The sequence below is a fragment of the Oreochromis aureus genome, linkage group 12 (assembly GCF_013358895.1).
Source record: "Oreochromis aureus strain Israel breed Guangdong linkage group 12, ZZ_aureus, whole genome shotgun sequence".
Taxonomy (NCBI): domain Eukaryota; kingdom Metazoa; phylum Chordata; class Actinopteri; order Cichliformes; family Cichlidae; genus Oreochromis; species Oreochromis aureus.
Window position 1 is genome coordinate 12,693,082 of NC_052953.1, and position 273,777 is coordinate 12,966,858.

At 39.5% G+C, this 273,777-nt stretch overlaps 8 protein-coding genes, 1 long non-coding RNA gene and 1 other non-coding gene across 28 annotated transcripts in view; 4 read left to right on the top strand and 6 right to left on the bottom strand.

Annotated features, from left to right (window-relative positions):
- Positions 1-14,624: 14,624 nt before the first annotated feature.
- Positions 14,625-17,829, bottom strand: pcna (proliferating cell nuclear antigen). The gene is made up of 6 exons (XM_031727967.2): positions 17,444-17,829; positions 16,431-16,528; positions 16,274-16,341; positions 15,991-16,185; positions 15,285-15,408; positions 14,625-15,188 (listed from the first exon to the last, which is right to left on the bottom strand). The coding sequence occupies exons 1-6, from the start codon at positions 17,662-17,664 to the stop codon at positions 15,112-15,114; spliced, it is 783 nt and encodes a 260-aa protein (XP_031583827.1). The 5' UTR covers positions 17,665-17,829; the 3' UTR covers positions 14,625-15,111.
- Positions 17,830-18,772: 943 nt separating this feature from the next.
- On the bottom strand, positions 18,773-28,261 carry zgc:152830 (uncharacterized protein LOC767682 homolog). The gene is made up of 16 exons (XM_031727964.2): positions 28,109-28,261; positions 27,260-27,301; positions 27,080-27,170; positions 24,694-24,842; positions 24,482-24,590; positions 24,068-24,195; positions 23,901-24,000; positions 23,644-23,719; positions 23,473-23,558; positions 22,680-22,784; positions 22,369-22,444; positions 22,174-22,292; positions 22,005-22,088; positions 20,545-20,602; positions 19,379-19,560; positions 18,773-19,285 (listed from the first exon to the last, which is right to left on the bottom strand). The coding sequence occupies exons 1-16, from the start codon at positions 28,117-28,119 to the stop codon at positions 19,151-19,153; spliced, it is 1,551 nt and encodes a 516-aa protein (XP_031583824.1). The 5' UTR covers positions 28,120-28,261; the 3' UTR covers positions 18,773-19,150.
- Positions 28,262-28,494: 233 nt separating this feature from the next.
- Positions 28,495-37,278, top strand: fahd2a (fumarylacetoacetate hydrolase domain containing 2A). Of its 3 annotated transcripts, none has more exons than XM_031727966.2 (8): positions 28,495-28,684; positions 29,720-29,985; positions 30,236-30,452; positions 31,471-31,530; positions 31,620-31,782; positions 33,829-33,937; positions 34,427-34,514; positions 36,690-37,278. In XM_031727966.2, the coding sequence occupies exons 2-8, from the start codon at positions 29,720-29,722 to the stop codon at positions 36,750-36,752; spliced, it is 966 nt and encodes a 321-aa protein (XP_031583826.1). In that variant the 5' UTR covers positions 28,495-28,684; the 3' UTR covers positions 36,753-37,278. The 3 variants fall into 3 exon arrangements, with proteins under 3 accessions (XP_031583826.1, XP_031583825.1, XP_039476512.1); XM_031727965.2 differs by having other exon boundaries at positions 28,592-28,747; XM_039620578.1 differs by lacking the exon at positions 28,495-28,684 and adding an exon at positions 29,130-29,262.
- A 1,448-nt stretch (positions 37,279-38,726) lies between these two features.
- Positions 38,727-223,590, bottom strand: gpat2 (glycerol-3-phosphate acyltransferase 2, mitochondrial). Of its 11 annotated transcripts, none has more exons than XM_039621010.1 (24): positions 223,556-223,590; positions 213,769-213,834; positions 80,283-80,389; positions 76,886-76,996; positions 76,582-76,652; positions 76,377-76,487; positions 75,818-75,940; positions 72,396-72,495; positions 69,205-69,338; positions 68,923-69,022; positions 65,877-66,062; positions 64,473-64,571; positions 63,686-63,768; positions 57,882-58,012; positions 57,711-57,781; positions 57,289-57,449; positions 57,079-57,182; positions 52,606-52,787; positions 51,877-51,954; positions 51,068-51,193; positions 43,579-43,699; positions 42,134-42,202; positions 41,708-41,763; positions 38,727-39,288 (listed from the first exon to the last, which is right to left on the bottom strand). In XM_039621010.1, exons 3-24 carry the CDS (start codon positions 80,355-80,357, stop codon positions 39,172-39,174), a joined length of 2,409 nt encoding a protein of 802 aa, XP_039476944.1. In that variant the 5' UTR covers positions 80,358-80,389; positions 213,769-213,834; positions 223,556-223,590; the 3' UTR covers positions 38,727-39,171. The 11 variants fall into 11 exon arrangements, with proteins under 11 accessions (XP_039476944.1, XP_031583791.1, XP_031583790.1 ...); XM_031727931.2 differs by having other exon boundaries at positions 65,883-66,062; positions 223,464-223,583; XM_031727930.2 differs by having other exon boundaries at positions 223,464-223,583.
- trnas-uga lies at positions 132,029-132,110 on the top strand. Its single transcript has one exon. It is a non-coding gene; the product is annotated as a tRNA-Ser (tRNA).
- LOC120443102 lies at positions 223,284-237,583 on the top strand. Its single transcript, XR_005615139.1, has 5 exons — positions 223,284-223,419; positions 227,134-227,178; positions 232,205-232,318; positions 237,234-237,377; positions 237,479-237,583. It is a non-coding gene; the product is annotated as an uncharacterized LOC120443102 (long non-coding RNA).
- A 2,609-nt stretch (positions 237,584-240,192) lies between these two features.
- adra2b (adrenoceptor alpha 2B) lies at positions 240,193-245,815 on the bottom strand. 2 transcript variants are annotated; one of them, XM_039621018.1, is made up of 3 exons: positions 245,582-245,815; positions 244,988-245,089; positions 240,193-244,811 (listed from the first exon to the last, which is right to left on the bottom strand). In XM_039621018.1, the coding sequence occupies exon 3, from the start codon at positions 244,786-244,788 to the stop codon at positions 243,211-243,213; it is 1,578 nt and encodes a 525-aa protein (XP_039476952.1). In that variant the 5' UTR covers positions 244,789-244,811; positions 244,988-245,089; positions 245,582-245,815; the 3' UTR covers positions 240,193-243,210. The 2 variants fall into 2 exon arrangements, with proteins under 2 accessions (XP_039476952.1, XP_031583823.1); XM_031727963.2 differs by having other exon boundaries at positions 244,988-245,815.
- A 5,501-nt stretch (positions 245,816-251,316) lies between these two features.
- Positions 251,317-254,088, bottom strand: dusp2 (dual specificity phosphatase 2). The gene is made up of 4 exons (XM_031727961.2): positions 253,518-254,088; positions 253,136-253,254; positions 252,763-252,982; positions 251,317-252,205 (listed from the first exon to the last, which is right to left on the bottom strand). Exons 1-4 carry the CDS (start codon positions 253,903-253,905, stop codon positions 251,988-251,990), a joined length of 945 nt encoding a protein of 314 aa, XP_031583821.1. The 5' UTR covers positions 253,906-254,088; the 3' UTR covers positions 251,317-251,987.
- Positions 254,089-259,806: 5,718 nt separating this feature from the next.
- Positions 259,807-267,700, bottom strand: LOC116310967 (izumo sperm-egg fusion protein 1). Of its 6 annotated transcripts, none has more exons than XM_039620843.1 (11): positions 267,663-267,700; positions 267,227-267,296; positions 264,127-264,351; positions 263,879-263,953; positions 263,637-263,720; positions 263,494-263,514; positions 262,152-262,241; positions 261,775-261,902; positions 261,411-261,561; positions 260,443-260,611; positions 259,807-260,011 (listed from the first exon to the last, which is right to left on the bottom strand). In XM_039620843.1, the coding sequence occupies exons 3-11, from the start codon at positions 264,326-264,328 to the stop codon at positions 259,930-259,932; spliced, it is 1,002 nt and encodes a 333-aa protein (XP_039476777.1). In that variant the 5' UTR covers positions 264,329-264,351; positions 267,227-267,296; positions 267,663-267,700; the 3' UTR covers positions 259,807-259,929. The 6 variants fall into 6 exon arrangements, with proteins under 6 accessions (XP_039476777.1, XP_039476775.1, XP_031583784.1 ...); XM_039620841.1 differs by lacking the exon at positions 267,663-267,700 and adding an exon at positions 267,417-267,640; XM_031727924.2 differs by lacking the exon at positions 267,663-267,700 and adding an exon at positions 267,387-267,640.
- The window catches only part of LOC116310990 (myogenesis-regulating glycosidase-like), a 14,517-nt gene continuing 8,391 nt past the window's right edge, over positions 267,652-273,777 (top strand). The window contains exons 1-4 of the mRNA XM_031727960.2: positions 267,652-267,791; positions 269,773-269,826; positions 269,981-270,259; positions 271,724-272,255. Coding sequence (XP_031583820.2) covers positions 267,667-267,791; positions 269,773-269,826; positions 269,981-270,259; positions 271,724-272,255 — 990 coding nt within the window. The 5' untranslated portion in view covers positions 267,652-267,666. The remainder of the gene's footprint in view (positions 267,792-269,772; positions 269,827-269,980; positions 270,260-271,723; positions 272,256-273,777) is intronic.

A 273,777-nucleotide genomic window follows, 5' to 3' on the forward strand; every position in this document is an offset into this window, starting at 1 on the left:
GATCTTATTCTCTAAAATACACTTTCAGCATTTGGTTTGGCTTCCCTTCAGCAAGGAAGAATGGCAGTTATGGGAGAAAATGGCTCAGTCGGACAAACAATCAGTGAAAAAAGGTCAGCTACAGCTGAACTCCAGCAGCTCACACCGTATAAGCGTGATGGAAACCACTCTTGCTGAAGATCGACAGCTGCTCCCTGGTCCCTGTGGGGGGTGTGGGGTGGGCTATCTGATGGTTCAGTCAAGCTGTTTCAATCTGTTGCTGGTCGCCCCCCAAGGACACCCATAGTCTTTGCTGAAAAGAGGAAAATGCATCAAACACAGAGAGATCAACTCCTGTGAGAGGAGTGCACAGATGTGGAGGCAAAGCTGGGAATTCTTGCAGGAGAGATGAGATATGAGGCCACAGACTGCATGAAAGCAAGACATAGCTTCCAGGTCTGAAAAGGGAAGCCTATGTACATGTGCCTTTGACCTGCAGCCTTTCTAACGGCCAGCAGGGGGCAAATTTTGAGGTTGTGAAAGGAGTCTCAAGAAAATTATCCTACTTCTCACTTGATTTATGTCCTCATTAAACATTTTCACAATACGTTCTCAATCACTCCTAATTAATAGTACATTCAACATACTGCTAATTTTCTACCCCTCACTCATCTAGTCCAGTTTCAAAAGACCAGGATGGAAACAACCAAAGCACTCAAGGCTGCAGTGGTCCTATCCATCTTTTATATACAGTCTATGTCACAAGCATCCATCATGGAGTAATTTTCTTCCTTAGGTTGTTTTGTTTTTGCAGAAGCATTCATAGAAATCTGTTTTAAATAACAATAGTGCGGACTTGTGTACTTTAAGCATATATTCCTCATTCTTTTCTATGCTATCATCCAGTGACTGCTTCTGGGAGTCCTGACTAAAAAGCACCAGAAACATTATGCCCTTATAACAGTTTGTTTTTAAGGCTTGGATATCTGTGTCTGCAATAGGATTTAAAAAAGAATTCTAAATTCTGACTTTGAGAGTTTTTTCCCAGATTAAAATTAAATGTTGAATATGCTAAAAGGAATTCAGAAAACTAGAGCCTCGATTAGAACATAAACGAAGACTAATATGGAGGCACATCAAGCCCTTCGGTTCTTGTGGTCATGGCAGTGTGGCCACACAGTGCAGATTTACAACTACTATGATGAACTGTGCAGAAAAATTCTATTTGGATAGTTAGAATAACAAACCTAAATAGAATAAACTGATTGCTTACACATTTATGCATTTCACTATGACAAAAAACAAAAACAATTCTGCACACCTCAGTGAACACCAGAAACATCAGAAACAGCATCGCTGTTCCCAAACTCTTAAAAAATAACATTTCAGTGTCACGTGACAAGTTGCTTCAATGATTCACGTCATGTCTCCGCTCATTATTCAGTGACTCATTATACCCAGTGGGCTCCCTTTGAACCACCTTTAAACTCATTTAAATCTTTTGCAGTGGCCAATTATTATTATTTTTTAAAAACAAAATCCACTGAGACCAGCTCAGCATGTTTACAGCTCACAGAGGACATTAATTGCTTAATTGCATCATGCGGTACAACGGCATTAAAGCAACAGCGTGTATTTTTATGTGGTTTAATTAGATTGTCCCTCTAATTTTTTCATTATGTGTCATTGAGGGTGTAGAAGAATTTCCTAAAGGGGAACATAGTCTTTGGTCAGTTAGACTGTTTTATTTTGAGTTTAGGTCATTTCAGTTTTTTGGCATTTCTCACTACTATATTTAAAAGAAGGCTTATGTTTTCATCTTTAGTCATTTAAATTTGGCTGCATAGCTCTGTGCAGGGACCGTCCCTACTTCTCATAAATGCAAGGCAGCAACATCAGCAGCAAGTCTACAGCAAGACAGAACAAAACAGGCATCAGTGACAACAGATAAGACACTGATTGACTCAAAAATTGCATGCATAGCATGAATATGGGTGAATATGGGAGTGGAGGTGGGTTACAAAGCAGCTTGCAAGGGATACATATGCTTATAGTGAACATCAACCAGGTGAGAGTGATACTACCTTGTTATTTTATAAGCTCAAGGCTTCATCACAGAGAGAACGCACTGGGAAACAGCTTTTATAAGCGCAGTTAAATGCTAACATTTTTACAGAGGTTATTTGGCTTTTGAGCATTTTTGCTCGAATGAGATAAAATTAGATCCCTGACATTTTTCAGACATCAACGAGACAATTTCTTTCCACAGCAGATTATCCGCAGAGTCTCCCCCTCCGCCACCTTCTGCTACTGTAAACTAATGTGCATGAATGCACGCCGTGCCTGTCGGCTTAAAGCCCGTCAATGTGAAGGCAGGAAAAGGTGGTGGATGGGGGTTGATGATCAAAGCACTGTAAATCCTGCCTGCTGCTGTGGAGTGGGAGAGCGGAGATTCCCCAAGAAAGAGCCTCACAGCTGGAATCATACAGCTGGTAATTTTCCTTCACCTTTGAAAGAAGCTGAAGAAAAACACGCACACACACACGCGCACACACAACAGCAGCAGCCCGAGAATAATTTGCCCCTCAGAAGGATTTCATGTTTCTATGGAGAAGAATGTCTATTTTTAGGAGTGATATAAATAGATCTTTCTGTAGCTCCAATGCTTGGATCCTTGTGTGAATATCCCCCCAAGCCTTTACTGTATATAATTTTTCTTATCCATGTGTCTCTGTGGACATGTTTTTTTTAATATAACACAGCCATAGATTTATCTGCCTTCCTCCTGAGCGTGTGTGTGTGTGTGTGTGTGTGTGTGTGTGTGTGTGTGTGTGTGTGAATGACAGTCAGAAACATGAACGGTTAGCGGGGAAGTGCAGACAATGAAGTGTAATTTGTCTCAGTGACATTAGTGCTGAGCTGTATGGTCTCAGTGCCTGAGTGCAATAGGCATCAGGTTGTCACATTCAATGAGATATACTTTCCGAAGCCCTCCTAGGACAAGTAAAACCACCAAAAGCTGAGAGGTAACATCCTTCCTCACAGAGGAACACCACTGCAAGCTGATAAAACTAAAAGGCAGTCTTCACTGATGTCCCGGGTACAACATTCGCTTCATCGCCAGGCTTTGGGAAGTGGACACAGAGAAGCAGAGGGACTACAACGACTTTGGGTGGAGGCGAGATGGGGGTGAAACAAGGAGCAACTTTGTAGCCGTGGAAACAGTTGCTAAGGAGCGAACCGAGGCTTTCCCAGACAGAGAAGAAACAGAGATGTGATTGTGATGGGAAACAAGGTGCAGTAAGGCACTTTCCTATATTACTAAATTGTACAAGGTACAAATCTCCAACAGAGCAGCGCCTAAATATTAATTTCACTGTTCTATGGATTTATCTTTTTTTAAAATAAATCCTGACAACCATGAAGCCTAAGTTAATGCTTGATACATTTTTTATTGTACTGAAAAAGACAACAAAAGGAGCAGAACTCAGAGAAGCTCAGAGATTTTCTACTCAAATATTAGCTCAACATGATTTGAACAGATGCTGATCCATCATAAAAGGTCATTGAGGTACCTGCCTCTTGTCCTGGTGACATAGGACAAGAGGCAGGGTATAGTCTGGATAAACACCTAGTGTGGAAGGACAAACTCCCCTAAAACACGAAGAAACCTCCAGCAGAACCAGGCTCAGACATCTGATGTGACTGGTTGGGGCAAGAGATAAAAGGAGAGCACGTGCAAGGATAAAGACAAAACAAACTAGACAGAAGGCAATGACATGCAGCAGTGGCCTATAAACATATGGTGAGTGAAAAGAGGGGAGCAGAGAGAAATATTTAGTGCATGATGGGGATTCGCACAGCAGCCTCACCCTATAGCAGCAATGAATAAGGGATTCTTCATGGTTAGCTAGTCCAACCCTATGATTTAATAGTGACTATCAGCAACCTTTTGCAGTTGAAGAATACACATTTTTCCTTTTGTACTGGCTTTAAAAACACTTACTTTTTAGAAGAAGGATTAAAGGATTTAACAGTCGGTCTATGAGAGATAGCAGACCTGAATATAAAGTCCTGATGTCATTTGAAGAAATTTCTGGAGAGAATGATATTCCTGGCAATCAGTTTCTTAAATACTAAATCAGAACACAAACTAATTAATCACCTTATGACCATTACAGAAGTTTTTTTTTTTTTCTGAGGACTGACTAATTAATAACTTTATTAGTCTCAAATATTGAAATTTATTCAGTGTTTTCCAAGGATTAAGATGCACTTTTTAGCTGTGTCTGTAAATCACATAGAAGCCATCAGATTAGGCGAGCAATGTGTCATCATAAACCTGAAAACAGGGCTGCTTTTTTAGATAAAGGATAATAATCGTCTTCAGTGCACTCTGATATGTGCAAATGACAAGGAAATATGCACCAGAGCCTGCATGCTAGTTCAGTCAGGCAGCTTGAGCTGCACTGCATCATAGACATGCAACATCACACCTCTTCTCACATCACATATCAAACAGTTCAATTCAATTTTAATTCAGAAGCGTTATTTCAAGGTGCTTTGTACTGTGCAGCAGGCACCCTACAATATTAAAGAGAGAGATCCAGTGATTAGAGGATCCCCTATGAGACAGCACTTGATGATAGTGGGGAGGAAGAACTTGCTTTTAACAAGAGACCTCCAGGAGAACCAGGCTCACAAGCTACTCTATTCATTCATTTATTTATTTATTTTATTTATAGCTTACACTACTGCCACTATTATACATAGGTTTGATTTTTTATGCACTATATTTTCAAAAGTATTTATTCATTGGTCTTCAGATGCATATGAATTTCAGTAACATCCCATTCTTACTTCATAGGGTTTAATATGATGTTGCCCCACCTTTTGCAGCTAACAGCTTCAACTTTTCTGGGCAGGCTTTTCACAAGGTTTGTTTATTGCAATTTTGACCATTCTTCCTGTATTGCATTTGTGAAGTCAGACACTTATAATGGACAAGGTCTGGTTCCACCCTAACCCATCCCAATGGTGTTCATCTGGTTGAGATCAGGGCTCTGTGCAGGCCAGTCAAGTTCTTGCACACCAAACTTCCTCATCCGTGTCTTTATGGACCTTGCTTTGTGCACTGGTGTGCAGTTATGCTGGAACAGGAAAGGGCCGTCCCCAAACTGTACTCACAAAGTTCGGAGCATGAAATTGTCCAAAATGTCTTAGTGTGCTGCAGCATTAAGAGTTCATTTCACTGGAACTAAGGGGCTGAGTCCTCCTGAAAAGTAATCCCAAACAATAATCCCCCCTCCACCAAACTTTACACTAGGCACAGTGCAGTCAGAGAAGTACCGCTGTGCTGGCAACCAACAAACCCAAACTCATCCATCAGACTGCCAGAGAGGACCACTGCTCTAGAGTCCAGTGGCAGTGAGCTTTACACACCTGCATCCAACGCTTTGCACTGCGCTTGTTGATGTGAGGCTTGGCCATGGAAACCTGTTCATTAAACTGTCTACACACTGTTCTTGAGCCAATCTGAAGGCCACGTGACGTTTGGAGGTCTGTAGCAATTGAGAAAGTTGCTGACTTCTGCACATTATGCTTCCACTTAGTTATAGTACCACTAAGAGTTGATTGTGAAATATTTAGTAGCGAGGAAATTTCACGACTGGACATGTTGCACAGGTGGCATGCTGTGACAGATCTCCTGCGAGCGACCTATTCTTTCACAAATGTTTGTATAAGCAGTCTGCATGCCTAGATATTTGATTTCATACACCTGTGGTCATGGAAGTGAACACCTAAATTCAATGATTTGGATGAGTGAATGAATACTTTTGGTATTCACTTAGTTCTTCTTTTACACTAAGGTGAGGGGGAAACAGTGTTTCAGTTCTCCTGTATGCCCTGTACATGTAGCAAACTAACATTAGAAAATCTTTGAATCTTTGAATCTTGAAATCACAAGGACAGGTAGTTGGTGTGTGAGGGGAAAGATTTGCATAAAGATATCACAAAAACAAACAGGAACACACCCTTTCAATATGAAAGGCTATTTAGCTGCAAAGCTTCACATCTCTCTGGTGCTCTTTGAACCTCTCCGCCATGCCAGCATCCACCTGTAGGCTCTGTTGGTATATTTATTCATCACTTTATCCACCGAGTGTTGGGATTCCAGCAGACTCCAGCTCATCTCCCTCTCTCTTTGCTCTCAGGTGGAGTTGGCCACAGGTCTGGTTTTGCTCCTACCGCCTTCTTTCAGTCAGCACACCAGTCTCTCATCTACTCATTACCCTGGGATTCAAAAGGCCAGCTGAAACCTCCACTCTCTGTCAGTTTGTTGTCACCTTTGTGGTGGTTATCAGACTCACTCCCTCTGAGTAACTTACCTCCCAAGTGATCTGACTTTGCAGTTCTTGTTCACCTTCCAGTGCTGAGCTAAGCCTGGATCAAGATTGGAGCTTTCAAACCAAGAAAACTGAGCACTTTCTTACAAGGATTTATCAAAAAAAAAAAAAACTAAGCAGTCAAGGAAAATTCAATCCCCTGCTCAGTCTCTGTGCAGCAATGCTTATTAGAGTGAAACTTACCTGAATCCTGATTTAATTCTTGCTTATGTAGTTATGTACTTTAATCATTTGGGTCCATACATTCGTACAAACAACCCAAAACCTGATGACTTGTCTGAAAATGTATAAACACGGCAGTTATTTAAAAATTCACTAAGTAAAAGGTTATTTTGAGTAAAATTTGGAGGTCACATGAACACACGTGTTGGGCTCGTCTTGTGATTTCTCATTTCTATTCAGTTCTGTTCTCACTTTGTGTCCAAACAGGAGTGTGAATGTGTGTTTTCTTTTCTATATTTAAAATGAGGAAATAAACTAAGCTTAGAAACACATAACTGTCATGGTGAACACAGTAATAGCAAACAACCGCATTAATTATTTGTTCCACCTGAACTTCTTACACCCAGATGTGGCTCCTGAGCCTCTGCGGGCATCTTCCTCCCCATCCGCATCGCCTCTTCTTCTCCCTCGCTGCTGTGAAATCTGAGTGACAGAAAACAGGGACAAAGAGGACATCCCATTAATATGCTAATCCATGCGGGGATGACTTCAACACGCCGAGCATAGTCAGAAATACACATATGTCAGCTATGAGACATACTGTGCAAAATCAGGGCTCAGGGAGGAGGAAGAGGAGGTGGATACGCATATACTGTGGATGGGGTGCATAAAAAGCTAAATTGGCGGGTTTGTGGGAATCCCCACATCCGCACAGCAGCACATTTATCCCACTGAATAACATCTGAAATACGGAAGAGAGGAGTTTGAAGCAAGGCAGACTGTGGATTGTGTGTGACTGGCATGTCTCTGCCATGTGCGGCCTTGTTTGCTCTTTGCTGGCATCAATAATCCATGCGACCTGCTCTTATGCACAGACAGATGAGCACTGGGGGCTTATATAAGAGTCAGGTCTAAGAGTCGGGATTGACCCTCCGGGACCTGACTGGCTGACAAGAGAAGTGCAAACCACAACAACGTAAATCTGTTTACTGGACAGGCTTTCATCTGTTCTGCAGCATTCGCACTTTATACCGCGCATCCACATCGGCTCTAAACAGGCGATATTTTCAGGGAGAATCCACTGTATGGCTTGACACTTTAAATCCACCAGCGGTTTGTTTCGTTGCTGCTGATAAGGCCGATAGTGGCGTGAAATGGGTTTGAAAGATGCTGCCGGCATCTCCTGACCGAGAACAACCTGCTCTCTTCTCTGTCTCAGTAAATGTACCGCGTCACTGTCAGTAGACTCCCCCTGCCTCGCAGAAGAAGACAGAGATAGACAGCCAGGGAGAGTCTTTCATCCCATTCCCCTTATCTTCCTGGCCAAAATCCCCTGCCTCCAGAAAGCAATTTAAAGGCCAGACAGAAACAGAGGAGAGGGAGCGAGTCAGAGCGATGCAGGAACGCAGCCTCATGATAAACCAGCAGGCATCTGGTTCACTTGAATACAACAGTCCACATCCTGGAGAAGCGAAAGCCTACTACAGTAAAAATGCATAAAAGTATTCAACAGTGAAATACAACTACATCTGAGCACCATCTATCAACAAATATAGAGATGTTATAAACAATATAAACATTTGATTATGGTTTTTACTGTATTTCTGGTAATAACGACGTGTTTCTGAACTTACATGATAATATTAAGACCAAGGTCTAATATCAACAGGCTGACTGGGAGTAGGTCCAAAGGTTCAGCCACAGACCTGTGTGAGATATGATTCCTCAAACTTTTCCTTGTGAAGAGCAACACTGATTAATCTCTGACAGTGGCCCTGCAGGAGCCTGTGCTCCGTCAAGCCACCTTTATGGGTTGACATTTGGGGGAGGTGCTTATTTGCTGATGATCAATACCTGACTCATGTCCATACAGTAAATATGAAGCAGCACAGAGAGGGTTAGCTTAGCACAAAGACCGGAAATGGAGAAATCAGCTAGCTTGGCTTAATCCCAAAAGATAATCTTCTACAGGCAGAGTTGGCAAGTAGAAATATAAACACTACCATTAAAAATACTTTAGTAAAAGTTGAAGTACTGATTCAACTTCTTAACTCAAGTAAAACACAGGCTCTGAAATTTACTCAAAGTAAGAAAGTACAAAGTAGTTCTTTGGAGGACGTTTCTATTTTTATGCAAAGATAACTGAACCTTGTGCTGTATTAACATAGTAATAAAATAATATCAGTAGATGGGAATAAGACTTCAGTCTAACCTTTTTTTATTCTAATTATACTCAGCTTGAATCTGACAATCAAACCACAGCTACTGTGCACCAGTTACACACTGTTCTTTACTTTAAACCCATCACAGTACAGCAAACTAACCTCTTTATCCTGCACTAACATGCAGCCTTTAAATAACACAGTTAGTCTATCTCAGTTTGCTATGCAGCATGTTTCACAATATGAAAAAACACAGTGTCCCATGTACAGACACAACATCTGATTTAAAAACATGAGGACTTACATGTGAGCTTTCCTTACCTTTAAATCTAACCTCTCTTCTCCATCTCCATCTCTGAGTTTCTATGCTCCATCCTCTGGTGAGTAATAAACAAACAAGACTATCATCACTCACTCCGTCTGCACTTGTTTTAGTTTCAGGTGACTTCTCTGATACTTTTTTATCATGTTGCTTTGAAAACTCCAGGCTCTGCTGCTAATTTGCATACAGGTAGTTAGTGATGGGGGTGGCATGTAATTAATTAATCAAATTTGATTACTAAAACAATAAATGAGATAATTGTTGTCAGACATTCTGTTTTTAATAACACTCTCACTTTGCCTTTTAGTCCTCGCTTCTTTTATTTTTGCCCATCTCGAAAAGCTGGAATTAACTCCCTCTCAGGCTGTCGCATGTCTCAATTCATATTCATGTATTTATTTTTTTCAGCTGAATTATAATTAAAGTTCATTAAATCCATTAGAGTTATAAACTCTGTGTGTAATGTACATGATAGCATCACACAGTTGCTGCAGATTTGCTGGCTGCACATCCATGATGTGAATCTCCTCTTTGGCCACTGTGGAGGCCATTTGAGTAAAGTGAATTCATTGGCAAATTTGAGAAACCAGTTTGAGATTATCTGACATTGCATATCATGGGACGGTCACCCGGTGTGGTGTTCTGCTGCTGTAGTTAATCAGGTTTGACGTGTTGTGCACAAAGGGATGCTCTTCTGCATATCTTATTGTAGCAGTTGGTTATTTGAGTTACTGTCTTCATAGGAAACAGTAACTCAAATGACCCTGGTGCGAGTTGTGTGGGAAATTCCCAGTAGGAGTTTCTGAAATAACCAGCACAACTACAACCACACCACGTCTGCTTAAATCACATTTCTCCCCCTTCAGCTCCTCAGTTGAAGTTCAGCAGGTCATCCAAACCACATCTGGATGACTAAATTCATTCAGCTGCTGTGATGTGGTAGGTAGGCTGATTAGATACTTGTGTTAACAAGCAGTTGAACAGCTGTACCTAACAAAGTGGCTGCCGAGTGCGTATAAATAATCCCAGTGTTTATATGAAATGTTCCTCTGAGTTGTGCTGCCTCGAGCTGTTTAAATAAGAAGATTTTAAAAAGTATTGCCTCAGATAATAAGCGGTTCACTGTGCTTGTTAAGACAAATAATCAGTGCTGAAGACTGGATGGTAATTATCACCTTCTGGATTACATCTGTTAAGAACACAATCTAAGGTAACTGTAATCTAATTAGACACACGAAAACAAAAACGATTTCCAACAATATCAAGTCAGCACGACACAAAAGTCACACACTCGCTGTGGAGCTCTGAGTCATAGACAGATTATCTGAGTGGCCTGATTTTGTCAAAGTCTGCTCTGTCCATTAAGCAGAACTCAGACACACAGCTCTGACATTATTATAAAGCAGGGCTGATAACGCAGTTTAAAATTGTGGCCAATTCAGGCGTGGAAACCCCAATCAGGCTGAACCCTCCTCGCTCTCTTCCAGGACGTGATTAATCTTAACCTGGATGGCAGTGCTTAATTAAATATTGAGGCAGCTTAAATGGCTGCGCTGTCGCTTTGTTTTATCGGTCACTTCCTAAGATGACAGTCCCATCTTTTCCCTCGCCCCTCTGCATCTGGAGACAACACACTTCTGCTCTTATCTGAAGCACTGGCTCTATCAGGTAGACACAATGTACTTTAGGAAGTAAAATAATGCGAGCACAGCTGCACGCACGGCTCTGTGGAACATTTCATTAGAGGGTAAAAAGCTGCTGAGAGGTGGAATGAATTTAGACATTCAGGTACTAGGAGTTATGAAACACATCTCATCAGATCTATCTGACATGAATGAATGCATTAAAAAAATCCTCTTTTCGTGGCGCTGGGTGAAAGCTCAGCCCTTTCAGAAGGAAAAATTCAGATGGAGTGTGGGATTACAAAAGCAGGCAATCTACTGCGAGGTTATAATCTGCGCTGTCTCTACCCTGCTGTCCCCTATCTCTGGCTGCCTTTATCCTTTATTCAACTGGGACAGGTAAAAGCAAAGTCAGATTGCTCACTGACAGCCTGAAGATGAGAAAACTCCTCTAAATGGGGAAATGTTCTCAAAGGAAAAAGTCTGGGAAATGTTTACTTTGTTGCTGTGTGGTAACAATGAGAAGACTGATACTAGGTAAAAAGCATACCACCAAGTTTGGACACACACACACAGCCAGACTAGGTCCTGAAAGAGCAAAATCCTTCTCCCAACACTTCTAAAGCTAACCAATTAACCCGTGGTATACTGTTTAATCCTTACATAAACAAACAATTTGTCACTGAGCATTAACAACCTCTCTCGGTCTCCTGGCAACTGCTAAGCAGGAGTTATGCTTCGGTTTTCTGTATGGATTAAAGATACATGGGGCACTGTTCATTTTCCATAGAGCACACATGAAGGTTCATGCTGTTTTTAAACTGTCCAAGATGTTAGGCTAAACTAAGGCCAGGAACAATCTATCTGCAGACAAGAAAACAAAGCAGGTGGTTATAGAGCAGGAGCAGCCATCTACAGCTAGCCCCAAGCCCAAGCACTGTATAAAGTTATGCTAACCCTCCTGTTAAGGACATGTTTTTATCCTTTAAATTAAACGAGGTACATATCATGTGGTATTGCGGGTAGATACCTACCTACTTGCGATGACCTTAATTTTATCCAGTCTGTATGCAAAGCTCAGTGTAGCCTTAAACTTGCTGGCTTAAACTAAAGCCTTAAAGTGGCTGTTAAACTGTGGGGAGCTCCCCAGCGGAGCCACTAGGGGTGGGCCTTGGAGTCTGACTGGAAAAATAAAGGGACCACTTGTGAAGGAGACCCATTGCAGAAGCTTGGGTTCAAATCTGCTACGCACCATTTGCTGTCTTTTTTTTTCCTCTTGAAATTATTTCATTGCACCAGAAAAGGTTTAAGAACGATTACCAAGTTAAGACAAGTGTCTAGTCTGTAAGCTAGCTAAGCTAACTACAGCCTTTTTTTACCCAGTCTGAATTTCTACAAATCTTAAACCTTAACTTTGCTGTGGCTATGCTAAATCATGTATTTTTACAAGGACTAAGCTAATTAGCATAGAATTTATGTTAGGCCTTTCGAAAAGCAAATCTTTGACTCGGCCGAGTTTTTTCATGAGGCTTTATTTCAATTAACTTTACTAGCAAAAACATGACCTACGACTGGTCTTTGGCAGGCCTGTGGTGCTCTTTCAGAGTTTTTGTTTGGAGCTCATAATGTTGCATTCGCAGGGACGATGATGAAATTAACATAAAATATACAAAAATAAAAAAATGTGGGATTTATAATAAAGTTGAAAAAAAAAGAAGCTAAGTTTACGCATGTTTTCAGGTGTCTCCATGACATAAAAGCTGCATGTATAAAATCACCAGTGAAACCCGGAAGCCTGTTTCTAACACCCTCTTTGCTGTTGTTGAAATCTCCCATATATTTTATTTCAGGCCTCTTTGAGTCTCTCAATTATAACGTGTCTGGGTAGACTAATCAAAAAACCTTCTGTCTTTTTGTAAGCCTCTGCTATTGCTATTAATCAAATTTTAGTTTCCAACAAAAACATTAAAAACAAGTAAATCAAGACTAAAGCAACTATTGTGCCAATTCTGGGTTAAAACAATGTTTCTGTTCTGCCTTTTGTTCCCTGTTTTTATAAAATTGCTTTGTGAAATTGAAGTAAAAAAATCTGCTACCTTAATTTTTCCAATCTCTTAGCTTCATATTTACCCATTTACTAGCACTACCAGCTAGTTTGTAGTTATGTCATGTGGCAGACTGCTTTGTGTAACGAAACACAGGCTAGTGCCAGATGCGTTTGCCAGTCAGATTAAAGCTTTATGAGGATTAAACGGACTCTACAGTGCCTGCTGCCCTCCAACACAGACAACACAACCAGCTGCAGCCACACACTCTTGTTTCTCTGATGCATTTCTTGCTGCATGTTAAGTGAGTTCTCTGAATATGCACAAGTTTGTTCAGTTTGGCCATCAACCTGCAGGAGCACAGATCTGAAGCTCCAGAGGACCCTGACTCAAACAGCTTAACTATGATGTTTGCGATTCTGGGAAAATCCATTAAAATCCTCTTTGTCTGGTTGAATAACTGAAATGCAGTGAGGTCACAGTTACACAGTTGAAAACAGATTATGAAAGAGGATGCTGGGTAGCTGATAGATTTAAGTGCAAAATAAACTGAAATGCTGTTTGAAAACTGCAAAATTGTGTTTTGGATAATGAAGATCTTTTGTGTCTTTCCTGCAGAGGAAAATTCCCTAATGAGGGAGAAAACCACCAGGATTGCAATAAAGAAAACAATTTTTAATCAGTTTTTATCTTTGCAGGTCAAAGTAATTTGTTTCACCCCCACAATAAAATCAGAAGTAGCAGAAGAGCATCACCTAGTGGCCATTTATCATTACTGCGTCATGTTGACTCAATGATGATTGAATCAATAAGATTTGGGGAGATTTTTAGGAAAAATAAACATGCAAGAGTTTGCTGATAAAGTTTTATAACCTTAAATGCAAACTTGGGTCTTTTTTACAACTGATAAAAAGTCTGCAGTGACAGACCTGATTTACATTTCTTAGCTTGTGAATGTGAGAAAAACACAGGACATTATTTACTTTTTTCTAAATGATTCTATGATGATGAACAGGCCAGATGGATCACTTTCATTTTAATGAACTCTTTATTTAAAAACAGGGTTTCGCTGAGAACATGACCTGTTTCTCAAAAAACCCATCTATAACAAGTCACCATTGGGTGGTCAACAGACAGGAGCGACAATACTTTTCTTAGAGAGGATTTTTGTTTATTTGTTTCCAAATCACAAAAACTGTCAGATTTTTTTTAGATTCCTTTCTTGAGCTGTACTTTCTTGTTGCTGTAGTTTGCAGAGGGTGCAAAAAAGAAACATTTCATTTTACAGCTAGTGTCAGTGTTAGATCCTACATTTGATTACACCTAAACTCAATGTGCTCAACATAAAGATAAAAACTTTAATCAAAAAATTTTAAAAAGCTGTGTGGGTCTGTACCTTGGGGCAAATGTAATGTGTTGCAAACTCTATGTTTGCAGAGCTACAAATATTAAACATGTAGCCTAAAATAACAGCATTGATCGACTTGGTTGTTCCTTCAAGTTTTGTGTGGGGACAAAGGAGAAAGCCTAATCACGCGCTTATGAAAGCAAGGAGTAAACCACTGTAACAGGAGGGGGAGAGTTATTGTTCTCCATTTTTATTTAGATATAAATTATTAGATTGCACTATTACTTTTATAGGTTCATATGAACAATATTTTTCAGTCAACTGAAGCATTTTATCTGACTTCGTATTAGTTCACCTTGTTGGAGACGGGAGCAATGTGTGTATTTTATTTATTACATTAATGTAAAAGAAGCAGTATTAATGTGTTTTTGTCTGTGTGCACAATAATCACTTTAAATATTACTTGATTTGGTCCTTAACTGCCTTCAACTAACCTCTCACCTCAGTTTCAGGAAAGCTAAACATTTATTAGTGTACAGAAAGAATATTCAGACATGTCCAGAAAAACAAGACAAAATTATTTTTAAACAACCTGAATTATTTATTTTTAGGGAATGAATCCATGAATACAAAAACATTGCGGTTGACTGACAGTGCTGAACCACAGGAAGTATTTACAAATGCGTTATCTACAAAAGAAAACAAAAAGGGGAAAGAAAAGAAAAGAAATATGACATGGGATATTTTTAATCTGCTTTCCCAAAAACGGGCAAAAATAGAGAGCGACTCTAATTTAGATCGAGCAAGTGCTGACATTTACACTGGGGATGTCTGGACCAGAGCCAGGTGCTCTGAGGCTTCACTGCATCACACAGATGGCACCATTCATACAGCTGACAGCTGGCTGCTTATAAAAGGCCGACCTTCCACCGCGAAAAGCAGATCAGAAACCTCGGGCAGAGTGATCGACCACCATGAGATCACTTCAGTGCTTCAATCACTCGGGACAAGTCGCAGTCGTCTCGCTTTTCTCTATTCTCCCTTTTTGGTCTGTTAGAAACATCTTAAGAAGCCTCCTCATCGATCTTCGGTGCCAGGTAGTATTTGATGTGCCCCATGTCAGCAATCTTGTACTCCACCACTGTAGGGAGAAAAACAAAACAAACAGTAAGTCTGGGCCACGACACACCAAACGAAGAATCCTGCAGTCATTTAAGGGAAGAGCAGATGCACGTACCCAGGGGGATATCAGCGGACATGCTGAGGGTGACGGTCTTGGAGAGCGGCGTGGCCTTGGTGAAGAAGTTCAGGTAGTTGAGGGCAAATATCAGCTGGACGGGCTCATTCATCTCAATTGTAACCTAAACACAGGAAGGAAGAGCCAAGAACTTAACAGGTGCTGCCACAACAGCAAGTCTGCCACGCTCACTCAGATCACCAGCTCATACAGTAAATAAGGAGCTCTAAAGTAAAGGCCTTAATTACTGTCTCAGCACTAAGATGTCAACAAATATTTAAGAATACTCGATTTATTTTAAAAAAAAAAAAAAGAAAAGAAAAAAAGAAGTTTGTCTTAAAACTGCTGGTAACTAATTAATGCCTTTGAAAAAACAGTCATTAGTTAATGACACTGAAACATCTGCAGCTTTCAGCCTCCACCTGTACTCCGTACAAACAGCCAAAGTCACTTCTCGGTATCTATCAGAAACCTGAACTGATCCGGTCATAAGTCAGTATTTCTTTTTTATTGCATTTTTGCTGGCAAACAGCTTGTGAGTGCATTACTGCCACCTTCTGGCAGTGATAGCACATTACATCAGGTGCCAGTTAAAACGGAGTACAAAACACATATTCAAACTATCAGATTTTAATTATTGCACATGTAAATTTTATGCAATTGTCTTGATCATGTCTGCCAACACATGCCGAGCTCTCATACTCACAGCCTCGTCCTCTTTGTCCACATTGCTGGTCTGGGACAGCTTGATGTTTCCTGTGCCCAGCTCGCCTGAGGCGGAGAACTTGACTCCATCCTTGGCGCAGGAGATCATGACGGCGTCGCCGATCTGTGAAAGGTCACGGCAGATGCGAGCGAACTCCCCGGAGGGCATCTTCACCACACAGCTGTACTCCTGTTCCTGGAGGGACAGACAGACATGGAAAGGTTAGTAAGCGTGTGAGGAAAACCCTGCCGTACAAAAATGGAGGACGTAACAGCTGACTTACCGGAATACCAAGCTGCTCCACATCCAGGTCCATCAGCTTCATCTCATAATCTGACACCTTCTCCTGGTCTGCAAGATTGAAGAGAAGCGGTAAATACACCACCGTGACACCGCCAGTCAGGCTGATGTTACTGAATAAACATAGAATTCAAACTTACTGAGAGTCTCAAAGACGAGAGCGAGCGTGTCTGCATTGTCTTCTGCTCTGAGGGTGATGATGTCTTCATTTCCGGCACACTTCAAGATTTTTGACATACTGGATAAGAGAAGTAAAACATAAGTCAGAAAACTTTATTCTCGCATTATAAAATACAACAAAACTAAATTAATAAATAACTAATAAAAACACGTAATTCACACAATAAATCAAATCCTTTCTGCAAAAGAGAGTTAAAAATTTCAACAAGTAGTCAGTAATTAAAAATATTATTCAGTCTGTTCTCGTTTTAAAAGGACCTGCAGCGACAACAGGCTAAACAATAAGACCGTTTAAAATAAATATTATTAACACTCTAATTTGCTGATTTAAAAAAAAGCGTTGTAAACAGGTAAACATCCATCACAAATGACTCAAGCTAAACAGGCAGTGACGTAGGAACGGAAGTGGTATTTCCCGGGTTCAACAATGATTCCCGCCAACCCTCCCGGCGCACAGTTTGGCGCTAAAACGCTGTCACCGCGCAATCACAAATCAGCGGAACTCTCTCAAACCGCTCCAAACGTAATTTAAACTTTAAACGGTGAATGTGAAGCCGAACTACTTTTTTTGCCCCATTAAACACATCTAATATACAAAGCGCGCCGTTTCAGAGCGGTCACTAAAGAGTTAACCAAGTTCAGGAGGCAGACATGCCCGGGCAACTCCGCCAAGATGGCCTTGTTCTTTGTCAGCATCAGAAGCTGCATGAAGATGTAATAAAGCGCGCTTAAAAGAGGCTAAAAGCGCGTATAGTAACCGCGTCACAAACCAAGCAGCCATTTTTTTTTCGTGTTATTACACTCGATAAACTTTGACAACTCAACCTGTCAACCTGGGGACATTAGTCAGCAGAAACTCCTCTTAGCTAAGCCCCATCAAGAACCAGCAACGGGCTGGCATCAAACGGTGTTAAGACAGTATTTTCTACCTATAATTTTTTTTTTTTTTAAATGTTTGGTATGTGTACTCCACCTGCTCAGGTTGACTCCCATGGCGAGGTTCCTATCGCAGCGGTACGAGTCGAAGCCATCGTGCCGCAGGGTGAGCTGCACCAGGGAGACGTGAGAGGAGTCCATGCTCTGCAGGGAGATGCCGGACGAGCTGACGTCCCAGCAGGCTTCTGTGATCAGATCCTTCAGAGCCTCCAGCACCTTCTTCAGGATGGAGCCCTGGACCAGGCGAGCCTCGAACATGGTTGCTGTGGAGTTTTATGTCTGCGCAGATGAAAAGATGAGAAAGGCTTCTCTGAGAGCTCAGGTTTTGTGTTGCTGGCGAGCACAGACACGGCACGTGAATACCACTCTCACGGCACGGCGGAGTTTAAGCTGGAAGCGCGCGCTAACCGCTGGTTTTAATGATTCGGGGGCTCGATTGCGTCATTTCCGTTTCCTTGTCGACGCCACAACCGCTTAAAAGAGTAGACGATTATTTCAGCCATGTTAGAGAGGACAATTTTGTAAGCTGGACAAATCATACAGAATATTGTACAACACTGTACAGCAGGGGTGTCAAACACAGGGCACGGGGGGCCAGAATCGGCCGAGCAAAACCTCAAATTTGGCCCATTGGACAATTTTGGAAAATGTGGGCATCACGTTTTGCAATTTTTTAGTTTTACAGGCTTTTACTACCGATAAAGACCTTTCCCATAGCCATTCACACAACACCAAAGTAATTAAGAAATACATAAATAAATGTCATAAAATTCTTGTCCAACTAAAGAAAAAGCAAACAAAATAACTTTGTTTTATATATACAGGACAATCTGGGCAATGAGCTACACATTTATTTCCTAAAATCTAAGTCCAAAGTGTAGCAGTTGCAGATTTATTTTACTACAAAACAAAACTGAGACACACTATTGTAATTTAACTTCTTTTTCTTATATTATAGTATCAGACAGATTAAATCTGTAGTTGGACTTCTTTCCAGTGACAAAGTATTGAATTTAAATCAAAGTGGGAGTTAATCTTCACATCCTTAAAGTACTTGCTCTCTATAAACCACAAAATGTATTTGTCATATAAAATGACCACTGTAATATGAATGTTTGGCATGCTAAATGTTTAAATTAACTGTAGCTATCACCTAAATATTCAAAATTTTACAAAGCTTAATAGTTGGGTAAATGTATTTAGTCTTTTTAAAAATATATTTACTACAAGTGCAACAATTTTGAACATTAGTTAGGATTTTCCTGTTTAAAAAAAAAAAAAAAAATCAGTCACTTTCTTTTTTATTTTAAACTTGGTCCAAAGGCAATAAAAATGGGGCTTCCTCCTTGTAAGAAAACAAGTTATGTGGAGAGAACACAAAGACCTCAAAAACCATTTTATTAATGAAGTACTTGGTTTGACAAGCACATGGTGTCACAAATTACACAAATCACGTCCCAAGTCTGTTGCACACATACAGGCACACATAGAAAAGGATGTTACGTTTGCACGGCCATTTAACCCCTGAGAATGTACTGGTTCAGGCCACTTGACAGGCTGGTTTGACACTCGATTCAGATATGAAGCAGCGAACAGTCTTACAGAAAAGCAGTCTGAGGTATTAATTCATGTCAAACAGGACAGATTATTTTTAATTTTTTAAGTGCTATAGCAGGTGTTTCTTTTGTAATTGGATGGAAAGAAATTTGTGCAGGGTTTAAGTGCAGAGACTAAATTTCTCCGTTTAGAGATCAGAGAGTATGTAGTTGGTTGCCATGGTGATGATTGGGGCTCCTGTTGGTACACCTGGGAAAGGACCGCTGGACCCGGCGATGTCAACGTGGGAGTACGGCAGAGGGGCTTCAGAATCCACACCGTGCTGCGGTGGGCACACATAAGGTAACAACACAGGTTATTCCACACAAGTGCACACATTTCACATGAATAGCAGATGAATAAAATGTGCGAGCACCTTGTCGAGTCCTGAAGCCATGATGAGGAAAGCTGCAGGTGTCTGATGTCCTCTAGGTGTAGCAGAGGACGGCAGGTTGTTGCACTGCAGGATGTCCTCATACTCAGACTGGCCCTTGTGGAACTCATAGTCCTCGCGCCTGATAGTAGACACCTCAAACAAATCGCCCAGCACCTCTCCGGCTGAAAGGGAGAGGGCCACGTATTAGTGTAAATCACAGGCAGAGTTCTGCCAACTGAAGGCAACATTGTGTTAGTATAGGAGAAGGTAGGGTCATTTCACAGGATGAAAGTCACAGCGAACAGAATCAGTGGCATCTTGCAGCAGCCCCTCAGCTAACATCAGTGGTTCCAGCTATGAGATCAGCAGTTTTATAGTGGTGTGGGCTGAATGCATGAAACAGGAACAAGATAGGACCCTGCACTGGTGGAAAGAGGTTTATGAAGCAATGTGCTTTTACTTCTTTTCAAGTATTTGCAATTCTTACAATAGCAGCATCTGCTGGGAAAACTGTAGTACTGCAATTTTATGAAAGCCTAAACTACAAAACTGTGCTAGGCCAACAGGAGTGGTCTCACTGATTATGTCATTATAATTTGCTCCAATAATAGTTACACCAAAAAAAAAAAAACTGTTAAAAGCTGTTGAAAACATAGACTGTAAAGAGGTCACATGATTCAATTTATATATAAATATGCTTTGAAAGGCTGCCCTGTTTTAGACAGTCTGTGTAAAGATCTGGGGAGATTTTTCTAATGATTAGACCCTAAATCAGGTCCTATAAAGTCTACAGTCTGCACTAAAGTTATGTCTTAACAGAGTTCGATGCGAACATAATTCATTTTTTAAAACATATTAAAATCAAATTAATCAAAGTATCTGAGTAAATGTGCAGCAATCAAGCAGTCCATTCATCAAATAATGGTTTTAGCTGCAATTTAAATGAACAGAACAGAGTACTTCATAGCATCATCTGTACAGTTAAAATAACTAAAGGACTGGTTATTCGGCGTTTCCTCTGTCAGTGAAGTTGTCTTGGCTGTTTTGGTTTGTACACCTGGCAAAACAGGTGAACTAACTCAACTGTGAATAAAAGGATTCAGCTCCAGCTGAAAGAGCTGCAGAGGCCTTAGGTAAGGAGATTTATAATTGTAAATATTTCTCACCTTTCTGCCACTGAGCAGCGTTCCCGCTGCGATGGGCCGGCCCGTTATCCATGATGATCTACAGCAAGAAGTTCCAAACTTAACTTAGTAAAAATAGTACAACAATGATGATTAAAACACTGGAATGTCTGGACACTCAAAGTAGTCCTACTGTGCTCTTATTTTTTTCCTATCATAAAGGAGGGGTCACAGATTCTTTGTTTCATTTAGTTCAGAATTCAGACTGTTACCCTTTATGTACCACAACAACAAATTCAGGTCAGATTTCTAAATGCCAAATTGATTACAAAGAGATTATGAGTAAAATCCATGCTTTTCTCAATATGCATCACCTGACTAGTTTAGAAAATCTTAAAAACAAATTGGGAAACTGATTTGGGAGAATCTACTCCAGACTCAACTGGGTAAACTGTAGTCCAGTTTAAACTTGTACATAGTGGTCATTGGTCTGCTGATCATCGTGTGACCGATGCAGAGGATCCTGACCACTGTTGTATGTTTTGGTTTGTTTTCTAAAATATGTGGACAAACAGCACATCCATCTCCATTAATTTCCCTGTTTGGGTTGGCTCCATTAGATATCTCTCTAAGGGAACATGACTGCCTTCTTATTTCTCTTGGCTTAGAAGGCTCATTCTCTCTCCATGGAAGGATTTTCTGTCCCCGTCATTTAGCCAACTGTTGTCCAGTGCTTCCTCACAGAGTTGTTTTTCTTCTCTCTTATTACTGTAGGTCTTTACCTCATAATATAAAGCATCTTGAGGCGACTGCTTTTGTGATTTGGCACTGTATAAATAAACCTGAATTGAATTAAATTAGATCAGATACAACACTAGAGGAATTTTATGTTACCTGGCAACCATTAATATAATTTGTTAAAAGCATGGCAACTGTCATTACTAACACAGAACAGTATTAGTGTACTGAATGCATGTGACAGAATGACAACATATTTTTATACATGACTGAGTAAATATGTTAATAATGTCTGACTATATTCATATCCTTGATCTGGTTTTCTAGGGGTAGGGTGGGTTAGGTTTGAGAAATGTGTTCAGAGTGTTTTTTGTTTTGTATTGATAAAAAAAAATGAGTTACAATAGTGCATGCTCATTTTAAACATTGCCAAAGTGGCTAGTGTATGTATAAGAAACCCTGTAAGCCAAAAGCTCCATCTTCAGATTACTCGAAACAATCTGTTTTATTATTTATTTATTTTTTAACTTTAGGCTACAAGTCAGTGAGAGCAGATGTCCTCCGTATGTTCAGCTGTTCTGGCCGTGAGCACAGAAGTCCCATTAGCCTGCTGTTCAAACCTTCTGTTTGCAAGGAGCACTCAATCAAAAGAAATTTGGTTTAAAGGGAGAGCAGCTAGAACTGCTTGAGGCTTTACATAAATGGTTCATTTCAACTGTTAAACATGCTCTTGAAGATATTGTCTGAGCTTCAGCAGTACTCACAGAGTAGTTGGGTCCCATGGCTCTGATGGCGTGACCAGTCAGAGTGGCGATAGTAAACAGCTGAGGAGAAACTTCATTTACTGCCTGTGTGGAGAGCAGAGGTAAGGTCACGCTGGGAAGGAATGCAACTGAAAACTAACTGCTAAAGACGTCTCCCAAGCTTTCCGACCTTCTCCTTCATCTCGCAGAGCAGGTCGACCATCACCATACGACCCTCGGCATCAGTGTTTCCCACTCTCACTCTACGACCCGCACGGGAAACCACCAGCTCATCCGCCACGTAGCAATCTGAGTAAAATCAAAAAATGTCAGCTGACGAGACTTCACAGAAATATTGTAGAAAAACAAATGGAAGCCCACTGACCTGCACCCACGCTGTTCCTCACCATGGCCATCACACCAACAACCTTCAGGTGCTGTGGCTTCAGCTGGGCTACGATCTGAAGTGCAAGAGGAGTTTCAAAAGTTTCACCGCCCCATTTAAAATGTATAAAATTCCATGTATGGCAGCCCTCTGAAGACTGCAGGGAGGCGAAATATTCACCTCTGTGCATCTAATAAGCTTTTTATTAATGGTGACTCAGCAGCGTGCAGAGCTGATTTATAGCCGAGTCACAAGTGATGAATATTTATTCCAAGTATTTATTCTTCAGGTGCAAAGAAGCGATTATTCACCTGGAAGAAGCCAGCGACAGCAGCAGCTCCACACTTGTCCCTGTGCATCCCGGCCATGACGCCACCAGCCTTGATGTCTGCTCCACCAGTGTCGTAGGTGATACCCTGGAAACGCCACATCAGAGGCACATTTGCTGACTGAGTACACACTAATACCTGCCACTTCTTTCTGATTTCCTACCTGACACCTTCCTGCATGCTGCTATTCTTCCTGTTAACTCCCATAATAATCAAACACTGTTACAAATCACTAATATATGCATCTGCACCTCTATGGTGTTTACCAGATTATATATGTAATGTAGTAAACATACACAATCTACACCCCACATACAGTTTTAGCTCATCTGTCAACACAACCTGGCAACTCACAGCCAATTTAAGCATTTAAGTGTTCAGCAAATCTGTGTAACACTGAAGAAATGAGCTCTCTGTTTTAGCTGGTGCATCATGATTTTAGCTCTCTAAAGATGCAGTAAGAGAGATATTTTAATCTGGATAAATACACTTGTGATTACAAGTTTACATATGCTCATCGTGGGCATGAAGTCAGTCAATGCCATGGACTCTGAGGTTACATGGTGTAACATGGTGAAATGTATTCATGTTTTATGTGACTATATGATATTTGAGGGGGTTTTCATTTTGGGTTTAATATCATCTTGTAGGGTCTCAGCTTCATAATATGAAGTACATTGGGCTGACTATTGTAATGATCTGGTGTTATATGAATAATATTTAAATAAAGCAATTTAATTGGTTCAAGGGTAGACATGTAAGAGTGTAGTCTCACCTTTCCCACCAACATGAGCGTCTTTTCGATCGGCCCCTCTCCGCAGTACTGCAGTTTGATGACTCGGGCCTGGTGACGGGGTACACCTGCAAAAGAAGAAAACATAAAATGAGTTTGCTAACTTCTTTAAAAAAAACATCTTAACAGCTTTGTGGGTCAGTGCCGTCTTACTGTTGGCACAGCGGTTGACCGCAGCCAGACACGGGTACTCTTTCTCCAGAGTCCTCAGGTCGCTCACCACTTCAACCTGACGGTGAACAAACACAGAGGTTTGAGGTGAGAAAACGTGAATTAAACTGTCACAGAAGAACCAAAGATCAATAAAAAAAAAAGTTGTAGACTGAAAATAAATCAACAAAAATTCAGAATTCTGATTTATTCTTAAAAAAACAAAAGCAGAATATAGATGTAATAATACTCGTTCTTACGTTCACAGGGCTGTCTTTAAAGAGTTCCTGGACGTAATCAGCCACACGAGGAGCAGCCATACGTTCAGGGTCTGATCCCCCGATGTCACGGTACGCCAGTCTGAGGGGGCCAAATGTGGTCAGCTTAGGAAATGTGTGCAGACAATGAGGTCAAGTATCTGACTCACCTCCCACTCTCCAGAGCATTAGCGAGCTCCACCAGCTTTGTTCCCCGAGCCTCTTCCGCTGCCCACAGTCCCAGAACACACACCTTGTGGTCATTTTTTTTCACGTTGCTCTCTCTCACTTCAAGAGGCTTTTGGGCACAAAGAGAATGAATGAGTGTCCTCTTTGCACACAGATACATTTTTCTTGTTTTTAATTCATGGCTCCATACAGAGAAACTATCTGAATACCATTTCTAAACTTGGCCACAGCATCATGATTGCAGACAGCTTCTCTAGAGTGACTGTGTGTAGTGTCTGCAGCTGCTTGTGTCCACCTCACACACCTTTCAATTTCCATACATGGATGATAGCGCTCATACACTAAACCTGTCATTACTGGCAAACGGCAAACCATCAATCAAGATGTTTTCTCACCATGTAGAGTGCATGAAGGGCTCCGAGTGCAGCCACCAAGGTGTTGTTCTTGTAGTCTGCGTGTGGAGGGCACACCAGCAGGGGGCGCTGCATGCCAGCTTTTAAGGCACTGAAAGGGCAAACAGATACCACATGAGGTAAGTAACATGGAAGTAAACCAGCAATTCAAGTCAAAGAAGGAGAAGAAAAAAAGGCAGCTGCCTTCAACTTACCGCTGGATCCCGTTGACTGCTGCATCACTGAAGCGCCTGATGTCATCGTAGTCGCGGTTTACGGGGCCGGTTGAGGCAAACACCAAGCGGTTACCAGGAAGGCCAGGGACCTTGATGACCACCACCTGCTCCCCCAGACCGCTGTCCACCTAGAATCATCACAAAGAAGCACCACAAAGCAAAACGCATCAGTAGAGGGCAGTAGTAGTACCACGACTGCAGTACATCACCATCACACTGAGGTTTAGAGGGCAGGCTGCTCACATCCATCACACTTCTTTAACTTCTTACTGTCACAGTAACATAACAGACTGACTGTGTGATGCTTTTTAACACTAACGTAGAAGGAATGAGTACTGACAACAAGATATAATGACGAATATCTGTTAAAACTGTGCTGATTTAATAAAGTGATTGTTTAAATCTAATATAATGTAGCTACATTTGAAATGTAGGAGTGAGAGCATCATGGAAAGCCTTAACACATATCATCAACCCAAAACAGATCAAATTATTCAGTTTTTCATACAAAAAAAGGTAAAACAAAAGCTTCCAAAACATATTTTTTTTCAAATCATACTTTTGTTCCAAATATGTCATCAGCACCATCAGATTATTGTTTCGTTTGTGGATTTTATGATCACCAATCACTTGGTTCAATTTAACATGATTTTTGTATTTTGCAACCCACTGAATATATCTGTATACATCTATAGATATCAAATCTGAAGTGGCTTAAACCTGCATTCTTTTTCATGGCCACTAGAGGGCGATATCTGTGGTTGCAGAAGTCAACAGTGCGCATTCTTTACCTCTGTTAACACTTTACTGATGATTTTAAAGCTTTTAGTCCTTCACTGTTGAGGGAAATGCTCATCTAAAGGTGTAAAAACGGGACTTCACAAACAAATGACTGATGTCATTGTAGCTGAGCCCACAATTTATGCAGTCTCTGAAACAAGCACTAAACTTCTGCATTCTTTTTTTAAAGTGAAAAATGATCTTTTATTAAATTCAATTCAGTTTTATTTATATAGCACCAATTCACAACAACAGTCAGCTGAAAGCGCTTTATATCATAAGGTAATAATATAAGAAATAATCATGCAACCCTCAATAAGCAAGCACTTGGTAACAGTGGGAAGGAAAAACCTCCCTTTTAACAGGAAGAAACCTCTACCAGAACCGGGCTCAGGGAGAGGCAGACATCTGCCACAACCGGTTGGGGGTTGAAGCAAGGGAGACAAGACAAAAGACACACTGTGGAAGAGAGCCAGAAATGATTAATGACTAATAATTAAATGCAGAGTGGTGTAAAAACAATAATGAGTGAAAAAGAAACACTCATGGGAAGCCCAAAGCAGATTAGGCATATTACAGGGTAACTAAGAGAGGGTTCAGGGTCACCTGATCAAGCCCCAACTACATGCTTTATCAAAAAGGAAAGTTTTAAGGTTAATCTTAGAAGCAGAGGGTGTCTGTCTCCCGAATCCAAACTGGGAGCTGGTTTTACAGAAGAGAGGCCTGAAAGCTGAAGGCTCTCCCTCCCATTCTGTTAGCTTGATAAGGTACTATTAGATCTTTAAGATATAAAGGTGTCTGATTATTACAGATGTTGTATGTGAGGAGAAGGATTTTAAAGCTTTTAAGCTAATACGATAGTCTGATGGTTTCTCTTTTTGGTCGCAGTCAGTACTCTCATTTTTGCATTGTGGATATTTTCACACCATAGGATCCTACTTGACTAATTTAAAACAAGGATTAGATATGACATGCACACTTGTAGAAATATACAAATGTTACAATTCTGAATGAATCAGTAATCCTAAAATTTACTGTTCTATTTTCTCTAAGCCCAACTTTCCAACATAAACAAATTCATTATTTCCAACCTGGCGAAATGTGGGCTAGTGCCAAAAGCCTCCACTGAGATAAGAATGCAGCAGATCGTCTTCAAACTGGTTTTAACAGCGCACATCGCATCGTCCTGACGTGTTTTCACTAGCTTGATGTTTTAGAGAACGTTTAACTTTCACTTTTAAAGCACATCAGCTATCTGCCTTGATTTCCATAGCCCTTATAGAAAGTTTAAGACAAGGTTTAAATGTGAAAGTGTTTTTCCATCAGATATGGATTGCCCTGCCCGATGAGATCAGCCAGCCATGACTTGCTCACTTTTTCCTTAAGTTTGTGACAATCTCCAAGGACATAAAACATGAAAATATACTGACATGTGCATTTTTTCTCATTGTTTTAACTTCTCCTCAAGTTTATTTTAACTTGGTCTCGTTTTGTTTAACCTTATTGTTTTAATCCAGCTTCTACGTCCATCTTTTGCACAACTGCAAGCAAATATATAGTGGAAAGAAGAGAGTCGGACTCTTACAGCACTGTAGTCCTGCAGCGGGGCTTTCAGGGACTCGAGTTCAGAGGGCAGGGATTCATGGCTCTGGGTCACTAAGACGATGCCATCAAAACTAGAAAAAAAGCAAAAAAAACTGTCTGTTAAGAAAATCAAAAGCATAAAAACTGACAGTCAAAGAGGAAGTGGGGCCCTGATACTTACTTCTGGTTCCTGAGGTCGCTCGTCCATTGGATGGGCTGGACGCTGGAGAGAGAAACTGCAATGTCAGCAGAGCCTAACACGATATCTCAGAAGACAGAGTTGCACAATCAGAGTCTTTTATAATGCAGGATACTGATAACAAAGTGGGCCAAGGTTCTGTGTTGTCTGCAGCTGCTAAACAGTGTCACAGAATACATTTCCTGTGGCGGTAAACACGTTTAGACTTTTCTTCTCCATGCACCTTGAAGCCAGAAATCTCTTTACTTGAGGTGAAATTACCGTCTCCAGACTTTGCAACTAACCTGCGCTTTACAGGGAATAAAATGCTCACGAGACTGACTCATTTCACATGAGTCAGATACTTCTGGCATCATATGACGCTTAGAAGAAGGGAAGTGACAGAAAATGAAAACTAGACATGAATAAATATCTGCAAACAGGATGGGAGGTTCGGATTTAACCACATTTTAACTAAATAAATAACACGTAAAACAACCAATTCAAGCTCATGCAGCTGTGTGCAAAGCCAGTTAAACACTTGCTTAATTAAAACAAGTAATCAGACTCACAACAATATCATTACTACTACTTACGACTACTTAAAACTAGGCGTTTATGTGAGACACAGTGGATTAATATGGCGTCCTTTTTTTGCTATATTACCACTCTGACTTATTGCATTAAGTTTATATTAGAGTAAAACATATCTTATTTTCACAGTCTGTTATTTGTGGGTTAAAATACAAAATATGTGAAATCGTATCAGGTTCTGCGCATGCGGCAGAAAGCTGCACGTCAGAAAACCGTTCAATTAGCCGTTTTGAATTTTAAACAAAACGTAAACACTACCTGGTGCACATTTTCCGTCGTCTTCCTCCGCTACCTTCAGAATGAAAAGCCTAAAATGATCCTTCCTACACCGGTCTGGAATTGGTCACATGATCCACTCACGCTGCCTTCATGGACTTCCGTAGCTGCACGATAAAGACAAGCTCATCGTAAAGTGCTTTTTGGGTCGGCTAATAAAGTCAGCTTTGACACTAAGCAGCTGGTTTCAGTGTCTGATTAAGCAGCAAAATTATGTGCTGTGAATTTATTTCGTGTTTTGTTGTAGAAAATGTCTAAATTTAAGTTAGCTAGGCCGGCAAATTTCCTACTGTATGTCAAGACACAATAAGGACAAAGCAGGGATTTGTAGTTTCTACTTCCGATTCATTAAAAAGCCAAAAGCTCAATTTAGATGATTACATCACATACATATATAAATTACAACTAGCAATGATATAAATGATAATCGTGGCTGCACTCCGTCGCTGGCTGAGTGATTTATCTCGCTTTGGACGAGACTGAGCTGATAGACTACAAACGCTAACCGGAAGTAGCTAAAAGTAGTGTTTTCTGTGCAGAGCTGCAAAAACTGGGGAGGTGAGTATTGACTGGAGGCAGTGCAAAGGTCGAAGTGGAAGCAGTAGGTGTCACGGTTGTTCTGTAAGTGTTTTAGTATACAATAAGTGTTAAAAATGATTTTTTTTTTTAAAATCCAGATCATCCCAGCCTGCAGGTACCGTTTCTAGGGACAGAAGCTGCACAGAGAAGCTGCTTTTTCCACCGTGGTTACAACTTGCAGCTCTATTATAATGCGACAGCAGGAGATAATTACGTGTTATTATTTTGTGCAGATTAACGAACTTAATTTGCACTTGTTCCATTATGGCAGCCGGTTCTCAGAAAAGTTTGGGTTCACGCAAGTTTTAAGAGTTTAAGGAGTTTAGACTGAGGCATTAAAAGTCAGAATCTGGAAAATATTAGAAAAGAAGTGCATGACAGAACTGTTGCACTGCATTATAAACGCTGTACGCATATGCCTTTAAATACTCAAAGGCCATTTTGTTAGGTACACCTGCGCACCTGCGCCTTAATGCAGAAATCTTATTGACCAGTCACAGCAACTGGATGCATTTTGGCATGTAGACATGGTCAAGACGACCAAGCATCAGAATGAGGTAAAGAAATGCGATTTAAGTGACTTTGAACGTGGCGTGATTGTTGGTTCCAAACGAGCTGGTCTGAGTATTTCAGAAACTGATGATATACTAGGATTTCCCACACAGCTAGCTCTACAGTTTACATAGAATGGTCAGAAATAAAGGGGAAACAATCCAGTCATTAGTCAGGTCTCTGGGGGAAAGTGCGTTATTTGCTTTGAATCAAATATCCAGTCATTGTTCGCCTGGGTTCAAGGTTACAGTTGGGTCGGAGCCTATCCCACACTACACCATGGACAGGTCACCAATCTACCACAGGGCTAACACAGAGAGACAAACGATTGTTCATGCTCATTCACACAAAATTTACAAAACCAGTTAAACTACCATGCATGTCTTTAGACTGTGCATTTGTTGAAGATCAGATATGACCTCTACTATGCGTTTCCACTTCCTCTTCTTCTCACACGAACAGATGAGACTTCCTCTTCGCTCCTTTTGCATCTTCAGGAGTGTAATCGCTCGGGGGCAAGCTGTGGCCGTGCAGAGCCGAGGACTGAGCGGTGCAGCGATGCGTCTGGTGCAGTTTCGACATCGTGGTGAAGGAGCAAGCGTCAGGGTGGGAGTGGAGCAAGGTGAGGGGCACAGTGTGGTGGATCTGAAGGCATTTGACCCCTCGATGCCGTCAACAATGAGAGAGCTTCTGGAGCTGGGAGACAAGGGCCTGGAGTGCGCACAGAGGTGTCAACAACTCTCTTCCATTAAGCCACTAATTAATACAGCCATGCTATTGCCTTATGCTTCTTCTATTCAGATGACACAATCATCAGCTTATTTGATTACACTCATCTTCCTCATCTCAAATCATCATCATTTTAGTATTTTCAGTTAACACAATCTTCTTTCTCACATACGTCAACAAGCTTGGTCATGTGTTCAACTTCTGTTTTCCACATCATCTAAAACCAGTCTTCCTCCTCATCGTCCTCAGAGCTTTGGCGTCCGGTAAGTGTGTGGTAGACCGAGCAGACATCCAGCTGCTGTCTCCAGTGACGGGTCCAGAGAAGGTGGTATGTGTGGGTATGAACTACCGCGACCACTGCCTGGAACAAAATGCTCCAATCCCCAAAGAACCAATCATCTTCAGCAAGTTTCCCAGCGCCATTACAGGGCCGTACGATGACATCATACTGCCCTCTGAGAGCCAGGTGAGTGCAAGAAAGTTCACTTGACTGACAGAGGCCTTAATAGGAAGAACAGTGCTAACTCAAAAGAAGTAAAAGTTATATCTAGAAAAAGACAAAAATAAATAAAATTCTTGTAAGATGATTGTTGAAGATCTCTTAGCAAAAACCACCGCAGGACCTATCACCTTTAGCTTTTATCAGCCTTGACTTCAAACAAGCCTGAAATCTCTGCTCTTATTATCCAGGATTACTCCTGAAGGACACAACACATCTAATGTAGCCTTGGAGACGACACAGACCAACATTGTCTGTGTTAAAGGCAGTGTGGTCTGCAGATAATAAAGGTCATCTCTGTCATACTTTTCAAATGGGTTGTGTTGTTCCTTAGTTCAAACACCAGAACTAATGAAGAGACTTTGCACTGAGCTGATAATGTAAGTTATCAAAGAGTCAGTGCATCCTCAGCTGTGTCTGTTTGGCACAAGTCTGCACAGCTCACGCACTTTGACCACCGCAGACAGACTGAAGTCAACTGCACGTGACCTTTTCTGCTGACCAGCAGCCTACCTACGTACTGATCTCAGAGTATGCGAATTGGATAGGATTGCATACAAATGCATCTCTGTAGCTTTGAACTTCAAATACCTTGAAAGTTGTCACATTAACATGTACTTTTAATGGAAAAATACTTTTACATGAGTGGTTAAAGGTTGAGTAGGTCACCGTTTAAAGTAGGAATCTGGTCTGGACAAGCCAGACTAGAGTGTTGAAGTTATTTTGAGGACTCCTTACGTTTGCGATTAAAAGTAGGCCCTGCAACATATTTCACATTTAGTGCCTGATTAAAATTTAACCAATCAAATGAATTCTTTTGTTTTCTTTGATAGATGTGAGCAGGACAATAATTTAACAGCACAACAGTTGCATAAAAAAACAAACAAGCTGTTTTTAGTATACTTTAATTTATTAATGCTAAAAAATACACGTGATGCTTCTTGACGCTGTTTTTACATCATCTTGGCCTTTTGTGCGATTGAAGGAGGTGGACTGGGAGGTGGAGTTGGCCTTTGTGATAGGACGAAGAGGAAAACACATCAAGGTCAGCATCACAGCATCAATGAAGGCCGCGGTGCTTTCACGCTCCAGCGAAGCAGCTGTTCTGACTATTTCCACTCCTCTTTCTATTAGGAGGAAGACGCTCTGTCCTACGTGGCCGGGTTCACCGTGGCCAATGACGTCAGCGCTCGTGACTGGCAGATGAAGCGTAACGGGAAGCAGTGGCTTCTAGGAAAGACATTTGACAGCTTCTGTCCTCTCGGCCCGGCTTTAGTAACCACTGACACCGTGACAGGTGAGAGAACGAGAATCTGCAGCAGGAAGCATGAGGCTGAAAGGGGGAATTAAAGACAATCTGGTAACTCATGCAATCATCTGTGATTTCGTACGCCAGCAGCTTCACCGAGTTAACAAGCTGCAATTCAGTGAGGAAATGTTGTTTTTGTAGCTGATGGGAGCAGCATGAAAGCCCCAACCAGATGATAATGGTAACCATTAGGATTTCTAAAGGCTGAAAACATTCTTGTCAAATGTGGGCCATCATGTTTACGATTCAGCACGGTTTAATTTCTGCTACCAACGGTTTAATAAAAAAAAAAACCCATTTCTTACTTCTGCGTGCAGACTAGAATCTTCCTGCATCACATCATAATATCCATTTTCAAAGATGAGATGTTCACATAAAAATGTCCCACGATGATGTACTTTATGCTTGACAGGCGATCATCGCTGATACATGCGTTTAGGTTACGGCCATTATTTGAGCTGATAAGTAAAAAACTCGCGTGAGATACTATAAATGGTTATTGTTACATGCAGTTGTGAAAAATTGAGTACACTCCATTATAAAAGTTTATAATTATATCGTAAAAACCACCTTTACCTGCAATAGATCATCGCCGTCGTGTTCTGTATGATTTTTTTTTTTTATCAGCGCTACATTGTTGCTTCAGTTCATTCAGGCTTTCATTTGTGAATGTTACAAACAGCTGGTGGATAAAGACTAAATTTATTAAACTCAACAGTAAAGATGATGTATGTAAATCCACATCAGTGCTGTAAAGCAGTGTGTATATGTCAGATGTTGTATGTGAGAATCGCAGCTAAAATGATCACGCAAACAAGAGCACTCAGTGAGCACGAGAGTTGAAGTTTTTACTGATTTTTCACATTTGGTGTGACCAAAATTCACCAAAATTAAATCAGCTCGAGCTCTCATTGGCGCTGCCATCACAGATAATTTTTTGAGAACTGTGGATGCTAGACTGCTAACAAACAGACAAACAAACAATCAGAACTGATGACATTCTCCCTTTTATCGGGGGGAGAACAAAATAACCAAATGTTGTGATGTGGTGTGGAGATGGTGCAGGAGCAGAGCAGGGTAGCAGCGTGCCCACGTCTACCGAAGGTGAGATTTAAATAGCATCTGGATGCACCGCAAGCCCAGATCATCAGCCCTCCATCACCGTGGTTTACAGCATGCTGATGTGCTGTTTTTACCAAACATGGTGCTGTGTATTACAGCCAGATGTCTCCACTTTCGTCTCATCTGGACATTGTTTCAGAAGTTTTTTGTTTATTGTTCAGATGCAACTTTGAACCGTGCTGACATGTCCTCTTCAGAGAGACGAGGCTTTTCTTTTAAACAACACACTTGAAAAATTATTCAACACCGTCGCTGTCAAAGACCACGTCAGTCTAAGTTTAGTTAGAATGAAAATCGCTCTTTAAAGGTCGAGTGTGCTTGTCTGCCTGTTTGAAAACGATAATTACATAATTTTTATTATTAGTAATTACCCTCCACAAGTGTCGCTGTCCTCTTACTTTGGTTAATTGCGTGCAGGTAAACCAGAGGCAGCTGAGCAATTAAAACCCTCTACGGATGGATGACAATTTAAAGGAAAAACCTAGATGCTTGACCCACTACAGGGAGAGGATGTGGTGACTGTGTTATGCTGTCGGGGGCGTTTTGAATGCTTTTGGTCTGTGTAAACATCACTGCACATCAGAAGAAAGTTCTGAGTGATCACCTTCATCCTATAGTGCACTGTTGAAAAGACAGTGCCCCTGTCTACGGGCCAGAAAGAGTTGAAATGATATTTAAATGCTAAAACATAAAAACTGTTGTTATCCACGATGCAGATGTACTGTTGAAAAAAATAATAATAATATTCGTAGTGTTTCATGACAGGTGGGTTAATAAATTAGTTATGCGCTGTATGTTGAGGCTACTTTCCACCAGCTTCTTTAAAAGAATCAAAGGATTTCCCTTCAGATTTGTCCCCTGTGATCTAAAGTCACAAACAGGAAACTACTTCACGTGTCATTTCTCCTTCAGATCCTCATAACTTGAGCATCCGCTGCCTGGTTAATGGAGACACGGTCCAGAACAGCAACACGGATCAGATCATCTTCAAGACAGCAGCGCTTGTCGCTTGGGTCTCAAAGTAAGTTCCATAAATGTTGAGAAGTTCAGATTCTGTGTGTTTATGTACTCATTTACATAACACAAACTACTCTTTTCTGCTTGAGTAACTCAAGCTGACAGTTCAGATTCCAGGAAGTTAAGAAATGAATCCACAAAAGTTGCCTACTCTGAGCTAAAATTACACGCTTCATTTAAGACTTATCCACCCTGACCAGCTGGAGCATTCTCTGATCTGATTTGAGATTTTAAGACGACAACGCCTCCCCCAATCTCGCTCAACTTACTGGTGATAATGCCTGTTATTCTCTTAATAATGGCAGCCCACAGCACCTTTCACAGGATGGGTGCAGACAGCGGAATAATCTGTGGGAGATATTGTTTCGCATGCTCCGGCTTAATCTAAATTAATACTGAAATTATACTGCGCGACGACGAGAAAGAAAATCCTAATTCGCTGAAGTGATGGTAATTCTGATATTCCACTCTGTGCTTTTTCCCCTCCTGATAGGTTTGTGACATTGATTCCAGGCGATGTGTTTCTGACAGGAACTCCTCCAGGCGTGGGTGCATTTAGAAAGCCGCCCATCTTTCTCAAGGTGATTTTATAGCCTGACAAAAGTGAATTCGCAGCATGTACAGCTGGTCTGGACATGTTTTTTGTCTGCAGCTCCATCTTTACTTTTACTTTATCCAAAGAAACTTAAGGTCACAGAGTTAAATTCTGTGTTTCCTTCATTTCTATCCGTTGTTACCAATGTGGTTTAAGCCTCTATCAAACATGGTAAAAGTATTGAATAATGAGGTCAGTGTTTGCACAGGTAATATCTATCAGACTGCTTTTTCCCTTCTATTCTTGACTCTGTATGGTATCAAAGAAAGCTCCTTAACCCTCAGAAGTCTCACCCAAGGGAGTGGCAGCAATATTGAAACCAGAGATTGTAGAAAGTTGGTGACATTCAAGAACTTTTGAGCCCAGTTCATGAAATCATGAAACGATCACCAGTAAGTACAGGATAAAGATGATTGACAGGGTACTAAATTAGAGCACAGGTGTCAAACTCCAGTCCTCAAGGGCCAGTGTCCTGAAACCTTTACATGTGTCCCTGCTGCAACACACCTGAATAAATTTAGTAAATCATTAGCAAGACTCTTGAACTTGATTGCATGCTGAGGTGGCATTTCAGCCATTTGATTCATGTTACAGCAGCTCTTGCGTGAATGAACATGGTGCAATAAAAGCACTTTTTGAAGTACATTTTTCCAAACACTAACATATATACAAATTTACTTGAGTAGGGTTAGGGGTTGCCACCTCACCATGAGGTCAAATCTATAGAGTCTTGCTAGTGACCTACTAATTTTATTCAGGTGTGTTGCAGCAGGGACAGAAAAGTTTTAGGACACTGGCCCTCGAGGACTGGAGTTCAACACCCTGCATTAGAGGGTTAACAAGGCAACCAGAACCAGGAAGGTCGCTCACAACCAACCGTCAGCAACAAAGTAATGTGCAGGGCTCAAGTAATCAGAGGTGATAACTCGACCTTATCTCTAGGTTTTGGAAACAAAAGTTGATGTCAGACCAAATGTGAAAATCTGTAAAGAAAATTGTGTTACCCACAATTTTTTATGAATCGTCTTCAAACTTCATAACAACATACTAGACCTTGGGGATCATGAGTACCTAGGTTGAATGAGAATATGACCATGAAAACATTTTTCAAGAAATCATATGAGTAACATATCACGTGAAAGGGCATGGAGGGAGCTGTATAACACACTTTTTATTTTTTCAGTAACATCCTACAATGTCACAATGATAACATAACAGGCTGACATCATCATTTGGTAATAAAAACATAATAAAACATCAAAGTCGTAGTATAGCATTTGCCCTTTGGGGGGGAGTTGTGCTCTCTGAGTGCTTTTGTTTTATTTGTTCCCTTATTGCCAAGATTTGGGAGAATAATTTAATGAAACACTACAATATCAATTTCAAACTCCTACGTCGCCTCGTTCTCGAGTCATCGCATTCACAAACGTGTGTCCATGACACATGCTCATCCTGTGGGGCAATGGTAATACAGCATGAGCCATACAGCTGAGGGGGTGAAGAAAGAAAAAATGACTCTTTCAAAGTACCTAAGTTGAGAATTTGGCTTAAGGTTCAATTTGAGGGTTGAAACTGATGATGACTTAGACCTCAGACGGTTAATGTGGTCATCTCAGGCGCTTACAGTCACGTGGAAAAGAGTCTCCTGTGAAGACTTTCTTTTCCACGTGACTTTGGCTGTGAGCACAGCATCTCCACTCATCTCCTGTTCAAACCTTCTGTTTACAAAGGCCAGCCAATCAGAATAAAGCCTTAGGTCGCGTCCACATAAATAAATTGATTGTTCCACTTTGTAGACGACAGTTGGTCACTAATGGTCATTCCAGGCTCTGGTTGCCTAGGTAACCCTCATATGAGAAGCAGTGGTTTTGGATGTGAGGCCAGCAAAGCTGAGCCAGCTCGGGACCTGCCTACTTTGCATTGCTAATACTTATTTTTTCTGTCGTTGCTGCAAGTCGCTTAATTTCATTGACATTTTGTGGCTGTTATATTGCTGCAAGTCTCTTCCTGGAAAAAGAAGCTAAAACAGAAAAAAATTAAACTGTGAAACAATGCAAATAGGGCTCTATTGTCCTTTCCCCCATTAATTACTAACAGATAATAAGGCAGTGATTTGAAATGTGTTTTTTTAATTAAGTGTTAAAATATTTTTTTCTTCCAGAAAGGGGACGTGGTGGAGTGCCAGATAGAACAATTAGGTTCTATAATCAACAAAGTGGTGTAAACCCTGAGAAGAGAATCCATGAATGAACATCAGCCGCTGAACTGCACCTTCTGATCAGTCGCTCCTCACAGTGAATTACTATTCAAATAGTTTTTTTCCCCCTTTTACATAATGTGAAAAACCATCAGGAGATATGTAAAACTGCCTGATGAATGTTTTATTCATGATACTTCAGTAATTGTGAGGAGAGAAAATGTGTTATTTTCTTTTACTACACAAAACAGAGTAATTATGTGACTCAACCTCAGAGTCATCACGGGCTGTAAAAAATACCCTCCGTCAGCAGCCGCCCACTCGTGCTGTGCAGAAGAAACCGTGAACCTACTGATTTTTCTTTTTACGTAAAACTAAAAAAATATTTTGACATTGACGTAAAAAGTATTTCTAATTATGATTAATTTCAGGATCAAAGACTGTGTATAAAACTTCAGTCAGAAGTGAAAGAACATCATCTTTCCCATAAAAGAAAGAAAACAGATTACTACGTGTGAGGAAATTAATTAAATTAAAAAATGCTGCTTTCCAACTGTGTTCTGTTTTGTTTTGTTTTTAGTGCCCGGGAGAAAAATCTCTGTAATTACTTCGATCTGTGTTTCGACTCATGTAGCAGCTTTTAAATACAAATGTCTGACAGAGAGCTTCAAGGATGGATTCAGTGTGCTTGTTTGCAATTTGCAGCAGTGTGACATGTCGACATCCTCAAACTGGCAGCTACATTTCGACCACTGTATCCCTTATAATTTGTAAACTGCTCCAGTTTAAGATCAGTTAACTTTTTGTTGAACATATATGGTCAAAGTGGAGTGCTTTGCAGCTCAGTGTCTTGCTAACCTTAAAATACCCCAACAAAAAACCTCAGGCAATCTTCACGAGTCACAGAGGAGATTTTTACCTCATCCAAGGATGTTACGTGATTAGTTTGGTTTGTCTGTTTGCCAAGAGAATTACTAAACAAGTTATGAAAAGATCTGCATGAAAGTGTTCACCGAAGGCGGGGATTGGCCCAAGATAAACTTTCGGAGTTAATCTGGATCCAAATCTGGATTCACGAGTTTCTGGAAGGACCCTTTACAGTTGTGAAATCAGGGAAAACTGGACGTAAGGAAGATTTGGAGACACTGTTTGAAGTTCTTGAGAAAACAAACTAACCCAGATCCATCTATTATTCTGGATCCACAGCCTCGCTTCATGTGCAGTGCAGAGGGAATCTTCAGCCCTCTTGTTTTTAATTGTGAAGACTAAAGGAATGCCTCGAATATGAAATCAGACTTACATATTCACAGAAATTAATGGAAAAAATGCTAAATTAGTTCATCCCCCACTGGCAACTGTATAATAATTATAACAACTCGGGAAAAAAAAGTATTTTGCATCATCTGAATTGCGACTTTAAAATGCCACAGCCAATCAATCCCTAGCCTGTTTTTTGTTTGTTTTTAAAGGTGTTCATGATTTTATTTTTTCCATGTGAGAGCAGCTCACATTTCTTATTATGCAAATCCTCTGTTTTAGGTCTCGGTAGCTGCTCTTAAACAGATACTCAAATGCAAACCTTCTAATTTAATTTCTGTTCTGAGTGGGCTATGGCTAGAGGCCAGTTCCACAACTATTGAGGACTCAGTATCCTCAGCTCAACACTGGATGGCAGTAGATTCTCACGGCCGATGGCAGCTCAACCACTGCAGCTGTGGTCTGTGCTCGCTGAAGGAGTGAAAACAGCTGCACTGGCATGTGACTGTACAAACAGTCAGCTGTAAATGCCAAAATACAGAGGCCTCCAAGTCCCCATTAAAGCAAGCCATCGATTTGTCTCTGCATCTTGATGTCAAAAGGTCTACGTGAGACATACAGACTCTCCAGAGGTCTGACTCAGCACTGAATGATCTACATCCAGGAAGAGCAGCTCAGAACCATGACTGTGTGCAAGAGATTATAACTAATAAACTACTTTAAAGGGCTGTAGTTGGTTTAGTTTGTACACAGTGAACTTTTTGCGCTTTTGTTCAAGTCACGATGAGACAGGAACTTTTATTTGAGCATAAAGAACCAAACAAACATTTTCTCATGAAACACACAAAACTTGATGCATCCTTCGTTACAACATAAACATGCGTGGATGCGCAAACTGTACCAACCAGCGTCATCCTACAGCGAGTCCTCACAACTGATTACAGGGACTTAATAATCCTCCTCTCCTGCAGCTTTATGCAAATGCTATTACTAAAGATAAACTTAAAATCAATGTCTCATCACAGAAAAATCAAAATGCAATTAACCTAAAGACACCAGCGTCCCGGCTCAGCATGCATCCGTTTTAACTGAACACAGGCTTCCTTGATACAAACAGAGGATGAGGTCAGACTCGGCAAGAAAACAAAGCCGCGTTGAAGCCTTGAGTCATGCTGCTCAGTTAAATGTATTAATTGTAGAGGTACTGAGAGATGAAGCGGTGCAGTTTCTGCCTGTTTTCTGACAACTGGAACAAAGGACTAACAGCCAGGAAGACGCCTTCCTTCTGCCACTCCTCCAAGAGGACCTGAATTGAAAATAACGAGCAGAAACACAGATACGTTAGTAGCATCGCAACCACAGTGCTTATTATTTAGTAACCTTTATTTGAACAAAGTGAGTGCGCAGCTTTTTTTCTTATCTTCGTCAGAGCGCTTCCTGCACAAGGCCGAATAAAAAACAGTGAGGCAATAAGACAGATAAAAACAAAAGCTCCCAAAGCAACAACGCTTCAAAAATGAAAGAGAAAAACAAAGCTACAGATTTCACATAAACAACATCACCTAATTTACTTAGCAAGGTCTGAAATAATGAGGCCAAATGAAAGAGGCAAAGTTAAGATTGTGTTGTCCTTCCTTTTTCTTTTAAAGTTTCCTAAAAACTAGACGCACATTTCCTGTTTGCTTCAACTTGTAGATCTTAGATTTCCCCCTGCCTTACCAACGGAGGCTTAAGATGAAGATAAGGACCATTTCTGACTGATAACCTCAATAATAAACTTAATAATTGCCTCTTGAGATGTTTGCAGATAAATGGGTCAATGATGCTCTATTTTTAAAAAGACAGCGATTCCCAACCCGCAGACTGAAAGAGAAGACTGATGGGAGCAGACACTTTGCCTACTGAGTTGAAAGGCTGGTGAAGTGGTAGAGTAGGGATAAAAATGTTGCTTCTTTGCTCTTTCTTCTGAAAATCATACCTCCTACAACAATAGGTAAAAGTAAGTAAAATTCATTTATATGGTGCTTTTTACTCCTTTACATGAATAAAACCAGCACTAAACAAAAGCTACACAGTAAATCATTCTGGAAAATCCTGTGTTTCTGTTCAGATTACAGAGTTTAAGTTGGTGCCCTTCTCTCTCTTCAATATTCCCTGCTGCTGTTTGCAGAATCAGAGCAGATGGAGATAACAGAGGCTCATATTCTTCTGCAAGACAAACCATTTGCTGCGTTCCTACTTTCATTTTATGGAAAAAAAGAAAAAGAAAACATCCACAGACTTGAAAGCTGCAGCGGCATGATAATCTATCACAATATACATGAGGCCTTTATCCAGTCTCATCAAAGTTTCTGTTTAATCCAGAGTTCACTGTGCCCTGGTGGAGTGCTTTCATATCAGGTCATCTCACACCCAACGGGAAGAAAGAGAAATGTGCCACAGAGGATTCCTCAAAAAAACAAGTTTTGTTGCCTCGTACACTCCAGCAAAATATGCAGCATAATATCCTTCAGTGAAATCAGCAATGCTTCATTGTTAAAATAATTCCTATTCCACGTATAAGTCCTGCACTCCACAACACGTGGCTCTTCCAAGGTTACGTTCTTATTACTGAAAGGAGTCAAGTGGTTTTAAATTCTGCTGGGTAGAAAAACCCATAATCACAAATCACATTTTGTAAGGGGATCATATATTTAGTGTGTAAAGTCTCAAGGAACTGCAGCTGTGAAATGAATGCAGCGAAGTAAAAATTACAATATTTGAAGTTTCGAGATGGAAAGATTAGAGTGATGCATCATTGATCCCAACCAACCAACATTTAGAGGAGTCTTTTCCACATAGAAGCTGAAACGCAGCACATCTACACAGATCGAAAGATGTTTTAATCTTTAGTCCAAACTTAGAATAGGAGAAAATGTAAAAATAGAAATGGACTGTGATAACAGAATTACAGGTTCATTTAAAAACAGTGAGGTTATAATGAGACACTATTATTGATTGTTCTATTGATCATTTTACTTCCAACTGTGAATTAGAGAGTTAATTAGAGCTTTATAAATATGTGACTGTAAACACTGATCTTATGTGTAAATGCTGCTTTAAAACATCTCAATGCAACCCTACCAAATTTGATGAAACATCAATGGAGCTCAACACAAATCGTTTCGCTCATACAGTGAAGTACTAGCTGGCCTCATGCTTGGCAACCTTTGAAAAATGGCACCGGCACAGGGACCTCTGGGGTGGGAAAGGTTAAAGACCTGAATGTCAAATGTAAACCACTTTGTCACAGCTAAGAGACCTCAACCTGTCTGCGCCACTTTTTTCCATTTTCTAATTTTAAATATCTCGTGTCTTTGGACCAGTGAATTCTCTTTATGAACTGACATTTCTGCCTCCTACATGATTGGATTTGGTTGGCTCCAGCCAGGCAGAGAGTCTTCCTATTGCATCAAAAATCAGGTTTCTGTTCACAGCTACTGAAAAATGCCACCAGTTTGATTGATTAATAGTGATTTTGAGATTTGGGCTAGATTCCAGGATTCACATTAGAAGTCAACTTTTTGAGAGTTGGATTGCACTTCAACTTTGAGTCCTGAGTGGAGCTATAATTCCCGGCAGACAGGCAGATTTGGACACACACACACACACACACACACACACACACACACACACACACACACACACACACACACACACACACACACACACAGGCTGTCACTCACCCCCAGGTCTATTAGTGTTCTGACTGCAGTGTGCGCCGCCTCCTCTGAGCAGCTCTCTGTGAGATACAGCAAAAAGACGCACATGAAACAAAAGAACAGACAGATATCCAATATAGAAAAAGCAGGTTGGGATAGGAGAACAAAGCCATACCAGTGGGACTGTAATTTTTTTTCAGAGTGTATTATTGAAGGGTGTCATTTGGGTACTTTCTGGTTATCTTTTATGGTGTTTTTTTAAACAAGGGGGATAGCATGTGATGGGAGCGAAAGGAACTGTTTTTCTTCTCTGGTCTACGTACCTTTGTTACAATACACACTGAATCAGTTTTTTAAAAAAAGGCAAGGTGACAAGCTTTTAAAGTTTTGACACAAAAATGGAAGATCTTTGTGAGTTTTTTTTCCCGGGGGATGTCAGGCTGAACTCACCATAGTGCTGTTTCTTCTTATTTGCTGTGTCACAAAGATGTGAGTGTATTTGAGCCACAAACTCAGCTTCTGCAGCAGAAAAGACATGAAAATGGAGGCAATTATTCAAGCGAAACAAAGTGAGAACAATCTGCTAAGATAAAGCTGTATCTTATTATACAAGCTGCTGGATAAAAGCTCTTTGATTCTTCCCATAAAAGCAAAAACCATATCTGATTTAAATTTTGCTTGTATCCCCTTCGAGGTCCTCTCCTTGGTCACCTTTGCACTGGATGTCGCACTTCTATGAGGATTGGTGCATCATCTCCATTCTGCCAAAGAGGTGACACTTTAATTTGAATTTGAGTTTGTGGGAAAGGAAGATGTCGCTAGAAGCTAAATCTGGCGAATGGGGGCGGTGAGTGTAAGTGGCCAAAAGCACACCCTGCAGCTCGGGTCATTTGTGTTAATGCTCACTGTCAGATGTTCAGAGTGAGCATTAAGAGAGTGAGAGACCCTATGTCACAGGGTGATATAGTAGAACTCTGCACTCACAATATGAACATGGGGGATAACTTAATAAGTTAATGTGGAAAAAAAAATGATGTGCATGCTTCACATTCTGTTTGCGACCTGATGATCTTTTTTGGGCCTGGAAAATCCAACTCCTCCAATAAAGACTGCTGTAGGTCTTTGGGTTGTGGCTGGAGACCCAGCTCTGATCACCAGTGATTATTTTCAACACAGAAGAGAGTTCAGTTTGTCGCAGAAGTTCATATTTGTGCTCTGGTTTTAGGTCCCTGGAACATTTTTAAATGTACATGGGAAAATGGTCAGAATGGGATTTCCAGTTCAAGCAGTGAGTGCTTCAGTGTGAGAAGACACTGCAGTGCAGAGGTTCCCACATATTAAAACAGCACTTTGTTTTCATTGATTAATTTTTGCTCTTTTGGGAGTTCACTTGATGCGGATTCGACAGCCAAAGGTTTTGTTTATGCACCATGGCATTTCTACACCATCTCTAAGCAAGAGAAATGAAAAACTGTTGAGATAAATAACCATTTAAAATAAAAAATACTTAATGCATAATTAGTTTGAAATGCTTTTATTGCATATTAACAATTAAGAGTTTTTATAATTTTAGTGACTTTTTGCAGCTGACCTGCAGTACCTTCATGGCCACTAGGGGGCTGCAGACCACACCTTGGAAATTGCTGTTGCAGGTGAGTTTAAATCTGTATAGTTTTGGTTTTCAAAAATCTGATAAATATCAAACATGAAGACTGTCACCAGCATTTACTGCATGCATCAATACTAGAGTAGGCCTGACTGAAAAGTCACTCTAATACCAGATCACGAGATTGCCAGATTACTTGTAACCACAAAAGGAATTTATGACCTATCCAATGTTTACCACCCCACACTGAACACAGGTGACCAGTTTCCCTTAAACAGTGTCCACATACCAGCCAGAGGCATCTCAAAGAGATCCAGCCCCATAGTTGTCCAGCATAGTGCCCTGAGATGTCCAGCTAGCATTCTGCAGAGGAAGAAGAGCATCTCTGGACAGTGACTTGGCTGTCGTATCTAGAAAAAGTCGACACAGACCACGAATGAGGCAGTGAAGAACTGAAAGATTATTTTCTACTACAATACTACATACTTAAAACTCACTGTTAGGAGAACCATGCACAGCTCTGGGATGTGATATTACTCAAAATAAACTGTTGACTCGCTGAGGCTTGAATACTTGAAGGCAACATATTTTTATGTGAGTGCTGCTGATGTACTGTTTGTAGAAGAAAATCGCAGTGGATAATAAATACATCCAAGACTATTAACAGTACGACAGAAGGCACCCAATTACTTCTGCCAAGTAAGCCGTGCGATTGGTTTGGTTTGTTTGTCTGTTTTTAGCAGGATTACTCAAAAAGTTCTGGACAGATCTGCATGAAAACTTCACAAAAGTGGGGCTTGGCCCAACTTAGAAATGATTAACTTTTGGAGTCGATACCAATATGGATCTGAATTCAAGGATTTTTTTGGAAGGATTCGCTGCTATTGCGAGATGGGAGTAAATTGGACATTCTGTGTCACATTCTAACAAACACACAATTTTAATATCACCGTTAAATCTGAGAAATCTCTTAATGTCTTTAAGAAGATACAAAAAAAAAAAACTAATCCAGATACACAACTCATGAATGGTGCAGAGGTAATATTAAGCCTTGACACAGGTATGCAGCCTCAAGTGGCCTTTTTTAAGTGCATTACATTCAAGTGAAAGACCAGCAAAGAAAACAAACACCAATGAAAGAGTAAAGCCTTTTCAATAACTTCAAACAACAGATTAATCTGCAGTGCCTACCAAAAGTTTAGAAGTACTCTGCTTCTTGGTCAAATAGGTGTTAGAAATAAATGATTGCCCCACTAACCATAAACCAGATGGGATGCTGTGTCACTGCAGGATGTTGTATAGATCTCTTCAATTGTGGATAAATCTGCAACAGTATTACGAGCAGTCTCCATGCTTCACGGCAGGAATGACATCCTTTCACCTTCTCTGTGCCGCAGAGTGGGCTGAACCAAAAATCTAAACCCAAAAACTTCGACTCAGATCAAAGCTCAGAAACCGATTGCTTGTGTTTCTTTGTAGGGATGATTATTGATAACAGTTTGATTGATACAAATCCCTTAATCCCTTCTGATCTGTGTACAAAGAACAACAAAAAATTAAGACTATACAGATTTTTTCCCCCCAGCTTTAGAATCACGTATTTCACCTGCGTAAAAGCTCAACTCCTGTGAATTTGACATCATGGTTTTGCAACTACCAGGGGAAAAATGGATTGGACAATGTAAAGACCAGTTCTCGATTCCCATCCCTTTTTCCTGGCCTAAGCAGTTCTTTTCTTGTTATCGGTTTCCCTCAGGAGAGGTTTCTTTGCAGCAATTCGACCATGAAGGCCTGATTCACAGCCTCCCTTCAACAGTCGATATTGAGATGTGTCTGCTGTTTGAACTCTGGGAAGCACTGATGTGGGCTCTAATCTGAGCTGCCGTTAATTGTTCATCTCTGAGTCTCTAAGAAGTTATCCTCTGCGGCAAAGGGAAGTCTCGGCCTTCCTCTCCTGAAGCAGACAACACAATAGCCATTTTTATTTGATAGTTTTTACGACTACACTTTCTAAACTGACCGACCTTCGTGTCTGAAAGTAAAGATAGAGTGTCTTTTCTGTTTACTTAGTGGAGCGGTCCTTGCCATAACATGAATTACTGCAGTAGCTCAAGGTCACTTCTGGCATATGAACACTACTGCAGTCCAAAATAACTGAATCTGAAGTTGGTTAAAATTTTATCAACAGTGTTTAAAACTGTTAAACCAAACTTTTAGAAAACTAAGATTCACCAAGTCAAATTCCTCAACAGCAGACTAAGAAAAGCATTTCTTTAAGGACTTGGATTTAACCACAGCAGTCGTGATGAAAAGTGACAGCTGCCCAAAAAACATCCATAAATGCTTTAAAATTGAATCTTTCATTACCTGACATTAAGGTCCTTGGCTGTGTACTCAAACTTTGGATAAACTGTGTATTTACTCTATAAAATTCTCTTTATTTGTCTCAGAAACTGGAAATAAACTTTGCTATAAAGACTCCGTTAATGAGTACATCAGATAATGAGAGGGGCCATGAAGCTGGTGGGTCATTAAACTACTTTATAAAGTGTGTGGGGACATTATAATCATGTAATATGAAAATATGAGTGCTCAGTTTATATTATGGAGTTCAGCTGCTCCTGTAAAATGTTCCATTTTCTTTGGACATTACACAACAGCAAAGAGTCATTAATGTTTAGTCTCTCAAGAGATGGATGCTTATAGCGCTACAGCGCACCGAACAGCTTGCAGCTCATATTTGGTTGATTCTGCTCTCCTCATCTAAACTTTAAGTTTTGTGGAAAGAGAACTGAGGTTTCTGCCACAATTTCAAAGTGCATGGAGAAGAACAAGGGTCCTAAGAGGTCTAAGATAATTCAGGGTGACGCCCTGATGAAGGCCACAGACCAAAATGTCTGATCCAGTAATAAAATTGTTCCTTATACCTCAAATGTTGCTGGAGCTTACATTAGTATATCAAAGTCTGAGCCATCCCTTATTTCATTATATTTTGCTAGGAATATGTTAAGGTGCAGTGATTTATTGAAACGTGGAAACGAACATGGAAATATAGTATGTAAGGCAAAGTTTGTGTCTTGAAAGTCAATATTTGATATCTTTATTCTTCAACACAGTCTGAACTCTTGGACAAGCTTCATTGTCATTTCTTTAAGAACTTTTCAGGATTAGTTCTCCAGACTTCTTGAAGGAGATTCAAAGCTTTTCTTTGGACACTGGCTGCATTTTGTTCCGTTCTCCGTCAAGATGATCTCACACTGCTTCAATAATGTTGAGGTCTGGGCTCCGGGGAGACGATTCCATGACTGATAGTGTTCCACTGTGTTTTTTTTCTTATCAGTTATGCTTTTACTGCACCGGAAGTGTTTTTATGATCAACGTTATGCTGAAAAATGATGCTGTTTCCAGTCAGATGCTTTCTGATGGTACCTGGTATGAATTTTGATAAGATCCCCAATACCACTTGCTGAAATGGAGCCTTAAACCATGACAGACCACCATGTTTTACAGATGGCTGTAGACATGTTGAACAAAAATGTCAAATTTGGATTCATCACTCCATCAAGACACATTGTCACAGATTTTCAGTCAAGTTCTTGTATAATTTGGCACACCTCAGCCTCTTCTCCTGGTTTGCCTTCCCTAAGAATGGCTTCTTGACAGCAACCCTACCACCATTTCAGAGGAGTGGATGGATGAGTTGAAGGGCCGGATGCATTTCTCAGGTTCTGTGTCAGGTCGATTTTTTCTCTCTAAAGGAGATGATTTTCAGATACTGTTCATATGTTGTAGATAATTTTTTTAGGCCTTTTTTTCCCCTTCTGTCCTCTACCTATCCAGTTAAGGACACACTGCACCCAAGATACACCAAGTTTTCAGCTAATAACTCTGTGAAATCAGCTTATTGGTTAAAAAATACCAGTTTATGCCTTTCAAACTGTGTAGATCCATAGATTCGACTAAAAAAAATAAGAACAAATGTTTCGGAGACAGGCTGCTAGAAATAAGGCGCCTAAAATAAAATTGTTTCTTCACTAAGTTGTCTGCTATGTTTAGAAACAACTCTTTGTTCATCCCTTGTGTTTCGTGCCTAATTACCTATGTATTGATTCACAGATCAGTGTTAAGTGGTTGAAGAAACAATAAAAATAACATTCCTCTGGGTGGAAAAAGCAGTTAATGTCCAAAGAAAAACTGAAAGACCTTCAGAACCTTGAACATTATTTCTCAAGACCACTTTAAAACATTACAAGAAAGCCTGGCTTCTTTAGATACACAAAATATAAAGAAATGAGGCTTTTTGCACAGCACCTTATATCTGCATACAATCCTTTTTTCTAAAACAATGCATTAATTAAGCTTTTATAACAACTTTTTATATTTTTGCTAATGAGCTGGTGCCACTTAGTCAACTGGGCTAATTCAATTAGCGTTTAAACAATCATTATATAAAAAGGTGAAGCACTTAAATACACAGAAAAAGTCGGAAATAAAAATGACAGGATGAAAACGGAGCCGTCAGAGTAACGATCACGCGTTGAGTTGTACGAGCAGTAAAAACACATCACAACAAAAAGGTCAGCACTGCAGCTGTTGTATAAACAAGTCCAGAGAGACTGCTTAGCAAAGACATTGCAAACATTCAATCTTTGTGTAAAGTGCAACAAAAAAATGCATTTTCAGCACAATATTTACACAGGTAATATAAGAAGATAAGATAAGATAAGATAATTCTTTATTGTCATTGCACAGTCATACATAGTACAGTAGTACAATGAAATTGGAAAAACTGTCCTACGTTGGTACTACATATAACACAACACGACACGATATGACACATCACAACGCAACACAAACAACACAACACAGTATATTAACTTAGAAATAAAAAAGAAGAAGATTGTGTGTAGAAATAAAATTGGATCCAAAAGGAAAATGGTAGAATCCAATAACACCAAAATGTCGATCATATTGATTTATTTATATTGCATTTTGCTGTTTGTTTCACACAACTGAGAGGCAACATGAATAAATAACCTAAAACGCACAAACAAAAAAATATATACATACATTTGGGAAAACAAAACAGCAAAGTTTTCTTGCTTTTTCTTGCCTGGTTGCTTTGCAAAACAAAAGTGAATCTACCTAGGCAAACTGAGGTTAGGGAATACTTTTTGCTGTCTGGTATGTAGGTGTATGCAGTCTTGCTTCAGCACCTGAACTGAGGATAGCAGTGCAGAGGCGGCAGTATAAGAAAAATGAGTGCACTGGATGGAGAGAGTTAAAAGATGGAGTTTGAAAGAGTGGAGCTTTGTAAACTGTGGTGCGGCACTTCCTTGGTGGACAAAGCTGAAAACAAGTTATGCCAGCGTGGGTGGCACTGTACTACGCAGTCAACCAGCAAGCTACATGTGGCAAAGCCAGTCATAAGAATGTTCTTTCTGTTGTGTGGTGATGCTAGTAAAATCTTTAAATTATAAAAAAACATCAGGGCCTGTATTTCCAGAGTTAGGCATATGAATACTAGAGAATTGCGAAGGACAAAAGAAGAGTAGTCTCCACACTGAAGAGTGCAATTCTTCAATATTCAGAGGTGTCACTTGGCAATCATTCATATGAAAAGCAGGTCATACACAGAAAGACAGCTCTACCTACTATTATGACATCATGTGACATGTAGCTCAGAAGGTAGAGGGTCATCTGGCTGGTTGGTGGTTTGCGTTTGATCTCAGATACTTCCTGCCCACATGCTGAAGTCTACTTGCTTAAGACCCCAATTACCCTCCCTGCCCCTAATGGTCAGGTAGTATCTTCGTGGCACCTTGCTGCCAATAGTTTCTGTGTGCATACTTGTATGGCTCATGTTGTGGGTATATAAATCTGCGCAATCAGTCTTGCTCTGACCACCTGACTCCTGTTTGGGAAGAAAAAAAGTTCTAATTTAAGTTTTTCTGTGAAAACTTAGTTTAAGGTAAAATCAGGTTCAGAAAAGTGGCAGTTTTAGTCTGTAAGTTTGTAGGAAATGATTGTGAGGTAATGGAAACACAAGTGTGTGTGTGTAAATGGGCGTGTGGGAGGCAAATTGTAAAGCACTTTGATAAAAGCCCTATATAACGGCAGTCCATTTATCAGTCCATATCCTAAAATGATCTAATAGGAACAAAAAAATGCCCTGAAGCTAAAATGTAACATCATTAGATGTTTTTTTTTCCAGAGTTTGAAGTATGTGTCCCAGCTTTTTTTTTCATTTGTAAGTGTAGGTGTAGGCTTCCACTATTTACTGGAGAATTACAAAGTACAGTTTTGTTTGCCTGTATGACTTTTCTCATGTGATGCTTGAAATAAATCCCAGGAAGCACACACAAAGCACCACTGAGCCCACAACACTCCTTTTACAGAACCTGGGATACGCAACCTTTAACAAATATGAACGAATTAACATTAATAACTAAATTACAACTAAATACTATTAGGAAGAAGGAGGCAAGGAGGTGGAGGGTGATGCGTTTTTGGAAGCAATGAAGCAATGATGATGCAGAGCTCAGTGGCAGACTTGAACAAGCACCAAATCTATATATGGCTTGCCTTTTGTAAACAGACAGGTGGTGGGCACACATAACTGAATGCCCTACATATTATAACCAACACATCTATAAAGACTTAATACACTGAAGTCTTTGAAAACGCTCTCTAATGCAAAACACAATGTAAAGTGCTGGTATCACCTTTTTTTTTCTTTTTAAACTCCTCATAGTGTCGACTATTCACAGCGTTAGCAACTGTTCATTGTTCCAAGATTTAAACAGGAAAAGCCATTTTAAGATGCCAGCACCCACGGCCATTATAGTTCTTTAATGTGCAATAAGCAAATATGCAGTTTCTTACCTTTTCCATCATCCAGCAGACAAAATGCTTCCAAGCATGTGGATGCTACAACTTCAAATAAAAATATCCTCATCTTTACTGGATTCTATGATGCTGAAGCTTGCATTTAAAACGCTTCATTGGTTAATGCTACTGCTCTCTCCATAGCTGTCAGCAGAGCTGTTAAATAGTATGCCTGCTCACATCAGTGTGATAAAACTGCTGCTCTTTCTCAGTGCAGTTTTACATTTGTACAGTCACGACTCCCGAGACCATCACCTCAAAGTTGCTCTGCAGTGATTAAGAATAACATGCCTGCACCTTTGACAGCCGGTGATTTGGACACCTTGGAAGTCGGATATCACGTCCAACAGTCATGACTGTTGGGCTTCTTTTAAATCTAAGATCTTACCGCTAATTGGCATTCAGGATGTGGGCTCTATCCATGCAGGTGCTTTTATAATGGAGATTCAGTTGCTTTAAAGTTGTATTTCATGTGGTGGTTCTGGTATTTTTGTGCATGTCCTGTAGGCAGTTTGGGCCAGCGCACAGCCAGTCCCACAACGGTGCCTTTTGAGAACAAACTACCATAATAAACATATCGGAGAGCTGAATGTTAAGTAGTGCTACTTAGAGAATGATGAGTTAATATCCGTGGGAAGAAAATCACGGCCAACCAGATCTTAAGGCTTCATCACAGATGTGGGCCTTAAATTTCAACTGTCACTTCAGTGTCTATGAAGCTTACTCACTTCAAACGTTGAAATGAGTCATTTCAACTTTTTTATGTAACTTTTCTATCCAGTCTTTTTCTTTCTCTCAGTGGAAAGATGTGGAACCAGCTCTATACTGGACACAACAGAAGAGAGATGAAGGAGCTACAGAGGCTCAGGAAAGCCAGTGGTCTTCTGTACCTTATAGGAGCAAAGGTCCGGCTCCTCGCAGTCAGAATCGCTGTGATAAGGATCGTCAGAAGTGGTCCAGGTCAGAGGACCGTCCTCTTTCTTCCAGAAATCACAGATGGGAACATCCCTGGGAATCTCCAGAGGATAGTGGGCAGACCAGACAGAAACAAGCTCTGGTTAATATAATAGGCAAAATATAATTGAGACCACAGCCCTAGGATAAAAGGATGACATTGTGTCTTTAACTCTTTCCCCCATAAAGACGACATTTAACCACGAGTTTTGATATCTCAGTATCTATAAATAAAGATGTGGTTTGACCACCACTGGGGTAGTTTTTTCCAAGGGAAACTTTATAGACACAGCCTTCTGGTAAAAACCCAGACACCTGAAATATGTTCAGAAAAAAGCTTCAAAAATTACTCCTAGTGGGCTTTAAAGGGGTAAAGAGTTAAATTAACCTGATTTCTACTGAAGTCTAAAAGCAATGCAATATAATGCTGTCCAGTACAACACCATCCTGAACTGTGGCCTCGTTAGCTGTGCTGGACTGCATTAGATTGTGGAGGTGTATGATATAAAGCCTCTAATGAGTACAGAGTAACTTAAATAGTTATATAACCAAATTCAAGCAAAGAAAACACACTGAAGAGTTGAAGGTAACATTAAAATTGCATCTTTGGGTAAAACACACACCAGATCTATTACATATTTAATTCATTAAACTACCTTTAGGACAAGATTTCAGTACAGTTTTGTTTGTTAAATTATGCAGTTTTATGAGGCCCAACTTTTAAAACTATTAAAATATTTCTTACTTCTTCCTGGATCAGGATGCCACAGCGAACCAGACTGTCAATGGCATCCAGCGCGAAACTCTGGGAAGACTGACAAGGCTATGGAGAAAACGTGAGAGGGCAAATGATTCAATGGTGAGGCAAGGTTACAAACAGCTTCAGCCAATCACATATCTAAGAAATGCAGAGGGAGACGGCTGACAGGGAACATAAGGTGTGTAGTAGAGACGTAGGAATGATCTTAGAACGAGAATAAGGGGTGCCCGGGAGGGGAATCAGAGCAGGAGAGATATTTTTCTGTGAGGAATGGGGAGAGAAATGTAGCTGCAAGCAGCAGAGACAAGAAAGAGCAGCTGCCGAAATGAAAGGTGGGCAAACAAAAAGGAATAGTATTTCTGGCTCAGATTCGGAGCCCTTGAAGTCAGTTTGATGGAGCATGTACACACGCACGCACGCACGCACGCACGCACGCACGCACGCACGCACGCACGCACGCACGCACGCACGCACGCACGCACGCACGCACACACACACACACACACACACACACACACACACACACACACACACACACACACACACACACACACACAGTGCACGCATACAATCCAAAACCTCTCTCTGGCTGAGACAGAGGCAGCAGAGCAGGATGAATGGCTGTTCAGCTCCATTAAACATCCATTGAATGAGACACGCTGGCTATGTGAGTGTGTGTGTGTGTGTGTGAGTGAGATATGAATTCAAACTCACTGGCATGAAGCCCGGAGGCAGGAGATGGCAGAGCTGCAAGGCTCTTGCAGTGAGCTCAGATTGGCAGAGCACCACATCAAACTCCGTGTCACCTTTGACCTCCTCTCCTTCCACGTCACTCCGCACGCTGCTGCTGACGCCATTGTGAGCCACCTCGCACAGCATGGCTGACACCGCACACGCTACAAACACAAACATTTTATTGTTCGCCTCCTCAAGACCAAATGTGCAGCACAGGTGTCGTGTGGTAAAGCAGGTGTTTGTATATGACAGCTAAGTAGGTTACAATTTGGCTGAAATCTGTTAGCCATTAGACACGCTCTTTGGAAAATAGATCAACTGATGAGATTTTGCTGATAAGCGTGAGCTAGGATTTCCGTCATTTACACAAGTGTTATTAAGTCTTTGTTTACATTCTCAATCCCACTTATCCTGCTTTTTCATGTCCTGGTGGGAAAGTCTTGACATCCAGACTGTTCATGTTCCTCAACTGTGCAGCTGTCACACAACAGCAGTCCCCTCCATACTGTAAAGTAAAGAACCTACAATATCCTATATATATTAACCAAGACCAAAATTTAATAAACCGACTTGAGATATTCCTGTTAACTAGTTTGCTAGTCATTAACTGGTCAACTAGTCTAAAAATAAGAACACACAGATGTGAGACTGATTAACAGAGTGCTGTTAATTTTAGCTGTGCTGTGCTAAGTTATCATCCACAGTACACTGCCTGCACTCTGTGGTACGTATCGCTCCAGCCTGACGGTTATATGTCAGTTTACTCTGACACTCCCGACATAAAGCCATTTATTTTCTGCATCAAATTACTGCAGACCTGCGCGCATTCATGGAGCTTTTCACCTGGCTTCTTTACAACTTCCCATCGCATTAAGAGGGTCAGCGAGTGTCATTGTAACCTCTTGATGACAGGGCACTCCAAGTGTATATTAATAAAATAAAAGACGACTTTTATTTTACTACTTGTTTAACTGACTAGTATTTCTGGTCCCAACTAGTGAGCAGCAACACCTCAAGGGCACATGACTACTATGTACATGAGACAAAAGCTCAGGCTTCACACAGTTTTTTCCCTACTCTTGGGTCCGGATGAGGTTAATGAAAGTGGGCGTTTCTATTATGGTAATCTTGACCACCCTTTTAAATAATCTGTTTGCAAAGAGGTAAAACTGCTTGTTGCAGGCCAGGGAATAACCTGAGGGACCGCACCATGCCCAGCATAACATAAATCGTTATGAATCAAGAAAAGCTAATCTAGTAGAGTCCAAGAATAAAACTGTGAAGCAGGAAATGAGCATAACACAGCCACTTTAAACAAAAACCATTATGGAGGCGGGGGAGATTTGACTATTGCTAACCCTAAATGTGTGTTTATCACATCGCTCTTTCGATTTGCTACAACATCACAACAACATACTGTATACAGGACCTGATGCAACTTATTTTTACCACTTGAGGTTAGCACCCATGTATGAATATACAACACAGAGGCTTTCAGCAGTACAAAGCCCCCTGCCCACCAGTTTCACTTCCTATACAACCAAAAGAGGTCATGCAGGAACAGTGAATCATGCTGGAGAAGTAGCTTCCTGTACTTCAAACCATTATTTTTACCTCCACCAGGAATCCTAAAATGGGGCTACAGTTTCTATGGCTTCATTCCTGTCTGCCTGTCAGCATGAAAATAAGATTTCAGCAGATAGCTCTGGGCTTGAGGATCTGATAAAGTATAGATTTAGGCTTTAGGATTTCTGCCATTAGACGATTACCATATATTACTGTCATGTATTATCGCTCTGTTCCCAACCACACCACCAAAGAAAAAAACAGACATTGAATGATTCTGTAAATTAAAACACCAGATATTCAGTGCCAATAGTCTTTAGATTATTGCTTTCAGCAATGTCTGTGGTACAGGTGTAGTTTGTTTAAAAAAATGTTGGGGAAAAAATACAGCTGCGGATATTAAAACACAAAAATAAAGTGCACGTCTATGACAGAAGGCAAATGATGTCTTTTAAATGAAATGAATGACTTGGACGCCCATCCATAATCAAACCTCCACACTTCTATTTCCTCCTGCTCACATCCAGGCCATCTATTTCCTGAATGAATAATGGCAATGGAAATAAAATGTAAAGAGCGCAACCAGCATGTGTGAACGCCACATGCTGGTTATGATACACTTTCAGTATGTGCCCATTATTATAATTTTACACAGGGGATAACACAATCAAATTTAAACCAGGGATTTCCGGTCCTTATCCAAAAGAGGAGGTTTTTAATGGTACCATGTGTTATACAGTTTGATTCAATTACATGCATTCCATACAAATGTGACCCTAATGCACATCTTGCATTTGTAGTCTGATTTGCTGTCCATGTCTTGCTCATGGATGGTCACTGAAGCAACTGCCAACTGTCTACAAGACAGCTGATGTACAGTTTAGCTCACAGAGCTTTATTTGTAGTGACTGAAATTGAAATGCAGCCAAGGAAACATCTAAATAAAACATGTAAGAGTTATCTGACAGGCTTCAGCCAACAAAAACTAAAGTACTGCAACTCAAGTACTTGTTGTTTTAAATTTGACATATACTATATACTACTAATTTGATATACTATCACTGGCCAGTCACATGAAAGCTCGATACATTTAGACACGCAGACATGATCGAGACAATCTGCTGAAGTTCAAACTGCATCAGAATGTGGAAGAAAGGTGATTTAAGTGGCTGTGTACATGGTACAGTTGGTGATGCAAGACAGACTGATAATTTCAGAAACTGCTGACCTACTGGAATTTTCCCACTCAACCATCTCTAGACTTTACAGAGAATGGTTAGAAACAGGGGCAGCACGGTGGCACGGTGGTTAGCACTGTTGCCGCACAGCAAGAAGGTCCTGAGTTCAATTCCACCATCAGGCCGGGGTCTTTCTGTGTGGAGTTTGCATGTTCTCCCCGTGTTTGCATGGGTTCACTCCGGGTACTCCGGCTTCCTCCCACCGTCCAAAGACATGCAGTTCGAGGGGATAGGTTAATTGGATAATCCAAATTGTCACTAGGTGTGAATGTGTGAGTGAATGTGAGCGTGAATGGTTGTCTGTCCCTGTGTGTTGGCCCTGCGACAGACTGGCAACCTGTCCAGGGTGTACCCCGCCTCTCGCCCTATGACAGCTGGGATAGGCTCCAGCGCCCCCCGCGACCCTGGAAAGGATAAGCGGAAGCGAATGGATGGATGGATGGTTAGAAACAGAGAAAATATCCAGTGAGCTGCAATTCTCTGGGTAAAAATGCTTTGCTGATGTCAGAGGAGGATGGCCAGACTGACAGGAAGGCAACGATAACTTAAATAACAGGGCATGCAGAAGAGCATCTCTGAATGTACGTGTCATCCCTTTGTCACCACATGTACTCACCTTCTGATGGCTCGTTCCAGCAGGATAATGAGCCATGTCTAAAAACTTGAATCCTCTCAAACAGGTTTCCTGAATATGACAATGAGTACTCAAATGGGCTCCACAGTCATCAGATCTGATGCTCTGTCAAGGTTATTATAGTTAACTAAAACTAAACTAAAAACTAAAACTAGATGTAATAAAAATCTTAGTTACCTAAATTTAAAAAATACTTGACTTTTGAAAAAACAAAACAAAAAAATAAACAATTTTGTGAACTTTTAAAACTAACTAAACTAGAGGAAATATCCTTTGATTAAGTGCTTGTTATTTTGGTAACACATTTTTATCAAAACTTGTCTGATGAGGCTTTGATGGACATATTTATTGAATCATTTGGACATCTACAAGCCCGTGAGCCAGTGCTTTAAAAAGCTCTTTGATTTCAACAAAACAACTAAAATGAGCCTACTTGCTCTGGAAAGTAACTGAAACTAAACTGAACTAAAAGCAAAATGTCAAAACAAAATAAAAATTAAACACTAATTACAACTTAAAAACTATACTACCTCTGTGCTTTATCATCCAAATAGAGCAACTTTAGGATGTGGTGAAACAGCAAATTCACATCATAAATGTGCAGCCGATATACCTGCAGCAACTATTCCCAGCGCACCCCCACTATACGTTTAGGTTCGAGTTCAAGCATTATATACAAATCCACATACTCCTAAAGCTGGAAGTGATGGACATTAATAAAATGTAAACTTAAAACGAAACAGTTTAATTCCACTGCTGACACTTGCTAGTTTAAAAAAAAAAACTCTCCTTCTGTGTGCACACTCCCTGACACTGCTAAAAACTTGCTACCCCCTAAATGTCACGCATAATAAGTTCTTAAAAATTAAAATGTTTTCTGTAGAACTGATTTTCCAAGCTGACATGCCAACAGTCAGAGTAACTGCCAAGGCCTCCTACGAAAAATAAGGTGCCTGCCAGAACACATGGTCAAGATGATACCTACATAAAACGCATGCCTTCAAAGTCACTCACCCCCAACAGCCTCCAATATAAAGGCGTGTGTGACCGTCTTTGCCATGTAGCAGAGGTGAAGCGTGGCAGCAAGAGAAGGACTGGGCACAATCAATGGGTCTTTCCTAGAATTGCAGAGGTGTGTACCAAAAGGAAAAACAATAAAAGGTAGAATCTATTATTGATGAGCAACAGCTCATCAGCATTTTTCTTTTATGACAGGAAACTGACTTGGATGGTGCAGCGGCTATGATGAGGTGAGGGGCGAGCAGAGACAGGGAGTAGTGGACAACCTCTGTCAAACTTCCCCCAAAGCCGACGTCTTTGTTCCTGAACAAAAGTTCCTCTGTGAGCCAAGCCACATCACGACACAGAACAGATGTACTTACACCCTGCGGAGGAGAGAAGAAGGGAGAGAAATCTAATTCCAAAATCAGACATGAACATTAACCATCTGCTGACATTAGTTAGAGACTGGTGGGTATGACTCAGAAAATCACTGTCACACTCTACTACACTTGCACGAAAAAAACAATTCGGTTTATGAGCCGCTTGGAGTGTTGATGGATCCTTAGAGGGGTGGCAGCAGATTTTAACGCTCACAGCAGCAAGGGGAAACTTGTTTGCATCTACACAGGGGCTGACACACCAACCTTGCGGTGTTTGTACAGCAGAAGGCTGGACATAAGACTGGTGGGCATCACAGCCATGCAGGAAGTTGCAGCTAGATGCACACAAACACACACACAGATTATGCAGCACAATTTGCATACTATTATGAGCACTCATTTACTATTCAGCAAGGAAGATAATCCTGTACTTACAGAAGATGAGGTGGAGGATGATGGCAATGCTGAGGTTTCTCTCCGACTGACTTGGCTCTTCGAGTTCAGATGCATAATAAGAAGACGGCAGGAGCCACGACATTCTCCTCTGCCCGAATGCTCTGCCAGCGCTTCAAAGAAAAAAAGCGGGGATGAAAAGAGAAGAATACCAGCATAAATTTAGATTTTCATTTATTTTAGGGCGCCTCTACTAACTTAAAGAAGAGATGATGTCATAGAAAGACAGCGAGAAGGATATGACGCTCAAAGTGTGCTATGTAAAGAGAGCTGGTCTCTTGTCCCCGATGGCAAAGAGACAAATAACAACTGAAATGGGAAACTTATGAGCAAAACAACTTGTTGTGCTGACACAGTAGACGTTCACACCAGTTTCAACTGTTTGGTGGTACATCATACTTTAGTTTTCCATTCAGTATATTTAACTGAATTAATAAGGATGTTTTTGTAACTTTGCACAATCGTAGCAGAAGTATAATCTGCACAGAAAAAGAAGAGAAACTTTGGAAACACATGTAAATGTACATGCTGACCACTGAAATTAATGCTAAGGATCCCAATTCACACATTTATTTCATCAGAATAACTGTAGTTTTATCTCTGATAACAGCCTAACCCAGCAGTTGGAGACCATCATCAAAAAAGTCAGTCTTAAGAAATTCAAGGTCAAGGTCACTAAAATTCAAACTTGTCCGAGATTTCTAGTAGATGTACCTATGGTATGAATTTCAAAATCCTACTTTGCCTCGTTCTTCAGTTCACATTCACAAACTTGGATATACACGGTGCTCGCCCACCCACCCAGCAGGGCGATGACAATACCAGTCTCTTGCATGGCTGAGGGGTAACAAAACTAGTACTAATAGTAACAGTAAAAATGAGTCCAGAGAATCCATGGATGACAGGGCAGTCTCATATTAAACAATGGCATCATATCCTTTTTCCAGGCCAGATCTGCAAGCCTCAACCTCATCTGATGAGAGAGACACTCAGGTAGTTACATGGGTCCCAGGTGTGGTAGAATAGGAAAGTCTTATCTTTTAAAACTGCAGAAAAGGCTTCAAATGGAATCATACTTGTCCCAACTTGCAGTCACTGATCAGGAGTTTTATTATTGATCCACAAGCTCAATATCCCAGCAGGCAAGTCCTTGCAGCAAGATGTAGAGCATGCTTAAAAATTACTTTATACTACTGGACATGGGGGGCACCTCCACAAACAATGAAAATAAGATCTTACAGAAGATTGACATTTAGCATAATACTTGGACAAGGCTGGATTCCCTCAGGAATAACGTACAGCCTGTTTAAAATCTTGAATTGCCTCTCCCAAGCAGAGTTAAAGACCAGGACACTGGAGAGCTGCACAGGACATAGAGGCCCCTCCAGGCCTCCGGCTCTATAGTAACCAGGTCAGATTCCAATCTGCCTTTTACTTTGTCAGCATTATCTACATGGAGGCTCAAGAGGATCTTATAAAGCCTCTTGATAAAATATTTAAGTTGTATATTATATGGGAGAAATGGTGAGACCTCCTGTGAAATTTATAATGCCTACTTATCAAAGGTACTTTAACTGGCTGTAACAAAGCCTATTTCAGCTTTGGGGAAAATAAAGTACAACTTTACTTTTCTTAGTTTAATGAAGATTAGGCAGCCTAGTAAGTATAAATGAGCTCACTGACATTACTAAAGGTCTAGGTATATAAATATTTACCACATGTGACTGCAGTGGGGTATTTATAATTATCTAGTACTTTAACATTTCTTTTTCTTTAACATTTTTTAGAGGTATTACATTATAGAACTGGAAACATTATTTAATTTATAGCTAACAAAATGAAACAATTGTAAAGTGAAGAAAAAATAATCTCTTAGATTAGGCCTACTTGGAAACAGAGTAGCTATAAAGCTTTCAGATGCTTTGAAACCCTAACCCTACCTGTGTTTGTACAAAGATCAATCATATTTTAAGAAATCTGCATTGACTGCATTGAAAAAAAAATATAACAGAATAATGGCTTAAAAAATAAAATAGTAAAAGTAAAACAAATTGAACACTTTCAGTTTAATTTTGACTCAAATCTAGCTGCAGATCAAATGTACTGGTAAGCCAGGAGGGTTGGTGGTGAACGTAAACAAATCTGCCCATGAACTGTTACATGTTTTAAATAAACATGAGACATCTACGTGTGTACACCCATGCAAACCACCGCTCTCGGGAGGACAAATCGCTCTGTCATTTTTTTTTTGTCAAAGCCACATGGAGTCACTGGGGACGAGCAAAAGTGCTGCATGCTGTTCTGCAGCAGTCATTCGCGATTCGCTCTTTGTATTCCATATAAGAGCCTTCTCACATTAAAACATGGGGTTGCTTTTATTGCGAAGCAGGCTCTGCACTTAGCATGCGATAGTTTATCTAGCGTACAAAATGAGATGATGACCATTTCTGGCCTTTTTTCTAGCCATCCATCCATCGTTATTTGTTGCTTATCCAATTCAGGGTCGCAGGGGGGCTGGAGCCTATCCCAGCTGACATTGGTCCAGAGTCAGGGGTAGCCCCTGAGGTATGGGTGTGTCCAGAGGTGGCCTAACAGTTGTGTAAAGACCTTTTAAAAGCAGGCTAGCTGAGCACTGGGAGGAGAGAGGCCCCAGATATGAGGAGAAATGTGTGAAGGCCAGGTGAAAAGAGGGACCCGCTGCCTGATCGTGGGGGTGCGATCAGCCCCTATTTGTTATTTTATAGGGTGCTGACGCGAGGGGAGCCGTGGTGGCATCGCATGACAGACTCCGGTGCAGGACGCGAGCTGGGCTGGGATGTGATGGACCCAGTGAAGGGACAAAAGGAGGATAGGAGGCTCGTCCTCGTCTGCCGGAGATGAGGCTGGCGTGGACTCTGCTCTAGAGAAGGAATTCCTGGCCTGCTGGTGGACCCATAACAAACATATGGCATAATTGCATCAGGGGATTTTAGTGAACATAGAAAATTGTATTTTTACTAGTTTTAGAATTGGGTTTGTTTATTCCTGGGGGATTTTAGTTATTGATAACATTTTATTACGTACATTTTTTTAAGAGTTTTTTTTTTTTTATTTGTGCTCCCTGGCCTGGGAATAAACTGTTTCCGATCAGACCTGTTTCATCTTTGTGCCCTTGGCATCTGACTGGCTTGCTCCCCCTTGTATTTAAAAGAATCATTCTCTTTAGCATGACATTCTAGCCCGACCGCTTTAGTGTCTGCGTTACATATATCCAGCTAGATTCAAACCCAGGATCCTCTTGCTGTGAGATGACAGTGCTAACCACTCCACAACAACCAACTTTGTTAATTACTATAATTTATAATTAATCTGCTTAATGTTGTAAATGGACAAATATTGAGAGACGCCATAAACAGCACTAGCTGTTCCTTTCTATTTGTGCTCAATGTGTCTTTGGAGGTGTATTAAACCACAACTGCAATTATCACAGCAAACAAGGCACTCATTAAACAAGGAATGAAACTGAAATGATTATAACTTTAAAGAATAATAACATAGTCTCTAAACTGAAAAGATCCTGTATTGGCCTTCAGCGATTTGAATGTGTTGAAGTGAAGTGGATTCATTGTCCGGGGAGTTGCGTAAGAAATCATGTGAATCAGTGTTGATATTATTTGCTCCAGCTGAAAAAAAAATTCAACAGCCTTATCTAATTATATTGAATAATTTTATTACATAATTATATTATATAATAATCATTTCACTGACCCAAAAAATAGATAAATAAATGCATCACAATTTCAAGTTAACTCTAAAAGTGTTCAGTAAGTTCAGTGGATCACTTCACATGACATTTTTTCCTATAATGAGCAATAATGTTTTTCAGCTGTTTATCTGATGCTGTGTTAAAAGTGGTGTAGCATTCTGGTTCTATATTAGTTTTTAAGAGAAGATATCAAAACATTTTAGACAGAAATTGTTCATTTCAACTAAGAAAAGTTAAAAAGTGTGTGCACTTTTGTAAACAGTGTCAATCATATAGTCACTTATCCATCTCACTATCAGTTATAAATCACAGGTTACTGTAATGTGTGAAATATAGAAAGAAAGTTCTAAATTTTATTGTCATTGGTTGGCTGTAGCGCCCAAAATAATGAGAATTAAAATCCACTGAGAAGTCAATGAGGCAAACAGTCACAATTACTTATTTTAAGTAGACTGGACATGCGATCTCACCTGTATCCAGACAGCTTACACCAAGCTTCTAAACAACAACAACAACAACAACTACTGCTGTTTAGAAGCTAACAAGCTAATGTTAGGCTCGGCATTCCCTCTGATAAACAGTTTGATTAAATTCTCACATCATATGAAAGCTTATTCACTACGCGTCTGAATCCAACAATGTTACATCTACTTCAGTGAAAGGTTTCTCTAATGCCAGCTAGCAGCAGCTAACAGAGGCTAACACCAACTAACAGCAGCAAAAACAACACAGTTTACTAACAGAAAAGTTCTGAATATCCTGACCAACTTACCTCACTATCATTGTCATTGGACAGGAGTGACTAATTTACTTGTTTCGGGCTCCTTTCACAAAGTTTTACCGCCTCCTCCAGAGTAAATCTACGTGGACACCTGGCTGATGTAAACAGTGGACTGACAGCCTATACTCACTACAGATGAACTGCAGAGTGGTTTGTTCTTTACGAGCCACTGTAGCTAAGATTACGCCCCTGAATTCAGAGGGGTAAGAAAATAGAATTCAGTTCATTCATTGACATCTAGTGATGACATTTTAAACACTGTATCTTTAAACCTTATTATGAGCTACATGGAAAAACTGAAAAAAAAAGAGAATCTCCAAAGGTTTATCATGCTGCACAGAATCTGTTGATGATAGAATCCCTATACAAGTACATATGGCATATCTGTGAAGGCACCCTTAATGCTTGATGATATACTGCAAACCATTAAAAAATGAAGTACACTGTCAAACCAAAACTGCTGATCTTGCACAAGATCAGGAAAACATTTTGTTTGTTTTAGAGCTGTCTGTCTCTTCAGCTCTTACATATTGTAGTTAAAAGGTGAGGCAATGCTCCTTCCTAAATGTGGTTGCATTCAAATCAAAACATGCAAATATAAAAGGGAAAAAAAAAACACACTATAATGTCTAAGTTTCAGTATCTGATACAGTGTGTTTGTAGCATTCTGAATTAAATATATGTAATGGTTAAATGATATGCAAATGCTCTAAAGCTGAAACCTCAGCAGCTAGGGAAAAACAGAGTGCAGCAGAGGCACTGAGCAGTGCCCAAGCATGTTTATGATGTAGGCGCAGAGAGTTGAAGTTGCTCACATGCAGATGACAATCCAATCTAACTACCCATCTCTTCTCCTCTCTTCTTCTATCGCTTGCCATCTCTTTGACTCCGGCTATTTCTTCCTCCATCCCTCTCAGAAGAATTAAATGTATGATGGGAGAAGCCACTCTGCTCATCAGAAGCCAAGCAGAGATTGAGCGGGGATGTTATTTTCTTTCCGTTATCTTTTTTTCACTGGCAGACTGTGTAATGTTGATGGTAATTGGACCGAGGCTAAGAGGATGAAAACTCTCATCAGTGCTTGCATCATATCCGTGCCAGATTTAAGGTTTAGAGAAAAGTTCTTCAAAGTTTAGGAGAAAACAACTTTTCAATTTCACAGATGCAGATAAAACACAATGCAGTTCCACTGTGGTTTGTTCATATGCAGCATTAATGTTCACTCATGCATACAGGTATGTATGCAGAAGCTTTGATTACCGGTTGTTGAGGATAACAGGAAGCAACAGGTCCTGTAGAGGGAGCCATTCATCTACTCTGCACCTGCCTGATTCGCACATCTCCTATGCATAAACACACACACACAGGATCGTTTACACACGCATGCACATGCAAAGAGCTTTAAATTTGCATCTTTAAATTACTTGAAACTAATGTTCTTGTTAACTGGGTTCATAAAACTGCACAAAGTCTCCATTAGTAATTCCATTTCCAGTTTATTAGGTATATCTAGCTAAAACTAATATATAGTGATACAGTGTGTCCTGAAACTTTCCTACTTTCTGAAAGGCTGTAATGCCAATCAAAGAGGCATTTAACTTATTATCTTTCTTGTGGTGTGCTGAATTATACTCATTCTCTCTAGTCTCAACGTGCAGATAAGAGAGGGTATAAATGTAGAAATTGATTTATTATTTACTTAATATAATATGCTATAAATGAGATTTTACAGCTCAAAAGAAATTTTAAGAAAGACTAATTTAAAATGAAATAATTTCAAAACTCATTTGTGAAGCTAATTTAATTATTACAATGTGAAAAGTGTGATTTATGACAAAGCTTTCCGTTTACTGGCACAAGAGTGTATAAATAAATGATCCCACAAGGCGTCACGAGACAATGGTCTCAGCTCTTTTTGACAAAAACACGTCTGCATTTCTTTTTTTTTCCCACTAGGACAACATGACTGTTTGTTTAACCACTGTTCAAAGTAAAGACCAGTACGGTTGAATGGGGTCTTTAATGACATGGTCTTCCTGCTGCGTACCTTGACAGAAAAAGGCTGGCCGAGGTGAATCCTCACACTTCCTTCTGGCCTCCCACAGAAAAGGCACCACAACCACTGGAAGATAGATCTCAACCCAACCTATGAAGATATGTAAAATACACACAGACACACAAACATATCTTGACATATTTACATTTAGGAGGACATGTGAACAGCAATACCACTAATGAGCAGGAACTATAACGAGCACTAAGATAAACAGCCGCCCTCATAGTGTGCTTAGGAGTACAAGAACTGTGTGTACAGCACTGTATGTGCACAGTGTCTGAATGACAGAGCAGAAATGATGGGGCAAGGACCTTATTATTGCAATTAACCAAAAGCAACACCCACTCTCCGGTATCATCTCAAAGTGCAGATAACAGAGGGCGTTATTAATGGAGACTAATAATCATCACAGCTGCCTTGAAAAAAATGAAATGCAAACCTCAACTCATCGACCAAAGCTGCCCAGTGAGAAATTAGAGAGCTAAGTTGTGAAAGCGCCTTGAGGCAACTGTTGTTGTGATTGCTGTTCTGATTTGGCACTATATAAATAAAACTGAACTGAAAACCTCTCGAAGTTGGAGAGTCATCACTGACAACTTTGTTTTTTTTTCTCGAGAAGTTTCATTCGGTGAGCACCCCTTTAGACAAAAATCTGAGAAACCTGTGCCATCAAGACACAACACAAATATCCTGATCCACACTGTAACTAAAAAATCTTATTTTTAATGGACTCAATATTCCTCGTCTTTCTTCTGTTTGGGGGGACAATTCTCTTGTCCTATCTTTTTTTAACTACTGCTCATCTGGGGGTTCTTAAAGAGAAGGTTTTAGGCTGTATTTGCTTACATTTGAGTGAACTTGCCCGTGTCTGCTTATTATCTATTAGTAGTTCCTGTTTTCAAACTAAACATACATACAGCTATGCTTGAATGTAATTGTGTTAACTGAAGCAAGTTAACACTTAAATTCTACAGCCATAACATTATTAAAGCATTATTTTTTTCTGCGATGTAGTGACACTGTATCTATAACTGTGTGTGAAAGGTCTTTGTGTTCACATTCACTCAGTTGTATCTTAAGAAGTGTTTGCACGTTGATTGCCTCCATGAGCTGTATGTCAAAGTAACTGCTGTTGCTCCAACTGTTGGTCGTGCTGATAAGTGAGTCAAATGAATGGCACAGACTGCAATAACTAATTTCCTGTTGTTTTTACAACACTGGCAAGCACCTGTTCCTTTCACCATATGCAGTATTTCTGCCTCATGTTCTTTCTCCTTTTTGCAGTTTGAAAACACAGCACTAAAGCAAACCTGTTCACTTGCTCCTGAGGACAGAACAGTTACAGATGGATCCTATTAAGTATGTGTGTGCGCTAGCAAGTGTTTGTTTACACACATCCACCTGAATGTAGGTCTTGGGTACACAATCGTACGAGATGCCCACGGGGACCAGACTGACGTCGGGGACAGATCCCTCTTTGATGAGCTGCCTGATGCGAGCCAGCCACTGGCCACCCAGGCCAGACCTCTCTGACACACCAATACTTATTGCCTGGCCCTCATGTAGCAGCTCACGTACCAGCTGAGGAGAGAAAGATGGCAAAGACAGAGGTGTGAAAAGTCCTGGCAGTCAGAGAACAATTAACATAAACGCCTGCTATGCATTTTGAAAAGACACATAAGCAATAATGTAAACCAGAAGATGGAGGAAACATAAAAACAGTCCAGAGGCAGAATGTGGAGGAAAGTCAAGTCAAAATGCAGGAAGCAGGCAGGATAGAGAGCAGAGATAAAGCGGGACTGTGGGGGACACTTAATGACATTCAGAGATACTTCCCTCACCCCAAATCCTGTTTCCCCCTTACAGACAAGAGAAATTCAATTACCATTGAACAGCAGCTAAACAGGCCTACACTCAATAAACAATAAAGGTCTATTAACACTGAAATACAAGCAATAAACAAGCCTGCCTTCTCACGCAAAGCAAATATGCTTTCTCACTTGAAGCGCAACTGAAAACAAACAAAGAAATAAAACATCTCACAGCATCAATTCATAAACAGGCTGTTTAGGTTTCACTTTAGCTATAGTCTCTGTATGCCGACGTCAGACTGAGCCGTTTTATTGAACTGTATAACACAATACTGATCTTAGTAAAGACAGTAGCTCATTTAAATTAAATGTGGCTTTAGGTAAACTGATACAGATCACAAAGTGGCTGCCTCCTTAGATATAAACAGAAGATATTAAGAATAAATAGATGCTGATGATTACTGGTAAAATAAAAAAATAACTGAGGCACTTAGGCAGGCACTTGAGGAAACTATAAAAGATGCAAGATGTGGGAGAAAACAATACACACCACGAATATCTCCCGGATAAGGGGAAGACGTGCAAGCCAGCATCCAAAACTGGAACAACCTGCTCAGACCTGTCAAGCTCCTGATTTAAACTAACCACCGCTCTTCCTATTTCCCCACCCTCGTTCGCATGGCTTTGTCACTCTAGCCAACTTCCAGAGCTGCAATGTCTTTAGCAAAGACTGAAGCTACTTTGTAATTCTGAGAATGAATAGAAAGTAGGTTGAGATGGTAGGGTGGCAGGTTGCATTCTGATTGGGGAGCTGACTGTGATAACAATCCGCCATGTAGTGCAATGAAAAGTCCCTGCGTGTCTGTGAGTATGAATTGAAATGAATGCACATACACTAGGCAGCAAAATTACAAGGATAGGAATTTTTGTTTACCCTCTAATTTTATATAATTACCTGCTGTCTAAGATTTATGTTTCATCAAAATGCATTAGCAACATGATTTCTAATTCAGGGCCCAGTGTGTCATTTTAACTTTCACATACAGCGCTAATGAGGAACTTGTACCAGGAGAACTTTTTATGACTTGTGGCACAGAAAAATGAGTGCCTCTAACCTCAATTAGTAGTTGCCCATAAAATTGGACATTTGCATATTGTGACAAGTGGTAAACTGTCCTGATGCTTGTGTGCTGCAGAAGTCACCTAAAGAGAATCTATTTAAATTCACACTGACTGGTCACTTTATTAGGTATAACTATTCAACTGCTTGTTAATGCAGTTATCTATATCAACCAGTCGCATGCCAGCAAATCAAAGCAATTAGGCATGTAGACATGGCCAAGATGATCTGCTTAAGTTCAAACCGATCATCAGAATGCAGAAGAAAGGTGATTCAAGTGATATTTGAACATGCTTCAGTCTGACAAGAAGTCAGTCAAAAGATCACTTGATACAATGGAGGATTACTGAAAGCACAACACGTCAAAGCTCCAAGCAGATGTGCTACAGAAGACTTCTGTCAGCTAAGAACAGGACTCATTCTCATCCAAAATTGGGCAATAGAAGATTGGAAAAACGTTGCCTGATCTGATGAGTTCTGATTTCTGCTGCGGTCGGGTCAGAATTTGGTATAAAGAGCGCAAAAGAATGGATCCATCCTCCCTGCTATCAACAGTTCAGGATGGTGGTGATGGTGTAATGACGTGGGGGATATTGTTAACACACTTTGTGTCCTTTAGGACCAATTTGTCATTGTGTAAATGCCACAGCCTAACTCAGTATTCTTGCTGACCATGTCAATCCCTTTAAGACCACAGGGTACCCAACATCTGATCTTTTGAAGTGGCCACTGAGTGAATATGCTGTTACACTGATGGATGCTCGTATCAAACATGAACAAAGTTTCAAATAATGTGATCAGTGTGTGCAGAAGTAATCTCTGTGAGCCAAAATCTCAGACTTCAGAGTGCTCTAAATGCTCAGATTCAGACAGTTCATACCATTCTTGGATCTGTATGACAACAAAGAGAGGGAAAATTCTTAATATAGCGACACAGAAGACAGCTGAGTTAAAGGTTGAAGGGAGGACAACTTGTTTCAATCACCAGACGAGATGTATCAATACCCATCGTACGATAAATAAGACTCAGCTGTAAATCATACAAATCTTCTCCAGTTGAGTCTAAGAATAAAACATATGGAGCTGAAAAAGAGCAAAATAGGCCCCCTTTAATTACCCTGGGTTAGACTACAAACAGGCAATATTTGGCAGAGTTAAAAAAAAATGGGTAGAAAATTAAAAATCTCAGCAGCTATTTCATGGTCTGCTATGACATTTAGGGAACACAAATGTCAGTATCTCCCTTTTTTATGTGCTAGAATGAGGTTTGCATCTGTTTACTTTAACACTATGCCAGCTCATGTGTGGCACAGCTTGTGCCTGTTAATGTCCTGATGTTTCCATTTAACTTAAATAAAGCCTCTCAGAGCCACTGCAATTGCTTGTTAAAGCAGTCAACCGGAAGTTTGATGTCTGAGATGAGGACCAATTTCTTTTCCTTAAAAGTAAAGTATGAAAATCACCAGACCTAGGAACTCTTATATACTACCCCTTCTTATTTCTAACTTACAGCAGTCATGACAGATTGGTACAGTGTGTCCATCTCAGCATCCTCCTCAGTACGTGCAGAGGGTGGCAGGAGGACGACACCTACTTTCTGCAGGATTGATCTGCAGGATAAACAAAGCACAGCATAACTCAAACACTAGTTTAATCAAAGAAAATGTGCATAAAGTCATTTATGCACATTTGAAATAAAACTGCCCAGCTCAAAAATAGTAGCATGAATAAAGTGATAAACACAGCACCTTATTTAGTTTGTGTGTGTGTGTTTGTGTGTGTATGAATGTACCTTAGGGAGGCGTTCTTAATTTGGAGAGGACAAACAGTGTATGGGACTCTGAGGCTGTGACAGAAGAGCACGAGAGGGATGAGAGCGCAGTCCACGGCGCTCTGACGCATGTACACATAAACCAGCAGAGATCCCTGAATTAGAGAACAGAAGCAGCTTCTGATAAACAAAATTCCTCACATTGTCATTCATTATATCAAACAAACACGGATTGTGCAGAGGTGACGCACAGATTAAGGAGCGAATCCATGACCTTAGATTAAATCAGCTTTTGATCAAGCCACACAAAGGAAACAGGAGGCAATGAAGAAAAAATAATTTTTAGATTTTAAAACTAGCAAACACGCAGTGAAAAATGTGTGAGGTCAACATTCAAGTATTTAAAGATGCAGACACAGTTTAAGTATAGGTGGTGAGTATGCCTGAATGGCTGGATTGATTGTAGAAGTTGACAGCACAACTTGTATGTTTTTTCCCCAGTGTCAACAACAGCTCTATTATTTGCTTTGTGGTCCCTTATCTTTCGAGTAGCATTAGTGATTTTTTCCATTATGGACATGGAAATGAAGAGCTACTATCGCAAACTCAATTATATATCGAGTGAAGTCAAAGCAGAGAGATAAAACACGATGGCACTTCTGTGCATGCGATATTGTCGCTACAGCAAAAAGCGCTTTGCAATAAAAGCGCTGCAGAATTAAAACACATAAACAGCCTGAGCATTGGTAGTTTTCATAAACTCATGATAAAAGATATATTTATTACTTTTTTATTTGTTTTTTTTTTAATATAGTGAAAGACACAATAACTGGGTTAACACCTGAAATTATTTTATATGAATTTGGTTATAACTACAGCCAGTATGCAGTGATTCAAACAGTTCAGTGAGGTCACGCTGTAACCTAACTTGCCTCAATAATGCAGAAAATGAAAGATTTTCAGGTTTGTCATGAAACAATTTATGGATGAATAAATTGGTAAAGATTTAGACAATGGGACTACTCATTTGAAAAATCAAGATTTAAATTGATTTTGTACACAATCCCTGCAGAAATAACCCTGAATATATCCTGACGATTACACTGCTCAAAAGTATTAAAGAAACACTTGATCATCACTGTTTAATACAAAGTCATAAACACACATCTGAATCCATTTCATCTGCACTGGAGAGGCAGTGACAAGGCAACCCTCAGAAAGGGAGTGAGGCCTCATCTTATCGCTCCTGACTAATTTTTCTCTAGTTTTGCTTTTCACTGGTCTCCTTGTCACTACTACTACCTGCAAACCAATTAGGTGTCACAGGTAGTTGAGCTCCTCAGTAATGGCACATCCAAGGTGGCTTACTGTGTCTCCCAACATCAGTCTGTAGAGTGTGAAGGAGACACCAGGACACAGGCACAAGAAAAATATCACTGCAGCCCTGAAAAAAGTAATCTTCAGTGGGTTACTCATGAGCATGTTTCTGACCAAACTGTCAGAAACAGACTGCACAAGGGCGGCATGAGGGCCTGACATCATTCAGCAGGACCTGTGCTCACAGTCCAATGTGAAGCTCAGTTTACCAAAAAACACCAGATGTGAAAGAGTCTAAAGACAGTGTTAAGCTGCCTGCAATATATCATTCAGCAAGACTGGTTTGGCAATGGGTCAGTGATGGTCTGGGATGGTATTATCTTTGGAGGGTCACACAAACCTCCAGGTGTCAGCAAATGGTACCAAGATGAAACTATGAAAATCTCAGAGCCACTGCCAGACCTCATGCTCGTGCAGCTCCTCCTGCTGCAACACAATGCTCTTGGACAAATGGTGTAGTTAGTTCTTGAATGACAAAAGCACTGATACTACTGAGTGGTTCTAAGGCTCCTCATACCTGAATCCAGTTGAGAAGCCCTGGCACAGAAATAGCACCACAGGCTATTCAGATCCAGATCTGGGAAGAAATCCCCAGAACATCTGCTGTCTTATCAGGAGGAGTCCAGATGTTGTTGGATGTAAATGGACTGATTCTTATATAGCACTTTTCTGCTCTCCCAGAGCACTAAAAGCACTTTATACAACACGCCTCATTCACTCATTAACACCTATTCATACACGCACTTCTTTTTTCTATGATTAAATGCTTCCTATCTAACATTCACACACATTCATACTTTGATGGATGCATCAGCGAGGGACTTGGTGTTAGTATCTTGCCCAAGAATATTTGGCATGCAGGCTGGAGCAGCTAGGGATCGAACCACCAACCTTAGTCCTGAGCTACACTCACCCCAATGTGCATACAGGCACATGGGTGTCAAAAATATAACCGAGCCACCTAAAGATGCAAGTCACATCAGCGTGTGATTTAAATTGTGAACTTTTATTTTTGTTGAATCTGTCGTCACTGGATTGATGATTTTTGTTTTCCACTGACTGCTGTTATGTCACAATGAATTACACATTGTATTTCAGAAACACTTTCCAACTTGGGTATTTTATTCATCAGGATTGGATGTGTGACTTTTACTTTTAAAAGTCACGTTTACTTAATTTTTCACAGCAGAGTATTTGAAAACTATTAGAAATCATAAGAATAACATTTGAGGTTTTCCGTTAGCTGAAGCTGTTTTCACATGCACTGCTACGTGCAACATGTGAGAAAGCACAACTTCACACAACGTCCTGAATGTACTGACGTTTTCCAGAGTTTATCTGTGAAAACAACTTTAGTAACACACAACATTTCAGCGATAACAAAGCTGAAGACCTCGCTCACTGAAATCATTCATGCCCATTTTAAGCTTGATTCAGACTTATTTACCTCTGTTTATTTAGTCAACCATGTAATTAGAGTGTGCAGTTTGTTAGAAAAAAAAGAAAATAATTACACATAAAAAGGCAAGCAGGAGAAACCTCAACTTTCAAAAGACTCCAGACAATTAGATCTGTTTACTTCACCTTACCGAATATATTCTCACATTTCTGTTTACCTTGAAATCTTTTGGAGTAGATGTGTTTACAAATGGGGCGGCAGCTTGTTTACCATCTCAATAGATGTCAGAGCACAGCCTAATGTGAAGCCAAAACCTCACAGTATCAACACTGTGCAAACACACAGTGCACTTTCCATTTTTTGCAGCAAGAGACACCCTTCAGGATAGCAGATATTTAATCTACAAAGGTGTGTGTGCATTTATAGACATTTGTACCTCTTGTGAGGCTCTGTGTAAAGCCGACAAATGGTTGAGGTTAACTTGAATACTGCCGAACACAGAAGCAAACATCTTCAGCATCGCCCAGCCCACGAATCTAGTCAAAAGAGGATAGTGGGTGGAGGGATGTATAGAAAGAAGAGATGAAAAAGTTAATGACAGAGATGCACACAAGGCCGTAATGGATAAATGAAGCTAAGAGAAATATTCACCAATAATATAATTTAGGAAACAGTTTCGCACAAAACTGGAGGAAAGGACAGTGTTAAATGTGATGTTATGTAAATGAGACAGGTGGGGGCAAGAGTGGGGGAAAAATGGATGAAGATAAGAAAATGATGACATAGGAAAGAAGTGAAACAGTAAGCAATAAAGCAGCAGTTGTGAGAGGATGACAGCTGTAGATAGAGACAAAGTCTATAAATGAGGGAGATTGAGGAGGCGAGGAGAAATTGGATTTTGAAGAGATTTCTTAAACTTCAAGACAGTCAAAAAGTTTCTTCAGAAAAAAAAATATAAAGTTTCTACTTCATTTCACTAGATATTTGAATAATTTCTGACACTATCTGAGGCTACAGAAACATGCTCTCAAGAGATGATAGAGTCATAACATCCAATTTCAATTTAAATACTACTTAGAGCAGAGATCGAAAACATGCTGTCCACTAGCCGTGGACAAGTTTGTGCCTCAACAGCTGCCACTCATCTTGTAGAGCATGATGATTGACGGCTAGAAAGGCATTCATCTGTAAGCAGTCACACAAGAAGCTTTGAGCTGTCTTACAGTAGCACATAAGCATTTCTGTTTGTCTCTTCAACACAATTTGGGGTTTGGAAAGCTTATTGTTCTTTCCCTGAGTGACCAAAAAGAAGTAGGAATTTGTGATATCTACATATCTCCACTGACAGCTGACTATTCCAATATTTTCCAGTAAAAAATTCTTAAAACAATCCTGTACACAAAAATATAACATTCTAGTAAGACAGAAATTCGAAAACCTGAGCTTGAAATTCTGCTTTTTCTGCTGGTTTAAAAAATACATAAAATAAACATAATTATTGAAATCAGTTCCTTTTCAGATTGTTTTTCATTTTTTAATGAATCTGGCAATTATCTTGGGCTATTTTGTTGCTAATTCATATTCATAAGAGCTATGTTTCCCCCCCTGTGATTGGCCTGTTCTCCACAGCAACCACAGCTGTGGTTTTTTTGGGTATCGCCAACTAATACTGCAAAAACACTAAAGCCAACAATGTGTTAGTTAAGCTCTTAACATTTTTCACTTATTCAGTCCATCTATGTAATGAAAGATGTAAAAATGACTCATGAATGGCCACGTCACTTTAAAAGAGGCTTTTTAATTAATTTCTCCATGGTTGTTGGGGACTATTCTTCAACACTGATCCAGTAAACGTTCAAAGCACAAGGACGGTCTAAGTTCAATTGATGCAACATTGTTAATGTTCATTGTAATTAAAAAGCATTCAGCAAATGGCTCATTAATGTGTTTTTAATAGTTTTTGGACAGAATAGACCCTCAATGAAAATGAGAAAAAGCTTTAAAGACCTTGAGTGCACAAATGATACTTGTTGGCAGGATCAGTTGATGGGTGGCTTTTGTGTTGTCGAGGCTTTAAAGGGACAGTTGACCTGATATTTTTTAGATAGCTCTTTTTTTTAGTTATTTTATTTTGGAGTGCCCAGTTTTGGAGATATTGGCTGTGGACATGTCTGCCTTCCATCAAAGTCCTTCTAGAGGCAAGTCTTGTCACTTGCCAGTCATCTTAGTAATACAATTATTTGGTCAGTTATTTTGACAAATGAATCTAGGGCCAGTCACCAGCCTAGAAACCAGTTGGGGACTGCTCAGCAACCACCAGTCACACTTGACTATTTCTCGACTAATGGCGAGTGGTTGCTGTCAGTTTTAGTAAGTCAGTGACACTCTTGATCACTTTTAGAGATTGGTTTTAGAGAAAGAATCATTCAGGATTTCCTGAATGATTGTGGAGTTTTTGCTGAAACTGGTTGCAATGAGGAATACACACTGCCCTGAAAACCTCCTTATGATTGTTTTGGTCACGGCAGTTGCCCGCAGCTTATCTGGATGATACCAACTGGTCTGCAAGCAGGTTTAACTTTCACGATAATGTCATTTTTAAAAAAGTTAAAAGAAAAAAAAAAATCCAGATCTTATAGATTTACTGCAAAATAACGTTTAAAAAGATATTTCCCAGAAGGTTATTGACCACAGAATGGGTCAAAAACAAGTGCGTATACAGCACAACCACAAACTGTGGTGTACTTTTACTCTGTGTGGGCAGAAATTCAGAAACAGCAATAACTCATGTTTCCTGGCACAGCTCTTGGCTGGCTCTTCGAGGGCAGGAACAAAAAAACATAATTTCTGCCACTACAGAATTCTCCAAAGCCCAACAAATCCTAGGTTTCCATTCAGGATTTGTTGAAATGCAGTCTCTCTCTTATAATGCTTCTCTTGATTACAATGGGAATAAATCTCATTTAATCTATTTTGTTACTTGGTAAAACATTTGAAAACTCAGCATCAATATCACGTTCATGAAAGTAGAGGAAGTTTCATGCAGGAACTATTTTCTTTATACCGAATTACGCCTGTTTACTGTATCACTGCGCAGAAGAAAATGAGCATCTACCCATGATCAGAGGCTTGTGACACAAAGTCAGTAATGATCGTGTCCTCCAACTAAAAGACGCCGCATGCATCTTTTAGTTGGCAGATGGAGAGAGGATAAAAGAAAAAATTCTGCCATGAAACTGCACAATTTTGCATTTTATTTTTTGTAACCTGGCCATGACATTTGAAAAAACAGCTGTCACTGCTGAGTTTTTTTTTTTAAATGTATTTTTTGGCACTTTGAGCACCACAAAAAAAGGTGCCACCTAGTTCTGTTATATTCAAGAGAAGGCAATATCTCTAAAACTGAGCAACTCGCATCACAACAATGCATATGGGTAAGCAGTAGTATAGACCTAAATTAGATTTTAGAAAAGCAATGTTGCTTTAATGTTGACAATATATAAAATTAACTCCTTAGCCATTATGGAGTAGCAGCAAGTGAATGAGAATAAAATAGGAATTTCTCATAAATTAAGATGTGAAAATCTTTTAGAATCATTGTATCATCAAAAGGCTCATCTTTTCTGCATCAAAAGATTAAAAAAAATCATTAAAAGAAATCGCTGCAGACTGCAACTCTATTTTTGCTTCAGGCACACCGATATGATACATCTCACTCGTTATTTCTAAATGAAAGGTCTCACAGCAAAGCTCTGAATCAATATGCAAATGTAATGTATTAATAAATACACACAAACAACCATCTTTGAACCTAGCTTTTTTTCCCCCCTCAATCAACTCATGCACACATAAACAAACCTTAAGACGCCAGAGGAGATGCAGGTGTTAATGAGGGGGAGGAATGGTGAGAGAAAATCTAGCTGCCCGTGGCCGTCTCCCCCCTCAGGTGCTTTGTGCTCTGCTGTGAGTGCCTTCTTCACCCTGAAACACATGGTCACAGGACAGCAGGGTTAATACGGAACAAAGCTTCATTTGTGCTACACTTAGACAAAAACCAGCCTTCCAGTAAGACAACAACACCATCCCTGAGTGTGGAGGTTACATAAAGGTTAAACTCAATTACACAGGAGGAGGGAGAACAACAGCTACAAACTGAGGAACAGTGACAGAGATAGGAGAAGTGTGAAATCTCTCCTCAAGTTATCCCATGTTTCTTCGTTCACTCTTTACAGACTCTGAGATAGCCTTACTTTTCTGTTTTTTGCATGTCTTTGTCTTATCTCCTCTAGTCCTTTCTCATTCTCTCGCTGCAGAACTGCAGGAACCCGTTTCATTTTCTGTATCTCTGCCTATCATTTATTTACTCTCCTCCAGCATCTCTACTCCTGCCATCCTCCCTCTCTTTCTCCTCAGGTACCTGTTACTCTGACAGACTCGCTGGAGCCTGCCGCTAACAGGACTGCCGTAAACCTTGCACCCACTCACAAACAGGGCGCAGCACACCCTCCGCACCAGCCAGCCTCGATACCTGCATACAATTCAAAGAAATGAGCATGAGTGAGAGCGCAGGGACCAAATAAATTTGTGTGGCTTCGCCCGAATGCGGTGGATTCTATTACTACCTGGTTTGTGTCTCATTGACCCTCAGTAGGTTGTGGAAACCAAGGGAATAGTTTTGTCCAAGCTTCTTGCTCTAAGCAATGACAAAAACAGATAAAGATAGATGACCTGCATGTCAACATCAACCACGAATGGGCTGTGTGGGGCACAATCCAATTTACTGTATAAAAGAAGGCTATAGCTGAAGGATACTATGTGAATGGGGATAGCTACAAGAGGATCTTTATACTCACAACCTTTGCGTGCCATATAAAGTCAGCATTTTTCACTCAGTGAATGAGATCCATAATTACTCTGCACACTCACCAGACTGTCTGGGGTGCACTGGTGGCAGCACTGGCCCACAACTGGCCTGAACTTCCCCAAACAAGGAGGCACAGTCTTCATCATTTTCCTGATCTTTAATCCACATGACAGCTGGGAAGAAACACAAAAAAATCACAACACAAACAGGATGTCACATGCAGAAAAACCACAACCACATCCACTTTTTGAAATAACACTCAACAGCCATATTATTACGTACATAAAGCTAAAACTAATGTTTCTTATCTTATTTGACTTTAATTTGTTTCGCCCTGATGTCTTTTGAGCTTGTTAAAATTTTTCTGTCTCTTTGATTGGTTTAACTCTGAATTCAGTCGGCACGCCATTACTAGCAGTGCAGTAAATATTAATACAGTTCCCATGTGAGCCCCTGTATCAGACGCTCCCTGTGCAAATCAAACAAACAGCTCATGCGCTCAACAAGCCAGTCTGTGTACTGTATACTAATCAACCACACTTCAGGACTCCCCGAGCAAGCTGACTGCTGGTCAGGTGTTCAAATATTTGCAGTACAGTACGATAAAACACGCCAACTGACTGATTATCATGCTCGATGTGTTGATCAGGATTCAGAGTGTTCGCCTGGCTTTGGAAAAAAAGACCTAATCAATCTCCTAAGATCAATGACACTTTCTCCAAGTTGAATGATGATGGATTCCAGAAAAGAGAGCAGCTGACTGGCAGAAAAGGTCAATTTAAAGACAAAACCTTACGATCATGAAAGTTTGGATCGAACTATCAATAATTTAAAGGGCCATACTCGTTCAGGGGAAAAGTACAAAGAAAAGAGGTAGACCCAAAAAATGAGAGGCATGCGGATTATCAAGCTAAACCTGTATGTAAATAAGCTGGCCCAGCTCGATGACCAGAGTTACACACTTATGTCTGCTCATTCCAAGGAGAAGGTAGAAATGCTTTGATCTGAATCTGATGCCCATGATATGTCATTAATTTTCTGGATTATTATTTTGTAGTTCTGTTCTTCTGCTAAGAGTGCTGTACATAACAAGAGATGAATGAAAGAAAAAAGAAAACCCTGGATCCAGACAGGAAGGGGAGTTTACATTGTGCTGGCATGGTTTGGGGTTTGAGGGGCTATGTGATCACCACTTTCCTGGTGAGGAATTTTGTTTTTTAATGTATGTTAGTGTATCTTATTGGGCATGACATCATCAAGTTTTAGCTCATTTCAGTTTTGCTGAAAGTTTCAGGGCCTTGAAACTTGCTCAACATAGTAAAAGCTACATAAAAGGAACACGTGTGCCTTGGATTTTATTAGAGTCACTTAATTTAGGAGTTTTAAAATCATGGGGTGATCTATGAATCCCTCCTGGTGGTGCATTCAGATGCTGCTGTGAAGTCTGATCACAGAGCTATTCAGCTGCCACAAAGCTTTGCATTCATAAGCTGTGGTGTTTGGAAACTCGACAGGGAATAGAAATAATTAAAGTAGTGATGCTTTCAAAACAAAATCTTTCAATGTACCATCAGTTAGAGTCATGCAATAAGGAGGGCAAAAAAAAAAGTTTATTCGGCTTCTCATATCAGGGGGAATTTTCTCTATTTGTGCATTATTATGTCCTAAAAACTCAAAGAAAAATCAACTTACAAAAATGAAAACATTAGACTGTTGTTTACCTATTTAAAGAAGTTATACAAGGATATTTATGAGGCAAAAAGTGTGTGAAACAGCTCAGTATTTTCTGTCACCCCACTGTGTAACAAAAACTGCAGCTACATTTTTCCAGTGACTTTGGATTAGATCTGCATGCTAACTTGAAAGAATTTCTGCTCTTCCACAACATTTTTTTTAGATTAAGGTACTGATTTAAGTACTGATTTGGTCATCCCAAAACGTTTTCTTTACTTTTTCAGGGGCTCTTAGGGAATAAAATCATGCCAGCAAAATGCATCCAAGACCAGAACAGAGTCTAACCCTCGCGGGCTGATGTTTGACACTACTGATTTAGAGCCATAGAGATATTTCAGCGCCAAGAGCCCGACTCGCCTTTGCTGTTCACTTTGGTAGCTCATTACTTGTTATCAAAATGTTTAAATATTAAAAGATCTGTAAGACTTAAGGAGAGTTTTCTACGGCTAAACTCATGATTTGTTTGAGCTGAGCAACAATCATGCTTGCTTACTTCGTCTTTAGCAGAAAACCCCAAACTCTTACTATGCAACATGAAATCTGTCTGAGTTGGCCCGCCAAGTCCACCTACACAGCTAGGAGTTGGCACACAGGTACATTGTAGGCCCCTGAAGGGTTATATCTATATCAGATAGTTTGACGTCATTGTGTTGCCTGGCAACCACCAACCAATGCGCTAAAATGACCCATTTGTAGCATTTGTGCGCCGAGAATCCTATAAACACCTTATAAAAGATATTATAACAGTATTGTTTTCATTTCAATAGCAACATTCATATCCACAAAGTCGAAGGATGCACGACAGAGCACTGTGAAAAACTCTTGACTTTCTGAGATAATATTACATTTCACCCTGCAACTCTAGCCAATCAGATTGGCAACAGCTTTTCTTTCCAATATGACAATGATCCCAAACAAAATGCCAATGCAGTGAAAGCATACCTAGATAGAAAAACATAAACTATCAGTCATGGATTGGCCTCTCCAAGGCCCAGATCTCAACATTACTAAAGAAATGTGTGATAATCTTTACACAGACAGGAACAAAAGGCAGCCAGCATCCAAAAAAGAGCTTTGGATGTTCTTCAAGAAGCCCGGAGAATTATTCCTGAAGACTACTTGAAAAAAATTACAAGAGAGCTTGCCTAAGAAAGTTCAGGCTTTGTTGAAGAGTAAATATGGTCATACCAAATATAGATTATATAAGATATATATTTTGTGTGACTTAAAAACATTCAAAATCTACAGGGAACACATTAGTAACAAATACTGCGACTAAATGTATCCTTTTCAAACTACTGCTTTTAATTTCTTTGTACAGGTAATACATACTATGAGGTTTAAATCCTTTTTGAATGCTTGTTAACGATTTCCTCTTCCTCTAAGTCTTTATGCTGATCTACGCTAATTGCCTCCAGCTGAATACCTAACACACAAAGTCAGATGTGAAAATGGTACAGTACAGACCTCCTCATTTCAGTGCAATGAAACACATAAGCATATTTGATATAATGTCAGTATTCCTTTAAAAATTATATTCATTTGTTGATGGGCATGTATGACTCACTGATGCATCACATCCAGTGATTTGGCACATCAAACAGAATTAAACACAAGGGGCCACGCATGTTCTCTCGTGATTGTGAAGAACAAAGCGTTTGAGATTAGTGCCCGTGGAGTAAGTGGGAGATGACAGTGGGAGAGAGACATGCAGGCAGTTCTTACAGCGGGTCTATTCTGCTGAATTGGAAGTGGAAGGACTGTGTCTTTGTTTATCCCATCATTCTTCTCCTGCTCCATGGTGAGGCCCCTGCTGATTTACAACCACAACCCTAAAAGAAAGAGAGAGATTGGGTAGGAAAAGAGTATGAGGAGTCATGTCAAAAATGCTGCATTCTGACGTTATGTTGGATTATACTGTAATGGCATGCTTGTGATCACATGTTAATGTTTTTAGTGCTTTTTGGAATAATTTGAAGGCACTTCATAGGGCTCAGAGAAAGACTTCCACCTTGCGATTTAAGGAAACAAACACTCATCCACACACAATCTCAGCTTCCTTCTTGATAGCATCTCCCAATGCCCTTAGCTACAATTTCACCCACCTAACAAACCCTTTTCTTGCCCTGCACCATCACAAATTCTCTCAAATTCTTCAACACTCCTTTCATTCTTTTCAAATTAAGGGATATCAGCCTCTTGCTGCCAGTATCACTGAATTGGTTTCCTATTGTTTCCTCTTATTGGACTTCTAGTGGCAAACTTCACTTTAAAAGTTTTCTGCTTTATTCTATATGCAGGTAGGAATCAAACAAGGACAAAACTGCCATTAAGAGGTTAGAGATGTTGAAGAACTTGAGGCTGTCCTTGCTCAGCAACACACAGGTGGAGCAGCACAAATGCTCACTAGTAGGTTATAAATCATTAAAAGCAGGGAACATAGCCATCAGCTGAAAAACAGCTCTTATGTAACTGATGCTGGTCCCTTGCCCACTCTGAACCGTAGTAATGAGTGTTGGCAACATAGGTCACAGTGTAATACAATCTAGCTTAAACAGGTTATCTAATTGATAGCACTGGCTGTGGTGGAGCTCAAGTGAGTAATCATCTGAAATTAAGGTAGATTTAATTCAGATTAATTCAAGTCCACACTCTCCAAAGGGAGAGCTAAGCAAGCATAAAAGCCACCATCCTGAGAGAGATTACCTTTGGTTTGTATAAGGCTTTTGATTCTACTACAAAAGGATGAAGACGTGTGCTGCTGCCTTCAAATAAACCTTTTTTTTGGCTACATCCACCCGATTCAGGAGTCTCATTAGGCACAATGAAAGACTCTTCCTTTGCATCTCTGTCTTTCGCTGTGTTGATCCCATTCTGCCCTATTAACTTTGCTAATTAAAACTTAAGCCCTCCCCATGGGGAGACGCTCCATTTCAACTGGCTCAAGTTCCCACATTCATTACCAACTCCTGTGGGAAACGGCAGACATTGATAAGAGGTTCCCAGGGCTCTGTAGTGTTTCACAGGTGCGGCAGGTGATGAAAGAGACAAGGCAGCAAAATGGGAGTAAAGAGTGTAAAACTGTAAATTACACAGGCAGAGAAACAGCAAAGTCTCTAATGGGGTTATATAATCCACTCAAGGGAATACAAGACCACATGGAAACAGCTAGAGACAGCAGAATGCCAAGGCCAGGTCAACGTAACACTGCAAACAAGATTTTAATTTTCTATGTGCCATCTTACCAGTCAACATACCGTACAGAAATTAATGCAGTCATGTAAAAACATTCAGTTCAACATTGAGATCTGGGCCGCAGGTACCTCCTTAGAGCACTCATATTTATTCTTGCTTGACTCTTCCACTCGTTAAAACTTAATTGATCAATTATAGTATTTAATTAATATGCTGTAGTTTGCCAACGTGACAGCTCAGAGCTAAGTGGGCCCATGATGAGAAAGAATTAAAAATTAATAAGATTAAAAATCAGAAGCCATTAAAAGATGCCAGGACAGATTAGAGTGAAGATCATTTTAGAGCAGCAGTCAAAGGGATGTCAGCTGGTGCATTCATGTCTAGGGTAGGGTTAACCAGGAGTTATTAGCAGAGACTTTAAAGGGGGTGTTATTGCTTTTTTCCTGCTAAATATTTTTTTTATTTTTGGAGTATTAGAGTAGCTTTACATGATTTTAAGTTACAAATTAGAGTTGCACCCATTGGAATCGGTCAATAACATTGCAAAGTACTGATTTTTGCAGCTTCCAATTTTCTTTCCAAGATTTATAAATGACACCAAAATCAACTTTTATTCAATGCTAATTATTATTTTCATAATTATAATGAAATGAAATTAATTAATAAACTTTACAATTTCCTCCAAACCGCAGTAAGTTACAGGTTTCTCCTCTTACATAAACAACTGAATATACTATATTTTGCTGCTGGAGGGAGAAACAAATATTTCTCTGAAAACAAGTTGCCCACCTTTACCTGACATTTTCTATCTTACTAAACAAAAGAAGGTGGAACAGATTTAAATAACAAAACAAATGTCAGTTATTTTGATTATTTTATTTATGTTTGTGACGAGACAATAGGACACCAACCCTTTACTCATTTTTCATTCATCTCCCTAATTTTCCTCATAAATGCTTTTGATCCTTTGCTCATACCGAGGCTGCTGGCTCTAGCTTAAGCCACTTAACCTTTATTTGTTTCTATAAAAAATTCAGGTTCAGCTGAGTGAGGGTGATTTAACTTTCTGATTAGATTTGCTGTTATAAACATTTTCATGGTGGTCCCCTCAGTGTTTACTTTGTCTCTTCACTCACAGCGAAGAGCTTCCCTGCTGACAACATGTTAGTGTGTAGCTGTGAGTATGTGCAACTATTTGTCTGCGCCACTGTGGGGCATGCATCACAGATGCATGAAATGGACTGGTGCATAATCAGACATACACAAAAACTGACCAGACCGAGAACATTGAACATTGATTAGTCGTTGGCCCATCTGTATTAAAAATAAATACATAAAAATCTGCATTTGTTTTATATGTACTGTTCCTTGGTGCAAGCCCTCAAAAGTTTTCTGGCACGTCCTATTTTAGAAACTTAAAAAGAAGTTCCCTACACCCCAGGTCGGTACAGGCTGTGCACTGCTAGAGCTACAAAACGAACCTTCAGCAGGCCACTGTTGTGAATGTGTTTGACCAAACAATCAAAAATAAACTTCTTGGGGTTGGCCTGAGGGACCAACTCTGTGCTTGCTGTCTGGCACTGTGAATCCCGACTGGAATTTGCTGTAGAATTCCAGAATACCACAACATGTGACAGACGTGAAAATGTCTGGAGAACATTATAATGCGTGTAACATCACTCAGCATGACCAGTTTGATGGCGGATCAATGATGGTTTGGGGAGGCAAATCCATGGAGGGATGCACAAACTCTACAGGCTGGGAATTGGAACCCAGGTCATTAGGTATCAGGTAGAAAATCCCATATCCCATCTGTTGTCTGATTAGGCGCAGGCCCCGACACTGTCAGGCACTCATTCAAACACAGGGACCACACAAACTACTGAGTACCATTTTAAGTTCCTGCAATGAAATTCTGGCAGAAGTCTTTTTTTTTCCTCTCTTTGATTTTCCGGTTGTCTATCAATTTATTTCTTTCATCAAAGAATATGTTATCCTAGTTTCTAACACCTCACTCAGTCCATATCAAGATGGATACTGAGCCTGACTTTTTCTTCACATTGAGATCTTGATGATTTCAAAGTGTTCCTTTAATTTTTTAAGCAGCCTACATACATATGCTACAATAATTACAGTAATAACAGCTCATCTATCTGAAAAGGAGCTGCACACAGAGAAGATAACAGAATACATTTGTTTAAAATTCATCCTCCACACCTCCTAGAACAATTCAACTCTGAAATGAAACTCTTCAGATAGGGTTAAGATAGGCAGCACCAACAAATCATTTTAGATGATGGGAGAAACTGTAACTCCAGGGAAAAACCCAAGAAAGTGTGCTCTAGATAGGTAAAAACCCATGGCCCTACTGTTGTGAATCAGAAATCAATGAGCTACACTGCTGTCCATGAGGGACGCAGGAAGAGTTTCTCCTTAAATCTCCATGCAGGTATCATTTTGATTTTCTGCAAAAGCTTGGAAAGATAAACTGTAAATTTTTCTATTAAACCACGGCAATGTCAAAGCACCAGAGGAATCACACAGAAATGAACTGCATGTTTCTGCCAGAAGAGCTTAAAGAAGTTAAACTGAAATACACAAGGACAACATTAACACTCTTAATCTGACAAATGGAAAGGTTACTCTGAATGCTGTCAGAGCGCATTACGTATACTGAATTTAGCTGAACACTACACTGATGGCAAAAAAGGATTGTATTTCACTGATAGCTAAATAATCAACAAGATTATAGTAGCTAACAATAACCTTAAAAAGTAACAATTACAGCATCACCTCAAACACAGAATTTGTAAAACTCACCTCCTGCAAGTAGAAACTTGTTTACCTTGTTTGTTTTGAATGCTGCCATAGCTGAAATCCACACAGCATACAAATTAGCTTTACAAGCCCCTCTACCCTGCAACAGTCCTTGTAATGCTGAACACTAACGTCAGCAAGACGCACTTTTGCAGCTGTAACCGGCACTGGTAGCTAATTAGCCTAATAACCTGTCTATCAAATATCAAAGGTAACGCCCAGAAAATAGCAGTATTTCACATTCGGATATTTTTCTGTCAGTGGTATTCTTTAGAGCCATGATTTCCTTCTACAAACAAAAATAACTATGTTCTAAACACACCATGTGAACAATTCAGACAGCAACGAATTACTGTAAACTTGCGTCAAAATGGCAACATATACGTGGAAGTGGTGTCATTTGAATTACACTGAACAGGCAGCTGATCTACTGGGATTTTCCTGTACAACCATCTCTAGGGTTTATAGAGAATGGTCTGAAAAAGAGAAAATATCCAGTGAGCAGCAGATCTCTGGGCAATGCCAGAGGTCAGAAGAGAATAATCAGACTGCCTGGAAGTGGATGGAAAGGAGGAAGACAAAAACTCAAACAACAACCCGTTATAATGAAGCTATGCAGAAGAGCATCTCTGAATCTACAACAGGTCGAACTTTGAGCCAAGTGAGCTAGAGCAGCAGAAGACCACACTGGGTACCACTCCAGTCAGCTAAGAACAGGAAATTGACGCAGCTGTTCATTCTGGTTGGGCTAATGTTGTCTGATCTGATGAGTCTTCTGCTGCACCATTTGGATGATAGGGTCAGAGTTTGGTGTAAACATGAAAACATGGGTCCAACCTGCCTTCTATCAACAGCTCAGGCTGTCGGTGGTAGTGTAGTGATGTGGGGGCTCCATGGTACCTACTCAGCGTAGTTTAAACCCCACCGCTAACCTGAGTATTGTTGTTGATCATGTCCATCCCTTTATGACCACAGGGTACCCATCTTCTGATAGCGGCTTCAAGCAGGATAACGAGCCATATCTCAAAACTCAAATCCTTCCAAACTGGTTTCAAGAACATTACAATGACTTCACTGTACCCAAATTGCCCCCACAGTCATCAGATATCAGTCCAATAAAGCACCCTTGGGATGTGATAGAATGTTAGATTCACATTATGGATGTGCAGCTAACAAATGTGCACTGTGTGATGCTGTCATGTCAACATGGACTAAAATCTGTGAATGCCTTGTTGAATCTATACCACTATCACACTGGGGATTCACTGTTGAAAATGAGATGTTACAGAGTGCTGATGTAATAAAACAGCATCAATATGAGCCAAAATGACTGTGGGCATGAATAGTTATTAAATTATGTTGTCATTGTGACTCCTTTACATGAAACCACTCATATGGGCTAGAGTCCTCACAAACCAAAAAAACTGAGAAGCCTGTTGTGTATTTGTCCAGTCGTTCAACAAATCAGGCTGAAATGATCAAAACAAAGACCAAAATGTCCATTTGTGAAATCTGACTGGGCTTCAAACAACTAAGTATGAAAAAAAAACATACCCACTGACAACATGAAGCAAGTGGATCTCAGGATAAATGTTTCTCAATTTCGAGGGAGCGATTGAGGCGGCTACCAATTAAAGAACAGGATACAGGTAATTGTTATACAACAGATGAGTAAATACATTAGAGTTACCTAGGCAACCAGAGCCTAAAATGTCCACTAGTGACCAAAGCGATGCACAACAAACTAATCACTTCCTGTGTGGATACAGCTTCAGGCTCTGAAGTCCATGCAAATTTGTTACATATAAAACCGGAGAGTGATAAACAAATATCTCTTCTCAGCCTCCAGGTGGATGCAGGTGGTGGAGAGCAGCACTGACGTGTCAGAGGCAGAGATGAGAAAGTCTGCAGGTTAAATAGACTGCCAAATTGGGAGGGTGTGTTTGATAAATGACATGAGCAAAGTGAGCCATGAGAGTATTTATGATGCATCAAGACTGGGATTTTTGTCAGTGAGTAGAACTACTCTCAGCTGATCCCTTATTCACAAGGGGTCACCACAGCAGGTAGCCTCACATGTTTGATTTGGGAATTTAACACCAGACGCCCTTCTTGTTGCAACCTGCAAGGGATTTGCGTCTCCTCCTAGAATTGAACCAGGGATCTTTTGCTTGTTCGGCAAATGTGTGGAAACTACTACACGATGAAGCCAGAAGAAAATATTAAGGATTTTCATCAGTAAGCATCACTGAACACTGTAGCGGAGCTGCAGATTAATAACTGAAAATTGGGGTTATCACAGAGAACTTCCAGAAACAAATGCCTGACAGCTTATTTCCAGGTCCCTGGTCATTGAGGATAGTAGGATATCATGTCAGCAACAACGCTGTGACGGATGAAACTGTCATTAATACCCCAGAAGCCACACCTTTTTCTAAAAGGTAACAGTATAAGCATCTACTTTCATACAGCTTGCAACTTTAAAAGATTTGCTTGATGTTAAGTCAGCTAAGGCCCCTGTGTCACACAGGAGTTGGCAACTACCCATTCCTATGGAAAATGTGTATTCCCTATCCTGTTGGTGAGTGACTGCTAGCAATTGCTGTGAAACTGATTGGTAAAGAAACCGTCAACAAGCTTAGATACCGGCCAACGACCCTTTGGCAACCACCAGTAACTAGGGAAAAATGCATATTCCCTGACTGCTTGAGTGTAGCAATTTGTTAAAAACCAGAGCAATCACAAGTTTATCTTGCGTCACCAAAAATTATTTTGCCCGCAGTTGCTTGAAATCACCAAATGTCATTCACTTTCTATGATGTTCTCGTGTGGACACAGCTTAAGATGAACCTTTTCTGATACTAGCAATGGTGAAGATAGACAAAATATTATTTGGACAATAAACCAAACAGTGCATATCACAACAAAAATACATTGCATGTCTCAAAAATAGTGCTAGAAATTTCTTTGATATGCAGAACCTAAGACATGGAAAAAATATGGATATGCTATGTAAAATATGCACGCAAATATCTGTACAATTTATACATATCTTAAATTTTTTATTCATTTAAACAAATACAAGTATGGCTTCAGTGTGGATTGAATATCCCCATCTCAATACTGTGGAATTGTCTGGAAACAAATATATTTGTCATACTTTCCTTTCTTTTATCCATAACAATCCCGACCTGGAAATGTCTCATAAAATTCCACAATCCTTCGTACTAAAACCCCATAAACTGCTGCAGAGTTTCATTGTTATGCTGTCTTGCATGGGATGGAAAATCACCAGCACTGCCTTAAACAGAAGAGCTGTAAGAGCTGCCGCACACTTCCGGCGCCCGCCGTGTGCGGCAGCCTGTTACAGCAGCTCTGCTCATTCTGAGTTTCTTTCTTTCTTATCTTTTTTCTTCTCGTAATTTTTATAACTAACGTATTAGTAATTAGACTCTGCAACCATGTTCTACCGTTTTGTGCTAGTTCTGGTTGTTTTTCTTAGTTTTTTTCTACTTTTTTCACCCGTGTCTGGGGACCCAGAGCAGGGATCCTTTGTTTACAGTAGGGATCAGCTGTTAGCGCTGCGTCCAGCAGCGGTACTGCCGGCGGACAGACTCGACATTCCCAGTGAACTGAGGAAGAAAAGACGGGGGTGTCGTGCTGGGAAGGAGCGCCGTCGCCCGAGAAGGAGACATTATCGACCATCTCTTCCTTCTGTAATTATTGGAAGCGCACGATCTCTGCTCAATAAGATGGATGAGCTAACGTCGCTAACCTGGTCACAGAGGGAGTACCGGCAATGTAGCATCATGATGCTAACGGAGTCGTGGCTAACACCGCTAACTCCGGACACAAGCGTGACACTACCGGGATTCCAGATGCTGCGAGCGGACAGGATGAGAGAGAGCGGTAAGAGGAAAGGAGGGGGACTGACAGTGTTTGTGAATGACAGATGGTGTAACCCTGGGCACATCACTGTGAAAGAACAACTCTGCAGCAGAGACATTGAGCTGTTAGCCGTTAGCATGCGTCCATACTACCTGCCCGGGAATTCTCGCATGTTATCGCGATAACAGCGTATGTCCCCCCTCGGCCAAGCGGATGCAGCCTGTGACACTCTCCACTCTGTGGTCAGCAGACTGCAAACACAATCTCCGAGAGCCCTCTTCATAATATCAGGGGACTTCAATCATGCCTCACTGGACTCCACACTGCCCACCTTCACCCAGTATGTGACCTGCCCAACCAGAGACAATAAAACACTGGACTTACTGTATGCCAATGCAGAAGAGGCATACAGTTCATCACCTCTCCCTCCCTGGGCAGATCTGATCATAACCTGGTGCACCTTGTCCCTGTGTATGAGCCCTTAGTGCGCAGGGAGCCACCAGCCACCCGCATAGTGCAGAGATGGTCGGAGGAGGAGGCGAGGAGGCTCTTAAGGATTGTTTTGAGTCCACTGTGTGGGAGGTGATCTGTGACGACCACGGAGAGGACATCGACAGCCTTACTACATGCATTACTGACTATATTAATTTCTGTGTGGATAACACCGTACCTACCAGGACTGTACGGTGTTTCTCCAACAACAAACCTTGGATTACCCCAGAAATTAAAGCTGTCCTCAAGCAGAAGAGGAGGGCCTTCAAATCCAGAGACAAAGAGGAGTTGAAAAGGGTGCAGAGAGAGCTGAGGGGACTGATAAGAAATGGGAAGGACAGCTACAGGCAGAAGATGGAGAACCAGCTTCAGCAAAATAACGTTGGTGAAGTTTGAGAGGCCTCAGAACCATCTCAGGCCACAAACATCAGAACTCTCTGCCTGGGAGGGATGTGAGGTGGGCAAATGAACTGAATCATTTCTTCAACAGATTTGATTCAGCCATGAGGCAGTCTCCAACATCGGCTGCAGACTCACCCACCCCCACTGCTGCTGTTCCACCTCTGACACCTCAGACACTTCACACCTCCTCTATTCACCCTGCTCACTCCTCCCCACCCCAACAACAGCATCCAATACACACTCAACACAAGGCTCCAGCCTGTCTCTCTCAACCACCCAGGTTAGGGGGAACTGAGGAGGATTAAAGCCAAGAAGGCAGCGGGTCCAGATGGCATCAGCTCTCGAGGGTCGTCAGGTCCTGCGCGGACCAACTGTGTGGGGTGATGGAGCACCTCTTCAACCTGAGCCTGAGGCTGGGAAGAGTCCCACAGCTCTGGAAAACTTCCTGTGTTGTTCCAGTGCCAAAGACTTCACGCCCCAAGGACCTCAACAGCTACAGGCCGGTGGCTCTGACATCCCACCTGATGCAGACCCTGGAGCGGCTGGTCCTGGCTCAGCTTCGGCGCCTTGTGAGCTCATCACTGGACCCACTTCAGTTTGCCTACCAGCCTGGCATTGGAGCGGATGATGCCGTCATTCATCTCCTACATCGTTCCCTCGCTCACCTGGAGACCGTTGGGAGCACTGTGAGAATCATGTTCTTTGATTTCTCCAGTGCCTTCAACACCATTCTTCCCTCGGTTCTGAAGGACAAGCTGGAGAACTCTGGAGTGGACCATCACCTCACTACCTGGATTTTGGACTACCTCACCGACCGACCACAGTATGTGAGGACTCAGGGCTGTGTGTCGGACAGGGTCGTCTGCAGTACAGGGAACGGTTCTGGCTCCGTTCCTCTTCACCATCTACACTGCAGACTTCTCCCACAACTCCACCCAGTGCTTCCTGCAGAAGTTCTCTGATGACTCTGCAATAGTCGGCCTCATCACTGATGGGGACGACAAGGAGTACAGAGGACTGACTCAGGACTTTGTGGACTGGTGCCAGCTGAACTACCTCCAGATCAATGCCAGTAAAACCAAGGAGCTGGTGGTAGACTTCCGCAGGCACAAACATCCTCCACTGCAACCACTGAACATCCAAGGTATGGACATCGAGGCTGTGGACAGCTACAGGTACCTTGGTGTTCATCTGAACAACAAACTGGACTGGACTCATAACTCAGACGCCCTCTACAGGAAAGGGCAGAGCAGGCTGTACCTGCTGCAGAGACTCAGGTCGTTTGGAGTGGAGGGCCCACTCCTGAAGACCTTCTATGACTCTGTGGTGGCCTCAGCCATCTTTTATGGTGTGGTCTGCTGGGGAGGCAGCATCTCTGCTGGGGACAAGAAGAGACTGAACAGGCTGATCCGAAGGGCCAGCTCTGTTCTGGGAGGCCCTCTGGACCCAGTGGAGGTGGTGAGTGACAGGAGAATGGTGGCTAAGCTGTCATCCCTGATGGACAACATCTCCCACCCCATGCATGAGACTGTGACAGCACTGAGCAGCTCCTTCAGTGGGAGACTGCGGCACCCACGGTGTGGGACGGAGAGATTTCGCAGGTCTTTCCTCCCCACTGCTGTCAGACTCCACAACAAAGACTTTAACTGATCAAACACACACATCCACAAATGTGCAATAAGACTGCTATATGTGCAATTCTTCTTCTGACGAAGTTGTGTTTTTGTATTTTCCTACTCAGTTGTATATAGTATTTGTATTTCTATTTTATTCTATTGTATATATTATTCTATTCTATTTTATTCTATTGTACATAGTATTTTATTTTATTTTATTGCATTCCAGTGTTTTCTAATTTCTGCTACATAACTTTGCACTTTTGCTGTAACAAAACAAATTTCCCACCTGTGGGACTAATAAAGGCCATCTTATCTTATCTTAAATCAGCATGGGTCCACTCATATACTGACTGACCCTTTTTTTTCTTCTTCCAATAATGACTATTTACTTAGTTACAATATTTGGTGTGAAATAATCTATAGCCAATATGTGACTATAATAACTGTGACAAATGTTTGCACCACAGACAGACAATAAGCCCTCCTATTATAAAGAAAATTAAATTCGAGCAATGTTTTATTAAAGAAAGCACAAATTTAAAAATCCAGTGCTGCATAATGTACTTGGTGATAACATTACCGCCATGTCTTTGACATGTATGAGCCTTCTTCAAAAAACCACCAGGGAGCCAGGATTCTGCTGAGCAGGCAGATAGATTACGAAGCTGGGACATCATTGTGATGGCCTTGTATTTACAGTCTACAAGAAACCCAGGCTGTCCAAAAAAGAATGCTAATATGGTAAATATACACAACTATTCAATCGAAGGTGTGAGCTGTCTCACTGCTTCACACGCACACACACACGGAAAATCAATCTGTGAATCAGTAGCTCTGCGTCACGGAGCCAGAGAGCATCATCGATTTCCCAGAACAAAAGGAATTCTATAACTTTACACTCTGCTTTCTTTCCACCTACAGCCACACTGTTTTCACTTTAATGATATAGCACATGTAGATAATCCTTATAGAAACATTCTGACAGCTATCAGTCAAATAAAACAGTTTAAAGAGAGTTGTGTATCTGTAACTAATAGCACTACAGCTGGATTAGTTATTACCTTTTTCCATATTTGTTCATCAAGTCAGAATTCTGACGTGGTATAATTTATAATATATTAGTGCAAGAATTACTCTTAAAATTAATTTAGAAAACCACATAATCCTCTTTTTATGGGCAGATTAGCTCCTCCACAGCCTTATCATATACAAAGACAGCTCCTAAATGCGTGACAAAGGCTTTAAATCTGCTGTATCGAACAGTAGCTTTTCAAAAATTCCACACAATTATTTGCTATCTTGTACTTATCACTCAATTACCTGTCTTTTGGCATGTAAATCTTTTCTTCTTCTATGATTTACTGAGCGCTTCAGCTGAGCTGGTTTTTAAAAATTTGTGTTTAAAAAAATAGTATATTAGTAACTTCTGCATTTTCCAAATAAAAGCACCAAACTTTACAACAATCAGTGCAGCTGACTGGAAATTCTGCACTGCAATAATAAGTCGAAAATTACAATTGGCCACTGTTTTCATAATGACACCGCAAACACTAAGTGATTATTTTTGTTTAGCAGTGTGACTTCTACACATCCTCAAATCAACCCGATAGGTGTTTTCATTTAAAAAATCCAGTTGTCAGCTGATAATCACATCATGTAGCATGTAGTAGGATATGCTGCAGCAGACATCAACATTTTAATTTTAAATCCTTCAGAATGTAACATTTGGGGAACTTTCAATTATAAATTGTATGAAACATGATCTCAGATACACTGACCACAACATTAATGTGATGCATCAGATAAATCTCTTTTTATAGGAAGACTAGCTCCTCCACAGCCTTATCATAGAGAAAGACAGCACCTAAATGCATGACAAAGGCTTTAATTCTGCTGTAACTAGCAAAAGCTACAGTTTTGTTAGTTACTGGCTAATAACAGTCAACAAGGTAAATATGGGCAGGTAAAGGTGCTGATAATTTGGTGCATCTACTGGTGCCTGTTACTCACATTTTATTTTCTTGCAGCACAAAGCTACTAATTCATAAGCAGCAGGTGGCATTTAGTCTGGAAAACATATGTGGGCACCTTTACTGAGTATTATGCTCTTCATGTTTTGAAACAAAGCCACTCCTCCATATGAAGTCTGGTATCATTTGATTATCAATTCAACTTTCCACAACATCACCATGAGGTATAATTAATCACAACAACTTATGTTGTTGCTTTGGAACATCCTGCCAACTGGGAATTTGCACATACTAACATTAAGGAAGATAAATTAGTTAAACTGCTGTGCTAGGCATATGAGGCGTAGATAAAATGAACTACACGATCCAAGGCCACTAAAAAGACTAATGACTAGTATATAAAGTAATACTACCTCGAAGATTCTATTCTTTTTCGGCTGCTCCATTTAGGCATCACTACACCAGATTATCTGCCCACATCTCACTCCAGCATCCTCCTCTATCACACCAAGCGTCTGCATGTGCTCCTTCACCTTCTCTAAGGTCTTCCCTCTTTTGCTTGGCAGCTCAATATTAAAAATCCTTTGAACAATATATTCACCATCCTCTGCATGTGTCTAAAACACTTAAGCCTTGCCTCTCTCTAACTTTGTCTCCATACTACTCAGTTCAGCTGTCCTCTAATATGATTTTCCAATCATGTCCATGCTGGTCACTCCTAATGACAATCTTAACATCTTCAGCTCTGGCTTCTCTTTTGGCAGTGTTTCCAAACGATACCTAACAGCAGCTCTCACTGCTATCTCGTATACCATCCCCTGTCACTCTTGCTGCTATCCTCCTGTGAAAAATCATTCCTGTCACTCCTCTCGACCCACTCCACCCTGCCCACACTCTCTTCTTTACCTCACTTTTGCCCTGTTTGTTGTTTTGGATGGTTGACTCTAGGTATTTAACTCATCCACCTTCACTACCTCTGCTCCTTGCACGCTTTCCACCCATCTCCCTCTGTATTCTATCTTGCTTCTACTGACCTTCATTTGTTTGCTCTCCGGAGCATACCTCCACCTCACCAGGCTCTCTTCCAGCTGCTCCCTACTCTCACTACAGACTGTGAACATCATAGTCCACAGAGACACATGCCTGACTTCATCTGTTAACCTGTCCATCACCACTGCAAACAAGAAGGGGCTCAGCGGATCCCTGATATAATCCTCTCTCAGATTACCTCTCTCCTCTCTTGGCACCTTACCATATGCTTTCTCTAGATCCACAAGTGATCAAATTTACCTCATTATAGCTAAGCAAAAATTAAACCTTGATAGACTGCTTTAATGAAGACATTCTGATGTGTTACTGTTTGACAAGTATGTATGTAATAATAACATATATAGGACTGGTACGAGTGTAAATAATAAAATAAAAGACATCCATAAAAGCTTGACATTACACTGTCACTGTTTGAATTGAACAAAGCCATATGTACCTGTGTTCTTGCTACAGATGGAAAGAGAAAATGTCTATTGTGAAAAAGGCCCATCGCCACTGACACGTGAGCTGATAATTTGGGTACAGTTTCAAAGACAATTTAATCACTGGAATATCTCCGATGGTGAAATGATATTTTTCTTGCCTTTGAATGACCCCACTCGACAGGCCCAGGCAGAATGATAAAAAGATGTGTGAGAGGCGGAATAAGAACAAATTGCTGTGACTTTTGATGTTCTTTCATAAAAACAACATTAAAGCATGCACAAAACTGTACAAGATATGACTGAGGGAAAACAGGAGGGGGGAGGAAGATAGGCTTGGAAAAACAGAGATCAGATTGTTTTCGACTAAAAGGATTTGATGATAATTACACTGATCAACGTGTTTTTGACTAATAGGATCTGATGATAATTATACGGATCACTGAGCTGTTTCTATCAGATACTGTCAGATAAAAAGGTTTCCACTTCGCAGTGGATTCACAAAAAAGGAGTACTAATTACACGTCAGATACCCGTCATCTCTCTCTGTTCACACCTTCACATTTTCCCCTATATCATACGTTTAAATGGATTTTCATTGCTCCCTGACAGCCATGCAGTTTAATTAACTACAGTGGAGTATGAGACACCTGAGCAGACGTGCAAGGTGGGAAAAGACTGAGGCAGACTAAGAGGCCAGATACCTGCAAGCATTCCTCCTCCTATTCTTAAAACATGCAGATTCAAGTCTGGGGCCATATTAACCCCTCTGCTCTCAAAAACTTTCAAAATTTGTGTAAATAAAAAAAGAAAAACTTCAAAAACAGAGATTAGGAGAGATCTTCTTTAAACATCATACTGCAACCTGATTTCTTATGCAACTGGCCTGCCTGGTAATCAACTCATGAACCGAATACTTGACAGCTTTGATGCAATAACTGAGAATTAACTGTGTAAAATGTGTTGATGCAAAGTCAAACATGAGAAGTCTTTAGTGGCTGCACTGATAATGAACAATGTAAGCTTGTTTGATCAACACCAACTGCCTGATAACACCCACTTCATATTAAGTTTACATTAACTTCAAACAAACACCCAGAGTTGTCCTGCTTCTATGGCAACAACAAAATAAGAAAATAAGAAAGGAAGAACATACTGATCATATTGAAAGCCAAACAGTGTGTATGCCTATGAACCCTATGGTACTGTGAGTACAAATCCCTCAGCAGCTATAAATATCTCACAAGAGGCAGTCACTGAGGCAGGAACACTGAGTGACCATGTTACTTCCACACAGAAACAGAAAGCAGAGGACAGATTAATAATGAGAGGGAGCCACTGAAGTCAGATTTTTAACTTCTCCAACATAAGGAATTTTCTTGAGCGATTTTGCTGCTTGACCTTCTGCATTACAGAGAGACGCACAGCATGGTGGATTAAAATAGTGACAAGCGGCGCATTTCTTTGAGCTCTTTTAAAACTGATCACAGCTGTGAATAATTTGAGTTTAAGGGCAGCTAAGATAGCAGTGAGCTCCACCACATTTTAGCATGGAGCAGTAACTCAGTGACAACTAAATACTGAAAACAAACCTTGTTTTTGTATATTGCAGTAAAACAAAACCCAAACAAATATTATAATTATCCTTAATACTAGACTGAGAAAGCACAGTTAGAAATAAAACCATGTTTTCCTTTTTTTTCTTCCGAATTTTTTAAAATTCTATTGTTCTACCAGTGTTTCAGACCTCTCTGTAAAACTGCCAACTTTATCAAACGTATATTGAATGAATGAATTTGACAGCACTAGTTCAAATCAATGATTTTTCCATTTGAGCTTACTTAGACTGCAATCACTCTCAGACACATTAGCAAAGGTGTGCAAATAATTTATACATTTATAAAGACTGACAACACATTGCAATCAATAGGTGTCAGTCTGTGCCGATGAGTGCAACTGGTGGGAAACATGTCACTTTGCAATATGGGACTGTAGTTGGCAATTGGTTGCCAACTGGCTGTATTCTGGTTATTATCCTATGTAAAACCAACACTGCAATGTCCTTATTATCATTTTGCAGTTAAATTGCTGTCCTGCAGCAACTTCATCACTAGTTGTGGAGGAATATTAGTTTCAAATCTATGAAACTATCTTTGGCTGGACTCTGCATGTAAATAGTTAATATACATTTCCGTTTAACATGAATTTCTGTGTATGTAGGGAACAACAAATTTTCAACAGATGACAGCAGATTTGGAATTTTTTCTTACAAATCACAGTTAATCACTGTATTATCACATACAAATTACAAGTAATTACCAACACTGCCAACTAGAATTTGCCAGCAGACTGATTCTATTCGCCATTTTATCAGCGTCACGCACAAAAGTCCTTTTGAAGGTAGCAGTTAAAAAAGACATTTTAAAAGGCAACAAGATAACAAGTTAATTCCACATAGTTGCAGTTAATTTGGCAGTACAGCAGTCTCCAACCACTGTTTCCATAAATGTTGATGATTAACATCACAGAGCAAAGCAAATGCAAACAATGTCTATCACATCTGGAAAGGCCTAAGCAAATTTCTCCTGTTTCCAAAAAACTCAAAGTTACTCATTTTGTAACACAAGTTTTGAAAAGGATGCAGGGGAGTCTGTGAGGTAGTCATTTCCTGGTACAATCTTTTCTCAGTTTAATGGACATTTAGTCTGTTGATGACGTGTATAATTCAATAACCGAGTCATTAGTCAAACATGCAGCCGGGTAAACACTTGACCTGGATGGTATGAGTGTGTTCAATTGTCGTGCACAACTAAAACATCCATAATCCTTCTGTAGGCTTAAAAGCATCGATCACACGCACACACATACACACACACTTTCACAGTTTTAGCGCTCAAGTAGATGTGACAGATGTGGTAGATGTAGCAGAGTGATAACACTATGATGTACAATTAAATGAATCGATGCTTTAAGAATCAGAGTTCAGCAGATGTGCAGGGACATCTGTGAGAGAGAGTGTGCGCACACACACACACACACACACACACACACACACACACACACACACACACACACACACACACACACACATTGTGTTCTTCAGTGATGTCTGACCTACAGCTGAAAAATGTCAGAGAAGAGAGGTGTGTAATTATCTATATTTGTATTCATGGTCACAGCAGCTGTACTGAAGGTGTACAAAAAAAAAGGTTGACAGCAATGTTAAATTAGAAAAGAAACAGGACAATATGGACCTGCACAAAGCTCAAACACATTGCATACAAGCTATTTCACTTGGTGAAACAGTAATTAGTTTTAAGAGTGAATAATTGAGTACACTGAAGTGAAATGATAAGGCACTGGAGGCAGAGATCACAGCAGGGTGACGGAATTTCACCAAAACACTATAACATATGGCACGTGAACTGAAGTGTAAAGCGCTCATGTGCCAACCCAAGAAAAAGTGGGTTGTAATCATTTCAACTTGTCTGATTTTCTTGTGTTAAACTCTGTGGTTAACCCTCATGTCTTAAACTACTGAAGAAAAACCGTTATATAACCAGCATGCACAGCCATGTTTTTTTGGTTGGGTTTTTTTTTTCAGCTGTACTGAATAAATGCCATAGTAACTATATACATACACATTAAAGTTAACGTTTTTGTATCGCACTTTTCATACAGTGCTTGCAGCTCAGGGTGCAATAAAAGCAGCACATAGTAAAACAGCTGCAAGAGCAAAACAAAACCCATAATAAAAGGAAAGTTGACATTATAAGTTAAAAATTAAAGTGTAGCTATAGGTTTTGTGAGAGTAGTTATCTGAAGACCACTTTGTAAAATGTATGTTGTTACTTTGGCTTTTAAAAAGTGCTTACAATGCAATAAACACTGGGGCTGAGTCCTTGGCATTTTTATGAGTCTGCCAGTGAGAGAAGCACTGAACTATCAGAGGCCACAGGCTAGGATATCTGCTTGGGTGGGCTTTACTAGGTCTACAGAGCAGGTTAAGGCTAAGCGGTGTAATGTTTTGCAAACCCTTAACTCTAATAGCAATTGGGGACCTGTGCAGAAAAAGGTAAAATTCACGTAAACTTCTCAGACCTTCTTATAGCTAGGAGACTGTGGCTAAATAAGGTTTGGTTTAGTGCAATGCTTTGGAAACTGCCCCACTCCCCATATTTTTATAAGGATCTAGCAGACATTTTAGTCAAAAGTCAACATCCATATATCCTCTTCAACTTATACAATTCAGGATCATGGTGGGCGCTGGAGCCTATCCCAGCTGTCACTGGGTTAGAGGTGGAGAACAGCCTGAACAGGATGCCAGTTTATTGAAGGACTAACATGTAGAGACAGACAACTATTTACAAGTACGCCCAATTAAATGTCACCAGTTAACCTAACATGCATGTTTTTCATCAGCTGGAGAAAGCTGGAGTGCCAAAAAACCAGCCCCAGCTGACTGATGGAGTCGAACCCTCTTTGTATTCTTGTTGTGAGCCAACAACATTAACTATCTGGCCAGTTCACAACAATCCACCATCTCAGATGCCTGTCCAGTCAAGATCCCCTCAATTCAGAGCGATTTGGCACTATATAAATTAAATAAATACTGTGCACAGCAGCTCAGAACTAGGCTTAATTTCATGTCTAGGAAAGTAGCCATCTTTAACCTCCTAGGACCTGCCGTCCACATATGTGGACATCACATTTTTGGTTATTTTGACCAAAATACTCAATTTTGCTCTACATGGGCCTGATATCCACTTACGAGGACATTATACTGCTACTGTTCTATCAAAATTTTAAATGAATATCCTCATTTGTGGCTCTTATTTTTCTTAAAAACAAAAATAAGGTAAAAAAAAAATCTGGAAATTCTTTGTTTTTACATTCATCGGGCCCCAATATGCCCAAATATCAAAGAGAAATTAAAAATTCATGTTGTGGAAGAGTTCGGGTCTTAGGACGTTAAATGATATTTTTAACTTTTGGTTTTAGTTTTGTTTATGATCCTAGTGTAAAATGCTAAACGTCAGTTTGACATTGATATCATCTGGCTGATGTGTGCATTATTTCTATCTTTAAGCTCTAGGTGCCCTCTGTTGATAACAGATTCAGGACAACTGTGAATTATGTGGGCTGGGCCTATTTAAGTGGCCTCCTTCGCAGCTCGCCCTCTTGGCCTCTTGATCTCTCGCCCTCCTCATCAATCACACAGGACCTTTATTTTCTTAATAAATGGTGGTAATTAGAATCTAAACCTGTGTTGCATCCCTCCTTGTGTTGTGCCCTTTCAAGCCAGCTTTAACAAAAGTCTATGGAGCAAGCACAAAAATACATGGAGATTCACTAACGCAATAACCTATTTTTGATTCACGGGCCTGGTAGGAAGTACATCCAGAAATCAGAACCCTTGGGCCCACAATTACATAAATTGCATTTTAACAGCAAGGTCTGGCCCCCAAGAGGCACACTGACTTAAAAAAAAAAAGTAAGGTAAGAGCCAGCCACTGGATAACTGATGTGAAAAATCGTTACAGGTTACAATGTAACTGACATTAAAAAAAATCTAAATTAGCCCACACTGTGCCAGCTGTCTAAATGTCGAGGAGAATGACTCATTGTAGTCATTCACCTGGAGATTCTTTTGCCTAATGATGCCCCTTTTTGACTTTTTGAGTTTTGTTCTATTTTCATTTTAGGACACTGTACCCGAGTGGACCGAGATGATTCCGGGGACAAGTTGTGCACATGTGTGCTCTAGAAAAGCTCTCTTTGGTGAGAAAGAAGACAAAATTTACCTGTTTTTACAGGGTGATCTATTACTTATCACACAGTCTCTTTAAATGCAAACTGCATTATGAAGAAAAATATAATAAATATTTAACCATATTCAGCATTAAGTAAATTCCCCGATTAGGGAATTCTGACATAAAACTAATGATGATTTACTGAAGACGAAACAGGATAACAGAGTCTTTACAACTGCTCTGAATGACAATCTAGCTTTTTATTTTTGTGTTTGCAGTCATCTATTTGAGATTTAAAGAAGCTTTCTTGGCCTGAAGGCCTTTCTACATACATAACACATTATGTCCTTAATACCCATCATATTGAAGTTAAAATTACTTACATAAGCCGTTACCACAAAACATTTTTGCCCCAGGGCACACATTCTGTACAGAATATGACTTCTTTCCCTTCTTTCTTTAGGTGTTTGCAACATTAAACGTTGCCTCTTTTGTGTGTATGTACTACCACCAAAAGGGTAATGTGAATGTGTATGCAATCCTGCCACATGGCTTGGAAGACTTCTGAGAAAAAAAGATAGAAGGCAATTTATTAAGGTCTCATGATTGCATCTCTAACAGTGGGTAAACTAATACAATAAGTGCCGAGGGCTTTGTGGTTATATGTCATAGTGAGAGAAGGAGACATGTGAGGGTCATTAGGTGGGCTCAACTGGAGCCCAAAAGCGTGAATTTTCTATGTTAATCTTGCCCTCTTTCTCTTTTTCATCCTCACTGTGGAAGATTGGTTTCAGTAAAACACTGGTGTTACTGTTTGCCTTCTTGCCAGCCTTTATCACGTCTTTGCAAAGTGAAAAATACCAAACCTTCCTGTAAGGCTTGATCTCAAAACAACGTACAAGTTATTTGACTCTTACAAAACAACACCCAAGAAAAAATTTTTCACTCCAGAGGCAAGTGAACAGAGAGGCAAAGTGAGAAGATGTGAGGTAGGAGGAAGCTAACACTCTTCCTTTTTGTTAGCAAAGATAAAAAAATTGATTTTAGTTTTTAGAGAAGCTTGATAACACTGCCTGCTACTATGAGTTTTAAGATGTCTGGGTTCCTGTCCAACATCAAAATGTTTTCTCTGTAAAACATTGGTAGTTTTGCTTTTAGCACAATATGTGGAACAAACAAAAACAAAGACAGAAACTTATTTAAAACCATGCCAGATTAAAGCAAGGACACAAAACAAGCTGCTTTTGTTGTTGCTGCAGAAAGGTTAATATAGCCCATCTGCCCCCAAGGTTTCATTGAGCATTTATAGTAGACGTTTCCTGCATGAACGAAATGTCATGAGGAACTGTAACATTTTCATGAAATACAATATCAGGCTTATTAAGCTGCGGGGAAAACAAGCACTGGCGCTACGCCACACAGCAGGCCACTTATTTAATAAGTGAAGCCATTGTTTAAATTGTCATCTAGTAACTACACTGATAACAACATGTGTTAGGATGAGTCTGATTAAACTCAGCAGGTAATTGACCAATTGATGACATTGTACCCAATAATTAGCCAGAGTAGTACATCTAGTTTGTTTTATCAAAAAGTTGATAAAACATTTAGATGTATATCATTCTCCTTCAAGCCATCCACATAAATCCCTCAAAGAAATACCTGAAATCTGAAACAGACTTGTGTCATTTCTAACTGACCTTAATTATCCACAGTTAATGAACCTAACATTTTACTGAATTCTTATTTTAAATACATTGCTGTAAAAAATTTATTATCCTTCTCATCTAAAAGCACATGAAGTTCTAAAATATTACAACTCTAATATTTTGCTTTCTATCCATAAACAGCTGCAGCTATTCACAGGATCAGAAAGTACAGTACTGAGTGGAAGCCAATAAATTAACCGACATAAACATAATTTAGCTAGCCTAATTGATTTTCACAACCAATAACATCTTCTAAATGAGCTGTGGTTTGCTGATTGAATGCTCTTAGACACTGAACTACCAGCTTTTACCCCAGAGTTTTTAAGTTTTTTTTAACTACCTAATACAGATTTACGAGGATAACAAGCTCACAACATTGATTCCATGAATAAAAAGGCGAACTGAAACTGTACTGACACCACATGACAACTGATCCAAGGTACAATTTGGTTACAAAGCAAGATTACAGAGTAGGGTCTATGTTGCTGTTAAATAACTTTTTGTAAAGAGTTGGCGTCTTAAAGAAAGCATATTCGTCAAAATCAAGACATTTTCTTTTGCTTGGATGTAAATATAGACACTGTGGTGTAGAACTCAACACCCTCTCCTTGCACGTGAAAGGTTCCCAGTTGGAAACCAACAGGAGACCCAAACCCAGCCTCGGGTGGTCGCTAGTGGATAAAAGATTAAAATAAACACAATTCTACTTCAAGCCATCGATCTAAATCCATCAATTAAAGCAACATCTAAAATTGTTTAAGTGTGTTTGCAGCCTTCAGAAAATGTGTAATTATTTTCTGAATCGGCACAAAATGTGCCAAATTTCTTTCAAAAGGCAACATCAACAACTGTCAACACATAGAAAGTAACAGCAGCTGTAACTCAGTGCTAACTGGCCTTAATTCTCCTCATTTACTGAAACTGAGTTTTCAGTGTTTTTAACTACTGGGTTAAGATCACTGTGGTTTACAAGCTAATAATATTGACTTCATGAATAAAAGGGTGAACTAAAACACTTTGAGTTAACACCAGCTGACAATTGATCTAAGTCACCATTCAACAAAATTGAATAATATTACATAGTAAGGTGCATGTCAGTGTCAATATTTTTTCGTAAAAACTCAGTCTCTTGGACAAACACTTAACCAAAACATGTTTCTGTGATGCTGTAATGTAAATAAAGGTTCCATAGTGTATAGATTTCTTTCACAGACTTCTTTCACAGCAGAGATTCCCAGTTTCAGACAGATAAGAGAGACAAACCCAGCCTCAGGGTCCCAAACTAGTGTACTCCCGGTGCGGTTCCAAACCCCGGATAAATAGAAGGATTGCATCAGGACGGACATCCAGTATAAAATCTGTGCCAAATCAAACATGTGGATCTGCCGTGGCAGCCCTTTGGGAAATATTGAGTAAAAACAACTTTTACTTACAATGGAAAATAAAGAGAAGAACAGTGAAGCAAATGCTGAGCAGTGCAACAAGCTGAACTTTATCTGGCAGGCAGAAGAGTACCATTTATGCCTAAAACCCCCAGAGGCTCCAACCAGAAACAGGGACATTTAGTCTTGTATTCATTTAGTTTAGCACTAGTCATAATCATGTGGCACAAACCAAACATCTGAGTTTGCTGGGCTAGGTGCTACTGCGGAGTTCATTTCACACTTTCACGGTTAATGTTCACATACAGCAAAAAAAATTATTTGTTCTAACATAACTTGCAATTACAGTCTTCTTAAACTCAACAAAAATAGTATTGTAGTAAAGTAGTGCTGTTATACCATTCTTTGTTCCTTTTGTTAAACTTCGTAATAGTTTCGTTTTTTCTGTTTATACATTTGTAAAACCACGATCACGGCATCAGTTCACTAGTAACGAATAATAATAATAATAATAACCGAAAGAACAGCTGACAACCACAGGTCATTGGGGAAAATGTGTATTCCAGACAGATTGGCAAGAAGTTTCTGGATATTTTGGCTATAAAATATAATAGGGATGGAGGCATACAATGCTGCAAAGAAAGAAAAAACACTTGTTAGATATTTGGTTACAGATTTCTGTGGTCGCCATTACAAATCTGTTGTTTGCAGCAGTAAAACCTTTGTACAAGGGATGTGTAAATTCATGTGAATATTTCGTGCTTTAAAAGTATTTTTCAGACTCACCTATCCTTAATCCAGCCATTCACACCAAATGCATGATTACGATGGATGAACTTGCAGCAGTTATTTTGTGGTTTTGAGTTTGATTTTTCCGATATTTCGGATGTGTATAAACATATCTCGGCAATCACACAGCAAAACACGAATAGTAAAATAATCCTATTTTACCTCAGACACACAGCTGGATGCTTCTCCGGGTAGGTTAAGTCTCTAAAACTATTTCTCTGCCTCCTTAGATATGGTCCCAACTCTGCCAGCACAAGCTCAAACATGACACTGACCATCCTGAAATATATGTATGAAAGTGTCCGTAATACAGCTTCACCTCCTTGATCAAACCATTACATTTTCCCTGCAGCTGCCTTCTTTTTAGAATAAACCTAGAATCTTCGTTTCCTCCTTTTTTGGTTTAGTAAAATCAGAACCAGCTCAGTTCGTTTTTTGTGGACGGCAAAGTTTGCATCTCAAAATTCTGAATTTCATGTTGTTTTTACGCGAGGTGTTTCGCATTTAACAGCCTTAAGGGACAACTTTTACTCTGAAGGTGATCATTCTGTAGTTGGCAAATATTCGTAGACAAGTTAGTGCCTCAGAGTCAACCTACGGGCAACTGAGGTAATATGCCAGCAGCCAAAGCAATCACAAAGAAGACCAATTTTTCCTTGGAAAAGCCAGCAAAAACTCAACGATTGTTTGGGGAATGCACATGTTTTCCTAGCAACTGGAGATTGACTGGGGGGGTTGCCAACTAGTTTCTCAGCCTGTATGACTGTGACCTTAATATTCGCAGCTTTTGTTAACATCTTTAAAACCTCTATATTCATTTTAAAATTTCCAATACTTGAGTCTGAGGGGGTTAACTAAAACCAAATGGGCCACTGGGCTTTTAAAGCACTGATGGCTTGGTTCTACCAAAGCAGACGTGGCTCTTGTGTAAATAACAGTTCAAGAAACCCAATGAGTTAACAACACTCACAGTCAGAGTGAAAAGTTGGTCAAGAAACTGAGGATATTACTGGATATTGCTTTAACTTTTAATGAAAGTCTCTCCAGGAAGAAATTTTGAAGTGTTGCACTCTGTTGTTCATATTTGCTGCAAATAACTGAGAAGAATGGGGGGGGCAACTGCAGGACAAAGTACAATGCCTGGCTCCTAATTCACTCTTCACAGCTGGCCAAACATAGCGTGAAGTGGGTGAGAATGTGAAATCACAGAAATCGGACACTGACAGGCCTTTATCTGACACTGGAAAGGTGTGGAAATTTCTGAAGCTATCTGACCACATGACAAGCAGTTTGAAATGAGTGCAAAGCTTGCTCAATGCCCTAAGGATACTCTAAAATGGACAGCAGTGCAGATTCACACAGTAACTTGGATGTTAGGGTTTTGGGGTTTTTTTTTTTTAGGGGCATACACTGATAAATTTGGCTGTCGAATGCTCCAGGATATTTGCAGCTGTAAAAGAAATTATGTCACACAGGATTCATGAACAGACTATAAACTTATCTCTTGGGTTACCAGCACTGAATGAATAAGACTCTAACATAGTTGTGATTTTCAACATCCCATCTCATTCATGTGATTTCATTTAAAAAGAAAAAAAAATGAAGAGGGCACTTTTATTTAAAGTACTGAAGGCACTTACATTTCAAGTCCTCACATTTCAATTTCAGTGACAAATGTTTTTTTTTTTTTGTTTAAACAGGAAACAAATTAAACAGGCAGCAGCCTAGTCAGACCGTGTTCTGTTTGCGACGCTGCTGCCCCCATTGATGTCACCTGGGGAGGACTACAAATTGGTTTTCACCTGAACAGTACGCTTGGGTCCATTTGATGTGTTAACCTTCATTTGTACCAGGAAATGTAATTGGAAAACAAATTTGAAAATGCAACTGTGAATAATTTACACTAAAACTGGCAAAGCAAAGTGTTTCAACTTGGGCTGCTGAGACACACAACCAAAAGAAAAGTTTCATATTAAGAGCCATAAACTGGGTAGAAAAATAACTCACCACTTACTACGCTGACGTCAAGCAGCGCCACATTAGGTGACAAATGAATCACATGATTTATAACTATAATATGTTTCTTTGGATGTGCTTAAGAAGTCAGTAGATACACCTGTAGTTGATATATAAATAATTTAGCCTCACTGAACCTTGTTAGTTGTCTCAAAGGCTTCTGCTTGGCATTCAACTGTGCATCACCTGCTTTTACGTCACTGATGATGTGAGTCCATCTGCCTCAGTATCTTTCATGTCTTGTAAACATGGTTTGGCCGACCTCTTGAGTGTAAAAGTTGTGTTTGATGGTTTAAACCTGTTAGTGTCTATGGTTTTCTCTCGCTGTAGCACAGCTTAACATGTATCCCAGGGTGCTCAACCTAAAAGGAGATTTTTCTTACTCAAATCTAACCTGAAGGTCCTCCAGTACTTGGTGAATTTGTGATCCTGTCAGGTATAAACTCAGCTGATGCAAGGTAAAAACAACCCATTCAGAAGGGCTTTGTGAAGACATAGGCAATCAATATCCTTCTTACATGGGATTATTTGGTAGAGTTCATAATCTTAGTTGCGAAAACAGCCTAGTAAATAACCAACATAGAAATGTTGCACACAAAGCTATATGGCATCTCGTGCATGTGATGGCCTTACACACCAAGAATTAATCAGATTTTGACAGAAAGACAGAAAAAAATGGGGGGGGGTGGTTATGAAAGGCACTGCACTTATTTGGGATAATATTGCAATCTGAACTATTTAACAACATTAGTCATTAACTTAAATATCAGTTATTTAACTTTAACAAATGTGTTTTTACATAAGATTGTCTTCAACATATATTTCGAGCAAAAAGCTAATGTGAAAACAATGACTAAAACACAATGACAATTAAAAATCCACTGTGAAGTCATGGAGGCTTGCAGACAGTCATATAAAAAAATGAACTGTTTTTACTAAAATATATCTACTGCTCTTGAAGGAGCTGCAATTCTTGTGCTCATAAAATGACAATTATCACCTTGATCTTGAGCACAGTTTGGGTGGATCAATAAATACTGACCAATACTGGAGGAGGATCAGGGATCCTCGTGAACTGTGAACAGACAATCACGTAACTCGTCGGACAGATGAGCTAAAAAAAACCAAGAGCTTTGTGTTGAAAATGAATTTTTGTAACATCCAAGCACAAGGGCACAAAGGGGGGGTATATAGATTTAACCTCAACAAAAAATGATCCTAGTAAGTTTTTGGCCCCTGTATAACGGCAGAGATATTAGATTGGGTCTTGGCATTGACCGTCTACTGGTGGGGTGAAATTTTATTATTTTCAGAGATATTTTCTCAGTCAAAGTTTAATTTTAGCATGGACGATATCAAACATGCTCTATATGTATTCCATTGTCTTCAGTAGTCTTTAAAGCCCATTCAGTGATGCTTTTTGCCCTGTGGATTATAGAAATCCATAGGACTAGAAATATTTCCTGAAAGGTGATCACTTATAACAACTTGGTTTTGATTTGCAGTGGCCCATCCCTTTAGGCTGACAAGTGGACCAAAACAGTGTTAGCAATATACCCCTAACAACATTAACTCAGTTATTGGATCCCTTAACACTAAAGCAGTCAAGTCTGTACTGTTCATTTAGTCTGCATCACACATGCACTCGCCCACTTGTCAAGAATATAGTGAAGGATGACTCATCTTTGCAGACCTCTATGGTTTTTGCATCACTGACTTTTCAGATGTAATGAAGGATTTGTGCACTATAACCCAAATGTAATGTTCTTCTTTATGTAACTGTCAGGGGATTGTTCTCACAGACGCATTCGGGTCCCTATTTGGGGGGAATCTCAGTCACCTGAGGAATAATTGGACTTCTGTCTTTTCAAATACATGAGCATCACTGTCAAATGTGCACTGCTCATAATTTTCTTTCCAGTAGATCAGATGTGTGCAGATGTGTCACTCTAGTCATTGTTACTATTCAGACACTAGCCAACTGAGCAGACTATGTGACCAAAGCTTCTGCCGCCCTTGCACTGAACATGAACCCTCTTTCAAAGTCACTTTGATCTCTTCTTTTCGGCATTTTGAAAAAAACTAATCACTTGGGCCTGCTCATCACTTTCATACATGTCTCAGAACATGTCTTAAGTTTTCCATGCAGAGCGCGTGGCTTGGATCACCTGTAACTGTTGTGTTTCTTTACTTATTTGTCACATATCACTTTTTAAAATGAATATCCATTTGATCAGTTAGAAGTCTACAGCACAGCACACATCCTTAGAAATCATTCCTCACAAGTTTCAAAGAAATTGAAAAAGAAAGCAAAAGGTAGCTAAAGGTGTCTCACATCTACTGAAGGTTTTTGCCCAAATTCAACAGATTTAAACCACACCCACAGCAGTATTTAATGAGTATTCCTCATTTCAAATATGTTAGTTACAAGAAGATATTTTTTTCAATTAGTGTTGCATTTGAAATGACGATAACAGATAATAGTACAACTTTACTTAATATAAAATAATATTTGTTTTCATAATTAAAAGTGTTTTGGGGATCATTAGAAGCTTTGGAGCTTGGAAGTTAGTCAGGAGATTAGATAATTTAAAGGATTTATAGTATTAATAACCCGCATTGTAATAAAGGATTTCATTGGTGTTAAAGCTGGATTTGGGATGCCCGACAGCGATATAATTAGTTATAAACCTTAGAGACCCAAGTGTGCATTTAAATGAATGAATTACCTCCTCTGCCCACATCGACTATGTGGTCTTTTTGTCAGCTGCCTTTATTTTCTTCGTCTGTTCGGTGTAGTGGAGGCGTGTAATAGTAGGTGTGAGCCGTCCACCAACATTTGGTGTACAGCAGAGAGAGCACAGGCAAGGACAACAATATCACTCTTCACCTCAAAGATATTTTTCCAACAAAACCGACCACACAAGAATTCTTTTCAGTGAGGGCATTTTCAAATCTCAAATTGCTAGAAAACTAGTAAACTAGAGAAAATGTAAACTCTGTATCAGTGCCTGCAATACTGTGTGCAGGCATGACACTACACCGGCTATAAAATTTTAAACAGCAGATATTTATTTTATATCATTTCTGTTTTTGTGTAGTGGGCCCTAATTTGTAGTTTGGGCTTGTCTTCTAGTGTGCAGTGAGCCTTGTACTCTGAGCTATATAACCTTTAGGTATTAGGCACCCAACTCATGAACAGTTCACATTTTCTAACAAAACAAATTAACAGTCTTGTCAGGGCAAAGTGACCTTTGCTTCTATACTGTATACAGTTTCCATTTCTCTCCTGCAGCAAAAGAAAGGAAAAATAAAAGGTAAAGGGAATGCTGAGACGAGAAATAAAGCTGTGATTTTTGTGACTTCAGTTTCTCCGTGCAGAATACTCCTCATCTGAACAACTTGACACTTTATCACACCCTTCTGCTGGTCTTTCTAGCTCATCGCAAATAAAGATCATTTCTTTGTTCACTCTCACTGAAAAATGTGCGGTGTGGTTCTGGCAGCCTCTGATGGATAAGTCTTTGAAAACACTGACTTCTTTTTTGTCTTATAGCCAGCAAATTCAAAGTCAACTCACTTCTGAGGAGCATAAGGCAGTTCTCCAATTAAAAGGCCTCAATTTTTGTTATGCACATCAAACACACATCAAGAAAGTAAAGAAAAAGTTTAAAGATGTTTAACAACGAGACTTGTAGAGACTATCCCAATTGCCCTAAGGGTTCTGAAGTTATACTATTGTATTGTATTGTATTGTCTGTAACAATTAAATGGGATGAAAAAGCAATTACATGCAAGGAAGGTACAAAGAAGCCCTTTAGTAACCTATAATTTCTGATTTATCATTTCCCAAGTGACCCAGCGATGCTCAGTTATTTTCTTTACCTTATTGTGCAGCTCTCAAAGCCCAACAGTGTAGCTAATAGGGTCGCATACAGTTAAACGCACATACAGTAGATCTTAGAATGCACAAGTGATGAGAAGCTGAGCTACTCCACAGGTGTGCACCTATTTTTCTTCAAAAACACAACACACTCCCAGCGCTTTCCTCCTCGGTTTCCAACTTGCACATTTAGTCTTTTTTCTCCCCTGCCCCTTTCCTCTCTCAACCAGCTGTGCAGATAAACAACCAAGCGCTCAAGTGGAGAAAAGAAACATCCCCAATGACAGCTCGGGGTAAGAGCTCTTCTAATTACACTACAAAACACTGCCTAAGCATCTTCTGTCTTACTGTCATCCTTCTCTCTGTTCTGCTCCTCCTAACTCTGCTTCTTTGGCACTCAAGTCTCCTCTTCTTGCTTCTCTTGAATTTTAACCAGCACGACAAAGAACTAAAGAAACATTTTTCCTCATTTGCTTTGCATTTGCTAATGTGAAACACAGACTGAAACTGGTCTATATTGAGTCTCTTCTCCCATTACCATCTGTCTTCTCCTTTTCTAAAATTCTGCCTTTTCTTTTTTTTCTTATCATCTGCTGCCTTTCCTCTTATTACATTTTTTCCCCTGTTTGCTATCACTCGCTTATCTGCACCATCTTCTTCTGCCTGGTAATAACAGTCGTCCTCTTTTCCACCGCCTCAGATTTTCTACCCATATCACAAAAACTAGGCAAGGAGGTTGATACAATATTTAGCATCATTTCAAATAGGGTGCTTGATTGAGGCTTTTAGTGCCAATGCATATCAACATTTCCATGTCATGGATGAATTCATCCAATATCTGATTGCTTTTTTCCACACATTTTTCCAGAAAGCTAACAACAGAAATTTGTAAAAGCAACAACTTTAAAAACAGCACCGACTTAACTTGTAATGACAAGTGGGGCCTTTCCAGCTCCGTATTTTTATCCTTAGACTCTATTAAAGTATTTGCATAATTGGTTCAACCACTGTCTGAAATGAGCTGTTTCAGTACTCTTCCCTATTCCCTAAAACCAGCGTTCTTCCAATTGACTGCCAATTGTCAAAAGTAGAAAAGAAAAAAAAACCTCTACAGTCTCCAAACCTGCTTTTAGAGCAGTCTGAAGCCTAAGCTTTAGGCTTATAGGAATTACTTGTACATATGCTGATGTGTGAAACTTTGGCCAGGTTTAATAGGAACATCCACCACTGTAACAAAAATGGGCAAAAGCACATGTTATATGTGCTTTTGCCCATCACCAAAATACCAAACCTCTTATTTACAGTTAACTTTCCCAACTAGCCTCTCATTCAGTCTTTTCACATGAACCACCAGGAAAAACAGAACGTCTTATTTCTTATCATGCCTCTCTTGTAATCAGTTTGTTAGGCCTAGACTCTGGTCAACGACCCCTTGGTAACTTCCTGGCAAGGGGTTGCTGGTTGTTGCCATATGAGATTGATAGCAAAGAGGGTTCTGCATCAAATACCTTGATGCATACCTGCATTATGGTTTGCATGCAAGATGCTGAATTATCTGCAAACACTTGCCAACTACGTGCAAACCAAACATTCATCTTCGAAGCAAAAGTTGAGCCGGTCGAAATGTCAACAGAGTGACAACTTCTGAGGAATAGCTATATTAATGCTATTTTTAATGTCACAAAACACAAGAATGCAGTGGGGTCAAGTGCAAACTACAAGTAGGCCAAAAATAACTATCTATTGCCACTAATAGGACATCAACTTTTTCCAAGCATCTTTAAAGAAAACATGCACACCTAGCTGTGTAGAACCCAGAGTGATCTTAAAGCTGAGTAGTTCCTAGAGCAAGAAAAATACTATTGGAGAGCGTGCTTTTTCTTTTCGTGCCCCATTTTTGTGGAACAACCTCCCTCAAGATATTAGGCAGGCATGCCCTGTGGAGGTTTTTAAAACTAAGTTGAAGACCCACTTGTTCGCCCTATCCCTACATGTCTTAATTCTTCACCTTCTATGCCTAGTTTTTAAATTCTTATCGTTTTTAACTTGTGTTGTGTTTTCACCTTGTTTTGTTTTTAACTTGTATTGCTATGTATCGCTTTTATTTATTTATCTTTTTATTTTCAAATAGCTGTACAGCACTTTATTTATAAAGCTCTTTCAAACAAAGTTATTATTATTATCATTATTATAGATGCCGACCCTAGCCAAAACAAACAGTTATATCTATAACTTCTGCTCCCTGAAGGAAGTATGGGATATCACGCCCCCACGGGTCCTGGCTAAAGAAACCTCTATTTATGCCTTACAGGTAGATGAACTGTGATGAGATGCACACGGCCCTACCTGCACATATACCCCTGTTATCACAGTCATCCCTCAGTTTGATAGCCACTCTTCACCAAGCCAAGCTAATTCATCATTCGGCTTTTGTCAGACTAAAGTAACTGTTAAAACTGTTTGAAAAGCTAAGCTATACAACAAGGAGAGATTGAGAATTTCCTTTTAGTTCTCAGTTTATTTGATATTGACAAAAGTTAGTCAATTTTGTCTGTTCTTCTGTAAAACAAACTAAGATTTATTTTTAGAATTAACATTTTGTTTCTAAGTGGAATTGACAATTTAGTGGTCTGTTTTGTTTGTTCTATTTTGAAACTTAAACGCTTTAGCGGCTGCGTTTTGTGTCATTTGCAATATTTGCCTTTATTTATCTGAAACTGAAGTCTCATGTTCCTTAAGTACATCTACCCTGTTGAACTTATTATGGGAAATAAATATTTTAATTAAAACAAGCTGGTGATTATTTCACATTTTACTTGTGAGCAACGGCACATTTAAATCTTACAAATATAGTTATTTGGCTTATATCGTGATAGATATCGTTATCGCCTGAAATGAAAAAAAACATATCGTGATATGAAAAAATCTTATATCGCTCAGCTCTACTATGGTATATTGATTTTTTTCCCTCCACCTCTAGCATTGGTCCCCTCAACTTAAAAATATCGGTCCCTTCTGCTCAAAAGGTAGACAGTAGAGTCTGTGTGGATCTAGACTGGGGAACTGAGGTGTGGAGACCTAGTAGCGATGATGTACTAATACTAACATGAAAACAGTGCTTGTTCCATCTTTTAAATCATTTTTGTTTTTTTATTTAGTCATTGTTTATTGAATATAATCTAATCAAGTAACTTATAGTGAATCACAGCTGGTACATTTCGCTGTTGACTGATGCATCCAAACTTTAAATGCTCACACCAGTATAAAAAAAAGTAATACTAGTTATCATTTTGAAGGACTGAGACCATTTAAATCTCAATTTCCAAATGAGACCCTGTCCAGTTTAAACGGTTAGCAAAGGCTCGTGCTAAACTCAGATTTCAAAATGCTAACACAGGCCGGGAGCTTAGTCTCTGTCAGCAGAGATTAGCTTTAGCTGCTAACGCTGCTGACGTTTAGAAAGAGCAGCAGGACTCTGATTACACATGCTTCCAACAACATTACAACTAAACTGATATATTAAAACATTTTAGAGATGGCAGTAAATCATGAAAGATTTCTATATTAAAGTTTCTCTGACTATATTTGTGGGCATCTGTTACAGATGAACATCTGTAGCCAGCAGCTCATTAACTAAAGAATCAATACAACATGTAGATCAGGTATGATGATTATTTTATACAAACCTAAAATAACTAAATATTTCTAAAGTTACAGGTTATATACTATGGAAGACTGCAAGTTAGTTACTGTATTTAATACTTTAGAAATTGCTGGGAGAGTTAAAGATCAGTTATGAATAAAGATGTACATTTTTGCCATTTAATTTTTAATTTTTGTGGCCTTCTGTTCTTCAAATTCCCAACAGTACATGTCAGGGATGAAAAACTGTTTTATTTTAGCATATAGGATAGTGGATAAGGAGCTGCCAGGAAAAATGACATGAGCAAGAGAGCACATGAGGTTTATGAATGTAGTGAGAGAGGACATGCAGTCGGTTGAAGTGACAGAAGATGCAAGGGACAGGGTGAGATGGAGGAAGAAAATCTGCTATGACAATCCCTAAACAAACAGCCAAAGGAAGAAGAAATAGTAAAATCCATCCATCTTCTTCTGCTTATCCAAGTCAGGATCATGGGAATGCTGGAGCCTATACTCGTTGCCATAGGGTGAGAAGAAGATCACCAGTCTTTCACAGGGCTAACACAGAGAGACAGATAACCATTCACACTCACATTCACATCTATGAGCAATTTAGAACCAATGAACCTAACCCCGCTAATGGCATGTCTTTGCGCGCTGGAGTACACAAAGAGATCTTACACAGACAGTGTAAGATCTCCACACAGAAAGGTTCAGGTGGTGGACTTGAACCCAGTACCTTCTTGCCGTGAGGCAACAGTGCTAGTAGTAAGTTTAAAATTTGCATTCCTAACTCTGAGTATCAGTAGCGGACTCAGTGACTGAAACTGAACAGACTGAACAGCCTCTTGTTTGTCTTCAACTTGCCATAAATTAGTGATATAGTTTAATAAATTGGGACTGATGGCTATGTGTGTTAAGTCTTTGCATAAAGCTGTCGAACCAACCTATTCTCTGTAGTGTTGAGTACTTACTAAAGTGCACAATGATGAGCGGCTGCAGTAAAAGACAAAAAGAAAAAACAAAAAAACAAAACCTAATCCAACACATCTTGTCTTCTGCCAAGGTTTCCATCAGTGAAACGAATGAGTTACAGCAGGAGACACACAGCAGTTTGTATCAGTATTAGAGAGACTCTGGTCCTGGTAGTGCTGATAGTGCTTTATTCAGCAAAGCATTCACTTTATTTGCTCTGGCAGTCCTTCTATAATTCTCATCTTGGCACTCCTCATTCCCTACAAAAGCTCACTCTTTCACCTTCAAGAAAAAAAGACAGCCTTTGTGCGGACATTTGTTGTTTTTTTTCTTCAGTTAAAATCACTTTTAAGCCCATAGAAGAGAGAAAGCCCATTTCCTCTGCTCTTTCCCTCTCAGCTCCTCTCTCCTGACAAATTAGTCATCTCTTCCCATTTGTTTGTTCAATTATTTTGTTCATTCTTTCATATCACCTGATTCTCTCGTTATTGCTTTTTATCTCTTTCTGCTGCTCACTTTACCCAACTCTCCTTGTGCCTGACGCTGGTTGTTTCTCCTCCAGGACCCAATCTAGCTGTGATTGATCCACTCATCTCTTCTGCATTAGAGTGCCAGGGGAACAAACCATAGTATTAACAACAGCAATAAAACTGATGACGGTAATAAAAGAACCACACCAACATTATCTGCGCCGTTGATATAAGTAATGGTGAGCAAGTTATCTTGAATGGATCTCACTTTCTGACTCTCCCACTCCACACACACATATAATTCAAGCATGCACACTGCCAAGAAAGTAAAATCTATTTAACGGGCAATTTATGTGATAATCAGGCCATAACTTTCTAATTTATGAACTTTCCTTCTGGAGACTACCAATCAAATCATCTTCAATCATTGCAAGATTCCCAGGATTGCTCTGTTCCTTACCAAGAGCTCACAAAAAGAATTGGATACAAGAACTGCTATTGAAATGTGGTCTAATTCTCTTGTTTCAGCACATTTAACTCATCCTGCCTTAATCAATAAAGTCCAAGCGGCAGTCGGGGTTAGCTCATCATCAATTTGTCTGACTGACAAATTAATCCAACAACTATTGACAGTAACAACAAAGGTCTTAAAACAAGTTACTGCAAACTGTAGATTTATGGTAATGCTTTCATATAAGAGCTAAGACAGACAATATGTAAGCAATACCCAGATACTTTCAAGTTATATTGTAAAAAATTGTCCCCCCCAAAATTGTCATTTTTAATACAATAAAAATGAATTAAATTGCAAAATGCAGTAAGTATAAAAATACAAAAACTACTTTGAGATAATTAAAAAAAAAAAAACAGGTGGATCAACTGGTTTAAAGACAGTAGTCCTGAATAGTTTAGATATCATAACAAATTATTGAAATTTGGTAATATGGTGAAAAAAAAAAAAAAAACAAGAAGAAAATAACAGAAATAGCAATATATTAACCCTCTGGGGTCCAGGGTATAATTGGCCATTTTTGACTACTTTTGATTTTACCTCTACATTTCACCTTCAAAAACCATTTATCTTGGCGTGTTTCATATCATTCTTTTCAACACAACCTAACATGTCTGAATTTACAGTTATTTTTTCATCTTGACATATTGTATTAACACAATTGTTCTAAATTCAGACAAACCCCCCCCCATAAAATCGGAGTAGAAAAAATTTATATTTTTTACTGTAACAACCACAAACATGCTTAACGAATCATTTTCATAACTTGAAATGCAAATAGTAAATAAAAAAAAATTATGCACACGTTTTGCAAACAGCTATTTACCTAAAAATTCAGCCAGTGCCTCAGGCGTTTTTTATATAATCATTTAAAACTATTTACAGAACAATCAGATGTTCTGCATCAAATAGGAAGTGAGATAAAGGAGAACACCACAGGCCTAAACCCTGCAGGTCTGACAGCAGGTGGTGTATCACTCCTGTCTTCCACCTGGAGACAACGTTTACACTGCAATCTGCCTTTGGTGGCTTTTTTGCAGCAGCTGTGACATTCACTCGTATAACTGACACAAAACAAAACGACGACTACAATACACACTAACTACACAAGACAACACACTAACTATAGACTCCGCTAAACGTCACAAATCTCTCACGTCTCAAAACTCGCTGTCCCTCTTTCTTTCGCTCGCTGGCGCCGTCACTCCTAAAACTTCCCCCTCAAACTAAACAACAAAATGCCAGATGTTGCCATATAATTTTTTGATTGGTCAACATGGTACATTTTTCCACCAATAGGGAAGGGGTATTTTTTCTTCAGAGATGCACCACAATAACTTTTGACCAAGAGAAAAAGCTGGGTCTCCTACTTTTTTCACTTTTAAAAATTAAGATTTGCTTTCCTTCAGTCTGGCCCCAGTGTTTGTGTGCTGAATCCTCCTCCACACAGTAACGACAATCAGGTCAAAGATAACACTGAGCTGTTAACACGTCTTTTTTGTGATGACAGAACAACGTGTGCCACAAAGTTTGCAATCAAATTCAGCTGGATTCTGGTGCAAGCTTATCAACTCTGAATGTTTACTGCATTTGTCACATTTTGGAAGTTTTTATTTTTAGTCTTTATTATAATTCAAGACTGAATAATCACAGTTATATTTACATATTTAGAAACTTTTCTAATGTGACTGTAATGATATAGAGAGACTTACAGAATATTTTTTTCAAACATGTTGTAATTTATCCATAAAGAAGAAATGCATTACTTTTTTGCTGAAAATGCAGAAACCATAACTGAATTTTCTACTTCATGTGTTCCTGTAAATAGAACATAGCACAATCACCAGACAAGGAGGCATGCTTCAGCTAGGTAAAGAGAAAAAAAAAAACACCTACAGAAAATAATCAGATAAGACATAAGTGCTGCACAATTTAATGAAACACAACAGCAGCCCTGGACCTTGTATCACCTTAAGATGTTCAGCTTTTATTAAGACTGGTAGCAGAACTGTGCTGACTCAGGTCTATGATAATTTGTGACGCTGCACTTCCTAATACTGTCAAGAAAGACTGCCTTATACCGAATGGAGGTAGGCTGTCCAATGTAACTTTGAGGTTTCATATACAATAATATACTAATTGCACATTTACAAGTTAAGGTAGTCCAGTGCAACACTACGACAGAAAATTGCATCTTCAAAAAAGTTTTTTTCAAAAGTTTCAAATTATGAATGTATTGAATACTTTTTATAACTTTTCATTTGCTGTACAATAACAATAAAGCACACTTTGTTGTCGACAAATCGAACAACACACTAAAGAACATTTTTAAGTACAACCCTACTACAGCAACTGACAAGAGACCTTACAAGGTAAAAGCCAGTACAGTTTCAGTCTGTGTATGTGTGTACGTCTGTCTGTTTCTAGGAGAAGGATATAATAAAACTCCTACTCCTGCCCTGCAGGTTGACAGCGCTAGCCTTCAGATTGATTTGACCAATAATTCCGGCAAAAGCTCATTCACATGAGACCAGATTCTGTGCTTCCCATCTGTCGCCCACTTCCTCACATTCAGTCTTGCTATTTCAGATTCCAACAAAACCTTATTTGTTTGCAACCCTGGAAAGCTATCCAAAATTTTAAAACTGTATAAATCAATACACAAAAAATCTAGAATGAATCATGGCAAATTGATAATGATGACTTTGATGAGAAAAGAAGTGGGTGTACTAGAAATGTGGTGGAAGATGACAATACTACCCAGAATTTGAGGTTGTTGTTATTCCCATGGATACTTCATGCAAACACATGCAATATGAATGCAGACGCTAATGCATTTTTAATGAATGTCATCAGAAGGCTAAATGTGGGACAGAGTGTTGTTTTAATTGAAGGGGAATAATTCAAGTACCACCATTCCATCTGCTATATCACCAACTCAAAAAGGATGAGATTGTGTTATTTAACACCCAGTGTCACTTAATATTTGAATAAAAAAAATAGTTTTAAGCTTTTGTGTTACCACTTAGTTCAGAAAATTGATTTTGCATTCATGAGTCTCATTTGGGAGTTCGCAAAAAGAAAATGTAGCTCAATTCGGAGTTCATAGTCTAGGTGGATTGTGAAGTGCTCTCTGCATCTCCAAGATTTCCCTTAACGGGGAATAATGATATCAGTGAGTAACTGGCTTTGTGAGCTTCAACACATATCCAAAAACACTGTCACATTGCAAAGGTTCTTACTTTTTTCCTCAAACTACTGCTTTTGATTAAATATTGCTAATTTAGCCACTAGTGGTTTTGGGCTACAGGAACAAGAAGACTGCTCAGTGAAACAGGAGATATAACATCATATACCAGGCTCTGGTGTGCAGAGCAAGTCTGCAACGCTCTGATTTATTAATTATGAGTTTCCTCTAAAGGCCAAAGTCCGGTCGTGTCGATATGAACAGATACATGACTGCTGAAAAGTTTGGAGTCACCCAAAAAAAGTTTTATTTTTTTTATTAACGTCGTTGAATAAGACATATAGATAGGACATCCCTTAATCTGTCTTCTTTCACTTATCCTAAATCAGGTCACAAGGGCTAGGCAGGGTATTCCATAGTCTTTCTCCCAAACAAAATGTTCCAGGTCCTCCAGGGAAAGCCCAAGATGCTCCTGGTCCAGAGAAGATATATATTCCTACTGGCAAGTTCTGGGTCTTCTGTGCAGTTTCCTCCCAGCTGGGCAAGCCTGGAAAGCCTCCAAAGGAAGGAGCCAAGGAGGAATTCTGCTTACATGTTCATATCAACTCAGCTGGTATTTAGACTTTTGAATTCTTGTTCATTTACTATTCCGAGTTTAAGATTGTAGTTTCAGGCTTTGGTTCTTATTATAGTTGTGCTTAGTCCTTGATTTTGGATATCAGTTCCATTTCCTCTGTTCAGTATTTGTATTCTTACGTCTAGGTTTTAGTTTGTTTGTATTCTGTTTCTTGTCTCTGTTATCATGCCTCAAGTCTCGTCTCCATGTTGTCTTGTTTTGTCTCCATGTTTGTTCGACTTTCCGTCTTTGTGTCAAGTCTGTGTTTCTGTTCCTGTGTTTTGTTTCTCCCCATTTCATTTTTGTGGCCTCTGTCTCTCTAGTTTTACTTCTCCTGTCTCGCTACCTGTAATTAATGTCACCTGTTGCTCCATCATCATCCTCATGGCTGTCTGTTTCCTTGCTATTTGGTTTTTTCAATATGAGAATTAGTTTAGATTTCCTGGTTATTGATCTGCTTTTAAGTTATTTCTCGTTTCTTGAGCCCTGAATTTGGTGTCCTCCTGCATGCAACAAGACTTTTACATAGTACACAGTAGATCCACTGGTAACTGGTAACCGTGCTGCTATGGCTACACTGATTTGCTTATCTGTATAATTTTTCACTCGTGAACAAGATCCCACAATACTTAACCTCCTTTTGACTGGGTTAAAAGCTTTCCCCTCAAATTTAATACAATTTCTGGGAGTGAACTGTGGCGTCAGTCATAGAGGTATTAGACGGGATCAGAGACCAAGCCTTGTTTTGCTCATTTGTCTCACTCATTTGTCTCATCAAAGAATTGCCCATAATAATCATTATCTTTTATTGGATAACCTTTATTGAATCCCAGAATCTAGGACTTCATCTATTGCTGATGTTTAGACCAGTGTTTATAAAGTTGAAGGGTGATGAATGTTTCTCATAATGTTCAGGGCTTTTTTTGTTCTTTTTGGTCATCCCATTTCCCACAGTAAGTATGCAACATTCGTTATTTAAAAAAAAAAAAAAAAAACTTCTTTAATCAACACATTTCATCTTTGTTTACATGACTGGAAAATGCTTTTTCTAATGATTAATCCACTTCATAGCAAATTATTCTATAAGATAATAAAAAGTACTGTCGAAGATGGATGATGGATCAAACCTAGAAGACTTCCTCTGCCTTGTAGCCACAGTCTTAACCACTGTTCCACCGTGCCCACAAATTTATGTTACCACATAAAAGTTCAGAAAATGTCTACAAGCTGCAGCTGATAACAAATACCTACTAGCTATGAAACTTTGACAGGAACATAGTTTGGAAACCATTTCCTGCATTGTGGTAAATCCCTTTTGTGGAGAGAGCATACTTCATATCCTTGCCAGGGCACTGCCAGATCTGATTGACTGCCAGCTTAGCAAAGGTCCTATCCTTGATGAGGGGCACTTTAGCAAAGGTCCTGCCCCTCATCAAGGCTAGGTGCAGCTGAGAAGGGTTGAGAACATGAGGTGTTAAGGTTTAAACCACTCGAGAATGTGCCTCTAACTATAAAAAGTCATTTTTGCCAGCACTGGAACAAGTTTTGTTTAAAGTCTGGCCTCTGTCTTCTATGTGTGACCCTGCCCAAATGTCAGTTTAACATGGCAACAGCGTTTGATTAAGCAGGAATATACTGAATGTTCTAATTCATTCAGGACCTGTCTGCTATCTTCAATCAGAGAGTAACAAAACAATGAGTTCGCAAAGTTTATTTAACAAACAAATTAACTGTTGGCAAGCCATTAATTTTTTTTTAATGACCTACACCATAGCACTGCAGCCTGATATAAAATTCGATTGTACAATATAGAAAATAAGCTTGCCTGATGTTGTATTCTCTAGCTCTGTGTTCCCTCAAAGGTCAACACTGTCTATATGGGTTTGCTATTTGTCAGTGATGCAGATTTATGTGTCAGAGTTTACCAAGTTGGACTCGCAGGAGCCCCATGAGCTGAGTGCTGCTCAAAATTTTTTAAGGCATGGGAGTAGTAGAGAAGCCTGCACACATCCACCACTTCAGAAACTGCATAAGAGCGTTTGTGTGAGAGAGAGAGAGAGAGAGAGAGAGGGAAGCACAATTGTCATTGCTTCCACACGCACAGCAAAATTTAGGCAATGCTTAATCATGAAACCTCACTGTTTTATAATGATCCTTGACTTTAAACGGGTTAAACATCTCAAATCTGCATCGCTAAATTGTCATTCGTGTGGGTATTATGTTCTTAAAACTGGCAATAAAGGAAGAAAACTTTTTATTGTTTTTTAGTTGTAGCGAGGGAACGCAAAGGTTAATTGTTGAGAGACTTGGTCTAATTAAAAGCAAATTTCTTTGTAAAGAAATCTGGGAAATTGCCTTGTGGGCTTTACAGTTGTACGAGCTATAGCTTGTATCAGGAGCAACAATCAGCTGTTTTTCTGCTCTGCTGGTGTATTGAATTAGCTCCTTTACAGCATATGGCTTTGACTACATTTTACCCATGGGTTGCCACTTTGTGCAGTGAAATGCACTCTCATCTGAAAACCTTTTGTTTAATGCCTTTTATATTTAATTCAGCATAGAGGCTTGCATTTAAGCGCCTAGAAATTTTTAATAATGCAGTGGTATAAGGAAATCATAGACATATTAGTAACAGGCTGTACATGCAGCACTCAAATACATTTGCCATAAATGGTTCCCTTAAAGCGTTTTTGTAGATATACAGAGGTAATCCTGTCGTCTAATATTTTAGCTTTCAAAGGCCAAGATTTGCGTACTATTCACAATAATGTTTGCTTAAATTAATTCCATTTTTAGTGATATTCAGTTACATTTTTCTTTGGGATGATTAACTGACACTTTCATATTTCTTAAGACTTCTCAGTATATACAGATTCTTATTAATGACCAGTCTTAAATTAGTACACGTCATGGGAACTATTTGGCTGTTTTGACTTATGTTTACTTACATACACTTACTCTGGACAGACTGAAATGCTAAAGTGGTCACCTGAAACACCACAGCCAAACTTATGTGAACAACTGCATGTAATTGTAGATCAGCTGTAAAAGTACAACTACAATACGTCATTCCCAAGAAACTCCAGTTCACAGATCAACACACTAATTCCAATCCACTGAATACGTTTAAATTAAACAACTCTACAGTAATTATCTTTACAAAGTTACGCTGCCAGCAAATCAAAACACATTCATGTCAAAAAGCTGCAGCAACAGCTAAAGTTAATTCTTTATATCAACATTAATTAAATCTCTGTACTGAAATGTATGACATTTTCCACAGTTTACTTGCCTCTGACCATATATACTAGTGTTTGCACAGCCACTTGTTTTCTTGTTTGTCATACAGACTATAGGAACAAAAAAAAAAGAATTAGAAACTCCAAACTCTTTAGTTACTTGAGCCACAGTAATTAACAATATTCATGATCTGACATTATTTTAGAACAAGAATCACTTTTATTTTATTTTGGAAAGAATTAATTGTGTGTTGTAAATGTCACTGCAATGGAAACACTTTGGAAAGATACAGCTTTTCTGGCTTCTTTCTCAGACACTATTAAGTTTCTTCAGTCAGACTTGCTACTGCTTTTTGCCATAGCAATGCAAGCTCGGACATCTTTGAGGAAAACTGTGACATTGTGTTAACACTACAGCTGGGTATCGATTTTGATTTCTATAATCGATTCGATTCCGATTCAGAAGGTCCCGATTGGACTCGAATCTGACTCAGACAGTCAGAAATATTATAATTCAGATCATTTATCAGTACATATCCATATTTTTATATCTATGTATAAAACCAAAGCTGACACTTGTGAGACTTCATCAGAGGTGTAAGCATCACAGCAGCTGCCTTTGTGTCAAAGTAACTGAGGATAAAACACAGAAAAACATGGAGATTTTCCTGGCCTGGCTTTTTATAGCAGATAACCGCCTTAAAAAAAATTTTTTAGTAGATAAAAAACTGAAGAAAATCATGAATCAGCATATGAACATTATCTGATGCTGCTGAAGTGAAGCAGAGCAAAGTTACCGAGGTTTTATTAGAGACACAGTCAGGCTTTTTTCAATTTAAAAAGTTTAAATTTCTTTGGTAATGAACAGCAGAAATTCGGCTTTCTTAGCTGAGGTTGTTTAAAAAAAAACAAAAAACAAAATAGCGGCCGACAGCACTGTACACAATGGTAGACTGGTGCATAATAAGCAAGAGAATAATGCAGAAAACAGATTTGAGATAGGAAACTGGTCTTTAAGTAGACAGAAAGAGAGGGCTGTGCAGGAAGTGTGATTTTATCTTGGTGGAAGCAAAACAGCCAAAGCAAGCGGGAATTCATGACAATGATTTTCAAACATGAAGCATAGTTCTGATCTTCTTTTGCTGCTGGTTCAGTGAATTTTGGACAGAGAGTGACAAATCCTGTAGGTTCAGAATCTGTGATATGTCGGCTTTCAGCACCCGACAGCGTGTCCGTGCAGTGAAATCCGTTTACCTGCTTTTTAATCGTGTTTTAAGTGTTCTAACTCTAAGTGTTTTAACTCTTTGGCAGTTTTTGAAATATTTTGTGACCTTTAACCTGAGATTCTGGTGTTTCTGGCAAAATACATTTATATTTAAAAATAAATTCAGGATTTAATGAATCAGTATCACATTATTCAAACTAAAATTGATATGAATCGGGAAATCGATTTTTTTAAACCCACCCCTAGTTGACACACACCTGAAGGGCCCAGACAAATCACATGGATAAAGGGCATATTAAGCACTGTTGCACTAAGTCTTGCATTTTTACCCCTTTAAACTGAAAAAGCCTAAAAGGGCTCTCCGACAGTGTATCCACTGGGGAGGACCCATTTTACAAGTTTAAAGTACACTATAATTTAAATGGGTTCCTTTTTTTTGCCCAGCTCCACTGTCCCAGGTTTTAAGGATTTTGGCCTGGTAAATTCAGCATAATCCCATCACACAGTAACATTCAAATGCCCAAAATACAGCACAGATAAAGCAACTCCACCTCATCTTCCCCCGTAAGAGATAAAATAAAATAACTGAGTGGGAGTAAAGGTATCAATACTGGTACTAACAAAATTCTAACAAAACCCATCTATATCAGATTCTTGTTCTCTTGAAAATGCTAAAATGGCCTTTGTACTGAAAGGCATACATCACTCTTTTATAAGAAGCCTCCAGGGATTGTGGACCAACTTGGCTTTAAAGTCAAAGACAGTAAGAGGACACAAAGGAAGGAAACAACTGCTGATGAAAGACCGAGGGATAAAGGATTACAAAGGTCCTTTGACAGACTCACCTTGGATCTAATAGACATGACATCGTAGTAATGTCCTAGGACAATGGCTTTTTTATAACTAGGGACAACCTTAAATTCACCAACTTAATCATGTCGAGTTCTTTTTCACACAGTTCAAACTTTCTAAAGGGCTCTCACAGAAAGAATTTCTCTGCTTTCTTTAGCTTCTTTTAAATACCATCATTACACTGTGGAGACTGATCCATTATTCATTTAACAGGTAGGACTCTTAGTGAAAAAAAAAAAAAAAAAGATTTCACCATTTCTCTCACTGTGAAAAAAAAGAAAGCTCCAGCCTCCACATTTTTGGACAGTCTTAGCAATTAGTGTATGATCATATCTTAAGTGTATCCTCACGAGTTATTTTGTATTTCTAAGGATCAATTTTTTTATGCATGGAAGGACAGGTGAAAAAAAGAAAATGCTGCAAAAAATACAGTGATTCAGCAAAGTGAAGAGAAATAGCACAAGATCAAACATTTTATACACACACACGCACGCACGCACACACACACACACACACACACACACACAGAATGAGTTTTATCCCGCTTTGTCCCGAGAATATAGAAAAGTCTTTATTTCTCTTCCTAAAAAAAAAAATTATTGAATGTCTGGAGCTACTATCACCTTGGAAACACTCGCCTCCAGCTTGGCTTGTGTTTGTGCCCTTTTGGTCTCAAGGCGCATACTTATAGTATATAAATAATACATTTTTAAAAAACAATTATAAATATTAAACTCATAAAAGATTCCGATGCCTTTTATTTTCTACCCTTAGGGGCTTATTACCATGCAGATAATCACTTGCCTGCAACATTGGCACTGTGATCATTGTATAAAAAATTCCCCAAACAGCTGAAAACAACCACACAAAAGGACCTTTTACCAGTCTTAGATCTGAATGTTCAATAGCAGCTGTTCTTAAAGATGCTATTAGTCACTTTATGACAGCATCAACTGAGATATACACACACATATACATATATATACACACATGCATATATACATACATACATACATATATATATACTACTGGAACAAGAAGGCATCGGTGGGCAAGAGACGAAAACAGGGCGTTGTTGGAATGCTACTACACAAGTAACCCTGGCGGAAGGGGTTACATGAATAGGATGAGGGACCTATGGATTCTTCGATACCCAACATCCACAATGACGGCGAAACAACTAGTAGCTCAGTGTTCCAACATTCGAAAGAAGGAACTGCTCTCACAGCTAGAGATTGATGAGGTACAACATAAATGCTACGGCAAGGAGGAGTCAGGGGCGCCAGGTCAGGGGAGATATCATCACCCCACCCGAGATTGGGTACATAGCCCCAAGTGCGATAAGAGAAGGATCGTTGAGTGCCAGAGGAACTGACCTGAAGGATAGGATCATGGCCAAGCTTGAAACCTGGATCCCCCGTAGCCGGTTACCAAGATTACGTGAAGTACCCTCAGAAGGTCTGCTAGATGATGTTAACGCAGCACTACGGATGATACCTACAACCACGATTACCGACACTAACAAGCTGATCTACACTACGGCAGCAGTGATCAGTGAGATGCTTGGCTACAAGTTGAACAGCCACAAGGGCAATACCCTCCATGGAGAAGGAGGCTAGAGGGCAAGATCAAAGTAGCACGGAGGGAGGTTAGCCAACTAACGGAGTTGCAGAAAGGTGCGACAAAGAAGGTGCATAAGAAATACAGCAAGCTGTCCATACCTGAGGCCTTGGAAACTGCCAAGCAAAGACTCACAGCCTTGGCCACCCGCTTGAGGAGGTACACCAGAGAGAGAGAAGGCAGGAGAATAAACCAGCTGTTCTTCACAGAACCAGCAAAGGTGTACTCTCAGTGGCAAGGGAACAATAACAGAACAGCACCACCAAGGCTGGAGACGGAGCAATACTGGAAGAGCATATGGGAGAAGGACGCAACCCATAACGGCAATGCTCAGTGGCTAGTGGATCTGAGGGCAGACCATAGCGACCTCCTGAACAGGGTCCAGTAACCATCACAGTGGCAGATATCCAAGAAAGGGTCTCCAGTATGAAGAGTTGGACAGCACCAGGGCCCGACATGGTTCACGCCTACTGGCTGAAGAAGCTGACTGCACTCCACAGCGTCTGGCAGCACAAATGAACCAGCTGCTAGTTAACGAGAGACACCGGAATGGCTAACCGAAGGTCGGACGGTCCTGATCCCCAAGGACCCCAAGAAGGGACCGGTCCCATCCAACTACCGACCAATAACCTGCCTCAGTACTACATGGAAGCTCCTGTCAGGCATCATATCGGCTAAGATGAACAGGCACATGGGTCAATACATGAGCGGGCACAGAAAGGATTGGCAAGAATACCAGAGGCGCAAAACACCAGCTACTGGTAGACAGAACAGTCAGCCGAGACTGCAAGACCAGACTGACCAACCTGTGCACTGCCTGGATTGATTACAAGAAGGCCTATGACTCAATGCCCCACAGCTGGATACTGGAATGCCTAGAATTGTACAAGATCAACAGGACCCTAAGAGCCTTCATCAGGAACTCAATGGGGATGTGGCGTACAACACTAGAGGCCAACTCCAAGCCCATAGCACAAGTCACCATCAAGTGCGGGATCTACCAAGGAGATGCTCTGTCCCCACTGCTGTTCTGCATAGGCCTGAACCCCTCAGTGAGATCATTAACAAGACTGGCTACGGATACCGACTACGAAGCGGAGCGGTTGTCAGCCACCTCCTGTACATGGATGACATCAAGCTGTATGCCAAGAGTGAACGAGACATCGATTCACTGATACACACTACCAGGCTATACAGCAATGACATTGGAATGTCGTTCGGACTGGAGAAGTGTAGTCGGATGGTAACAAAAAGAGGGAAGGTAGTCAGAACTGAGGGGATTGAACTACCAGAAGGCAACATTGCAGACATAGAGGACAGTTACAAGTACCTGGGGATCCCGCAAGCGAATGGGAACCATGAAGAGGCTGCTAGAAAGGCTGCAACCACCAAATACCTGCAGAGGGTCAGGCAAGTCCTGAGGAGTCAGCTGAACGGTAAGAACAAGATCCGGGCCATCAACACCCACGCCCTGCCCGTGATCAGGTACCCTGCTGGGGTAATAGGCTGGCCAAAGGAGGAGATAGAAGCCACTGACATAAAGACAAGAAAGCTCCTTACCATGCATGGAGGGTTTCACCCCAAGTCCAGCACCCTGAGGCTGTATGCTAAGCGGAAGGAAGGGGGCCGGGGACTGGTGAGTGTCAGCACCACAGTCCAGGATGAGACAAGAAACATCCACGAATACATCACGAAGATGGCCCCAACTGACAGCGTGCTCAGTGAATACCTCAGGCAGCAGAAACCCAAGAAAGAGGAGGAAGGCGAGGAACCATCATGGAAGGACAGGCCCCTGCTCGGTATGTACCACCGGCAGATAGAGGAGGTGGCTGATATCCAGAAATCCTACCAGTGGCTGGACAAAGCTGGACTGAAAGACAGCACAGAGGCACTAATCATGGCAGCACAAGAACAAGCTCTGAGTACAAGATCCATAGAGGCTGGGGTCTATCACACCAGGCAAGACCCCAGGTGCAGGCTGTGTAAAGATGCCCCAGAGACAATCCAGCACATAACAGCAGGGTGCAAGATGCTAGCAGGCAAGGCATACATGGAGCGCCATAACCAAGTGGCCGGCATAGTGTACAGGAATATCTGTGCCGAGTATAACCTGGAAGTCCCGAGGTCAAAATGGGAGATGCCCCCAAGGGTGGTGGAGAATGACCGAGCTAAGATCCTGTGGGACTTCCAGATGCAGACGGACAAAATGGTGGTGGCTAACCAACCGGACATAGTGGTGGTAGACAAACAGAAGAAGACGGCTGTAGTGATCGATGTAGCGGTTCCGAATGACAGCAATATCAATATCATATATGTATGTGTGTGTATACACATACATATATACGTATATATACATATATATGTATATATGTATATACATATACACACATATATACATATACACACATATACATGCATACGTATGTGTGGAAAAGACAAAAATATTTCTTAAGCCTATTTCTTATTTAAATGATTTCTTGACAGGTCTGGCAGTAATCAGGGTTGGGTGTAAAAAACATAACTCAGCTTCTCCATAAATGTGGTTAATCAAAGTTAATATAGGATTTAACAAAGGGGGCAATTACTTTCTCACATAGGGGCAGGTTCGTTTGGATAGAGTGATAGAGTGATATCATCTTCTAAAAACTGCATTTTGTATTTATGGATGATATTTATGGATAAATGAGTAATCTTTGAGTAATTTCGAAAATAGTTTGGTGATCTGAAACATTCAAGTTTGAAAAATATGCAAGAAACTCAAAAATCAGAAAGATGGCAAATATGTACAAATACAAAAACGTATCAATGACTTGAGACCATTTATTTGATGAAAGAGCCTAATTTAAACTAACAAATACTTTGTCTGCTAACCTTGGATTAACAGAGCGGGTGTGAGAGGAGCCACAGCCTGCATGGACAAACACAGCCCCCCCACCAAGTAACATCCTGCTAAGAGACGATGCCTTTCAAGCAGCAGCCTTACACGCTGCAGGAGACAGAACTCATGGGCTCAGCCTGAAAAATGGTTATCAATGTCAAGTGTATTAGTGTAGCTTTCATGAGCCACCTAAGTGTTAATGGAAAGTGATACTTGCTCTTGTTAACAGACACATCATCTTTTGTTTAGGCACATGGGGATGAGCACTTAATCCAACACCCCAGTGATAATCATAAAGCATTTTTCTTAACACTTCTGAGTTAGAAAGCTCTGAAACTCAGTCTAAAGACAAATTATTTCTTACCTCTACCATTATCTGCTTTATGACATACTCTAAAGTAGTCTCAAAAGTTTTTGACAAATGCTGTGCATTTTTTACATTCTTTGTGTATTTCTTAGTTTGTATGTTTGTTTTTATCAGGTTCATTTGCAATTAGGAGTTATGGTCTGTTATCCTACAGTTAGGGAAATATTTGATCCACTGCTAAATTTGTAAGTTTGCTCACAAAGAAATGGACAGTCTTTATGGTAATTTCATTTTAATGGAGAAAGACATAACATCATCCAAAAATCCAGGAAAAAAAGACATTACATAAAAGTTACAAAGTGATTTGCATGTCACTGAGAGAAATAAAGGGGACCTTTGGGCGGTGCAAGATTTCAATCCATTATGGCATGTGTTACCAATGGTGTTCTTGGTGACTGTGGTCCCAACTACCTTTGGATCATTAGCAAGTTCTTCCCATGTAGTTTTGGGCTGACCCACCACTTTTCCCCATGATCATCCGCACTCTATGAGGCAAAATCTTGGATGGAGCTCACAATTTAGGGTGACTGATGACCATTTTATATTTCTTCCATTTCCAAGTAATTTCACTACTTGTCACCTTCTCACCAAGCTTCTTACTGATGGTCTTGTAGCCCATTCAAGCCTTGTGCAAGTGTACAATGTTGTCTCTGAAGTGAGCTTTGACAGCTCTATGGTCTTGCCCATGGTGATGGAGAGGAATGGAAGAAATTGATTCTGTGGACGGAATCAATTTCTTCAGATACTCCTCAAATCACTGAGATCAGGAGTATCTGTAACTAACTGACTGACTGACTGAAATCTGCATGCCCATGTGGGAGACAGATTACAATCTGTGCTATGCACAATTCTGGCTAGCTTGTAGGGAATCAAATGATTATTTCAGTGACATACAAATCAATTTGTAACTTTTATGTAATCTGTTTTTTCAGGATTTTCTTTTTTTTTTTGATATTCTGTGTCTCTTGATTAAAATGAAAGTATCAGAAAATTAGAAACTGTTCATCCCTTTGTAAGAAAACAAACTTAAAATTCAGCAGAGGATCAAATAATTGTTTCTCCGCACCATATAAAAGTAATGTGAAAATCAGTTTTCACAATTACACTCTTACTACTTCCGGGAATTAAGAGGATAAATAACAGCCAGGTGCTGATATTAAAATGTGCTTGATTAACTGATCATCAACATGTTTGGCAAGTTACAAGTTACATCTGAATAGATCACAAGATTTGTGGAACAATGTCCTTTGGGCACACTGCACAAAATAGAAATGTCTGGCCATAATGCATAGTGATACATGACCCCATTCCTAATGTCAAGCACAGTGATAGAGGGGTAATGATTTGGGCTCGTTTTGTAGCCACAGGATCTGGGCATCTTGAAGTCATTGAGTAAACCATAAACTCCTCTGTACACTAAGGCTGGGCGATATATAAAAATTTTCGAGCCGACAAACGTCAGTCCAGTAAATGACAACAGGCGATATATTTGCACAGGTGACTTTTTGATCACGCACGGACTGACTGGCACATTGAGAATTTATATGGGTTTTTTTTGGGAGGAAATATTTTACTTTCTTTTCTTGTTTGTTTCAGTATCAATATAGCTACTTTTTGGATTACTCATTCATTTATTTATTTGAGATAAGCCAAATCGCACAAAAGACTTAACATTATGTCAGAGATTTTATTCTACGTTTGCTGGACTAGACATTTTGATTTTTAACTTACCTTTTGTTTAATTTTGTATTTGTTGTTTGGTCAAGTGTGTAAGACAAATAAACACTGGAACGGCCTGTAAACACGGTTATAGTGGCAAAGAGAAGCCAGTTTGTGTTTGTTTCCCTCCCCACCGTTGTGGGTTTTTTTAAAAATGTAAATAAGATGTTTTTGTTTTTTTCTGAACATAAAAGAAAGTAAGACAGTAGCCTATGAGTTTGAGTAAATGAATTGCTGCATTTGGGCGCACTCTGAGGAGGGTGCATTTGTTCGCAGCCGGAAGACGGTGCTGTTAAAACAGCGCCATTTTTTTTTCCGTTGACTGCTTCTCTTAGCTTCAACCAACATTATTAGCAAACTTACTCATGGGTAAACAAACAAACAAACAAACAAATAAATAAATACAACGCCCTTGTAAAAACGATCAGTGAAAGGCTCAGCCTATCGTCAATAGTCGATATATTCGTCCAATCACCCAACCTTACTGTACACCAACGTATTCTAGGGTTAAATTTAAGGTCATCTGTCTGAAAGCTAATATTTAGTACAACGGCAAATGGATATTCCTGTCTCCATCAAAGACTAACCTTTTAATGCATTTACCCCCCTCATATGTCAGCCAGTGGTGTCCTTCACACCCACTGGTATTCTCAGGAATTCACCAAAAGGTTATTTCATCTGTTGTTACTACAAGTCGCTAAATTTCATTTCATAGATTCCATCATATATTTTGATATTATTTGATTTCTAACTCTGCTTCAAGTAAGTTGAAATTTAGCGCCTGCTGCGATGGCCGAGAGGTTAAGGCGTTGGACTTGAAATCCAATGGGGTCTCCCCGCGCAGGTTCGAACCCTGCTCGCAGCGACTTTTACGACACTTAATTATGTGGATTGCACAACTCTGGACATTACATTTCTTTCATTACCATTTATTACTCGTACAGCTGCCCTTATTGTTCTATTTCTCTTCATATATTCTATATATTTTCTATATTGTGGATTTTGTGTATTGTGTATTTTGTTGTACAGTTATTTTATTTTTAACTTTAATTTTTATACTTTATTTTATTCTTTCCTAGTTAAATTTACCCTTCATTTTAATTTGTTGTTGTACAGTTATTTTATTTTTAACTTTAATTTTTATATTTTATTTTATTCTTTCCTAATTAAATTTACCCTTCATTTTAATTTTCATATTTATTTCCTATCCTATTCATAGTCTTTTATTTTAGGTCACGTGCAGTTGTCTAAGCATTTCACTGCATATCGTACTGTGTATGACTGTGTATGTGACAAATAAAATTTAAAATTTGAAATTTGTTAACCAGGAACCAGAACACAATGACTTATACTTCTGTTAAACTAGCAAGCTTTATCAGATTATAACCCAACTGCAGAAGGATTTCTGAATTTGTAAACTTGCCTGCTCAACAAGGAACAAGCACAACAGGAGAAAGGCACAGAAAGACTGACTGCAGCCTAGAGGGAGTAGGGAACAGGATATTTAGGTTGTGCCTGGACAGGGAGTGCACAAACTAAATGAAAATGACCTCATTATGATCATCCAACAATCACAGCAGATGAAAGTCACCTGAAGAGCTAGAACAGGAAGCAAATGAGAGCAAAGACCCCAAAGTAGTGGATGTCCAACAGTCTGGTTGTTATTAATATGGATGGTGATGATCCCACCAAGGCCAAGGATCAAATGGGAGCCTTTTAAGTTGAAAGACAAATTTTGTGACTAGAAAATATTATGCAAACCAAAACCCATCAGCGCTGCCAGAAAAAAGAAATCCCAAAACACTGTGAAGAGCTGTTAGGAACTGGAGCCAATCACAGAAACCAAGTAATATTTAAATAATATATCTTTTTCAATTTTTTAATACGTTTTGTGATATAAACAATATTTCAGCATATTTGCACTCAGATAACTGAATTTCTCAAGCACTGGCTCCAACTTTTCTCTCAGCTAAAATGCTTATAGGTTTAGCCTTGAAAGCTGAGCAAATGCTGTGTAAATTTTCTTGAAATTGTTCAATATGTTTACCCACACTTTACACGCTGTATGGTTCATGGTCAGAACATGCCTCTGCTCACTTGGAACATACCTAAGAACCAAGGGCTCATTGATTTTGCCAAGTCTCTACAGCTAGATTTACCTCCTTGTGGTTTAATGCCTTCAAGCACCTATCAAGCTGCATATCTCTCAAGATTCATGCGGAGTGAAGACTATGAAGGAATTTAGTAAAAAGGTATCCCAAGTATTTATACTGGCTGAAAAAGAGAGTAAGGACAAAGTTGCAGCTATGACTTCAGACTATGCTTAGGAGTAAAAAGGACATTGTTAAAAAGAAACTACAAGTTCTAAACATGATTAATGCACCCACAGCTTCAACCGAGGAGCACAGAGGACCTTTAAAATTACTTGTGTATCATTTGGCATTTGTGTAGAATTTTGTTTTATTGTCTGACTTTTTAAGGACACAACTCTCGTACTCTTCCTAATAATGTTTATTAAAGAAAGAGTGGTATTCAGAACTATGCACAGTAAAGTCAGGCAGCCAAAACCAAAGGTATCCATATTAATGCTGGGAATAAAAAAAAGGCTGGATTAGTGACGTGTTGGTCGAGAACAGCTTTAAACAGCTTAAATGTACTCTACAATTCTCTACTAGAATCTTCTTGATTCCTTGAATAAATGGTTAATCACAAGATAGTGATGATGACTCAAAACATATTAGTTAACCTTTTTCTAAGGGAAAAAATTGACCCAAATTTGCCAGAAAAATCCCTGGCACATTGTAACAGCGCTACTGGATCATTTCTGTACAACCAACTGATGACTGATGAAACTCATGGGTTTCAGGCAATTGATCAGAGTATGTATTAAATCCTTTTATGTGAAACTACCTGTATATGCGCTGAATAATTCATGAACCCATATCAAGACTGACGTTTTTTTTCCAAAAGATACAAATAATTCCGTATTTCTGGACAAATACGCAGTGTAGTTTTGTCTCAGTATTCCACCATGGAGGATTTAAAAATGAAACCATCGATATGTATTTGAAGAACAGACTATTGATTCTATATAGGTTATTTTTAATGAATAATCACACATGATATTTGGCCAGTTCTGAACACATTGCTAGCCAAATGTGTCACTCACACTGAATGCATACATGAAGACCAAGGCCCTCCAATTACCACTTTCAACAATAATAACCACCTCACAGTCATCAAATTGCAGTCTACATCCATATCTGTCGAAATCCTTACTTAGCTCAGACTCTGAAGGAAATGTAGTAAACTGTGTGTCGAAATGTTTAAAGGGGATCACTCAGAACAACTTTGTACTAGCTTGCATTGAAGGAGATCCAGTTAGAGAAAATGTCTTCAAACAAAGATCCAGAATATCACAAGGTTCCACATTTACTATAGTTCAACTAAAGTAGCCTAACAGTTGCATAGGTGTCTGTATATAGACCACAACTAGCTGTAAAGTAAAAGAAAAATTGTACAATTATATAGTACTTTAATGTTTATTATTTATTTTCACAATGACCTGGAGGGTACTCTAAAAGTAAAATGCTTTTCTCCTTTCAAGTAAAATAAGGTTTGCATTCTGAACTTTAAAAAAAGCTTTTGAAAAAGCTGACTTTAGAAAAAAAAAAGGTGACTGTAGCCAGTGGCACCCCTCGGCCTCCTAGTAGATTCACCTATGGTATAAATTTGAAAATCCTACGTCACCTTGTTCTCAAGTTATTCAATTCACAAGATTTTCTGAAAACTTGACCTCTGACCTTGAGGTCGCTTAGTTCTCGATTTATCCCATTCACAAACTTGGGTGTTCATGTTGCCTGCCCACCTGGCGGGTTGACGACAAAACCCCATTAGGCTTTTACGTGTGAGGGGTAAAAGGTTTAGTGTAAGTTTCCCTTTATCTTGTATTTCTCTAACCATCTAGGCATTAACCCCCCCTTTTTCCTCATAAAGTGAGGAAAGGGATGACTGGACAGATGACCTTACATTTAACCCTAGAGATGAGTTCTGCATCTCATCTCCTCGCAGAGTTTTTTGTTTTCATACGCGCTCTGAATAAATGATTTGATTTGCTGAGTAGCATCCCATCCCAGACAAAAGAAAACGCTATACAGATTAAAGCCCCTTTGTAAATTCAAGGAAGGTTAAAAAGGTCAGTCAAAGTCTAGTAATAGGTCTGGGTGAGTAAAAAACAGCATCTGGGTCTGGATCTGGACTGGGGTCTCCCTATTGCTGATCTCAGGAAAAAAGGTGCGCCAAACCATGCCCAAAACAAAACAGAACCATCAGATCCTCTCCATTAGTGGACAAACGTTCAGTAATTTCCTTCAATTTGTCACACATTTTTACATTCTTAGAGGTGCAGTGTGCAGAATTTATCCTCAATGTTTCTATGAGAAGCTGTATGTACAGGCATTTATCTGGACACCCCCAAGATTCATTAGGAAAAGCCTGGAAACCAAGAATTGTAAATGAGAATAAACAAAATAAAAAATGGTAGATAGAAAATGATGAAGGATGAAGACTGAAGTCCTGTTTGTGAGTTTCACCAGTAAGATCAAATAACTGTGCTAACAATACACACCCATTCGCTTGTTAAAATGTTTCACGACTACAGAACCTGCTCGACTCTGCAGATAATTGACTTATTTAGGTACCATTATGTGTTGAATATGCGTTTTATTTCCATACCAAAGATTTCTCTTCTTCACTGAGGTGAGAAGTACATGATTAGACTGAGATGGTGGGCTGCCTCTGCATCATCATCATCATCATACAGTAAATTGCTCTGAACCAATGCCATTTTGATGCAGTTTATATAAAAGCTAAAATGGTTACTACAATATTCTACCCAAGCATATAAAAAGAGCTCCGGCTTATTACCCGGTCCTAGTTATGAGTCACATTTCCCCTAAAGTACATATGCAATTCCAGCTCATTAGGGTAATGTTCAGACTCTAATGCTGCTAATTCTTCAGCACTTGCTTTCATCCACTGTTCAATATTCAGCCATGCTGACAAACTCACACAAACCTAACATCCAGCCCCACAGCTTTAGCACCTTTCTGACTCCTAATGCTCCTATAGATCCGATTACCAATGGAGTAGTTGGTAGTGTGTACCTCACATGTATTCAGTTCATTCTGTGCTCTAATAGAGATTGACCGGGCTCACAATTTATATAAAATGATGACATACACAGTTACCACAGGGAACCAAGTTAGTATGCCCCCCAAGCTATATTGACTCACTTTTTACAGATCATGTACAAGGTATTGGGTCTCACTCTTGCTCTCTTCTTCCTTCTTTCTTTCTTATATGCACACAAACCATCTATCTGTCTCACTCTCTCTCTCTTAGACTTCTCATACAGTGTGCTTTCGTTTGACAGCGGTGTTTCACTCCAGACATTCACCGGCTGGTGATGTCAGAGTTCCAGAAATTGTTTTAATTGTCATGCTGTGACATATTTGAGAATTATCAACTATTTAGATGCTCTTTTATAGGCATCTGCATAAGCAATCTGCTGCCTGAAGACAGCGGTAATGTCCTCTACCACGCATAAATTAAATTTATGGGAAGTGGTTGTTTACAAGGCAACATTAGATTTTGTTGCTTCTTGTTTGGCAGCAATGACGCTGGATACATGGCGACTCAAAAGTTCAGCACAATATATTATGCTCTACATTTGTCTATAGACAAATACAGTGGTTTAATTTATGAGTCACAGCTGCTATTAAAGGCATAGCACATTTGTAGGAATCCAGAAGCACGAATACAGAGATGAAAAGTGACACTGATATAAAACATTAAACACATCTAAGAGGCTCCAAATTTCCTTAATCTTAATTTAGCAAAAGTTATCTCTATGCAAGAGAAGCCCTGGCAATACATCCATATTACTTATACCCTGGTGTTGTCTTGCATGTGGTAAAAATTAATTGAAATTAATCTTAGTGAATTAGCCTCTTCAACAAAAATGAAAGCATATTTTACAAGATCAAATTAGATGTAGTCCTGTAAAATTAAGAACACCCCATGATTCAGTGGCTTGTCTATTCACCTTTAGTAACTATCAGGAATTTTGGCCCACTCTTTTTTACAATGTTGCTTCAGCTCACTGAAGTTTGCTGGCACTTCCTTTTTGTTTGCAGCTCAGTTTGGGATCACTGTCCTGTTGCATGACCCAGTTTGGGTCAAGCTTGACAAACTTGTGCTTGAAAGTTGGTATAAGGTGATTGTGGTATGTGGTTATGCTGTTTGGTTTTCACTAATGCTGTGCATTATGGCCAAACAACTCCACTTTAATTTCACCTCTCCAGAAAACCTTGTTCCGCAAGTCTTGTGGTTTATTCAGATGCAACTTTGCAAACCAAAACTGTGCTGCCATGTTATTTTTTAGAGGGAAGAGGCAACCCTTCCAACACTTAACATCCCAACTGAGGCCTGTAGAGTTTAAGATGTACCTCTTAGATTTTTTTTGCAGTTTCTCTGAGTATCTCTGCAGTATCTGACCTTGGGGTGAACTTGCTGGGATGTCTACTCTACTTTCTACTGCAGTGTGTTAACACATACCTGAATACTCCACATCAACAACTTCCCAAAACTCCAGCTTTTATAAAAAGGTGCTCACTGGTGACCAATTAATCAAGTGCCTTTGATTAGCAGCATCTGGCTACTAGGGCTGCAGCTATTGATAATTTTATTAATCTATCGATTGAACAATTAATTAATATTAATTAGGGCTGTTCGATATAACGATATATATCGGATGACGATATAAAAACCTATCGTTTCATTTTACGCTATCGTTTGTTTCGTGGTGTCGCGAAAAAAAAACTGTTTATGGCAATATTTTTTCATCGTTTTGATGGTCACTGTAGTGGCTATATAAATTTCCTAAAGTTCTCTCTTTCTCTTATATTTAATATAACCACACTACAGACGGACAAGCGCTTGTTTTTATGCGTTGTCGTTAGCAACAACGACGGTAAAACCATTGCGTGTCCGCTTGTTTATTTTCACATAAACCTTTCACAATAAAGCTCAAGATCCTGTTGAGACTTTTCAAAATAAACTGAATCACGTGAAAGAGTATGCAGAGTTTCTTTTTTATTATTATTAGTCCTTTATTTATCCGGGTAAAAAATCTCATTGAGATTAGAAATCTAATTTCCAAGAGAGACCTGGAGTGTTTATGGATGAGAAGCAAAAAAGAGCCGTCAGGTGCTAAAAAATAAACCTTAGACTCAAACGTTAGAACAGGCTTTTCCCCGCAGCACACTGTGTAATAAATACTCACAAAGAAAACGGCGGCCGTTACAACTTATGTCTAAAAATTTATCGTTTCATGCATCGGTTAAAACACGCAACTCCAGGTACACAACGCCCAGCTGGAAACACTTCACGCAAGTCGAGCTGCCCGAGATTCACAGAATTTACAGAAAATGTTACATTTTTGTGATTTATATCATTATCGGGACGATAGATATCTTATATCGGGATATGAGATTTTGGTCATATCGCACAGCCCTAATAATAATAATACTAATTCAGTGTCCAACCTAACCTCAGGCCAGGGCCTTACTGGCACATGTACATTTATATTGGCTTGTGAAAAAAGGTTTTATTAATAAATATTAATGCAATTTAGTTTATACAATATTTTATATTATTTCACTTTTAATCTGAAAAATGGTAGGAAAACCTTGAAATAAATATAGTCTATTACACCCAATGGCCCCCTTTAGACACACCGCTGTTTACTGCATGTATGTAAAATAGGACAGCTCTCATCAGCCTTCAGCAAGCTGCATGATTTAACCAGTCTGGTATCACACTAAGTTAACAGTTCATCTTCATCTTTTAATACAACTTCTGGAGGCTTACTGCAGATGTTTCTGTGTACAAAACAAACAGCAGTGGATGGAACAACTACAAAGTTTGCTTTTCTTCATGTTGGAGTTTGTTGAAAGACTCCCGCTATCTTTTTTCTATTAAAGGTTTTAATGGTGATTACAGGAACAGCGCTGCTGTTTTGAAAGCTAGAATTTTTTTCACTCTGAGCTTAGCCTCGCAGCTCTGCCTCTTTGCTCTTCACGGTGTGTAAAAAGACTCTGCCTCCACATTAAACTGTGCCAGCGTTATCATCACTGCTTCTGTTGTGTTATCAGTGTTTTTGTTTAAAACTAGCGGCAGCGCGAGCTTAATGTTGTCAGACTTTTTATTCACATGGTGCTCCTAAATACGTTTGTATCGCAGGTCTGTTTTTAGTTGGAAATGTGGGTTTTTTCACATGACTCTATAGTAATCTGAGCAACTATTTTTTTTAAAAACAAACAAACAAAAAAAACCTGACCACAAAAAACTAATTCACAATTATTATAATTACACGATTATTCACAATACAGATAACAAAAGATATACTCTAAAAAAGAAAACCAATAATACACTACTGCAGGAGACTAAATCTAGAGTTAAAAGGCAAATTAATTAAACGGATAACGATGGAAGCTAAATGGTTTGTAATCATGAATTTAAATTGACAGAGCAACCAAAGAATTTATTTTCTGGATGCATTGCAAAGAGTTCCAGGTGGTTGGAGCGAAGAAATTAGAAGCTGGACTTGCAGTGATAGCCAGGCAGGACTAGGGTTGATATGGACCAGAGCGCCATCCTAGCATAGAAGTGGTGGAAAATGGCAGCCTCCCAATTAGAGTCTTAGCGATAAACAGAGACATATGCCTATCATGTATTTTAGACAGAGAAGATCACCCAACTTGGTTTTCTATACATATCAGCAGTTAAAAGACAAGTTGAGTAGAGACCATTATCGTAAATTATTAACTTTTTATATACCTTAAAACCTTTCCCCACATAATTAAATATGATTCCATGATACACTGACATCAAAGGGTCATACATACATACAGTGTTGGGAAGGTCACTTTAAAAATGTACTCCACTACAGATTACAGAATACATGCCCCAAAATGTATTTTGTAACGTATTCCGTTACATTACTCAATGAGAGTAACGTATTCTGAATACTTTGGATTACTTAATATATTATCATGCTTTTTACAACTACATGAACGTACTATTGCTGTGTGGTTTATTACTATTACTGAAGACTACTCGCCATACCAATACCAACTAGATTTTTAAATGTTAATATAAAATGAGTAACAGTAGGGTGGACATTAAGCAAGCCTCCACTTTTAGCAGCGATCTTGTGTAGAAAACTATTCCTTGCGCATATAAAACAGGTCCGCGGCTCCGAATCGTAGTAAAGAGACCTCTGGCTAATACGTCGGGTTCCGTGTCGGGCTCGTAGCCGAAAACTAGCTTTACTTTGTTGTCTGGGTCAACTTTGCTAGTGAGAGACAGAGAGAGGCGTTGAAAGGCCGCTCCAACAGAACTTACTGTTTCGGAGGAAAACACGAACACAGTGTACAGTCGAGTCTTAATAGCTTACTTACAACTGGGCTCATCAGGCACTCTTTTTGGTTGCAGTGGTTATTATTATATTTACATGCTTCCATCGTTTCTGGTCAGTGACAACTCGTACTTTTCAACTCCATTTTTCTCCCTCCCTTGCGCTCAGAGACACATAACAGGTATATCTAATACACTGCCCACGAGGCTACATTCTTTAGGGGTATGCCTGTAACACTTTGCCTATTGCCTTCATATCAAATTATTGACATGGGCCACGAGATTGAGACCCAGGCATTAGAGCCTCTTGATGCATGTTTTGTTTGGGTTTCCACCGGCATGGAATTACCGTATTTTCTGCACTATAAGGCACCCTTAAAATCCTTTAATTTTCTCACAAATCGACAGTGCGCCATACAGTCCAGTGTGCCTTATGTATGAATTCTGGTTGTGCTTACTGACCTTGAACCAATTTTATGTGGTACACGGCGCTCAAAAACCTGTCAAAAAATGTTTTAGTATGACTTTGGTAAGCTACGAAGCCACACCGCTTGATGGATTGTCGGAGCATTATGGCTACCGTAGTCAGGAGCCTCGCGGAGTAATCTGTGTCCAAAACTCCGTCCCCTTAGGTCGCAAAGTCAAATGAACACTGCGACATTACTGAGAGTCAAAAACTGTTTTCATCTTTAATAAAATTATCAGCGTTGCTGTTTTACCAGGTGTAACAATTACGTTTAACATCCAGGCATCCATGAAAACAGAATTTATTAAATTTAACAGAGTTAGAAGTTAGCAGGAAGTTAGCTCGCTAGTTTCCACCTAAACATGATATAGCATATTCTGACTGAGAGATTTCTGAAAAAACGTACAGTTCTGCTATCACTTCCAATATAAATGTAGACAGGAAAGTAAACGGCAGTGACGTTTGTAGGGTTACTAAAGTTTGGCTAGCAGGTATATAATGATGTGCTACGTGATCGCTAGTGACACAGCTATGTTAGCATACTATAAAAACAGTGAAGCTGGAGGATGAACGCTAACTTTTTTCCACTCAATAAAAGTTAACGTGAGGGTTCCCGATGCTGTAAACAGACCAAACTTCAGTCAGGAGAACAACTGAGATAATCCATCCAGAATATGAGGTTAGTCATTAATAAACTGCAACAACACAGGAATGGAGCAGCTGCGGGAGGATTCAACATCAATGAATCTATGGTACGGAAGTGGAGGAAGCAAGAAGAATGAGTTGGGTAAAGTTTGATCTGATTTTGTTTCGCTTAATGCGCCTTATAATCTGCTGCGGCTTATGTATGAAAACAGACCCGTTCATCGACAGTGCGCCTTATAATCCGGTGCGCCTTATGGTCCGAAAAATATGGTACCAAAAATAGAGAGGGCATAGCCTAACATGTGAAACAGGAAAAGGCCGCCGTGTAATCCATTTATTTCAACAAAGTAACTGTATTCTGAATATCACCTTTTTCAACAGCAACTGTAACGGAATACAGCTACTCATATTTTGTATTTTAAATACGTAATGCCGGTACACTGTGTATCTATCCATCTATATATATTATATGTCACTGAACATTAATATTTAGTGGACAGCTCCTGGACAGAGGCTCTGTGACAGCACTACTCCACACTTCAGCATCTTGCTCTACAATGCCAAAGAGAATAGGAAGTGAAAGACAATACAATATAAATTCTGCACGAAACCCTAGTCATTCATACCTTACTCTGACTCAAAGGTCTGACACCAGGGTCAGTTTGAGATTGTTTTCCATGCTGACAACTTATAAAAAGTTATGTAAAGTCAACATAGATTCTGTTGCCAAGTACTTGGGAACTCTTCTGAACTCCTAAGAACACAACAAAATGTGCTGCCTTGAAAGCAATTAAAGGTGTTGTGTGGCTACAGAAAACGAGAAGAACATTTCCTTTGAGATATACAGAAACACAGACGTGCACACATGCACACACAGAGTCCTCTAACAACACATGCTGTGTGTAGCAGAATGGTGCAATTATGGTGCAACCATGAAATCGAGTCAAACAGAGCAGTCATCTTCCTCTATTTAAAGCCACATTTTAAAAAGAAAAATGCATAAATAAATAAACTCAGCTGGTTTACATGCTGTTAAAAAGCACGAATAAGCTTTTACTACACAGAAACATAAAAGAAACGGATGTGTCACTTCACAAGTATCACAGAACGCAGTACCATCAAATATAGCAGTAGTGTAGTCAACCACTCAGGAATGCTGATTTGTAAACCAGCTGCACTGTCCTGATTGGTGGATGCTGCATATTAATGCCCATTCTGGTTATCATTCTCCACTGTCTGGGAGCTGGCCGCTCTGGAAGACTTGGCTCCGACAAGATTTCGAGCACGGATGGACTATTTGCTGCAGCAAGAAGGCCCATGGGTTTTATCTGTAAGAAACACTCGCAGGGAATCAGTCCCTATAACCAACCTATTGAAACCTTTCACGCACAGCGACTTGCAAACTGATCCAGACACCAAAACAAACACTGAAAGACGTAACCGTGTAAAGCTGCCACCTTTCCTGATCCTCTTTTGAAAGCTGTGGCAAAGCCTGATATTTATTCATCTATTTAACCCTCAAGTGACCAAACTTCTTTAGAAACCTAGTGGCATAAGTTATGGCCCTATTTATACAGGAAAATGTTCCTTTTGACTTCTTTAACTACAACAACTCCTCTATTGTAATTAATTATGGTTTTCAGCCATTTTTAAGCAAAAAGAAGTCCTGGCATCACAGTTTCACCAGAGCTTTGCACTTGGCTTGTTTAAAGGAATGATTTCCCAGAAACTGCACCTGCCATTAAAAGCTATTAACTGTTCACCCACACAGAGATCAGTACCAGGATATAGTACTGGTAACCAGGCTACAACCACTGTTCAAATATCTGTGAAAGCATGCACTTCAGGATGTCTGAATCTTGTTCTAGGTCTGCTACACATATTTTACTGCAAAACATGGCACGCTGGAAGTGAAAAATTCTAATAAAATGAAAGCCTGTAACTTAAAAAAAAATTATTTCCAGGGCAAAGTCTGAAAAATCCGATCCGAAGCAGATTCATAGTGGGAAACATTTTTATGATTAGACACATCACAACAGCTTAAACATATATGCAGTTCTGTCACCTGAAGGTTAGAAAAACACAACAGGAAGCAGTCAACATCTGCAATATTACAGAAGCTATGCTTTATTATTGATCTGTCAAGCTGACTTCAACAAAGCTGCCTTTGACCTTGGCAACCCTGACATTGTCCAGCACATACAGTGTGACCACACGAGCCAGATAAGGTTATCAACACTTCTGGAGACCGTCTCCAGCCACATTAAATATGTTGTATTGTAATCTTTACACTTGTCAATCAGGCAGACTGATAAAGAGAAATGATTCCTTTTTATAACATTGCCGATAACAGCTATACAAGCATTTAAACAGCTAAGAATATTCATGAACTATATAAGTTACAAACACAGCACCCATATTATTCAGGTGAACTCATTTCTAAGTGGCCCTTTTTTACAGTTTTCAGTCAAAAGTAACGCCACAAATTTTTCTCACAATTTTTGATGGATAAAAGCCTTGTGTCTAATAGTGTGTAAGAGATTATCCTATATATTGTTGTGTTTTCAGTTTCACCCCAGTTCTTTTTATTCCTCAGGCCTCCAGAGACGACACAGGAACTCAGTAGTTATTTCACAAAACCTTTATTCATCTTCAGTAACTCATGCACCTTCTAGAAGGGGAGATATACAGGGCCCGGCAATTCATCTGCAGATCTCAACTTCTTTCTCTGTTACAACCAGTTTTATAGAAGCGACTCCCCATCGTAAAACCCACATGGTGTGTTATAAACCCAAAACACTGTGTCTGTGTATGTATGCGTGAGCACGTGAGTGCCTGCGTGTGCGCATACCTGTGAGTATGCGACGTAAGTGAGTGTGTGTGTGTCGTAACAGTTACAGCACTGGGTGTGTGTCTCTGTATATGTGACTTCCTGCCGGTCATAAAAGTCCATCTCCCCTCACCCAAGCTACACCAAACTCCTCTACAAAACATGGTTATCGGGTCACAAGCACTGAGACCCCCACTCAGGTATCCCTTGGGGAATGTTCACTAAGCTGTTGGCTTCTTGTTTGTCTTACTCTTACAGCTAAGCATGTGGAGGGTCTCCTGCAAACCTACTTCTAAGTTGTGACAGTTATGAGCCTTTATTCCATTCAGGGACAAGGGTAACAGACTTCTCCTCTCTTTCCTATCTGCTCCATACAGTCCTAGCATCCCCCAACTGTGGCTTCCTATTTCCTTTTATGACAGGCAGACCCCCAGTGTCAATAAATTCCTCGCTCTCTCTGCTCAATTACACACACACACTATAGCTAATCCTTTCCTATTCCTCTGATCTACAGCTGGACCCCATCATCCAAGCAAACTTAAGCACATTGTGTTCTAATCATTGTTTTCTTGTACTCACAATATCTATATCTATAGACACAGAGAGAGAAACAGAGAGAGAGGCAATTTTGTCCAAACTACAGTTCCCGTAATCCGGAGACGCATTTCATGTAATTTCAACATCCGCATTTCATTTCCAAGAAAACACATTTGCAGCTTTGTCACTTTCTCCTTTCTTCTAGGGCTGGGTGTTCCTTACCATCACCACTGAACTGATATACTTTAACTGTTCTGTTCTTATTTGTGTATTTCACAGAGTTTGTGTTTCACTGTTCATTACTATCTGGCAGGGCACAGCAGTGGCAAACCAAATGAGTTTAATTTCTGTCAAATGTGTAACATAAAATCCTTATTTCTACCATTTAATTTTCATTTGGAGCTAGAAAGATTAATTTCTAATTTAATAGGAGCTTCAGAGTCTGAAAATCTGATATTACAAACATCTGTGCTGTGGTCAATAGTAAGTCTGACAATCTGTGATTCTGGTCTTCCTTGATTTCAATGGTACCTGAGATGCTGAACACTGAGTTGTTCTTGCTTTGAATGGCTGATGTTGAGCCAGATTGAACTTTTCGGTCAGATGATCCCATGTTGTTTTCTTTGTGTTCTTCCTGTGCATCTTTTCTCACTTGCATGAACTCCATCAAATATGTTGGTAGATATTTCTCATTCATAAAATCACCATTTGGGATTGCACTGCATTGTTTCTTCCAGTCAAAAGGGAAATCACTGCTCATGCCGTGATTGTTGGGGATTCTTTTGAATATTGTACAGTCTTTACATCACAAAGTGCCTTGAGGTGACTATTGTTGTGAACTGGCACTATATAAATAAACCATGTTGAATTGAATTGTTTTGTTTTCACATATTGCTAATTCTGTTCACTCTAACATGGCAGACAAGGCTGTGTCTGTCATGTTAGACTTTCCTTTTTGCTTTTTTTCCCCCGTCGGCATAAGCTTGTCATATAATCTTGTCATTTATTGGGAAAAAACAGGAACACTCAAGAGTCAAAGGGATCTGCCGGTAACGACAACACAATCAGTGTCACATGAAAATTAAATTGCAATGAATCAAAACGGTGAAGTCCTGAGAATAAGCCCTGACAGGAAACCCTGTCGATCTCGCTAATGAACTCAAAACAAACAGCACACAGACGAGCCTGTTTTGACAGATTATCATGGTGACAAATCCTTTCACAGCAACACTCACAACATATTTTAAAGACAGCAATTTCAAAACGTGTTCTATCAAACTGAGACAAAACAAAATGTTTTTAGACACAGAATTAAAAAAGCAGAGTGGGTGGACAATCGCTTAACCCAAGGTGTGGGCATCCTTGCCAGCCTCCTCTTCTGTTAGACCCCTCCCAGCACTTTGTCTTCGCTAAATGGAATTTCCCATGCATTTGTGCCCTCAAATGCTTGACCCCAGTCCACCGTTTTATCTTCGTCCAGCTAATGTATTAAAGGGCAAACATATACAATTTAGTCTTGATGAAAAATACAAGCTGTCAGAGCAATGGATGCCAATACGACTGCAGGGGTGGAGTGGATTTTACAAACAACTCCATTTAACTTGAACAAGCATCTGTGTCTCTGAACTTCCAATCCATTTATTCAAAGACCTCCTCTGACCCTGACTGTGGTGATAAAAAGACAAAATTAAAGCCAATGATCTACCTGTTGTTTACATTTCCTACAAACAAAACATTTTGTTACACAATAGTTTAATGGGAAGGGCTTATCCTGCAAAAAGCATCTGGGTTGAAAATGAACCCCCCCACTCAACTCTGAATGTTAGTGTTGAAAGTATTTAAACACAGCCCCATATATTGCAACAATTATAAAATTATAGGTTGATTTAAATATCAGAAAGCTTTAAAATGTTTTTTTTTTGTTATTTATTCTCTCTAACCCTGTGAAATATAACTTGCTCTACAAAATGGGAACCTCTGGGGCTGACAAGTTAAGCCAACATGAAAGCGATAAAATGCCTTAACAGCATTAGTAATCAGGGACACAAACTGTTTTGGTCTCTACCGATAATTTCTCCCTTCTTAATAACTGAATATTACACAACTCCTTCATTTGGATATTGCTAAGCTACTGTTGGTTTTAAAACGCTATTTAACAACCAGCTTCAGCTTCAGTGACGTGTACTGGTTGTACACGTCACTGAAGTGGACTATGTGACTGTGTTTAATGGAGTTACTTGACAAATAATGTGACTTGCAATGAGGTCTGGACCATTCAAGAAGTCTTTGCTTCAGTCATGTGTTTGTGTGTTTCATCTGTGCACTTTATAGACGCAGCTTGCTAAACAAGCATGCAAGCCTTAGCTGCTACCTTAGCACTCGACGATCTTGTCCAAATATGGCAACTTGCGGCTTCAAAAACTAAAAAGTTGAGGCCTCAAAATGTTGAGCCTAAACCTAATAGCTGATATCACGGTGACCTTAATATCAAATATGCCAAAGTCAGTCAACTTGGTAGATATCAGATTAGATATTAGATTATCAGCTGATATATGCACTCACTGGCCACTTGATTACTTACACCTTGCTAGTAACAGTTGGGATCCCCTTTTTACCTTCAGATCTGCTTTAATTCCTGTGGCATAAATTTCAATTAGGTGCTGAAAATATTCTTCAGAGTTTGATCCATGTTGACATGACAGCATCACACATTTGCTGAAGATTTGTCAGCCGCACACAAGGTGTACTGTGGTTTTAAAGGGAAATATATGGTCAGCACCCATGCTCAAGCAAAGTGTGGCACTTAAACAATGATCAGTTGGAACTAAGGGGACCAAAGTGTGCCAAGAAAAGATCCCCAAAACCATTACACTATCAACAGTCTGATGTGTTGATACAAGGCAAGATGGATCCTTGCTTTTATATTGTTCCCCTACCATCAACATTGCAGCAGGTAATGACTCATCAGACCAAGGAACGTTTTTACAGTCTTCTACTGTCCAATTCTGGTGAGCCCGTGTAAAACTGTATCCTCAACGTCCTGTTCTCAGCTGACAGGAGTTGCACCTGGTATGGTCTATCTGCTTCAAGGTTCAGACATTCTCTTCTGCATGCCTTGGTTGTAACAAGTGGTTAACTGAGATACTGTTACCTTTCTATATCAGCTTTACCATTCTCCTCTGACCTCTAACATCAACAAGGCATTTTCACTCAGAAAACAGCAGCTTACTGGATATTTTCTCTTTTTTGAAACATTCTTTGTAAACCCTACATACTGTACAACCCGAGCTAGTCGTGTGGGAAAATGCCAGTAGATCAGCAGTTTAGAATTACTTTTAGAAATACTTATACAAGCCCATCAGACAACAACCATGCCTTATTAAAAGGCCTTTAAATCATCATCACCATTCAAATGCTCAGTTTGAACTTCAGGAGGTTGTCCTGACTCTGTCTACATGTCTAAATTCAGTGAGTTGCTGCCACATGATTAGCTGATTAGATATTTGTGTTGAAGAGTAGTTGAACAAGTATACAAATAAAGTTTCCTGAAAAATTTGCCAATCATTATAAGCTGAAATATAGGTGTATCCATCTTCTCTAACAGCTTCCAGTTTTTCCCCTTCAATTAACCATTTTGTTTAGGTTTTACTGTTTTTTTTCTTAAGACAAATCAGGAATATATTTGAAGAATAACACTTGTAAGGAAGATTCTAATACACTTAGAGTAAGATAAGATAAGATAAGATAAGATAACCTTTATTAGTCCCACACGTGGGAAATTTGTTTTGTCACAGCAGGAAGTGGACAGTGCAAAAGTTATATAGCAAAAATTTGAATACAATAAGAATAAAATACTGTACACAACTGTACAGAATAGAATAAAATAAAAAGAATAAAATATACAATAGGATAAAAATAGAATACAAATGCTTTATACAACTGAGTAAAAAATACAACTTTGTCAGAAAAAGAGTATTGCACATGTGTGGATGTGTGTGTTTGATCAGTTGGAGTCTTTGTTGTGGAGTCTGACAGCAGTGGGGAGGAAAGACCTGCGAACTCTCCGTCTCACACTGTGGGTGCCGCAGCCTGCCACTGAAGGAGCTGCTCAGTGCTGTTAGAGTTTCCTGCATGAGGTGGGAGGGATGAAAGCTTAGCCACCACTCTCCTGTCACTCACCACCTCCACTGGGTCCAGAGGGCATCCTAGAACAGAGCTGGCCCTTCTGATCAGCCTGTTCAGTCTCTTCCTGTCCCCGGCAGAGATGTTGCCACCCCAGCAGACCACACCGTAAAAGATAGCTGAGGCCACCACAGAGTCATAGAAGGTCTTCAGAAGTGGGCCCTCTAATCCAAACGACCTGAGTCTCCGCAGCAGGTACAGCCTGCTCTGCCCTTTCCTGATAAAGTTGCCTTCAGCTTGTATAACAAATACTTGTCTTACTTTAGAGGCACAATTGGACTGACAACATTTTATGTTTGTGTTATAAGCCTTCTGTGTTTTAACTCTATTCTGAATGGATTTAAAATTTTAAAATTTCATAGCATTAATTTTTTTTTACATTTTATTCATAGGAGCCAACCTGTTTCCACTAACACAATTCCATAGTAGTTTCATTTTTTAAATGTATTGTTCAAATAATAAACAAACATCACTTTGTTTACTACTTTGATTTAAATTTAGCCTCACTGATTTTGCGCAGCAGCTGAAAATACATGATAAATAAGCCAAAATGTGTGTAATGCTTTGGGTTGTTTACTCAAAGAAACCCACCATATAATTCAGTGTATTAAGTGGGAGCTGCCAGAAACTGTTTTAGCCGTGTCAGCTTATGTCTTTTATTAAGCTGTCATTTTGTTGTTTGGCTGCAACATCTGAGCAAATTCTACCAAGTCGACACTATTTTAAGACCTGGTGTTGTAAGCCTGGTATCTTATTGGCTGGATATCTCTGTATCCCAAAGCATTTTAACATTTGTCAACATTAGCACACTTTGAAATTTTGATAGGCAAAAAAAGAAAAAAACAGAAAAAAACAAAACAGTGTCATTCAGTTTTATAGATCATTTTAGGGATAGCCATCAGGCCTCAGAAGCACATGTTGCACTGAATTACCAAAAAGCAACATCTTTTTTTTTCTTTTTTTTTTTTTAAAGTCAGATATATCAAAACTAATTTTGTGGTAATTTCTTTTCCTTTTGGATTTTTTTCAAGGTAATTCATGCTTTAACGTTAAAAAATCCTTGGTTGCTATGCCGAACGTCAGGTTTGTAAAGCTTGGAGTGTTACATGTCATTCCTCTGGAACACCTATGAAAAGCAATGAAATTTGCCAGAATGACACAATGCCTTTAAAATTCAACATCCGTCATATTTTCAAATTTGTTAGTCCTTGGTTTTGTCATCTAACTAGCAAGGACGTTAGGAGTACCAGCTTCTGGAAACACTGGCTATAATGGCCATTAAAGTAAAAAATTATTACTAAGTCTAATAAGAAGCTGTACCTGTCTATACTTATTCTGGATTTGCTTTCTGCTGGTTGTTCATATTCTAGAGCAGTGGTCCCCAAACTACGGCCCACCTCCACATTTGACCCGGCCCCCTGAACAATATTAGAGATGCATTATTATTTTTTCAGTCTGGCCACGCGATCGACACTAATGCACCCATAGAACACTGGGGTGTAGTGGGCCTGCCCGACTGAATCTCAGGAAATGTTTCCTCATGTCAATAAAGCTCATTTGATTTGAATTGTGAAACACCCTAAAAAAATGTTTTGCTACTACGACCTCACTTTGCCCAGAACGTGAACGTGACCCCCCCCCCCAGAACAGAATAATGGCAAAAAGGGTAGGTAAGAGAAAAATTGATTCAGAATGCAGGGTATTTAACCTACAGTGGACACACGATTATTTTTTTGTTCAATGCAAAGAAAAGGCTGTTTGTCTCATCTGTCAAGAGACTGTGGCGGTATTCAAAGAATACAATCTGCACCGACATTATGAATGCCGTCACAAAGACAAGTATGATAGCTTGCAAGGCCAAATGCGAACAGACAAAATCTCAAAGCTAAAAAGTGGACTGTTAGCTCAGCAGACTGCATTTGTACGCCAAACTCAGCTGAACCAGTCATCAGCTCGGGCCAGCTTTCGTGTTGCTCAACTGATAGCAAGCTACGGTAAACCTTTCACTGAGGGAGAGTTTGTCAAGAAATGTTTGAATGTTGTCGTGGAGGAGGTGTGCCCCGATAAGAAAGATGTCTTTAATGCTGTCAGTCTATCGGCGAGCACAATCACCAGACGCGTGGAAGAAATAGGGGGTAATGTATATGCCCAGCTGCAGCAAAAGACAAAAGAATTTGACTTTTTTTCATTAGCACTGGATGAGAGCACGGACGTACAGGACACAGCGCAGCTTCTTATTTTTATTCGTGGAGTTAGCGCAAACTTTGAGATGTGCGAGGAGCTGGCAGCCCTCCAAAGTCTGAAAGGCACTACGACGGGGGAGGATATTTTTGACAAAGTATGTCAAACAATGGAAGAGTTGGATCTGGACTGGGCAAAGCTTGCTAGCATCACGACTGACGGGGCTCCTTGTATGGTGGGCGCATCTCGGGGCCTAATAGGACGCATGAACCGCGAGATGGAAGAACGGGGTCTCACCGCCCCTCTACAAGTCCACTGCATAATTCACCAGCAAGCGCTTTGCTGCAAAGTGTTGAAGTGGGAGTCTGTCATGAAGGCTGTGGTATCATGCATAAACTTCATCAGAGCAAATGGACTTAAACACAGGCAGTTCCAACAATTCCTGTCTGAACTGGAATCTGCGTACGGAGATGTGCTGTACTACACAGAGGTCCGATGGTTTAGCCGCGGCAGAGTTTTGAGGCGTTTTTACGAGCTGCTACCCGAAATTAACGCATTTCTTCATTCAAAAGGCAAAACGGTCCCAGAGCTGATCGACCCAGAATGGAAGTGGCACCTCGCATATTTAACAGACGTGACGGAAATGCTGAACGGCCTTAACTTGCAGCTACAAGGCCAGGGGAAACTCATTTGCGACATGTATTCCCACATAAAAGCATTGGAGTTGAAACTAGCGCTGCTTTTGGAACAAGTGAAAAAGCACAACTTCACCCATCTCCCTGCTACCCAAAACCTTTCTGCAGAGAACCCAGCGGTCCTGTTCCCAGCTGAAAAGTGTGTAAGCACTGGAAATGCTGAAGGCGGAATTCAGTGTGCGATTCCGTCAACTACATGCTCATGCAAAAGAAATCCGTCTTTTCTAAAACCCCTTTGTTGCCGACATCGATGAAGCCCAGCCTTTTTATCAGTTTGAGCTGGCCGAGTTACAGAACTGTGATGTTCTGAAAGACGCATTCAAGCCCAACAGTCTCATTGACTTCTATGCCGCCCTCCCAAATGACACGTACCCTAACATAAAAAAAACACGCAATGAAGATGTCCACACTTTTTGGCAGCACGTATATGTGCGAGCAAACCTTTTCACGCATGAAACTCATGAAATCTCCGATGAGATCAAGATTGACAGATGAACATCTGCATCAGTGTTTGAGAGTGGCTGTGACTAGAATGGAACCGGACATTCAACTTCTCACCGGCCAAATGCAGGCCCACAGTTCACACTGATGAACATACAGTACATAGGTAAGCTCACTTTTGTGACTTGAATGAGTTATTCTGAGTATAAACAAATATAATCATTATAAAATCTACTGGGATAAAATCCATCTCCACAACCATTGAAAAAAGCTTGTGAAAATGTTTTGTGCTGTGTAGGTGCTGTATCACTTAGTTCAGTTTCTCAGCCTGCTGGCTTTGTGGTTTTCAGAGGGAAGTTGATGACAGAGAGCAAACAGTGGTGTCTACTAGGCTACCCTACTGGAACCTACAAAACTGGATTATAAGGAAAGAACACAAGAACTTTGAGAGACTGCTCATATGTGTCATTTAAGAGATTCTGCTCTGACAACTGAAGCGTAAGATTGTGCACGGCACAACAGAAACTTTCTTTCTGTGAAGAACCCAGAGAAGGTTATTTGATCTCGAAAAGGGTTATTAATATTTGGTTATGTGTGGCTTTCTGGAAAACAAATGTTTACATTTCGGCAAACCTGCGATCGTCACACTTTTTCTGTTACAAACTGACCCTGGCCCCCCATCAGAGAAGGAAAAAGTTATGTGGCCCTCACTGGAAAAAGTTTGGGGACCCCTGTTCTAGAGTCTCCCTATAAATCACACAGGCCTAGAGACCAGTTGGTTACCCTTTGGCAACCTCCAGTAGATTAGGAAGAATGCGAATTCAGCTGGTTGCTGGAAGATGATGGCTGGTGTTGAGTGAAATCAGTTGCAAAGACAGCGCTGCACTAAACACCTGTTTTAATTTTTTTTTTTACATTTACAACAAAATTCCAGAGGTTGACCCTGATTTAACATGAAAAAGGCCGTCTCATCAGAAAACACTACTCTCTGAACTGTAGTAAAATTTAAAGGTGCTACTGGAACGAACACTTTAAAGTAAAAACTGCCTGTTGCAAAGAGCACGTTTCAAATGGTGAAACTTTTACTGTAAAGGCAAATGGTTTCTATTTTTAGTTTGCACTTTTCAGTGTCTCACTTGGCAAGCAGCTGACAAGTGTTTGCAAAACAGCCGTGTCTTCAATGCAATCTTCAGGCAACTATAACAACCTGGTAGCAACCAAAGCAGTATATGCCGCCAATTAATACCAATTTCACGCAAGCAACCTGTAGAAACCAATCCAGGAAAATTGAGTTTTCCCAATCAACTGGTGATCGTTTGGTGGGTTTATTGGTCGGTCAGGGAACGCCCATTTTCCCCTAATGACAAGCATCTGACAGATGGTCACTAACTAGTGTCTAGGGCTGTTACTGAGCCCTACATTGATAAGATAATTAGAAAATCTGTAAAAAAAATTTCCATGATATAGGCCTATCTGTTCAATATTTTCAGCAATCTAGACAGATGTTTCCCAATTTTATATAATCAAAAAACTTCTCTGTAGTGATCATTTTTATTGATTTGGCAAAACAATAAAGTAAAATATACTTCCTTCTGCTTGAAGTTGTTTACAGCAGCAGATAAATTATGTGTTTGATTATGTGCGTGGACATGTTCCAAAATATTTTCCATAGTAAAGGTTACACGATATACTAATAATAATAATAACAACAATAATTATAATAATAATAATAATAATAATAATAATAATAATGTGATAATCTATTAGGACCTTTTATTATCGTTGTTGTTTTATATTGTTATGATGTGTGTTATTTATCCCCTTTCCCACTCATCAGCCTACTTTCTTGCCAATTTTTTTTTTATTAGTCTGCCAGCAAAGTTTAGACCAAATATTAAAGAAAAATGTTTGACAATTTATAACCACTGCTCTGTTTATTCCCAGCATCAGAACAATCCTGTTACTAGCAACGATTTAGAACCAACTAAGAAGATTGATTGAGAGAATGTGCTTTCCTCTTCTCTTTACTGTTGTATAATGCTATATTTTATACCACATTTATTTATTTTGTTGCTTAACTTTATTAGAAGACTTTACAATGTTGCATGATGTACTGTACTGCGTATTATCTGGGAAATTGTGTCATTTCACAGCAACGATGACTTGATGCTGAAATAACTGTTGTTCATCTGCCATGAAATAGACTATTATTTGGCACATGATTATTATGCAATCTTTCTTATTGGACATCAATTTTTTCCATTTATTTGTATTTGTTCCAAGACGAGGCATGCTCTAGTTTCACAAAGAAAGTAAAGCCCCACTGTAATAGTTTTTCTCGAGGTACGTCTGGAGGGAAAGGCTAAAACCTAGGTAGGTATTTAAATATATTATTTGCCTTGTTTTATTTTTGACACTTTTTATTTTTGACACTTTGGCCATCACAAGGCAAGCAAAAGCAAGTTCCGGTATATTCAGGAGAAGGCGTTCCTCAGCCAGTAGCTCTGATTGTGGGCAACTAAGACCAGTGTTGGGCAAGTTACTTTGAAAAAGTAATTAATTATAGTTACTAGTTACTTCTTCAAAAAAGTAACTGAGTTAGTAACTGAGTTACAAGATTCTAAAATTAATTAATTACTTGAAAAGTAACTTTTGCGTTACTTAAAAAAAAATGTTTAACCCTCTGGGGTCCAGAGTATAATTGGCCATTTTTGATTTTACCTCTACATTTGACCTTTAAAAACTATTTACTTTGCCTATTTGACTATTTACTTTACATTGTTTGGTATCATTCTTTTCAGCACAAGCTCATGTGTCGGAATTTACAGTTATGTTTTTATTTTGACATACTGTATTAACACAATTGATCTAAAATCAGACAAAAAACAAAATCTGCGTAGAAAGTTATATTTTTTACTGTAACAACCACAAACATGTTTATTGAATCATATTTCATAACTTTAAATGCAAATATAAATTGTCAATTTTAAAATCCTATGCACAGGTTTTGCAAACAACAAAGTTATTTGCAGGTATTTACCTTTTACCCTCTTTTTTTAATAACCATTTCAAACTATTTACATAACAATCAGGTGTTCTGCATTAAATAAGATGCCACACAAATTATTTGTACCACTCCAAAAAAATAATTTCTGTCCACTATAAAGGAGAACATCTCAGCCTGATACCTGGAGACAGCAGTCACCTCATTGTTCTGACACACAACACAAAACTATCCACAACACTACACACTAATTACACAAGACAACACATTAACTACACACTCCAAACATGCTAAATGTCACAAATCTCTCACATCTCAAAACTCGCGCTCTCTTTCTTTTTCTGCTTTCTTTCCCTCTCTCTCTCTCTCTCGCCGTCACTCCTAAAACTTCCCCCTCTTCCCAAACAACAAAATGTAATGTTGCCATATCATTTTTGATTGGTCGACATGGTGCATTTTTCCACCAACACCAACGGGCTGTTATTTGTTTTGTTTTTTTATTTTTTGGTCATAAGCAGAGAGTGCTTGCTAGCACTGTCCTTAGACAGAAAATGTGACGAAACCATTCAGGAATAAACACGCCTATATATTGATGATCATGACTCTGGTTTTACATGGCCCATCAACACATCTGGTATATATCACCTTGTTGCTTTGTCATCTTAAAGTGGTCGTGTGATTGGCTTACCACGACTACTTTATTCTTCCTCAGTCAAACAGCAGCACTCATGTGATTGTTTTGCCCCCTAGCTCCAGGTGTTGCGCCAAAAAGTGATCATGATTGCCATCCGCGGGAGCGCGCGCAGCTGCTTAAAGCTGTAGCGCCCAGATTACTTACGTGCGGTAAGCTGAACACAGCTTCAGCTGTCTGTTTGTTGAAAAATAGTAACTCGACCGCACCGCATTTCCTTGTTAGTAAGGGTAAAGGCGTTGTAACGATAGAAATTGTAATTAGTTACATTACTCGTTACTGAACAAAGTAACGCGTTTAGTAACGCCGTTATCCCCATCACTGACTAAGACCAAAGTAAACAAAATTAATAAATGGTACAGCCAATTGAAGATGCTGCCTTGTCCTCAAACACAGAGACAGAGACGCAGTGTTTGAGAAAATGCGTCTTAGCTGTTCCGATACTCATGACACACAAGGGATCACACTAAGGGTTTTTGCTTAGTTAGCAGTTGTCCTTCTTCTCTCCTGGAGCATTCTTTAGGTGCCTTCCAAGCTTTGACAAATGTCTAAATAACCACATTTACTCTGCCACATCCAGCTGAGACTGAAGAAGTCACTTGGATGAGTGATGAGACGTTCTTCCAAAAACGCTACGTCCAGATGAACAGAATCAACTATTTGGGAATACTCTGCGCAGGGAAAGGCAACCAAACAAATTGAAGTTTTTTGTGAAACACCCCTCTTTACAATTGATGTCACACAGAGATTACCAGCAACCACTCACTGCACAGTTGGGAAATATACATTCCCCCCCCACAATCAGGGGTCGGTCTCTAGGCCTACTAAGGCTGAAGCCTTAGTAGTTTTTTTATAAAGTATATTTTGTTTTAATATTATGTCTGTTTTAAGATATTCTGATTAATTAGAAAACTTTAACACTGTTTATAAAACAAAATATTATCATTAACCAATTTTTGGGGGGACAGCCACATATTGTGACTGATCTTTCTTCTTGATGTCATACATCCAAATCAAAATCTCACTATACATGAATATTTATGTTATTCCATCAATTTCAGCCTGAGCTACTCTGTTTAAAAAGATAAAAGACTACAATGCAACTAGGCTATAACATTTCATTTGACCACAGAATCATAAATATTGGAGCAGATATCTAGAACCTATTGAACATGAATAAAATCTTAATACAAAGATGTTGCCAGTAACACATAATAACATGCTGTGAGGATTATTTTCATTGCTGGTTTTAATGGTCTAATTTTCTCCCTGTCACAAATCATCAGAGTCACTAAATAAAAGGCTAACCTTGTTTCTCTGTCCATGAATTCTAAATTACACAGAGATTTGGCCAGCGGAGAAAAAAAAAGTGATCTGCTGAGTAATGAAAACTTAGATTATAAAGACTATTGTGTAATAACTTCTACTGAACTCTCAGTGACCTCACAGCAACTGACAAAGTGTTGAGGGGCACCTCAAATAAAGGACTTTACTCCTCAGAGCCACCACCTGAAAGGGCAGTCACATCTGTCAAAAACCATAAATTAATATCGGACTGAACAGAAACATTAACTTTTTGGCACATCTACAAAAGGCAAGTAAATATGAGAAACAGATGCTGACACAGAAGTGCTTAATTTGGAGCAGAGCTGTCTGATTTGCTGCCAAGCAGTCAGCGAGACGTTTTGAAAAAAAAAAGGGAAAAATGAGAAACTGTTGTGCCGCCTTGTAACATCGTCAGTGATGGAGGTAAAAGCTCAATCATAATTCTAGGCAAGGTAATTATCTGAAGAGGATTCTGAAGTTTTCAGACTCAAGTTTTCCACATTTAGTTTTGACTTATCCTAAAATGCACAGTGAGTTTATTGTTTTCTCATCAGTCTTAATATTCCACAATGACAGAGGAAAAAAAGGCTTTTGTAGTGTTAAATAATTACTGACAATAAAACACTGGCTTGTCTTATTTAACCCTTACATACTGTTCATATTCGATCCCGTCATTTAGTATGGTTCAGGTTCATTTTAAACTGGGCCAAGAATTCCGTCATAATAAGTGTCTACAACAAATTTTAAAATACTGATTAATTTATTATGTATAAACAACCTATTAATCTTTCATTAATATTTAAAAGAGCAGGTGGCGTGTATTCTTTTAGGTTTTAAAAAACTCATTTTTGGAGAAAAACATCTATCATCACACAAAAAAAACCCAACTATATTTGTGCTTATTTTTCTTCATGCTGAACTCTGCTCATTGCTCTCTTTTATGTTCAGGTCCAACCAAACACGTAGTTTCATCTCAATCAGGCTACACACTGTTGGTTTTTTTGGAGGAAACATGGCTACATTAGTTGCACAGTCCACATCCTTTACTCTGCATAGGCAAACAAACACAAAATAGGTACCATGAACTCTGCTTTATATGCTTTGTTAGCTCTGGTGCATCCTTATACCATGGTTCCCTAAAACACTCTACAACTTCAAGTGCACTTATAAACAAGCACTTATACAAGGTCTCCTAGATATCGTTGCAAGTCAAAATCAGGCCATGAGCTTGACAACTGTCCTCAGATGGTAGACCCCAGATTTATCCAGGCATAGATTTTAGAAAGAACAAAAGAAATTTTATGCAACATCAAAAAGGCCTAAGTGCACAAGAGATTCACTCATTGCTAAAAATGAAGAAATCTAGAACCAAAAATCTTCCTCTTCTGGCCATTCAGTCAAATTGCGTAATCAAGGACACAGAGTCTTGGTCAGAAATGTAACCAAGACGTCAATGGTCACTATAAATTAAACCCTTTGTTCATATTGGACAAAAACTGACTGAAGCAGAAGAAGTATTTTATAGAAAACCAGGGCATAGTAAGCAAAGTTGTGGTTGTCTCTAATTTACAAAATTAGTTGCATGTTACAGTCAACAAAAATAAACAAAACAAGCAACGGGAAAGTGCTTCCTGAGGTCACAAATCAAGTATTAACCATGTGGTTGTTGCACCATAGGCTTCTGCACAGTTAGCGTTCTTTAGCCAACCAGAGGAGCCGCCAACTGCTGGTTATTAAAAAGAATACAGATTTTAAATACTTCCGAACTGGCCTCGTCTTTCAGACCCAGAAGCTTTGTTCTTTTATTTATAGTCCAGTGGCCACACAGAGGCCACAGCATCATGCTGTGATAGTTATTTTCTGCAATAGGGACTGGATGAAGGGTAAGACAGATAGAGAAAAATAATCTCAGTGAAAACCTTTTCCAGTCCTCTCAAGACTTAAGATTTAACATTACAATATTCATAATTACTTTTTTGTTGTACTTTGTTAGGAACAGTTTATTACACAAAACAAACTAAACAAAATATCTCCTATCTGCTTGTGGTGATTAGCTCATATTTTCTACATTAATAATTATAACAAATGAAAACTGCTCTCATATAAGTTTGTAAAGCTGGATCACTATGGTCATGGAAAACAATTTTCATAGTGATCAGGCAGGCAGCTGAAAAAGTGGACAGAAGAAAATTAGGAGATGGATAAAGAAGAGAAAGAGCGCCACTAGTGCCAGATAGTCCAGATGGGAAACAAGGTAATTAGTAGCACAGGGAAGGCCAGGAACGTACGTGTGCGCGTGTGTGTGTGTGTGTGTGTGTTGTGTGTGGGGTAGCTCTCACTCTGCCCAGGAGTCACGGTGCACGGCAACGGACGGGATCCAACAGAGAACAAGGGAAAGTCACACACATCAAACAAACTGTCAAGCTCGAGACAAGAGTTTGAGGGGAAATTTTCACAGTGCAATTAATTAGGACAGGAGGGAAATGGTAATAGCCTGGCATCAATGCATTCATTTAAACGAATCAGCTTCCATTGTTTCAAGGTGGATGGTTGAGTCAGTTCATGTATGCTCCTACAAAATGCACTTTTTCATATCTTGACACTTAAACGTATCATAAGATTGATAAAAATTGCTACACAGTATTTAATAAGTAATCTGATACTGTCAAAACAATTTTGTCATATTTGCACATGTACAACAACTTTAAGTACGACTGTACCTCCACTAAGTACTTGTTACCACCTGTAAGAATAAAGTGTTTACTTTGCATTAGACTTCATTACATTAGTACCAAAAATATAAATGATATGAAATACAAATAGTATGTGATATCTTAAGAGGCATTTGTTTTTATTACTAATCATAACAAGAGCATCACACAAAGTAACGCAATCAAGTATGCACTCACTCCAGCCCCTCAACAGCTCTCAACACAAACTGACCATTAAAAGCTTTGCAAAGGTGATATTTACATATTGCACTGAACTATGTGACACAGAAATTCACACAGCATTATACAGTCTAATGCAGTGAATATGTTTATTTGATTACAGAGGCCCACGCTAGTTAATTCAAACAGCTTTTTGAATTCTTCTGGGGCATGGGAACAACACGGCCCATTTTAATTACTCAATCAGACAAGTGATTTGCTTAATTATGAACTCCGAGTTTAGGGAGTTGTTTAATTGCTATGAGAGCACAGGTTAACAGTAGTGCTTTTCAGCTTTTAGAGGAGAGCAGGGAGGACAAAGGGTGATCAAAGCTCCACATGGTGGACAAATAAAGACTTTTCAGAAAGATGAACACAAAGTATCATAATGACCTCTTCCACACTGCACTACAGCCCACTAGTCATGCTTTCATCACCCTGATCCTCTTTCTCTCCCACTAATGCTTAAATGTGCCTGGAGAAAACTGATAAATCTGCTGATGCCTGTGCCTCTACTCATCTCAATGATGATGACACTACTCCCATTGCCACTGCAAAGTGCTACAAAGTAAATATGAAGAGGAAGTTCAGCTAATGTGTGACAAAGCAGCACTTTTTGAACTGGAGAGGGACAGGAAGGGAGGGAAATAAGAGACAGAAAAAAAATGCATTTGGTGAGTAAGGGAAAATTGTTTTCGGATAAGCAATTTGGAGTAATATGATAGTGAGAGAGAGGGTAAAGCAGATCACAACAACAGCACTGCCGTCTCTTTTCTATCAGAACAGCCACACGAAGAAATGTCTGACCTCTGGACCAACTACGGCGCAACTTCACATAGCTCCTTGATGTTTTCCACTACTCCAGTGCTTCACTTTCAACTTTGAATAGAAAATCTGCACCTTATTGTCTTAGCCTGACTGTGCCAACTATGGCACAAAACAGCTTTTCCACTTGAATTCAACACCTTAACTACAGAGGATCCGAAAGTGTGACAGAGGCAAAATTCTGGGTATTACTTTCTGGCCTTACTTTATTGCCTCACAGTCAATTTCAACTGCTGGAATTGCATTTCCAACCATCTACAACAGAGGAGTAAAGTGCAAAGCTAGCCTGGCAGCATATTTAGAAAGTCAGCAATTATGAAAAAAACAGTGCCAAGGTTGAATAGTTTTCCTTCAGAAGGAAAAATAAAATGAAATAGACAGACATACACTTGGGTGTTTCCCCAGTTGAAAATCTAAAATGAATACGGTATATTACCAAAAGTATCCACTCATCCATCCAAATTACTGAATTCAGATGTTCAAGTCACTCCAATGTTAGTGTTCATCTGGATGTTGAAAACTCAATGGTCAAATGAACAGAATCAGCAGAATTCAGAATTCTGGGATTCCCTTACCTGGATGATTGGGTATGCATCAAGACATAAGAATCACCAGTTAACCTAAAATTCATGTCTTTGGACCTTCTGTCTGTGAGGTAACAGTGCTAACCACTGCACCACTGTGCTCCCTAAAATGATAAAAATTTGAAATCAAAATGAAGTGTACATATCCTAGCTTGCAGTACATACACAAACACAAGCAAACATTTGTACATTCATGCAAAACATTCAAACCATGAGCAAAATTAAAGGGCACCTGTCAATAAAAGTAAAAAGTCGCCTTTTCTTTTAGCAAAATGCCACAAAAATTTTTCTAAACATTTACAACAAATCAAATATTCAGCTGACATGATGGAATGAGCTTGAATGTTTGGCTAACGTCTTGACCTCGAAAGGATTATGGTCTAATTAGCTAGGTTTTAACACAATAATCATTTTATAAATAACTGTTGTAATTAGAGTCAAAAAGGGGGATAAAAGAGGATGTGCTTAGGGTGGGCCTAACTTGTGATTGACAGGTCTCTACCTTATCAGCTTGCAGTGAATTCTCACTAAAGTGAAGGTTTAATAACACGTCAGCACAATCACATCCGTCTATGTCCATCTTTTACATACAGCCTATGTATCAAATAAGTTAAAGTTCTGTTCTGTAATTTCCACTCTAGTTACATATTAAATGGTTACTCAAAGGTAAAGTTAGAATTAACATAATACATCTTACTTTTGTCTCTCACACAGTGTGCAGACTCATTCTGGATGCTGCTGTTTGCTGTTCTCCCACTTGTTGAACATAGAAAACAAAGACATTGAATTCCTTGGAGCAATGCTGCCCATAGATTTTCATGGTAGGTGGTTTTCAGGTGGAAAAAAGTAGCTTAAGGCATATGCAAAAAAGAAATCACTAAATGTAGTGACAGAGATGTCTGGCACCCGAGCTGAGATGGACTACATTTCCACATTAAAAATAAATACAATAAAACACCAACTACCCATTTCTTAACGAGCTTCTTCTTATGAAAGTATTACCCTGGAGAGAGAGACACACTGAGTCAATCAATCGACATTTTGTACTAATCACAATAATTACTATTTAGTGTGTTACAGGATTCACTGTTTTTGAAGTGCTTACTAAGCTTATTTATAAGTTATGTGTTAGGGAGTGCGCTAATCATGCACATTGCCGGATCACCTGCTTTCATGCTCCATTTTAGCTCCTCTCTCTCTTAAGGTTCTCCTCTTAAAAAGCCCAGTGTAGCTACTGGCTAAAAACACAGGAGCTACGTAAACCTAGAAAAGGAGAGATTCATGAGAAGTCACTACAATACACATGCACAAATAATTAGCATTCAATTATCCATCATAGGTCTAAACTGTCGGGATTCAGTCAGAGCTAATACTAATGTTAACCACTTTAGGCATACTGTTAATATGTCCTGTTTCTTCTAAGTGTCCTTCAATTATCATATTACACGTATACATTAGGTTTGGTCATATCATCCTATCGCGTTATGGTGATGCTACAGCAGGCGATAGGATGATATGACCAAACCTAATGTATGATATTAATTTAATAACTCAATAGGGAAATTAGCTAAAAATCACCCTGTCTGACAAGCCTTCGCCAATCACTTTGACCATTGTCAATTTCTAATGTCATCATCTATTAGCATGACCCTAGCAACAGGCGTTAATGGCGACTGTGGCTGTCGCACATGTGGCAGCACGAAGAAGACAAGATGGTAGTGTTAGCTATATTAGGTTTGTTTTGCACAGAGACTAAACAGACAGGTATTCACCTATTGTGGGCTCTTCATTTTCTCAAATCCTGCAAGTGCATCAACACATATTTAGTCTTGTAACAGTTGGAGGATTTGGCATGGTCGCTGAGACACAGTTGAGATATTTTAGAGTTTAGAACAAGAAATAATAGTTGGCTGTGATACAGATGGTTTCATCTGAAGTAACTTTTGTTTGACACCTAGACACTTGGCAGTGTGTTATATAGTGAGGTATAGAACTCAGGAAAGAAAAGCCTCGATACAAATGAAGCATTTCAGGTGGCTGAAACAGCAGGGTTTTATTGGTGGACACAAATCCTTTTTTCGGTGGACTTTGCAAACTTTTATATGCAAATAAAGCAAAAATCTAAAAAGCATAATGTGTGTAAATTATGTGTTTTGAAAGGGAAAGCACAGGATGAGTCTTTGCAGTGACATTTTGATTTTTGGGGGGTCCCGGGAGGAATAAGGGTGTACAGGATAAACGGTCGTGGCAGGTTAAAGGTGAGAAAATATATGAGAAAAATAAAGGAGAGGTGGATGAAGAGCAAAGCAGGAAAATACAGAGTCTTGCTGTGTCACAGAGAGATAAATAGAGGGATAAAGGTCTTCATCTGCCCAGTAGGGGAAGAGAGGGGGAGCTGTGAGATCAGCAAGGTTTCTGTCGATTAAAAAAAAAAAAAAAAATCAGAAGAGGTCATTTCCACCACTCTGAATGTGGACCCCACAGGCAAGGTCTTTCAACTCTGCAGAGCAGCTCACAGAAAGGGACCAAATCTGAACAGCCCCCCCCCCAAAAAAAAAATTCGACAGCATCAACTCTTTTGGTGCACTACAATCATAATACATCAACTAAAAGATACTTTAAACTGCCAGGGAAGTGAAATAAGAATGGGCGAATAGCCGATTGAGATAACATTTTGATTGCCTGGGACAGATTTTCTAGTTTCCTGGAATATATACACTTCTTCAAGCCTAGTAGAAAATCCTGACATATGGACAGGTACATTAATCTCAAATAACTACAGGGCAAGGCAAGTTGTTCCAAGTAGGAGAAATGGAGGAAGATAAATGATACAGAGGAGATGGAACAACATTAAACAGGCAGAAGAAGACACAGAAAAGCACACAGGGAAGATGTGAAGAGTGAGGGGATGAAGATAAATGCGAAAGGGTGGTGGGAGGAAACCCAAGTGAGGGAGAAAGAGCTGTTTCCAGTTCAAACAAACTGATACATTGCGAGATGTGAGAAGGCCGCTGTGTTTACTCTAAAAAGGAAAGTGAGATGAACAAATGCAAAGGGGAGAGGTAAGAAGTAAAGGGGTAAAGGGAAGCAAAAATAGCCAGAAAAGGAGGAAAGGTTAAAGCTGACACCTTGGCTAGCTGTGGAAGATTGAGGAGGAGTGATGTGAGGAAAGAATGGAAATAAAGAAAGAATGAGGAGTTGAGATAGTGGGAAAGAAAGGCATGTTATGTTGGAGATGGAGAGAGAAAATGACAGACAGGAAGACAGAGTGGGTAATATGAATTCATGTAGGCAGCTGATGGACAGTTGAATGTCAGGTTGGCAGTCATTTTTGTAAACAGCGACACTGAGTGTCCTCATCTCATCACACTGCTATGGCTGGAAGGAAAAAAACAAGCAAACGATGGGAAGAGAGATGAAAGAGGCGCATAGTGTGTGCCTGACTGAATCAAAGACAGACAAGGAGTGACTGACTCAGTCACATTTGAGGTCACACAGATTATAAACGCTAGAGATCAGAAACAGCAGAATCTCAAAGGCCAACAGACCAGAGTATAAATGAATTTGAGACGCCAGGAAAGGCGCTGTGTCAATATTCAGTTCTCTTAATGTTGTTAACACCTAAGCCCATGAGGCTCACTGGCAGAAACAAAGAACACATTTACATGAAATCTAATATCATAAAGCTTGTTATGAACTTGGAACAGGCCTGTTTCCTAGTGATTCTGTTTATATGCTTCAAATTTTTAGAATTAGGTTCTATATTTCAAGCACGTACGATGAACATGTGTCACAATGTATCGTGTCTTGTGGAGCAGCAGATGCCTGCCCCTCCCTGACCCTGGTTCTGCCATAGGTTTCTTCCTGTTGAAAGTGAGTTTTTCTTTTTCATTGTCGCAAAGTGCTTGCTTTTATGGGATTGTCTGAATGTTGCGGTTTTCTCTGTTGTTGTAAGGTCTTTACCATTCAATATAAAGCATCATCATCGTAAAACTAAGAAACATATAAAGTTCAATTTGAGGACTGTGTAATGGACAATGTCAAAAACAGTTTAAACAAGGGCATTTAAAACAACTAATGACATTCTTTAAAAATGAATCATAATTTAAATGCTGCTCAACTGTTTGGTGCCTCATATCGTGCACTGTGAATACCTGCCATTATACTCTCCCCAGCCACCTCCTTTAGCTCATTCAGGGGAACACAGAGGTATTCCCAGGCTAGCCAAGAGATGGTATCTCTCCAGTGTATCGTGGATCTATCCCAGGATCTCCTTCTGGTAGGACATATCCAGGACACCTCACCCAGGGACGAACAACTCAACTGGCTCCTTTTGACGTAGCGGAGAAGCAGCTCTACTCTGCCTCTCCCAAATAACTGAACTCGTCCCCCTTTCGGAGAAAGTTTATTTCGGGACTTACGTCTGCGAACTAATTCTTTCACCTTCAAAATAACATACAATAATAGACTTAACAAAAAAGATTAACGTTTTTTGGCACTTTTCAATAACTGTGTCGGGACTGCAGCTCCATCTAGTAGCAGATGGCTGCATATCATTTAGGACACAACGATTTACCAGCATTCGGTATCTGTTATGTTAACAATTAGAATATTTGCTGGCTAGCCGCACACATTCGAAGACTTGGTGCTATACAAAACAAAATGCAATTTAATTTAAATTTAATTATCAGTACTTGCACAGAGAACGTGATGAAGAGAAGAACCTGTGAGCTGTGTTCAGGGCTATTTTGATCAATAATTATATTGTAAATCTTGATTATTTAACACAATTATTCATTAACTTAGCAAACAAGGATTTACTGAACTCTTGAACTTTAAATTTTATTCAAATGATAAACTCTGCAGACCTTTTTTTTTTTTTTTTTTTGAAAAAGCTCATCTTGTAAGGGGAGCCGCTGGTCCCTGACAGGTTGCAGCCACCTCCAGCGTGGGAGTCACCAAGATACACAGGCGGCAGCTGACTCGGGCTCCTCAGGAGACTTGCACATTAGCCCCGGGCAAGACAGAGTTAGTGCGACAACCAACTGTCGTGTGCTGACGAATGCATACCAGGTGACAGACCCTGATCTCATACCTAGTGATCTGTAGGCAAAGGGAGCTGCAGGCAACCATTAATAATCCTTTCACAGGTTCACCTTTGAAAACCTTGGGAGTTTTACTTACTCTGGATAAATCTTGTTGGCCAAAGGTTCTCTTTTAGTCATCTTGGCTTGAACTGCACTATGCTTTTGGAGGGGTGAAAGCACACTGTCATAGAGCAAAGGGATGTGCCTGATCTATAACACAAGAAACAAAACAACTGTCCCAGCTCTAATTAACAGGCTAATGTCATAATCTTGGCAGTAATCAGTTTTTCAAATATAGGACTTGTTTTTTTTACTAGCATGCATTGTTTAAAAACATGGGGTGCTATAAACCTTAAGAATAGTCAATTGTTGAACTATTTGGTTATTAATTTGTTGGGAATTCTGGCATTCACTTTTCACACTGAAGTTCACCTAATTGTTGCCAACTTAGCAACTGCCACTAGATTTACAAGACTTTTAGTGCATCTTAAGTGTCTTTTTTCCATTAAAAAGCATCTTGATGAAAATCTATGAACAGAACTGCTTTGCAATAAAGTCTTGCTTTCCTGCAGCAGTTTGTCTGTCTCACTGCTGTGTGCGAGCAGTGAGACAGAGAGAGCAGCAGCATGTGACAGAGAGTAGTGGTGCACTGAAAGAGGAAAAAAACAGTAAGACTTTCTACTGCTTCTAACTTTGTCTTTGAGTCATCATTTCACATCCAAATGCAGCCAAAATCCCTGCACATATGTCTGAAAGTCTTGTGTATGGGCATTTTGTCATGCTTATAAAACCAGACTCTTGTTGGTTCACCAAACTGAGAGCTAAGGCGGAAATACCCAGTGTCAGTCTTAAGCTTGAGAGGGTGCATTTAAAAGCCTAAAACTGTAGTGTAAAGACAGATCAAGGCTATATTTGTCCAGGAATGTATTCAGCCTGAGGTCATAAAACGGCAGCCTGCTGGGTTCACCCTTTTCCTCCTTGCTGCCAAGCTCTGCAGCAGAGTGGGAGAAATCTGTGGGAGTGACCTTTGGTAAAGCAAAGCACTTCACTCCCTGTCTGAGTGTGTAAAGGTTTTATGTTAAGGTCAAGTGTTTGAGACTCATATCAGTTGGGCCCCACTGGCACGAGGTGGGAGGACTATACCCTTAGAAAAAAGATCCAAAAAGGAGGACAAATAGATTTTCATGTGTAATTTTTTTTCTGAGATTATGTTTTGTTTCCTATTTTTTTCTTGCGAGACAAAACCGAAACAAATATCAGAGCTGCATAAGTGTAACTCTGTCCAAACAGCAGAAGACAGAAAGAGAGTGGAAGTTCATCTCTTCACTTCCAGCATGAAGTGAAAGTATCATAGGCTTCATCATCAGGACATAACGGTATCACAGTTAATCGTGTTAACATGGATAGACGTAATATGGTGGTAAAATGGCAAAAGTCACAACATTTGATTTTTTTTTTTTCCCTTTTCTTTTTAAAAATGTATATAGTTATGCTAATTTTTAGGGCACTCTTTTAAATGTGTAAAAGGCTAATAATAAAAGAGAGCTAATAATATACATTAGAAAGATGAAGGGTCCATTTTATGCCACTTAACAGTGAACGGTCAAGGGACCCCATTTCTTGTTACATGCCTAATGATGGACAGATGTATGGATGGAAGGATCTAGAGCTTGTAACATGTATCCTAAGTCTTATGTTACCATCATTATCAAATTCCCTAATGCTTACACGTGGCGGGTCACTTGTATAAACTGTATTTATTACATAGACAAAAGCAGCCAAACAATAATGCAATCAAGAACAACCCAATTCTCCAATATTTCTGATGTTTGTTATTTTAACTTGACTTCAATAGCTCTCAAAACTATCCATTTACACCATGCATGTGTGTGGACTGTGGCAGAAGGCCGGAAAACATGTGAGAATACATTCAGACACGGAGAGAACAATCTACACAAATAAAGGTCCCTGCTGTGAGGTGACAGAACAATCCACCACACTGCTTGTCTCTCAAAACTATGTCTGTATCATTACTGAACCACAAAGGGGAGGCAGTTTGACATTTTCAAGTTAAAAATTCATAGAAACAAGTCAAAGACAGATAAATATATCTGTTTTTTGTATGTTAATCTACAAGTTTTGAGATTTTAAGTAACAGGATAGGGATTAAATTGAAATTAAAATGAAAAATGTAGGATTTTTTTAAATGCTGAAAACACGAGCTTTACTTGCTGCAACAGTTTGCCTACTTTTCCTTTTTGTTAATTAAAAGATTTATTTAACTAGTTTTCTGTCTGGACTTTGAAGACCAGTGCTCAGATTCCTGCATTGTCAGGTTAAAACACCAACAATAGTCTCATTGAAAAGGTGAATGTCTCCAATATAAAGGGATTTGAATAACAGCTCAAAATATGGCAGTCTCCTCCAAAGGGAAATCCCCAGGGAAGATTATACAGAGTATTTCATTTTACAATCCATCTATATGCACACCAAGCTCAAGCTGAATAACCTATTAAGGTGTGACACAGCACCTTTAAAGGCAACAGTACAGTCCTGTTCCCCATTACCTGCTCCTGAATCAAAAAGCACACTGTGCCATTCTTCAAAGCTTTAAAGTCTTCAAAGAGAGAGGACGAACAATGGAAACTGGAGTGCAAAAAGAAAGAACATGACTGAGAAGGGAGAGGAAAGACAAGTGGAAGACGAAGGACTAAAATCTCGTCTTTTAAAGGATAGTCTTCTGAAACAGCTGTGACATTTCAAAAGGCCAGACTTCCTGAGAGGCACTGACTTTTCCTCTATTAGAGTAGGACACTCCATGATTACACATATCAATAACATCTGAACACAGGCCCTGTCCTTTGTATAAGACAAGTTCCACAACCAAAAGATCATATCAGTTGTTTGTCCCCAGCATCTAAAATGACCCATGAAAGTATTCGTCAAACAATATGAGGGATTGTCCCTCTTTTAAAGTGGAACCAAAGTCTCCAGCCCTGACTAGTACTGAACAAGTGTTCAGTTGCAACAAATGACGACGACAACAACAACAACAAAAGGAAAAAGATCATGGGTTAAAACATTCACAATGTAAAAACATGTTACAAAACTCTATTTTCTAGGATAACATGGTGACATGGACATAAGGAGCAATGATTTATGGGGTTGCTTTGTAGTGGAGAACAATATTATGTAATATAAGGTATGTACCGAATATGTTCATGTACCAAATATGTTCATGTACCGAATATGTTCATGTAGATCTTTCTCTGTCCGTGTGTGAGTGTAAAAAAACAAACCCAAAGAAAACAATGCTCTGTCTCCAGTCTTTCTGCAGCCCTCTTTAAAGGATCTGCTGGTCAGTCAATTGACATAACCAGATTACAAGGAACAAACAGGATGTCTCTTTGCAGGCATTTAACTGAAATTTTAGCAATAACTGATACCCACATGTTTGCATGTTTGTGAGTTCAAGTTTCAAGTATTAGCAAACTAGCAGCCAACCAAACATAATACAGACAGAAAAATAAACTTGCTTGAAAGCTTTTCATTGAACAGTGTAAACTGTTTTTTAGTGGATTTCTTCCTGTTTTTATTTTTTAGAATTTGTTTCGGGGCAGCGGGGGTGGGGGTAATTGTTGGTTTTTAAAGTAAGACGATATTTTTTTTTACAACCTCATACACATTTATGGTGGGAATTTTATTGAAAGTAAATGAATTAAACTGTAATGTATCCTAAGAGCTGTTTAATTAGGATGCAGAGATAACATAAAGGCATGTTCATATATCAAACCCAATAACTCAAATGCAGAAACTGTAACAGTTTTAGTTTCTTACTAAAAGCTTTTTTTTAAGTCAAATTCAAGCACCTTGTTATTTACGTTTAAAGAAATTTAAAATTCATTTCTAAAGAAACAGACTTCAAACCAGCTGTTAAATCTGTCTACCAATCATCTGGTCATTTTAACTGGACTAAATATATACTGTTATTTAATGCTGTTTAAGGAGACATTGTAGAGACATTGGATGGAATTGTGGTGCGGGGTTTAGCATTGTGGCCTCACAGCAAAAAGGTTCCTGGGTGGGGACTTTCTGTGTCAAGTGTACAAGTTCTTCATGCCTCTGTGGGTTTCCCCCAGGTACTTTGACTTCCTCCCAAAGTCTAAAGACACACGTTAGGTTAACCGGTGATTTAAAATTAGCCAGGGATGATGTCGATGAAGTGTATAGCATGAAGCAACTGTATGATGTACGATATAGTTAAATATGACCCGTAGTTAAGGCACTTTGAGTGCTCAATAACACTTTCTAGTCTTCTAGCAATAAAGATAACCATGTTCTCTCTGAATTACAAATAAAATAAAGGGTTTTTTTGAGTGATAAATGAAGAATGATGCAGTGGCAAACAATATACAGTTTTACCGAACATGATAGTGTGAATGAGTTTAACTTCAATTTTTCAGAGAGCTCTACTTCAACCTCAAAAGAGGATACAAGTACCATTGCAGCCTCACTAAAATGCCATAAATTGTGCAGCATGAGGTCAAAAGTATTTTTGGCAAAAGTGGCTTTTCGCCGATATTCTAAGACAGAGAAAGAAACAAAAAATGTCATTTATAGACTGTTTGTTTGGTAACACGTAAAATAGAAAACAAACAGGCCGCCTTGGGAGAGGGGCTGTGTATTTCTCCAACATATGTCTGACTCTCTCTTTCTCCCTCTGACTCCATCTATGTGTCATTGAGTAATCACACTTTAACCTGTCCAGTTAACCTGATTTGGCCTTCATGTGCCAATTGGCATGGCATGAAGGAACTGAGCACCTCTTCTTGCTGCACATCATGCTGCGTCAGTGACTGGGCATGTCCTGAGTCAATTAACCTTCCCTCTGAACAGGTGTGCAAATCATTTCTACAGGAAATCTCTCCTGTTTGCTCACAGCGAGTTCACAACACACCCAACAATGCCAAACTGTAAGCAACATTAGGGAGTGCTCACACTTAGCAACTGATATCATGTCTGAGCACCTCTGACCCCCAAAATCCACACAAAATTACTGCGTACCATGGCCTGGCCTCTTGAAGAGGTGGGCTTGGTTCAGTTGGATTCACGATCAGTAAACATGTTACAGCTACCAATAGTCAAGCACTGAACTACAGTGCTTTTTCAACAACAGCTCTCTCTGCTAACAAAAAAAAAGAAAAAAAATCACTGGGTTAATTAACAGATAGATAAGAGGACACTGTGTTATTATTTCCAAAAATTGCACACAAAACACTTTAAATCATGAATACTCTGCATGGCAGAGAGAAGAGATGCTGAGCCAAACTGAAGCACTCAGATCTTTAAATACAATGTGTGCAGGCCAGTGGGCGAGAGGGAAAGGGGAACAATCGTTCTCACCAAAGGTACAAGGCAATTATGCCTAATCTGATAATACCCTTAAATACCATCCACACATAAAGCGATTTGCTCATTGCATATCACTTTTTAGCTGATGGTTTTTTGATCACAGATATCCCAGTCTTGAGTTGCATAGATATCCCTGTCCAGTGAAAGAGTACAATTCACAGTCCTGTGGAAATTTAAGTATATCTTTATTGCTTGCACAAGAATACATCATCAGAAATTGTGACCACCTCTATAAAAGCAGAAGTTTTGGCAGTTTGCTGTTCTGGCACATTCAGGTGTGTGTTAACAGAATGCCATAATCTTCCCAAGAGAACACACCTCGGTAAATTCACCCCATACTCAGAGAAACTGAGCATTGTGCAGAAACTGCACAGACAAGTCCAAAATGAAGAATTCTGGCCATAATGTACAACGCCACAGTTAGTGAAAAACAAACAGTAGATCAGCACAAATATCTCACACCAACTGTCAAGCACAGTGGTGGATGGGTGATGATTTGGGCACGTTATACAGCCACAGTGTGAAATTAGGTCATGTAGCAGGACAGTGACCTCAAGCACAGCACAAATCTACCACCGAGTCACTGACAAAAGAATCAAAGACCAGACGTCAACCTGATTGAAAGAAGAGTAAACTAAAATTCCTCCACAACAATGCGGAGAATGTGAGAGACTGAAAGGTGATTCTACAAGCTATTGCATCATGGCTTGTACTCTGTTTCCACAGGGCTGTATGTCACCTGTCATCGGTGCAAGTAGCTGAATTTCACTAGCATCCCTCAGTCCCTGGTCACTCACTGGTAGTCTATTCCTGTATGAATGCCCTTTCAAAGTCCGACTGCAATGTTTCCATCCTATTCTGATTTAGTCTATGTTGGCAATTTAGATTTTAGCCCACTGCAAATTTAATTAAGACTATAATTAACAGCTTACGCGGTTAATTTTGTACATTTTCTCTTACAGAGTATAAGATTTCAATGCACATTCATAAAACACTTGACACTTTTTCCAGATCTGCACCAAGTCGTAGGTCCTTTCATCATTTCCAAAACAACAAATGTCACATTGAAGGATAAATAGGAGTCATTTTATAAAATATTTCCATCCTCTTGCCAAAAGGGGTCCACTACAGGTGGGGAACTCTGCATGTTTTATTTGGCAGCGGTCCTGACACAACCCCAAAGGGAATTTGTGTTTCCAACTGGAATTGAACCAGTGAACTTTCACATGCCAAGCAAATGTGTAAACTGCTACAGTATGGAGCCCCCATCTAAATGTCTCTGTAAATACTTCTTCAAAATGCCAGATGGCACCAGGGTATTAAAGAAAAAGAGAAAGACTTCCCATATGGACTTGGGCTCTCAAAACTAGAAAACGGCAGACTCTACACTTGTTGGTTGCCAGCTACTGCATTATTGTTAACACTTTCATTATTAGCAAGCCAGTCACAATTGCAGCCCAACCCATTTCAATTTTGCTTCACAGAAGAAATATCCTTATGCCAATCAATATGTCGCGCATATTGTTACCAAACGGAACAATCACAATTGTCGTGGTCTGTATTGCTACATTGTGCAATGACATTACTAGAGAGGTGAACGTCAGCCTGCTCTGGATGAGCACAAAACTCAGACATATCTGAGGTTGCATCTCTAGTTATTATGTTCTCTGTTGTAAGAAGTTTTTTGAAAAAAGTTATCCAAGGACTGTTGGGAACATTACAGACAATGATGGAGGAAAAACTGGGGCTTGGAGACAACACAGCAAGCTGAATGACAAAAAGACAGACCGGGAGAATGAAGGAGCACAACTGGGCATATTTAAAAAAAAAAAAAAAAAACCTAAAAGAAAGCCAAACAAACAACAACAAAAATGAGCAGAAGGAAATGTTCTTTCAGAATAGTATTTCTGGCATCAGATCGCTGTTGATTTAATTTAGACCGGAGATAGTTTTTTCAGAGTCTCTCAAAATGCAACTAATAACACTGCATTCTGCATATTTTATTTAAAAAAAAAAAAAGAAAAGAAAATAATTTAACCCTTGTGTTGTCCACGGGTCATTTTTGTCCTCTACAGAAATCTTTTGCTATCAAAAATATGTTTTTTATTCATCAAATGGTCTGAAAATAACAGAAGTTATTCATTACTATACTATGCATGATTGGAATAAGTTTTAAGTAATTTGATTTATTTATGGGGTTTTTATTCGATTTTATAACACCTGTTGTCCTCGTGGACAAAAAAAATGACCCCAAAGTACAAAGTGTTGCAAAGGCCATATTTTCACAACATACTGCTATCAAACATCTTTGATCTTGGATCACTGATGTTTGGGGTCAAGCACTGGTCATAACAACCACAACAACAACAACAACAGGCAGCACAATGAGGAGGCGGGTGCTCTATATTCAATGAAATGTTATTTATACTGCGCCAAATCACAACAACAGTCGCATCAAAGTGCTTCGTATTGTAAGGTCGACCCTACAATAATACATACACAGAAAGTATGCTCACAAGCCTCCATTGCACTAGAGATTTGCATACTTTGATGAGCATACTTTTTTTTTTTACCATGTTGTGCAAAGCAATGACCAGTAGGACAAAGCACATATTGTCCTCTAGTATAATGAGGAGGAAGAATCAATGTTCAGGAAGATCCAGGGTTAGAAGATATAGAAAATATTGTCAATATTTAGAGCACATGCTACCCTTTCTCTGAAAAGCACATCACCCACCTGCAGAAGTGGAAGAAGGCTATGAAGTGAAGAAAAGTGATGAAGAATCTGAACTATGTTCAAGTAGGTTCTTGGGCATCCAGGGCATTGTAGTCTGAGGAGCTTGGAAAGAAAGTGACTGGGCTTCTTGAAGTTTCTTGAGTTTTCAGAATGTGAAACTGGAATAGAAGATGTGTCAGAGGACTGCACATCATCCATTTCAATTATGATGAAGACAAAGAATCAAGCAGGAAAGAGGAGTCAGCTGAGACAGAGGAATATTTGCAGTAATGTGAGGAAACATTGATCTGGTCTTCTAACATCCCAATGACAGACGATGCATGACTCTCTCATGTGCCACAGAGAAAGATAATCTATCACAGTCCAAGCACATATGCCAGGTCCCATACTCCTTCATTGGCTTTTCTACTCGAGCACTGAATGCATTATACACAGTGTTCTGCTTGTATTCTGCTTTTAACGTTCACATGCCAATGGATGCATCAGAGACCAAGTTGGGGTTCAGTAACTTGCCCAAGGACACCTTGGTAAGAACTCCAGACTAGAGCACACAGAGACTGAACCAACAACCATCCAATTAGCAGATGAGCTGCTCTACAGCCAACTCAATGATGAACAAGGAGGGACAACAAGAGAAAAAAAAATGGATCGAATGCAGCTGTAGTCTTATGTGGGTATGTTGATTCTACATCCAGTGGAGTCGCTACGGACAGTTTATGACATCCTGAGTCTGGTAGAGCAGTTTTAAAGGTGACACAAGATTAATCATAGAAGCGCAAAAGGATATAATTTCTTGATAAAGACACAATAGATGATCATCGTGCAGGGCCCGCCCGTCGGGCTATATGATCGCCCGACTGGAGATATCACTAGCTCCGCGACGTTGGGCTAGCGATTTTCGGCGAGCCCTGTCGTTCATGACACAAACGCGCGCTCCCATTTGAGGTGTATGGAACAAGTGGGTGTTTCTCCTGCTGTGATGTAAGATCCTGATACTGATGTGACTGTATGAGCACCAAGTCCCGTTCAGAGGACTCTGTCCATTCCAACAGAACATCCCAAGTAAACCTATGAGATAAAAACATGGCAGTATGTCATGCCAGGTCCAGCTGTACATGGAACATGCTAGTGTACCGATGGCAAACGTCTGGCCTGCAGTCAGGACACGCGAGTTGTCCCTAACATTGCAGGTTTCAAAGAAAACAATCATCTGTAACAACTTGTTTACTGTATATGACCCTTGCCTGCAACTGCAGAAAGAAAGCTGTCCATGATGGGACCAGTGCAGAGGAATAAACCTGAGCTTCCTCCTGCACTTGTGTCAAATATGGACATGAAAGTTTGCCTTCACTCAGACCCATGCCCTGGTGTTCCTACCATGCCAAAATATAGAAAACTGTCAGGTAATGAGTTGGAATAAAGTTGAATAAAACCTTGAAACACAGAGATGGATGATATTTTATACTTATGGCTTTATAAACAGTCAAAGCAAACAGGGTCATTTTTGAGCCCAGAGGACAACAGATGTGATTATTTGCTGCCAGTAAAAACTTGAAGTAGTTTAAAAACAGCTTTCTAAATTAACTTTGACATATACCCGTCTGTGATCATCTGCTAAAGCAACTGACTCTGGTTGTGAAACGATAATCACAATAACTGATGATTTGATTTATTTTTTACCTGAAAACAAAGAAAAAATTCATTTTTATGAGGTTTTTAACAGACTTAAATTTGAAATGGAATAAAAAAATGTGTCAGAATGTTTGAATTAAGTTTTAATTAAAAGTGGGGAAAATCCACTTCAAAGTAATTAAGTATCAATCAAACCAGATGGGGACATTTTTGACCCTGAGGACCACAGGTGTGATTATGTGCTGCCATTTAAAAATTATAAATGGTTCAAAAAAAAACTTTTCACTAAAGTTCAACATACAGCACTCTGTAGTTAGTCAGATAGTCAAAATTATCTGAACATTTAAATATTTTATTTTCTTGTTTTATTTTCGCTCAAAAAAACACAGTGTATTTTATGTAAACAAGGTCTGGTGGCCCTAAAATGTAAAATGTTGGGTACATTTTGTGTTAATGTGTTGGTCTTAAGTAAAACTAAGACGTAACATTGAATTGATTGACAAAGTATACTTTATATTTTAAAAACAGTCAAATGAAGTGGGGACATTTTTGACCCCTGAGGACCACAGGTGTGATTATGTGCTGCCATTAAAAAAATGTAAATGGTTCAAAAAAATTTTTTTCACTAAAGTTCAACATACAGCATTCTTTAGTTAGTCAGATAGTCAAAATTATCTAAACAATTAAATATTTCATTGTCTGATTTTATTTTCGCTCAAAAACACAGTGTACTTTATGTAAACAAGGTCTGGTGGCCCTTAAATGTGTAATGTTGGGTAAATTTTGTGTTAATGTGTTGGTCTTAAGTAAAACTAAGGTGTAACACTGAATTGATTGACAATTTATAATTTATATTTTAAAAAACACTCAAATGAAGTGGGGACATTTTTGACCCCTGAGGACAACAGGTGTGATTATGTGCTGCCATTTAAAAATTATAAACACTTCAAAAAAAACTTTCTCACTAAAGTTCAACATACAGCACTCTGTAGTTAGTCAGATAGTCAAAATTATCTAAACAATTAAATATTTTATTTTCTTGTTTTATTTCCGCTTTAAAAACAGGGTGTATTTTTTGTAAACAAGGTCTGGTGGCCCTAAAATGTGTAATGTTGGGTAAATTTTGTGTTAATGTGTTGGTCTTAAGTAAAACTAAGATGTAACACTGAATTGATTGACAATTTATACTTTATACTTTAAAAAACACTCAAATGAAGTGGGGACATTTTTGACCCCTGAGGACAACAGCTGTATGGAAATCGGGAGGACATTATGAGGGTTAATTAAATTTTGTGAACATTAATGTGCAAAAAAAAGGTACACATAACTAAAAATTCAACTCTTCCTAATCATTTCTGTTCAGTTGATAGCTGTTGCAGCTTTATACTGTGACTGCTACAGGCAAATCCTACCAGTGATGTAGATAATTAGCCTAAGCGTTTCTGTTTAACTCTATTAAACAGGGCAAGACTGCCAAGGCTGACTCACATGGCTGGGATGTGATACTGGTGCCCTAATGGGAAACATGCTGCTGCCACACAGTCTTTAATTACAAAGTCCTCTGACAGGCCTTTGCTTGACCTGGCTAATTCTTTACGGCAGGCACACGCATACCGAATGAAGGCTACACTCTGGTAAAATACTTGACTGACGTACAAAATCAATGTAATTAGACTACATGATAGAGGCTCTGTAGCAAGACAATCTGTATTAATGACGGAAAAATCTATCAAGCTCTCTCTGTACCTTTCAGTCCTCAATCATGTGCTTGTTCTCTCCCTTCTTTCAAGTCTAATTTATGTTTCAAAGGAAACCATTAGCACAGAGCCACAAAGAGACTGGCACTGTCACAGAGGTTGCAGATAAGCAGAGCCGTGCGCAGCCTCAGGATGGGGATACACAGCAGGTGCTGCAGACGACACACAGGCCCGAGTAGCTGACAGAGTTAGAGAATGTGACCTGATAACTACACCGCAATGTCCCACATAAATAAAGACACTAACTCTGGCATGACATTCCTATTGTACGTGCCAGTGTAATGCTGCATACTCTTAAGCAAAAGGTCTCTAATCTAGGAGATATTTACCAACTTTAAGCTTTATTGGAAATTAAGACCAACAAAATTCTCAAATTATTGCTAAACATCAAGCATAAAAGTTCTTCTCTCTTTCTAAAGCATCCTTTTTTTCCATGCAATATTCAGACTTCTTTCACATCCTTTGTGAGGAGGAAAAGGCTAAAGACCTATCACTTATGATCTGTTTAAATAGCTTAACAAATCAAACAACACTTAAGTGAGAGATCCAAGGAATAGTATCCATATTAAGCACAATGAACTACCTCAGATAACTAGGCATTGCACTAACACCCTGGTTTGACCCATGGTTTTAAAAGCAGATCCAGCAAAAGAACAAAAGTCCTTTACATACAGTATCTACAATGAAACACAATAAATCCAAAAAAGAAAAGAAGACTCAGATTAAAGTGTGTTATACAGTACTTTTCAATAGTTTTGAGCCACTCCTTATTTCATTATACTTTGCTTTTAAGCTGCCAGACTTTCTTGTATTTTATAATTGCTCTTTAGCAATAGTTCTCCAGGTTTTCTGAGGCTTTTTCAGAGATTTTCTTTGGACAATGGATGCATTTTCACTCATTTTCAATCCAGTCCTTGTACCTGACCTTTATCAGAAGAAGGTTTCAGTGTTTGTTAAGCAACACAAATAAAGCATCTAACTCAAGGGATGAATTGGTGATGTGTCTATACATAATAGGCAACATTTTGGAAAGCACCAATTTTAAACTGTATCTTTAGGCACATTGTTTTTAGTAAAATGTAAACATCACTGGTTCATATTTCTTTAGCTGAATCTATGAAAAATGCCAAAGACGACATAGTTTGACAGGCAAAAAAATATATATTTTTGCATCGACAAGGTGATTTACTAAATCTTATCTCAGTATAGTGCGCAGGGTGTCCTTAAAAAACAAATCTGAGGAAAGTGGACAATTGCAGGTCAAAAGAAGTGGCGGGCCTAAACAACTAGCTATGAACAATACCTGAAAGTGTTTGTCAAAAAGTCACTCTTATGGAAGAGAAACAGCAAGAAAAGGCTGAGGTATGCCAAATTACAAAACAACTCATGGAATGGCAAACCCAAATTTGACTTTTTTTGTATAAACCGTCCTCAGTATGTATGGAGAAGGTCAGGAGAGAATATCAGTGTGTGTCTACAGCCATCTGTATAGAACAGTGGAGGCTCTGTCATGGCTTAGAGCTGCATTTCAGCCAGTGGTGTTGGGAATCTTGTCAAAATTGTCAGAATTATTAACACAGAAAGGTACAGTCAGATTTTAATTATGCAGTACTATTTGGAAAGCATCTAACTGGCAACAGTTTATTTTTTCAGCATCACAATGACCCCAAACACACCAGCAATGCAGTAAAAGCATAGCTTGGTACAAAAACACACAGTGGAACACTATCAGTCATGGATTGGGCTCCCCAGAGACAGGAACTCAATATTAAAGAAGCAATGTGGTATCATCTTGACAGATAATGAAATATCATTTAAGAAGCCTGGAGAACTATTCCTAAAACTTAAACAAAGCTTGTTTAAGAGAGTTCAGACTATGTTAAATAATAAAGGTGGTCATACCAAATATATTTATTCAAGCTCATCCGAAATATATCACAAACTGTTTTTGCTTTATATACTGTATTTGTATATAAATTTGTAAACGCTGCAACAATTTCAAATTTCCCTAGCACAATATAAAGAAGAGAGTGATGGCTCAAGACTTTTGCACAGTACTGTATCTGTGGTGGACAGTATAGCCTTGAACATCCAATTGCTTCTACTTCTGTAAAGGTGAGGACTGGAGGACCAGTGAGTGGATGCAGAGAGAATAAACATAAATGAGAGGCTCATGGGGGCACTTTTTAAGATATTATATTTTCAAATGAGACAACACCATTTATGTCAATATACATCAATAACATCTAACACAGAATAGCCCCTCCTCCACTATCCATATACAATTTAAAGCTTGCTCTCAAATTTCACATGCAGTATAGAGACAGACATAGCATAATATTTCGTAGTGGAAAGGAAACTGTCCTATGAAAAATATGATGCTTATTACCTATAATAACATAGAACATGTAAACGTTCTACGTTTTGCAAGGTAAAATTACTGTTTTTGGCAACGGACTCCAGCGGCTTTGAAGAGAGTGTAATGGCTACAGTCTGATGAAAAGGCTCTGCTGGCACTTGAAACACTGAAAATTAATATAAAGGACTCTTAAATTGCTTTTAATTTGTTTTAGGTGGCTATAATGTGTTTTGCTGTTGATCAAACCTAAAACATTGTGCCAGCTGGCACTCCTGTTTGGTGGTGTGCCGCAATCTAGTGTAATTAATACACCAAGCATTTAAGTATCTCATGCAACCTCACTTCAAAGAAACTAAAATACCCCATACTGAGTAAAAACATTTTTCCCCAGCAAAACTGCTATTATATTAAACATTATAATGAAATATGCAATATGATTTTCCAACGTTTCCTGAAAACTGCAGCGGCTCCTGACTGAGAAACTGACTGCTTTGAAATACAGGCTACGAAAAAAATTCATATTTTTTATTTTAAATTGTTTGAATAAAAGTGGTTGTGATAGCACACATGCAGAAAATATTGAGATATATAACACACATCACCATTCAGTCTAAAAGTACAGGGACATAAAGCACTGTGCAAAAGTCCTGAACCATCTATTTCTTTACATTTTGCTTGAAAAATAGGAAATAGGTGCAGCATAGGTGTAGAAATACAGTATGTAAAAAGCAAAAACAATTCTTAGTTTCCAGTGTTCTTACAAGCATGAAAGTCAATATTTGGTTTAATTTTTTTAAGTAGTCTTCAGTGAGTAGTTCCCCAGGCTTTGTCAAGGACATTCAAAGCTCTTCTTAAGATGTTGGCTGCCTTTTGTTCCATTTTGTCAAGTTGATCCCACACTGCTTCAATAATGTTGAGGTCTGGGTTCTTGGGGAAGCCAATCCATGACTGATAGAAAAACATATAATGGAACACTATAATGGTACTGCATCATCTGATGGTACTTCTCTGTGCCCATAAATCCATCACTTTTAACAAGATCCCAAACACCTCTGGATGAAACACAGCCCCAAACCATGACAGAGCGTCTATTGTGTTTACAGATGGCTCTAGACGCTCACTGCTAGGGCTGCAAATATTGATCATATTAGTAACTGAGTAATATATTAAATACTCCATCGATTAGCTGAGTAATCAGATAATGAATATTTTTTTTATAATAATGACCAATAATAAATACTCAAAAGAGAAATGAACTGTTCACATTATTCCATTTTAGAAATTGCAATGTTTTAATATTACAAATGCACATAACATCTGTCAAAAAAACTAATATTGTATTTACATGCCACATTAAAATTGATGTTTTATTACAAAAATAAATGATCTCAAGTACAGTAATGTCAAATAAAATAAGGGACACATGCAACCTAAACTAAGGCATAAAATAAAAGTCCCCATACTCTGTCTTGTTGGAAGGCCTCTGACATTATTTGGAGGAAAAAAAAGACTTCTGACAGTGTTTTATATCTCCTGGATGACATGGATTTGGTGTCTATTCATATATATGTGTTTTTGTGCATGTGTGTTTTCATGTTTAAGTGTGCAAGTGAATGAGCACGTTTGCGTATCTATAAGCCATTAAAAAAAGTATGCGGTGGCTGCAATGAAGAAAAGCGAGGATATCACGATTCTGAAGTTCGCATCCTGTGCTTTGATACTAAATTTTATGCTGCTGAAAACAGACGTTATAATGTAAATAATTAATGTTAGTAAAACCTCAGTGTCTAACCTAAGAGTTTGGCTGGTCCATGTACATTTTTATTGGTCTGTGGAGAAAAAAAAAAAAAAAACTCGAGTGTGTGTGTGCATTTAAACACAATTTTATTAACAAACTTAAAATATTTCACTTTGAATCTGAAAAATAATGATTTTTATTTATTTATTTATTTTTTTTTAAACCCAATATGGTCTAGTACACTCCATGCCCCCCCTTCACACACACACCTGGTTTCTTGCAGGTGTCACAGCTCACTGTGATAGAAAGTGGGACGGCTGCTCGCAAGATGGCACCTGTGTTTGGCTGTGCCTCTGGCTTTATCTGTGTGTTTGTCTAGCACGATCTGATATCGTCGTGTTGGTGTTGTTCCCTGATCATCATACTAAATGTTGTTCCAGGATCAACATTGCAAGTGACCAATCAGAATACTGTGACGTCATAGTTTTGCGACTTCGGGAAAAACCGCCGTAAAACAAAAAACTGTACTTAAGCTGCGAGAAACCGCCTCTGTCCGCCGATCAACGGACCCTGACCCTAACCCTAAGCAGAATTGATATTGTCCTTGCAACATTTGAATTTCATAAATGCACGAATGGCTTGGCGCGCAAAAGAATAACATCACAACATTCTAATTGGTCACTTGCAATGTTGATCCTGGAACAACATTTTCATGATGATCTGGGAACAACACCAACACGACGATATCAGATCATCCGTTTGTTTACGTTACATGTTGCGCAAGTGTTTTTGCTACAGTTCTGTCGGGTGTCGTCTTCCTTCGGATATATGATTGCCATGCGTTATTGGCGATCAAATGTACTATGGATAATTTCCAGAGTCATCGAAACGAGGTTGTTTTCCCAGTGTCGCTTGAGCGCGGTGCACCCAGTTTACCTCCATTCTTGCCATTCAGCTCATTTTTGCTTCAGAGGCCTCATCGGAGGAAGCGCGGGAAGAGAGTCGGTTTTCTTGTGCTGCTTCGTCGCCTTCAGAGAGAAGTGGATCTTCTGGAGTTTCATTACTGGACTGCTGCTGGTAAGATACGCCTGAGGCTTGTCGGAGCTGGATTAATCCCCACAACCCCCTGTGTTTACCACCTGGGCTGTCATCTGAAAGCGTGGAAAGCCACAGCTCATCGCAGCAGGAACCCTGATTTGCTGTGCAGCTTACCCCATAGCGCGGACTCTGTTCCAGGCCACTCTACACCTGTCCTGGTGGGTCGCAACGTTAAAATGATGATAATTAATGCCTGCTCAATTGCCAACAAGTCTTACATCTGAAATAACTTATTCTGTGCAGAGAAGATTGATTTTATGTTTATCTCTGAGACATGGCAGCGTGAGAATGAAGTCACACATCTTCTAGAGCTATGTCCCACAGACTGTTCATTTCTCTGTGCACCTCGGATATCTGGACAAGGAGGTGGAACAGCTTTAATTTTTAAACAGACATTTTTATGCCAAATGATCTCTTTGAGCTGTTACACCTCTTTTGAGATGATTATGATAAAAATTGGAAGAGATAAGCCCATATACAGCATTTTAATTTATCGTCCCCCTGGGTCTGCTACATCTTTTCTGTCACACTTGCAAGAATTTTTAACTTCCACCATTAAACTGGGCAAGGTCATCATTGTTGGTGACTTTATGCAGAGGACTCATCAAATAGTACCACTAAGGAGTTCCTGAGCATCATGGACTCTTTTAATTTTGTTCAGCATGTATCAGGGCCTAGTCATACTGCTGGGTATACTCTGGACTTGGTCTTCACTTATGGTGTTTCCCTCGACCACTTGAACTTAAATGACGTTGTTTTTAGCGATCATAAGTCAGTCTCCATCAATGTATTTGTCAACTCAGAGTCTCTTCCCCAAGGCTTTATTAGGCGCAGGCGCTTTATTGACGACTCCATCATTTCTAAGTTTTCTTCTCTTTTTAATTTTAAAACGTCTTCTGACGATGTTGAGCTCTTTATCAACTCTTAATGAACACTGTCTTGCCATTCTCAATCAGGGTGTGCCTTTCAAAACTAGGCATCGCTCTATTAGATCCCAAACACCCTGATTAAATAATCAAACGTGGTCTTTGACATTCCTGTCAAAAAGCACAACGTCTGTGGAAGTCCACCGGTCTGATTGTCCATCGTGAAGACTTCAAAGAACTTCTTCACCTATAAAATGAGTCAGTGAAAGAGGCTAGATCCTCTTATTTCAATCATCTTATAAATCGTCATAAGAATAATCCAAGACTTCTATTTGAGACCATCAATAGTATTGTTTCTCCTCCATCTCAGAATGCTGTGTTGCTTTCTGATGAAGACTGTAATACTTTTCTCAATGACTTTGTAACTAAGGTGATGGACTTGAGATCCAAAATATCCTCAAGTGCCTCCCCTTATGAAGCTGGCTCTTGGTGTCCTGGGTCATTTACTTCTTTTTCTCCAATTACATTTAATGACTTAATTCCAGTAATAGGTAAAATGAAATCCGAATCATGCTCTTTAGAAATATTGCCTCCCTCTGTCCTGTCTGGGACTCTCACCAGCATTGGTCCCACATTGCTATCTATCATCAACATTTCACTGAGGCAAGGTTGTGTTCCATCCTATTTTAAACATACCGAGGTAACTCCTCTATTGAAGAAACAGAATCTAGATCCTAGCTCTACTACAAATTTTTGGCCTATTTCAAAATTGCTATTTATAAGAAAATCACTAGAAAAAAATGTAGAAGGTCTTTAACTATGCAGATTACAGATTTTTGACCCTTTTCAGTCCGGCTTTCAAAAGCAGCACTCTACTGAAACCGCTCTCTTAAGAGTCTATAATGATCTTGAATGAAGTTCCATCCTGCTTCAAACGCTCCACCATCATCCCTGTTCCCAAGAAACCCACCATCACAGGACTGAACGACTACAGACCTATCGCCTTGACGTCTGTGGTCATGAAATCCTTCGAACGACTGGTGTTAGCCCATCTGAAGGACATTACAGGCCACCAGCTGGACCCTCTGCAGTTTGCCTACCGGGCAAACAGGTCGGTGGATGATGCAGTGAATATGGGGCTGCATTACATCCTGCAACACCTCGACCGCCCGGGAACTTATGCCAGGATCCTGTTTGTGGACTTTAGTTCGGCTTTTAACACCATCGTGCCTGAACTTCTCTCTTCCAAACTCTCCCAGCTCAGCGTGTCTACAGCTACCTGTCAGTGGATCACCAGCTTCCTGACAGACAGAAAGCAACAAGTGAGGCTGGGGGAGATCACCTCTGAAACTCGGTCCCTCAGTACTGGTGCCCCTCAAGGATGTGTCCTCTCACCACTACTGTTCTCCTTCTACACTAATGACTGCACCTCCAAGAACTCAGCTGTTAAACTCCTAAAGTTTGCAGATGACACCACTGTCATTGGCCTCATTCAGGATGGTGATGAGTCTGCATACCGGCAGGAAGTTGAGCGGCTGGTACTCTGGTGCAGTCACCACAATCTGGAGCTGAACACTCTTAAAACTGTAGAGATGACAGTGGACTTCAGGAGACATCCCCCAACTCTGCCCCCCCTCATCATGTCAGACAGCCCTGTGTCGACTGTGAAGATCTTCAAGTTCCTGAGTACCACCATCTCCCAGGACCTGAAGTGGGAGACCAACATCAACTCCATCCTCAAAAAGACCCAGCAGAGGATGTACTTCTTGAGACAACTGGGGAAGTACAGTCTTCCACAGGAGCTGCTGATCCAGTTCTATACTGCGGTCATTGAGTCTGTCCTGTGCTCCTCCATCACAGTCTGGTATGGTGCAGCCACAAAACAGGACAGGAGCAGACTGCAGCGGACTGTACGGGCAGCAGAAAGGATCATCGGTGCCCCCCTGCCCTCCATCCAGGATCTGTACCTCTCAAGAACCAGGAAACGGGCAGGGAAAATCATCACAGACCCCTCACACCCTGGACACAGACTTTTTGACCTGCTGCCCTCTGGCAGACGGTACAGAAGCCTGCAAACCAAGACCACCCGACACAGGAACAGTTTCTTTCCCCTCGCCATCTCCCTCCTAAACAGTTGACCTGTCACACTGCTCCCCACTGCCAGACTGCAACTGCACCTTATGTACATTCTGTAGTATTCATTCCACCTCATTTCATTTCTGTATTTTATGTATATAAGTTTAGTTATTTATAGTTGGTTTACACAGCTTTGTGTGTGTATGTATGTGTATGCATGTGTAATGTACATATAGACGTGTGTGTGTGTGTGTGTGTGTGTGTGTGTGTGTGTGTGTGTGTGTGTGTGTGTGTGTGTGTGTGTGTTTTTTACATTGCTGTGCTTGAGAGCCACCATCTACCGGAACCAAATTCCTTGTATTTGTCTGCACATATACTTGGCCAATAAACACGATTCTGATTCTGATTCTGATCTATTAATGGCTTCTGATGCAGGGAATTGTTCTGTGATCATTTTGCTTGATCTCAGCCTTCGATACCATTGAGCACAAAATCCTACATAACAGGCTGAAGGATTTTGCGGGTATATCTGGCTCCGCATTAGACTGGTTTTCTTCCTTCTTATCAGATAGGACGTCTTGATGCATCCTCAATCATCCAGGTAAGTAAATCCCCAAAAGTTTATTCTTTTCATCTGGACGTAGCGTTTTCAGCGGCAGAAACGTTTCATCACTCATCCAAATGACTTCTTCAGTCTCAGCTGACTGCAGGTTTTTCCCCCATCTTATAAACAGTACATTTGCATAATGACTGAAACCAGCACCACTGAACGAACATTGGGCTGGGAGGTCAGTTCCTTGATCATTAGTGCTGAGCTTTGATCAGTGGTTGTTGATTAATGGTAATGACAATTTGCATATTAATGACACCACAACTATTTGGTTGACTCTGTGGAATCCTTTAAAAAGCAGTTAAAAACTTTTCTGTTTAAACAGGCCTTCTGTTGAGCAACTTTTTTTTTTAAATTTTACATTTTTATCTACATGTAACCTTGTCTATATTGTCGATTTTGTTACCTAACGTTCTGTTTATTTTAACCTTTATGTTTAGCACTTTGTGACTGCCTGTCTATGAAAAGCGCTCAATAAATAAACTTCACTTACTTACTGCCATCAGCCTTCAGCAAGTGGCCCGATTTAAAGATCACAGACTAAGTTGACAGTTATCCTTCCATAAGAATGGCTCCTTGACAGCCTCATCCTCCTGATGAGGTTTTGGTAAACAGTATATTAAATCAACTGAAGATGCATGTCTCAGGTCCTGTGTCAGGCCTTAGTTGGATATTTTGTTGGATATTTTCAAAACGAGTGAAAAAGCAGCCAATGTCCAAAGAAAAACTGAAAGATCTTCAGAAAGCCTGGAAACTATTTCTCAAGACTGCTTTCAAAATGTACAAGAAAGTCAAAAATAAAGAAATGATAAGTAGCTCAAGACCTTTCCACTGTATTTTTAGTCCTTATTACTTAGTGCTAACAAAGGCCACACAAAAAACACCAAAGAATGCAAACATGAAGTCCAGCAAACCCCCTAGTTTTTTGGGAAGGTATTCACAATAACCCAAGAACGTACAAGGAAAAAATGTTAAAACATAAGCAACACCTCTTTCTAAACTCAGGATGAACAGGCCATAACTTAATTTTAATCAGAGCAAGATTTCCTGTTAGAGATCAGTGTTATTTGTTCAGCTATGTGCAGCCAACTCTAAGAAATGAGCACAGGGAATATCTACAAATTCCAAAACCAATAAAAAATCAAATCAATTAATTAATTAATGAAAATTAATTAATTAAATTAAACATCTGCATGTTTACATAAAATTATCTGGTTTTGGCAGGAGTGTATTGGTAAGTAAACCAATAAAATATACAGCCTTGTTGATATTTTGTCGCAATCCCAACGTTAAATAATACACATATTGATTAGCTATAAGGCAAATTCGGTGAGTGTTTGTCAGAATTTTATTGTAATTCATCAGGAATCCTGATTTTAGCCTCTATATCATACACACACTGACAACGACATTAATATGAACGTAATCTACATTCATATTAATGTATCAGAGGCTGAAGTATCACAGGCTTCTTGCCTGATCTTTTAATGTCAGTTAACATGGTGCTTTAGAGTGACATGATAACTTTAAATGTGACACTTAATTACACTCACTCAGTTGTTAAATTATCCGTGTCAGCAGGCCACAGAAGATTAAATGTGTATCTTGATGGCTAAGGAAACCACAGTGTTCCAAGTGAAATTACAGGAAATGGGATGAAAAGCCTTGTTACTTTACCATTGCTTTGTTCGATATGAATACAAATAAGGCAGGAGTAATCTCAATTTCCAGCTCTCATATCAGACGGATATGGGTAACACCTGTTTTATTAGAAAACCCACAAAGAGGGAAAACCTCTGGGATTTTCAGATACATTTGAAGACTTTGTCCTTCCTTCCAGGTTCTGGCACTGCTCACCTAACTCACAATTTTCTCTCAAGCAGCAGCAGAAAAAAAAGAGAAAAACTTCTCTGCCTCAAACGAATCAGTGTAGAAGTGCTGCAGTGACAAGAGTAAGTATGACATTGGTATTCTGTGGAGAGAGAGAGAGAGAGAGAGAGAGAGTGTGAGCTGTTATCTCAACGATCGCAGGGCTAAAGCTTCTCAGAGGGTTGGAAATGGATCGCAGGACCAATTCCATTGAATTTCTGGCAGTAATTTGTGGAGACAAAATGTATCTTTAGTTATTGACTGACACGTTGTAAAACTGTATGAGTATTTTTTAACCCTAGTAAAACATGATAAGTTCGATTTTGACTTAGATTTTGACTTCGTTTTTGACTTAGAAAAAAGTCTCTAAATGTATACATCAAAAGTATAATTGTTCTTGCTTTAGGGAAGCACAATGGCATTACCGTTTCTGTTAAGTTATTTGTATTGTAATCATTCCTTTTTCACATTTGTACCATTAGGGAATGCTAAAAAAACTATAAACCACGAAATCTAACATGAAAAACAAATCAGTCCACTCTTTAATTTGACACAAATAAACTAGGTTTCTACAATCTGTGACCGTCCCTCAACATAAATTCTGTCAGATCCATCTGACCATGCAGGGTCAGCCGTGTCTCAGAATCACAGGGATATTCTTGTGTTTGCGTCCTTCAGCAAACAAGAGTACATGTGACATGCTCTGTTTGTGGCCAGCACATTTTGGACAGGGATGCTTTGAAATATCAGCAAGACATCACTATCTTCCTATAATCATAGTTTATATACATATGTAAATTTATGCAACCATGCATTCTCTGAAACATCTGTGTATAAATTAAAGCTGCAAGCTGTGATGAAAGGGCCCTCACACCCAAGCGCGTCGAGCCCTGCTGAACACCTCATATGCCCACTAGGTGGCGATGGAGAATACCATCTGCCACAATGTCACAGTGCCGTATGTCATGTGTGGAACCACCAGTTAAAATTTCATCTAAATCGAATGATAATTATAACCTACTGTGCATTTCCACATTTCCTCTTCCCACTAAGCAGCGCTCTAAAAAAAAAACCTCTAAACTTAAAAAACGTCTGAAAATAGCAAAAATTGCAGCCGAAATTAAACATTAAATTCAAAAAGGCTGACTTCCTTTTTTGTAGGGATGGGTATCGTTTAGGTTTTATCCGATACCAGTACCAAACCGGTACTTTTGAAACGGTGCCGGTGCTTAAACGGTGCTCGAACCGGTGCTTAAAGAATGAAGAACACACACTTTGTCCAAAAACCTCTCATGTTCAGCTGTTTTTTTGTAAAAAGATAACAATGTTAGCCTTTTCTGCAGCTATAGGGGATTTATCGTAAAACTCTTGGCTGGAAGCAGTGCTTAAACAATGGAAAAAACACAAACTTTGTCCAAAAACCTCTCATGTTTAGCCGTTTCCCACTTTTTCTTTAGTCATTTTAGCCTTTTTGGCCAGGGTGAAGGGAGTATCTGCCATCAAACAAGAAGACAGCCGCATGTAACTACGACGGTGTTTGCTAGTTCACCTTACATGCATTAATGTAATAATGTGGTTAGCGTACTCAACGTGAATTACACACGAACAACATTAAGCTACTCACGCAGAGAAGAACGGCTGCTGCTGCCATCATCATCCGTCATCATTTCTGCTACACTGGCAGGGCTCAGGGCCAGGACTCTACTCTTCGGGTTTTTGGGGGATGTTGCTAACTCCGGGTCCGATAACAGGCACCACACCCGCAGTAGATGTGCTCGGTGTGAGGTCTCGCAGCAAGCTATCAAACACGGCACATTTCTCGGCTTTTAAAAAAACACTATGCGTCACCAGGTGTTTCATCAGATTCGAGGAGTTACCTCCTTTGCACAGTATCAGCTTAAAGCACTTGTTGCAGGCTGCTGAGTTTGCATCTTTTGCTGTGAAGTACAGCCGGACTTTGACCGCTTCGCCTTGGGCATTTTTAATCTGTAGCTCTGCTCTAAAAGAACGTACGTACCTGGGCCCGCCTACCACGCTTGCAAAGGTAAAATGATTGGCTAGAATCCAAAGTGTATGACATCTCAGTTAAAAAAAAAAGCACCGAAATGTGCGCTGCTTTTTGGTCTGGTTACTACCGTTTATGTCAGAACCATACCGGTATCCATCCCTATTTTTTTGTTTTGTTTTTTTAAATTGTAGGGGGTGCTGAAGAATCATCAGGGTCTGATGTCTATACTCAACATTTTCGAGGTGGATGGCGTCAACCTGGGAGGAGCAGTACCCAGTTTTTCAGCGTAACCTAAGACCAACTTCTTAAGGCTTTCCTTGACAAATTTGAGCTTGCTGGGGTCAACCGCCTTGAAGCTGTACCAGTGTAAAACATGACATATTTAATTTAAAATGGCAGACTACCTCTTGGATTTGCATCATTGGGTCCCAAGGACTTTTTTGTCAGTCTTGGCTTGTTACATGTGTGTACTAAATTTGGTTTGATTCAAATTAAACATTTAAGTAACACACAGCAGTACGATGTTCAGGGAATAAACATGCCCTGAGAAATCCATTGTGTAACCCTAACTGATCCCAATTACTGGAAGATAACGATGACTGGAAAACAAAAAGGTAAATAAGAGTCCAGTAAAAGCAAGATTATCTCACCAGTTTAAGAGAACTAGAAAAGATCGGGCAATGGGTTACACCGACAGCAATACTAAAGATGCACACAAAAGTTTGTGACTAAGATTTCTGTATTTCTACAAAAAAAAAAAAAAAGACGATTTTAGCATGACGGAAAAGTAGATAAAAACAACGTAGTTAAACAAACAGAATGATATCAGTCTTTGTCATTAAGTGATTGAGAAAAATTATCCCATATGTCATCTCCATAAAGCACTGATACAGATACAGAAAGAAACAAAGACCACTGGACTGATGGAGAAGTCAAGAGGTTAATTAGACTAAGGAAATATAACATGACTATGTCCTTTGATGTAGTCTCTCTCTTCACTTGCATACCCACCACGGAAGCAGTGGAGACTGTCAGAAAACGACTACAAGAAGACAGCTCCTTGGAAGACAGGACCAACTTCACACCCGATCAGATCTGCACACTGTTAGACCTCTGCCTTACCACAACATACTTCAAATACAACGAAGGCTTCTACAGACAAAAACATGGCTGTGCCATGGGCTCCCCTGTGTCACCTATTGTAGCCAACCTTTACATGGAGGAAGTGGAAAGAAAGGCTCTTGGCTCTTTTAAAGGGAGAGTACCCAGCCACTGGTACAGATATGTAGACGACACCTGGGTCAAAATCAAGACACAAGAAGTGGAATCCTTCACTGCGCACATTAACGCCGTGGATAAAAACATCAAGTTCACCAGGGAAGACACTAAGGATAACTGTTTGCCTTTCCTGGACTGCGCTGTGCACATTGAAGAGAATGGCAACCTCAACATTGAAGTTTACCGGAAGCCCACACACGGACCAGTACCTCCTCTTTGACTCCCATCACCCTCTGGAACACAAACTTGGAGTAATTAGGACCCTACACCACCGGGCAGAACTTGTTCCCTCTAAGCCTGAAGGGAAAAAGAAGGAACACACACATGTAAAGGAAGCACTGAAAACATGTGGTTATCCTAACTGGGCGTTCATAAAGTCAGCAAAGAGGCACAGAAAAGAAGATCAGACACCAGCGAGGGAGGATAAGAAAGACAGACGCAACAACATTGTCATCCCCTATGTAGCGGTGTATCAGAGAAACTCAGGAGAGTTTTCTCCAAGCACGACATCCCAGTGTACTTCAGACCCAGCAACACACTCAGACACAAACTGGTTCACCCGAAAGACAAAACTCCAAAACACAGACTGAACAACGTGGTGTATGCTGTACAGTGCAGTGAGGAATGCCCGGACCTCTACATTGGAGAGACCAAACAGCCACTTCACAAGCGCATGGCACAACATAGAAGAGCCACCTCCACAGGACAAGACTCAGCAGCCCACCTGCATCTTAAGGATAAAGGTCACTCTTTCGAGGATGCCAATGTTCACATATTGGACAGAGAGGACAGATGGTTTGAAAGAGGAGTGAAAGAGGCCATCTATGTCCACTGTGAGCGACCATCTTTGAACAGAGGCGGTGGTTTACGACACACCAACTGTCTGCCATCTATAATCCAGTTTTGAGTTCCCTCCCCAGACGCCTTAACGCCCACTCACATCCTGGGCCATCTGACCTCAGGAAATCACATGATAGGGTGGGGCCAGGTTTCACAATGAGCTCACCCGAAACCCTGGCTGATTAGGTACCACACCCGCTTTCACACCTTGTCGCATGTGATTAGAGGATCACCAGGGGTCCTTTGTCCCTCTTTGGGGATACTCCCACTGGGTTTAAATCTGGGACTCTCGGCCATTTGACCTTAGAACTGAAGAAGCTTCTCGGATGAGAGGTGAAACGTCTTCAAGCAACTCAAAGAAGTCCAGACGCTTTTCTTTGCAAACTCCTTTGACTACGATGACCTGGATGACTGAGAACCTTCACAGACAACATGACTATTTCTGCCAGCCTCTTGTTTTCTTCCAGGATGGTTGAAAGTTTATGCAGCTTTTTCTTAAAGCATATATTTTCGCTTTTTTTTTTTACCAGCATCTACAAGAACATAATCTGCAACAACCACTGTTAAAAACAACAAACTTAGAAAACATTCTAAGTAAAAGACACTGTGTAAAAGATGTGTGGTGCTGTGAGAATATATAGTACTCCACAAACAGGAGAAACTTGCAAACACAACAAACGACTGCAATTCTGTGTGATACATGCTCAACATAACAAAAACGGGGTCTGCAGGGTCACAATTCTGTTTCAGGTACTGTAGGTGAAGTCATTTCAGAGTTGTTCAAGTGGGGTGAGCTCCTTTAAGGATTGTACCCAGAAACTAAGAAAATCAAGTCGTATGGTTACTTGTAATTCACATCCTGCTATCCATCACTTCACTTCACTTTACTTGTTATTGCATAGTGTGACTGCAAACACAGAAAAAGAAGATAGTTTGTTTTTGAAGGAGCTCCCCAGTGGTTAGTTCCCCTCAGGGAGCTCACAGGACAGTTTGGAGATTGCTTAACGCAAAGAATATCCATGCTAAACTCCATGGCTATCCAGTAGCTGTCAAAATGTCACAGAAGACAAACTTCATCTTGGTGCTATGGGGAAAAATGAGATTTAAACTTTTACAGTTGATTGGTTTTGTTGGAATTCTAATTGTGTCAGAATATTTTATGGCACTTTATACAAAATTTGTTGAGACATTTAAGTTTGAAACCACAGAGGTCATAACTAAGAAACCAACTGCTGAAAATGTTTGTGTTTAGTCGTGTACTCAAAGGAATGAAACCTCCCACACACTCTGTCACTTTTGTTGACTTTGGAAACTAAGTTATAAGCGGTAAAATTTATGGAGATAAACAGCATCAGATTTGCATCTATTGAAATAAAAACACTGAGAAAAGAGCCACATTTAATGAGCAATCATTAACTCTCAACGTAGGCCTGCTGAACTCAGGAAATTGATAAACCTAATATCCATTCATACCCCTAATTAAGTATCCCTTCAGGCTGCTTTTGGGCCACGCTCGCCCCACTGCACACTTTGAAATGAATGTCTGTGTTGGAAGAAGCTGGAGAGATTGGTTCCCCCCCCCCCAAAAAAAAGAAAAAGAAAAGAAAACAGAAAACAAACATCTTCATTCTGCCTGCTGGTTTAATTTTAAATCAAGACCTAATATAATCATAAGTTGGAAAAGATGCTAGACTCATCAGACCAGACCACTTTTATCCAACTTTGGCGTCCAATTTCAGTTTCCTGTTCTCAGCTGACAAGACTGGCACCTGGTGTAGTCTTTTGCTGCTGTAGCCAATCTGCTTCAACAACTCTGCATACAGAGATCCTCATCTGGATAACTTGCTTGTAATAAGTGGTTATGTATGTTTCTGTTGCCTTTCTGTCAGCTCAAAAGCAGTCTGCCCATTCTCCTCTGACCTTTGGCACAAAAAGGTGCCCAATAAACTGCCACTCTATATTTTCTCTGTAAAACCTAGAGATGTCTTAAGGGCTTAAAGAAGAGCCAAATGAACTTCTATTATCCAAGAGACTTCTTCAGTTATTCTAATTTTTTTTTTTAAAGAGATTTCCTCGTGGTGCCGATCATGTGAGTCACCACATGAGCAAAAGTGTGAAAAAATAAGGCATGGGACATTATCATAACCCAAGTAAATGGTGAGATCACTCGGAGAACTTGCCCCACCCTATCATGTCACCTATTGAGGTCAATTGAGACAAGGTCGCTCAAGCCCAGCTTTTTTTTTTTGTAAGCTTTCTAGACTACCATGGCCGGGCAGACTGAGAATCTACAGAAATCAAACGTACAAATTGTTGTGCAGGAAAATCCCAGTAGATCAGCAGTTTCTGGAAAAAAACGAAAAAAAAAAAAAAAAAAAAAAAAAAAAAAAAAACCACGTCTGGAATCAACAACCACACCTTGAAAGTAGGGCTGCACGATTAATCGTTAGAAAATCGCGATCTCGATTCATACTTATGTGCGATCTCATTTCCAAATGACAACGATTTAAAAAAAAAAAAAAAAAAAAAAAAGATGACGATTGTACCGCATTTTGATCCGGGACATAATCTGCATGAAAACAAGCGCTCACGCTTCCTGCTCAACAAATGACAAGGGCGGAGCCTTATACCACGTGATACAGAAGCCATCTTGCAGGGAAAAAACAACGGAGAGCACGTGAGAGAAACTGCCCGAGGGGAGAAAACACAATGAGCGCAGAGGAAACGTTTCCTGATGGTGGTGAGAATGACAACCCCACTGTAAAATTACTTCCAAGAAAAGGTTCTCATTCCTCCGTGTGGAAGTTTTTTGGCTTCAAAGAAGACGATGAGAGTCAAAAAAATATCATTTGCAAGCTGTGTTTTGCCATAGTAGCAGCACCGCAAGGTAACACTACAAATCTGTATAACCACCTCAAACGTCACCATAAAGTGCAATATGACGAAGCTGTAAAGGCCAAGAAAGTGACAGGAGAAAATCCGTCTCCGTCAACCACCCAAACATTAATAACGGGAACCTTATACAGCGCTTCCCCATACCCGTCGACCTCCCGCAGGCACAAAGAAATTACGGAGGCCATCACTTATCACCTGGCTAAAGATATGGCTCCCATCAACACTGTGCAAAACGAGGGGTTTAGGAAAATGATCAACACCCTAGACAAACGCTACACAGTGCCGTCCTGCAACTATTTTTCAAATGTTGCACTACCTGCTCTATACAGGCAGGGTCGAGCAACAGTGGAGACGGAATTACAAGCTGTACAACATTTTGAGGCAACGACAGACTTATGGTCCAGTCGAACTATGGAGCCATACATGAGCCTGACAGTCCATTATGTTACCAGGGACTTCACCATGAAAAGTCGGTGCTTACAAACTGCCTTTTTCCCCGAGGATCACACAGGCGAGACTCTAGCACATGGATTAAAGGAGGGTCTTATCTCTTGGAGTTTGGAGGAGGAAAAAATGGTGTGCATAACAACAGACAGTGGAGCCAACATTGTGAAAGCAGCATCCCTTAACAACTGGACAAGGCTTCAGTGTTTTGGCCACAGACTACATCTTGCTATAGGTAAGCTCTTGTAAGTTGATAATTTTATTTTGTTTAAAAAAAACAATAGCTATATGCTAGTATGATGTATATTATAAACAACAATAGCAGCATTAATAATACTACAAAAATAGTTCATATTAATACAGCTGTATGTTTTAAACAACAATAATAATAAGGCAATAATGATATTGATAATGATACTGTAAGATTTTAAATGTAATAATAAATTAGTTAATGACAAGAACTGATTCAAATTTTCTTCTATTTTTTCTTGTTAGAGAATGCAATGAAAGATCCAAGAATTGATCGTGCTGTAGGTCTCTGCAAAAAGCTTGTGGGCTGCTTCAGTTACAGTTGGAGACGGAAGAGGGAACTTGCTGAGGCCCAAAAGGAGCTTAAGCTACCAGAACACAAGCTTAAAATTGAGTGTCCAACAAGATGGGGCTCCAGACAAGCTATGGTCCAGAGGGTACTTGAACAGCTACCTGCTATTTCACATGTTCTCTCCTCTGATCGGAAGGCTAGACACCTGGTTCCAACATGGCAGGATGTTGAAGTTCTCGAGGCACTCAACAAAACACTCAACCCACTGACAGACTTCACTGATGCCCTGTCAGGAGAGCAATATGTGAGTTCTCCACCTCTTTGAAACATCAGTTGTGGCTGTGCAGGAAGATGACTTGGATCTCACACGATCAATTAAGTCCAAAGTCCTGGGGTACCTTCAGGAAAAGTACAGTGATCCAAACACACAGGAGCTGTTAGACATTGCCACATCTCTGGATCCAAGATTCAAGATGGACTACATCCATGAGGACAAAAAAACTACCATCAAAGCCAGACTGACACATGAGATGACTAGCATAACTTCAGTTGTGGTAATTATGTTTACATCAGATCATATCAGACTCATAATGATATTCACACATTTTAAATTATTAGAAAAAATTAGATATTGTACTTTATTGTTTTAAAGTTATTACTGTGGTGTGAAATAGAATGTTAAGATGAGCTTTATCAATTATATTCTCTCTTTTAAAGCAAAGTTCCACTTCAACTGCATCCCCGGCCGCCCCCATGAAGACGAGCCGAAAGACCTTAGGCAGCTTCCTTAAAGCAGCAAAAGGCAATGAGGCACCATCCCAGCCTGAGCAAGATGTTGTCTCAGAACTCCAGTCATATTTTCTCTTAAGCAACATTGATAGTGAAGCGGACCCCTTAGTCTGGTGGAGGGAACACAAGGGAGAATTTCCAAGACTGTCTATACTGGCCAAAAAATACCTCTGTATTCCTGCCACAAGTTCCCCTTCTGAAAGGGTGTTCAGCACAGGGGGGAAACATTGTAACGTGTCTCCGTTCCTCACTGAAGCCTCAAAATGTTGACCGACTTGTGTTCTTGGCAAAAAACCTTTAAGCAGCTGGCTGCATAAAAAAAAAGGACTATGTTCTCTGTTGTGGTCCTGCCATGGTCAACTATCATATTGTCATGTCAAGCGTTATATTTTGTTAATATTTGTGGCTTACATTTTAAGAAACATACCTATTACCTACCTCTCTCATCACCTTACACACGCAAAGAATACTGTTCAAAATGTTATTGTTAAAGTATTGTTAAAGTCAGTAAAGTATTTTAAGGTTTTGTACGTAAGAGTTGACAAGTGAGACATTTATTGTTTTTATGTTCAGTCTCAACTGTTACGAAGTTGATGTGCAGTTAATAAGTGCAATAAATATTTATATTGGAAAAAAAATCGTGAGAGAATCGTGATCTCAATTCTAAGCAAAGAAATCGTGATTCTCATTTTATGCAAAATCGTGCAGCCCTACTTGAAAGTCAAATTTCTTTACCATTCTGACCCTCATTCTGAACTTCAGCAGGTCCTGTTGACCACATCTACATGACTAAATCACCGAGTTGCTTCGATCTGTAGCAACTGAACAGGTGTACCAAAAAATGTGGCCTCTTCCTATAATGCATTCATGTGTGTCTGGACTTATGAAAAAAACCCCAAAAATATATTACCATGGCTTCAGTTATGAAAACTATCATTTAGCATACTTACAGCTACAGCTTTACAGCCTATATATCAAAAACTACATGTGCCCCATAAGACGGCCAAGGAAGCAATATGTAAGAGAAATTCATTTTTTTTTTTTTTTTTAAAATTGCACTACTTTATAACCATGCTGTGCTTTGCTGGCTGTATAGCTTAACAAACATGCCTCCTCGAAGCAATATTTCAAAAATATGAACCCATTTCTCAAATCTTCTATATTTTAAATCAGGTAAATTATGTAATAAATCCCATCAGTGGTGCCCATGCAGGAAAAATAAAACCCTTTTTCAGCAGCCCCTAAAATATAGTATTGGTTGCAACAAAGTAAAAAAAAAATCTTGCTGGCAAAAAAAACGAAAGAAAAAATAAATATGTAGATCCTGAAAAGGATTGGCATGGCAGTGAAAATGATACATGACCGCTGTGTCTGAATGAATATAACAGAAGCAACTGGCCAAACTGTTGGCAACTTAATACATTTTCTAGAAGTGAAATTATATCGTATAAAAAAAAACAAACTCACAAAATCTTTGTGCCAAGTCTCACATCAACTTTATTTCTGCCATATGACCTTACATTGTCAATATTCTTAAAATCATGTGCCTGTAAGCTTCCAAATCTCCACCTTACTATTATTTTTCCTCTCATACACCCTCCCCATCCCTCTTCTCCCTGCTTCTTTCTTCTCCCGCATCACAGCATAAGGCTACTTAACAGCATCTTAACTCCAGTGATAAACAACAGACTAGTCATTCCCCTATCAATCAACATCCCTCCTACTCTGAGCCTCAGAGGCTTTGCAATTTCTCAGTCCTCTTGAGGTCAGATTTACTCCCTTCCTCACTGTCTGCGCTGGCTTATTCTCTCCTCGCAGCTTTCTCCCCTCACTAAGTCTGTGCTGTGTCAGCTTCTCTCTCCCTTAATCTGAAAAACACTTCCGTTTTAGCTCCTCAGCCACCATCCCACATAAATAACCCTCTTTTGCACCCGTTTCTCTGCAGGAGAAAAAGGAACTCTCTTAAAATTTTAGTTAAATTAAACTACTCCTCCAACTGAGAATTGTTCAAGCATATTAAATACCACCTTAACTATCAATACAATGGAAATCCAATAAAAAGGGGAATTAAGCAACACAAATAATATCCAGTGCATATTATGAATAAACATTTGCCCTCAGAAGGCTGCATAATAACTACTAAATGCAAAAACAAAAATATTTTAACAACAACAACAACAACGTAGCATAAACAATGCCATTAAAGTCCAATCTGCTACCTTGCGCTGTTCATACTGCACCATGTCACATCCATTATATGTTTTTAAAAAAATCATTGGGATGAAAAATGCCAAAAACAATCATCAATTTACTATTTGAAAGAAAGTGGATTTAGCCTACAGCCTCTGTTTCAAAAGAATTGAATTAACTAAAACTTCTGATATTACATTTCTAAGCCAATTTAATCACTGCTGCACAAGGGGAAGAGAGAGCGAGAAAGGAAAGACAACAGCAAGTAATTGGAAAAACCTATATCTTTCTGGAGGATTTTCTACAGCAAGCACAGCTTTTCTGCCTCTTCAGCGCGCTTTGTGTAGGACAACACAACAATCCTGTCTAAAACCTTGCTCTGTTTATCACCCTCACTGAGGCTACTGCTCAAGTTTATTTCCAGGGGTTGTAGAAAGAGAGAGAACCAATTAAGTTTAACAACAGCCCAATTTCTGTAAAAATCTGTGTTCAATGCAACAATGGCATGCAGAGCAGGAAGGTAAAAGTACATCTAAATTGTGTTTTTAGGTCTTTTTTCAAGCACACTAACACGCTGGCTTGCAAAAGTCAATGTAAGCTTGTTAAATAACCTTGCTGCATTAAAGACTTTTTTCTTTTCTGGTTTTACTTCACGTTTATTTGGACTAGTAATATTTCTTTTTTTAAATAACACGCTGAAAAAGCTCATTTAAAATTTACCTTAACATCAGATAATGACAAGCTTAATGAGAGTTAGATTCCTGTCTTCCAAGCTTCCAGGCAAGAAATGACGTAAAATGAGGCATAGCTAGTGATTGAATCGGTTATGAACATCGGTGTTAATACAATAAAAATCACTTTAATTTACTTTGATTCCAATAATGCTTTGCAATTCAGAACTACGTCAGTGACTTTATTTAATTCGGATGCTTTAGTACCACATTAATCAACACAACCTTGTGTTGGTTATAAAGGTGATATTGTAGTTGCTACAAAATGTGTGACAAGAGAGTCATTTTGTGACTGATTCCTGTGCTCCTTAGACAGCAGAATTAGACTGTAAGGAATAATTCTCAATGACATAGCTGCATGGGGGTGGACAATCCTACATGGAACATCTTAAAATATAATACAATACAGAAATATTACCTCTCCTACAGTTTTAATATCTGTCTTTTGTTCCTTTTAAGGGTCCCATGGCTTTATTCGTGCTTTCTTGTCTTTTATGACTTATTCGATTCAAATTACTCGTCTGCGTGACACTGAGAAGGCCACAGCATACAATTAACGTCATTTTCACAATCACCAAATTACTTAGTGCGCTCGTGCCCACAGAACCAACTGCATTTGTTATGTCTGTCCTCTCATTAAGATGTTTTTTCTTTAATTTATCTCCTGCCTGTTTCTGAATTCACTTCAAGACTTTCCCTATATTTTGATGTAAACAGCAGGAAAAGTCACTCCAAAGAACTGCTACAAAACGTAATTATGGTGCACAAAAGCACAAAGATAAGCAAACCATTTACTGGCTTTGTTTGTTCTTTTTCTTTCTGTTGTGCTTCCTCATCTAAAAAAGGCAATGATAAGCATTCTTAACCTGCCAGCACAGGCTTTGGAACAAAACAACTGCGCTATCCATCTATCAGTCCACCCACCTATTCATTTTCTCCTGCTTATCCAGGTCCTGGCCATGGGAGCTGCAGGTCCTTCTGCCCAGCCTCTACCTGCAGCTTTTGTTTTGAGCTCAGGGCAGAAATGATACACAATCTCTCCAGCATAATCCCACAGTGGAGCATCCAAGAAGCAAGTCGATTCAGTACCTAAACTGTGGCTGCTTTAAATGTTTACTACTCACCTGATCCATAAAGGTGAGCAGTGGCATCCTGCAGAAGAAGTAGTTTGACTGCTTATACCCAAAAGCATAAGGATAATCTACTCCTGCATTCCATATACAAATAGTCATAACTGATGTCAAATGTGAACAATGTTTTACATGTTAATGGAAAAGAGAGTTCAAATAACGTAGACAATGTTTAAAAATCATCACGTGGAATCTTTGTCTAAAAATCAAAGTACACAGTCACCAATCCATTAAAAAAATTAAAAAGTCATAAAATAAAAGATAAATGGCAAAATGTATTTAGAGTAACAGTTTCTACATGGACAGCTACATTTCATATCACCCACAGTGATCTGAATAAGGTCTAAGGAAAACTAGCCTTTCACTCTGCTGCAGCTTGATTAGAGGAAAGCAAGCCCTACGCTGAAAAAACAGTCACATAAAAAAAAAAGAAGAAAAACAGCCACTGGGGTTGGACATGACACACAGCACTATGCCATTAGCGCACTTAAACAAGTATCCACTAAAGCATGCACACATGCTAACAAAAAGTTGAGAGCCCTGTAGAGCAGCTGATTAATGTCATGGGAATGCAGCAAAAATGTCCACAAAAGGATAACATGTCAATGTGAGGGCAGCAAATAATGCTAATTGTCAGTGAAAGAATGTAAACAACAGTAACTGGGCCACATTACATGCAGAATGAAAAATTAGGTGGTTTTGTAATAATCCAGCTTCTGCGGGCTAGACGAGTGCTGCTCTTTTATCCAGCTACAAATGAGGGCCAGTGTATGTTAGAGTATGTTTTATCTCAGGTACAAATTAAGGTTAAAAACTGTTAGAGAAACACATCTTTACATTGAACTACCCTGTAAGAAAATGTGGCGACCAAGATTATAAGATATTCAAGTCAATGCTACTATCACCAATTCTGGGTATTCATCTGTGAAAAATACATCTGTGTCCCTTACCACGCTGGATGGGCTCAGACACCTAGATAATATCAGGGGCCAGATTCCCCTGCTAGGACCTTCCAAGGTAACTTGAGCCTAAATGAGGGGCTTGACACACACTAGACATCCGTGATGTGCCAAAGCATATCTGATCCCTTAAGTCCAGTGTGTTTGATTTTTATACCCTGGCCCGCTTTAAGGGTCGGGCTCAGGCAGAATTCAGCTGGACTGTGTCAGCTGCCTCCATGCAGCCCACTGAAAACAGAGAGAAATCATGACCATGTTTGTGCTATGCAGGATGGTGGCCACAATTTAACACAGTAGAAACACAAACAGTCACGTTGTGATGAAGAGTTGCTGTGTGTGTCCAATCCAGCCTATACACCCACCATGACAAGTGTAATTGCACGTGGAGTCATACTGTAGCTGCTAATTGAATTCACAATGAGAGGGAATTTACTTGTATGACCTTTTGGACACCTCCACCTTTCTCCGAAGAACAACAGAAACTTTGGTATCTAAAGAGATGCACAATACTATCAAATAGAACAATTAAGATGTCGATAGCATGCTCAAAATGTAGTCTGTTTTAATTTTATTGTTATTTACAAAATCCTACTGTCTGTCTTCATTCTAAAAATCCTAAAGATTAAAAACACTCTTCAATGATTAGGCCCCATTTAGGATTTAGGGAAGCATTGTAACTGAACATTTAACACTGGCATGGTTCAATTCTTTATGTTCTTCTGAAAGGATAATCAGTTTTAACCCACTAATATCTGCACGTGTGTGGAGCTGACTCGAACAGAAAACAGGTGTTGTACCTTCACTGTGTGTGTGTGTTTGTTTTGTAAACCTGGCTGATGCAGACTTTGGGTTGGAGGGCCACTTCTGCTTATGGCTAGTTTGTTTGGAACAGAGCTTAATTTGGAGGCAACTCCATGAGAGCACGCAAACAGAGTTACAGTGTGCAGGGGCTGGACTGGAAGTGGGCCAGACAGCGAGCGAGCGAGAGAGAGACACAGAGAGAGAGAGACTTAGAAAGCCCCTTTCTGTGGAATAAAACAGGGAAAGCAAAAAAGACAAACTGAAGCCTGGTGTGCTAATCATTATGTCAGTCCAGGCCAATGGACTCTTGGGGAGGAAGGACAAATGTTTTCTGGTGCGATACACAGAAACGCGTCTAGTGCGAGTACGGGTGTGACTCCAAAGACAACTTCTATAACGTCACAAAATCCAGTTACCTCACCAAGGATGGAAATATCACCCGGTGAACAGGAAAAACTATGTGGAGCCATCTTTGTGTGGGTCCACCATCTACAGCGACCATCATCTTCTGTGGACTATATTGTTCCACTGGGGGACTTGAGGATGTGATTATGAATAATTGCCTGGCTGATCTGATCCTGAGAGATGGTCAGTTATTGAACATCTATGCTAATAACAGTTTTTCCATATCGCTGCCCTGCCACATCAATAGAAGGCAAGTTCAGTGCGTTGTCTTCTGCTCTGCTCTGTTCTGCTTCTTTGACAGTTTCCAGGTAAGGTGTTTAAGGGATGGAGGCAACAGGAGCAGAGCCATGATCTGAGGAGATCACAGCTCTTGGCTGGCTTAGAAATGCCTCAGTATCCCCCCCAGAAGAGCTGGAGGCAGTGATGAGGAAAAAATAAGATCTGGGCAGCTCTATACCCACAGTCCAGATGCAGTTAACCAGTATAAAATGGATAGGCATATCAGTGCAAATTCACTCTAAGGCTACGTTCACACTGCAGGTCTTAATGCTCAATTCAGATTTTTTGATCAAATCCGATTCTTTTGTCTGCTTGTTCACACTACAAATAAAATGCGACAGCAAACCCGCTTTAGTGTGAACCCTCAAAGCGGCCCGCATGCGCAAAAGAAGACATCATACACAACGTGCTCTGATTAGACCCAGAGCAAACAATATTGTTTGACTGATGGCCCTTAATATAAAGACGTCAGACTTTACGTTTCCCAATTTTTGCTTTAAGTTATTTTGTTATTTACATAATAATGTAAATAACCTAATAATTATCCTTATTGCTGTTTTAGAGAGGAGCGGTGCTTCAAAGGATAGTTTCAGATTTCTATCAGAATCTGCAGATTATACAGTATAAATAAAATGTTCACGTTTCTCCAACGTTGTCTTCCCAACAGTTTCACTAACATCTACACTGGGTGGCCAGGAAGCGTTCGCGATGTCTTATCGGGCGCTTCTCCGGCGCTGATAATTGGCATCTGTCTTGTGTCAGTGACGTAAAAGACGGATTTAATGTGACATGACCGTTCAAACAGCAGTCGCTTTCTAAAACATCGGATATGTATCGGATTCAGTACCACATACGAAAGTGACCCAGATCAGATTTGAAAATATCGGATTTGTGCCGTTCACACTGTCATAACATGATCGGATATGGGTCGCATAGGGTCAAAAAAATCGGATTTGATGCACTTTCGCCTGCAGTGTGAACGTAGCCTAATATACAGCCTTAAAGAATAATCTCAATTAGTCAGGGAACCCTAATGCAGGGGCAGAATGAAGATAGTTATGAGAAAGAGCATAGAAACTACAACACAAAAAACTCTAGACAGAGTTTGGATACCGTGCATACTTTCGGGAACACTGAATGAAAAACCAACCCACAGGAATTCTTCTTAATTACATAAAAATAATAACAAATTTGCTTCCCCAAACACCAAATCAGATAAACCATTCTTAATGACAGGCCTGTTCTCTCAGATCAAGCCAAACAGTTTATCACTGATAAGGGTAAACATCCAAACAAATGCACCCCAACTCCCAGGTGACTGGCATAGTGACAGAAGGGGGAGAGGTTGAGAAGAGTTTCACAGAAAAGGGGAGTGAGAGAGAAGAAAAACAACAAATTGATAAATGGAAAAAAAAAAGTGGTGTTAAAGGAGGACAGTGAAATTGAAATACAAACAGGAATGAGACATTACAAAAACATCACAAGAGTGTTAATTTGGTAGAGGTATGAAGCTGCTCATGCACTATTAAAAAGCAGACTCCTGCAGGGATATTGAAACAAATAAACACTCCACAAGCCTCTCCACATCATGCAGATGTGATGGTCCTGCAGGCACTACAATGTGAAGTGGCATAAACAATGCACAAACAAAGCTCCACAAAGGACTTTGGTACACAGAGGCCAACGGTATGGAAATGAATTTACGTCAGCAAGTCCTTGATGCACAACTGATTTTGCTCGTATCAAATGCACTCTGAGACAGCTCCTGAGAGCCAGCTAAGAGTCTAAAAACAAATGTACTTCAAATGTAAGCAACTCTACTACACATAAAAAGAAATGTCTTACATATCACTTGATACTTTTGTAAAAGTAATGCATTACCTTAATTACTCCCAGGGAAAAGTAATTTGCTATACTTGTGTTTGAATTACTTTCACATTACTTAATAACATGCCCTGAAATGCACTGTCACGTAATTACCACTTAACAATATTAAACTTAGGCTACAGTCCCACACACTGGTACAAATTCCTATCCTAACAAGGGCACACATTGAATCTTTCAATGTCCAAGTATAGCAACCAAGACAACAACAAAGTTGAAACCAGCTCAAAAAGATCTTCACTGTGAATACTGGCTATTCTACTGGAGAATCATGTATGGGTAGAAATGAATTCTATGATGCTACAAGACGGTACCCGCTCATCACTGCTTTTTTTACTACCAAAGATCAGGCTCTGACTGCCCAACTGGTTAGCATACACTCAGCTTGACATCACTCTGACTTCATGCTAGCTGTGTGTAGCACAAGAACAAAAGGGACATTTTGCATTTCTACTTGCCCGTCAGACAGATAACTGAAGAAACGTATTAAACTAAAGTAACACAAGTGCAACTGTAATGTGATTACTGAATTTAGTACAGTTACATTACCATGTTGCAGAAAAATGTAGTGTGACTGTAGAAAGCATTCAATTTAGGCTGTAGATGTCTGTGTTATTGTGTAAATACTTATGCTATTGTGTACTTCACACACATGGAGAGATGCCAAACTGCCTTTCATTGTTTTTGTAACACTGACAATAAAGAGCTATTCTATTCTATTTATGTCCATCAATGTCAACTGCAAGCAAGGCAGGAGTCATGGAGAAAATAAAAAAAATTACAATGTCCTTGCTAAATCTACCGAAACACTGTCTTCTTTATAAAGCAAATTTATTTATTTTATTTAATTCACACTGTAACAGTGACCTTTTTAAACAACTTGTTTAGGCTCATGCTGCAAAACTGACGTTGCTATGTGCCTGTGGTTTCCCTTTGTTCTTTTCTGTTTTTTTCCTCTACATACTTTTTATGAATCAGTAAACCTCACAGTTATGCTAACTACATTATTTATAGGCTCCAACAAAATGCAACACAGTTCAAGGCACTGGCAGAACAATCAAAATGTGTTCTAGTTTACCTAGAACCTTTACTGGCTTTGATCATCATTTGTAGAAAAAAAAAAAGTGAAACAAAACACAAACAAAAAATGGATATGGATATAAATGAATAAACCGCTATCTCCCCCCTAGTTCAATGCTTGTAGGTCGCAGTTTTCCATCCACCTTTAGGTTGAGGATCAGGACCTGATAGTCATTTGCACTTATGCACCAAACATTCAGCATTCAAGGTACCCAACTTTCTTTGAGCCATCTGGGGACTCTCAAAGCTCGAGGAACAGCTGAGCCGAGCTGAAACCAAGTGGTGGCTTCCGTGACTGTCATAAATTGCTCATACCTGATAATACTTTCAAACATAAAGGTGCAAGTTCACTTGGCACCTGAAGACCTCAAGCCTCGGGTTCATCACTGACCCTGTAATTATGATCATCTGATGTGTAGATCACTACCTTTGGGTGAGCTAGAAAAGGCATTGGGGGAGGTTGCTGGAAAGGTCTGGCTGGACTACATGCACTGTGCGGGTGTATTGGGAGCATCTGGCAGTAGCTCAGTCTAGGAGATAATCAACTTCCAGCGCACTGCTGAAGTGGCTATAGAGAGTTATGGATATAAGCTTGATGTCCATCACTGTAGCAACTCCTGAACCAAATTGTGGACACCAGAGATGAAGATAGCCGTTGAGCAGAAGATGGAGTCCTATTGAACTTGCTTAGTTTGTGGAACTTGGGAGGCAGCAAAGTTCAGAGGTCTCAACACTTCTTTTTGCAGATGATGTGGCTCTATTGATTAAGCAGAGTGTGGAGCTGCTAGTATCAGAATTACCCTCTCTGGGTCTTAAAGTGTGGCTCTAAGCCAGAAAAGGAGAAGTCCCAACTCTTGGTCATTTTATGTTCCTAACCTCACCTATGGCCCGGAGCTGTGGGTAGTGAACCAAAGAATGAGATTCAGGATACAAACAGCAGTAATGGACTTTCTCTGAACTGTGTCTGTTCTGAGTCTTTGAGATAGGGTGAAGTAAAGCTGCTACTCCTCGGTGGTGAGATGTTTCTCGTTATGTCCAACTAGGAAGAGGCTCTCTCAAGTACCATCACTGCTAATGAGAGTCTGGTCCCTGGCTATGACCAAACAGCAAACTTCAATGTTAAGTTCTCTTTTGCCTACAAAAGATATTTAGGATATTTGTGTGTGTGAAAGAATTACATATTATTTATTACCATCAAGATTGACCGACGCATTTTTTCCTTTTGAATAATATGCTCAATCTAGAATACTCTCAGTAACTGTTTTTGTAATTTGGGTTTTTTCTCCCCCTCCATCCTAATCCCCACACATGACCTAGTAAAGTAAGAAACTGAAGCAAAAGTTTTCTGTTCTTTTTTTTTATTATTTAAAAGAGCCCTTTATACCACAAGCATGAGTTCAGATGAAAAGTTGTTTACAAGTTTGGCCAGAACGAGGGATGGCTGATGGCACGTGGTGGAAGTGGTGGTTTGGGTGTTAAGATAAAAAGATACTTATAGATACATTTACACCCACAAGGCTGTAGATGCCCACCCTCTGTCTCCTGGCAAGCAAAAGTGTGACACGATGCGCAGTTAAGGGAGAGAATACCAGCTTTGTGTGGAGCATATGCTTCAGGAGAGCACAAAACACGGACAAAAGTAAAAAGAGATCAACCTTATTAAGAGCCTCCCTCAAGCCTGTTCCTGTGGCTCAGAAGTCAGTGACATCTCAGGAGAAATAAGAGAGGGAGAGTATAAGGGTAGTTTGTCAGTTGACTGGAGACAAAAATGGACAGAGGTACAATAAGCTCCCTAAGAATATTTAGATTAAACGTTAGAGACTGAAGAGCCAGGGACTTGAGATTTAATAACAATTTTTAAGAAAAGAAAAGTTGAGACATGAGTAGTACTTCGAGGGCTGTTATTAATTTCCAATAATTATTTGTCTGCTGTAGATATGATTACTACTAATGACATCCTTTAAAATATGAAAATGTAAAAATAAGAAATATTTTTAGAATAATTTAATTTTCCATTTTACAAACTTGTGCACAACTTTATCCTCCCATCATTGTTTCTTTCCTCAGACGTACTATTATTATTAGAAGAATGAGACTGATATTAACATTTCCAAAGTATATAAGAATTCAGCTATGTGGTCTAATCCATCAATTGGCTTTCGTTTTTATTCTGTGATGCCTAAAACACAGCAGTACTGTGTAACAGTCTGTGCTACATAGGGGAAGCTGTCAAGGAGTACCACTGTTTGTATTGACTGATTTGTTAAAACTGTTGTTTTATAAAAGCTTTGTTTTGTTTTATTTTGTTAGTTTGCATTTTTAATTTTTAAATATTTTTTTTAAATCTGTTTAATTTCAGTAGTTTGATTAGTATTCAGTGTAAAAGTATCAATACACATCCCCTTCATGCTTACTGTGTTGACCAAATTGACAAAAGACCAAAACTAAAAATATGTCTTAAGTATGTCTCTCTTTTTAGTTTTACAAAGACATAATATGGTTTACTTTTTATTTTAGTAACCAAAAATCTGATATAACTTCAGTTTTAGTAACTATGAAACTCCTGCTCTGATATGTGTAAGGAGGTCAGGCTTACCCTTGTGCAAACATACAGATGTAAGCTATGATGAAACACTACTCTTCTAATATAATCCCCAGAGGTTGTTTGCTTGTTTCTGTTTAGTTTTGGTACGTTTGAACCTTCGTTCTTATTTTTATAATAAAAGCTAGTCAGACAATCTTTATTTATCATCATATTCAAACTGTTTTCCCACTTTTTTCAGCTATCTATGGTTGCCTTTTTTAAAACTACAGTACCGTGTAAAAGTCTTGAACCACCCTTCACTGCTTTATATTTCACAACGAAAATGTGAAATGCATGCAACAATTTATTAAAACATTATTATATATTATATTATATTAAAACATCTCCATACATACAGTTAAATACAGCAAAGGAGTTAAAAATAGAGTTTTGTACAATTCTAGTGTGTTTGAAAGTCAATATTAGCAATTAGTAGTAATATTATTAGTAATATTTAATAATAATATTAGTAATATTTCTTTAAGTAGTCTTCACAAATACAGTGGTTTCTCCAGGCTTCTTCAAAAAGATTGAAAACTCTTCTTTGAATGTTGTTTACTTTCTGTTATATTGTCTGTCTAGATGAGCTCACTGCTTCAATAATGTTCTGGTGAAGCCAATCCACATCTGAAAGTGACAGACTGTTAGAGGTATGCTTTTAGTGCACTGGAAGCATCTTTGAGAACATTGTCATGCATGAAGCCAATGCCAGTCAGCCTTCTTGACGGCCCTTGAGGCCATTTCTGATGAGGCTTCAGTAAACAGTAGATTGATCAAATGAAGGGTCAGATGCATCTCTTAGGTCTATTGTCAGGTGTGTATTTTTTTCCTACTAGTTCCTACAGATTTTGTTCATCTCCTGCAGATATTTTTAGGCCCAGTGCTTCTTCTGTCCTCCACTAGTCCAGATTATTTTAAAGACACACTGCACACCATGTCGAAATATGCCAAATCGTTGGCTAATAAGTCTTCAGGAAATACCATTTTATGCCTATCATACTGTGTTATCTCTGGTATTTTTCATAGACTTGACTAAAGAAATGGGAACAAATTATTTGCTTTTGCAACAAGCTGCTGGTAACAAAGTGCCTAAAGATATCATTTACTTGGCTAAGTTGAAAAAGTTTTTATTTTTTAAGTCTGGCTTTTAATTTAATGTAGCTTACTATCACCAGTGTGTGAACGGGTGGATGACTGGATATGTAAAGCGCTTTGGGGTCCTTAGGGACTAGTAAAGCGCTATATAAATACAGGCCATTTACCATTTATTTCAATTACCTGAAATGTTTTCGTATGCTTATAGTAACATTAGCTCTGAAATGTTACATTTCCATGACAGCCAACCGTCATGTGCTACCAAAAGTGAACCAGACCCGAGGAATCTGAAGACAAAGGCAGCTCTAGGCAACAGTTATTCCTTCCACAGGTTCAACTACTATAGAGGTTTACTTCTTCTAGATGGAGGGTGTTGATCTAAAGCTCTCTTCTCCTTATCTGGGCTCGAGCTGTAAAAAGGAAGTGAGTCTGTGCTTTTCAGAAAGATGGTTTGAAAACACAGTAGTAATTGATTATACACGACTCCTGAAGCATAATAGAAGAGGTGGTGGGATGACTCTGCATTATTAACCCCTTTTCTCACTAAAAGCATTTAGCACACCTCTAATAGAAATGTGTGAGCCCAGGATGCTTTTTAATGTGTGTTTTCATAATATTTAGACACAATGACTTTGATCTTAAGTCCTAAATCAAATCTGACTTGTCTTGTGCTTTGTTTTGAGCAACTTTTTAAGGCAAATCTCCAGATTGTTGACCTTCAACTTTGTGCTGTCAGACATATATGTATATAAATACTATATCTCTGGGGTTAGTCGTATTTGTGCAGCTAAAAACTAAGAAAAAGCCAAAGAAGTTAGACATAAGACTGGAATCAATGACATTAAAACTACAAACTAAGTCTTAAGAGTTACTATAAAACTTTGAATTAGCTTTTAGATGGAAAAAGAGGAAGGCTGAGTCTGAACACAAAAAGTCAAAATAAGTTTTCTACATATGCTGGCTGGACTTAACCTTAGATACAGGATAAGGAGTTTACAGATTCAGAGGGCGCTCAGAGAACAATCACTGCTCCTTCATATTCAAAGGGTCAGCTGAGTTTGTATGGGCATGTAATCAGGATGGCTCTTAGGCACATACATCACAGGCCTCTCAGGTCCGCCCAAATGGTAAGAGGCCCTGGGGCAGAAACACTAGAGATTAGATATTTTTGTTGTCCGAGAGAGCATTTAAGGATCCTGCAGCAGGAGTTGGAAAACAATCACGAGAGAGACATCTGCACTAACTCGCTTAACTGCACTGCTACTACGACATGCTGTGAAAAAGCAGAGTAGAATGGAGAGATGGATCGAGTTTCACAACACTTCTAAAACTCAAATGCAAATCAAATAGGCTATATTCTCGCCCAGGTCCAGAATGGTGATTTGTCTTTGTATCGCTCCAGTGCCAGTGACTCTGAGCAGACGCACAAATATTTAACAAGTCTGTTTCCAACACCTTCCCCATGTTTATTATTCCCATCATTTATTTTTCTTACTCTTGACATCTTTTTTTTGTCCTTGTGTTACAAATGATTGATCTCAGACTGAACAGAATTTAGCACACTCACTAACCACACTTCCAAAAATAAAGCATTAAAAAAAAAATAAATCTATCCATCCATCTTCTTAACTGCCTTTTCAGTTCAGGGTCACAGGAGGGCTGTAGTCTATCCTAAAGGCAAGGTACAACCTGGACTGTTAAAACAGAAAGACAGACAACCATTCACACCCACAGGCAAGTTTAATCACCAATTAATCTAACATGTATGTGTTTGGACTATGGGAGGAAGCCAGAGTACCAAGAAAGAACCCACACAGGCACAGGGAGAACATGCAAGCTCTACAGACAAAGACTCCAGCCAGCTTGTGGATTAGACACCAAGACGTTCTTGCTGTGAGGAGACAGAGATAACTGCTGCACCTCTGTAGTGCTGTGCAGAGCAACACATAAACATGAGATACAACTTGTTAAATGAAAAAAAAAAAATCCTAAGACTTGAGCCATATTCATGCTCTTTTGTAGCACTACTGGATTTAAAATAGGAGTAGACATGCAGAGGCTTTGAGATGCAAAGATAAATTTTGAATGTATCATAGTGTTCACCGAGTATGGCTGGCCAATTTTGTTTTGCTATAAAATATGCATGAGGGGTGTCAAAAAGTCACAAAACTTTCTTTTTTTACAAAGACATCTTTTCTATACGATAACAATTTACTTTTGATCAGAGAACTTTCATTTATTTTAAATTCCTCTCAAAACACCACATCCAAAGTTCAAAGAACATTTCTTTTTGCCACTGTTAACAAAAATACTCCTTGTAATAGTGACGACAACTTCCTGTTGCTATGGTCCCTTTTAACATGGCAACTAAGTTACCTATTCAGAACAGTTTCAGATCACTGACCAAGACCTTAACATCTCAAAGACAGCTTGAGATGTCCAGAGCATCTACTGGAAGTGACTTAAAACAATGGACTCAAATGTGCCAACATATTCATAAAACTATGTTGGCAAAGCCAGAATCTGTCCTACCTTAAGCTGAAGCAGCAACAGGGTTTTTCAGGTGAAGACCACTGGAGAATGGATGCTCAGCGCCGTCTTGAAAGAATCAAAAAACTTTTTAGGACCATTAAGTAAGATGAGATCAAATTTGAAAAATATTAACAAATACGACACAAAGTCTTGGTACTGTCAAATTATCACTACAAAATATGTTTCTTAGCGACATGAGCCAGAAGGAAAAGCTTTAACTTTACCCATAATTAAGTGACACCAAGACTGAGTTAGTGAAGAGATGGGGTTAAAATGAACTTTCTAGATAGCACAGCAACTCATAAACCCTAGATAGCACAGCAACTCATTCATAAATTCTTCCATAGAATAGCTGTGCACTGCTGACCAAGACCTTGAGATCAACCCCAAAGGCACCCCCAAGGCTACCTACAGAACTGTCCTTGGGTGCATAAAGAAATCCTTTAACATTACATTTTAAACAACACATGCATGCGCATGGGCGTCTGTGTGTAGGCAGGTGTGCAAAGAAGGTCATGCCACACACAGGCTTCTTTTATGGCCGTGTAAACTGAATGTGGCACATCTCCCCTTCTAGCAAGGAACAGTTGTCACCCCAACGATGAAATGAGAGCAAAGGAGAAAGCCTTCAAGGAATGAAAGCGTGGCATCTTCACTGTGATTAGGTATTCACAAACAGACAAGTCAAATCAGTGGTAATAGGAAGACATCAACGCAGCGAGTGAAGACAAATGAGACAGGAGAGGGATAAGATGTGAGAGGAAGAGAAATCCTCTGACTAAGAGCTCAATTGATTGCAGTGAACGAACACTATATTCTTTTTACCATGATATAGGCACACTGTATACAGATGGACATTACTGTTTTAATGAAGGTAATCCAATTCATTACCAACTATCACTGCACAGCCCTGTACACATGCAGCCACTTGAAATGTGGATCAGCTCATGTAAGATGAAACAAATATAGGCTTCCCTCACGTAGTCCCAGTCAGAGGGTGAAAACTGTCTCACTTTATTTTTTTCATTTTTCCTTTACCCTAATGTGCATAGCAAGAAGGCTGCAAGTAGTATTCTTCTAAAATCAATAAAGGTTTTTGTTTGTCTGGATATTTGTGCAGAAATCACTTGTGTTTCCATTTCAAAATGACTAAATTTATTCTTAAATGCTCATAATAAGCCAGACAGCTGCAGATCCATCTGCCAGTTTATTTAATAATGTAAAATTATTAAAGATGGTATGTCAAAAAGCACTGCCGAGTCTGCCGAAGTAATCCATATTCTATCTAAATGCGCATTTTACAGTTTGAGATAGAATATGACATCAAATCTGTGACCAAATCTAACTTTGATCACAGCATCGTTTATCACTTTTAAAAATTCCCATGAAGTCACCTTTTCAGAAAAATTCATTTACAATTTATCAGCATAAGCCAAGCTGTACTGTGATATAGTTTAGTTTGTCAATCAGTAGAGAAACGTGCAATCTGATGCAGACAGCATAAAAATCAAACTCTTATTATAAAATACTTTGAAAAACTACTTAAAGTTACGGGGCCTCTTCAGATATTAATCTTCACTGCAGAGTAAAATTGAAGTTCTGCAACAGAAAGGAGTATATTGTTGCACTGATGTCAGATTTTTATTGAACGAGTCTCTAAGAGTACAAATGTTATTTATCTACTATCCTCCAATAGGTATTTTTCTTCTTGTCAGATAGTGGGTACAACAATAATAATAATATTAATGGTAATAAGTTCAGGTGGAACATCACATCAATTGATTGCTATTGGCATGCTAATATAGTGCTGAGACTACAGTTACGATATCAATACGTCTGCCTGTTTGCGCTCATCCCACACAATCTTATTTAAAACCATACAGAAATATGATGAATGGTTAGAAATCCTTCCTGTAAGTATTTTATTTCTGAGGCTAATATTTTGTTCAATCTGGTAATACCACTGTACCCTGTCATGTGTCAGCATTTTTGAAAAACAATCTCCTTAAAAAAGCAGCTGCACAGGCCATCAGGGAGGAAGCTTATCACAGGGATTTATGCTCCCAGTAATTCTGCAAGTAAATGTATATCTACAGATTTATGGGACAGAGTCCTGCAGGAGTCTCCAGCCAGAGAGCGGGACTATCTTTCCACTAAAGAAATTTTTGGTTTTGGTTTTGTTTTTTTTTTATTTCAGCATTTTCAAAGCTCTGTACACCCACATACATGCAGGTGTGCTCAGTTACTTTGATCAACCTCAGCTGGATCTCAAAGGCAAGTAAGGCTCTGACTGCACAGATACCTGACCTGGACAGACGAGGCTGTGATAGCTCTCTATATAATGATGCTGAATTTAGTCGACTTTATAGTAATTAAGCTGTTCTAGAAGCAAACCTAATGTCCACTGTTTATCAGCTGATTGGTGCTCTGATAATTAAACTCTTACTTAAAGAGACGCCTTAAGGTTTAAGCTTGGCTCTGTATTTGTGTGTCCTTTTTACTGAATTTGATCGTTTTTGTGTGCAAGTTTAACTAACTCTAAAGTTTGAATCTGCACTGCATATTCATTGTGTGTCGGAGTGGGTGTGTAGCAGCAGTAGATTAGGGAATGTGTCAACATATCCTCTTAATTGAGATAAAATTATCATATTTAAAACTTAAGAAATAATTGATTGTAAGACTTATTTGAACAGTCTTGTAGGAACAGGGTTTGGTAGACACGCTGAATCTGCACTGGAGGAAGAATTAATGAAGTTAGTATAGAAAAACTGACTGGAGAGAAAGAGTCTTAAATAATATCGGCAGTTACTGAAGTTGCTCTAATTAATCATAAGTTGGTGGGATAGCTGTCAATTATTTTGATTTGATTATTGTTATTTAAAATATATTCTTATTTCTTTGCTTTATTTGTTTATCTGACAGCTTTATTTGTGGGTTGGCAGTTTGCGGTTACAATATTATTTGTAAATAAGTGTATTAAGTAATGTCTTAAAGTAGACATAGTAAAAACTTGCCACACGTTTGGCAACAAAACTGCTTCCTTCCTTCCTCACTTTCCTCAGTAGCAGTCACCATAAAGGTATCAGGCTCCTCCTTTAGTCCCAGTGGCTTAACCAAACACTGTTTCTTTGTCAGCCCAGTTGCAGTGCTGAAAAGACACTGGGGGTTGTTCCCAGTGACATGTCCTAGCTTTTTTTTTTATGGAGCAGCAAAATTTCCTTTCCCATTCCATTTTCTCTCCAGCTTATGCTTCAAGGTGTACGTTTATGAGTTATACTAAGAAGCCAAACCTATATGATTTGTTTCTTTTTCAGAGAAGCCACAAGCCAGCATGATACACAAAGAGGAGCTAACACAAGATAATGAACCTCTATGGGAGTTTCAGTAGCTGCTCTCCATTGTGTTGGCACACGGCAGAACATAACAAAGGAATAAATTAAATGTTGTTCCAATTTCAGAAAGACACATCTTGTCTACTGTACACCATGACAGAATTCTTTCCATGGTTAAGAGAAAAAAAAAATCATAATATCTTACCATCTCAATGACACTCTCAAGGAGGTCAGGGTCTACAATCAAGAGATATCTTCATAAATGTAAATACAGAGAGTTTACAAAAAGGTGCAAACTGCTGGTCACACTCAAGAACAGGGAGGCCTTTACCTTGGACACTTTCCAAATGAAATAATTCACACAGACAAATATTTTTTGAAGGACCTACTGCCAATGCGTAAAGAAGCGAGCAAAAAGCCATCACTGAGTGCTGACTCCAGAGCAACCGACCCACGAACACCTTGTTCAGACACACTGTTAAAAATCTACAAGCTTAGGAACAGCTGACATATGCAATAACACTTCAAAAAGAGGTGGGAGAGAAAAGGTGGGAGAAATGGCTGTTATTTAGCCCATAAAACAAACATAAGCTAATCGTACGAGGTGGAAGAAGTCGTTTTTCTTTTATGGACAATTTTGTTTTATTGTGACTCTCACCCCATGACCTTATGGACTATTATTGTTGTTTGTGTTGTGTTCTAGTTTGCTTTGTGTTTGTGTGTGTGTGTCTATGTATGTATGTACGTATGTGTGTGTGTGTGTGTGCGTACGCAGTGTTTGTTTGTTATTTGTAGAAAATCTCCATAAAAGGAAAAAAACAACAACAAAAAAAGAACGCGATGTCCAGACAACATTAAAAAAAATCTGCACAGAAAAAATATAAATAAAAATGTTATAGCATGGGCATATATGTGTAACTGCCGATGTTGTTGTGGTCATGGGTGTCTGTAATGCACTTATTGTTTTTCAGTCCTTATATTTACCGGTTTTAATTTTTACCTTCTTCTCTCCTACCTTCAGTTACTTAATGTTTTCTTTGAAGGTTAGTGTTCTGTTGCATCCAGAATTAATGTTATTTCCTGCTTTGCTGCACCCTCAATACTTTTACCTTCGTCTAACTCTTTGCACCTGTATGTCTTTCAAGCCTAAGTCCAATCACCTGTCACCCCAAATGGTGTATATATAGCCCCATCTTCCTCTTTGCTTTTAAGCTCCATGTGTCTTTTCTGCTCTTTTTGTGGATTCCTGTTTTTGTTTACTTGCCCATTGAAACTCAGTGCTCCATTTTTTTGGCATCAGCAATGAACATTGCATGAACCAACAGCCTTTGAGTCCTGTACTTGGGCACTCTCTCCAACATTATCCCAACAGACTTGTTAAACCGATCATAAAGAACCTTTCTGAATATCTACTTTTTGCTGGCTTGTCAAACTCGTCTTCACATGATTATTGACAAAGATTTTTAGTGGAGCTTTGTGATGTGGTTGAAATTTTTGGAATGAATAAAACAGACAGCTTTATGGAGACAAAATATATTTGTCACTGCTAGTTCTTAAATTCTGCATCACTTCCATCATATCACTACTACTAACATGCACTTTGTTTGCTTCAACACTGAGATTATGTCACTACTTGAGAGTTAGTGCAGATCATTGGGGTCATTTTCAAAATCATTATGTTAAAATAATTACTGAAATTTCATGTAATGATGGGGCTAAAATATAGAAAACTAAGCGTATGATTTTATAAAAATTTTTAGGTGGTTCCAATTTATGAATTTGCCATCACAAAAAAATCATTTACACAGAATCTAAATTAGGGCTTAAACCTAAGAATATTTTAATTATTGATTAGTCAGTGGTTTTGGTTCAATTTAACCTGATAGCCAGTGTGGTTTCCCAAGGCTCGCAAAATCGCTAGCCCGACGTCCCGGGGCTAGCGAATTTTCCAGTCGGGCTACCAAAATCTATCTCAGCCCTGCCCGTCGGGCTATCATAGGAAGGACTTTGCGATCGCGCGAACTGTCTATAGAGAGCGGCAGTACTGATTGGTGAGTGACGATTAATTGCGCACCAATTCCTCTGACATCGTCTTTTCACTCATTAGCTTACTATTCAAACCTGACAAGTGAAATCTCCCACAGTAAGCTTAAACATGTGAGAGGTTGATCGCGCAGAGAATCGCTGAACGTTATGTGAGTAGGTGTGTAAAAGCAGCAGGATATATATTTTAGTTCTGCTGGGCCAAATAAGACAGGTCAGGGTGAAGAAGTGACAGCCAAAGAAAAGCCTACCACAAAACGGAAAAGTTATGACAAATCAGACTGAGGGAAAAAGAAAGTGCAGCTTTATGGTTTCATGGACAAAAGAATTTCTGTGGTTGGAATATGACAAGCTAAATAACCAGGGGTGCACATAAGTGGTCCGCAGGTGCGCATTCGCTGTCAAAATAAAAGACGCGCACAAGATAAAAAGTTACAACGCACGTTTGCGTACATAAGATTTTCTGGAGGACAGACATTTGTTTAGAACTCTTAAAGATGTCGAAGAAGCAAGCTCCTTTAAGCAATTACTTTGGTGTTCCTCCACCTCCAAAGAAATGTCAGAAGGAGTCCGAACCGCAAAAGAAGCGCGTATTCTCGGAAAAGTGGTTGTAGGAGGTGAGCTGGCTTCAAAGAAATGATGAACGCACAGAGATGTGGTGCAGAATATGCCGTGAAAATCCCACTCTAGCGGACAAAAACAGTGCCTTTTATATGTACGCAAACGCACGTTGCAACTTCTTATCTGGTGCGCGTCTTTTATTTTGACAGCAAATGCGCACATGTAGAACACTTATGTGCATCCCTGTAAATAACATAATGTTCTGCCGGGTGCGTTGTTGGTTTTCCCTCAATTTCTGAGTCGACAAGCGCCTTTGTTACTGGGATCAGTAATTTTAAGAAACACCCCCATTAGAACCCATGAGAAATGCAAGAAATGCATTATTGCTCAGTCTGCAATATCTTTCCCAGAACAAACACCAATTGAAAAGAACATACTAAAAATAAACCTGAAAAATCTGTTTAGAACAGCGTACTATGTTGCAAAGAGTGAACTACCATTGGCAAAATTTAGCAGTCTTTGCAAACTTCAAAAAAAAAAAAAAAAAGGCCTAGATCTTGGTTCCACTTATCTCTTACCTGTGACTTCAGTGGAAATTTCAAATTCAGGATCTGACACAGACTGATTCATGTTCACAGTTCTTACAAGTTCATAGAAATTTCTGTTCAATTAGAACCAAGTATTTGAGTTGATGATCGTAATTTTTATTCAATGTTGTAATTTGTGTTTCAACAATTTTTTGATTAATGTTTTGTTTCCGTTACAATATTATACTTTAATGTATAATATTGTAAAGGAAACGAAACAGGAAACAAAACATCAATCAAAAAATTGCTCTCTTTTTTATTCGGGCTACTTAAATTTACTTTGGGCTACCACAAACTGAAGAGTCCCTGCCCGAAGGGCTACCAGGGATTTTGAAATTTTGCGAGCCCTGTTTCCTCACCTCTTCTGCAGGGCTGCAGCGCTAAACTCACAGTCTGTGTCTATTTTGACATAAACATGGCACATCTGTAAAAACCCTGAAGGCAGTGAATTACAGCAGATAAGTTGCACAACATCTGTGGAAAATCCAGGGTTATCAGATTTTTTTTTTTTTTTTAAATCACCGCCGTGTAGGGATGGGTATCGAAACCCGGTTCTTGTTGAGAACCAGTTCCCACTGTTTCAATTAACTGGAATTGTTTGCCATTTTTGTAAACGATTCCCTTATCGATTCCAGTCGCCCCGAATGACGTCACCACGTTGCGGAGCGTCATTTACCTGGCAGGAAACACGGCGCCTAAGCGGCTCAAACGCTCAAAAGTTTGGTTATACTTTACGAGAACGGATGACAACAGGGCAACTTGCAATACTTGCAAAGTAGATATTTCATTTAAAGGAGGAAACACTATGAATATGCAAAAGCATTTGCTCACAAAACACGCGATAATCTTAAATGAATGTCGTGTTTTTAATTCCGCTCCGGACTCGTGAATCTCAACCCAGCAGCAGCGGTAACGTTTGCACGTCCTCTCCCGTTAATGCGGCAGGTAAATAATCAACTAACAGTGCATATTATGTTAGCGCGATGTGCCTTATTACAAAACCTGCCATTACTGTGCGCTGCATTTAGGTGACCATGATGAGAGAGACAGACAGAGTCTGGCTGGCTCAGATGCTGGCAGTTCTCGCTGCAGTCTACCGTTAGCGTCTCCTTTCAGGCCAGGATAGACGAATGTCACTGAGCAGTGACTAAGTTTGTGGTCAAAGGCTTGCACCCATTTGCCACAGCAGATGCCCCTGATTTTCGGTAAGTGAATGTGTTTAATTGTAGGCAGGGACATTACTGGATATTCTTGTGTAATTGCGACAGAATAATTTATGTTATACTTTGTTATTGCTACAGAAGAATATTTATTTTACATTTACAATTTTTTTTCCTGGGGACCCTGTGACACCCCATTGAAGAGCCGTAGGCTGTGGATCTCTTAAGATCTCACTGTTGGGTTTGTAAGGCCATGTTACTCCTAAATTTCTATCTTGTTCTAAGCTAATCGACCTTAGTGTTCTCTTTTTAAAAAAATAAGAATCGATAAGAGAATCGATAAAGAATTGAATCGTTAAACAGAATCGAAAATGGAATCGGAATCGTGAAAATCTTATCAATATCCATCCCTACCATCGTGTGAAGAAATGTGCAGTTTTTTTCTCTGCAAACCAAGGGATGAAAATGTTATCATTATCATCTGTGCCGACTGTGTCAACTTGTTTAATATTTCAGAGCCTCCTTTACGTGTAGACTCTGACTAAAGCACAATGTTGTTTTTTTTATTTATGATTAAACTACAGCCACATCATAGCCAAGGCAGAATGTCAGAAAAAAAGTGCATAGGCCTTTTCTTAAATGTGGTAATAATAACAATAATGACTTTACAAAAATTGCAGCATTAAAAAAAATGCCTAAATACATCAAATGAAAGAAGAAATGAATGCAAAACACACATAATTTTTATAAATATCTCTATCTATGTGGCGCCCATCTGAATGTGCCTCACCCTGTCCATAGCACCCGCCTCTGTATGCCCTCCATCACGACATTCGTGAACCTCCTCTGAGATCTTCCCATTTTCCTCCTGCCTGGTAGCTCCATATTCAACATCCTTTGTCAAGTATATCCACTATCCTTCCTCTACTTATGTCCAAACCATCTCAACCTCGTCTCTCTAACTTTGTCTCCAAACTCCTCGATCTGAGGTGTCCCTCTGATGTACTCACTTCTAATCCTGTCATGCTAGTCACTCCCGGTGAAAATCTTAGCATCTTCACCTCTGCCACATCCAGCACTGCCTCCTGTCTTTTTGTCAGCATCACTATCTCCAAACCATATAACTTGCTGTAGTCTCTATTTCAGTATTTTTATGAGTGCCCAGTTAATTAACCTAATCCAAACATTTGATGTACTGCAATATAATCTGTTTACATGGCTGCAAAATGCTGACATTTAAAATATTTGAATTAAAAAAACAAACTTTGTTTTCCTACTGCTTAGACACCAACAGAAAAAAAAAAAAGCATTTACAGTTGTGAATTCAACTGTATTTTAGATATTTATCTGGCCTTGTAGGCTTTTGTCATTTCTACTTAAAATGTTGCATATACCAAAAAATTAAAAATAAAAATCTTACTAGAGGGTGAAAAAGATGTGATTATTATTTAAACATTAACCAGCACTGTCACCACAAATAAAAAAAAATGGGCACAATCATTTATCCCAGCATAACAACACCTGTAAACACTGCAAAGCACTTGAGATAACTACTTCTTCTAAGAAAGTCTTTTGGCTACCCAGGGCAATTAACATTAATCAAAACGCTATCCCTAGATTTACAGCAGACTGAGCAGGCCTATTAGCTGTTAGCTAACTTGGCCTTACCGACTGAGCAGATAAAGATGCCTGGGCTCGTGATTCACCATATGCCGCCCGTTTCTGATATTTACTATCCCAAAACAAACACAGCAGCCCGTGGAGTGTTTTATCTTTACAGCAGCAGAGCAAAACAGTGCCAATTAAATAAGCTTTGGGCAAATATCAAAAGTCCTGTGGGTCAACTTGTGCTCACATCTGCTCACCTGCCTCATGAAGCGCTCCACAGCACCTGTGCACAGATAGCTCAGAAGCTAGCAGCCCCGCGTGCGCAATCAATGAACATCACAGCATCTGTTTTTTTCTGAGGTAAGCGTTTAAAATCCACAACAGTGTGCTTAAAAATAACTCACCGGAGTTTTTAACACGTTTCCTGTATCCACAAAGACCCTACTCCCCTCCAAAAATACAGCAAAAACGCTTTTAAGAAAAGTCCAGTACTCACGTTCAAAGATGTCTACCGGAAATGGAATAGTATAGTCTCCTTGTTGTTTGTCAAAATGTTATGTACCTGCAATATAATAATATTGGAATAGATTCAACAAGGTATTGGAAACGATCCTTTATACATTATCTGTATAATGTATAATAAGAGGTAGTTTTATTGTCACGTACACATATACACAAACACAGGTGGTTTATACTATGCAATAAAGTTCTTATTTCTAATAGAATAAAATTAGTTTTTTAAAATTATATAAAATTCTGTCATTCAACAAGATAAAATTAAATACATAAATAAAATAAGTATCCCAAAAATTGGGGGAGAAAGTAAAAAGTAATAAATGTGCAAAAAATGAAAAGAATTAAAGAGACCTGGGGCTTTTATTCAATAGTTAATTTTTTATGTTGTATTTATACTTTTTCATTGTGCAGCCTTATTTTGAACATGTTAAAATAATACAATTTTAAAAAACACAAACAATCAAGCAAAACGTAAGAAAAACAAAATATTCATAATTAATAACCGTTTTCAAAGCAGAGCTGTACAGATGAGAGTGACAGCAGATAATAATAATAATAATAATAATAAGGAAGGGAACAGAAAAAGGAAGAAAGGTGATTTAGGTGACTATCAATGTGAAACAATTGTTGGTGCCAGAGGGGTTTTCTAAGTTTTTCAGAAACTGCTGATGTATTGCAGGAATGTCAAACATGAGGCTCAGGGCCCCGGCAAAGACTTTTCAGAAAATGTGAACATTTAGACTTTTAACTGTATTTTAATGTGTTTTTACAGATTTTCCTACTCCTATTGCCATTCATATTATACCATAATTGAATGTTAGATAAACAATTTAATGACAGAACAGTCCCTGTAACTCCTGTTAGCCTCCAGTTACCTACCAGAACACTGTCTAGCAGAAGACTTTTACTGGTCTACACCACTTAAGATCAAAGTCTAGGGTTTACTAAGTGCCTGGAAAAAGAGAAAGTATCCAGTGAACAGCTGATGCCAGAGGTCAATTACTGCCTCAACATCTAGATGTTAGTGTAAACAACATGAAAGCATTTGATCCATCCTGTCTATCAACACTTCAGGCTGCTGCCTGTGGTGTAATGGTAAGGAGGATATTTTCCTGGCATACTTTGGGCCCCTTTAAACATGCATGGTTTAAATGCCACCATCTACTGTCTACACGAGTATTGTTGCTGATCATGTCTATTCCTTTATGACCACAGTCTACACATCTTCTAATGGCTGCTTCCAGCAGGATAACACACCATGTCACAAAAACTGTAGTCAACCAGCCTACACAATCACCAGATCCCATACCCAACAGATCACCTATGGGATGTGGGTGAACAAAAAATTCACATTAGGAATGTGCAGCCAATAAATCTACGGCAACTGTTGTCTTGTCAATATTGACCAAAATCTCTCTCCAGAGATTCCAGAGTTTCCAGCACCTTTTCGAATCTGTGCCATGAAAGCAAAAGGGGATCCAACCCAGTACTACTATGGTGTAAAATGGCTGGCTAGTGTATATACCTGTGTGCATGTGAAAGACACTGAGTGTGCTGTCCTATTATTCATTATTATTATTATTATTCCCGTTAGCCACTGTCACTTTTAATTCTCAACAAATATTAGTCCAACTACACCTGATTTGTGTTTAAACCTAATGCAGGTCAGAGTCTTTTTCAAGTTCTGCAACCTCTGTGATCTGGCTGCTTCAAAAAAGCAGGTTATCATGGCAACGCAAACTGTACACCATATACGGGAGAGGTCAAAAGAAGGAAAGGTCAAGTCAGATAAAAAAAATGTCAGTGTTCACGTATCTCAAGTATTGCCAAAACTAAGGAGCCAAGCCAACATAAAAATAAAGAACTGCCAATATGAAATGCAATAGATTTTATCTTGGCTGAATGGTAATCATTGAGACTCTCTGTGAGTGCTGTAGTGTTTTACTGAGCCAGTTTTAACAGATGGGGAAATGAAGAGCTGCACACTTGATTGTGCGTGTAACACCAAGCACTCAGTGCATCTCAAACCTCTTTTTGATCCATCTTTTGAGGAAATACTTATTTTCTAGACATCTGGAGGAAAAAATTTTCTCCATTGTAGCTATGCACAGAAGTATTGATGCAGGACTGATGGATTTGCTATTCTTCCAAGGTAATTTCACTGATTAGTTCACCTCTCCAGGTGAAGCCATGTTAATCAGTGAAATCACCTGGAGTGAGCCCCAAAGGTCCAAAGTCATGCCTATTTTGTATGTGACATGAAAACCAATGCTGGTAATAAAAGAAAAAATGCTGGGTAGGAGCTTCTCCTGAAGAGTCTTTCAGATGAGGCACAGGTGTTTCCTAGTTCGGAAGCTTCTCCAGCTTCGAATTGTAAAGCCACAATGGGACAGTACACAACATACCACAGCCCTCACAAACATAATTAAAGAAACGCCAGCTGAATGGATGCATCAGAGCATAATAAATCACAATATGTGGGATGACTTTCCTTTTTTTCCTCCTTAAAGTTTGTTGTTTGGTTCCTTTTTTAAGCAGCCTTAATTAATTTTATGTTCTCTTGAGGGCAGCAGAATAACATATGGCACGCTGTTATCTTCTGTTATCTATGTAGTTAGGTGAAATGTAAGTTTATTCATCTAACAGATGCACAGCAACATTAGCATTTATTTGGAGCCGTCTTCTCTTGTTGTTTGATGAATAAAGCTCAATACTCACTCATCATTGTACTTTTTCATTCTGTTTATTAGCGCAGTGCAAGCTGTGTAAAACAGATCCAGAGCTTTGTTTAAACCACCTGCTCGCTGCTACTAGAAACAAAGTTGGTGTAAAGAGACAAGAAAAACAAAACTCTGAGCTAAAAAAGGGAAAAAGCTCCAAGGACAGGAGGTACAATGCAGTGTTGGTTTGTAAATCTCCCTTAGATTTGTCACTACAGCTGAGACCTTTCACATTAAAGAGGCTTTTGACCCATTATTATATATGCTAAACTGCCACTTTATTAGGCATACTTTGTGAGCAACAGGTCGTCGCCATTTTTGACTTTACAACTGCTTTAAGTCTTCATAGCACAGATTCCCAGAGAAGCATTTCTTGTTTTTGATCAACAACTGTAAACGACTGTGAAGTGATTCACATCAGTTTTACATTACATTTACTGAGCCCTTATGCTGTGTGGAACGAGGCATTTGTCTTCCTGGAAGCAAAGACAGATCAGGACAGAAATGTTTGATCATGGGATAAAGACGATCACTCAGAACAACTCTGTATTGATTTCTAGTCACCCTTCTCTTGAAAAACACCAGTAGACCCAAACTGCCTCCGGATCCCCTCTGTGGATTAGTCAGAAATGTATGGTTTTGTTGTGACTCTCCTTTCTTACCTGTGTATACAGTACAGGTGAGGTTAATGTAGGTCAGGAAAATTGGTTTAACAAAAATGTTTAAGCATAGATAATTTGGTAAATATTCTACAATATCATCAAATAAATAAATTAAGGCCAACATTTATTCATTTTATTTTGCATTGATCCATTTTTCCCCCATTTATCCATTTCAGGGTTGCAGGGGACTGGAGCCAATCACAGCTGTGACAGGATAAAAGGTTATTTTGTTTTATTTCCTCCTCTTCTTTTTTTCAATGCTCCATCAAGCATCGTCACAGTGCATCATCTGCTTCTGTCTCACTCCATCACCATGACCCTAACCCTCTGTATGTCCTCCTTCACTACATCTATGAGTTTTCTCTGAGGTCTTCCACTTTTCCTCCTTTCTGGCAGCTTTCTCCAATCCTTTCTCACTTTTCCTCCATGTCCAAACCATCTCAACTATCTCCAAATTCCTTGACCCGAGCTATCCCTCTGATATATTCATTTATAATCCATTCTCGTCACTGCCAATGAAAGTCTTAACATCTTTAGCTCTGCCACCTGCCTTTTAGTCAGCGCCACCCTCTCCAAACCACACATCGTCTCACTGCCATCTTGTAAATGTCCCCTTTCACTCTTGCTGCTATTCTTCTGTGATAAATCACTCCTGAAACTTGTCTCCACCCACTCCACCCTGCCTGTACTCTCTTCTTCACCTCTCTTGTCTTCACTGCCCATTGCTTTGGATGATATGATACATATTTATACTCATCTACCTTCACTACCTCTGCTCCCCGAGGCTTTACTGTTACACCTGTCTCCCTCTCATTCACACACATGTATTCTGTCTTGCTTCTACTTACTTTCATCCCTCTTCTCTCCAGTGGACACCTCCACGTCTCTAGACTCTCTTCCACCTGCTCCCTACTCTCAGTACCTCATCTGTCAGCCTGTCCATCACCACTACAAACAAGAAGGGCCTCAGAGCTGCTCTCTGATGTAATCCCAGCCCCACTTTGAAGTGACTCCTACCGCGCACTTCACCACTATTTTGCTGTCCTCATCGTGTCCTTCACCACCCACATACTGCTCCACTACTGACTTCCTCATCCAGTACCACAGTTCCTCTCTTGGCACTCTATCATATGCTTTCTCTAGATCCACAAACGCACAGTGCAACTCCTTCTGACCTTCTCTATGCTTCTCCATAAACACTCTCAAAGCAAACATCACATCTGTAGTGCTCTTTATTGGCATGAAGCCATACTCCTCACTGCTTCAGCAACTCTTTCCCATATAAACCCAATGCATGGTTCATTGGCTTTCTCCCTCAATAGTTACCACAGCTCTGCAAATCACCCTTGTAATTGAAAAATGGTGCAGTACATTTCTTCTCCTTTCCTCAGGCCTCCTCTCACTCTCTGTGTTAAACAATCTGGTAAAAAACTCCACTGCCCCCTCTCCTAGACATCTCCATTACCTCCACATTAGGTCATTGGACCAACTCCCTTTCTTGTATCCATCATTTTCATAGCTGCCCTCACTTCCTTCTTATTAATTGTCTGCACTTGCCGAGTCAATGATTTTCCTCCATCTGACCCCTGTACCTCCTCTCTCATGCTCTCCCTCTCTTTCATTTTCTTCATTCATCAGTTCCTCAAAGTACTCTTTCCTTCTTCTCAGCACACTCACTTCACTCGTTAGTACATTTCCATCTCTGTCCTTAACCACCCCAAACTGCTGCACGTAATATTCAAGCACAGTTTCTCTTAGAAGCCAGTCGAAATAAATATTTTTCTCTCCCTCAGTGTCCAGCATCACCTTTTACTTTGCCTTTGTGACCGCTCCCTTATGCCTCTCTCTTATACCCAGTACTCCTTTCTTTATCTACCTGTCCCACTTTTTCTTTGCCAACCTCTTCCTTCAAATAATTTCCTGTACTTCATTACACCACCAACTTTTCCTGTCTTCTTTACTCTGTCTAGAGGATACACCAAATACCTTCTTGGCATTTTCCCCTCACCACTTCAGCTGTACTTCTGTTCCCTACCACTCAGAGCTTGTCTCAACTCCTTCCCGAACTATGTGCAACACTCTTCTTTCTTCTTCCTTATTTTATTTTATTTTATTTTATTTTATTTTATTTTATTTTATTTTATTTTATTTTATTTTATTTTATTTTATTTTATTTTATTTTATATGGTTGCTACAATTCAGTATTCAGATCTTGCAGTATTCGGAGTAATACTTTATTTTATGGTGTATTAAACATGTATGCCAATGACCTCCACCTACCTTTCTCTTTTTTCCGCACTATTTCCTTCTTCTTGTCTTTAATTTATGGAAGTAGCAGTGGTGAAAAGTTACCGCTATTATTGAAACTGTCTTTAAGGTACATCTTGTGAAGCGTAACGCCCATAACATCTATACACAGGAGTTAAAAAACAACCATATGTTTTTGGGTGATTATAGTCCCAATAACATATTTATCACAGGTGTATAAATCTCACAAGTTTTTCAAGCCAAGTGTTGTGTCTCTCAACTATCTCCACATTAGAGGCACTTCACCAACTGACTCTGACTCACCATAACTGCTTTGAATATTTTTAATGTATATCTGCCGGGTGTGGGTGTTCATCTGCATCCTAAACATAGTGTCAATGAAGTATTTAGTGTACTTTCTGCCAGGCAGAATATTTAGATGATTAGGCATCCACCCACATATGGATCCTATTCAGAAGGCAGACTTGTACTATAGCCAGACTGGAATGTGAGGGGACGTTCCGAGACATCTCAGGATATAGCACTGTGATAATTACTTCTGCACAATGGTGTCTCCGTAACTCATACAAGACTCACATGTGTGCCCAAATTTACCTTGATGACACATTATATGACTCGGGGTTATCTCTAGCTACGTCAAGAACTCAATTGTGTGCTTTGTATTCACCAAAGCTCAGCTGATTTTGATCACTGCATGCAGCCTAAGGCTCACTGTGAGCTGCTGCTTCTGGAAGAGAAGTTGCACAGTTATTTTAGCCACAAAAGGAAAAAGACTGAACATTTATAATGTGACTGTGATGTGTTTGTGTCCACGTATGACTATAGCAGGCACAAACAGTCGAAGGTAGATCGTGGGTGTAGGAGATGCTCATAGTGACCAGATTTTAATCACCAGTGGATGCCAATTTATGTTAGGTTGGTGTCATGATTCATTATCGTTCATTCCAACACTCACTGGTCACCATCCTTCATAAGCAATTTAGGGAATTTCGCTGCTGTCAATCAATAAAACCAATGCCAATCAAATTACCCTCTTTTCTCCCAGGTCCCCTCCAGTCTCTGATCACACAGTCAATTGCTTTTGTGATTTGGCACACAGTGGCATCCACAGGGGGAGATCTGCCTCTAACAATCATTCACTGCAAAATCTCCATCCACCCCTCCCACCCTGGAATAAGAGTGGGAAATGTCTTCAAGGGGATTGTACATAAAAGCATGAGCACACACATGCACACTTTTGAATTTAAGTGCCAAGTTGAGTATTTGGTTTGGGTTTTGAATCTCTAAAACTTTCAGCTATGCAGTCTGGTGTTATTGTCCTCAAATGATAGAGAAGTGTAAATAGGAATGGTTTACTTTTTCATTTTTACTTGGGCCCCTAGCTGAATGTTAAGTTGCTCTTTAAATATATGTCTAAAAGCACGAGTTTAAAAAATATTAGAAATTCAGATTTTTTTAATGTTTATATGAGTATACTTAACTTTTTTTTTTTTTCACAGACCCAGAAAATCAATTATTCTGTTCCACCACAAGCTGGGTTTCAAGCAATCTCTAATAACACTGTTACTCACTATATGCATTAACTATGAAAAGGCATGTGGTGTTGCTGGCTTGGTCCAGCCCCCCAAAAGAAAGTTACTGTAAAGACCATCTGGTGGTTAAAAAATGTCATTCAGGCCCTGAAGAGGATGAATTAGTCACTGAATATCAGTAATTGTTCCTTTTATAAGATCATGCCAAGTGGTACCAGCTCTGCCTTTGCAGTGCTTAAACTTTAGGGCTTTTCACAGAGCATAAAGATGTGCCTCTTGGATGAATAATGTGTGTCTGACAGAAATTTTCCATAAAACATTGGAATGCTTGGTTGCATTAGCTCTAAAAATGACACAACGGCTCCCTGGGCTGATTGAGAAATTCAAAATCTCTGTAAATAGAAAGATTTTTCATCTTGAAATGTTACCATACCTCTCTTTACCCTCAGGTACAATGCAGACTTCAAGTTTCTCTATTAGGTTGCTTTGGGGATCAGGACTGAACTCCAGACTAATCCCAAACTAGCTTTTCCCACTTTCATGAGGTGAATTTGAAAACCAGGCTTCTAACGGCAAACTGAACATATTTCATTTTATATTGTGGAAATCAAACATCTAAGAGAAGTGACAATATCCAAAACAATTTGCACTTAACACATGCATAAGGACGATACAAATATACAGTAATGCTAAATCTATTAAAGTAGACATTTTTAGCTACAGGAAAAATCACCTCAGTGCTTTGCAGATTGGCTTTTTTGTTTATTTGACATTCAGCATTATCAAATGACTGGCATGGGAACATTGCATGTGTATTTTAACATCCAGCGTGTTATCTTCTTGGAACAGTGACGCTTACAGGAAATATTTATCTTAAACATCTCAAATGACTTGTCTCAAGACCATCTGCCGACGATAGAAGGCAAACATTTGCTTTCTTTCTCTTCCTCTCTTTACCTAAATATTGTCGACTAACAGATATCAGGAACATATATATATTTATATACATATGCCATAAAATGCTGCTACTGATGCCTAAACAGTGCAGCTACTTTACCGCCTCTACATGCCCTAACCTTTTATGTATAGTAATTAGGAAGTCTGACAACATAATATTCAGTGCTGTGAGCATGAAACTACCCACACAAAAATAGGTGATGTATGCACAGTTTGAGAGCTTAATGAGTAATGGGACCTCTGAATATCATCAAAAAAGCAGCAAAGCAAAGAAGTATGCTGTATTAACAGACCACAGAGTTCTTACTGTCTTTGTCTGCTGGCCTCATTCTTGGTTTTCAGAAGTGGACTAAAACATATCGCTAAAAAAACGCATACAAAACCTCTGAAACCAAAAGAGAGTATTGATACAAAGACCTGAACAAGGACTGAATGTTGAGTTTGTGATAAGAAATAAATGCCTCTTTCTCTCTTACTCTCCTCCTGTTAGTCACATGGAGCTCTTAAACCACACTAATGATGAAAGGCCAACCACTGAAATCAGTCTCCGTATTGGGCTTCAAAGCAGAGGGAAGAAACTGTTGGATGATGCCAGGAACCTAAGGTCAGCAGCCTCATTTAAAAAAATGGTGTTATGGATAAATTTCTCTTTTCTGTGTAATTATGTGCAACACAATTGCACCCCCCCGCCCCCCGACGAATTCATGAATTTATTTCGTAGTGGGACAAATAATTAATTAAAGACAAGCAGAATTAATGATATAACCCAGTTACTTTGTCTTTAAATTAATGATTTGACACTCTGAGAAACATGCTTATTTTCTTTTGTGCAGAGTTAGAAAAAAAGCTCAGTTTCATTCTCATAACTATGCAAAAATATCAAAGTACTAGCTATTAGCTGACCTGATGATTGATATAAATTGTAGGGTTGGGGGTGTGAGGGTTTTTTTGGCTTTTGAAGAGGGCATAGTATCGCTTTCATGCTCTCCCTTTGTTCACCTGCATCGTGAAATGGCTCCTTAGACCCATGGGTTAAAATAGGATTGAGCAGGTGGGGGAACACTAAGATCAGGGGCAGCGGTGCAGGGTAGGGAAAAGAATCACTTACAAATAACTCATATGATGATTTGTTTTGTGAGCTCAGTAGATTTTTCTCTGTGTACAGACTGTGATCAGCTGACTTCTCCAATATTCACTGCTCTTTGTGGATTTAGCCAACTGGATTCAACAAGATATAGGACTCATTTCCAACCCCTACCGCTATAAAGCTAGTATAAAAGGTAGAATTCAGTGAGTGACTCTAATCAGCATAATCACCTCTAATATAAATTGTTGTTTGCTACCCTTAACCTATAACCAAGTAATCAGTTAGATTCCAACATCATGCCTAACTGTAAACTTTATCAAAATACTAAACTGCCTGTTGTTGTTTTTTCAGGCAATATTTGAATAACACAAAATTAATACATTTCAATTTATTTTGCAAGATGTTTCACAAAAATATAATTCAGCAAAAACATCATTTATGGATTCAATATCTCATTTAACAACTCTGAATTAAATAAGGACATTAGTCCACTTTAACCCCTGCTTGGCGTGGCCTCTTGGCTTCAGCTGCCATAATTTTCGTGCATCATCTCATTACTGATATATATTTAAGGATCAGAGGTCCTCTCTCCTAGCCTCTCTCCAGTGTGTGATGATCCTTAAAATCTTACCAAGGACAGTTATCGGTAAGATCTCCATGTCTTCTAGTTCCGAAATATAACCAACATCTGGAAATTCTTCAGACTGATTCCCTGAAAACATTCCCTAAATGCTTGAAGACACATTCCCTGTTTGAGTATTCCTCTCAATGGCTCCTCTGTCTGTAAAAACAAGATAAAACATTTTAATTAGTGCTCCCAGAATCATTCTTTGAAGTTCTTTCTTTTCCACAAAGCTGCTAAAATCTGTGGCTGTTTCTTTGTACATATGTACCAGGATGTATATAAAAGTATGACTGTATACAAAAGATGGAGAAAGCAACATAACGTCACCAGTTGGTTTGTGATGTGAGTTCTGAGCGTTGCCATCTGGATATGAGAGAGGGTTGAATGTTGCTGGGAAACTAAAAGACATTGCAATTGGTAGTGACATGTCAGTCACAAGCAGACACACATGGTCTACTCGAACCTCCATTTTTACTCTTCTGGGAACAATAATTTACAAAATAAACACCATGCTGTATGCAGTAAGACTCGAAACTTGTGATCGAGAGGATGAATTCATCAGGAAAGTGTTTAATGAGGTCACAGATTAAGAGTGCTTAAGGGTCATTTTCCCATGGCCTTCAACATACTGCAGCTCTGTTTGTAACCTCAGGAGTTACTCCCTGGTCTCTGGAAAGAATGCAAGACTAAAAACACAGCTAGCCTGGCTCAGTCCAGTGGTGACAAAATATGTCTGCTGATACCTCTAACTTCACACTTTTGCTTGTGTGCAACAATTAGGGACTTTATCTGGGCTTGATGGGCAGTCACTGATTGAGGAAGTAACCAAACCTTGGTGAAAGAGACCAGTTATTAACAATCATTAAAAAAAACAAAAAAAAACAAAACAAGATGTAAAATTTTAATTAGTGAGCACTGGAGTTGAGCCTGAGCTAGAACCATTTTAGTTGTTTCTCTGTTCCGGGTCCCATCCCTAATGACGAACTAAGCCTCATCTGAGGGCTGCAATCATCTCACTGAATGACAAAGTGGCGACTTTAAGCAAGAAAGTGAAGGATATGTTGAACTTTTTCTTTAAGAAAGAATAAATTGCACCATAAAACATAGAAAGTTATGTTGAAATAATAAAGATTTGTTTACTACACCTCATAAAACATTCTTATGAAGTGAGCCAGAGTGCTAAATTGTACTTGAACACTGAGTCCCAGACTACAGGCATCAGCAAAAGATGATGCAACATGATGCTAAGCTATGTAGAAGCCGTAAACAACTCAGCTCCACCAAGCTGTCCTAATTATTGCCATAGGTTTTTAATGGAAGTATAACATACACTCCTCAGGCTACTGTACTACTGTATATAGATTAGAAAGGACATGACACTTTCACATCCAAACAGAACATCCTGTCCTCCTTCCTGTGCCAAAACTGACACACACAGACACACATGTGGATCCATGCTGTGTCAACAAACATCCTGCCTGTTAAATTCTAAACTTTCTTTCTCTTCTGTTGTTCTTTTAATCAACCGCAAACTCAGAAAGCGCACGGCCAGGCCGTTCTGAAAATACCTAAGTGGAAAGTTCAAGGCAAGATTGATATTCCACTGATTACTGTGGATCAATAATGAATGAATGAATTATACAGCAGAGCACAGCTAAAAATGACAGGCCGTCCAAGAAAATCGATCAGTTTGAATATATCTGGAAACTTGTGTTTTTACTGTGTGTGTGTGTGTGTGTGTGTGTGTGTGTGTGTGTGTGTGTGTGTGTGTGTGTGTGTGTGTGTGTGTGTGTGTGTGTGTGTGTGTGTGTGTGCGTCCAGTATCTGTGCGTACAGTTAAGTGTTAGTCATCTGTTTCTCTATTTTAGGCTTGCCTTTGTTTCTACTTTGGTATGATGTGTGTGCGCGGGTTTGTGGTTGCTGAAACGTGTGTGTGCATGTGTACGGGTATGTATCTGTTTCAAAATGAACTTTGTGACCTTTCCACAATGGCCCGGCTAAATAAAGATACAGCCTTCTTTCTCCACTCTGCATATCTGGCAACCTTGTGTGGAAGTCTCACAAAACCTGCACAAGTCATCTCTTTTATGGAGGTGTGGACTTTAAGATCATTTCATGAGTTTGTTCTTGTATGTTTCAATTAAATGATTCAGTTCTGTTTCAGATTCTCATTAGAGTTTTGTCAAGGCTTCAGATTTCTTTCAAAGAAACAGTCGGGATAGAATTATTACAGCGGAGTCTGATGCTGCACATAGTAATAATGTGAAGCCTTTGCCTTGCAACTCTTTTTTTTCCCTCTTTACCAACACCAGAAGGCACAAATAAGATGTCAGGGACTGCAACCATGAAAAACATGAAAAAACTGTGTTTACAGAAAAAGTCTTTCTTCTTCTTCTTCTTCTTCTTCTTCTTTTTTTTTTTGCAATTCGATACATCTGGACACTGCACTGCACTTTTTGTTTTTTTTATTTTCACATGCTTTTGAATATCTATAAGGAAACACCATAGGGGAAATTTGAATTATTCAAACTTGCACAGATGTTTGTTCACAGCATACATCATCTAATATCTAAACATCAAACTAGCTCAACCAAAGACCACTGAATTAAAGATAGTGTTTAGTTTTTGCTACCAAAATCTGCCAAGCTTTATCTGCAGAAGCAATATATGTTTGTGATATGTTTCAATATGCTGAGTTATTAGATTTAATGCTTTGTCTTTCATATGAAGGTATTTATTCAGATATTGAATCTCTGAAGGATTGCAGTATACTGTACTACTGTATGTATACTAAAAAATCTGTAGAGGCATATATCATATTATTATCCTAGATACATTATAAATAAATTATATATTATACACGTACTAATTATACTAATTAACTAATTATAATACAATGACAACAACAACAATACTACTACTGCTACTAATAAATAAATCTGTAATTTCTTGTTTTGGGGGTGTTATTCACTCTGTTGGTCTGTGCATTAATGGAAGTATCTTCAGTAATACAGAAACAGCAAAACAGAATAGAATTTAATCAAATTAGCTTTAACCTTATTCACACTTTGTTAGGTTCCAGTACAGGTTTGATTCTGTTTCAGATGAGTCCATGCTTTTTGATTCCTTTGGCTCACCTTGAACTCTGCTTTGGTATTAAGGGCAAAGCTATTCACCGCCTCAGTTCTTATCTCAAGGATAAGACTTTCTGTGTGTCTGTTTTTCTCATCCCCTGCCCCTGTTTTTTGATCCTTCAGAGTTATCTGGTTCCACTTGATAATATTAGTAGGAGATATAACACCTTCCATTTCTACGCTGATGATTTACAGCTATATCTTTTACTAAAATCTCAGGATTCCCTCCAGCTTCTGCTGTAATGTCTTAAAAATACTAAAGGTCAGATGACTAATAACTTCCTCAAGTCAAACAGTGGCAAAATAATTTCTTTGGTCATCTTTGATTCTTCCAAATTTCAGTTACGGTCCTGGCAGGGTATTCCTTTCCCCTTTTTTTCTTTCTGTATCTCTCCTTCTCGAGCCCTTTCTCTTTACACCACAGGTGGAGGTGCTGGGCTGGCTCTACCTTGCCAGCCTGCCTCTGGGTAAAGTCTTCTTGCTCCAGCTTTTCTTTTCACACCTGTTTCATTTTTGTAATCAAGCTCCTGTTTTTTAATGGCTAGATGGTGCAACTGTTCTCCGCTAAATTGTCCTTGTCATTATGGTGTCATTATGGTGGCAATCAGGCCGTCCTTGCTACCTGCTAGTTTTTGCCTTTTGTGATTTAACCGTGTATCCATCTCCATCCTAGTTCTCTGCTTGGAGCGCAACCACAAAATGCTTCAGTCTGTTTCTCCTATTTCCAGCCAAGAAAAGTGCTTACCTGTTCTCCATGAACAGGAAATCCCACCTGCCAGCTGAGTACCTTCTTGTAGACTGTTCCGGAAACAAACGAGTGAGCCAGTGGAACCACATGTTGCATGCTGCATTCTCCATCAGCAATATTCTGTCAAACTCACCACGGCAATTGCTAACATCCTGTCTTTTCTCTGGCAGTGTTTTCAGTCGCTGGCCTGTGAAATATCCAGCCTCTTCCACCACTCACCAGTTGGTTACAAAGGCCAGGATACAAGTCTCTCAATAAACCTTCCAAAACTCCTGACTGTTGTTTGAGTCTGCTCTTTGAGTCCACATTGAGCTAAAACATGAGCATCTCACCCTGTCTTTAAAATCTCATCCAAAAGGCCTGGGTGTTATTTTTGGCTTGAAGCTTTGATTTGATTTCTTGTCAAAAAATAGCTACAAGCGCGATCTGGAAACAGTCCATGGCTTTATTACTTCACGTATGTGTTACTGCAGGTTCGTCTATTTTGGTCTCTCCATGTCTCTCACCTAAGATTCTCATCAAGTTACTGAAGCTAACTATTAACCATAAGTTTTGAAAATTTTGGTCACTTTTTCAACAAGAGTAAAGAGTGTTGTTTCCATCCAATTATATATTGGTTAAAAGCAGATCCAGTTTGAATCATGTGCTTACTTTAACTTCAGCCATGATGCAGCCGTTCTCACTGTTAGTTTTTTGTACTGTTAAGACTTCTTTGCTTTAGTAGTTAAATAAGAACAAAAAATGAAAACAGTGGTGTAGCTCTAACTCACGCCACTTTGTGTGTTAAAACAAAGAATGACAAACTGGCTTGTTTTTGCATTGGCCACCAAAGAAAAAAAACTGTTAAGCTGTTACCATAACTGCTCAGGCTTATGGTTAAGTTTACTATTTGGATTGCTTTCTTTGAGTTCAGTGCAGCAGCAACATGTCGATTATCAGTTAGTTGGTTTCGTTTTTTTCTTCTCGTGATGAAAACTGTTGATGCCAAGTTCACGGGTAACAATCTAAATGTGACGAATCATGTGGTCTCTGATTAGTTCCTTCTTGTTTTATCTTGAGTTCTTGGTTTCCTCTGGCTCTGTGTCACTTTCTTTTTTTGTTAGTTAAACAGTCAAACCGTTACACGTCTTGTCATATGCAGCTCCTGTGCAGCACTTCCCATTAACCAGACTGTATTTTTTAATCAAAATTTCTATTTTCTGTTTCAACAATATTTCATTAGTTTTTCTTCAGCCTTCCCCTCTCTTGCACACTCTCATGCATTGCTTGATTTTTCATATTAGGACCTAATTTTTTTTGCCGTGTTAACTGCCTACTAGGGTACGTCCACTTTGTGCTTTGAATTTCCATCCAAACGCACAACACATCAAAACAAGGCTGGAAATGCCTGTTCTACATCCCGGCTCTTTGCTTTAACAAAATCTTTGTAAAACGAAATGTTATGAGATCCGTAAGAGCGCACACTCACACACTCACACACTCACACATACCCCCATCAAGTAGCACTCTGTTAAACAGTCACAGACTCCTTGAGCGATTTTAATCATAATTGCCCATGCCCCCTAAAAGTGACATTTTTTATCACAGCCTTCACCGAGCGAGAGTGCATTTTAATATCTCCACCTTCGATGGGTAGAGAGCTTGCCTCTGTTCTGTCTCTCATTTTTCATTCTGCCTCTTGGGTGTTTTCAACAGCCAAATTACAGGGGGAAGAAATTTATCTGGCATTATATCGCGGATGAGATTGGAAAAGGAAAATGCTCGGCGCTAGAATGCCCTCTAAACACATACATATTCATACAGAGCAATACTAAATCCATCATAAATCTCTAAATGAAACTTGATGTGCATCTGTGTTTCAGTATGCGTCCGAGTGTGTCCTTGCATGTCTCAGCTTCGCTTGTTTAGGAGTTTGTCCACTGTCTTTTGAGAGTAAGAAGCTAATGTGTTGAGTGTCGTGGTAGTTGGACTCTTTCCATTTTTGCCCTGGAGAGTCCACCGCCCCAATCAGGCCTGCTTTATATTCTAGCTGAGGCCAGAGAATAAGGGGCTTAGGGACACTGTGTTTGTGTGAATATACAACATTGTAAACATACAGCTCACTGCTCCCATTGCTTGGCTATGATAAGTTATCTGTTCACACACAGTGCTGAATATGGAAATGAAACAGTGTGGAGGAAAAGATGGGCATCATTTTGGTCTTCTTTGAGTGTGTGTGTGTGTGTGTGTGTGTGTGTGTGTGTGTGTGTGTGTGTGTGTGTGTGTGTGTGTGTGTGTGAAGGTAAAGCAGGACAGAGAGGCTCGATTCAGTGCAGAGAAATGGCCAAACAGCACATCAGCATAAATCAATTACAATTCACCATAGGCCTGATGACCTCAAATATAACAAGCTGTCACAACAAGTGTGTGTGTGTCTGAATCTGAGTGTGGACTGAACATGATTTTCATGACTTGAATAGAATATGAGACAGTCAGTGCGGGAAGTGTGTGTATGTGTGTGTGTGTGTGATATTTGGAAACATGCTCTAATTCCTTACAGACTTCCTCTGTGTTCGCTGGCAGTAGGTGACATTATGCTGTTTCTGCTACGGCCTACTTCTCATGTCCCACTGTGATAGGAGATTTTGCAGTGACATCTTGAACAGCCATCAAGCCACAGTGTTATGGACTATTTCCCCAAGTTGTGTTGCCATTTAAGGCTATTTCATAATGGCTGCAAATTGCTTTGCATTGCGCTTTGGTTTGACATGTATGCCAGGAAAACATCACAGATTTGTGGAACAACTTACTGCTAATTCTCTGTCTGGAAATGATTTTTATTATCATTATTATTATTATTATTATTGTATCATGTGAAGATGTATAAAACAAACGAACCGGGGAATGACTTGTGCTTTTTCAAGCAGCTTTATTTCCAAACTGGAAGGAGATGATGACAGATGGGAGATAGAAGATTGCAAAGCTCAGACCAGGCAGTCTGGTCCAAACACAGTTGGGGAAAAGACAATTCAGGCGGTTTCCGGGAAAAGGATGGTGATCAACAGGCAGAATACTGCATCTGTCACCTTTAAGCTATAATTCTTACTTTTTAAAAAACAAACAAACAAAGCAGCAGTCTCACCACATAAAGCCATGGATGGTAAGTTTGAGCAGCATTGCAACTCATATTTATTGGAAGCAGCCATGAATCCATGACCTCTGTGGCTATTTTTGTCATAATTGAGTTGCTATAGCTGTTTGTATTACTGGAGAGAAAATAATCATTTTAAATGAGGACAGGGAACAGTTGTATAAGTGCACAGAGCTCTTGCTTGCAACCATTTGGTTTCATCAGTTATTTAAATCTCCCAGCAGCTCTGCGTGATATGGATTGGAGCCTTAATGCACTGCAAATCATCCAAATGAAACTGACTATGGTTGCTATTGACATTTTCATGTTTCATTACTTTTTCAGGAGACATCTGACAGCAGTAGCACTGGTGAGGAGACATTTTTCTGTTGCGATATAGATTGTACATCAATGCGTGTGCTTGTATCTCTGATTGAACATTTCACTGTACTATAACTAGATGAAACAATGATGAATAAATGTTGCATTGTATGCACATAACTCAAAGTTCATGTTCCTTCAGTTCAACACAAATGCGCCCCCCACCCCAACCCGAGCTTAAATATAGCTCAGTCTCACAAAGCAAGAGCTTGACGGCAGAAGTCAATGTTGCTCTTGTTCAAGATATCAAAACTCTGTACAGTCTTTTCAGTCTCTGATCGCTTCCAATTCGATTGATTTTTCAGAATAAAAGCACAGTAACTGAACAATAAATAGGTAACAGAAAACACAAACTGGTTTGAAATAAATAATACAGTGTTTTCAATCTTTGCCTCCCGTCACATACACCAAATATAAACTGATATTTCATTACAGAAACACAGGGCCAGATTTCACTGAGTCAGGCTGGTGTCCTGTGAGGCTCTTTGGTCCCTTGAGGGTGATCTTTAAAAAGCCATGTATTCGATGTCACAGAAAATACACTCACTTTTAGATCATTAAGACTGTCCCAGTGTAGCGACATACTACCGATCTTTCCTCCAAATTCATCATAAACATTACAGACAACCACGTGATGCAGGAAATCTGTCAGTACAGTAGATCTGTAGTACATAGCAGCCAGAGGAGGCACTGACACTTTTTAAGGAAAAACAAAAGAGTCAACACGCATGCACGCTCGCACACTCGCCCACATACATGCACACATTCACACAAGTCAGCAGAATTAGACAGTTACTAAATTGATGTGTTGCTGCTGACAGCCCTTGTCCCATTGAGTCAATAAACATGTGCTGTTCACAGTTACAGACACATTTTCTTTTTTTTTTTCCTTCTTTTTTTTCTTGTCCAGGAAACTCACAAAGCTTTAGTGTCTTGGTGAGAAAAATAAAAGTACCATTCATCCTCTTGCCTCTCAGCAACGAGTCGAATGTGCCATGTAGAGGTCCACTGCAGAAGATGATGTGCCAGAGGCATCGGTAAGGAGTGACTCAGACAAACAGTTCTCAGTATAACCCCTGTAGGCGTAATTAGGGGGAACATCACACGTCCATAATTGCATTGTTCATCTCGGTGTTATAGTCAATGTGAAATGTTTACCTGGTAAATAATGTTACACAAAGCAGGATTTGTTTTTTGAACGTTAATGCTTGCCAGTAGAATGATAAGAATCTGGTGGTTTTTATTTTTAGGAGATGCACCTCCCATCTGATACTGTGAAAAACCACTGAAAGGGTTTGAAGATGCTCTAAGTAGCTTTGAATGTTGCTCGAATGTCCAAATACTGAGGCAGTTCATTGGAAGAGAAGCTCAGGCAAGTCGATTAGGGTGATTCTACAGGTTAAGTTAAAAGAAAGAAAACTGTAAACTAAGAGTATGAGATGCAGTCTCATCACCTTGCATCTACTTCTTAGCATAATACATGGGATTTCATATCAGGTCCAAAGTTAATTTTTATTGAGTATTTCATGAAAGGTGAAAGCCAAGAGTGTCATTATAAACAACCTGAGTGTCCATTATGACCAGTGAAGCCAAAAGCAAGGTGGCAGGGCTTCACATGAAGGCTTTCTGCACAAAAATCTACGAGTTAAGTCTGAAAGGGTGCCCTTGTTTGTGCTATCACATTTGAGATCGTCAGCAACCTTCTCTTGTTGTTGCATTTTTAGATAAAAATCAAGGAACACATGTTTGCCCTGCAGCTTTGCAATTGAGACTACAGACGCAGTTGAGACTGCAGACGTAGGAAATCATCACTAATCTTGTGTGCTCCTTGTGTTGTCTATTGATAAGTAAAGGGCCTTAGGCTCACAGGAATCTAAGGCCACTTGTCCTTACTTTTACCTGTCTTCTTTAGTCCCAAAGTTTTTCATAACTACAAAACATGTATAAAAAATATGCTGTATTAATTCACAGAGTTAATTCCCACTTGTTTTCTGTTTTCTTAGAGGCCTTCTATACGTTTTATAGAATGTATTTACATTTCTTCTATCATGCTGCGCCCCTCTGTCTCCCAGCATTATCTATTATTCCTTGTCATCCGAAGATAAAACTTTGGATTCAAAATCTTATCAGAAATACTAAAGTACTAAGCAGTTTAATAGTGTCTTGCTCAGCTGCTTTTTCATTTTCTGTTTCTTCGTTCCACTCTGTAAAAATCTGTCAACCAGCTGCAAGCTGAGATTTCACAGTCCGGGTTTTGTGTTTACACGCTGTGGCTGTAAAAGTGGCTCTCAGTTTTTACATTTGATGTATTTTTTTAAACAGCCCTTTAAGTGTTCTGGAACATGATTGTTTTTTTTTTTTGTTTTTTTTTTGCCTCAGAAATGTCAATTTTCTATACAGCAATTGTATGTGCTAAAAGAAAGTACCCTTGGTGCTTCTGCACAGTATCTTTTTGAAGGCCTTTCTAAAGTCTTTGTTAAAGATGGTGTATATGACTGGGTTGAGTGAGGAGTTGCAGTAACCAATCCAGAAGAAAAATGTAAAGAGTGGACCTGGGATGGTGCAAGTCTCTGGGCACACTGCCTGGAGAGAGTAGGAGAAGAAGAAGGGGAACCAGCACACCATAAAGACACCAATGACCACTGCCAGGACAAAGGTGAAACGTTTCTCTCTGTTGACCATGGCTTTACGCCTCGCTGCTCCAGGGTTGTTATCTGTTTTTGACTTTCTCCCTGGCACCAGACGAGCCCCCTTTGAAGTGGCAATCATGTCGCGGTAGCGCTTGACTGAGGCTGGGGAGTGGATCCCCCCTCCAGCAGGAGACCCTGGCATGCTGGTGCTGCCACGTCCCCCTCCATGGCTGTGCTCCATATCGCTCTCTGTGCTTGAGCTGTCAGCATTGTTATTGTCAGCCTTTTTCTTTTCCAGACGCTTGCCCTTCTTCCCCTCCGCTTTAGTCTTGGTGGCAGACGCAGGCACAGAGGAGGGGGTTGAGGGGACTTGTGAAGAGGTATCAACCTCTGTGGCCGTGGGCACGGCTGGAGAAGGCGATGGAGGCTGCAGGAGATTATTGGGTGTGGGATTTGGGGAGGTTTGAGACTCCGCTGGGGCTGGAGAAGGTGTGATAGCAAGGGTGGGGGGTCTGGCATTTGAGGTTTTGTTGGATGAAGGAGGTGTGCTTTCTTCTTCATCCTTCCCATTAGCTTGCACATGCCGAGGAGGCTGACTTGGTGTTGCACAGCCAACCCCATCCTTCCTGGGCTCTCCTGGCGGGCAGCGTGTTCTCTGCTTGGCTATTTGGTAAATTCTTATGTAGACCAGGATCATGATTAGACATGGAGCGAAGAAGGAGCCAATGGTGGAGTAAAGGATGTACCAGCGCTCATCATTCAGCTGGCACTGAGGTCCTCTCTCAGTCCCCCGGTCGCCTCCCTCACTCTTGTTCAAAGAGAGCAGGGGAGGGAAGGAGATAATGGCAGAGATGAGCCACACCACCACAATTGCGGCTTTGATGCGCTTGGGTGTCCGCTGACGTCCGTAAGTGACCCTGGAGATTGACAGGTAGCGGTCCAATGAGATGGCGCACAGGTGCACGATGGAGGAGGTGCAGAACAGCACGTCCAGCGCCAGGTAGATCTCACACCACAGAGACTTGAAGTACCAGTAGCCAAGCAGTTCGTTGGCTAAAGAAAAGGGGATGATGAGTGTAGCCACTAAAATGTCCGCAGCAGCTAATGACACCAAGAACAGATTCTGCGGACCTCGGAGCGATCGGCTGGTCAGGACAGCGATGATGACCATGATGTTCCCGACGATAGTGAAGATGACCATTAAGGTTATGGCGGTGGCAAAGGCCGCCGTTGCTTCCGGGGAGTAGGGGGCAGGCTTTAGGACACTCTGGTTGCATGGCACGGAGGATCCGGAGCCGCTCACGCTGCTGTTCCAGCCACTCAGCTCCATGGAGCAGCCGCTGTCCTGAACCGAGGCCATGCTGGGATTATTTTTCCAGGAGGCTTTAAATTTAAAACAAGCAAACAAAAACACAAACAAACAAATAAACATGCAAAATCTTTTAAAAATGTATAAAGTGTTAAACAATTGTAGATTATCATTTTTTGTCCTTAATAAAACAGTATATTTACATTAAAATACATTTTGTAATAAATTGATAATTATTTGGCATATTTACCTCTGCCGTTCTAGTTTTGTCACTGTGTTGTTCGCAAACGATCACTCCCTTGCACCCTCCACGGCAGGTCTTCCAAATCCATTTTATGCGCAACAAACAGTCCTGGGGAACGCGTCAAGACGCAGATCTTTTCAATCAAAACGCATTGCCACTTTTCAAAACCGTTTCTTCTCCACAAAAACGGAAACAGCAAAAGAAAAAAAAATCACTGCTGGGCGTTCGCCCTCGCAGAGTTACAACGCACAGAACTAAAACTTGATTTTTTTTTTACACAGACTGATCCTTTTTCAGTTAATGTCATGAAAATGGAAAGATTTAATTTGAAACAATCTAATTTGGGGTCATTTACGGCGAAGCGTTTTTGGATATCAGAGATCAGATTAGAGTAAATTGGTCTGATTTCCGTGCGTCCTCGTTTGGAGACGCGCGTATACCTGACAATCTCATCCGAATAGCGAAAAGTAAAACAGTGATTTTAGATTACGTGAAATAAAACCAATGCGGTGGGATATTTACACTGATTGTCTGTTGAAAGATTATGATGTTTCACGGGAATGCCAGCCTTTCCAATCAAGAAAGAACACAAAGAACAACCTCAAGCTCTCCAGCTCTCCTGCGCACGATGCCAGCTCTGCTTATAAAAAGCGTTGTTGTTTCAGTAGTAAAAAGATCCTCGCGGAGAAGATCAAGTCTGTGCGTCTCAGGAGTTGTTTTCTGGTCCCTGGCGCTTCAGAAGTTTACCGGGATGCCATGATTCAGCCGCTCCGCTGATGCACCTCGCAGATTTCCTCGCAGAGGGGCAGCAGCATCTTCACTTGTGAACAGGACCTTACGACGAAACCTAATAAGTGGGGTGCCTCCCATCTCCCTCTTCTTTTAGACCCGGTGATGTCACTGTGAAGCCAAGCGTCATGGGATGTTTGCTTCCTCCATCCTTGTACAGCCCCTCACCTCCCAAATTATATCTATACCCAAGCGTCTCAGCCAACGCAGTTATATTAGAAATGGCTTGTTGGGTGGCACTGCTCCGGTCAATTAACTCCACAGGACGCTGTGATGTCCAGCTGGGAGTGCAGAGACGATGCCATCTGCTTTACTGAAAACATTTGTTTCATTCCAGGGACTCCAGAGTAAACAGCACAGTCATCATTACCATCATCATTTTTCCTCAAGATGTGGCAACTTCACATTTATGCTTTTCAAGCAAAAAGCCTGTGTGACCTTATATCATTCTTTGGTTTTTAAACGATTTTTTCACTTAGTCCTCAATAACTCCTTCAGTGCTGGAGGTCCATATAAAGGCGCAGTGTAATACTAAAGGGAAATGCCATCCACGTTTTAGCTGCCCAGTCTGGTTAAAAGCTTTTTCTCAGATTTTTAATGAGATTAGGTAAGGTAAGCACAGTGCCTAAGATTGTACAAGCTGAAAAACACCTCAGTGTTTGAGGCAGGGTTTATGTGCACAGTTCAATGTGTATTGTGAGCGTCCAAATCGATACAGATTGCCAGCTCATAATCACAAAGGCAGGCTCAATTTTACGTGCGAGAAAGTAGTCACACCTTTATAATGCAGTAAAACCACAAATGTCCAAGAATTCTAATAAAACAAATCCTTCATTTTGAAAGATGAACCCCTTCGGAGATTTAAATTATTGATGCATTAGGCACTGAGTCGTCCACCCTCTGGATTGAGGATCTAAAGCAATAAATCATACATTTTATGTAGTTACAGATTTTGCATATAAAATCCAGTCCATGGGTAATGACAACCATCAATTAAATGGTGCAGTAAAAGTGAATTATGTCCTTATGAAATCTGAAATCTCCTCATGCTCATCTACCTCTCCACTCCCTGGATAAACGCACCGTGTTACCTTCCACCTCTGCTCACTGTGTGAGGCGCAGGGCGAGGGAATAAGGCACTCATTGTAATGTTCTGTGCTCATGCATTTACATCATCACTTGACTTCTATTTGAATCCCTCTGCAGTTATGCACCATGCAACACTTCCTATCCCTAGAAGAAGAGACATCTATCATCCCTCTGATTTGTTGCCTACCTGAGATCAAGGGCCTGAACGTTCAATTATCCATTGAAACCTACGTCATACTGGCTGTTTAACTTGGCCATAAAACAAACAGCAGCAGAGTTTATCCTGTGCTGTTTGAAAGTAGGTAGGTGGCCTCTGTGTAATAAACGCACACAAACAAACAACACACACATTTACTGGTCATACACACACGATCTTATGAATGGTGTGTGGGTAGAGGTTCTGTTTGTTTGTTTTTGTTGTGCGTCCCCCACACATTGCTGTTCTAATGAGGAAGAAGCCCAGCTAGCCACCCATGGAATTACAATTGGGTGGCCTGCTCTCTGATTCTGTGACCAGAAGCAGCAGTCAATAATGGTTGTACATTTCTCGCTCCACGCTACAGAATCTAAATATAAAGGGAGAGAGAATAAAGCTTTTAGCAGGAGAGTGCACTCCAATCAAGTGTCTCTGTTTCCGTGGGTGAACCATGCTTTGTAACACGCTGAAAATGCATTCTGGGGGTGAGGGGTATGTCAGTGATGCCGAGGTTATAGAGAGTGAGCAGCACATAGTGTTCAGTGCACAGTACACTGCTTTTGAAGTGCCTGTTGTGTAAGAGCATGTGATATACAAGCATGCACGCACTCACACATACAGTTCACAAGCCTGGAGGGAACTCTGCTGCCATGGATCACCCACAGTGGATAAGCAATTTTTCTTTGATATCCACACTGGAAAAGTTTGTACTTGGTCTGGAAAGGACTCTCACTCTTAAAAAAAAACAAAAAAAAAACCTTCCTCTTGAACAGTTTCATTGTGTTCAAAATAACTTCAAATTTCTTTTTTATTCCTTAAGTTTTTAACAGGGCCTTGAAAATAAGATTACTGCAGGTCAGAATAATGTAGGGCTGTGGTCTGGTGGGAGTCTGTGGACATTATGGTTCTGGTCCAAATCAATTATAGCACAATACCTGCCCTTTGGAAGCTTTCAATTTAGACCTTTTGGAATTACTGGCTTAAAACGGTTTCCTGTTTTCCATGTGTGGGTGTGTACACTCAGGTACTATTATGTGTACCAGTGTCTGATTTATAAACCTTGAGAGAGATGGTGTGTGGAGATCAAGGAAAATTTTAGCCAGAATAGGTACGCCTTGTCTTTCAAGTTAAGCTTTGTATTAGGGTCAGTGAGTTTTGTCCCAGTTTGACGACAGAGTGAGGTTCTCTCCTTTTTCTCCTGTTTATTTGAAGGTTTCCAGAGGCCTCAGTAGGTAAACCAGTCCTGTAATGTTCTACAGCACACAGTTTGGAGAAAATATCCATACATAGCAAAATATATTATTCTCTCTCTAACATACCCATGACTGCACTGAGGAACGTGTTATCCATTAGCCATGAAGGTACAAATATGTTTGTGTGTGTGTGCAAACTGCAAACAATTACAGGGAGTGCTCCCAAATGACCATGCAGTCATTTTCCCAAATAACTACACCTCTGTGCATGTGTGTGTGTGTGTGTGCATGCAGGTCAGTGCGTGCGTGCGTGTTACATGAATGCATTGTAATTCTCCAGCTTACAGTATCGTGTTGCTCATCCTCATCATGTGGTTTTCTCCAAATGGGATTTCTTGTTTTGAGTGACACAGTCTTCAGCCGTAGATAACAAACACTGTGTAATGCCATGTCCAAAGGAAGTACGATCCCCTCTGCTAATCCCTAATCTCTTATATGCTTCCTTTTGTACATACTGTACACTACACATGTACATCATTACGTGTTGCCAGAGCCTCGTGTAATATGATTGGCCTAGTTTTATCTGGACACAGATGGGACCTACAGTTTGAGTTTTATTAATGAGGCAGACTGACTGAGTCGTAACTGACTGATGAGAGCCGCATTCAAGTAGAGGGGAGGTAATACAGCCTGTTTCCTGTACTGGTATTTGAGGACAAATTAAATGACACCAGCAGTGATTTAATGTCTAAAATGCACACTGGAAATGTGTGTGTGCGAAAGATCTGTACTGCTTGGTTTTCTGCGCTATCTTCCGAATACAAAGGTGGCCTTAGTTAATAAACAGTCTGCTGGCATCATCTGCTGGATACGTTTGAATCATTATTAATTTCTTTTCATTCCAAAAGTTGTCACTAGAGAGCACTGTTTCACTACAAACGTATCCAGCACGGACTGTTTTGAAGACAACGCAGGGAACAATCTGTGTTGTCTCCATTTCTTTTGAAATCACCTGCGGCAGTGAAAAAAGTACCAGTATAGTTGCTTAACCAGTAACAGTGCCAAAATACCAATAATACAAATCAAAGTCTTGTGTAAATGTCTGCTTAATGCACAAGTATTATCATCATATGACTTGAAGTAGGCTATTAATAAACTGCACTGAAGGGAAAAGGTTTTGTGACTGATATGTTATATATGTATATTATATTATTTGTTTATCAGTTCTGATACATCAACGTGTATCTAGCATTTTGGAGCTGTATGTTATATATGTGTATAATACTACTTTTTAAAAAGTATTAATCTTGCTGTACAAACCTAAATCTGGTTACAGAAACCAAATACAACATTTTATTCTAGATTTCCATATCTCTTGTGTTTTTATGATTAAATTTTTCTTTCTTTTCTTTTCTTTTTTCTTTTTTTTTACAGTTTATTTAAACCATTTGATGTGTTCTCTTAGGCAGAGCTAACACTGGTTTAATCATTAACAGTGAGTTCTAATTTCATCTTTAAACACAGGTCTCTTAAATGTAAAATCTTAACTAGTGACCACAGCAGTAGTAGTCGAGCAAAAAGCACACTATTAAATAAATAGAATAAAATGACCAGATATAATAAAACCTCCAAATTGGTGATGAGTATATGTACTTAGTTACTAATGTTTGTTTAGTTTTGATCTGCTCCAAAATCAAATATTTGTTTATCTTTCTTTCTTTTTTCCTGTTTTTGTTGAACTCATTCATCTAAAATGATTTACAAAGAAGCCGATGGAAAAACAGATCACCCTCTGATGGTTTCAGAAGAGTGGAAAGTGTTTATTTTGGCCTAAAATATAAAGATCAACATTGAATAGATTAGAAAATAAGGATGTTTATTTTTTTTTCTTAAATTAAATCTGAGGCCCAACCCCCTCAGCAAAAGCAAGAAATAAAGTTTTAAGAAATGTATTTGATGGAAGACTAAGAAAAATGATGAAAACATACATAAAAAAACAAGTTTGAGCTCATATCTGTGTACTTTTGATGAGTACGTTTAAATGGACTCACACCACATTAAATGCAGTTTTTTAGGGGCTTTATTCAATGTGATCGCGCAGTTTCAAGTCCAACCTGAAAACCACTGGGCATTTCTTTGCCCTCTGCATGGAAAACTGTGGCTAATGGAAGAACGAAGTCAAGCAGAACAGCTATGCTTGCTTACGTGTTGGGTAATGGATATTTGTGCATGAGAGGAAGTGGACTACTTTAGCTATGGCCGAAACAGAAGTGTGGGTGGCTTAATTAGCATCAGGAAATGAAGCAGTGGTGATATTGGTAGGTGGTCTTTTCGCAAGTGTTGGTACTAGTTCTTTGTTATTTCAGTCCAACCAGTCGAATATAGAGCTGACTGGTTTTTAATACTGTGTCGAAACAGCCATGAGCTTTGACAATACTGATAAAAGTAAATGAAATTTGAAAATAAAGAAAAAAAGTGCAGTAATTTATATTATTACCTGTTTAAAATGGTTTTAGTCAAATTAAAATGCTATAAACACAAATCGGTGTTTTGGACTTTCCAAACTTCCTGATTAGAAATAACTTTAATGACTTTGCCTCTTAAATGTTTTTTTTGCCAGACTTCCTGTCATGTGCCTAAAGCGATTCATGTTAGTTGAATAAGTGGATGTGAAATTCCCATTGCTGGCTGTTGAGGTCAAAAGGGACTTCAGACTGTAAAACCCACTTGCCACAGGATAATGCATGAAAACGCTCAGCAGCACAATGTTTTTTAATGCCTTCTGATTCAGCAAGAGCAACCGAGTGCAGCAAGGTCAGCGTGTGAAATTATGCATTTGTAATGCGCTCTGAAAACACTGAAATGCACCTGGGACTCGATGGCCTCATTGTTTTGTCTGTGCGGTGAACAATGACTGGATCAGTGTGTATAAGTAGTACAAGTAGTGAGGTGTGGTGGACAGTAGTGTGCAAAACAGTTTTTTCCACTCACACGGTTTTGATATGTTCCAGCATGTTTTATTTCAGTGGAAAAACAGCAGGAAGCCAAAGGTATAAAGTGCAGTAAGAGTTATTGATGTCAGTAACACTGTCATAAGAAATACTGAAATAAATAACAAAACATATTTACACAATTAAAAAAAACAAAAACAACTTTTTCCAGTTTGAGTGTACCAATCTGTCTCAGGATATAGAATGATACCAGCTGTGGTAAGTGCATTTCTAACTTTCTAAACGTGAGAATAATGAACTATTGCTATAAGAAGATAACACAGTGTTTCCTTACAAAAGACATGTCATGTCACAGTGGTTAAAAGTGTATGAAAATAAGTCAGCCCTTCCAAACAATCAGGCACAGAAGTCAAACAAAATAACACACCTGCACGCACACACACACACACACACACAAACCAAACAGGCAGGCACAACTCCACTCAAGTATAACGTCAGGGAAATTACCTCATAGCTGTTCCAGCTAGCTGGCTCAGAATCACAGTTGTTCATAATGTTTCCATGACACTGTGGTTTACATTGCTAAAATATGGCATTTTCAAAATATGACTGCAACCATGTGATGCCAGCAACACATTTAGCTTTCTTCTGAATGTACAAAGTAAACTTTTCAACAGTACCAACAACACATTTATGCATGTGGTTTGAGTCCCGGTAGTGCAGCGAGTCCAACGCAATATGCCAAGAGGCAGGAGAGTCAGTTAAATTTCACAGATGGATTTGTGCCTTCATCCCTGACACAGAACATCAGTCTCAAACTGCAGCAGCTGTCCCATGAAAGCCAGGTTTGGCGAGATGACGTGACGCCGCTGCTTGACGAAGTCGAACGCCTCGTCCAGCCGGACACGCTGAGTGTGCATGAGGTAGGCCAGACAGATGGTGGCTGAACGGGATATACCTGCCTGACAGTGCACCAGCACCCTTCCACCGCTCTGCTTCACCGAGTCTATATGTGGAAACGGAAGAGAAAAAGACAAAAACAGGAAGAGCAATCAGCATACTGTGCTTCATTTCACATTGGCGGTAATGTTTTACGAACAGAAAGCACAGAAAGTTGGGCTAAACGAGCTGTCGCCCCGGAAATGAGCGTTCAGTCACCAGTCACTGCTATAATGGAAGTTCCTTTAAATCAAATTCCACCTTCCCCTGAACTCAACTCTAGAAGGAAAGCTGGTCAAAACAAGCTCATGAAAACCATCAGGTGTTAATAAACTCTTTCCTCAAGCTTAAGCTGCATAATCCAGTTGTTTTGTAACCAGATCATTAATGATTACACTGTTGGTCCCCAAGTGTAGGACTGAAAATGGATTATGGAGTTTAAGGTGCTTAAAATGTTATAGGTTTTTATTAAAAATACAACTGGGCAGCTTATTTAACATGAATTTAATTTTCTTACTGGGCCTTCTGTCTTTGCTGGAGTTTGGACTGACATTTCTGTGAGCAAACACTGGACTGGACTCTCATTTCAGAGGTTACACATCAACACAGTTTGCAAATACTCACCAATGAAAGCGATGGCGGCGGAAAAGCAGGCTCTGATGTCTGCAGCCAGTGTGTCCTCCACAGTGAGTCGCAGGTACTGAAACTCCCCTTCATAGAAGTTGGGACAGGTGGAGGACACGTTGAGCACAGCTGTGATGCCGGCTGCAGCCAGAGTCTCTCTGCGGGAGGAGTGGATGGCACTGCCCAAAAACAAGAAGGGTAGCAGCTCCACGGGACCATCCTGCAATTTGACAACAAAAACAATCACTAAACTGTTTCGTCTCGTCTTGTCTGTGGCTTTTCATCACACAAAAAACAAAACAAAACAGACAAACAAAAACGTTTTAATTGTAATATTCTGTTTTTAAATCTTGTATTATAAATTTTAGCTCACCTGATCATACGCGGGTGTCCTCCGGCCTGTCACTTTTGGCTCTGGCTCCACTGCGCAGTGATTGATGGTTGAAGTGTAGCAAAGCTCCGGGTAGGCCGCAGAAAATGCCCCAAATCCACCTAAACAGAGGTCACATTAGTATGAGGTTAGCCGTAAGCTTTCAACATGTCCTCTTTAAATGTAAGGTCTGTGCCAAATAACAACAATGCTGTTATAAACATGAACTATATTTAAAAAAAATGTTTTAAAGGTTCCTTTATCGTTTTGGTAGTATCGAAACACTTTTCGATCATTACAAAAACGTCAACAACAATTTTATTAATCTATTTAAAGATAAATATAGGTGCTTTTAAATGGATTTAAACCGTCTGGAGTTTTTTACCTTGCAGAAAGCAGATCTGCGTGTGAACTTCGTTTTGCAGGGCGGTGAGCAGCATCTGGGCCACGCTCTCCGCCTTCAGCTCGGCCATGGAGTTGCTTCTCTCATCCACCACCACCACCGGGGAGAACTCCCCACTCTGGAGCCGGGCCCTGAGCGCCTTGTCCGGAATTAGCCACTCCAGAGCCACCACTGAACTCTTGGATCTACGACGCAGCATGGCGTTCCAGTTCACGTTTCGGGACTCGCAGATGTGCGCCAAGGAAAAGTCGAGAAATGGTCTGCAGTCCAGCACCACGCACCCTGCAGAAGTGTACTGATCCCGGGGGGTCCTGAGTATGTGAACCAACTCATTGCCAGTTATTTCCAAAGGTTCGTTGATTGAATTCATGGTTGAAAAGTAGTTGAAGTTAAGTTAAAAATAATAAATTGTAAAAAATAGTCAGTTTAGACAGGTAAAAAGATTTTTAAAATCTTTAAAAATATAATGTATAAGTTGTATCAATTTTAGATGCAAAAAATGTCAAAGTAAAGACTTAATATTGTGAGTTCTTGTTGAACTGTCCTGCGGGCCGGTTACAATCGGCTCTAGATTCATAGTTTCACTTGTTCATTGATAACGGCTGCGCGGTAGGCGGGGTCGGCGCCACCCCGCCTATTTTCCACAGTAGGAACAACGTCAGAGGCGGAACGACCATATTTGGTCTGGCCGGCACTCCTCATATGGACACTGACGTCAAGCCTTATTTTCCTACCGCGCACGTGGTCGGAGTTTGGGGTTATCCCGTGTTTTTATGTTGAATGACGTTATACTGAGAGCTAAAACCCTCCCTACCCGGTCGAAACGCCTGCCTTCAGCGGAAAGACTGAAGGCTGAGTGTTTTTTTTCGGCTTAGATTAATCCCGCACCACCGTGTTTTTCTGTTGTAGGCTCATGCTGCAAACATAAAATGTCAGCACTGACAATGTTTTCATTCTGCTGCTCTGTGGAGTATTTAAAAAAAGCAAAACTAAATTCTCTGCTGCACTGCATACACGAAAAGCACAGACATGTTATTATTTAATTATGATTCAGGCGTGTGGTACTTATGGATTACCGTGTATGGATTTCTTTTTTGCAAAGGGGCATTGTGAAAAGTAGGTTATTAAACACAGACCTGTCCACTTCTGATGTCCAGTGTGTTTTACTCCAAGTATGAAACAAGAAGTAAATATTTATGAGAAATTCACAACTGCATTTTAAAAGGTCAGGTAGTTTCCTCAAACTGCATTTATTTTAGCTGCGTCTGTGGTGTGCTATGAGAAACATGTGGGATTAACTCTGAATAAGCACTAACCATATTCATCACAAAATAGCACAGCCCTAAATTTTTAATAGCTGAATGGCGGTGGATGGAATGACGCAAAGGAAAAGACATGATGCACTTCAGTTACGAGAAATTTTTACTCAGAAAATACAGGACTATCCAGAAGTTTCAAGTCAGCCCTCATTTTATAAAACCACTTTGCTCCCAAGGAGTTAGAATTTCTTGCAGCAATGTAATAACAAGTTCTTGTAATAATGTAATAATGCTTTAAAGTGGTGTAGTGGGCTGGTTCGGCAGACTTTCTGAAGGCCTTTCAAAGTTTTCCTTTGAACATTGGCTGCTTTTTCACTTCTTTTTTCAGTCCTTATACCTGAACAGCTTGACATTGACCTATGAATCATTCAAGCACAAAAGGCACCTGACTCAAAGGATATGTAGACCCGTATTGTGTCTACACATAACAGGAAACTCAGCATAAAAACAACTTTAGGTCGTGCCTTTAGGCACTTTGGTACCAACAATTGTAAAAAGCACATAATTTGCTACAATTACTTCAATCGAATCTATGAAAAATGCTCAAGATATGATTTTTGCACCAACAAGGTGATTGAGTCCTTAAGAAATAGGGGAAAGGAATCCAGCAAAGACCTGATACAGGACCTGAGAGGTGCATCTGTTGAGCTAATCCATCTACTGTTCACTAAAACATCCTCAGAAATGATCTCAGTGAAGGGTGGCTGTCAAAAAGCCACTCTTGAGGTGCACCAAATTACACGAGAACTTGAGATAGAAAATAAGTAGCAGCAAGTCTATTCCAGATTTTAAATCTTTGGCTCAAATTGTCGTCAATATGTACGGCGGAGAGAGGTACATGAGCAAATATCTGTCATGTGTAAAACATGGTAGAGAAAACAGTCTTCAAGAAGCCCGGATAAGTATTCCTGAACACTACTCAAAGAAATTACAAGAGAACCTGCATGAAGGAGTACAGGCTTTGTTGAAAAAACAAGCTGTGCATACCAAATATTAACTTATACACTGAATATTGAAAACACAAGACATAAATTTGTGGTGTAAATTACACCTGTCCTCTGAGAAAAAGTCAACACAGCCTTTGAAAAATCCAAAAGCTGTGTTGGGGGGGATTTTGTTGATACATCTCATTGTTAAACCAATTTATTTAAACTCGGCATATTTTCAAGAACAACAATTATGCACTCCAACTGTGCCCACAAACATGTGTACAACCCTGTTACCAAAACCTATATAGTCTGGCGCAGGAAGATACAAAACAATGACTGAAATGGCAAAGAGGAAGTGACATTATTACATCATGTGCTAACATCATTGGCAGATCAAAGTTCAGCTCTCCTTAACTTATTTTGTTCTGACCAGACTGAATGTGTCACCGTTACCAGTGCAACCCTTTTTACTCATGTTTACTCATGTTGAACAATGGGTTTGAGGTCAGTTCCTTCATGATTAATACTCAAATTGTCATGACCATTGATCAACTACCATTGATCAAAGCCCACTGATCAATGGCCATGAGTACCATTCACAGAGAGTTGGGGAATGGCTGCAATCACAGCATTGTAAGATGGTGAAAGATGTACCCTTAGGCCCCCTCCTCGATTCAGAGACGGTCTTTCCCTTTTCACGTAAATGGCCTCCTTGACTCCGCGCTCAAACCAGCGTTCCTCCCTGTCCAGGATGTGTACATCCTCATCATTGAAAGAGTGTCCACTGGCCTGTAGGTGTAAATAGACTGTGGAGTCCTGGCCTGACGAGTTAGCTCTTCTGTGTTGTGCCATCCGCTTCACCAGAGGTTGTTTGGTTTCCCTGATGTATAAATCCTGGCAATCCTCCTGGCACTTAAGAGCGTACACTATATTACTCTGTTTGTGTTGGGGGACCCGATCGTTGGGATGGACCATTTTTTGGCACAGCTTATTTTGGGGTCAACAATTTATTAAACAATATTTTTCAGGTTCCAAAGTATTGGTAACAGGTTCATGTCAAGCATAGCAGACAGCAACTACAGTATGTCATGAAGTGTATCTTTGATGCATGAGCTGGAAAAATATATATTCTTTGAAGATTTATTATTTTCTTTCCATAAATAAATAACAGAAATGTATAAGATAAAGGATATAGATTTTACCATTTTTAAGCCAAAATTTTCCTCCTTGTGTCCTGGCGGTTAGAGCGGGTTCTCTACCAGCCGGAGGGTCGGGGGATTGATCTCAGACTCCTCCAGTCCACATGATGAAGTATGAGTGTGAATGTTAGAAAGCGCTTAGGTATAGATAAAATGCTGTATGAATGTGTGCGTGTGAATGGATGAGTGAAAGGCACTACATAAAAAACAGTCCATTTATTTGATTTATGTTTGCACGTTTCAATAACCCATTCCTAATTTTTCTAACAAATCATGAAGAGATGAGAGATAATTCATGACTTTTGCACAGTACTGTATCTTTAAAAAATGACACATTGTCAGACTTACAGTAACTTAAAAGCATTGTGATCAACAAGAGAAGTCACAAATTAGATCGAAGTCTTAGCAGAAGCCTTTCAGGCTAATATAGAAAAAAAAAGTGCCACCTCTCAATTTTAAATATAAAACAATTTATTTCCCTTTTAAAATTATCCCTTTTAAATCAAATATCACACAGTACAAACTCTTTGTTTGGGGGACTGAGCAGCAGACCGATGGTATTCATGGTGAATGGTTACAGTTAAGTTACCATGTTGGTGACTTTTTGGTGACTTCAAAGCCTCCTCCACATTGAGTGTTGGGGGGGGGGGACCTAAATGAACTCTGGATTTTGTGTTAGTGATTTCTGTATTTGTCATTATCTCAGCAGTCTGAAGTACATGAGCGCAATTCTGTTAATATCTACACGTAAATATGATGACAAGTGAATGTGTTAGCCACTTTTGGTCAGATCTGATCACACTATGCAAACACATTAACCTCATAACAAACAATAGCTAGTAATTACTCATAGGATTTTAAATATTCAGTTGTGAATATTTAACTACTGATAAACACCCAAGCACTAAAGCCAAGTTTTAGGTGCTTTAATGGATCTCAGGAGTATTTTCTGATGCTTTTATTGAATTATTTTTCAATAAAAGTTGTTATGGCAGTGAAGACAGCAATCTTGAGGTCATTCCACCACTATAGGTCACTCATGTGAAAGTATACTCTATGTGTAGTGTGGGACGGTTTTTATCACGAGGCGTAATCTGACGTCTTTGTCCTCGTTTCCTCATAACCCACATTAAAAATCAGACTGCCTTCCCACAGATCTCTCCCACTCAAACCTCTGACTCCACTTTCTTCTTGTTCCCACTTCCCTCTTCGCCCTCCCCTGTGGCTGCCTGCTGCTCCTCCAGCAGTGCTCACACTTTGTCATTCCCTCTCCCTGCTGAGGCTGCAATTTCATTCCACAGCAGTATGTGCACACAAACACTCAAACTGCACACTTCATCATGGCTGTCAGTGAAGTCGCTGAGCATGCATTTACAGTAGCCTCAGCCTGCATATTAGTTTAAAACACACACACATATAAACCCACGTAGTTGTAAGATTGTGACGCCACTATCTCTGTGTGAGGGTGTCTTAAAGATTTTTTTTCGGCTTTCGCCCCCATGTCAGTGAGCCAGACAGGAAACAGCACCACACATACATCCTGTCACTATCCAGACAGACCACAGCCTCTCTCTTTTTCAGCCTCTGCGCACACACCCCCTCACACTGTTGCGACCTTTGTTTCATTTGCCTTTGCTCATAACCCAAGCCGGCTTTCAGTGATTAAAATACTCTCATCAGGAATTACCCTGAAAACCTGAGCAACAATTCACCGGTGACTTCCAAGTGGCAGTGACTCATCCAATATCAACTGATTGCTTTCATTTTTAAACCTTTCATTTGCTTTTCTTTGTTACCAATCATGACCTCATGTGACACAATAACAGTGTGCAATACACATAACACTTATTCTTCTTTTTTATTTCTAAGTTAATATACTGTGTTGTGTTGTTTGTGTTGCGTTGTGATGTGTCATATTGTGTCGTGTTGTGTTATATGTAGTGCCGACGTAGGACAGTTTTTCCAATTTCATTGTACTACTGTACTATGTATGACTGTGCAATGACAATAAAGAATTATCTTATCTTATCTTATCTTACAATGGCAAAAGACAGGTGTGAATTTGCTGCTGTTGTTGCTGATTCCTTAGCGCCTTTTCACAGGAAATTTGGTTTCACACCAACATCCCCTCAGATGCGCACAACAAGACAAGAAGGCAGAAGCAGCTAAATGATACGTGACGGACGTCGAGGACTGGTGTTGAGATCATGACAGAGCCTGTGTGAAGAGTAAACAGACTATATTTGAAACCAAAGCAGCTGATATCATCAAGTGTGGCAAAAAAACAGAATGACTAAAACATGAGTAATAATGCAAATGCTAAAAAAGGGGCTTTTGACCTTATTGTGTACTTCTGAATGAACAGATGAGTAACTAAACATTAGATGAATCTTTGATGAAAACGTCTGCTCCTTGCTTTAGCCCCCTCCTTCCCCACAAGGGGATTATCCAGGATTAATTGGATGGCTGAGGTTAGTAATCTCTGAAAAACACTGTAATCCAGGAGATTTACCTCATCCCTGATTCCTCTCATAAACGCCCACGTGATAACAACATCGCTTCATTCAGGGTGAACGTGTCTTTTGCCAGAGAAAGATAACTGTCTTCCAGTGAGCTGTTGCTTAATGTCGAGGGGTTTCTGGGGAATTTCTGCGTTTCTGAGCTCAGCTGTGTTGTATAGTCTGGTTTTCTTACTCCGCAAACTTGTTTCATGGCTGACATCACTTCGCTTGATTCATTTTTCACGTCTTTCAAACATGACACCCATGTCATGTTTTGCCTCATTTGCATGTCGCCAAAATGTATTCTCACTTCCACGTGATTTCTAGAAATGACATGGCACTTTCTGCTGGGGAATTTATTTCACTGCAAAACAAAACGCCAAACCTGAAGTGAAGAAAAACCTTCCTGTTATTAAAGTGTGTTTTTACTGTACTGAGTTTAGTTATCACGTCATGTTTTCTGTCCCGTTTTCCTCCTTCCTCCTTCTTCTCAGTTCTGTTGCTGTTCTCTGCTGATTCATCATCACTCTACAAAAAAGGATCACACGCGAAGCGATTTAGTTTCTTTTTTAATTGCTTTTTTGCTTTTAAATTGTAAACACAGAATTACCCATTACCACGCAGAACTTGAGGTGGAAATCTAAGTTAACACCTGTGGCTAAGGTGCTGTCATCACTTCCTGGAAGAAGTGACGACACTTTCAGTGAAAACAACTTATCGCCGCAATTCACTTCAAATGTAAACAATGACCTTATTTATGTAGACTGATATTGCACATGGGATTGCTTAACAAATTATAATTCAGTCCTCAAACTGCACGCGAGCACGGCCAGTCCCTTTTGTCTTGCATTATTCAGTTTGTCGTGTTCTGACTGTTCTGTGCTACCTTTTTCACCTCCACCCTTCCTGCAAACCTCTTGTCCCCTCTTTCTCCCCTCCACCCACTTGCTATGTCTCACCTCAGGACAACTGCGAGTCCTACGCTTGCTGTCAGAGTCAAAGCCGTAACCACAGTGATGAGTGGCACGAGCAAGGCCCCCGTAGGCTGAAAAGGTGAGTAGCTGTCTCCATGAGGCAGGGAGGGCAGAGTGACTAAAGGCCAGTGAGTCTGGTGAGGAGACGGTATGACTGCGAAGAAGGAGGAGAAGATGAAATTTCCCTGTGAAATTACAGTAAAGGCGGCTGGATTTGCCCGCTTTTGTCTGTTAATTTATGTACCTACTATAATTTAGCAATTTTACATTTTCTTACTTTGTTCTTTTAGTGTACTTAAACATTTACATTGCCAAGTGTCATTACACCATTGTATTATAGTATTAAAAAGGGCATCATCAGTTAATTCAGGTGCACTGACAAATAACACTACATGACTGTACCAAACTGTACCCGAATTTTCACGAAAAAACTGCTGTGGTATAAGAATGAAAGTGTTTCGCAATTCTGTGGAAGTCCATAAAGAAAAAAAGGAAACAAGAATGCAGTAAACAAAATATGAGGAAATCCCAAGATTAAAGAGAAAAATATTACAGAAACAACAAACAAGTGTAATTAAAAGAAGCCCCAAATTACAGATAGTTTTGGCACTTTTCTAAACATGCAGTAAATTTGTTTCTTTTATAATTTACTTCTTTATTTGTTGTGTCTTAAATGACCTTTAAACTTATTTTTAGCAGCCCTCAGACCAGAATACTAAAATCTGTGACATTTACTGAGGTTAGAGACAACAGCCAACAACATTCTGTGTAAATTATTAGAAGTATTATTAGTATATTAATTCAAGTTTAGCAACTCAGAATGTAGTTAATGGTCAGTCCTATTTAATACAGCATATCTAAATGCTGGGACAGGCTCCAGCACCTGGCGAGCCCCTAAACTGGAAAAGCAGAATAAAATGGATGACTTAATGGATGGTTGGATGTATGTGTACCAGTGAGTGGGAAAGTGGCTTGATAGAAGATGGTTCCATTTTGGGCTTGCAGGGAGCAGCGGTATGTTCCTTCTTCATCCAAACGCAGTTGATTCAAGACAATAGACGAGTCTTCTGTCACTATCAAGACACTGAAGTCACTTTCATTCATCTGTGTTTACAAATTAGGAAAGGATAGTTTCAAGTTAGGGGTGTAAAACCATCAGACAGTAAATATGTATGATGCTGTGGAGCTGAATATGGAAAGAAACCTAATATAAAGCCTACAAAGGCATGCAGATACTTCAATATGTATCTATATAATAGTATTTAGGTCTCTCTTAATGTTTGTGCCTTAATTTGTCATCAGTGATGGAAATGAGACCTTATCAATATCTGATGCTCCTGGCGCCCAGGAGTAGTGGTACTCTGGTCTACCCAATAGAAGACGGTGCCATGGAAGAAAACAATTCAACAAAGCCTGGCCTCCTTCCTCAGCCTGCACAGGATACTCTGGACAAAGGTTGAGAGGAGGGAGAAAGTGGGATCCTCCATTTGTCTGAATCAGGATTACTTAAATAATCTTTTTCATTAGCCTCTCACATGGACAGGCAGCAGCAGTCACTCACTTAAGCACACATTTATACACTCGTGACATCATATATCCATGCACTCTAAAGAACGGTGCAGTCCCAACACATAGGAATAACTCCTCCTAATCCACTCATGGATTCACACGAGAACAAATAAATTAAAATATACCACCACAGTCCTGTTGGCCAGTCGGAGAGGGACAGATGTATACTTTGTAGCGGCAAGAGACGCAATCCATTACTCTTCTAATTAGAAGCCCTGATAATGACACACAAACATGCACACACACCCTCTAAAATAAATACTACATGGATATAAAGTGATGTACAGCAACACAGAGAAAAAAAATCATGCATGATGAAAGTAATATATATTGCACTTATGTAAAAGAGGTTTTAGAAACTGCTTTACAGCAAACACATAATACACATTACAGAATAGACACATAGGCAAAACAATTAAATAAAACTACAGTACGGATGACCTAAAACAGCAGATAACAACAAGTATCAGATATAAAAAGGATATTTTAAAAGTTTAAAGGGTGGAAGACTGAAGGTTAACATCAGGAAAAAAAAGGCAGGGAAATCTGATAAAAATAAAAATAAAGCCAGCAGGAAAACAGAAATTAAAACACTTAAAACACTTTCCATTACAAAAAAAATGTTTTAAATCAGTTCAAAATACTTTTTTTGTAATGGAAAGTGCGTGCGTGTGTGTGTGTGGGGGGGGGGGCATAACTAGAGACCTAACAGGCCCCCAGAGATGGAAATAGTGAGCAGGCTGTTCACTGGCAGTTTTTAAACCACACACACACACACACACACACACACACACACACACACACACACACACACACACACACACACACGCACACACTTACTTTACTTACTTTTCAGTGCCATTAATAAACAATGGTGATTGTATGGCATAGCATTAGTCCAGACTGTGGGAGCGGGACAGATGATCTTGAAAGGACCAATAAATGATTTGTATGAGTTTGATTTTAGGAAGTTTGCTGATATTTGCTTGTGTATTTTTTTTTTTTTTTGTAAATCTGTAAGACTGCAGACATTTGTAGTTGAGGTGGTGTTTACTGAGAAATAAATCTACGCTGTGTTGGCAAAGCAGCAATTTTCTGTTTTTGCAGTATTAGAATCCATTCATCCATCCATCCATCCATCCATCCATCCATCCACACAGAAAGTCCCAAACTGGCTGATGGGCTAAAACTTTCAGGCGATGGTGCTAACCCTTCTAGCCTACATATACTGAACATTAAATTAGTCCTGGTACTGATTCCTATGAGACCATACATTTTTCTGGAAAATAAGCAAATCAAACACCAAAATAAATAAATAAATGAAAAGACATTGGTTCGTCAGATGACAGCAAAAAGCATTTTACAGTTGTCTCACGTCTCTCGATCAAAATGTTACGGTCCACTGTCACTGGAACAATCTGTATGAGTCACTCTTAAAAGATCATTTGTCACAGTCTCAGTACTTACCACATATGTTGGGGCATAATTCTGAGGGAAAGAAAAAAAAAGATAATAAATGATCTGAAACTAATGCCTGTTTTTCACAGCGACGACTTACAAAAAGTTTATTGCCTCATACTGTGCAGAACCCCTACGGTTATGCAAATTACCACTGGGGATGAAGGCATCCAGATGTTTCTCTAAAATCTTCCTGCCTTTCTCCATGATCTGAATAGCTTCAAATGTTACAGATCCTTAAAAGACAGATTTAACATGTTAATACTTTCAGTGATGATATAACGGAAAAGTAATAATGGCCTCCTACTTGTTGGAGTGTTTGGGTGCGTTTACAGCAACTGTTTATTTCTGTGTGGAAAGAATAAGAGTGATAGATTGTTTTCTTGTTTCTCACCAGTGAGCTTGGTTTTCAAGAAGCGATCAAATTCACTCTGGTATTCAGTTTTAGCTCTGTATAGAGTAGTGGGATCTGAGCAAAAAAACAGTTCTATTTGGTTTATTTTGATCATTTTAACTGTCTCACACTCATATTTTTGTCCAAAAGCTACAACAGTAAAGTTTCCAAATTGTAAGAAAGAAACTTTTTTTGGCCTGACATTATCGGAAGAGAAGAACTACGAGATAACAGTTTCTTGATCTCACCAATGAGCCCCTTTCGTTCCTGACTGGTCTCTATGTAGGTCACATAGGCTTGGTCACGAATACTTTGCAAGTTGAGCTGGTCTTGCAGAGTGGGAGCAGACAAGATGAAGTCCTCGTGCATCATTCGGATGCTGCGGTCGCACTGCAGACAGGCCCTGGCTGCAGTGACACAGCAGAGCAGGGACACCAGCATCAACAGCATCTCCCCTCTGCAGCTGAGTTTTCCTGCAGCAGAATGAGTCACTTTGGCTCCAGTGAAAGCTTCTAAAACACAGCTGCCAAATATCATTGTCCCTGTCATCACCATTTCATCTGTTGCTCCTATTGAAATGGTACTTTTACAATTACTGCTGCTGTCATACTATTACTCCTATCACGTTTTCTGCTGTTTCCCTTAAACTATGATTTGGCAAAGTGTTTGTACCATTCTGGCTATTTCTTTAAAATAAAAATAAATTGATGAATATGTACTTAATAATATGAGGCCAGAAAATTAAAATAATTTTCATTGTTGATCGCCTGGCCTATTATTCATTAGATTAATCAGTTTAACACAAAATAAAACTATGAAAAGCACCTTCAAGCTTCACTAAAATGCTGACTAGCAATCAAAGCCAAAGAGATTTAGCATAGTAAGATAAAGAATATCAGCATCATCACACATACAGTCATATGAAAAAGAACGATTTCACGTGAAACTATCCAGTCCTGTGGGAAACTAAGTATACCCCATGAGTCAATAGCTTGTAGAACCACCACAGCAATAACTTGAAGTATTTGTTTTCTGTATGACTTTTTCTGGCTCTCACATCATTGTGGAGGAATTTTTGTCCCACGCTTTTTTACAACAGTGCTTTCTTTGAGGTTTGTGGGCATTTGTTAGCTCTTTTAAGGTCCTGCCACAGCATTTCAGTCTGGACTTTGCATGCCATTGCAACACCTTGCAGTAGTCTATATCTTTTTTTGTCCCTATGTTATAAATGCTGGATCCTAGACTGAACGGAGCTGAGCGCGATCACCACACACAAATAAGTGGAACTGTGATAAGGTACCAACTTGGAATCCATGTCTTGTCCTAGTTTTTTTTTTTTTTTTTTTTTTAAATAAAGGACAAAAAATGAAAATCTTGATTCTTTTTCAGCCATTCTGTTGGAGATTTGCTGCTGTGCTTGGGATCATTGTCCTTTTGCCTGACCCAGTTTTTGGGCAAGCTTTAGCTATCCGACAAATGGCCTCACATTTGACTCTAGAATACTTTGGTTTACAGAGGAGTTCATACTTGACTAAATTACTGTAAGGTTCCCAGGGCAAAACAACCATACATCATCACCCCTCCTTCGCCATTCTTGGTAGCTAGTACGAGGTACTTGTGCTGATATGCCGTGTTTTGGTTTTCATTAAACATGGTGTTGTGCATTAAAGTCAAACATCTCCGTTTTGGTGTTATCTGTCCAAAGGATATTGTTCCACAAGCTGTGTGCTGCCATATTCTTTTTAGAGATTAGGCTTTCCCCTGCTTCTACAGAAGTCACCTTGTTCAGTCTTCTTTTAATTGTGCTGCCATGAACTTTAACATTTAACATGCTAGAGTCTGACATTTAGCTCTTGAGCTCTTTGTAGTTTCTCTGAGTTTCTCTTGCTTCGATGTTCAATCCTAGGAAGGTTGAAGCATTGTGTTAACACGCGTCTGAATGCTCCAAACTGCTAAACATTCTGCTTCCTTAGAGGTGCTCCCACTTCCTGCTGATCAATTAATCAACTTAACCTCTTAATTCCTAAGGAAGCAGTAATGTGCACTTCGTTTTTCCACAGGAATGTCTACAATTCTTTTCTTTTCACATGACTGTGAAAAGAAATATCCATTAAAGAAAGAATAAGGTGCAAAATAAATCAGTTTAATTCAAATTGTTTCAGGTTAACCACAGCATTACTAAGGTGTACATTACATTAAGAGTCACCATTAAAGTCACTTGACTGCTAACCACGTAATAGACAAGCTCCATTTTCATTCTGTGGGCTGTTTTGAAGGTCATGCACTGGGCTGGATCCTTCTGACTGGGTCTGGGGGAGCTGCATTTTCTTTCTTAAATAGAAAAATTCAAGTGCCGTCTTGTCTGACCTTGCCCTGCTGTGCTAAACTACGTCCCTAGATGGTGAATTGTCTTGCCAGTGCAGATGACTCACAGGAGAGGCATATATTTTTAAGCCTCTGCCTAGTACCTTCTCTATTTTTATTATTAATATCATTTGATTTTCTGCAGGGAATATGCAGGAAATAAGGAATCAATGACGGAATACTTAAAGTTCACAATACTTAAAGTTCACAATTCTCTGTTGGGTTTTTTGTCATGGTGTCACTTTCAACTGGCTTTTTTGCTTTTTTGTCTTTTGTGTGTATAAAATTTAGTCTTGCTTAGAGTTTACTGTCTATGACCTCTGCCTGGAAATAAAGTCTAGGATTGTTTTGAGTTTGATCTTCGTCTCCTCCCTTAAAGCGACCATTCCTTTGTGCCTGCTACTCTGTGTCTCCTAATCGTTTAGATTTAAGAGACAGGTCAGCACGTTGGCTTAAATAAATCAGACTTAAATTTTACCTCTGCTACTTCTTTACAAATATTTTACTTTACGCTAGCCTACTAGTCAAATAGTAATCAAGTAGATTTCCACGCTGGTGGTACAGAAGTCAGGCTATACAATATTATTATCATTCCTACTGCACTTTATATACATATAAAAAAGGAAAATGTTTTTTTATTTTACCATATATAATATTTTAGCTTTTTTTGGAGACTATTTTTCTTATTTATGTTTTTCTATTTGTCTTATTTTTTTCCTGTCCCTTGCGCTGCTGTAACGAGTGAATTCCGCCAGTGTGGCATTAAATAAAATATATGTCTACATCTCTAGTTCTCAGTTTATAGTAAACTTAAAAACATTTAGAACATCAAAGAACCGAAGGATATAAAAATAAGAAGAGTCGACTACTTCGCCATGGTCGTGTCGTTCAGCTGCCCTGCTATTCATAGCTTGTTGCTGTCACCCAGCGGTAGAAAACCTCTTACAGCCACAATAACATTATTGTTTGCTCTCATGATCTCACCTCTGTGGTCTGTTCGGGAAGTTAGGCAATGCACTCCAGTTGTTGTTGTCACAAGGTCGAAGACGGTAACCTGTGGTTATGAACAACCATCGTGAAAAAAATAAAAATAAATAATAATAATAATGATAATAATTTTTTTTAAAAACCACTCCATACACACATTCACTACAAGTTGAATGAAACGTTTGACCTCTGCGAACTTGATATTTGAATTGTTTCCACGGACAACGCTAGCACCAACGATTTGGTAAGGAAAATAAAATAATCTAAAAGTAACGTTAAGGATAGTCAACATGAATCCCTCCATTTTGCCTTTCTCTTGTGCGTTTCACATTGTTAGTAGCTAGCAATAAACAAATTTGAAGCTGTTTTTTGGCTCTGTAACGACATTGTTATCACACTACATTTCCCAGAATCCATCCGCGCTAACTCGTACAAGAATGACAGATCGATGGACGAATCAGCTTCGCATTCGCTCCGTTTGGGTGGGACTAACGCCTCTGTCGCTGCACGGCAGGCTTCCGCGCGCACAGACGTTGACCCAGAAGTGTGGTCAGATGCGGAGGTAAGGTGAATGTGTTTTTGTGGGCACAGCTTTGTTAAGAGCAGTTTAATGTTTTGTACGTGACACAACGTTTTTTTTGCGTGTTACTGTCATGGCGAGTATAGCTTTTAATTGTGAGCACGGTTCTGAAACACAGTTTGTGAATACTGGTAGAGCGAGTTACTGTTACGGCAATATCCCGACTCGGCGTCAACGGCCGAGTCGAGTGAGTGTTTGTTGGGGATCGATCAGATATTGGAAGTGTTTGATTAGTTGGGAACACGCCAGCTTGACACGGGCGTGGATATATATCATAACAATACACGTCGTTAGACGGCGTTTATGTCCACTCGGATCCTTTCAGAAAGTCAGATGTCGACGTTTTTAATGTTTGTTGTAATTTAGGTATTTGCCTTGAACAGTTCGTAGTCACGGTGTAGTTGATGTGCATGTTTTTAGAAACCCCTGCATAATCTGCAGTATGGAGCCTGTTGTACTGTCGGGCCCTGTGGATCAATTTAAAATGTTATACATTTCATTCCGAAAGCCATTAAAGATTAATATGATTTCAGCCCACAGTTTGGAGACTAATTGCTGAGGGTTTGTGGCAAATGGTTGTGGTTTGTCCCAAGTTGAGCTTTCAGAAAGCTCAACTTAATTCTACATTTGAGCAATAGTGCAGTTTTGTCAGTAATTACATACCAATGAGGAACAGGATCTTCACTGGAGGAAAATGTTTCCCTGTGTCTGCAAGATTTTTGCAAGATTTCGGTTCCTCCTTGCGCCACTGGCATTAAATAGCATCACAATAAAAGAAGGATGTGGAGCTGAAGGATAATGTTTACCTGTGGGGAAGTTAAGTATGGTTCTGCTGGTGATGACTGCATTCTTATCAATCTGAAAACGGTGGGCTTGCTGCACCTACTTTGAGGGCTATTATTTACTCATCCCGAAGGTGCTCTTACCTGAGGTGAATGTAATTGAATCCTGCTGACATGGTGTCTGCGCTTCCTCTGATCACAGCCTGTTTTTACAGTTTTGCTGGCTCTCTCACCATGAGTGCCTGTGCAGAGCCTGGATACCTGCCATTTACCAGATTAAAAGCCCTGTGCTCTCTCTCGCTCTCTCTCTCTGCTGGATGCTGCTGAACTATGCTATAATAATAAAAGCAAGTGTATAGACAGTACAGGGCCAGTACAGCAATGCTAAACAAAAACAGTGTTCAGTGACAGACAATTCAAGGTAAAACAGTAACCCCTTATCCTCAAAATTGTCATCTTTAGCCTGTAACTGTGCTGCTGATTGGTTGTGACTGCATGCAGATGTGATTTCTAAAACCCTGAAAGACAGCTATTGTGCTTTTGAATTCTTTATTGCACATATTTCTAAATGTTGTTGTTCTTTGGGAGGTATTATTTTGATGGCATGTTTTTTGTGTACTCGTCTCTGTGAGGGAAGTGTTATTGCATCTAAATTTAAATCCTGATTGCAGTGAGTTCTTCCATAATGATATTGCCCCATCCATGAGGCAAAATCAGGTCACTAAGACGGTTTGATTGGTGTGAAAATTATGCCTTTGCAGCCATCAGATTTCATCCCACCTGAGGACCTGACATGTTAGACATCATTAGTATACTGCATGAAGTAATATTTTTAATGCATCACTAAGACAGTTTTTTCCTATAATTTGTCACCTGTTTGTAAATTATCATGTGTAAATTTAAAAAATGATGAAATGCTGTCTGCAGCTCTTTTAAGCTAGCATCAGCGATGATAATTGGATAGATAGATAGCCAGTGTGATGAAGTCTACGGTAGACTGGTCAATATTTATGTCCTGTACTCATTTACTTGGTATTCTTTTAGCACTTCAACTTGATTTAGCTTCCATTCATTATTTGATGTGATGATGATATTAATGGTGTTTTATTTCTATTGTTTTTTTTGTTTTGTTTTTTACACTTGTTGTGGTTTAAATTAATATCTGTCTGTCTGTCTCACAGGAGCAGATATACCAGCCCTTTTTCAGAAATGGAGACATTCCTAAAGATTGGCAGGTAGACATCAGTTTTCCTTTCACTCCCACAGCTGCCAGTGCACAGATTTATATTTCTGTTTCAAAAGCTCTGACAGCAAGTTAAGTACAGCTGTCCATTCCTGCCACTCTTCTTCCAACCCTACCTCCCTACACACCTCTCTGCACGCCTTCAGCATGTATCAGATTGTGCCGGTGGCTCCTGGGGAGCAGCAGATGGCTGGGGGACCCGGAGGCTCTCCACTTAAGAAGAAACTTTCTCATGAAGGTCGGCCACTGGTGATGGCAAGTATGTTGGGCTGTGTGCTGGTGCTAGCTGCTGTGGTCGCCTGGTGCTATTACTCAGTGTCGCTTCGTAAAGCCCAGTTGTTCAAGACAGCGTTGTTAGACCTGAACAAGGATGGTTTTATTATTCACAACCAAGCTGGGGCTGTTGTCTTCACTATGACATTCAGGTGGGTTCATATTATTGATTATTTTTAAATTAATAATTGGTAATTTGCTGATTTTTGTCTTGATTGGACTTGTTGTCTATGCTTTTAATGCTTAGGAAACTGTACAGAGAATCATCTGCATTTTTGTTTCCTTTAACAAGATACATTTTGATTAATAATTTAATTATTTTAATTGCCTGATTGCTTACTAGTGATGGTTATTCTAATGAACTAAAACTAAACCAAAACCTAAAACTGACTTAGTTAAATAAAACAGAAATAAATACTACACGTTTAAAAAAACTGAAATGATTTTATGAACTTGGAAAACTAACTAAAAGTTAAAATATTGAGACATTAGTTTTGATATTTTAGTTTGCTAAAATTTGTTATTATGCCTTTACAGATTTTCCTAATTTGTGCCCTTGGCATATGCCCTCCATTCAGTGACTATTTAAAAGACTAAAACTAACACTGAAATTAATAAAAACTAAAGGTAAGCATTTTTAAACAATAAAAGATGAATTACAAAATTAGAAATTAGAATGAGAAAATACAAAACTAAAATAACTCTGCTACTTGGTATGCATAAGAGTAGAGTGTTTACATAATAGTTAACTAAACGTAATACTTGACAATAGCTAACTAGGTTCATAGTTGATAAGAAAAACGTGAATGATAATTAAAAAATGTTACTTATCATTTGATAATTTGTAAACCAGCTGTAAATACTATCTTTATTATTATTGTCAAGATACAATAATTGTAAATAGTTATAAATATCACGTTGCACAACTTACGTGGATGGTCATTATTGATGAAAACTGATGTTTTCATCAACTTTGACTGACTGACTATTATAAATTTGTAACAGACAGGAACCAAAAGTTATGTCATTATACAAGCAAAATGAGTACAATTAAATTTGCAGTATCAGTCAGGGGTAGCAGAACACGGCAGTGCTGAAGATACAATAACATACAATACCAAATAAGATAAAATGACAAAAATTTAGGAAAGGGCAAAATGCAATGCAGTATCACACAATAATAAAATCTGTCACTCTTGAAGATTCAATCCAAATCAAGACACTCCACAAACACCTCTCTTATGAAACTAAGTCCCAGCAAATCTTGGACTCTTTGCCTTTGTAACTTCTTTTGGTCTTGACAGAGTTGTTCTTCTTTGTATCTGCTTTAAGTCTGCCTGTCTGCAGTGTTTGGATGGATGATGGAAAGTCAGACGAGACAGACACATGATTACACCCTTAGGGAAGACTGTAATAGATGTGTCCTTTGCCAGCAGAGTTCATACCGACAGAAATAGCTATAGAACAATCTCTCCACAGACAACTAGAACAACGGAATAGAGCTTACAACATTTTCTTTGTTGTCGCACTAGTACTAATTTGTTTTAAAACACAAATAATATCAACTGTGTTTAACTGGCCCCTTTGTTTTCTTTCTTTTAAACACCTAATCCTAGGTCTGGCACTCTGGATCTGGACTCTTGCTCAAAGGAGGGAGATATTCTGAGCTGCACTCAGTCAGATTCTGGCAAGCTCAACTTTTTTATCCAAACAGTTCGTCCAAAGGACACGGTGATCTGTTATCGTGTTCGCTGGGAGGAGCTGCAGAATAAGCACTTGGTAGAGCATGTCATGGCCTATAATGACTCTCATTGGTATGGAGGGGCAGAGACGGCAACACAGTACTGGCCTATCAGATTTCAGGGAGAAGAGGAACCACGACCTTTCATCACAAGTGACGTCTACTCCAATCGAAATGCTTTTGGAGGAATTCTAGAGCGGTACTGGCTGTCATCAAATGCAACTGCCATTAAGATTAATGACTCAGTACCGTTTCATTTGGGCTGGTCAGAGAAGAACAGGACACTGAGGTTCCAGGCCCGGTACCAGGACTCTCCCTTCAGACCACTAGAAGGACAGCAGACCTTTCCTGAACTCAGTTATAGAGTCTGTGTGGGGTCAGATGTCACCTCTATTCACAAGTACATGGTGAGTGTAGTTATGCTGGATATTTGACAAATATTTAATAATGTTAAAAGCTGCCGATTTAAAGTGTAGTGGATATATACTCAGATGTACAACAAATGACTGCACCAGGAACACTTGTCCCATCCTGCATATGCATTTTTAATTTAACACTTCTGCCAAAAATCGTTTGTTCCCCTGCAGTGTAGTTTTAATCTTTAACATTCCAGAAAATATATTCAGGTTGGGGAAATGACTCTTTGATTCACTGTTGAATTTAAGTGTCTGTTCACATCCAAAGAAATGAAAATCGTCTAATTTTTATTGTAGTTAATTTTTAATAGAGAGAGACAGAATATCAATCAAACCCCAGAAAAAAGCACATTACATAAAATTTACAGATTAAATTGATTTGCTTGTCATTGAGTGAAAAAGGTATTTGATCTCATACAACCCAGCCTGAAGTCTGACTCCCACAGTCAGTCAGTTACAGATACTCCTGATCTCAGCTCACTATGTGTATAAAGCACACCTGTCCACAGAATCATTTTCTTCTCTTCCAACCTGTCCACCACCATGGGCAAGACCAAAGAGTTCTCAAAGGCTTTCAAAGATTGTTGACCTACAAAAGGCTGGTATAAGTTACAGTAGGAAGCTTGGGGAGAAGTTTACAACTGTTGGTGCAATTGGAAAAAATATAAAATGACCATCAATGTCCTCAGCATGGAGATTTTGCCTCATGGGTGAGGACCATCATAAGAGAGGTGATGGATCACCTCAAAGCTGTGGTCAGTCACCACTGGCAACACATTATGCTATAATGGATTGAAATCTTGAAGCACCCGCAAGGTCACCCTGGTCAAGAACACAAATGTACAGGATCATCTCAAGTTTTGTAAGTGAAGATCTAAATGATTGAGAGAAGGCCTGGGCGAATGCACAGGCGTCAGATGAAACTAAAATCAAGCTCTCTGGCATCAACTTCACATGTCTGGGTTTGGAGGAAGAGAGATACTGGGTATGACCCAAAGAGTAGCATTCCCTAGGTCAAGCATGGAGGTGGAAAGATTATGCTATGGGGCTGTTTTTCTTCTGAGAATATAGGACAACTCATCACATTGAGGGGCCAATGGATAGGGCCATGTACTGTAAAATCTTGGATGAGAACCTACTTCCCTCAGCCAGGATACTTCTTATGGGTTGTGGATGGGTCTTCCAACATAGCATCTAGATAAAGATAGTGTGGCGAAAGAAGTACAAAATGTCAAGATTTGGCCTAGCCAGTCTTAGACTTTAATTCTATTAAAAAAATCTGTGGAGGGAGCTGAAGCTTCGAGTTGCCAAGTGGAGGCCAAGAAACCTAAAGTATATGATGTGTTTCTGTAAAGATGAGTGGGCCAAAATCCCTCCTGAGATGTGTGCAAACCTGGTGAATGACGACATGACAGTGATTTGGAGGGTTTCTCCTCCAAATACTAAGTCATATTTTGCTTGGGTATCAAGTACTTATTTCACTCGGTAACCTGCAAATCAATTTATAACTTTT

Bases quoted from the DNA above. Each gene is read 5' to 3' on its own strand.
- zgc:152830 (XM_031727964.2), bottom strand. The intron at 27,171-27,259 runs GTAAGTATCAGG...CTTTTTTTCTAG, and splicing joins AGCGACCTCAGGAACCAGAA to TTTTGATGGCATCGTCTTAG. The intron at 23,720-23,900 runs GTAAGAACGAGT...GTTCACCGTCAG, and splicing joins TTAAAGACAGCCCTGTGAAC to GTTGAAGTGGTGAGCGACCT.
- dusp2 (XM_031727961.2), bottom strand. From the start codon at position 253,905: ATGAATTCAATCAACGAACCTTTGGAAATAACTGGCAATGAGTTGGTT. The intron at 253,255-253,517 runs GTAAAAAACTCC...ACCTCTGTTTAG, and splicing joins GCAGATCTGCTTTCTGCAAG to GTGGATTTGGGGCATTTTCT. The intron at 252,983-253,135 runs GTGAGCTAAAAT...GTCAAATTGCAG, and splicing joins GGACACCCGCGTATGATCAG to GATGGTCCCGTGGAGCTGCT.
- pcna (XM_031727967.2), bottom strand. From the start codon at position 17,664: ATGTTCGAGGCTCGCCTGGTCCAGGGCTCCATCCTGAAGAAGGTGCTG. The intron at 15,409-15,990 runs GTGAGTATGAGA...TCCTGTGTTTAG, and splicing joins TGGACAAAGAGGACGAGGCT to GTTACAATTGAGATGAATGA. The intron at 15,189-15,284 runs GTACGTGCATCT...TTCTCCCTACAG, and splicing joins GTCCGCTGATATCCCCCTGG to TGGTGGAGTACAAGATTGCT.
- LOC116310967 (XM_031727924.2), bottom strand. From the start codon at position 267,533: ATGGAGGGATTCATGTTGACTATCCTTAACGTTACTTTTAGATTATTT. The intron at 264,352-267,226 runs GTGAGATCATGA...ATTCTGCTGCAG, and splicing joins TTCCCGAACAGACCACAGAG to GAAAACTCAGCTGCAGAGGG. The intron at 260,012-260,442 runs GTGAGACATAGC...CCTTTTTTGTAG, and splicing joins GGACTCGCAGTTGTCCTGAG to AGTGATGATGAATCAGCAGA.
- adra2b (XM_039621018.1), bottom strand. From the start codon at position 244,788: ATGGCCTCGGTTCAGGACAGCGGCTGCTCCATGGAGCTGAGTGGCTGG.
- gpat2 (XM_039621010.1), bottom strand. From the start codon at position 80,357: ATGGAGCAGGAGAAGAATGATGGGATAAACAAAGACACAGTCCTTCCA. The intron at 64,572-65,876 runs GTGTGTAAACAA...ATATCTTCATAG, and splicing joins AGACCTACATTCAGGTGGAT to GTTGGGTTGAGATCTATCTT. The intron at 41,764-42,133 runs GTGAGTTCAGCC...TGTATCTCACAG, and splicing joins TAAGAAGAAACAGCACTATG to AGAGCTGCTCAGAGGAGGCG.
- fahd2a (XM_039620578.1), top strand. From the start codon at position 29,233: ATGGTCAAGACGACCAAGCATCAGAATGAG. The intron at 29,263-29,719 runs GTAAAGAAATGC...TCACACGAACAG, and splicing joins CGACCAAGCATCAGAATGAG to ATGAGACTTCCTCTTCGCTC. The intron at 31,531-31,619 runs GTCAGCATCACA...TCTTTCTATTAG, and splicing joins GAAGAGGAAAACACATCAAG to GAGGAAGACGCTCTGTCCTA.